At 36.4% G+C, this 288,358-nt stretch overlaps 14 protein-coding genes and 3 long non-coding RNA genes across 36 annotated transcripts in view; 7 read left to right on the top strand and 10 right to left on the bottom strand.

Moving 5' to 3' along the window:
* Positions 1-4,807, bottom strand: part of zmp:0000000991 (mucin-2) — a 7,178-nt gene extending 2,371 nt beyond the window's left edge. Inside the window, exons 1-5 of the mRNA XM_058765977.1 lie at positions 4,170-4,807; positions 3,074-3,213; positions 2,709-2,880; positions 1,535-1,580; positions 1-1,108 (exon numbers count right to left, since the gene is read on the bottom strand). The exon at positions 1-1,108 is cut by the window's left edge and continues 2,371 nt beyond it. Of these exons, the coding sequence (XP_058621960.1) occupies positions 1-1,108; positions 1,535-1,580; positions 2,709-2,880; positions 3,074-3,213; positions 4,170-4,285 (1,582 nt within the window). The 5' untranslated portion in view covers positions 4,286-4,807. The remainder of the gene's footprint in view (positions 1,109-1,534; positions 1,581-2,708; positions 2,881-3,073; positions 3,214-4,169) is intronic.
* A 5,374-nt stretch (positions 4,808-10,181) lies between these two features.
* On the bottom strand, positions 10,182-15,214 carry LOC131533449 (uncharacterized). The gene is made up of 3 exons (XR_009269111.1): positions 14,994-15,214; positions 14,829-14,900; positions 10,182-11,489 (listed from the first exon to the last, which is right to left on the bottom strand). It is a non-coding gene; the product is annotated as an uncharacterized LOC131533449 (long non-coding RNA).
* chodl (chondrolectin) lies at positions 13,832-20,058 on the top strand. Its single transcript, XM_058765782.1, has 7 exons — positions 13,832-14,159; positions 15,586-15,931; positions 16,018-16,175; positions 16,292-16,342; positions 16,428-16,514; positions 17,713-17,809; positions 18,946-20,058. The coding sequence occupies exons 1-7, from the start codon at positions 14,084-14,086 to the stop codon at positions 19,028-19,030; spliced, it is 900 nt and encodes a 299-aa protein (XP_058621765.1). The 5' UTR covers positions 13,832-14,083; the 3' UTR covers positions 19,031-20,058.
* A 1,994-nt stretch (positions 20,059-22,052) lies between these two features.
* On the bottom strand, positions 22,053-23,571 carry lyz (lysozyme). The gene is made up of 4 exons (XM_058765783.1): positions 23,366-23,571; positions 23,041-23,196; positions 22,480-22,555; positions 22,053-22,296 (listed from the first exon to the last, which is right to left on the bottom strand). Exons 1-4 carry the CDS (start codon positions 23,499-23,501, stop codon positions 22,227-22,229), a joined length of 438 nt encoding a protein of 145 aa, XP_058621766.1. The 5' UTR covers positions 23,502-23,571; the 3' UTR covers positions 22,053-22,226.
* A 292-nt stretch (positions 23,572-23,863) lies between these two features.
* On the bottom strand, positions 23,864-35,904 carry abcc13 (ATP-binding cassette, sub-family C (CFTR/MRP), member 13). The gene is given in 23 exon segments (XM_058765784.1): positions 23,864-24,873; positions 24,972-25,166; positions 26,430-26,596; positions 26,850-27,008; positions 27,497-27,640; positions 27,844-27,945; positions 28,022-28,142; positions 28,901-29,091; positions 29,217-29,372; positions 29,593-29,744; positions 30,202-30,421; positions 30,826-30,883; positions 31,664-31,703; positions 31,810-31,888; positions 32,008-32,154; positions 32,622-32,759; positions 33,749-33,814; positions 33,950-34,175; positions 34,373-34,570; positions 34,800-34,975; positions 35,089-35,218; positions 35,304-35,355; positions 35,689-35,904. Coding segments are annotated over 23 exon segments (3,108 nt in total). The 5' UTR covers positions 35,795-35,904; the 3' UTR covers positions 23,864-24,788.
* Positions 35,905-36,922: 1,018 nt separating this feature from the next.
* On the top strand, positions 36,923-44,864 carry zgc:112408 (uncharacterized protein LOC550260 homolog). Of its 2 annotated transcripts, none has more exons than XM_058765271.1 (8): positions 36,923-36,983; positions 37,882-37,968; positions 38,068-38,174; positions 38,325-38,394; positions 38,506-38,588; positions 38,705-38,908; positions 39,156-39,290; positions 40,978-41,272. In XM_058765271.1, exons 2-8 carry the CDS (start codon positions 37,902-37,904, stop codon positions 41,164-41,166), a joined length of 855 nt encoding a protein of 284 aa, XP_058621254.1. In that variant the 5' UTR covers positions 36,923-36,983; positions 37,882-37,901; the 3' UTR covers positions 41,167-41,272. The 2 variants fall into 2 exon arrangements, with proteins under 2 accessions (XP_058621254.1, XP_058621253.1); XM_058765270.1 differs by lacking the exon at positions 36,923-36,983 and adding an exon at positions 44,769-44,864 and having other exon boundaries at positions 37,612-37,968; positions 40,978-41,162.
* Positions 41,040-47,926, top strand: lipib (lipase, member Ib). The gene is made up of 10 exons (XM_058765269.1): positions 41,040-41,162; positions 44,769-45,145; positions 45,238-45,346; positions 45,454-45,555; positions 45,779-45,868; positions 46,083-46,250; positions 46,777-46,866; positions 46,954-47,062; positions 47,150-47,323; positions 47,545-47,926. Exons 2-10 carry the CDS (start codon positions 44,822-44,824, stop codon positions 47,618-47,620), a joined length of 1,242 nt encoding a protein of 413 aa, XP_058621252.1. The 5' UTR covers positions 41,040-41,162; positions 44,769-44,821; the 3' UTR covers positions 47,621-47,926.
* On the bottom strand, positions 42,386-46,860 carry LOC131533154 (uncharacterized). The gene is made up of 5 exons (XR_009269052.1): positions 46,643-46,860; positions 46,370-46,444; positions 46,162-46,246; positions 45,440-45,536; positions 42,386-43,891 (listed from the first exon to the last, which is right to left on the bottom strand). It is a non-coding gene; the product is annotated as an uncharacterized LOC131533154 (long non-coding RNA).
* Positions 47,927-47,958: 32 nt separating the features above from the next.
* Positions 47,959-56,585, bottom strand: zgc:112982 (uncharacterized protein LOC503771 homolog). Its single transcript, XM_058765268.1, is given in 12 exon segments — positions 47,959-48,536; positions 48,714-48,819; positions 48,898-48,977; positions 48,980-48,993; positions 49,170-49,300; positions 49,383-49,440; positions 49,627-49,765; positions 49,875-50,044; positions 53,517-54,200; positions 54,554-55,081; positions 55,175-55,234; positions 56,340-56,585. Coding segments are annotated over 10 exon segments (1,941 nt in total). The 5' UTR covers positions 55,213-55,234; positions 56,340-56,585; the 3' UTR covers positions 47,959-48,536; positions 48,714-48,720.
* A 2,939-nt stretch (positions 56,586-59,524) lies between these two features.
* map7d2b (MAP7 domain containing 2b) lies at positions 59,525-77,425 on the bottom strand. 4 transcript variants are annotated; one of them, XM_058765984.1, is made up of 17 exons: positions 77,134-77,425; positions 75,796-75,864; positions 75,293-75,456; positions 70,434-70,536; positions 69,089-69,181; positions 67,101-67,196; positions 66,851-66,978; positions 65,231-65,352; positions 64,788-65,011; positions 64,249-64,381; positions 63,981-64,161; positions 63,103-63,207; positions 62,526-62,573; positions 62,355-62,433; positions 61,955-62,072; positions 61,591-61,844; positions 59,525-60,758 (listed from the first exon to the last, which is right to left on the bottom strand). In XM_058765984.1, exons 1-16 carry the CDS (start codon positions 77,159-77,161, stop codon positions 61,598-61,600), a joined length of 1,938 nt encoding a protein of 645 aa, XP_058621967.1. In that variant the 5' UTR covers positions 77,162-77,425; the 3' UTR covers positions 59,525-60,758; positions 61,591-61,597. The 4 variants fall into 4 exon arrangements, with proteins under 4 accessions (XP_058621967.1, XP_058621966.1, XP_058621968.1 ...); XM_058765983.1 differs by lacking the exon at positions 77,134-77,425 and adding an exon at positions 76,936-77,017; XM_058765985.1 differs by lacking the exons at positions 69,089-69,181; positions 77,134-77,425 and adding an exon at positions 76,936-77,017.
* A 1,462-nt stretch (positions 77,426-78,887) lies between these two features.
* eif1axb (eukaryotic translation initiation factor 1A X-linked b) lies at positions 78,888-81,483 on the bottom strand. The gene is made up of 7 exons (XM_058765906.1): positions 81,296-81,483; positions 80,635-80,718; positions 80,412-80,515; positions 80,046-80,096; positions 79,485-79,566; positions 79,265-79,356; positions 78,888-79,146 (listed from the first exon to the last, which is right to left on the bottom strand). The coding sequence occupies exons 1-7, from the start codon at positions 81,309-81,311 to the stop codon at positions 79,141-79,143; spliced, it is 435 nt and encodes a 144-aa protein (XP_058621889.1). The 5' UTR covers positions 81,312-81,483; the 3' UTR covers positions 78,888-79,140.
* A 261-nt stretch (positions 81,484-81,744) lies between these two features.
* Positions 81,745-84,699, top strand: si:dkey-226l10.6 (histone-lysine N-methyltransferase PRDM9). Its single transcript, XM_058765904.1, has 2 exons — positions 81,745-82,286; positions 82,967-84,699. The coding sequence occupies exons 1-2, from the start codon at positions 81,996-81,998 to the stop codon at positions 84,110-84,112; spliced, it is 1,437 nt and encodes a 478-aa protein (XP_058621887.1). The 5' UTR covers positions 81,745-81,995; the 3' UTR covers positions 84,113-84,699.
* A 750-nt stretch (positions 84,700-85,449) lies between these two features.
* rps6ka3b (ribosomal protein S6 kinase, polypeptide 3b) lies at positions 85,450-132,251 on the bottom strand. Of its 6 annotated transcripts, none has more exons than XM_058765292.1 (22): positions 131,886-132,251; positions 127,686-127,745; positions 100,702-100,818; positions 98,166-98,247; positions 96,999-97,079; positions 96,807-96,886; positions 96,533-96,639; positions 95,381-95,418; positions 94,682-94,824; positions 94,363-94,433; positions 93,350-93,438; positions 92,672-92,736; positions 92,481-92,583; positions 92,151-92,287; positions 91,909-92,034; positions 90,117-90,206; positions 89,413-89,571; positions 87,933-88,094; positions 87,770-87,846; positions 87,580-87,697; positions 87,339-87,479; positions 85,451-86,814 (listed from the first exon to the last, which is right to left on the bottom strand). In XM_058765292.1, exons 1-22 carry the CDS (start codon positions 131,946-131,948, stop codon positions 86,692-86,694), a joined length of 2,232 nt encoding a protein of 743 aa, XP_058621275.1. In that variant the 5' UTR covers positions 131,949-132,251; the 3' UTR covers positions 85,451-86,691. The 6 variants fall into 6 exon arrangements, with proteins under 6 accessions (XP_058621274.1, XP_058621275.1, XP_058621277.1 ...); XM_058765294.1 differs by having other exon boundaries at positions 92,163-92,287; XM_058765291.1 differs by lacking the exons at positions 127,686-127,745; positions 131,886-132,251 and adding an exon at positions 101,039-102,542 and having other exon boundaries at positions 85,450-86,814; positions 92,163-92,287.
* Positions 132,252-132,847: 596 nt separating this feature from the next.
* On the top strand, positions 132,848-135,173 carry LOC131533111 (uncharacterized). Its single transcript, XR_009269040.1, has 3 exons — positions 132,848-132,912; positions 133,410-133,672; positions 134,990-135,173. It is a non-coding gene; the product is annotated as an uncharacterized LOC131533111 (long non-coding RNA).
* pdha1b (pyruvate dehydrogenase E1 subunit alpha 1b) lies at positions 132,923-216,715 on the bottom strand. 9 transcript variants are annotated; one of them, XM_058765181.1, is made up of 13 exons: positions 216,370-216,712; positions 213,214-213,250; positions 202,551-202,565; positions 137,218-137,286; positions 136,973-137,146; positions 136,763-136,889; positions 135,600-135,691; positions 135,432-135,524; positions 135,185-135,340; positions 134,982-135,053; positions 134,014-134,081; positions 133,725-133,833; positions 132,923-133,637 (listed from the first exon to the last, which is right to left on the bottom strand). In XM_058765181.1, exons 1-13 carry the CDS (start codon positions 216,414-216,416, stop codon positions 133,473-133,475), a joined length of 1,224 nt encoding a protein of 407 aa, XP_058621164.1. In that variant the 5' UTR covers positions 216,417-216,712; the 3' UTR covers positions 132,923-133,472. The 9 variants fall into 9 exon arrangements, with proteins under 9 accessions (XP_058621164.1, XP_058621162.1, XP_058621168.1 ...); XM_058765179.1 differs by having other exon boundaries at positions 135,432-135,691; positions 216,370-216,715; XM_058765185.1 differs by having other exon boundaries at positions 135,432-135,691; positions 202,396-202,565.
* On the top strand, positions 139,842-149,599 carry ythdf3 (YTH N6-methyladenosine RNA binding protein F3). 3 transcript variants are annotated; one of them, XM_058765176.1, is made up of 5 exons: positions 139,842-139,955; positions 140,022-140,259; positions 140,602-140,626; positions 141,323-141,402; positions 142,006-145,645. In XM_058765176.1, exons 2-5 carry the CDS (start codon positions 140,236-140,238, stop codon positions 143,698-143,700), a joined length of 1,824 nt encoding a protein of 607 aa, XP_058621159.1. In that variant the 5' UTR covers positions 139,842-139,955; positions 140,022-140,235; the 3' UTR covers positions 143,701-145,645. The 3 variants fall into 3 exon arrangements, with proteins under 3 accessions (XP_058621159.1, XP_058621160.1, XP_058621161.1); XM_058765177.1 differs by adding an exon at positions 147,973-149,599 and having other exon boundaries at positions 139,861-140,259; positions 142,006-143,667; XM_058765178.1 differs by lacking the exons at positions 139,842-139,955; positions 140,022-140,259 and adding an exon at positions 140,267-140,477.
* A 10,895-nt stretch (positions 216,716-227,610) lies between the features above and the next one.
* On the top strand, positions 227,611-230,206 carry bhlhe22 (basic helix-loop-helix family, member e22). The gene has a single exon (XM_058765732.1). The coding sequence runs from the start codon at positions 228,612-228,614 to the stop codon at positions 229,395-229,397; it is 786 nt and encodes a 261-aa protein (XP_058621715.1). The 5' UTR covers positions 227,611-228,611; the 3' UTR covers positions 229,398-230,206.
* The last annotated feature ends 58,152 nt before the right edge of the window (positions 230,207-288,358 follow it).

The following is a 288,358-nucleotide window of genomic DNA, read 5'->3' as shown; positions in this document are numbered from 1 at the left end:
CAGGATGGGCAAATGATGCAGTTTTCAGAACAACTCTGCTAGGCAATGTAAGGGACCTATCAGACCTAGTCATCAGAGTCTCTGATTGTGTGGGTTCAGCACTGGAGTTTCTCAAATTCGACCTCCTCAAGGAAAGAAGTAGGCTGCTTGTTGTTGGCTTAGAGCTCAATGATTTGAAAGACTCATGTTCATCTCCAGTGTTTGATATTCTGTACCCTGTATGGGCCAAATTTGGTACCTGGCGAGTGTCCAGACGTGTGGGAAAAGGATGCAAATCTGTGTTATTGTACATCAAGCCCACAGAGGAGGACTTGGTAATGGGTCTCTTTGGCTGTATTGTGGTTGTAATGTTCGGGGAATTGTTCTCTTTTTGCCAATCAGGAGAGTTATAGCTGGTTCCTGCAGTCAACTGCATGTTGTTGTCATTTGCCAACATGTGTTCAGATGGTCGCCTCTGGGAAGGAAGAAACGGTTGTTGCTGCCGATCCTGGCGAAATAAGGTAGATGGGTTGACATTCTGTCCACAGTCTTGGGGTTCATGCTGTACTTCGTTGCCGCCTTGCTTGGGTCTTCGAAGGCGGCCACTCCAAGGTGGAGCAAGAACTGAGGCCAGGGCTGATGACAACATAGCTGATGTAGGATTGATAATACCAGGTTCTGGCTCAGGGGTATTTTCAGAATGAGGAGCAGGTAAACAGTCTAATGACAAGACCTGGTTTGCAACTTCTGAATGGTGTGCAAAAAACTGGGAATCAGTGCTTGCTTTTAGACCATTGTCCACTTCAAAGGAGGTCAGATAACTGTGGTATTGTGGAGTTGTTGCAGCATTCTCTCTACAGTCGCTCGCTTCAGATTCCTTGTTGAATTCTGTTTGAACCTCACAAACAGGATGAGTAGAATGTCTTTGTGAATTGTTGTGGACAATTTGTGTTAGTTCATGAAGGCCTATGTTGTATTGTATTCCTGTATTTTGTCCCTGCTTTGTCCCACGTTGATGCAGAGTGGTAAAACGGTCTTCATCAAAGCTTGCTTTTGGGCCATCCCCATTCTTAAATGAGTCACCAGTTGATTCGCCACATTGGTCAGTTTGTGAAAGCACGTCCCTTAGCTGTCAGAACAAGCAACAAAACTTTTGATTAGTGCCAAAAATTGCACAAAACACAGGCACTAATTCAAGCACAGTAGCATTTCTACATTTTAGACAACTAAAATTTAGAGTTGCTTGGGAAAATTGCAAGAAATGTTTCTCACATGTATTTGAACTATTTGAACAAATCGCCACTCCCATTCCACAGCTGTTTAAACAGACAGTTCAACTTCACAGTTGAGCTTTACATTCCACTGAAAAATACTCTGCATGTCAAAAATGCAAACGTGGAGTGGAATGTATTCAAAGGGCAGTACAATAAACATATTTCATTACATTTAAGATATGATTGATTAGTAAGACATAGATTTTATCTTTACATCAGTCATTCTCTTACTAAAAAGATAAACAGTCCAACTCTTATGTCTGCATCTTAGCTTGGCTTACCTCTGTGTGGTGTTGATTAGCTGTGTTCTTTACGGCTTCATGTGTGCTGTAACAGTCAATTTGAGAAAATAATTTTTAATTAGGATATGATTTTTTAAATGAGCAAACATTATAAAAGTATGTCTATGTAGATTTAAAAAAAATTTGCTCGAATTTCAAAATTCCAGCAAAAGATAAGTTCCCTCAGGCAGAGAAACAAACATTGAAAACTATGACGAAAACAAATCTCTTGTCTAATTCAATGTTTCACACGCTACTCTTACTCCCTAAATACTTCTTCTAGTTCAACATCTTTTATATATTCAGCAAGGCAACGCAGGAAAACAAGATCAGCGACATTCCATCCTTTCTCTCAGTTTAAGCATTTTAGGAGTAAACAATTCATTGGCCTGATATGAAGGGAGGGGTTTAACTGTTTTTAAAATTAGTACAGAGTGTCTCACACACATACCACTTAAACAAAAAACCCTTGTTTAATATCTGCTTTGAAAAATGAGAGAGCAGTGATGTCATATCTTTTAAACATGATTCTGTAATACTACACAATAAATGTATATTTACTGTTTCTAAGATCAAGGTGTAAAGACTTTATAAAGGTGTCAGCACTATTTGAAAGCATGAACACACCTAGATACGGTACAGCCAAACAGCAAATCTTTGCCTATACACTTTCACACTATCATTAAATCATGACTTATTGCTATATAAGGACTATTACTGCCAGTCATGGGTCGAAAGGGCGTTTGCTGTTCTGGCAAGGACTGTGCAAATGACAAAACACAAAGTGCTATGGCATAATTTACAAGACAAAATATGTTATCATGTGCAGTGTGTATTAAGTGGAATTACATTTTCATAAAACATTTACTAATAGGAAGAATAACAGTTTTGAAGTGAATGCTACAAATTTGATCATTCACTGAATTTGATTATTATAGCAGTTGATCCAGTTTTATTATAAAATTGGACTTTAAACTAGAGAAGCAATAATATTAGAATTTTGGTCAATGCCATAAGCTGATCATTTTTTTCATATTATAACCGATAACTGGTAAATGGCTGATTAAAATTCTATACAATTTTGTTTAAAAACAAAAGTGAACACTAAACTTTTTAAGGCATGATGACCCCCCCAACAGCAGTGTGAAAAGGTAAATAAATAAATAAAACTCACAGGTTAGTTGTAGCTTGCAGTGTTTTTTCCTCCGCTGTGTCTTTTTTGTTTCTTCTATTGGGAAGACTGATAGAGATGGTGGAAGTGAATCTGGCAGATTTCCGTTGCTCCTCAGATGTCCTACTGAGGTCTTCCTTAGATCTGAGAAGTATTATTTGCCTGATCTGCAAATCTGATCAGTTGAGAAGTGTTTTACACACACACACACACACACACATATATATATGCATGCTTTATATTACATTAAATACATGTCCTAAAAATGTACTTTTAGTCAGAATTTAATGAATTTATGATAAGCTGTTATGACCCAAAGTTTGTGTCTGAAAACAAATGTATCTGATAATCCAGTCATACAAACTCACCTCTGCTGCTTTTCTGCTGGCCTGTTAACTGCAACAATGGTGAAGAAGCAGTGGTTCTAGTTTCTAAATCTTTCTTGTTGTGCATGTGTTGAGCCAATGGCCCAGGATATATCTTCTCATGTTCACTTACATTCTGAAAACTAATCAAAACTTAGCATTACAATACTGCTACAATACAGTCTACAGAGAGCTAGAGAGTGTTTTTCTCAACAGACACCACATGTCTGCAGCTACTTAGTAAAAACTAAGGTTCACTCCCTTCAGAAAAATTCTTCACAGGAACACCCATACAAGTTTTCTTAGTATATTATGGACACATGACAGTGAGAGTGAAATTTCACTTGTTTTGCCTCACCTCTACATGTGCAAAGAAAATGATTACAGTAGTTGCCAAGTAGACAGAAAAGACTTTCTTGTATTTCTCCTAATAATGCTGAACGTATTAATTTTGGCTAAATTACCATTACCAAGTTAAAATTACAATTATTAAAAAAATGAGACAATGTGGGTGTAACAAATTGCATAAGCGCTAAAGTATTACCATAAACATGGTGAGACATGTTGAGATGACATTCAGCAAAAGATTAATACCAGTGACACCACATTAGATATTGTGGAGGTGTGTTTAAAATCAATTAAACTGAGATGTAGTTAAGCAAATATGAAAAAAAATTTTTTTTTTTTGTATAATCTTAAATCCTTGATTATTTAGCTATGCATTTCTGTGTGTGTGCAAGGCAACAACAGGTATTATATAACTGGGGTGGTGCCAGACAAGAGATCAATGCTTGAATCAATGTTCAATCCATTGGCATCTTGTTATAATTCTTTGACTGTAAAAGAATTTGTAACTGTTGTAAAACTACATCGGATACATCTTACTTTAAGCAAACTAATATTTACGCAAGCTCTTCTAATTACGTAAGAACTTCAACCTGTCCGCTTAAAGCTACAGACTTCCATGATGTTGTCTGCGGAGGGTGATAAGGGTCAGTTTAAGATAAAGAGAAAAGTAGGAAAAGCAGTATTTGTGTGAGAGAAGACGAGTAAGAAAACTTAGTAAAAACTCCAAGAACTTAGAAACTTTGTAGCCTACCGTGATTTATCAGTTTGTGTGTACAATCCCTCCAGATCTGAGACAACGCAAGTCACGCTGGCTTTCACTCCGCTTTGACAACTTGACTGCTGCAACTTCAGATCATGTGTTGACATTATAGGCTGAATGTATGTGGCTCATCTAGTTTGGTTACCTCCCTTTATCCCCTCCGGGCATCAGCTGTACCCTTAAGTACCCTCACAGGCGGCACGACTGTACATTCCACCGGAGAAAATCGCGCGCGGTCAGGCAGACCCGTCATACCGACAACCGTAAGACCCGACGCCACCCGTCATATGTTTCTTTCCCACCGAGGCGTGTTATGGAGGGCAGAGCCGCGGAAGTGCGGAGTGAGCTGGTGTTTTAGCAACAAACTACGTACTTTGAATTGTCAGGTTTATGGGACCTAGCCAGTGATAAGACACCTTGACATAACTGGAAATGGATTATTTTCCTGCATCGTGTCACTTGTTATATTTCGGATTTTGTACTTCCACTTAAGAGACCAAAGGAGTTTCGTTTCGAAACTGATTTTAATTGGAAAAAATAAAATGCATAGACCTATTTAAAAACTTATCTATAATGGCAGATAAACAAGCTATAACTGAACAATAGTAGGCTACGTGTGTTTTTCCATGAATACCCGACAGGTGGGGTCATAAACAATAGTGCATGTCATTTCCGCGAATCGATTCTTTAGAACAATTCGTTTTAAAGAACCGGTTAAAATGATTCAGTGATTCCTTAACAGAACAGCGTCAGCACGTGGTCACTGCTGGTATTTCGGCGTGGCATATATTTTTGTGCTGCAAATAATAATTTGACACTCATTTGATACTGACCTATGACATCCTGTGACATGACATTCATCTGAATTTACATCATTTCATGAATGTGACTGTTGTGGTTCTCCGTCATACTGGCAACAGCTGGCTACAGTAAATGTGGCTTATTTAAATGACTTTGACTTAGTCCTGATATTTACCTGCTCTAACTGCATATTGCCCACCGTGCAGTTTCCCTAAAGCCGATGGTGTTGGCTTCAGGGCTTGGGCCCGAGATCACTGCTTGCAGCTATATGCTCTCAAATATTATAATAAAGCCATGTGTGCACACATATAGCTATTTATTACTTTTTGATTAATAATGGTTGATTGGTTTCTTCTTCATTCAGTTTGTTGCATTTATGATTCGTCCAAGTCAGTTAGAACCTAAATGGCATAATTTGCATTTAAACATTAGCCTACTTATATGCATTTACACCACTGGACTTTATTCATTTTAATCAGATTCTCTTGTGTGTTAATAAAAATTTCTCAGGTCTTAAACTTGCAGGATATATATATATATAATATATATAACCTTTGGCCCCATCAGCGATCAGGTTCAGTCCAAATAGCCTAAAGGCCTGGTTTCACAGACAGGGTTTAGACTAAACCAGGATTAGGCCATATAAGTAATTTTTATAAACGTGCCTTAGAAAAAACATATTATTGGTGTCCATCTTGAGACAAAATAAAGGCATTGATATATTTTAAGATCAATCTGTTCCTGTGGTTTAGTGGTAGAGCATTGCATTAGTAGTGCAAAAGGTTGTGGGTTCAATTCCCAGGGAACACACATACTAATAAAAAAATGTATAGCCTGAATGTACAGTAAGTTGCTTTGGATAAAAGTGTCTGCTAAATGTATCAATCAGTGCATGTTTCTTTCAGTTGAAACAGCTCAGACTTACAGTTTAGTCTGGGACTTGGCATTAAGCCTTGTCTTTGAAACTGGGGAAAAGTGAAATCTGCTTTGCTTATTATTACAAATGGTAATGATAATCAGTGAATGAGTTGACTAGCCTACCGCTCGGACCAATTCAGTCTGATTCGTGAGCCGACTCACTCAGGCCGGTAATGAATGAGTAATAGAAAAGATCCGACTCAAAATAACCATTCGCCCACGAATCGGACAGAGCACACAAATAACAGTGATGTAAACAAATGTGTCTGCATCTGGGATTCAATCAAACCTCTTATTAAACATTTTGAGGGTAAAATAATAACAAAAATGCTTCTGAAATATACTCTCAGCATTAATAAGACTGAAAATTGCAGTAAAACTTCAAAATAATTGTACATTTCCCTTAATCACTCTGCAAAGTGCAACTGAGGTTTACTGAGCAAAATATTGAACAAGTGGTGAATAAAATGGAAGGGAAAATCAATCCTAATTAAGATTTTTTTCTTGTCAGTAATCAAGAGGGATTGCTGGACAAGCATTCTGCTTATTCTGCGAGGATTAATAGGCACAGAGCAGGATTCCTAATTATTTTATGTAGAAATACTAGAGGTCATCAATTAGACTCATTAGCCCCACTGGCTTAAGGCAAGAAGCCTGATTGTAGTGTTGCATTGCTTAAGGGTGTGCTATGCAGATGCACATACATAATATTGACTTGAATAAAATAATTGTGATGAACCACTCTATTGTGTAGGCAGGGGGGGAATGTGTTCTATAAAGATGTGATGTTTGTTTCCAGACAAAGGCAAAATATTCAGCCACCACAATTATAAATCTTGTCATGGAGTGATGCTTATCTCGATCCATTATAGCAATGTAATTTAAATCTGTAATAAAATCTAAACAGTTTTAATTAACTCTGCTGATTAAAACAGAAACCAATATAGTGCATAACTTGTATGATAAATTCATCTTTAGCCTAATGTCTCTCAGGTTTTTGGCACAAGCTCAGTTTGATCATGGTGCTGGTTGTAGTAGTCCGTCAGTTGGAGGGAGTAACATGTTTCATGGATGGCTTGTCATCTGCTGTATAAATCAACTGACGGTGCTGGAAAATGCATTATCTCCTGGAGAGATTATGACAAGGCCAATTCATAACTGTGAATTGATTTTCTTAAATGCTGGCTGCAATATGGCAGTGTATTCAGAGCATGTTGTGGTGGTTAGCATAATCGAGGGTTTAGGTTCCTAAAATAGTAATCACAAAATATAATCAGCAAATCCGAAAGACCTCAGTATATTGAATAGAACACATTTTGTTCCAGGTAATGCGTCAGTGCTTAACAAAATGGGTTCACACAATATCACTAAAGGCATATATTAATTATACAGGTGCATCTCAATAAATTAGAATGTTGTGAAAAAGTTCATTTTTTCTTGTAACTTATTTCAAAAAGTAAAACTTTCATATATTTTAGATTCATTACATGTAAAATAAAACATTTCAAAAAAAATTTTGTTTTAATTTTGAGGATTAGAGCTTACAGCTCACGAAAGTCAAAAATCAGTATCTCAAAATATTAGAATATTTACATTTGAGTTTCAATTAATGACCATCCATACAGTATAAATTCCGGGTATCTCTTGTTCTTTGAAACCACAATAATGGGGAAGACTGCTGACTTGGCAATGGTCCAGAAGACGATCACTGACGCCCTCCATAAAGAGGGTAAGTCACAGAGGGTCATTACTGAAAGGTGTGGCTGTTTACAGAGTGCTGTATCAAAGCATATTAAATGCAAAGTTGACTGGAAGGAAGAATTTGGGTAGGAAAAGGTGCACAAGCAACAGGGATGACCGCAAGCTTGAGAATACAGTCAAGCAAAGCCGATTCAAACACTTGGGAGAGCTTCACAAGGAGAAAACTGAAGCTGGAGTCAGTGCATCAAGAGTCACCACGCTTCAGGAAAAGGGCTACCAAGCCACTTCTGAACCAGAGACAACGTCAGAAGCATCTTACCTGGGCTGTGGAGAAAAATAACTGGACTGTTGCTCAGTGGTCCAAAGTCCTCTTTTCAGATGAAAGTAAATTTTGCATTTCATTTGGAAATCAAGGTCCCAGAGTCTGAAGGAAGAGTGGAGAGGCAGAGAATCCATGTTGCTTGAAGTCCAGTGTGAAGTTTCCACAGTCTGTGATGATTTGGGCAGCCATGTCATCTGCTGGTGTTGGTCCAATGTGTTTTCTGAAGTCCACAGTCAACGCAGCCATCTACCAGGAAATTTTAGAGCACTTCATGCTTCCTTCTGTTGACAAGCTTTATGGAGATGCTGATTTTATTTTCCAGCAGGACTTGGCACCTGCCCACACTGCCAACGGTACCAAAAGCTGGTTCAATGACCATCGTGTTACTGTGCTTGATTGGCCAGCAAACTCGCCTGACCTGAACCTGTCAAGAGGAAGATGAGAGACACCAGACCCAACAATGCAGATGAGCTGAAGGCCACTGTCAAAGAAACCTGGGCTTCCATACCACCTCAGCAGTGCCACAAACTGATCACCTCCATGCAACGCAGAATTGAGGCAGTAATTAAAGCAAAAGGAGCCCCTACCAAGTATTGAGTACATATCCAGTAAATGAACATACTTTCCAGAAGGCCAACAATTCACTAAAAATGTTTTTTTTTATTGGTCTTATGAAGTATTCTAATTTGTTGAGAGTCTATGTGCACTGAATTTATTTAATACACAAGTTTCACAATTTGAGTTGAATTACTGAAATAAATGAACTTTTCCACAACATTCTAATTTATTGAGATGCACCTGTATATTTTAATACAATATTATTGTTAGAGGTGGTGGATGAGGAGGTATATTACTAACCAGATAAGTTATAATGGTTGTGGCATAGCTTGTAAAATCACAGCATAAATAACCTTCATCATGGCACCAGAAAAATATTCTTAAACGGTATTAAAGGAAAAGTTCACCCAGAAGTTGAAGAGTTTGTTTGTTCAGTGGAGAAATTTAACATTACATCACTTTCTCACCAATGAATCCTCTGCAGTGAATGGGTGCCGTCAGAATGAGAGTGCAAACAGATAAAAACACCACAATAATCCACAAGTAATACACACGACTCCAGTCCATCAATTAATGTCCTGACTCCTGAGAAGTGAAAAGCTTTGTAAGAAACATGTCTTTCCATAATAAAAGGTGGACATACCAAATATTAAAGTTAAAAGTGGATAAAAACAGTACGACTTACTTCATCTGATATTTGTTGTGCAGAGCAACCATCTGCATGTTTCATGAACATTATGAAATGAAATCATGTTTTGGAGGCAAAAAAATTCAATATTTTAAAAAATCTATATTTTCAGATCTGTCAGGTGTTCTAAATTTTGGCCTACACTGTAGAATAAGATTTATTTAGCCAGATATTGCCATGACTAATTAAAATATGGTCCATAAAGGGCATAAATTAGTCAATGCCGTTCCCCTGCGGCCTCAAATCTACAGCTGACCAAAGCTTGTCTTTAAGATGCCTTGAGCTCATTAAGCACCAAGAACATCTTTATTAATTGACAAGACAATCGTTTAATTAAAAACCCAGAGCCCTGTCATTCTGCCAGGCTGAGAGGACATTTGAGCAGGATGCTTGTGACTGGTGACTCAGAGGTTAACCGTGACAGCAGCCTGGCAGCCGTATTGACTTCTAGGTAATTATACTTAAGTGGTGACTAGAGGAGGCAAATGGCAGTAACAGATTATCTGTTTTGAGGGGATGCATTCTTAGAATCAATAAGAGTCCATTTGTGGAAATACGGCAATTTAGGGGAAAATACACCCCTGTTCTTGGTCCTAACAGAAGTCATTTGCCCCTGCTACCATACTGTAGGTCTTTATTTTTTTTTTTCCAAATCTCTCATAGTTAAATTAGGAAATAAAACAGAGGGATAAATAGAGAAAACAGTAGACATCAACAGCCTCTCTAAAAAGCAGTTGTACCTGTGTGACTAAAAATAAAGTTTGTTTTCCTGTGTCTGAAAACAACATATTAAAAATGAGGACGAGAAATGATTTTAACAGGACATGCACTACCATTCAAAATGTTTGGGTCAGTAATTTTTTTAATAATTTAAATCATTATCATTTTTTAAAATCATTAAATCATAAAATTGACCAAAAGTGAAGTAAAATACACAGCTAAGACATTTATAATGTTACGAAAGATTTCTAAAATATATGCTGTTCTTTTGAACTTTCTATTTATTGAAAGTTTCCAAAAAAATATTAAGCACAGCTGTTTCTTGAGCACCAAATCGGCATATTAGAATAATTTCTGAAGGATCATGTGACACTGAGACTGGAGTAACGGCTGTTGAAAATGTAGCTTTGCCATCACAGAAATAAATTACATTTTAAAATATAATAGAACACAGTTATATCAAATGCTAATAATATTTCACAATATGCAGCAAATATGCACAAAATGCAGTCTTGGTTAGCATAAAAAAATATTTCAAAAACACTAAACAATAGGACAAAAATGAAGAAAAACAGTAGTGTATGAACATTTTAACTGCTATTGTACTGCTATTTTTTATTTGCATGTTTTCATGTGGTAGCCTACAGACACGCTGCCCTTCCGGCTCATCCAGTAATTACTAATTACATTAATTCTGGTACGAGCATCCAGTCACCAGCTGATGTCAGCCCACAGAGCCAATACCTTTTGGGACAGGGACGCTGTTGGGGAAGTCAATGACCTCTCTAAGTGATGAGAGAGAGCAGAATGAGATTGCAACTCGGGCCATTCAGGTCTCAGAGGGGTCGTAAATAGATTTGCTTGTTAAAGAAGTACTTTTCCCTGGCTGATTTTACCGCACTTACACTTTCCTCAAGCCCTTCCTACTCTGGTTCTTTCCTCAATTTGCACACAAACACCCTAGAAGATGAAAAAACATTTCTTGTGACGGATGGGAAAGACTCCTCTCAAATGTAGCCGACACTCGGCTTGCCCGATTTACAGGGCCAAATCACTTAGACTAACTCTTACAGTCAATCAATTGCATTTACATCTATTGCGACTCGGCCAACCAGACTCTCCCTAGGAGACAGCCATTAATTGGCTTGTGCAGCGGTATGGACCACTGATCAATCCCAATCAACCCATGTGAAACGTTCATAATAGAGCACTAATACTTATGCAAGCCTAGCCAAACTCACACTTACAATATCCCAGAAGTGAATTATAGCAAAAGATGATACAGGTCAATTATCAGTTGGGTTGGATATACGAGTTATTGGAGATGGAAGTATATGCGTATAGATTTGAACACAGAGACTCTTAAATGGATCCCAGGCACTCCCTCTCCTTAATGTTCCCTTAATCTCAAATTGCCAAACCGTAGGCTTTAATCCAATCAGCAAAGAGCTTGTTCTCATTTACCCAGAAGGCTTGAGGGGCTCAACATACATCTGTGATGGGGTGAGCCATGACGGGATGGTGTCTTTCACCCTATACATGTCATTTTTCACAGCTTGAGTTTTCCCTCTTGCCCTCTTTAGAGACCTCCATTCGAAGGAACCTAGAAGGAAAGATGATGAAATAAGTCAATACCAGCTATCAATGGATTTTTCTGTTTTAAGACGCTAAAGCAATCTACATTTTATGATTGCTCAGAAATAATCCACTCATAGGATTAATTCAATTAAAATCAAGCTTATTTTAGGTACAGTAATGCTCAGTGGAACCAAATGTGCTCTGAGATTTAATAACCCATTGACACGTCGTTTTCAACTAGCTTGTGCTCTTGACAATAAGAGTACATGCTAATAAGGAAATATGTTCTTTGGGTCAAAGTTCATAGGTCAGGTCATCCTAAGGTGGCACAAATGAACAGTACAAGTGTTCTGTTGAAACATTCGGCTGCTAGTCAGATTTCCAATAGAGTTCCAACTCTCATCTCAGGCTGGGGTCTCAGAGTGGTAAAAGTGTCACAAAAAACGTGAATACATTTAAAGCCAATCTCTTAAAAAGGGTCGCAGCATCTGTTGACACAAAGCAATAACATTAGATCCCTTTGGATCCACCTCTTTTCGCAGGAAAGCACAGTTCAGTCCTTTAATGTGAACCATGCATGCCCTAAACCTGATGCCGCTGATTACTTCTGGGCAATTAAGCGCACTGATAGAATGAACTCAGTGTGACTTGGATGCTTGAGCTGAAAAGAAGACAAGACAGAGAGGGGGAGAAACAGTGAGCAGCAGATGATGAGAGCGGAGAGTTATGTGATGTTCTGGCAGAGCTTGCAGACTGGGCCCATTGTCCGGGCTTGCAAAATCAGCACTACCCCATTCCTCTGGCCCAGTTAAGACTTACTTTCTGCAAGCTGGCCGGTAGTACACTCAGCTTCCTCGTTTTTCGTGATTGCCTGACATTTCTTTTCTCTTCTCTGCTGCCGGTGCTTCCTGCCAGATCTCCTTAATACCTCCGCTGACAAGGGTCCTAGTAATAACGCAGCTGCCTTTTTATTGATAATGTGTCACAGAATATCTCAGTGTCGTTATCGAACACTCAAGGAGCAGAATGGCATTTTCAGTGGGAAATAAGTAATCGATAGGGAACAGCAAATTAAGTAATAGCATTTTTGCGTCGATGCATATTACAGCTCAGTTAACAGCCTTCGGATCGGCAAGGCTCCGCACTGCTGGATGAACAGATCAATCCGCACACAGAGCTGACGTCTCGCTTTGACAACATAATTAGTTATCATACAGAGAAACGTGTTTGAGGACAATATGAAAACCTCCCTCGGATATTCAGCTCATAGATCAGAACCATGAAGAGGCGGTCAGGGAAACCATGTGATCCACTATGAGGAAAACAACTTTTTTTAAATAAAGAGAGATGAATAACTGAGATGAAGGGTGTCAGATGAGAAGACATGATTTTGTTAATGGGAGGTCTGACAGGAAACAGGATACATCTATTTATGTATTCACATCATTTTGCTGTCAATCCTAAATCACTTTGTTTTATTTCTAAAAAGGTAGTTGTATTATTTTATGGTACTTTAAATTTATATAAACTGGAATTCTCGATTCTGATTGGTCAATTGAAGCCTTCTGTGGTCAAATATTTTTGTATAATTACTTCAAAACTGTTTTATAATAGTTCTAAGTCATCTCTCGCAGACTTTCTCTTTTCACGTAATAAAAAAAAAATTCAAATCAGTATTTATGTCTTTATTTATAGCAGTGCAATAAGCAGGATAAAGTACAATAAGATGATTATTATTGCAAAATAAACCCCCAAAAGGGTCATTAAAGCTCAATGCAAAGAACATCTAGTGACCTGCTGAATATGCATTATCCTTTACATGAAATTCACTTGTATAAATGTGATATTGTTATGAAAGTCGTTGACCATCCAGAACTACATTAAACTTACATTAGGATCAGTTGAGACAACTGAGGTCCCAGGGTACCTAGAAGACTTTTAGTTAAATTTGTTGAAACTATAAACAGAAAAAAATACAATAAAATGATTTAAAAATAAAAATGTCTCCTGTCTAAAAAGTTGCTTACCTATACCATGGGTCATAAATGAAACTGACAAATCCATCTGTTTATACTGCAGCATGATTGTATTATAGCCTACTGATAAATTGACATACAATCTCCAGGTCTGTATATCATCAATTTTGTTTCAACCCTATGAACGGAGACATAATAATTCGGCTGTGTCTTTTTGGTTCTCTAAATTGCATATTATTCAAGGTGTTTTCACCTCAACCATTGACCCAATCACGCTTAAATCATTTTATACACTAAAACTATGTGTTTGTGACCTGCCCCATCATCCACCTTATAACTAGAGAACGCGTGTCGACCCTGAGACGTGTTTCACTTAATAAAGGAGGTGATGAACATCTGCGCCCTGTTCGATTACCTGCAGTACATCCCAGCCAGCCACGCGCTCGCAAGTGGAGGCGCGTGTCACTCTCTCTCTCCAGAATTCAGAGGCGCTTTTCAGAGTGTCAGACCAGCTCGGTGGAAATCATGTTTTTGAACACTATGAAGAAGAGACTCTTCCAATAAACGTTAAAAAAAAGGCGCCTGACTGGAACAAGTCTGTTTGAAGTTCCCTCCATCATCTACTCAAGAGAAACACGCGAGGATGCGCGCGGCAGTCGTAATCCTTTGTGCTTTGACATTCCTCGTGTCGTGCAGCCATGGCGCGAGAGTTGTGAGTGGTAAGTTTCAGTTTATTTAGTATGATGATGCTGTTTTCATTCATATAATTTCTTTCAGAATTTAAAGCAGGTAAGATAAATGTATCAAAATATTCAGTTACTTGTGGTAAAATTGTGCTCGAAGGATAGCTGTTAGTCAAGTTTAAAGGCATAGTTCAGCCAAAAAATATCATTTAATAATCCTCAAATTGTCTCAAACATGAATGACTTTGTTAGGCTGAAAGGAGAAGTTAAGCAGAATGACATCCTCAGTCACCATTCACTTTCACTATAGAAAATTATGTAAAGATGGTGACCAAAACTGACATTCTCCATAACATAACTTCACAGTCATACATTTTTGGAACAAGGATCAGGATGAGTAAATGATGACATTTTCATTTTGGATGAACTGTCCCTTTAAGTATTATTTTAAACCCACTGTCACACCAATAGTCTGTATTAGAATTATGAGTGTTTTATTTTTTTATTTTTTTAAGTTATATTTACTTTTGATAAAATCTATGCATTTCTTTCATCTGTATAATTTCTCAAATTGATTTTCTGTCAACTTCAAAATTCCATAATTTTTCATAATGCTTTTAAATGCTCATTCTTATTCACTTCTACTACTTAATTTATAATTAAAGTGTCTCTCATAAACGTTATGATTGTATTGTAAAATCTTACAGATCAGCTCATAGCTTTCTCTTCCCCAAAGATGATTTGTCTCGAAGATCATTCTTGTAGCTTGTCTCCAACCTGTCTTAATAAAGCGATGGGATGAAAAAAAGAAAATGATTATGAAAGAAAAAATGAGAGAGACTGTTAAGGATAAAAATAGGTTTGTCATACATGTGTAAACTAAAAGGATGCACCGAGGGGGAATTGAAATCAGTTGAGCAGTTCTTTGAGATGAGATCGGGGTTTAACAAAGGTGAAAAGAAAGTGGCAGTTTTGAAGAACGGAACTGCCAGAACATTTAATGCTGGAAGGAGTAAAACTGTGCTACACAGACAGGAATTGAGGAAGAAAGCAAAGGAAATTGGTAGAGAAAATGCTGAGTCCAGTTTTCCCCCAGTTAAACCCGGCCCATTACTGGGCTCAGATTGATGATAAAGCAGATCTGGACCAAGCAATTATTTAAAGTACCTCCCGGGCAGAGAGCTAATGTTATTATTAGACTTTTAACAGTCTGTGTATTAATCACAGTTCTCTTCGCTGGGCCTATCAGTGTATCTTAAGTGTTTTCTATAATAGAAGTGCTTTGTTTATGATTTAATAATAATTCCATGCATTTTCCCCTCTTAGCTTGCAAGCCTTTAAATGAGCGTCCTTTAAACATCCAAATCTCTCTCTCTCTATCTATCTATCTATCTATCTGTACTCTACTGGAGCAAATGTTACGCAGAACAATAAATCGCTAAAAATACTGTATTATCTTCAGGTCAGACAGTGTGTCAAGGCAGTCCCGAGCAGCCGTGCTATAAGATCGCTTACTTCAGGGACGTGTCGAGTCGTGTTGCATTCTGGGAGGCTCAGCATGCGTGTGACATGGATGGCGGTTCGTTGCTGAGCATTGAGAACACTGCAGAGCAGAAGCACATTGAACATCTTCTGCAGGAACTCAGCGTCTCCGCTTCCACCGGTGCTTCCAGCGGGTCAGGCATCACAGACGGAGACTTCTGGATCGGGCTGACACGCGTGGAGGACGAGACCGCACAGGAGCCTGGCAGCTTCGCCTCGTGTCCTAACCTGTACAGGTGGACAGATGGAATTGTCTCACAGTTTAGGTGAGATGTGACTGATCTGTGGCCTTTTCAAGGAGAGATTTTACCTCAGGTAAACAGTCATTAAAATTAGCATTTCTGTTGTACAGAAACTGGTATGCTGATGAACCATCCTGTGGAGGAGAAGCTTGCGTGGTGATGTATCACCAGCCTACAGCTCTCGCCGGGCCTGGCGGGCCGTATCTTTACCAGTGGAATGATGATAGGTGCAATATGAAGCACAATTTCATCTGCAAGTATGAACCAGGTAGGTGATTTGCATTGTGAACTTTTTTATATGACTGTCAAAAGTGACCTGATTAACTTGAATTCACCCTACTAAAATGGTTTAGCTTACAATGTTTGTTTTGTTGTTCTGAGCAGAAAGTTACCTGGTAAAAGTGCAGAGCGACACGCCTGGAGGGCCTGATGTTGGTAAGCAGCCACGTGTCAAATCCGTCATTATTTAACTTGAAGAGTTACAGATGTGTTGACAATAATCTGTTAATGTGCCCTCCAGATCTTTCCTCAGAAGAACAAGAAGAGAAGAGAACATCTCCTGTCAATCAGGATGAGAACCCTCTACTTATAATGCCAGGGCCCTCAAGTAACATTAGATTTTCAATTATTTAAATGAATATTCAGTAAAGTTCAATAAAGTTCAGTTAAGCTCAGCATTTGTGGTATAATGTTGATTACCACAAAAATGTTCAATTTGTTCTTTCTCTCCTTTTTTATTTATTTTTTTAAATCAGTGACTCAGGTTTGTATAAAATGTAGGTGAATGAGCCCAATGTTTAAATTTTAAAATACTTTTATCAATAGAAGATTTAAACTATATGTATGTTAGAGGTTAGATTTTAGTGCGACGAAAATGCTTTTCTGTGTAAAGTTACTTAATTTCCATGGCAGCAGAATGTCACACTAAACCCTAAAATCAACTATAAAAACAATTTATTTAAAAGTTTCATTAAACAAATGATTATAACACAAGATTTAACAGAATATTTATTTAAGGTCCCATTCATAAGTTTAGGGTCAGAATGACTTAAAACAAATTAGAAAATAAATAAATAAATACCTTTTTTATTCAGCAAGGACACATTAAATTGATCAAAACTGACATTTCTAATGTTACAAAAGATTTCTATTTCAAATAATTGCTGTTTTTGGACTTTCTAATAATCAAAGAATCATAAAAATATATCATGGCTTACACAAAATATTGATAATAATGAAAAACATTTATAATAAGAAGAAATATTATTTGTTCTCCAATTTTAATATATATAATGTGACACTGAAGACTGGAGTAATGCCTGCTGAAAATTCACTTTTGCCATCACAGGAATAAATTACATTTTAAACTAATAAAATACAAAAAAGTTATGTTAAATTGTAATAATATTTCACAATATTACTGTTTTTACTGTATTTTTGATCAAATAAAGACTACCATGGTTAGCATAAGAGACTTCTTTCAAATTCAAAAAAATGACAATTTCAAACTTTTAAACTGTGACTTTTTGTAAGTGCTTTTATGAAAGTATAAGCTTCACATTTCTGCTTTTAAATCTTTTAAAAAATGGCCCTATTCACTTCTGTTGCCTCATTGTAACCCTTGATTTTTTTTTGCATTTTTCAGAAAAAAAGGTGAGTGAAAATGATATTTTTGCAGTAGTCAACATTAAACCACAAATGCTGTCTATTGAGTTTCACTCATACTGAACCCAGAATTCAACTCAAAATAAATGCCTGTATGAGAATGGAAGTCAAAGTGTGTTTTTTTTTTTCTTCTTTCCCAGGTATGCTGCTAATCTACGTGATTATCCCTACCATCCCTCTCCTCTTGCTGATCCTGGTGGCTTCAGGAACGTGCTGTTTCCAGATGTTGAGCAAGAGGTGAGCCATTAAGATCAAATCACTGTAAACGCTGTCAGACTAATGCTAATGCGATGTCCTATTATGCACAGTATCATCCAAATACTGCGACACATCAGGAAGTCAGTGTCTCACTAACAGCCTTTGCGTCTTGATTAATCAGGTTTTCAGCTCACTAGTCGAGACCTGACACCATCCTCTGTTTTTCTCTCTAACCCAGAGGTTTTACCGTGATTAATTAGATTCAGCTGTTTATAACTGTGCCTGGCAAAACAGCTCAGCCCAAACTAATCACCATCAACACTGTTATTACAGTGCACATTTGGCATATTTAAAGGGGGGAGGGGTTTGCCTGACACATCACGTCACACTGCATAGGAGACAGAGTCCAACTCGACTTCTATTCCCATCAATATCCCGATCGGTAGGGAACTGCTGAAGCAAGCCATTCCCGTCCTCCGCTCCCGCCCCTCAACATAGAGCATGAAACACAGTTCATCTCCCTTTAACCCTCGGCCCGTGCTTGACAGGACATTATATAGTGGCTTATTTGTGTAATTTATTATGTTTATACGGCTGACGCTCCCACAGAGTGATGTCTTTTTAACATATTTCCGATCACTGTGGCAGACGAGGGGATCCTCAGACAATGCATTTAATCACTGGCAACGACTGAGTGCGCTCTATACGGTAAAAGGCTTTCTGGAGCGAGTTCAAAGCTTTTGGATGAACGTCTCAACTCCTTAACAGATGATGCTTCTCTGTTTTACGATGTTTGCCACTTGTTCTCATGATTAAATACCATCATAAGACCAGGAGGAGTCACATAACAGCTGCTTTGCTTCGGTTTGCTTATTGTGTATACCTTTAAATGGTCTTCCATGCATTGTGGTCTTTAACTTTAGAGACATGGAGATTCACATGGGGAAATCGGCCTGATTCACAATGCACAGACAAACAATACATATGTCAGATATTAACAGATTACAATATAACAGTATATATTAACACATCTACCCATAGAGGGTGCATATTTCATTAAAAAATGAAAATTTTGTCATCATCAACTCATCCTCGTATCATTCCAAAACTGTAGGATTTTCTTTTTATTAATGAATAATTTTATTTTATTTAATGCATTTTCATTTTCTTAACAGTAAACCACGGACCAAAACGAGCGTTAACCAATCAACTCTCTGGATCTCCAAGACGCCAAAGATAGACAGTGGCATGGAGGTTTAAAGATTCGGACAGCTCCATTTCTCTAGCTTTGTCATCTATGTTGCTTGATCAGCAACATTCTCGTCTGGTGGCTAGTTTAGTGTATGATTTATTAATACTAGCTACAAGTTACATTCATATTGCATTTCTGTACAAATCTTGTGCTCTCACAAATTCTACAAGTTTCCGTCTCACTCCCATGACCTTCTTCTCCATTTAATTTTTCTTGTCAGATAGTCTGACGTGAAGTTACCGAGGTTTGCTTAGGGAGGGTGAATACTAATTGGCACCAAACACAGTGAGCAATTAAATTACTGTAATTAAAGCAAGTACAAGTGGGAACCACATAAAAAGAGGAATTAAGAGTTCCTTGTGACAGCGAATAGGGACATACAAACTGAAGCTAGTGACACAGTAAAGAAATTAATCACTAAAAGAACATAAAAAGACAGCCTCATAGGTTTTTGGAGAATTAGCGTAATGTGTCTCATTCAAGAAATGAGAGGCCTATTTAATCACAAACATTTCTCAAGCATTGCCAATGATGGCACAATATCATGTATAGTTATGTGCATACAATTAATAATTTGGTAGCAAAAGATTTATTTTGAAACATATGCAATCATTCTTTAAATGACCAGAATCATTGGCTTATATAGTGATTGTTCTGCTCTGCAGCTTATTAGGATGTTGTCATAAAGAAAAAAAGATGAATTCATAAAAATGTACATATTTTTGTATGATGTGACTGCAAAGCTGCTTTAAGCTGCCACTGTTATATATGCAGTTTTTTGCATGTGAATATTTTATCATCCCCTTTTACAATACTGCATATAGAAAATATCAATGCTAAAAGTATTAAACTGGTTTGCGTCATAGTGATATTGTATCAGATACCAAAATTAGTCAGTTAGACGTCTGGTTGTACAGGAATATGTGTTTCTGTGAGCGTGGGTAATATTGAGTGTTTGAATTTAAAATGTACTTTTTTATATTTTTGAGACAGGAATTGGACGTGTACAAATTGATTAAAAATATTTAATTGCGAAGATGTTTCAGTATGTTTTTATGGCTCTAAAATCATGCCACATTAATGCTTAATCACAAACAAAAACTCAGAGTCTTTTGAGTTACTGGATTTATTTTGAAATCTGTTTTGTGATGCATCACGGAACAAAAAAATCGGTATATAGGTTCTTATCGATAAACCACTGTTAATGTGATTAGCAGATATTGAATATTAATAGCATTATCTTGTAATCACATACAAAAAAAAAACACTGCTCCTCAAACACTTTTGCAAGTTTCTTTCGCAAGAAAAAAAATACCTTACACACACAGATCAAAGCTCATTTCTCCAGATTTCCTCCTGGCAATTACACCATTTGTATTTGTTTATGAGAAACACGCTTCTGGCCATGAATTTAAATAGACGCGGAGATCAGAAAGCTTTCAGGGGGTCCAGCTGGCAGGCAGAGTTAGAGCCAGACATAAGACAAATGAACTGGACCGCATTAACACCAAAAAGATGTGGTACTTTGTATGCGATTTACCCTGGTCTGCAATTAGTGACAGCATAGACTTTAAAGCATACTGCTAATTACGGAGCCAATTAAACTAATCAGTCCTCTGCTTCGACAGGAGAACTCACGTCACACACTCAGGATCTGGTAATTATAGATATGACTGTAATCACTACACTGGAGGCACAGGGTAGAATTAAAGAAACAAACCCTTTCCCATCTGGAGAGGGGGGTGATTTTAGCCTATTAGAGATACAACACAAGCATCTCATTCTCCACCCGACCAAGATACAAACAGCTCTTCATCGCTCTGTTAGAACTGGAATACGGTTAGTTTATGATGGAAATGGGGAGGTTCACCCTCATCCCATCCTGCAAGCTGGAAATAAGCTGTCTTCTAAATGTCAGTTTGGTTATGGCAATGATAATCAGTGTTTGTAATTGCACTCAAGTAATTGCACTTCATTAATCAATTTAATGTTAAAAAAAGGCTTAATAAACTGTGGAAATAACTATTAATTGTATTTTTATAGTAAAATACTGTTCAATTTAGTTTTTGGATGTGAAAAGCAAGTCATCGTAGTTTGTGGTGAAAATAATTTATTTTATTTATGTACATTATGGGTTTATGTTACATCTTACGTTGCTAAATTAATATTAATTATTAATATTAATTTTGGTGTTGTGTTACCATAACGGTGTTAAGTATTTGTGTGCATGACACTTGCATTGCAAATTATATTCTCAGCAAAACACTTGGAGTGAAAAGTGAAATTGAAAGATTAAAACATTAACAATATTTAGTAGATTGTAAAAATGGTAAGAAATGATTATTGGAGTACCTATTTTAGTCTTTTTACTTCAAAATTTCACATTTAACACTGTTATTTTGTTTCTTTGTAATTAATTGTGCAATTTAGTAGCAATTTCGGAGGGAAAATTGTTTCAATACAAATTTATAGTTTTTGGAAGTGAAAAACCATAAGATTTGCATAATTCCTTAGTGTTTCTACAAGGCTTTCTCAATTACCACCTGTTTTTTTTATTTGTTTTTTTTTTTGGTAGTTTTATCAATTAAAAATTTTGTAAGGTATATAAACATTATATCAGTTAATGAAATAGGCTATATATGTTTGTTTTTTTCAATCTGTAAAACTCAAAATTCAACCGATTTTTTATGGTAATTTTTTTTGATAATGAATTTATAAACAGATTTATTTATTTACTTTTTACAGTGATATGGATGTGTCCACTGTTCATATAGTTTTATTTAATTCACCTGAAATTGTATATAAGACACATAATGAGCATAGACGTTGAGGGAGACGTGTCCAATATTCAGAGTACTGTTCAATCAATTTGGCTTTTCAATGACAGATTATTCAATTTTTGATAAAAGCAATTTAAATAAAAGCCCACTGCTACTATCCAGTAGTATCAAACCAACTATCTGTCACAATTTGCTGCTGCATAAGCTTTAGCCAAATGTGAGACTGAAAAGCACTGCAAAGCACAAATGATTAACAATTTGGGAAGACGTTTTAATATACATCTCAAGATCAAGGTTACAAATGTTAATAATGACAATGTCTTTTAGTTTTAAAAATCACATCAACCAAGAGTTTAAATGCATTAGCACATAATCTGAGGGCATTATAGATAATTAAATCTCCTTGCAGGCAATCAAGGGCTTATTAGCGCTCCTCACAACCTTTCACCCAGCGTTCCATCTTACGCCCATTACAGTAACTATCCCAGGTGTCCCTGCAGACACAAAGATCAACATTACTATCAAAAATGCACATGCACAACAGATCAATACACTAGATATAATGCAGTGATAGACATAGCTTGAGGCCAAATTTCTAAAGGGACAAATAACCTTTGTTAATGTAGACAAATAAGCTTTGTCAGTTGTGCCCAAGGATATATGCAATGAATACTTGCCATGATTTCAGTCCTTGGGCTTTCACAATGAGCTTTGCACATTCAACTGAAGCTTTCAGGTCATCCTGAAGCAAATCTATGGGAATCGATGAGAAACATGTATAAACAAAAATATAATATCAAAGTTTAAAAGCATAGATATAGTCGAGTCAAAAAGTCAAAAAAAAAGATTTTTTTACACACATTTTTCTCATTATAAACTATATTCTCAGCATAATACTTGTGAAAGTTACAATATGTAAATGATATTTAGTATACTGTTTAAAAAAAAAAAAGATTTTTCAAAGATTACCAACAATTTCTAACTTTTAATTATTAGTGAAATTTGCTAGCAATTTCTGAGTGAAGTTTTTTTTTATTCTAAAACTTAAATGTACATTTATATATACAATTTTGAATCAGATTTTTCAGACCCCCCACTGTATGTTTTACAAAATTACAGGTAGCAACATCCAAATAATTTTTGTCCATTTTTAACTACTAGGCCTAGTCCACTTTAATACAAATAGTGTTCAGCATGTTTTTTGGTCACATGAAATCCATTTAAAGGTAATAAAGTACCTGAACAGGGAACTTTGCACTCGTTCTTTCCACCTGGAGTGCCGTCATCGCACCATTTGAAACTGTTTATCTGGAAGATCCCATAGTCTTTCCCGGTGTCAGCTGAACGCACTCTTTGGGTCTTAAACCTGCTTTCCCAGTAGGCCGTGCACACATCTGTTGAAATTAAGTTCAAAACCAAAGGGAATAAAATATATCATGACCAGTTTTACAATAGGTCTACATTATATGTTTACTGAAGATTTTTAAGTGGATTTAGTTAATACAATCAGATATGCTAAACATTGCAAGTCAGTACTGAAATTACAAATAACAAAGTACCCACAGTTGCCAAGCGAGAATCCCTCAAAGCCATCGAGTCCCTCTTGCCTGAAGATACGGACAACATCACAGCGACCCAGCGTGCGGCTCTCACACGAGCACAGCCACATCAGACACAAGACTGCAATCGCCACCTTCATATTTGCACTGCTGCTCAGAAAATCAGTCAATACCTGCTATCTGAAGAGGAGTTCAGATGGAGGGTGGAAGCTGTAGAGTGGGATTATTTATAAGCCAAATGAAAGGTTTGTGTCGCAACCAATTTTTCACAAGTGCATGTAGTTTGCAGTTGCTTCAGATATGGCTGTTGAGGCAATAACTGACTTGAGGCAATGGCTGTTCTATTTTTACTTCTAGAACCAAAAATGATCATTTTTTTATGTGCAGAGGAACCGGAAAAGATTTAGATCAGACATAATAAAAATATGCAATACTGGGGAAACCCAGTCATAATGTATCTAATGAGAGGAGCATTTAAGAACATTAAAAAAACAAATATATATTGCTTTTATATATTTTTTTTTATTCAGAAATTTCCATACAAGTTGTAATATGCCTTAAAAACAAATATAACAACAAAATTAAAACTATGGTCATGGTGATAGAATTTACAAGTGTTTTTATCTGTCACCCAAACATTCTGAAATGACTTGATGAAAGTTGTGGAGACAGTTACAATGTGGAAAACTGTTGTGAAAAAACTGCTCCTAATGTGCAATCAACTGATAATAACAGCAAAAGAAATGGAGAAGATGAGAATGTGTCAACAAACTGCTCAAACGGCCGCTGTGCACCACCAACAGCCCTTAGAAGGGAAGACCTGCTGCTTGCTTCTTATTATTTATCATATTGCAGGTGTACTTTCCATATGCATATTCTACTTCTTGTAAAAACACTGGCAAAAGAGTATCAAAAGTGTGAAAAATATCAAACTCGGATCTGAAAGTGATTAAGTCAAAACAGACAGCCCTATTTAAAAAGCACAGATATATAAGGTATCTTGAAACTCAAGTTTATAAACATTGTAAACTGGCATGTTTGTGTGCTTATGCATGACATTAAACAATTTTTTATTTTTACTTATTTTAACTAAGTGGCAAAAATATTACTGTAATAAATTAATAGAAATTTTACTATAATTATATTATCAAATTAAATAAGTGATTAATAAATTATAAAATATAAACATTTAAAATAACCCCCACAATTTGAATATTTCAAAATCTGTTTGTGTTCAACTTGTCACTTTTTTTATTTAATCATTTATTCAGTGTAATCTGTCCAAAACCTTCATTAATTAATGTGTGAATAAACTGTGCTTTAGAGAACCTAATGTATGATGTAAAATGAATATCTTAAATATTTGGTCAACAAGAAATGAGTAAATGATAACAGAATAATAATTGGATGTAAGCGCAGGTCCCGTCTCATTGAATGAACAGCGGCCCCTGCTGGAGGAGAGTGGAAGGGGCGTCAAAGTTCACAGCTTGTCCCTTGTTCAAAACCAGCACCCTGAAGGAGTAACAACAGGTCATAAATACCTCACTGGAATACTTGACATTTAATGACAGGATGAGTCACTTGTTATATAAAGGATTGTTGCTCCTGACCTGTCAGTGTGCATGACAGTGAGCGGGTTCTGAGTGAGCCACAGTACAGTGCAGTCTTTAAACTCTGTGTGGATCAACTGACGGACCAGGTCGTCTGTTTCTAGGTCCACACAAGGAAGGGCCTCTTCCACAAGCATGATTCTGACCCTTGCAAGCAGGGCTCTGGCCAAACAAAGCAGCCTCCTCTGGCCAAAGCTTTCACAACACAAAAACAGAAATATTTAACCCATAACAACCACTTGTTTGTTGTGCAAGTACATAAAGGTTGCCATAGAGAAAACTATATTGTTTCATGAGGTAATAAAACAGAGCGACGGTCTAGATCTGGACTCATGATTGATTCCAGCCGGAATGTGAATCATTTCACGCTGCAGTTCATTCTGCATGCAAAATAAGCAGCCTTTATAACCAATTGTGGGAAACAATGAATCGGCTCAATTATGTTTGTCCAATCTGCAAAATTCACTTAATAGAACTTTTTAATAAATTTTTAATTAAATGAGAAACTTGTAAGCTGTGTGATTCTGTTTTTTTTTTTTTTTTTTAATTTATGAAATGTTTTATAGATTTTTATTTGTATAAAAATTATAAATAAAATATTGTATATTTAACCGATTTTTTTAATATTTACCTTTTTTTTTTTTCCAATTGAATACATTTTTATTTACTTTATTGACCAGGACTTGACCGAGATTGGTCACCTTTTTTAACACAAAATAAGCAGCCTTAAAATCAAATAGTGGGAAACAATGAATCAGCTCAATGACATCTGTTTGCCCAGTCTGCAAATTTCACTTAACTGAACTTGATTTATTTTATAATTAAATAAGACATTTTTTTTCCAGTTATTTGTGATCCTGTTTTTGAATGCATTAATTAAATGTTTTATTTACTTTTTCTTCTATATATATATATATATATATATATATATATATATATATATATATATATATATATATATATATATATATATATATATATATATATATATATATACATATGTAAATATATTTATTTATTTAAACTTTTATGTATTTTATATACTAATCGACCAGGGCATGACCCAGACGGGACCCAACTTTATATTTTATATTGTGTATTATATTATATTGACTTTATATTAGACAAAGCTCCTGTCTTGTAGAATTTGTTTGGCTATTGGGGCTTTATTATTTCTTACTTTTACAAAATACAACTCGACGATTTATAATGCATCTTTCTAAAATTTTATATAAAATTAATGTTATGATTAAGTAAATTTGAAAAAAATTAAATAAATAAATAAAAATAGACCGCCTGGACCGTGAGTTGAATATCTCTGCAATATGCTACTACAATTTCTACATCAGCCATTTATATAACTGTACGAAGATCAACTATATTCTGGTACGATGTAACACTTTTAATATAAACATGTAATATTGGCCCGAGGCATCCAAAGATTTTATTCCCACACACCTGAAAGCGAGGGAGGTCCTCTGTACAGGGTGCAGCAGCTGAGCAGGCAATAGTCGAACATGCTCCTTCAGATGGCAGAGCTCCAGAGCCAACCACACCTGTGTGTCAGTATGCTGAGCGAACGGGTCCAGGTTAGCCCTCAGGGAACCAGAGAACAGCACGGGAACCTGTAACACACGGGACACCATAACTCATTAGTGACAATAACTGGATAATGCTTGTTACTGGCGGAGCCTGGGTAAAGCTAGTTTTACATTACACACAATATTGGAGAGCATTCCTTCTACCACACCCAGTGAAATAGTTCTGTTAACGTGTCAACACTCCTTCGCCTCCAGTCTTTGATCGGTTCTGCTGTGGCTGGATTGAGCTAGATCGACATCATTCTCTTGTATGCAAATATAAAATTGTTTGACTAACCTGAGAAATGATTTGCAGACAGCTACGAAGGTCATGTAGACCCATGCGGGCGATGTTTACATCGTCAATCAGCACAGCACCGCTCCTGGCCTCCACCGACCGGAACAGACTGCTAACCAAACCATCCGTGTCAGTCTTCCCCCTGCTTACGACCCCAATCTATACACAGGCAAACAAACAAAAACCACCCTGAGATTTAAATACTGATATATTCAGTGGGAAAAAAAAATAAATATGTTAAGTATAATCAGTGTATTTTAAATAAGTTATTTAAAATGAATACATTATCTTATAGAACTGTAACCCAAATAACAATGATAGTAAAATATTATTAATAATAATAATAAATGAACAACAAATATAAGTGAATAATTAATATAATATGATTGATTTATTTTTACATTTGAGATGAACATATTAATAAATAATAAATAAAAATAAATAAATTACATATTGATATTGATTATTATCAGTATAAAAATCTTAGGCTTATAAATAAAATTAATTAAATATTGATATTAATTAGTAATTAATTTACTTATTAGGCTTATAAATAAAAAAATAAATAAATGTAATATTAATATATACAGATTCATTAACTTAGTCTTTGGCAAGAAAACAAACAAACAAATAAATATTCAAAGTACCTTTTCCCCTTTTAGAATGGTGAGATTAATTCCTCTAAGAGCTGGTGTGCCATTAGAGGATGCTTCGGAGTCATAGTTCCTGAACTTCACCTCTCCATGCTGGGGCCAGTCATTGGGTGGTCTGTAGGAGTTTCTCCATGCTGCCTAAGGTAAAATGGGGCAGTTGGCTCAGTCCATTTCCATGTAGAGGAAATGACATCCAGTGACACTTAGAGGTGACAAGGCATCCTCTTTGGAATTTAGTACACAATGAATTTGACCATGTAGGGTTAGGTGTGGAGTGATGCGAGCTGGCAAGCACAAAGAGAAGTATTTACTTGTTAAGTAAGTATTATGCTACCCTGTACCTCCCTCTCCAATTGGGCAATTTCACACAGGTTTTGCATGCACAGCATGTCCATGCTGATTTCAGAGACAGCCTGAGGGTAACGGTGAAGAGCTTCTTTAATCTGTAACAAAATGTTTTCATAATCATTATGAATTAATGACAAAACTCAGGTTAGGTATCAGAACAGATGAACTTACATTGAAGGCACAGATCAATGTCAGAACCACAAGCCCAGAGTCCGGTTCAGTCTCCAGAAGAATCAGACTGACCAGGAACAGCACAATCCCAGCAATGCCATCTAACCACAATGCAGCCCGACTGCACACAGGTCATAAATCACACTAATCAAAGCTGCTGTATATGCTGCAATAAATGTGACATGTTTATTTGACATATTTAGTAGATGTTTACAGTGTATATTTATAATATAATACCATATAATATATAATATCAAATAATATCTTATTCAGTGTATATTTATAAATATAATATATATTTAATATAAAAAATATGTACAATTATTTTTATTGGCTTGAAAATAAAAGACAACTCAGTCAAAAACAGTTGCAAAAGCAATATTATAATCAGTCACAGATGTGTTTTAAACGGTTTTAAACTCAAATGGCGCCCCCTAGGGTACTGTAGTTCTCAAGCTTTTTCTTGAGGAAGGCCAAAACAAAACTTGCAAGGCACCTACAAGTCCAAATTGCTTCAATTTGTGTACAAACCAACAAAAATCAGAAAATCAGCTTTTTATAAAGATACTTTGCTGTCATTAAAGACAGATTGCAGAACAGTTCCAAAAGCTATATATATATATATATATATATATATATATATATATAGCGTGCACACACACACACACACACAAATACTTTGAGAGTTAAGATACCGAAGTAAAACAACAGAAAAAGTTAATCATTAAATTCACTGTTGATTAACTAGGTGATTTAATTCAATGTTGGTGTTTTTTGTCAAATTTTTTCTTTAATCAGCTAATTCACAACAAGTGGACCTTTCGGAATCCTTCATAGACTACGAACATAAACAAAATGTATATAAAAACCTTTTTTGACCTTTCTGTGTGGATTTTGTTGTACTTGACCAGCAGGTTTTGATTTAAGGCTTGGAGGCAGTGTGTCAGACACACCTCCCTATGTTTTGGCCCAGAAAGTAGAGCTTCAACACACTGTGTCACACACTCCAGAGAAGCAGCTGGGTTTGCCTCCATGTGTCTGATATGACTGTGGGCTGAAGAAAAGCGTGACTAAAAGAAGAAAAAGAAATGTTAATACCTGTATAATAACCATTTGTAAATACTTCTTGATGTTAAATGGTGATTTGCTTATGTATAAACCTTCAGGTCGATATATTCTGGGAAAACTGACGTACCTGAATACGGAGGAAGAGGATTATCAGCGGGCAGATAGCTAGGCTGAAAACCGGCATGATGAAGCTGATCAGAGTGATGGTGCTCAATATGTCCAAAAGACTCTTCAACCAGCTGTGTAAATGTTTGGGCAGCTCTTCATCAATCACCTGCATATCCTAATCCAACATGAGATCACAATGTTTGGTTTTGTTAAAACGGGATTAAGGAAGATCTATCTTGGTTTTCCATCATATTTGCTTGTATCTGTTATATAATATATACTTCCTCAAGGGCACAACAGTGATGACCTGCTACTTGTGGGAATCAAACAGGCCGTTTTTTCAGTTCACTTTTTTGAACTCTGCTCCACACCACCTCCTGGAGGACAAAACTCACCTGAGTGAATGCTTGCAGTAGCCGTCTCATGTCAGTCTTCTGGGAATGCACAGGTATGTGAAGAACATCTGACAGAAGCTTTGAGTGCAGTGTATGAGAAGCCCTGAGAGAGGTGCAGGTCAGACAGTAGGCGGCACAGCACACGAAGAAGGCTGCAATACAAAAGCATATGTGACCCTGGACCACAAAACCAGTCTTAAGTCGCTGGGGTATATTTGTAGCAATAGCCAAAAATACATTGGATGGGTCAAAATTACTGATTTTTTTTTTTTTATGCCAAAAATCATTAGGACATTAAGTAAAGATCATGTTCCATGAAGATATTTTGTAAATTTCCTACTGTAAATATATCAAAACTTAGTTTTTGATTAGTAATATGCATTGCTTAGGACTTCATTTGGACAACTTTAAAGTTGATTTTCTCAATATTTAGATTTTTTGCACCCTCAGATTACAGATTTTCAAATAGTTGTATATCAGCCAAATATTGTCCTATCATAAGAAAACATACATGAAAAATTGACCCTTATGACTGGTTTTGTGGTCCAGGGTCACATATGAGTTAACAAAAACACATTCTCAAATAAGAAGTCACAGGTTGACAATAACCTTGTAGGAGTCCGAGCAGTGCGTACGCAGACAGTCGAGAGTTTCTGAGCTCTCTCCACCCTTCCAGGCCTTGAACTTCTTTGGCTTCACCCGTCCACACACTCAGGACGCCATCTTGTGCTAAACTAACAGCACACACAGACAGGTAGACAAGCGAGGAAACTGACACCCAGTGCCAGCCGAAAGCCCTCAAATACAGCCTGAAGGCCTTTCCACTGCCCTAAAATTATAAAACCACATCATTGCACAAAATTCACAGCAAAATGAACCTTTTTAGGTAAAGGGTAGTTCACTTAAAATAAACTATTTCAAAATTTATGAAATAGTTTATTTTTATACAAAATACAAAAAAAAAAAAAAAAAAAAAATTATATATATATATATATATTTTTTTTTTTTTTTTTTTGTATTTTAATGAAACAGCAACTCAGACATTCTTCTATAAATACATTTTGTATTATATATATATACATATATATATATATATATATATATATATATATATATATATACACATATACATACACATACACATACACACACTTAAGAATATAAATAAATTATTTAAAATATTTTAAAAGTTATAATAATTTCAAATCAGTTAAAATAATTTTTGGTACATACTTTTTGGGATAGATAGTGATCACTTTTCTCATCAGAATGACTGTGCTTATCCTTACACCTGTAAAAATCAATACATCAAAATATTTAGACTATAAAGATACAGTGTACTTGAGGTAAAACTGCAGCGCAAGCATCAGAAGAACAAGCAGGTTGGAGAAACAACAGCTCATTAATGCGGGATAAAAAGAAAACGTCGGCAGCCCTGTTCGGTCTTTCCCGTGAGATTATACTGGTCCCCATCATCCTGTGATTCTGTGCATATCATCCTTTCTTAACCTGCACTAACCTTCATGACTAAACCACAAAGGCCACTCCAGTATGTAGAACACAATGTAAGAAAACCATGATACATTCTCTCATGGGGATCAGAAAGATATTAAAATCAGAAGCACTGCTAATGCTCTTAAATGCACCGATGTTCGTCTTGGATTAAAGCAATTGTAATATATTAATGCTGGATCTGTACTGGACAACCAAGACCGACGGCTCAGGTCACGCACTGTGCTTTATCCAATGTTCTGGACTCTGCCTAATCAAATGTCAGAGGATAACGTAACATTTGTATTTCTATTATGCTGGCTGAAATTTCAGATTTGATCAGAGAAATAAATTATATTTTAAAAATATATTGAAATTGAAAAAAGTTATTCTAAATTGTAATAATATTTCATAATATGATTGGTTTACTGTTTTGAGCATATGAGACTTCTTTAAAACATGAAAATGTCTTATCAGACTAAATGTTTACATGAGGGTGTTCAATAGATTAATTACAATACATTATAAAACAATAAATATATATATGTTAGAAAATACAAATAAACAAGTACAAACTTACCTGTCACATGGCTGTTGGATGCCATCAGATGGAAGCTCTTCTGCAACACATGACAGGGTAAGACTTTACAGCTTACAGCCAAAAAAAAGAAAAAGACAAACTTGTTTCTCCATGCATCAGTGAGTTGTCATATATGGTGATGTTACCTTTTGTAGTAACAAACTGAGTGGTGCCCAAGTCCTTTCTAAGAAAGATCTTCTCCAGATGGCATAGAGACTGCTGTGTCTGCATAAATTATGCTGATATTAATTCATTTGAACAAAAATACTAATAAAATACTAAGAAACTGTAGATTTAAGGTCTTCAATAAAGTTTGTTTTGATGTTATGTCACATGCATGCTACCTGCTTGAGGACACGCCAGAGCCCAGGGAGCTCCAGCAGAGGTGGACGGAGCAATCTGAAGAAACAGAGGGATGTAAAGATCTGAGACGGTGTGAGAACATTCCCATCATCCACCAGCACAAACACACCAATACTAGAGAAACCAACCTGCACAGAAAGTTATAGAGCATGGGAAATATGGGTCAAAGAAGATATTAAGTTCATCTGTCCAGTGACAGGTCATGTCCATTCTAATGAAAGCGTGGAATAATGGGGACCAAAATGTTCTGACCTCAGGTTGTAATCTACAATAGACTTTGATTTGGGTTTTAATCTCAGAGCTCTGTGGATTTGTTTACTTAGTAAGCCCCTGTGCATCTGGAGAAGAGAGGCAAGGTAATTTGAAGTCAAAGTCACAGAGGGTAGTTTAGCAGTAGTAAGTAAAAAACTGAATTTTAGTAAGGATATGCAATATCTAAACACTAACCAACAAGGTTTCTTGACTAGATTATATAGTAAAATAACTAGTAGCACTAGAAAAAAAAACCTGATGGTCAGCCCATCTTGCAGATGAACCTGGTGAAGCTGTGTCAGTTTTTTCATGAAGTCTTTTGTCCTGAATATCAAGCACTCACCAGGAAAGGCATACAGATAGAGTTGAGCATAGAAAATGCTGTCAGATATCCCAGAATTCTTAGCATCTCCAGCTCCCCGGCCCGCGACTCTGTAACTCTTTGATGGAACCAAGACTCCCATGTGAGAAACTTCAGCGCCTACACAAAGACAAGTTAAAATCGGGATGGTTCACCTTAAAATTCACCTAAATGCATGTTATTGATCTTTTTGTAAACATATCTGTCTGCATCCAATCAACAACTGATGGACTGAACCAAGTCCACACCCTACATTTTTTTATTTTTCGACAATGTTTCATTTGTTTCAAACTGTTTGACACTTTTGTTTTTGCTGTAATATAACACGACATGTAATTTTCATAATTAAACAAATACAAAATAAAGCAATTTTCTATGATTTCTAATTAGGCACTTAATAAAGTATGCATAATAATGCCTTGTATGTGGACTGCCAATATGGAACTTTACATTGAACAAGTGAAATCTCAAAAATAAAACCATTACTGTCAAAGAGATGCTATTGTGTTTTTGTTTTTTTAAATCACCACAAAGTTGCAACTGTCTTTTCTACCCTATACTGACATCTAAGCACAACTGCTTCTCAAACAAGAAAATGTGCGGAGCGGGACTTGATTTTGTCCATTGGGAATTGATTGGATCGCTGTTGTTTGATAATTGCTGTGATCTCATTTGAGTGACAGGTTGCTGAAGGGCAGGAATTATTGTTTCGTCCTCATGCAGATGCATGTCATCAGACAGATGTTGTTGCAAGGAGAAGTTAATTTTTTTGGTTAAAGATTACGAGGGCACATGAATTAAAGAAACAAACGGAAAAAAAACAAAGATATGCATACATATATAAACCTTGTAATATTTCATGAAAAAATAAGTGTCAGTAACTGTCAATTTGATTTCATGGTGAAAATGAATTATTCAAGTAAGTTTTTTTTTTTTTGTCCTTAAGGCAGGAAATATTCTTCCAATCTAAATCAGCTCATGCTCAGATACGTAACTGAGCCATCCTAAGACTGAAATCCAAGAATCAGTCCTGATTGGGATTGAAACAAATTCAAGAGTTAGGACTATAAATGTCAGGATCACGTGAGAGGATTAGGAAAAGAAATGACCTGGTATTTATGCAACATTTCCTTGATGAGTTGTTCACTCCTTTCCCTGATGATCAGCTGAGTTCTCTGAGGAACAACAAACAAAGATTATAAAATATATCATCATCAGAACATTTATAGAAATACACTGAACATGCTTCATCCCTTATTGTACGCATGCAAACTCCCCAAGGAATTCTTGAGCAGCCTGGCCTTACTAACCTGAAGCTGTTTGGCTTTGTGCTCTACTGCAGAGTTGACAGGGATGAGGACAAGTAGCAATGCCACCCCCACTAGAACACCTGGGCCCAATTCTCTCCACAGTAAGCCCAGACAGAGAGCGACTCTCAGGGGAGTGGACCAAAGACAAGCTAATGTGACCACCAGCTCTGTCACATTTTCAACCTCCCTAAATATATCTGTCCCCTGAGTGGTGTTCGATTGCTGTCTAGAACTATGGGAAAAAGGCAATGTCTTAAATGTATAGGAGGGGGGTGAAATGGAGGGAACATGAACCATGGAATAAAGAAGATAATCCTTTCAGTATATAAAGAAATGGATATACTTTCAGTGTGACATGACAAAACGTTTGTGAAAAAAAAAATGTTGCAGACTGTTTTTTGTTTGGAGTAAAAGCATAGTGACTGAGATAATAAGACCTTTACCTTCCTGTAGAGGAAGCCAGCTAGAACCGCTTGTGCATTGGCTGTAATTATCCTACTACATTTCTCAAAGTGATGCTGAGAAACAGCACAGCAGCAAACTGCTCCCAACACCACCAGAGAATGTGTGTGTCCTGCCCAGTCAAACACAGCCTGCCTCTCACAGAACAGGATAACCCACCTGAGGTTAAAAAACATGTACAAAAACAGAATTTCAGCATCTTCAATGTCACATGATCATTCAGAAATCATTCTAATATGCTGATTTGGTGATTTTATCAATTATTGGTGTTTAAATTATTTTTCTGGAACATGATATTCAAGTAGAAAACTGTTCTTTTAAATTGCAATAATATTTGACAATATAACTGTTTTAACTGTATTTTTGAACAACTAAATCACAGTCATACCTGAGTGTCAAAGGAACTAAAATGCTAAAAATATCAGTTGACAGTCTCAGAAGTGCAACTTTGACTAATGCTGGACGGAATGTCACCCATATTGCATAAAGGAGAGAGCAACCAGTATTGGTTTTTCTGGAGACCAGCAGTGACTCTCTTCCAGAATCCTCTTCTAAGTCCAACCTCTGTATGAATAAAATATTAACAATAATTCTCATTCAAAGCATGCTTTTCACAATGAAAACAAGTACAATAGAGGAGTTTGTCCCTGGCTATTGTTGTGTATCTTCACAGTTACCTCATTGTAATTCTGTTGTTTTTCCCATTCGTGCTCAAACACAGAGCATAGGGTGTGGACAGACTCCTCATTATACAGCTTGCATAGGTCTGACAACTGCAGCGGTCCCCTGTGGCCCATTACAACCACCCTGAAAACAGAAAAAAAAACTGTTAAAGCTTGCAGTTGTTGATAATATTATAGAATACGTCCCCAGTTATAGGCTTAAGGCTTACCTGTTTATCCAAAAGAGGTTCATATGGATAAGACTCCCTTTTGACTGTGAGCACAAATCAAACACAAATCTTAGTGCAGAGACTGTAACGTAGTCTTAGTCAATGGTGGGAGATAATATGTATTTATTAAATATCGCAGTGAATCAATAGATTTATCAATATAAAAGCGATTAAACAGAACAATATTGTTTTGGAAATACAAAAGAAAAATGTGTATTTCTGAAGGAAAACAGTTTCAAAACAAAAAATAAAATCTTAACTGTGAAATATCACAATAATGTGAACTTCTCAACTGCTGGCGTTCTCTTGACAGTCTAAAATAAGAGAAATTCAGTTCATGCAGTGTGAAAAAAAGATCAATAAAAGTTGCGCTTACCTCAGTAACGTTAACGGTGGCAGCATCTAAAATCAAAATAATGTCTTGCAGCGTGTAAATGACTGCATCTGCGTCTCATACAGCGGGAACAAAGGCACCTTACAGGAAAACACATAAAGTAGCCTAAATTTCACGTCATTTACACTTGTCGACGATATTTGGGTTTAAATATGCTCTAACATGTTATGGGATAATTAAATGACGCTTTCTGTGCGGAATTAAACCGCGGAGCGTAAACAGAGAAGCGCGCAGCGTGCGCACATGTCCAATGAGAGCAGCGCTGTCGGCTGTAGGCGTGTTTCCCAGCTGTCAATCATTTTGTTGGGTAAACCTTTTCAGTCTTTTTCGAGTCAATTGTGCATTTTTTCTAATTGAATATACTTTGTTTATATATATATATATATATAAATGTGTGTGTGTGTGTTTGTATGTATATATATATACATACATACATACAAACAAACACACACACACACACACACACACACATATATATATATATATATATACACACACGTACACACACACACACACACACACATATATATATATATATATATATATATATATATATATATATATATATATATATACACACATTTATATATATATATATATATATGAGGGCTGTCAGTCGATTAAAATGTTTAATCTAATTAATTACATGATGTTTTGATTAATTAATCTAATTAACCGCAAAACAATTGACTGTGAAAATACCCACAAAAGATTATTTAAAGCTGTTTTTGTGTTAAATGAGAAAGTATCAAGAAGACTACAAATTGTAGCTTTAGAAATATTTTATTTGATTCAACAAAATATGTATTACACATACATTTAGACTACAACAGCCTAACATAAACTATGGAACATAAAATAAGACAATTTGAGAAACATCTCAGTATCGTTTGTTCATAAAATGAAAGTCATTGGTAACCAAAACAGCTTTGTTACCAACAGTCTTCAAAATACCTTCTTTTATGTTCCACAAATGAGGGTGAGTAAATGATGACAGAATTTAAAACATTTTGGGTGAACTATCCCTTTAATGTTTTTATAATAATTATTATTATTATAAATGAAATGATACTCTAAATAAGAAACTAAATTTGCCAGCAAGTGGTGGTAAATGTCGTCATTCTATTCGTTCAAAGATTAATTAAGTAATGAAGTAAATGGCTCTCTTTATGAATGGGCCTCTGAATCATTGATTCACTCGATTCGTTCAAACCGCGGATTCATTCAGAAACTAAACACCGCTGTGTTGTTCGGAGACGCACAACAATTCTGCTATGGCTTTAAAGGTAAGTATGTTCTCTGCAAAATTGAGCAAAAACACATAAAATCGTGTTTAAAATGTAACACAATATCAACTTCTTATTTACTTAACTGTATAAAATCACATTTAAACTCGGGATATTCGGGACAAACAGCACTCGTGTGATAGGCTATTGCTTATCGTATGATATAAATATGAGACAAAAACACATACAGGGGCACCAATATCTTGAATTTTAGGGCATAACTGCATTTATGGAGTTGTGCATCATATTTGTCAACAGTCAGTATGGAATGTAAGATGATGTACAGGTTTGGAGGCGGGGCCAGTGCGTTAACTGCCTTAAAACACTTTAATCGCGTTATTTTTTTATTATAGCTGATTAAGTTAATATATAGCCCTAATATATACAGTGTATATATATATGTATATGTATTTTTCATTTTTGGGAAATATATGTAAATATCTATTATACTGCTTCTTCAGGGCTCTAAAATACTTGTAATCTTATTTTTTTGTTATCATTATTTCTCATTTCTCTTTATCTTTTGAGTTATGTAAATATATGAACTAAATTATATATATAATTTAGGCCTCATATTCTGTATATTCAAATACATTATGCATCTGAACATGAAGAAAAAAACAGTTGTTCATAGAATGTGTAAACAAAAAGATGATATAATGATGATATATGATAAGGCCTCATTCACATAAGAATGAGTAAACGAGTAATTGACTTTCAGGTTTAACATGAGCTCAGTTTTGTTGCCATGCAATGCCATGCAAAGTTCCATGTTGTGCTGTGTGTGAAAATGGGCGGTAATGGAAAAAGAGAACGTATTTAAATCACCTTAAATATCTCACTGAAACTATATTTCATCAGTCCAGCAGAAAACAAAAACTGCTAACCATGTCTATAGCTCTGTCTTCTCAGAGTGAGATGTCCCGGAACAAAATTGAACCTGCAGCAAATGAAGAGAGTGACACAAAAGTCATACTCCAGTCAGGTTTGCTGGGCTTTTATTTATTTCTTTTTTTTAATAATATATTTGTTTTGATAATTTTGATGCCATTGAGACTAACCTCTTGCTTTTGGGTTTAATCAGATGGTGATCAATCCAGAAGCTCTGGGTTCTGTGGATACCTCCTTACCTTCTTCTCCTTTCTCCTTGTCTTTCTTACTTTTCCTGTCTCAGTCTGGTTTTGTATGAAGGTAAGAATACAATTACCCAATGTAAAACCTACTTTAAAAAATGTTTATTATTGTTATTATCAAACAATAAAATCTGACATAAACATTAAGGTCATCAAATTAAGTGAATATATATATCAATCCCTAATCTATATTTCTTTTTGTCAAAAGATTGTCCAGGAATATGAAAGAGCAGTTATTTTCCGATTGGGACGAATCCTAGGCGGTGCTAAAGGACCTGGTTATTAATTACTATTCTTAAAATCATGAATAATGTGTAAAACAAATAATAATAATTTTTTTGCTTAGCTCAATTGTAACTAGCTGTTCTTTTTATTGATTGTTTTTAAAGGTTTGTTCTGGATTATTCCATGTATGGACACATTTAGGAAGGTTGATTTAAGAACAGTGTCTTTTGACATCCCTCCACAAGAGGTGAGTGATTAATTTGAAAATGTTTAAACGTTATTAGTATTTTTTCAATTGAAACATATTATGAGTTTAATATCATATTGTGTTATAATGTAACATGTATCACATGTTTACCTCAGGTGCTGACCAAAGACTCAGTGACTATTATGGTGGATGCAGTGGTCTACTATCGTGTCTTTAACCCCACTGTCTCTATTACCAAAGTGGAGAATGCTAATTATGCCACACAGATGCTTGCACAGACTACATTACGAAACATGCTGGGAACTAAGAGTCTGGCAGACATCTTAAAAGACCGTGAGGAGATGTCTGAACAGATGGAGGTAAGATAACCCTTCCTGAAAACAACTCCTAAAAATAAAACCGTCTTTATTGGCATGTTGTGTGGTCAATGAAGAACCTTTAACATCCATGGAATATTTCCATTCCACAAAATGGTTCTTCTAATCTATAGCATCACTGCGGAAACCTTATTTTTGGAATCTTTATTTTTAAGAGTATTTCAACATTTTAGGAGCATATAAATGCCTTAAATAAAAATTGTTCATAGTTTCATCTTTTGCCTGGTAGTCTGTGCTGTATGCTGCATCCAAGAACTGGGGTATCAAAGTGGAACGCGTCGAGCTTAAAGACGTCAAACTGCCCACCACTTTGCAGAGAGCCATGGCAGCTGAGGCCGAGGCCACCAGAGACGCCAGAGCCAAGGTGGGTGTCTGAGCACTGAAAGATTGTTACATGCTTCACAAACACATGCTATACTGTCTGTTCTGCCGAGCCTGCCAAGTTTAGTCTTATCAGCTTTGCAGCTTTGTGTTCAGTCTGTCTGGGGAGACACGCTGTTCTCTGATTGGCGGATGAACACCTGCAGCCCCTCACATATGGTCAGAAGTGTAAATGAACTGTAACCCCCTTAAGCCAATCGATTTCCAAAACAAGACCTACAGATCAGTAAAGCACTTGCAGGTCAAGACATTAGCCTCATTTTATTGCTATTTGTGATGACTGACCACTTACAATATAGTTAGATATCTCTTAGAGAATCTGCAATATATGTATATATTTTGTGACTGTAAATGTATGTAGTTATTTTATCTTTTATCTTATTTTATCTTATATATGATATCTCTATGTGTGTGTGTGTGTGTGTGTGTGTGTGTGCATGTATAGTTACATAGAATTAATTGATTTATATTTCTATATGATTCTAATATAAATATAATTAGAATTCATAAATTAATTAAATGTAATATAGTAGTTACATTAATTAATTAATTAAATTATATAGCCTATAACGCAAATTACATTAATTAAATTCATTAATTAAAACATATATATATATATATATATATATGTGTGTGTGTGTGAGTGTGTGTGTGTGTAAATTATTTTTTTCTTTCTTGAGAAATATATGTAAATATCTATCATTATATATATATATAGCAATATACACACACACACACACATATATACAAATACACATGTATATATAAATACACACACACACACATACAGGATATATATACATATACATATACATATATATATATATATACGCACACACACGTTTTTGTGAATTGTGGGGACATTCCATAGGCGTATTGGTTTTTATACTGTACAAACTGTATTTTCTATCGAACTACGCCAATCCTACACCTAAACTTAGCCCTCACAGGAAACTTTGTGCATTTTTACTTTCTCAAAAAAAACAAAAAAAAACTCATTCTGTATGATTTATAAGCCTTTTGAAATATGGGGATATGGGGAAATGTCCTCATAAGTCACCTTCTTCTTGTAATACCTATGTCATACCCATGTCATTATACAAATTTGTGTCCTCCTGTGTCACAAAAACGCACACACACACACACATACATATACATATACTGTAAATAATTTGTATTTTTCATTTTTGGGAAATATATGTCAATTATCTATTATGCAGCTTCTTCACGCACTAATAAAATATATGTTTTTGTTATCATTATCTCTCATTTATCATTATCCCTTGTCATACATTGTTTATTCATCCACCATTCATCTGTTTTTTAAAATTAATTTAACCATCCATCAATACACAATAGTTCAGTGATGCTAATCTGACCTCCCCTTAAAATACAGCAGGATCTCTCTCAATAAACACTACAATAATGTGAGTCATATTGTTGACTGGAAACCTGAGTCTTTATGTCCTCACACTATGGCACAGTACAGCGGAAAAACAAACTGGATTTGCTCAATGGAAATTTCCGAGCAATTAAAGGTGTGCGCCAGAGGCCAGACTGTGAATTGGGATTGTGTTTATATGAAGAATGAATTCATGGTAAAGTGCTTGATCACTGAAGTGTTGCTTTTGTAAAATGAACATAAGTGCGTTCTAATCTATCATGAACAGGTGATCGCAGCAGAGGGAGAAATGAAAGCTTCTCGTGCTCTGAAGGAGGCAGCAGACGTGATGTCCGAGTCTCCGTCTGCGCTTCAGCTGCGCTATATGCAGACGCTGACTGAGATTGCCTCGGAAAGGAACTCAACTATTGTCTTTCCTCTTCCTATTGACTTCATCTGTAATTTCATGAAAAGGTGACCTTATATACGAATTATCTATTAATGTTCAAATATCACTGTACAGTACATTGTTTCTCTTTGCTTTAAATATAGACAAAACATATTCTCGTTATACATATTTTGCACTTTGCATTGTTTCTTACATATTTACAAATTAATTGTTCAAATATTGTATTACATGATTAAATGATCAAATAATATGGCTAAGCTATATTCTACTCTGATCTGATCTGCTTGAATTATTTTGTATGAATTTTACTAATCTTTTAAGTATAAGAATAAAATGGATTTAAATCTCATTGTCTATGCCTAGAGCCTATGTTAACAACAAGGTACACATACACAGAGAACATGATCATATGACAGAATGACTGTTTAACCCTTGACGCTGTCATAAGAAAAGACTAACGGTTAATCTGTCAGCCTGATGCAGAAAAAATGGGTACAATGAGCCCTGATCGGCGAGTCCCATAATAGGATTGACTACATCAGATGCAGGAATGGATGGACAGTTTAGTAGTTACTGTAATCTGCCATCTAATCTGTTTCAACCTCACACAGACAAAAACAGCTTCTGTTCTGACCCTGAACCCCAAAGACACACTGTCATAATGCTCTCATTTCTGCTGTCTCCAGTATATATGCTGATGTATATACAAACTGATGAAGGATTTAAAAGAAACGTACCTCTGTACTGCAGTCATTTCTGTTGCTACACTCACATAAACAAGACCTGCAGAGAATGCAAAGGTGCAGTAAAGTAAGTTGGTGAGGCTACAAGATATAGGGTAGTGCTAATTTCACGCATAACAAGGTTTGAAGGCAATCAGCAGGGAAGCAATGTAAATGTATTCTGGGTCACTGCTTCTCTCTGGAGACTATTACGATAGTTGTGCTCTATATGGGCGCAATATGAAAATTACATGTGTGTATTTGCTGACAGGGTATGTACTATGAATATATGTGCTGATGTGGCTCTTTTAGTTTGGAAGGAGAATCACTCCACTGTGACCTTATGCCCTTTAATGCAGAACAAAACAAATGGAGGGCAGAATATGCTTGAGTTTATCACTCAAAAATGAAAGTTTTGTCATTTGTTCACAAATGGCTCTTGTGCCATTTCAAATATCTCTCTATATATAGACTTTCTTCTGCAGAACACAACAGGAGATATTTTGAAGAACATTAAGGATCAAAGAACTTTGGATCCCACTGAGATTCTATGTATGGACAAAAAAAACAAACAAAGTTTTCAAAAATATCTTCTTTATTCTAACAAAGGAAAGAAAGTTATACAGGTTTGGAACATCATGAGGTGAATAAAATACAGAATTTACATTTTTGGATGAACTGTCTCTGTAAAGTCGTTTAGTCATCACCAGATGCTTCTTTCATGATCTGTACTCTTCTGGAAGTCCTAAGCTGGCCTGCTGACTTATCACACTCTCCACTAACCACAGGGTGAGCATGTGTGATCTCGTTCGATCTCCTTCGCTCCGCCCACAACCCTTCCTCTATGGGCTCTTTCCTTTACTACAGATACGCCAATGTTGTTTCTTAGTTTTCTTGATATTCCTTGTGTCTACCTCTGTCTCATCTTCTGGTAAGGATGTCACTGTGGCGTCCCCTGATTTTGCTCAGCATCTTTATGCTTTGTAAAGGTAAGAGACAGGACTCTGTCCAGCAGATTGCACTGCTGATTCAATTTGGTTAACCTTTTGATCTCATTTGACTCTTATTATCTCGGGATTTGGCTGAATCCTTCTCATTTTGAAATATTTAGCTATGACTATATGGACATTTGTAACTTGGGATGTATTTAATTTTGATTCAACATTTTGTATTTATTATAGTCAACTATGTGATGAGCTTCAACAACATTAACTTTCATGTTGTGTTTGGGGTCCGAAAGACCTAATGACCTATTGAATATCTCAAAGAACATTTTTTACAGTATTTATGTTGAAGGTCTCAAAGTCCCAAAACTCAAAATGTGAATAAATGCATAGAATTTAACCGCAGCTTGAACCCAAACATTACTATAATGGATACCTCTTATGTTTCCAAAAACTGCATGTTCACTTTGTTGTGAAACAGACACAAACTTTGGATTTTGATTAGGTCAGAAGAATAATTTGAGGAAAATAATTGGTTAACCTTGATTTATTTATTTATTTATTTTATCTCTGGGACAGTAAAGGCTCCAAAGACTTGAGGATTCATTTGTAGCCTGTATTTACCAACGTCATCTCAGTGACGTGTGTAATGAGTAATGCTTGCAGATGGCAGACATAACAGATCAGTGTGAAAGAGGGTTAAATACAACAAACCCCCATGTAGCTCATGTGACTGACACCTGTAATCATCTCAGAAGATCTTTTTACCGGGGGAAGAGGAGGGGGCAGGGAAACATGTGGAAGGAGAGGTGGGATGATCTGCTTTTTTATAGAAGCATGATCCAATTGTGACTTGCGTGCAGGCTAATTACAGAGCACAGATGACCTCTAGAGTCGGAAATCTACATGGAAACCTGAGAGGTTGCGTGGCTTAAATATGAGGTGGACACATCATATGGTGTATGGATCTGCAGGATGATCAGAAGGATATTGTGCAGGTTGATGCCAAAGAGAAATGGAAGCATGAAATGTTGATGTGTGTTGTTGAGATGACGTACAGCAAGATGAACAGGAACTGGGTTGCCAAAATCCAGCCTTACTTTACTTGTGGATCAGTCTGTGTCAATTCTGTGGGGAAAAAACAAGAAAAAACAAGGCAAAGAATAGAGATGATATTAACTTTTTTTCCCCAAAATGTTCAACAAAAAGAAATTGTTATCATACGTTTCCAGACGAGTGGAAAAGGGAACATTTTTAAATGATCAACTAAGGCATTACGTTAAAACTATAGGAAGCAAAACACAGAACACATGCATGAATTTCACTGCACTATGCGAGATGCTAGAAATATTCCCAGAACTACCTACACTTTTCTGAGCCATTTTTGACCTTTGCTTCTTCACATTTTAAAAACCTCCTTGTTGTCTGATTAAAAATAGCGTGTTATGATCATATTGTTTTAACTAATCAAAAGAGCCAACTAGCACTATGCTAAGCTGTTAGCTTGCTAACCGAAGACTAAAAGAGATTTTTTTGGGTGTTTGATTTAACATTTTGGCTCTGGATTTTTTATATATTTTATTTTTTTTGATGGGTAGACATTGTTTATTTTCATGCTTAAAATGCAAAAACAAATCTGTAATTTCTAATCAGAAAGTGTCCAAACACTTTTATTTGTGTCTTTATTTTAAACAAATTAAATTTATTGTTGTATAGCGTGAAAAATAACAAGCTTCTTTTTGCATACATTTTTGCTTAAAATTTTTGCGTTTTTAAATTTTTTTTAATAAAATGCCACTTGGTATAGATCTTTCGTCTGTGCTGTGGTGTTATTTTAGTATTATCTATATACTATGATAATATTCACCAATATTTTGAATTATCTTTTATTTTAACAATTATTTATCTTAACAATTATTCAGTTTAATAGTTTACAACTTCATCTCTTTCACACAAACACGTATAGCAAAGTACAGACTATTAAACCAGTGTCTTCTGTCGTTAGGTGAAGACAGTGATTGTGACAACTTCACCGATCTGGATTTCCATGAGTCTTTCATGGGGACCTATCTGTACGTGCGCCTGCTGCTCTACACCCGTGCAAACCTCGAGTGCGGTCAGGAGCTCCTGCACCACAACTTCACTCAGGAACCCCTGTTTAATGTAACCAGACCCACTACCTTTGTCATACATGGGTACCGACCCACGGGGGCACCGCCTATCTGGATCAACCACATTGTGCACTTGTTAGCAGCACAAAAGGACATGAACATCCTGGTAGTGGATTGGAACAGAGGGGCAGCCAATCTCAATTACTTCACGGCTGTGGCCAACACATGGGGTACGGCTGTGAACATCACCGGCTTCATCGAGAGTATGGAGGTAGGGTCAGTAGCCTTTCATTAGCGTTTCAGCTCTGAAATAGCTTTAGTCAGTAGTGTCTGCCAATTTAATCAATATGGTGTTATTTTCAGAAAGAGGGAGCATCTCTTGAATCCATCCATTTGATTGGGGTCAGCTTGGGTGCACACGTGGCCGGATTCATTGGTGCAATGCTGGGAGGAAGGGTGGGCAGAATCACAGGTGAAACTCAGGAAAGCCAATGAAACAAAACCAGTTATAACATTTTCAGTCAGTTACACTTGTCCAATAAATATTGTTTACTAAATGTTTAACCTGGTCGACTCTAGGTCTGGACCCAGCAGGGCCAATGTTTGCCAATGCTCCACCTGAGGAACGCCTTGATCCAACTGATGCCCAGTTTGTAGATGTGCTGCACACAGATATGAATTGTAAGTATAATAAATCTAAAGACATGCTACTGAAATCACGGAATTAAAAAAGATGAATATTTGTTGTATATTTCACATTTTTGCAAGTGTGGAAGGCCATCCAAGTATTCCATGCATACTGAAAATGTGCACACTGTGCACAGTATGTTCTACTAAAATAGTATTACATAGTGTGCCAAACATAGCCTAAAAATCCCACGCTCAAACTGTTTCCCTGTGGCAGCTTTTGGCCTTAGAGGAACCCATGGCCATATTGATTTCTATGCCAACGGAGGATTAGATCAGCCTGGATGTCCCAAGACCATCTTCTCAGGTCAGTAAGTTAAGATAAAACATTTTAGGAAAGGTCAGGGTTGAGATCTGAGGTAAGATATATCTCATACAGAATGCTCTCCAGATAAACCCCTGGCTGTGTAATTAAGATTCTGTCATAAATAAATTACGCAATCCTCACAATGGGATTGAGTTAATTACAAGGTTGTGTTAACAGAGCTAAAATGTAATCTCATTCCTTCTCTTCTCCACAGGGAAATCTTATTTTGTTTGTGATCATCAGAGGTCTGTTTTCCTGTACCTGTGCGCTCTGAATCACACCTGTAAACTTACGGCATATCCGTGTTCCTCATACAGCGACTTCCTCAGTGGTCAGTGTTTGCAGTGTGAGACCTTCAAGCCTGCTTCCTGTCCTGTTCTGGGTAAAAGCAATACATCTAGTAATTAACCACAATAAATGCAAAAATGAATACTGAGTAAACACTGCAAGTGTGATATGAACAACAGTTCAATAAAGAAATGAATATACAAGGTAACTTACATTTTACACACAATATTGCCAGGTACTGCCAGCCAGCTTTTGCTCAGCCGATGAAAACATACATTTCCTGACAAACTACATTGAAAAAAATTTGGTGTAGAAACATTTTCGATTCAGAAATTGCTTGTAAATTTCACATTTAACACAGAATTATGTGTGAAAACGTTAAGTAGAAGGACTGAAACAGTATTTTCTTTTAAAACAGAAATCGTTTTTACAGTAGGCTATAAGAACAGCTTCAGGATTTCTGAAGGATCATGTGACAAAACAGACCTAATTAATTTTTGGAGCCAGCATTTACAACAAACACAGACAAAGCAAGCGTAGCGATACAAACGAATCGAGAGTTTTGGACTGGCACGAGCTGTTTATAATGTAAGATTAACTTCTATGATCTTCATCCTCAGGTTATGACATGAGCCAGTGGAGGGATACACTCTTGAGGTTGGGGCAAACAAGAGCGTATTTCTCAACTACGGCAGAGCTCCCCTACAGCAGTGAGTTAGCAGCTCTGTAACGACTCATTGCAAAAGTTGTTTTCTCAAAAGGGGTTTGTGCAATATTCTGATTTCTCATTTTAACAGAGACAAGTTACAGAGTGGACCTAGTTACCTGGAACCAGTTTCTGCGCTGGGGGGTGGTCATACTCCGACTGTATAATGGGAAAAATGTAACAGAGTCCCAGATAGATATGTACGTAAACTGCAATAATGAGATTATATAGATCCATTTATATTTGACTTGTCATCATGTAATGGATGTTTTGTATGTTTTTGTTAGTAAGCTGTTCAGGTTTGAGCAGTATACATCCACTCGACTATTGGCGCAGTTTGATGAGGATCTATATCCAATTCAGAAAATCTCTTTACGGATAGTCACTGGGAATGTGATTGGACCTCGATACAAAATAAGGCTGCTTCGTATTCGGATAACCCCACTGGAAGATACAAACAGGTGAAGAGTTACTGCCTAACTTTCCTAAACTAATGAATTAATACACTACTGTTCAAAAGTTTATGATCAAATGTTTTCGAAAGAAGTCTTTTACATTCAACAAGGCTGCATTTATGTGATCATAAATTCTGTAAAATACAGTGAAATATTACTACAAATTTGTAATGCAAGCTTAACAAAAACAGGCATTTAATTATGGTGTCTGCTCCTTTCCCCAACAGGCCACTAATGTGTCGATATGACATTATTTTGGAGGAGAACGCTGAGGTGTCTTTCAAACCGTTGCCCTGTGATTAATCTCATCTGTAGAGAATCACATACGAATGCCTATCTGAACTATAACGGACATTTCAAGGGGTCTAAACAGTTAAAAACTTTTAGTGCCTTTTCTGTGAGATTACTACTGTGATTTTACTAGTATAAAATTCTTATATTCCAGTGTTGAGGGCAGAATTAAAGTGCAGTATTACAATATTCAATTCTGACTCCTGTTGGAACAATCTATATCATTTCTGTGTAGTTATGCATGAACCAAATATTCTACTGTAAAAATGTTTTACATGTACAGCTTTTGCATTCTTTTGTAAAATAAATGGAAATTAAGTGGACTGAAAACAACTGAAGCTTCATTTGAGAACATTTTGGCACAAATAGATTTTATTTACACAATTTCTACTTTGAGTTTACACAGCAGGATACATCAAATATGAAATTATTTTGACATATGTAGTTACAACAAGAAGTCTGTATTTTAGTATAAAAGCAAAACTATCCATGTGTTGCATACTGCTATGAAATGGCAATTGAATTTCAAAATTAGCAATTAAATGTACACATTGTATAAATTGCAATTTGTGCCTTGTAAATATTGTGGAATATCAAATCAAAAACTAAACTGTAGTTACTCCACTGATAATGAAGAATAGCATTATTTCAGGACGAGAGCAGGGCAAGGTGATACTTGCCCAATGAGGAGTCCTCTTATTTGTTTCCATCTTCAAATCAAATAATCTTTACAAGCTGTTTCCTTGGATCAAACAAATGGTAACGGGTGAATAAAAATTGGATGAAAAAATCCACCAAATGTGGAGAAGCAGTGGACCTTGAATCAAGGTCTTAGTGGTTCTAATATCAAAACGGAAACAACAAAAATGCAGTTGTGCACAAGTGACCTCAGATTTGAATTGCTGGCTTTCTTCTCATGCACTGCCACCTGCAGATAACAAACAAAACTAAATAGAGAGAACAGAAAAATAAAGCAGCAATGTACACTACACCAAACACTTATGTTTGAAATTCAGAGAAATAGTGTATAAATATATACTCTGATTAGTCAAAAAAGATCTAAACAAACAATCATAATATAATTAAATACACACATTTTCCTCACCACTATTTCAAGTCCTCCGTCCCCGTGGTCTGCTATTCCGATTGAAATTCCCTCGCGGATTGAAGTTCTGTCTGTTAGGTACTGGCATTCTTTGACGGGGACCGTCCTGAAGGACCAAAATGAGTCATGGTATGAACAATTACACTCTTAAAAATAGACATGTTTCACTTCAACAACAACTCACCCACTGCCTTTGACGCTCATGGTCTTGTTCCGACCACCTGAAGTTCTCATCTGCTTCTTCAGGATCGTCACTCACATAGGAGGCTCACTCTCTTGACTTTGGAAAGACAATAGCAATAGACAATAGGTCATTGAACTATGGCTTAATCCTGGCTTAGTCCAAGCCCTATATTTGAAACCAGGCCATAATTTTGTAAATCTAAAATATTGGCATAGCATCTGAATGCATAACAATAATATTAAAAGCTGGTCTGAACACTTTTCAGTCCGTACCCCTCAGGAGCCGCTGGAGCAAAGTTTCCCCCAGCAATGGTGATCTTCACACCCTCCATTCGCTGTTGTCTTCTTCGCTCCAGGTCATACCTGAGGTCACCAGGGTCGGGGACAAGCTGTCGTCTCTGAAGCTAGCAAAACATTTCAAATTTGAACCAACATAGATTAAATATTCTACTTGATATTGATGGACCTAAAAAAAGATCAACTTACTGGATCCGGCCCTATTTTGCAGAAGATCTGAGTTTCTGATGAAGGCATTCTGTGTTGCCTATAATAAAAGACCAGAATTTTCATGCTTGAATTGCAAATGGTGTGGAGAAAATTTCTAATTTAGGATTGGGGTGATCAAATCTTTAATCATAAATAAAAACATTAACCCTAAATAAAAACAATAGTGATACTCACCTTTGCAAGCCTCGCTAATGAATAAAAACAAAGTAACTGGCAAGTGTACCTATTCATGACTGGTCTCACGTTTCCCATCTCCTCCACCTCCTCTTCTTCCTCCTCCTTAAACTCATCTTGGAGTGAATAATACTGTTCATTTGCAAAACGTTCATTAAGTGTGATGCCTTGGCCCCTAAAGTAACTTTCTGCAAAATGAATAAGCAAACAGTTAACCAAAATCAACTCTTTGCTACATAAAATAAGCTCTTTCTAAGATACACAATATGCTGCCAAGCTAATCCATTGGTTCCTGACCTTTAACTTGGTGCACAAGGGTGATGATCTCTTGGGCAAATGTCCCAGAATGTACTGCTGATTCCCTGTAAGTTCCAGAATGCTCCAGCATGGGAAGGAAATCAAGGCGTTGTCGACCCACATTGACTAAGTCGAGTGATAACTGCCTATCTGAAGAATATCCTAAATGACTGAACAAGAGGTCACATGATATACAGAGATATAAGGTTCCATTACAGCAGGTGTGTCAAACTCAATTACTGGAGGGCCGCAGCCCTGCAGAGTTTTGTTCCAACACACAAACCATGTAGTTTTCAATTGAGCCTGAAGGACTTGATTAGTTGGATCAGGTGCATTTAATTAAGGTTGGAGCTAAACTCTGCAGGGCTGTGGCCCTCCAGGAATTGAGTTTGACACCCCTGCATTACAGCTTTAATATGCTCCTTTCAACACATTAACCAGATGACAACACTTATGAATTAATATAAGTTGAAATAAAGTACAAAGTTCAGGTACAAATGTTCAGTAGTAAAGTTTAGGATTAAATCATAAACACTGCAATGTTTATTTTAATGCAAAACAACTGGCCCTTTACCTGTCATTAATCCCTAAAAATTTACCAGCACAACTTCTATTAATCTAAGACATCTCTTCCAATGAAGTTAAAAGTGGTCTTCTTTTTCGGAAAACAACTGAAACGATTCACTCTGAGTTGATTCACTGTGACAGTAAATAAAAAGTAGGTGCACGCTATTCAGATTGTTGTTTTAACAATTCGTAATTTCATTTCAATTTGAGCAGTTTGCTGAAAAACAAAAGCTATACTCAACAACGTAGTGCATGAATTTTATAAAGTTATTTCATTCATAATCGGTGACTGATAGCCCAACCCCCTTTGCTGAGACAGTGAGTGCATGAAGTGTCCAACATTCCACAATTCGTTTTTTCTTTAAGTGCATCATCAGAGTATTTAAAGTACTCTTTTTCTTTTTGTAATTTTCAGTGTGAACACAACTCACACTATTTATACTACAAAAAGTCATAGAATAATGCATAAGTGCGCAATTTGGGACAAACCTAAAATTTGGGTTGGCTCAACCTTCGTTTAAATACTATATCATTAAAAAAATAATTTAATGATGCACAATAAAAATGTCAGGTCATAATAAATATGGCAAGTTCATGCCTCTCCTCTCACTGTCATTGCGCGTTTCCATTCAGAGGATCCTTCAATAAACTCATTTGTTCCAGAGTGCCAAGACCAATAGAATCAGTCAAAACATTTCAATGTGTTTTTCTTGCAGTGAAAGATCTTGATTGGTGAGCTTGAGTAATCTTAGATGAGTATCAGATGCATTGAACTTCATAATAAACTCAATTATGGGAGCGATGGCATCAACTTTAGGTAACTGCTGGAAGAGTTCTGAAGATCTCCGGTTAGGTTGGTATCTTCACAGATCCCTCTTCTTGCTGAATAAAATGACATACCCTTCAATTTCAGCAATGATCTCAGACTTTTCCTTGGCATATGGCAAATCATTTCTAAGCAAATCTTGCTGCTTGACTGTCTTGGGGATGAAATCAAATGTCTATTGGCAGTTGCTTCAAACAAGTTTATCTGTAAACAGGCATTATTGTTGAATTTGCAGTTGCCACTTTGGGTCTTCCATTTTCTTCCTTGCCAAATCCTTGTTAAAAATACCTCAACATAACAGATGCATATTTAGGAAACTTGGCAAAAATTTCATGAAGAATCTTGCAAATAGCCATGTCTACAGAGTTCTCATCACTTACTGATACAACGGGATGACATTCTGATGCAAAGTCCACAAATGGAAACAAAATGCAGAAGGAGGTGCAGTAGATCATCTGGTAATGTACGGTGCTAGCAACGCCAAGGTCATGGGTTTGTTTGGCAGGAAACACAAATTGTCAGTCTTGAAGGCACTGTATACATAAATCTCTGGATAGGCTTCCAAATGAGTAAACACAAAAAGGCTTCAAAACGTTCCTGTTGCAATGTCCATTTAAATAGAATATTTCAATTGTGCTTCTTTGGTTTCTTTCATTGCGAATTGATAGCTGTTGGTTCGACACAATGGTAACATCACAATGGTGTGTCTTCTTCAACCTAAGCATCTTTGCTCCATCCACATGTTCCAGTACTCACTCAATGCAAAATGGGTGATTGCTGAATGAGATTGTCATCATCAAATGCAGGTTAGTGACCACAAAATCTGCCTCTATGGGCATCTGCCTCAGATTTTCTTCCCATGGTAAAAACATCAACAAATACACATTAGGATAGTACAAGCAAATAATCAGCTTGGCGAAAGTCAAACACATCCGAGACGTTTCTTGAAGACAGAAAGTTGCGTGACGGTTTTTGCTTCAGCGCCAGATTAAATGATTAAATTGTCCTTTCAGCCTCATCTTCTTCCTCTCAAACAAGGCCATACTTCTTCACCCACAAGGAAAATAATCTGACGCGGGTGACAGTCTGAATTCTGTGGACATCTGGAAAACTTGCGCATACCTACTCAACTTCAATTCGATTGTATGGTTGCTGACTTACCTGCAGTCAATACAGCTTTAAAAGTAGAAGAGCTCAAACCCTGTAGGGCACTGGTATTTTGGTGGAGACATCATCTTGAATAGCCAAAATGTGGATGAAAAAAGGGGACTGATTTTCTTTTGCCTGGGTTAACTGGTGGAGAACATCATCATTTAACCAATGGTCCTTAACCAAATGAAGCTGAGATCCATGTAATTCCAGTCTAGTATTTCAGACATCTGATGAACCATTAATATGAAGGAATTAGCAGCAGAAAGTTTTTACTCCCAACCTGGTCATTTGGTCCTGTGACTTCCATATAAATGAGGAGTGAAGATGAAAGGCAATCCAAATCACATCTTCTCCATAGGACAAACATTCACATGTTAAGACTCTTAAGCATTTTGGCATTCATGTCAAGAAACAGCACACTGCATCTTGGATATAGCATCTTGCATCTTTTTAGAGTTTGGAATTTCTCCACATACCTTCTGTAACCCTTTTCTTGTGAATGATCACCAGTAGTGTCCTTCTGTTGGTCCCATTTTAGGATGCATCAGCCACGTCAGGGCCTTGAAGTAGTCCATGTTCCTGATTACTCAATGATTGGTAGCTTTCACATCCAAACATCTGCTTGAACGAGACATGTGCATTTGTGTGCCAACACAACAGCACAAGATGAATCCTTCAATAATGTTAGATCAATTCTTAATTAATTCCATTACTCCCTGGTTTGAATAAGATGGTTTAATCACAAGAGATACGATGGAACTTCAGGGGATACATCCAAACATCCTTAAAAATCCTTTCCCTTTTTAAAGCTCTTCAGAGGGCCATCCAGGATATCCTGGAAACCTTGAATGAAGATTACTCTTGCAGTGATCATATTTCGGTATGATCTTAAATACCCACGTACACGATGATGAGACACAAAACAGCCCATTAATGGGTTTTCGGGATGCAACTCCACACTTCCCATTGAATCTTCCTGACATTCACAATCTGTAGACTGTTGTTCTTCATGTCTTCATGGTGTGGTGACAGTGGACACAGAAAAGAGGCATGAACTTTTGACCCTAACCAAACGTGGTACGACAATGATACTATACCTGCTTTGCCCAACGGGGCGACTCATGTCCACCTTGATCTTGAGGGTCTCCTGTTCACCGAAATCCATTCTAGGTGCAGGACCAACATTAGCGTTTGGCTTCCTGTGATACTGAGCTCTTTGGCGAACCACTCCTTGCCCCATCATCCTTCCACGATTCCTTTGCGATCTCTCTTCCTCCCAATCAGGGACAGGTTCTCTTTCTCTGTTCCTCAAATCAACATCCCTCACATCCCTTAAATCCATTTCCCTCCTTACTTCTGAGTCTCTTGAATGTGACTCCATTCTAGGTTGATCCATGTGTCTTGAGCGCTCTCTTCCTTGAGTTTCTCTTCCATAAGAAGAGTAGTTCTTTCTTGCTTCCTCTTGGGGGTTATTATTTGGTCGTCCGCCATGTCGATCTTGTAAGGTACGCGTATGATAGGCTTGGTCTCTTCTTTCTCGATCACGATTCCTCTGGGTTTCACTTGTCCTAGGTGGGTCTCTGCTCCTCAGATTGCCGCTCATTTTGGGGGGATCGCGGTTCCTTGAATCTTGTTTAGCAATTCCATGATCGTGTTCCACAATGACAGGTGCGCGACGTGGGCTGAAGCCCCTGTGATGCTCAACGAACTCATCCTGCAGACCAAAATCTCTAAGTCCTTCAGAAGGAGGGTGATGCTCCCTATAATCTGATTTTGACGACCTGTATTAAGAAAGCAAGTAACATTTGTCCAAGATTAGAATGAAATTACAATAATACATAGTTACTAGCAATGTTTTAACAAACAGTACAATTAACTGGACCTATATATTCCAATTGATGATAACGACAGTTAACAAACTAATCTCAAATAACAAAAGAAGGGATAACAATAAAAATGTAATTTATTAAATACATTATTGACTAAAATGTAAAATTATAGAGATTAAATGCAACAGATGTATTTAGAAAAACATTTATCCATCAAAGAATGTGACTGAATCCTTTCTTCTTTTCTTCGTTCCTCTCCATCCACGTCAGACGTATGAAGCGGGGAAAGAAATGCATTCTTGTACCTCTCTGAAAAGGAGCCCCTTTCTTGATATTGACCGCCATATTCTTCTTTATGATATCCATAATCCATCCTGTCCTGTCTTTTTCCTTCGGGATGTCTTGGATAAGGCCTGTCCCTCGATTCTCTGTGGTTATGTTGTGAACTGAGCTCCTTATCAATGGCTTCATTCTTGTTCCAGCCTGGTGATGGCATCCTGTAGCGCTCTTCAACACCAAAATGTGCGCGATCAGGGGAAGGTAACCTTTCCCGAGGCAGCCTCCTTGGAGAATGGGGCAGCCTTTCTTCATCACCCTGCATGTGGTACCTGGTCATAGGTGAAGTCCCTCTTTTTTGAGCATGCTCTATTGCATCAATAAAATTGGCCCAGTGGTCAACATGTTGCTCTCTTTGATAGGAATCTTTGTTCCAATGTGTGATACTTTCTACTTTGTTGACATATTCAGGGTTTCTCCACGCATCAGACTGTACCGATGAATGTATCTGGTTATCATATATTCCTTCCGCTCTCCTCCCATGAAGAGTTGGGATTCTGTTAATATTCGAGAGGTTCAAGAAGCTGTTAATAACCAGCAATGCAACAACAAAATCAAGTTTTTTGTAACACCGACTTTAGATTAAATACCTTGAATACAAGGGAGATCTCGAACGCGGACGTGACATTGTTTCCTTGAAAAACAAGAAACTGTTAGCCATGAGACCAAATTTATGCAACCGAGGTCTCCATTCTGAAAATTTACCAATGTTTTAACATAGTAGTGTATTATATATAACACTTTTTAAAATCCCTCTTTTGCATGTTAAATAGAAAACATAAGTTTATATGAATTATAAACCTGAAATAGGCACTGAATGTGGTCATAATAAGTTTAAACAAACATACCTAAAATTCAAGTATTTTAACGTTTCTACACGTTTTGACCAGTGAATCTGCATGATTTTCTATTATTTCTCTGGCCACTCATGATTGCTTTTAAGACTTTATTTTATTATTATTATTATAGATATTTATGAGGCAATTTTCCATTTTTATGTAAATTTGTGAAATTAATCAATTTAAATTATTACACTTATTAGTACCTAAATCATGCTTTCAGTAGAACAAAAGCCTGGAAATCAAGTAAAAACACACATATACATATGTATATATATATATATATATATATATATATATATATATATATATATATATATATATACACAAATATAAATTTTTTTTTCTCCTTCTCTTTTCTAATATTACCAGGTTTAAATGAAAGGAACCCCACCCTCCTCCCATTTTTCCCCAAAGATTTATGCGACTATTTTTTTTCCTTTACGCTTCGCATCGTTTCGTTACTGGAAAATTCAATCCATAAAATACATTTATAAACATACCACATCGACTGGAGTAGGCGTTACTGTAGTAAAAACATCGTAAAATGTATTTAGGGTTAAACTATAGAAACTCCATTCTAAGCACCAGACAGAAAACACAAATGCTATCAATACTGCAACGAGATATGACACTTAATGCTCATACATAATGAAAACAGCTTTCACAAGCACTCCAAATGAAATAGTAACTCATTACACTAACTACATTAATAAATAATATTCCTCGACATTTCTCAAATGATCCATTTAAAAGGCCTGCGCAACACAAAATGACCTGAGATCGATGATGATGCTAGAGCATGGCATAATTAAAGCACATTTTTAGAGAAACACATTTTACTATAAAATTATTTGTAGAATAAAATAACAATAAATAATGTTACAGTACGTTAGTTAGTATTAGCCTCACATACCCCGCGAAACGGCTTCCACACACAGCTAGACGATGCGTCCACCAAAATACCAGTTTCTCGCGAAAGAAAGGAACAAACTGTCTCACAATGAATTACATCACAGATTAAAGAGCTACGAGAATCGAAACGATAACTCAAATATTGGTGGATTGTTGATACATGTATTTTTTTCAAACGACCAACTTGACCCAGCGATCCATCCACAAGATTGACCCGGAAGAGAACCAGCGACTGACTCGTTTTCAGCAGCCGCAGCTCACAGTGAGCGACACGCGACACTGGCCCCTACAGACACCTCTGTAGAAAGTCGCCCACATGTCAAATAATTTAAAAAACAAATAAAAATAAAATAAAACGCATTTTAAGTTGGCATGTGTTTTAAATGTTAACGTGTTTAAGTTTATGATTTTTTAAATGATATTTTATAAGTAATTTAATAAAATGTGTATATAAAAATCACATCTATTGTCTTTCTGTCTGTCTGTTTTTTTTCTATCTATCTATCTATCTATCTATCTATCTATCTATCTATCTATCTATCTATCTATCTATCTATCTATCTATCTATCTATCTATCTATCTATCTATCTATCTATCATGAAACAAAACGATTCAGGAAACAGAGAAAATGTAAAAGGTAATTCACAAAAATATCAAATCATTGTTTTGGCTATATATTATATTATATTATATTATATTATATTATATTATATTATATTATATTATATTATACTAATTATATTGTATTGTATTGTATTGTATTATACACTGTGACACAAAAATATAAATTGTTTTGGCTATATATTATATTATATTATGGGTCAATATCACCATAGAATGCCTTTCAACCCTCACAATACTCAAAAATTTTGGTTTTAATTTCCCATTCGCTTTATGTCATATCATAAATAGTAGACACTCAAGTACTATACAAACATATTAGCCATACGATATTTCCACCCTGTCATGGACATACATTACTGTTAAATACGTTTTCATTGCAAAATTAAGATGCAAATTATATTTTCTGAAAGGTATGATGTCCCTTTCCTAAACAGGGTTATTTGTTTGCTTTCAAATGATAAATACATAAAAGATTTTATGTAAAACGTGTTTTTAAAGAAACTCATATAATTCGCACATTTTTCTTATTTGGAGAAAACTGTGATATTTGGATGCAGTTTTTTGTTTGCATGTTATTGCCCCCACACCTAGCTATTGAACACACTGGATTATACAGATATGACTGAATTATTATTTAAAATATTATTGTAAAATATCAAGATGACAGGGTGGACCAGCACATGACGGGGTGGACACATAATGCAGAACACATAAATCATGAAAAAATATAACAATGAAACATTTATTCAACTTCTAAAAAAACAATATAATAATAATAAATAATATAATTACATCCTCAATCACATTGATCCCCCCCATTCATTTGAGTTTTTAGCAATATTAACTACAAATGAATGCTTTGTCCACCCTGTCATGTTTATGTCCACTCCATCGAGTCTAAGTGGCCGACAGGGTGGACATTTTGAGCTTCAATTAGCATAATAGCTTACAACAAACTGACTAGCTAAATAGTTAGTCTGGTTGTTAAAGAGAATTTGGTATATTGAAACTTACATATTTTGAAAATACTGTATTCAAATCACTTCTGGCATATTTTATGCCGACAGGGTGGACATGTTAAGCTTTGGCAAAGCAAGTAAGCAAACTCAGACGAAGAAAATTTGTCAAATTAAAAGTCACCAATTTATTCACCTAAACAGTGTTGCCAACTAATTTTCAGGTGAAGTTGCTAAAGGAAGGTCGATTTGTTGCTGAAAGTTGCTGCTAAATGACGTTGTGATGTCATTGCGCGATGACATCATTGCGTAATTACGACGCAAAATGTCACTACATCTCAGCAAAAAATATATTTTATATATGTTAATTTAGATTTGTTTGTAAAATAATATAAATGCCTAATATAATATTAAAATATAAATAACTGTATTTTTAAATACAACACTGAATTATTGAACACACAGTTTTGAACCATTCAAATTATAATTTTTTTTATTAGCTAATAAACTTATAAAACTACACATTCTGAACAGTTATAGTTTTAAGCAGTGTATTAGTAGTTAGTTAGTGTGCTACACTCTAAGAAAAGTCTGTAAAAATAGGGCACAATCTACTATGTTAATATTAAGGAATTATTATTATTTATTTTTTTTACCTGCATTTTAAATTACCCATTGTATTTTGTGTTTTCAGGTTACATTGTTACAACGGATAATGGATAACACATAATGTCCTGAAAAGTTATTAGTACCTTTTCCATTTTTCTAGATATTTTTCTTACAGTGTTGTAACTGATCAACAATCGCAGGTACAAGCTAAGGTGTATCATAAATGAACAATTATTCAATTATTAGGCCTATTATCAAATTGAACAATTTGTTGCTAGGTGCTTTTGGAAGAAAAAGTTGCTAGGGTAGTGTGAAAAGTTCCCGCCACTGAAGAGACAAAAAATCCGTTGTCCTGATGTCAGTCACTAAAGGGGATGGCCTTTTCTTAAAGGGGCGGGTTACCCAATATGACAGGGTGGACAACCATTCAAGGGACACGGACAAACTCTTATTTTTTATTAATATTATTTTATTAATAATTTATTTTAAAATATAGTTTTTATTACCAAATGATCAATACACTCAAATTGAGTAAGCCCTATTGAGTTATTTAACAAAATATTAATAGGATAACAAAATTTTGACAATATTCTACTATCATTCAAATTTAATGAGCAGTGCAGGGGACATAGCAAAATGACACGCATCCTCTTACACAAAACTAGATAAAAATCTAGAAAATGTATCTAAAGAGCCAAATAATGCTATTGTTGTGAATATAAAAACGTAGCCTAATATAACACACCCTTTCATAGTAATTTTTATGTTAAGTTATCATGGCAAATGAGTCATTTATGTACAGGACACCAAAAGGCATCCTACAGTGATATTGACCCTTATATATATTTTTATATTATATTATACATTGTCCCACTTTTGGTAATCAAGCTTTTAATAAACTGTATCGATACAGTAGGCCTATATCCCTGTGTCCCATATATAATAATGTAAGCAAATATAACTATATAAATTGTAAATAAGGAAAGATCATGGTGTGATACATGTTTTATTGTAACGTCATTATCTCAAGGTTCGGCAACTTCAAAGCAGCTGATTCATGCACCTTTTCTCAAATGTCATTTTGAAGTGTTGAATTACAGTATTAACCCATCACTCTCTGTATAATCAAAAATGTAATCAACATCCCAAGTTCTGTGATAGATAGATAGATCCTTCCATCTTTCAATAAATTTGTTTCTTATTGGTCCTGAAGCAATCCAGCGCATCTGAAGTTTTAAACTACAGCATCATGATATAACCACCAAACATCAAAAGAACTGAGCTCACATGCAAAGCTCACAAGCACCCTGAGTATACAAGATGGTAAACAGAGTATTTTAAGCAACATACTCAGGAAGTACAGATCTTTTGAGTCAGTGCTGTACATTTGTACATAGGGATGCTGAATTACCTTGATCTGTGTTGCTCTTATGGTTGCTTGGTTTTCTTGATCTGCATAGAGCTGTATGCAATGTCATATAACAAAACAATACAGAAAAAGTCTATGAAGAAGTAAAAGCACTATGCTATTTAACACAATGAAATTGTGCACTTTTAATTCCCTTTTTAAACTTTTACACAATAAATTACATTAGAAGTACACTTTTTTCTGTATACATCCCCATAACGTCTAACTGCTGTTGACTAATAATACATTAATGCCAGTATAACAGTGTTATGGTGGAATAATATCACACTTTACATCTATTCATATCCACTTTCAGACTACAAAGCTTGGATCGCAGAGACGACGCGGAGAAGTCATGGATTTACACAATATACTGTTTGCAAACCCCAGCCATACAATACAGCACAATTAGCAGACTCAGCACATAACTGCTCGGTTTGCTGGTCATTTATGCAACCCAAAATAAAACAAATTACACAATGGAGCTGCTACAATTGTCACGGTGTATCACTCATCAATGCTACAGGTGAACAACAAGAATAAGACAACTAGGACTGCGCTAATACAGTTGCTTTGTCTGGTGATACTAAGCTGAAATGGTGTGAAATATAATATCTACGAGGATCAGGCAAACTTTATTTTATGTGTGAGGGAATCAACTGTCAGGCTGTCCCTTCTTTGCTATTAACACATGATTTGACATTCAGTCCTTGTTCTTCTGTTCAGAGGATATTCAGGAAGCTGCTGAGGCACAAAGCTGGTCTCATCTTTCAGCTCAACTCCAATTCATCAGTTCACTCCAGCCCCATGCTTCAATAGTGTCTAAAACAGAAAAGACAACACATATGAGATGGTTAAACTACAGAGATAGTTTACCCCCAAAATTTATATTCTGTCCTCATTTAGTTACTATCATTTTGGTTCAAACCTGAGTTTCAATTAGTGAACAAATTGTTCTTTTGAGTCATGAATGAATCAGTTGCTCAGGTTCACAAAACTAGTCTGAATGATTCATTCACGAATCAGACTTCGCTACTGATCTCATGAACATGTCATTTTGTGTCATTTACTCACATGAGGGTGAGTAAATGACAGAACTTCCATTTTGGGTGAACTGTCCATTTAAGGCAAGACACTACAGTTTTGAGATTTTTGGGTATTTGGCTTTTCATAACATGTAGTTTCAGACTAGTGAAAAGAAAACACCCAAAATACATTTTTTAAGTATTAAATGTAATGCACTTTATCTATTTGTGTCTCTAGATTTCAATTACAATATATATTTTAAAGGCTGTTTTCTTAAAATGATTTTTTTTTCTCATGCACCAAGTCAGAAATCTCCACTTCAGCAGAACTTACACACACCAGATTGTACATATTCTGATGGTTTTTACAGAGGGCTTTGTTCATATATAAACTGCCTGATTTTATAAAACATTCTATTCCCAAAAATATGGCAAAAAAACCTGGCTGTTGACAGAATTTTCTGATTCATGGAGTGATTAAAAAGAAAGCAAGTAACATATATAAATTGCCTGATTTTATAAAACATTCTATTCCCAAAAATCTGGCTGTTGACAGAATCTTGTGATTCATGGAGTGATAAAAACAAATCCAAAATCACCTCATGAAAAACCTTCGACTTAGCAATCACCTTTGCATTAGATGTTGAGCTTGTCTGAGGTGGGCCTAAGACTCTGGAAAAGTGATGAGTCAATAGCAGCACTACTGCAATCCTGGATCAGGTTCTTGTTGCAGTCACCAAAAGCTGGAGCAGCAGACACTTTGGGATGCGAGACCTGCCCCGTCAGAACGTGGATATCACCCAAAGCCACAGAAGTCATGCTGTTCTGTGAGATCTCGCTGACGGGGGAATATTCTGGAACGAGCTCATCTCTGGACACCGGGCTGCAATGACAAGCATTTTGGGTTATTACAGGGACTAGCAATATTTTATCAATGTTGTTTGCGGATCAATTTTTTCTGAAATAATGTGGCATGACATTGTTGGAGCTAACCTGACATCCATGGACTGCACTCCATCTGAGAGATCATCTGCCCCGCAGCTCTTTGGCTCCAGTGGCTCAAGGCATATGATCGGAGACTGAGATGTTGCCTTTGGTGGGCTAATAATTTCTGTGTTTAATGTAGTTTAATCCAAAAGAAAGAAAAAAATTCAGAGCTATTTTACCAGATTATCAACATTCTATTTTGAGATGACAAACTAATTTCAGTTCGTAATTACACCACTTGATGGCGCTATTCATTTTTTCCCACATGCTGAGTCACTCAGCAGCAAGAAATAGACAACTAATAATGAGTGTGTGTGTTTGAGTGAATTTCCACAGTGAAAGGGAGGGTTAAATGTTACTACATTCCCACTGTAGAACTGTATAGTGATACAGGTCATATCAATACCTTCGGTTTCCAAGGCAGATGGTGAGATGGACTGGGAAACAGAAATGGGGGATGGGACTTCCATCTGCATCTCTTCTTTCTATCCAAACACATGACATGCAATATTATTTGCCACAGTTAGTAAATATTTGTTATCTGATCATTTAATTGGCCTGTAGAGAATTTGTTTACCTTTTCCCCATCCGATTTTCTTGTCCTTTTCATAATCTCTTCAATGCGCTGCCAAAATCAAAGATGCAAACATACATCATAAGCTTTAATTAAAACATAACCTCAAAACAATATTTTTTGCCTTGTATCAGACAAAGCAACAAAGTCTTTTCTGATGTTGTTTTGATTATTTTTTCAACACCTACCACAAACCAGACAATGTAAAACACATTTTTGAATACCTAATCATTTCCTAAATAATAAAATCAAGTCATGCTTTGTTTTTATTTAAATACATTGTGAATATCCTCTTTGACAAAACTCAAATGGGTTGCAAACACCATTTCTTGTTGACTTTACATGCAGCCAGATTGAGCTGCTCTGTTGCACACTCTATAAAGTTTGAATTAAGTTTTAATTAAGAAATAAATCTGTGCATAGATAAGTAGCCCTTAGAGATTACCACTTCATAATTACTTAGCACTAAACTTTTCTCATTATAATGCACATTAAATTGAAGAATCACTTTAATAGTGTCAATATGAATACATTTCCCATATATTACTTGCTTCTAAACGTAAACAGAAAAGAGAAGAACCTTCTTCCTTTGAAGTCTCTCTTGCTCCTCTTGAATTTTCAGAAGCTCTCGCTCCTGTCTCTTCCGTTCAGCCTCTCTATGAACACGCTGCACTGCTTCCTCCCTCTGCCAAACATCATGACACATCACATCTCCAACTATATCACATTCATCCCTACAGATATTCTCAGCTACAGAAGACAGACTGGTTCTGCATGTGACTGGATGGATGAGTATACTGAATGTGTTTTGATGAGTCAGTTGTTATTTCTGTTTGTTTTTGTTTGTATTTACATAATGCTACTTTGATTTATTATTATTATTATTTTGTGTTTGCTCAAATAGCGGGGTCAAATAATCTGAGACCACTGCCGACAATATAATACATTTCTATCTAATTATAAATATAATTTATAATAATAAAATAAAACATCTAATAAATGTATAATATAATATAATATAAAAATGTAAAAAAGTGGTCAGCATTGGTCTAAGATTTTTGAGCTCCAATGTTTGAACAATTATTATAATTAATTAGGACAGATTAGTGCTGCACGTGACTGAGTCAGTGACCTAATGGATGAGTATGCTGAATGTGCCTTGATGAGTCTGTTTTATTTTTGTGCATTTTTGTGCTCTGATTGTATTTATGTAATGATTATGTAGATTTTTTTATTTTTTATTTTGTTTGTTTAAACGGTGAGGTCCAAACATCTGAGACCACTGCTGAAAATGTAATAGATCTTTTTTAGAAAATATAATATAATATATGTTGCATCATATTATTAAAGTAGTTTATTTAAAAAATGTATTAAATAAAAATGTATAACATTTTCATCAGTCTCAGATTTTTAGTTCTGACTGTATTTTAATGTAATGCAATGTAATATCCCTCAGACCTGTCTCTCCAGATCATCCTGGAGCTCCTTCCAGCGTTGTTCCTTTTGGTGCCTGTCTTCCAGCTCTCTCTGACAGCGCTCCTCCTCCTGCCTCTGTCTTTTCTCCTCTGCCTCTCGAGCTGCCTGTTCCTGCCGCTGTTTCTCCTCTTCCTGCTGCCTCTGGAGCTCCTCAGCCCTGAGCCTGAGATTTATAAAGAAGATGATATATGATACAGAAGCAAACACATAAATGTGACACACAGACCCTAGAGACACACAATATCTCTACCTTTCCTCTTCTAGGCGTTGCTTTTCTTCCTGCTCCTTCTGTACTCTTGCCAGGCGTCGTCTCTCCGCCAGCAGCCTGGAGGCCTCCTCAGCATCAGTGGTACCTGCTTTCCCAGTGGGAGTTACTGGAGACTCTGAAACACAAGACAGGACGCACTTAGTCCATGTCACGTGATTGAGATCCCATTAGCACAGCTTTTAAATCAGAAGAAACTCAGTCATAATAAATGATGAAAGAATTGAATATTGTTACTGTTAATTGAAATGAAAACTAAAACTATTAAAATTGTATAACTGAAATAAAGCTAAAATAATATAAAATATAAAATTGAGAAAAATTGCACTTAAAAATTAGATGAAAATGAAAAGTAGAAATGTTGCCTTGACAAAAATTACAATAACTTTATCTAAAATTAAACCTGAAAATCTAAAAATAAAAGCAAGTTCAAAACAATAATAAATGCTATAATAGTATATAAATAATACTAAATAAAACTAGACAGAATATTGAACTATTCCTAAAAAAAAAAAAAACAATACCTGCATTATGTCCAAATTCCTTGCTTGCAGATTTTGTGATTTTCTCTGTTCTGGAGGTCTTTCTCTCTAGAGTGCTGCAGTTTTTAATCTCCATGGATCCTTTCTCCTCTCCTTCCCACCTCTTGTTTTCTAAACTTGGCGTTATGGCTTTGTGCCTCATCGGGGAAGGGGGGTATTGACCCGGGGAGGCTGGGGACTGGATGCGGCTCTTACAGGACTTGGATCTAATTACAAATGAAAATAACAAATATACACTCAGTATAAAGTCAGGAATCAGATCTAATTACAAAAGAAAAACAAATATACACACAGTCTAAAGTCAGGAATCAGATCTAATTACAAAAGAAAAACAACAAAAAAACAAATATACACTCAGTCTAAAGTCTTTAAATAAATAAATGACAACAAATAATAATATATGATAATATGATAAAATACAAAACCTTTTCGGTGTACTGGGGTTCTTGCGGTTAGAAGAACTTCGGGTGGGTGTTGTTGGAGACTCAAGTTTTTTTGTAGATGAGTCAGCTAAGATTTGAGTGATGCTCTTTTCGGGTCTCTCAGTCTAAACACCCAAAACAGATACCAGAATTATGCATTTGTCCAATTCACTGTTGTAACAAAGCCACAAAACTACAAAAACCTGAACAATAGTCTCTTAGCCAAACCAGAAAGCTTTAAAATAAAAAAATGAGATTTTCTTGGTAATGCTTTACAATAAGAATCAATTTCATAAAATTTAGTAACCTGTTCTGACTCTTAACAACAATCTGGGTTGTCCACGAGGACCAGGATTAAAGGTGCGTTCATGCCATATCGGAATTCCTGTAATTTCGAGATTCCAAATTGTAAAAAGCGTTCACATCATCGTAGAGTTTTCTGAGAGCTACGACCACCACAGGCTCTGTTTAGGCGCTGATAATGTTGCCATAGAAAAGCATAACGTCATGTGTTGTCATCTCAAAATTACGGTAATTATGATATGGCGTGAACGCAGCATAAGAACCGCTGATCTGTATATTATGTATTATATTATATGATGAAGTATATTATTTATTGTTCATGGTTGAATCATTTTTGTTCATAATACATTAGTTAATTTATACTTTGCATTAGTATATACATGTAAACTAACTTTAATAAAGCAGAAGTATTGTTTATTCATGAAGATGAATGCATTAAGTTTTATCCAAGAATTAATTCTGTCCTCATTTATTAATTTACTCCAGTGTTATTTTAGTATTACTGAGATACTATTATGGTACTATTATGTTATTTTGAATTTGATTTTATTTTCATATTTTCTGCTTTCAAGTTAATTTTAGTTAAAGTTTTAGTAATTTTTTGTTGTGTGTATTTGTAATTTTTTATAACTTTTTGTGGTTTCAAATATGTCTGTATAGTTTTTATTGATTTAATTGAACTATTTTAGTACATTAAGTTATACTAAATTAAAATAAGAAATGCTGCCTTGGGAACTAGCCAAAATAAAACAAGTTTAAGTTTTTTATATTGCATTTTATTTCAGTTAACATTTAGTTTATTTCAAGTAACAACATTTTTTAATTGTTTTCAATTTAATTTTATTTAACTATAATGACACTGATTTGCTCATGTCTTTTGACTTTCTTTCTTCTGTGGATCACAAAAAGTTTCTCAACTATCTATCAATTCTTTTTGTTTCACAGAAGAAAGAAAGTCATATAGGTTTGGAATAAGATGAAGGATGAATTATCCCTTCAAATAATGTTAGGTTTGAATTTTCACCAATATCAACATTTTTACCTTCTAGAACGTTCAAGATATATAATGTACACATTTTAGAAATACATTTTGAAGTATACAAAAAAATGATATATGTCTCATACTGTATCTGTCAAAAGACCCCCTGCTCAAAAATCTACGGCTATAAATCCACGACTGAAACTGGACACGCACCGATCTGTGCAATGCAGTTGCTAGGAGACCAGCTCCTCTGTGGGTTGTGTCCCATTGTGCTTTGCACCAAATATAAATATCTGAGCTATCTGACAAAATGTTGATCACATCCATGCAGATCAGACCTGAGGGCTTTTCGGGGTTGTGGCTGCTCTGGAGTCGTCCAGCTGCCCGAAGAACGGTGTGTTAACCTTCTTTCGCTCGGCTCTACTGGGTGAAGCCCTGTAAGGAGACTTGTGAGGGCTGGAGGAGGCTATTCGGGAACAAAGACAAGACACTGAGGGGCCAGAGGTCACAGGAAGACAAAGGAGCAAATAGGGGCGGGGCAGAAATTGCAATCAATTAATTACTGAAGGTTAATGCAAAAACACTTGCCTTTCTCTGTCACATTGGGCAAAGTAGCGGAGGAGGAAGAGAGATGCCTGCTCAGGACAGAGTCTGGGGACTCGGGCAGAATCATAAAATCTTGGACTGCAGTGAAACGTATTATGAAAGGTTCCAGGGAGAAAGAAAACACAGACAGATACGATCAGACACAATCATAATGATATTCATTCACCCAGAGACTTACAGATACAAGTTAATTCTGAAGATAGAAGCCAGAGGCTTTCTTTCTGATTAATAATTAGTGTCCATTTGGGTATGAATATTTACACTGATCAAAGACTTTCATTAACAGCAGGCTCATTTTCATATGAGGTAGATTTCTGAGTTTATGTAGCTCATGTGTGATGTTGCAGGGGAGTTTGCTAAGCTGGCCTGCATTTAAAACGAGCTGACAGATGAGACCCCCTGTGCATTCTTTAGGGGGTGCAATGTAGCTGTAGACGGTTCCGGATTTCACTTACTAGGCGAGGAATAATATGACAGACTTCATATCTGATGGATGTAATGTTATGGTTATGGGATGTTATGCTCCTGTTATGGGAGCTTGATTGGTTTTCCAGACAGTTTCATTTCCTCATTGATACGATGTTTACATTCACCTTGGAAAGAAAGAAACTGACTGTATAAAAACTACTCCAAACAAAAAAATGATAGGAGGTGCTTGTCCATGCAACACCGATAATAGGGTGTTACCAGGGCGCTGCAGCATAAATATAGCCTACAATTGCTTATAAACAAACACTTCAAACAATATAATGATGATTACAACTAGACCTTTACATTTTGTGAAGAAAATGTGAGTGGTCACCTCCATTTTGTTGATTGTTGATGGGGCCCATGGATTCCCATTTTTTTTTTGGCTGTAGACAACACTATATACATCTCTTTTTATATTAAAGTAGTATTTTTCACATAATATTTAAATTATTTGACTTGGCTTTTGTACTACACACACACACACACACACACACACACACACACACACAGTATATCATATAAAACCATATGAAAGCCAGTTATTTATATGCAAATATTTTAGCATATTGCTATGTGGATGTTAAGGAGTTTCAAGTAGATTTCAGCAGACTGCTGAGGTGTTTTGAGTGCTTTCTTACTGGCCAGAGTCTAAAATGCTGACCCACTATGTTATTCTGGTCCCTAGATACACTAACGTCCCTAATTCAAAACGAGTCAAAATGTTTTTTCCTGGTTATCATCTGTCAGGCAAATATTTTAAGTCATTCACTTAGAAAATGTAATAGATGAACAATAGCTATAGTAATGTTTGCCTTAGCAAGCACCATTATTAACAAACCTCACCAATGAAATAAACAAGAAAACAGACAACAGAGCATCAAAAACACCTATGGATAAAACCAACTAACGTTCAAAAGTTTGGGGTCAGTAAGATTTATTTTTAAAGAAATCAATACTTTTATTCAGCAAGGACACATTCAATTGATCTAAAGTGACAGTAAAATATTTATGTTTTATGTTCTTTCTATTCATCAAAAAACCCTGAAATAAATGTACTGTATCACATTTACTGAAATGTATTACAATAAATGAAATAAATGTTTCCACAAACATATTACGCAGCATAACTGTTTTGAACATTTCTTCCTGTAATTGCAAAGCTGATTTTTTGCAGCCATTACTCCAGTCAATAAAATATAGCTTATTAAAACATCTTAAATTGTAATAATATTTCATTAAATTACTGTTTATTAAAATAAATGCTGCCTACTTGAGTAAAAGAGACTTCTTTCACATTAAACTTAAAAATAACATTAAAAAATATGACCAACCCCAAACTTTTGAACGGTAGTATAAATCTTAGCACACATATAACCTACACCTATGTAAAATCTCATGCACATGCAAACCATCACAACAACAACAACATCAGAATCACTGTGACTGAATCTTTAGGGAAGTGAACGGGGATGACACGTAAAGCAGCAGGAAGTCAGTACCGTTCCTGGATTTGCTGGCAGGAGGGTGAGCAGCGGGGTCATTGGTTAAGGAGGCTGAAGCAGCAGGAGAGGGCGGGGCAATCTTAGGATCACCTGTGCGGCAGGTGATGCAAAGCAGAGAAAGTACAGGTGCGTGAGCACAGAGTATTTCACAAGATCACAGTGAATATTATGAGGAGTCATAACAGTGTGTCCCTGTGAAATACTGATATACCCCGTCAGCAGTTTTTTCCTTTGACGGGAAGCTGCATAATTTCCAGCAGGGCATTTTTCTTTGTTAAAAAAAAAAAAAAAAAAGTAATTTCGCTAATAAAAGCAGGATGGTAATATGAACCACTGCAAGATGAAATAACCCAGAGCACAGCATGCAGCTGATGCGATGATATCAGGTTTTCAGAGAGCCTAATGTTTTCCAAGGGCGACCATAAACTCATTCTCAATCGTTCGCCCTTATCCACAAAGCAAAACAGACGCTACATGCATGTTGTCTAGATATATTATCAGACTGACTCGGGATCAGGCTTAAGGCTCTGCTCTTGGACAGTGTAAATAATTGATGTAGTTATGAATGCACCACAGATTCAGGGTGGTGCTTTCACATCTGTCTTGAAAGCAGCATTATTTTCCAGTGTTGATATGATTTACCAGAGCCTCAGGTCTACTGAGGAGTTGGTGTAAAACAATTTGAACTCAGAAATCACTAGTAAATTTCACCATATCAAAGAAACGCAAGTAAAACATTGAACTGAGCATAAAACTTTGAAAGTAGACTGAAGACTGAAATAGCATTTGTAAAACATACTCCAATAAACAGTTGCAGCGTAGGCTTGTGTAATTGAAATGTTCAGGGAAAAAAGGCATTATTTAAAGTCAGAACGAGGCAGTGACAGAGCAAAAAACCTTCGGCTGCGCAGTCTAATACACCCTGTGCAGTCACAGTGACAGCACAGTTTATGGTGTTTGTTCTCTAGCTAAAACAGCCCAAATTGCCCCTTGCCCCCAGGCAGCTATCGCACGGATGATTTATAATGCCTACGAGTCTGTGATCGGTCGCTGACAGCGCTAACCTTGAGACAGAGTGTTTTCATGCGACTGGGGCAACTCCTTGAGATCAGCAACAGCTCGATGTCTCAGTGTGACACTGCAGCTCCCTCATAAAACAGCTGCATTTTCATCGCACAGCTGCTGTATTAGTCAATATCCCAGTCGGTTTTGAAACAAAAGGGCTGCAGTGCAGTTCCCACACCCTGTTTTCCTATCTCTCCATCCATTCCTGCTCCCTACGGCCCTGAGAGGAGTTCACACAAGGGACTCTCCACGCCCTCACAAGCACACACACACTCACCCTCGCAGACTCCTGGAGGTCCGCCCCAGGTCCAGCGTTTGGGCCTCTGGTCCGTCTGCAGGTTCCGCTCGATAGAACGTCGCATCAGGGCCTCCAGGCGCTCCTGTTCGTTGCGTTCCAAAACAGGAAAGAAAAGAGACTCTTTGACAGAGCTCTCGCTGCGGCGGCGAGTGGATGGGGATGAGGCTGGCTGCTCCATGGCGACCACCTCTCCTATCCGTCTCTGACTCTCCCTCTCTCCCTGCTCTTCCTCCTCGTATGCGTGCGCACAAAATGACGAGGGCCTTGCCTTCTGTTTCTGCCTCTCTCTCCCTTGCACTCAGTGACTCTCTCTTTGTATCTCTCTCCTCCCAGGTGACTGTGTGTCTAAGAGAGCGTACAGCCAGACGGAGGAGAGAACAGCCATAACTCCACCCACACCCTCCCCCCTCAGCGGTTGACATAAACGGTGAGCACGCGCACACAGAGGGAGTATTATAATGACACAGGTTGCATCAGTGAAAATAAGGAAGCCTCTATGTATTTTCCTGAATTTCTCTCTCTCTATCCCACCTCACTATCTGCATTTCCTCTAACCAGTATAACCTTGTTTCTCCTTCTGATTTTAACATATTGATTGATTTTGTATACTCATAACCCTTCACAAAGCACTAATGTTTACACATGTAAAATACACAATTAAACAACTCCCCAGATTCAAGGAAACAACACATAGTCAGATAAGCAATAAAATCATAAGAGTGAAATAACATGACTCTCTTAAGAACTTCATTCTGATTGATCAACATTGCATTGAAATATATTTGTATACAGACCATTTATACTATATATATATAGTTCTAGTTTATCTCATGTCACTCTGTAGCCTCTTTGTTTATGATAAAAAACTTGTATTTACAAATGGATTCCTTGTGAACATATTAAAAAATATAAATTAGCATATATTTGAAAAACAAAACAAAACAGTACTTGCAAATAATACAATATTAAAGAAATTACATAAAAATGTCTGTTTTTTCAACATACATACTGAATCAGTTTTAATAATCTTTTGTTGTGTTCTTAAAGACATATTTTGATGTGTTGAGTAACAAAGCACAGGTAAAGTACTTAATTATTATTTTAAACTGTAATGTTTTATTCAATAAACGTTTCAATAGAAATGACAAAGTGTAATTTGGTTTACCATAAATGCTTGTTAATATATTCAGCAATTCAGTTTAACCGTATTTCAGACATATTAAAAGCAATTATTAAATTACATATAAAGATGTACTTAAGTCCTGTGTGAGTCAGAAAAGTGCTAATTCAACTAATTGCATTTCATATCAAATTAAATAATACATTTTTATTTAATTCCAATTATGCCATTAAGTGCCTAAAAACATTACATACAATTTGTACTTAATTATATATATATATTTTTAACGTATATTATTTCTGTAATAAGTGCTCTGTTTAAAAGTGTACTTATTTTTTACAAGAGACAGTTCACCCAAAATCAACATTCTGTCATCATTTACTAACATTCATGTCATCCCAAACCCAAACTCCATGATGCTATTTCATCTGTGGGTTCAAAAAAGTGAATTTTCGGAGAACATCCTGGTCGCTCTTTTCCATATAACAAAATGAAATGGAATAGGACTGTCAAGATTTAAAATCACAAACAACCAACATAAAAATATCATAAAAGCAGTTCACATGACTTGTGAGATATTCCAAGTATTCTGAAGGTGCGGTAGCTTTGCGTGATGAATCGACTGAAATTCAAGCACCATTGTTCCTCACAAAGATACTTTGTTAGTGCAAATTTTGTATGGATCACACTTATGATACTATTATAGTGCTTCTTTGTCATTTTGTAGCTTAACAGATCCAGTCCCTATTCACTTTAATTATAAGGAAAAGCACAAGGCAGACTATTTTTCAAAATTTCACCTTTTGTTTTCCACAGAAGTCAGCCACGTCACACAGGTGCACATGAAGGTGAGTAAACAATGACAGACTTATCATAATTTAGCCATGTAATCAGCAACAATGAGTCATTATCACAAAATAAACCCATTAGGGTGATACAAAACCCCTCTTGCATCTTGCATTCTCCTCTCACATCTCATTATTTTTTCATTTGATTAATCTAATGAAGAAGACTAATGAAGAAAAAGGGCGATGAATGGCTTTGAGCAAACATAAAACTAGGTGGCTCATGCTGCATATTGTCTGCAGGTGGATGTAAGGAGGCCAGGCTACTGCAAAAGATTTGATACCACTGCAGATACCGAGGAGCCAGAATTAATTTAAATCCAAACGCTGGCCAAGATCAGAGTAGTCTGAGGTGAGACTACACAGCACTACCATACCAGAACACAGAAACAGCACCACACCCTGCACACAATGATCCACTGCCTAACTGCAGTCTCTCTAAGTAGGCATCTTAATCACACCATACAGTATTTTCCTTTTAGCTTCTTCAAACACACCCTTACTATGACACACCATGTTTTTCTAGAGAAATTTGATTTGTACGTGTCAGTTAAGATGAATATCAGGAATAGTGAGGTCATTTGATCACTCCAGAGAGTCACCAATCATTGCAGCATCTGACTGGGGGGGCTAGTTTTCAATCAATATAAACAAAGAATTCGCTCTCCTGCTAAGACAAAGCTCAATGTCACAAAAGGTGGGAACTCTAGGGGGTTAAATTCAACAGGAATAAAGACTTAATTACAAACAGGTTACAAAAACTATTATTTTTATAAAATCTAACCGGTGCCCAGTAAAAATGTCAACATGTGTGATGTCACCATCACAAACTGGACATCTTGAGCTAATATAGCTACAGCTATTTCATTTTTAAATGTCTTTTTTCATATTTTGAACTCAAATCTGTTTCTTTCCACCAGTGCAAGATGTTTGACTACTATCTATTGGCTTTCATATTACAATATTCCACAAAATAGTGGAATGACATCCTAAACCTCAAAAAAATAACATTTTTGTTCTGGCTGAAAGATGATGTGTGTAATTTTTGTGCTATCAGCAGAAATGCAAAGATAATAACTGTTTCCAAACCGATTTCTCAAATGTTCCCTAGATCTTCCATTGTTTGGACAAAAAAGTAGTCCTGCCCCAAACTCACACTATTGGTTGAGTGTTTGTTGTTGTCTTGAGATTAAAGGGGTCAATGTTTAGCATAGATATAGATTATAATATGATGAAATACTAGCAATATACATACAATACCGTTCATAGGTTTGAGTCAGTAAGATTATTACATGTTTTTTTAAATAAGTCTCCTATGCTCAACAAGGTGGCTTTTATTCAATATTAAATACAGTAAAAAAAATATATATAAATAATAATAAAAATATTGTGTAACATTATTAAATTTTCAATTAACCCTTTTTTTATTTGAATATATTTAAAAATGTCATTTATTCCTGTTATGGCAAAGCTGAATTTTCAGCATCATTACTCCAGTCTTCAGTGTCACATGTTGCTTCAGAAATAATTCTAATATGCTGATCTGCAGCTCAAGAAACATTTCTTATTATTGTCAGTGTTGAAAACAGCTTAACTTTTTTGTAACTTTTGTAAACTGTGATTCAGGCATCTTAGTTAACAGAAAGTTATGACGAAGAGAAATTGTAAAATTTGTAAAGACAAATGTCTTTTGATCAGTTTCATGCAACCTTGCTAAATAAATGTATTAATTGTATTAATTATATAAATATATCTATACAATGTGTTTTAAATTCTTTCAAAGAAAAAGAAAAAAAATCTTACTGACATAAACTTTCAACAGTATTGCATATTACTTATTAGGGCTGGGCGGTATATCGAGTTTGTACGATATATCGATATATTCTTTATACGCGATACGGTATGAAGCAATATCGTTAATATTGATACGAGCGCATCTGAAAAAAATATCTAGGGAGGACACAGACTGAACTTCTGCGGAGAAAGTGCATAATACAATTTGTTCTACATGTATCAGGCTTTATATGAAGGGCTTTAAAAAAATCGTAAGATATAGTAGCCTATTTATAGTTTCAGTTTAAAGCGGCTCTGACAGAAATGCTGCGTGTGCCGCTGACAGAGACGTGCTGTTTTCCTTAACACCTAACTTACATTTCACAGGTATATTCTCCATCTGTAAATGTTAGAAAGCCATGGAAATATTGCCATTTTGCAGTCAGAAGTGCGTGAGCTTTTGCTTTGCGATTCTCTGCTATACTTCATTTTAAACCGACAAGTAAGTGTATTTGTATGATAGCACTAACTGTAAAGTGTAATGGGGCAATCAAAATAGCCTTTATACTCAATTAGTCTGTGCTTTTTTATTATTTTCAGTTTTAGTTTAGTAAATTTAACTTCTGCTTTAAAAGCATTATTTTTGTTTTTAGATTGCAAAGTTACAATGTTAGAATGTAATGTGATTTGAACCCTTTTTGCACATAATATATGCCTTCATGCTTGCATTCACTTTATTTGTTTAATCCAAATCCAAAATACCGAGATATATACTGTATACCGCACATCAGCCAAAAAATACCGAGATATGAATTTTTGCTCATATCGCCCAGCCCTATTACTTATATTTTTCCCTATCTGTTTAAGTATTTTAATAGCTAAAAATTACACACACCACATCAAGGATTAAGCAAGCTGGGAAAAATGAACAGCAATAAACTATGCATAATAAAAAACATAATTTTATCATAATATTACACACAAAACAAATCCAAAAATAAAAGAATTCACAGATAAGGTGGTGTATGAGAAAAAATACTTTATATCTGCCCTATGAGTGCATACCCCAAAGAGAATAAAGTTTGGCTGTAACCCCTGACCTTTTCCTCCTCCATGCGCTGCTTCCTTTTGTCCTCCACGGCGGAACGACGGAGCATCTCCTTTTGTCGCTGCTCCTCCAGACGCCTCCCTCGCTCCACCAGCGAGCGTTCATACTGCTGCTGTGCACGCTGTTCCTTCTCCAAGAGAGCTTGCTCCCGCACAGCTAGACACATGGTGGGGGTGGACATGGGTAAGTCTATAGATTGCCCTGATACGAGAAAGGCCAAGCCTCTCCCTACCTGCTGACAATACTGATTCATTTGTGCTAAGCACTTAGTGGTATTATCAGAAGTCTTCCACCATCGGATTCAGTGATGAATGGAGAAGTAGTCTATTGCCCTGGAATAACCCCCAGCTTTAACTTATCAACAAGATGTCATGAAATCCATTTAGGAATTAAACATGGTTCTAAAGCAGTCCAATGTTTTAGACAATTTTGAAAGGAACATATAATTTCGTTGTTGACAGTATGACTGAATAAAAGTCAAGACTTGCAGTTCACCTTGGCTCTTATCTTTCTCCTCTCTTCTTTCTTTGGCCAGTCGAATTCTGTCCTTCTTCGAGCCTCCATCTTTGCATGAGAAAAGAAACAAAATGTTAAAATGCACATAAACAATAAACACACCTTTAGGAGTCTTTTTCATGTGTAACCAAATATTCAAGCCCCTCAATGTCTATGGTGGTTATAGTCCTGTTACAAGCTGGCGGAAAACATTGGTTTTAATTGTGTAATGGGATGCAAATATATGCAACGTCAAAATGCTCAAAGGGAACACAAATGTGATTTATTGTAAAGTCATTTTCCACGATTCACAGCAGAGCCTGTGGCACAGTCTGTCAGATCCCTGTTAGCTTCAAATCTAAAGCACATTTGACAAAGCACATTTTTTGCTTTGTTTTTTTTTAAAGGAAAGGGCATTTATATCAGACAGTATGCATTGTTAAATCATTATAGTAATCTTTCAGTAAACATAAGAATCTAATAAATAAACCCAATATCAAACAAATTTATTCTGATGTGTCTGTAAAAAAAAGAAGCTATAAATAGCTTGCAGTGCAAACCAGGGCTAATTGTTGTCACATAGAAAGTATATTTGTAACTATAAGATTTTGAGTGCAATTAGACGTGTTTTCTACGGCAGTAATTTTGTATGTTAGTTTCAAATATTTTTGTAAATGGTCTTAAATTAGAACTTCTGGGCTGTTTTCCATGCTACACAATTTATTAATTTGCCTGCTAAAAGAGTGGTTTGATCATTTTACTGTTTCTTGAATTGTTTTATGCTTCATGATCGTTTTACTGTGTAAATTTAGCTGAAAAGCCTGTAATAGGCTTCATAATGGCAAGTACAAATTTGCGCCATGTAATGTAGCCTAACAACATGTCCTGCTACTGGGGCATGTTGCCACAAAAGATCAACGTGTTTTAACAACCTGCATCTTTCTTTCTAATAACAGTGGAAATGTTCAATAGCATTTTTGTGTGTGTGTGTGTGTGTGTAGCAAAGAGTTTAAGGTATGTGTATGAACATAAATTTAACCAAATCTGAGAAGAATTTACTGGCATAAACAGTGCGACAACTAGCCCCCGGTCTTCCATCCCTATATGATAGTCACACATATTTAAATGAATATACTTTACTTTGCAAAAACGTATGTTTCCTTTTCATAAGGGTTACGCACTCTTCACCTGGACAGGTCAGGTTTCCCATCCTCCTCTCACCTCAGCAGCCTGTTTCCATGACAACAGCTCGCTTTCCCAGTTATCCGTTCCTCAATACTGTCAAATCTGGGTGAGGCTTTCTTTTTAAAGAATGAAATATAACACAACATAACGTACCTGTCATGTTTTCCACGATGGTGGCCATTTCCAGTTGATCTATGGGAGTTTTCCAACGATCAATATCCAGATGACATTCCGTCCCACAACATTTATTTATCAATCTCTATTTAAGTTGGAAAAAAAAAATCAAAACGCGACGAAAATCTAAACGCAGTTTCACCTCAGGTTTGATTCATCCGAACACCATCTCGTTCTTCGACCAGATATTACCAGCGAAGGCTGAAGGCAGAGCCACAAGAGCGCGAGGTTCTAAGAAATTATAGCACGCTCGACCAATTGCCGCGTGCCGAGCGCACGAGCGCGAAGCAATGCACCCGCGAGCAACGCATTACGTCATAGTTTACATAGCGCTATATATGGAAAGCTCATCAGCTGAGCACAGGGCAGAAATTCCCATTTATTTCATCTAGAGACGTTTAATTAAACGTGCCTAGAAATATATAACCATAGCCTACTTCAGGGATCACTAAGGGAAACACAGGATGCCATTTATCTACTTAAAAATATAACACTGTCTTATAATTGAGAGGTAAAGACTGCTCAAATACATGACTGGATTTTGTCTAGACTAGATCTATGCATGCAAAATGTGCACAATCAGATCCTCTGAAGACTATTTCAAGTGTAGACATCCAGAGAAGTGTGTGAATGCATTTTTTAGTAACCGACAATTTTAACCACAAACCAAATATGACATTATGGAACATATGGGCTATTTTCATGCTACAGTGTATTGTCCTCCAAGCCTGCGTTAACATCTGTCTGAGCATGTAGACGCATGTGCTATAGGCTACCATTGTTTTTCACACTGCAACACACGTGATGGGGCAAAACACAGTGACTAATATCACTCAAGCCTATGGCTAGACACACACTTACTATAAATATACCCTATTTTTTTATACCCACATAACCAAAAACACCTGCAACAAAGACAAATTACAAGATTGTACTTTTCATAAATACTGGAGGTAAAAACTGTTTTCCCACAAAATGAAGAAACCTGGTGGATAATAATAATAAAAAAAAAAAAAGGACAATGATATTTAAAAGGCTTAAAGTACACATTTCTAGGATTTTGAATGTTGATGAATTTTATTTCAAAATCACAGGTTTTCTGATCAAAAGCAGCAGAGGACAAAAAGCAACCATCATGAGCTCATCAAAACAATACACCTAAAATTAACAAGTTATAACCAACAACCACCATGCTCATTCAAAAGGGCCAGTCTGCAAGAACACAATCAATAAACTGATAATTCTTGCATTGATTAGCCTATTTGCATACAAAAATACTTCCTTATTCTGGTTATTTGTTTTGTGAGCTATCATTTTAGAAAGTAAAAAAAAAAAAGTTTCCATTTTCATCTTACAAATATTTCAGTTGCTGATGTTTACTGTAGTTTAGTATCAAGCTATTACGTTGTAACTCTGAGTAACAACTGTGAAGTAATACATAGAGCTTCAAGATTAGTTACTTACATAAATTCAGCAGCCCTGCAAAATGACTATTCAATTATTATCATCTGAAGTAGACAAGAACACAAAAATTAGGATGGATTAAAACAGAGCTAATCAGATAGGCTTTCTGAATAAATGCATCATTGTGTGGCCAGTAAATCATAAGAGACTTCAAAAACATTCAAAAAGACAAGAGGCGTTCTAGAGGTATCAGCTTTTACCAAGAGTTTCACTCACCTTTACAGAGCTTTTAAACATGTCTATTAGTATACAGACTGCAAGACCAAACATAAAATTGGTTATCTTTTTATTGCGAATCCATAGATTCTGTACTGTAACTAAATTCCACTTGATGTGAAATCAATATAAATACATTAAAAGATAACAAAATGGATTGAAGGGGACAATGCAGTCATGTGTTTAGTCAGAGAAACCTAAAACTTGAGCCTCCGTGTACATAATGATGGAGGGGCGACTTCAGGGGGGGATGTGAGGATTTTGTCGCTTCAGGTTGAGAAACATTCACTTCCCAGCGTTTTCCTCTTAGATCTAGGGAAGGAATGTGGTATTGTCAGAACAAAACACTGATTGATGCACTGCCTTTGATGCACTTTTTTTAAAATTAATCTTAAGCTTCAGATGAATATAAGAGCGTTTTAGTACTAACATCATCAATGTCCTCATCGTCATCACCAATATCATCGAACTGAATCTCGTCGTCATCACCAGGCCCGAAGGTATCAGTCTCGTTGATTTTGGCTGCAAGGCACCAACAGTAAGAATTTAATGACAAGACATTTAATACAGTGCAGCAAAAAGATCAGCATATTGTAAGCCAAGAACCTCCATTTATCAAGAACCAGGTTTCTCAGATTAAATATACTCACCGTGTTCTGGAAGCTCTCCATACGCTTTCAGACTCCGAGCCTCATCAGCATTATACTTCAAAATGACATCTGCTTTGTTATCCTGAGAAGACATTTCAGAATTTAAAACGCAAGATATTCACTCCATAAAAAGCCTGTGCATAAAACAAGTGTAGTTTCATCAGCAGCATGAATCTTATTTTTAAACAAAGACTAAAGCTTTTAAATGGCAAAATACTGACAAAATGCTTCTTTCCAGGCAAACAAATAACATTTATATTTAATTATATTTAAAAAAAAAAAAAATCACAAAATATGCTTATTTGCTTTGTGTATAGCTATTTTAGTATATAATTAGTTGTATTAAAATAAATATTTAAACCTGATAACTCCTTAATCCAGTGAGTATAGACAATTCTATTTTTATTAAATAGTATTACAATACATAATTATATTAAACATTGAACATACTCGGAAGTCAATTACTATAGTAAAAAGTGTATACATTAAATCATTTAATTATATAATAGCTATATTATTTATAATATTACATGAAATTATATTAAGAAATATTTAACAAACCTGGTAGTCCCTTAATCCAATGAGAATAATGTCTGATGTGTTAATCCACACCTAAAAAGAAAAAAAAAAAAAAAAAAAGACCCTGAATAAGACAAACATCTAAGGGTTTCTTGTTAAAGATCAATATAAGCATTGCTAAAAAAAACAAAATTCATTTCATAAAATTTTGTACTATGCTGAAATTTTCCAGCATTTCAAAAATTCCATACCTAAAAGTAATTACATTAGTTACTTTCGTAAAACAATATTGACTGATTGGCCTAAACATTTCTGTCAGTCCACACAGCCAATCTCATTCACAAAGTGATGAAAATGCTGAATCTGCATTCAGTCTGAAGCTTCACAGACTAGATCTGTAAAGTGCACCTTTTTCCGGAGCTTTCCTCGGATGTGACAAAGCCGCTTGACTCCATCAAAACACATGGCCTCCAATCTCCCATTTCCCAACATCTTGATGACCTGAGCATATTCTAGAAGATAGAAGAAGCTTTTTTGAAAAATGGTACAACTAAAAGTAGATCATGTTTTGAAGAGAAGGCAGTGCCCTACATTATAAACGCTCATTATATGTATGAGTATTACAACACACCTTGTCCATCCTCTTTAAACACCAGCTCCCTTTTCTCAGATTCATTCTCATTCTTACCACGTCGCCGATTCTTTCCTCCTTTACCTGGATACAGAGAAATAAAATGCGCACTGATACCATCATACACTTGGAAAAATGCCATCTTATTAACACACTTCAGAGTCCTATGACAATAACGAAGTGTTGCCTAATGACTGAGCAAAGTACACACATTCAGCAGAATACCCATTACATCAATGACACCTTAAACTATTGTTAATCTCATGTGTATCTGTCGGGCAACTTTAGCTTGTATGATCCCTTTTACAAATACTAGCTTATTAGTTAAACGCAATAATTTTATAAGCATGTAAAAGATCAAAATACGTTTAACATATCCGCTCCTATTCATAAGTAACGTTAACGTTACCTGCCTAACGCAACACATAGCGGCCGAGCGCATCCCTTACATTACGTTACCTGACAGCAGATTTTATTTCATATTATTAACCAAAATGCATCAAATACAGAACCAAAAAACAAATAAATTTAACTGCCACATTAAACATCAAACACTGACAATAAACTGCGACATTCAATATCACGCTCAATAGCTCACGTTACCTTGTTTGCTATATCCAATGCTAACATCTCACACGGGTATATTTAGAAACCACCTTACCTTTGTTTTTCGGCATGTTCTTTAAACGACGTCGAAGGCCCTCGTATAATGATCAGAGACGTTGGGGAATTATAACAATATGTTAAATATTTTACTTCTCAAACGTGCTGGTGTGAGCAGATCAGCGCCGCTAACGAGAGAAGCTGACAACGACGCACGCGCAGATCGCCTCATTCAACAGCGCAAAACTTTATTCACAACCGCGAACAGCTCAGCTAATAGAATTTGAATATTTATAGTAGAGGGGTTCATTTTAATTTATTATCATCTGATACGATATGATATATATTACATAAAATTAATATTATATATTAACTCATTTCTGAATAGTTCAGAGGAACCAAAACATTTTTAAGAGAAAAGGGAAAAAGTACATATATATTTTGTAAAGCTAAAAGTATAGATGTAAACACAGATAACAATACAGTTGAAAAGAAAGATGCGTTTGATAAAAATAAATGTAAGATTGAAAAACAAACTAATTGCAATAAATTAACTTGTCCTCCTATCCGGTAGGTGGCGACAGTGTCATAATTAACGCGTGTGGCATCAGAAGAAACCGCATTAAACGCCTTTTCCCATACTGTATAATTTAAAAGGTTTAAAGAGGAATAATCTACTATGATCAAGGGATTGTAAGCAATCTAGATGCATTCCATCATTCCATATTAAAGCTCAAACCAATTACGTCGTAAACATTATGCTACATAAATGTGTGGTAGGTGGTTGTCCGAACCGATCGGACACCATTATTCATTATATGTTACCCGAGGATCCGAAAAGACGCAGCCTGTGGTTAAAGTTTATCGAGGACAGTAAATGTGATGTGGAAGACGCGACCTCTTCATGCCGAGTGTGCGGGGATCATTTCTCTGAGGAGAACTACTTCAAAATGGATCTGGGTTACACCACATGCATGATACTAAGCGTGGATGCTGTTCCTACAGTACAAACTGTTAATCGATCACCTGAGCCAGAAAGGGAGATACGGGTAGGAAATTCATTTTGTTTATTATATATAAATTACAAAGTTTATATATAATTACACTTAAAGTACAGTTACATTTAATTATTCTATATATAATATATATATATATATATATATATATATATATATATATATATAAATAAATGAATTGATAATTAAATATAATATAATTAAAAAACACGTTGTTAAATGCTTATATATATAAAATTACATTTTTCATATTTATTTACTATAAATTACATATTATAATTATACATAATATAATTCCATTTAATTGTTTTGTGTATATAACATATAAATGTAATTACATTATATAATTAAACATCAGTATTTTATATTAAAGTATTTATTTTGCTCATATGTAAATTACACAATTTATTATATTATAATTACATTTAATGCACAATTAAATTTTATTTTATGTAATATATAAATCAAATGTAATATGTAATTATATATATAAATATATTCAAAGATATGTCATTTTATGTCATGTTAAAATGTTATATATTATTTTGCTTATGTAAATTACATTTATTTACGTTACATAAATTACATATAAAGTACATAATTTATATATACATTTAATGTACAATTGCATTCAATTATGTTATATGTCATTTAAATGTGTATATAGAAATGTAAACCCATCTATCTATACTATATTATGTTTTATCTGACAGGAAGCAGAAGACGACACATGTAAAATCACCATTTCTGAGGCCGTTTCACTTGCTTGTGTCAAAGAGGAGCCTCTTGAATATGAGCTAAGTACCAACATGACAACTAGACAAGAGCTGAACTCCTCACTGGATGAGAGTGTTAAATATGAAGAGAGTGATCTAGCCGTTACTGAGGACGGCATCTCGACTGTAATTTTCGGAGTTAAAGAAAATCGTGGCAGAAAGTTTATCAACTGTCTAACTTGTGGCCAGAGATTCCGTAGTAGACGCACCCTAATGAAGCATCGACGGGCTAGTCACCCTAAAAATAAAACCGAATCTGAAGTCAAAGAAAAGTTTTATATTTGTTCAATTTGTGGGGAGAGGTTTCATAAAATGGGTCTCCTTTTGCGCCACCGAGTCATACACACTAAGGAGAATCCAGAAGGGAGGTTTGTGTGCCAACAGTGTGGAAAGGGCTTCCCCCATCAAGCTTTTTTGAAAGCTCACCAGAAAGTTCACGAGGATGCGGAGTCGACCATGCCGTTCACATGCCACTTATGTCCCAGACGTTTCGGCTACAAAGTTGCTCTCGTTGCTCACATGAAACATCACTCATCTAAACTCACATGCATCTGCCCCATCTGTGAAAAGAGCTTTCAGTTCAGAGGTTCCCTCATTCAGCATCTCAAATCATCTCATGCTGGAGAGAAACTCTTGTGTAAGACCTGCGATAAGGGTTTCCTAAGAGTCAATGGCTACGTCAAACACATGGACAAACACAACGTGATGACCCCGTTCTACTGCGACATCTGCAAAATTTACCTCTCACAGCGAGGCTACACGGCACACATGGTCACGCACGAGCAGAAGAGCCTTCCAGAACAGCAGCCTGATGAGTCCGTTGAGAACCAGCCAAACGATACTGAAATAAGTCTTGTCAGCGTGAATAGCTCTGAGGAAGGAATGGATCCAGTGACTGTGAGGCAGGAAGAAGCCGAGGTGGAGCTGCTCAGTGGAGATGAGATGGAAGATCTGTCTGGGAATTCAGTGGATCCATCAACAGTCGAAGGTGTGGAGTCTGAAAACGTGGTTGTGGAAAAGGAACTTCCCCAAGATAATCATGAAGAGAAGGAGAAGTGCGAGGAAAGCTCTGGCACACAATGAGATCTCAGTCTAAACAAGAATTGTACAATGAACTGCATAGGGTTTTTTTATAGTTTAGTTTAAAAAAGTTTTGTTTACCCAAGGCGAAAACACTCATTCATTTTTCTTTCACTAATTAGGTTTATGGTTAAACCTAGGGGCCTAATTTTGTTTAAATGTTAGTTAAGCTAGCAATTGTATATTTTAGGCAGATTTCTGTATTTCTTTTTACGGAACATGTAACAATATATTGTACGTACATTTGATTATCTTTTTATCATGTAGAAAATATAAGTCTTAGTAATAATGTTTAGCTGCTAATAATGTTTAGACATTCTAAAGACATATTTACAAAGACAAATACTTTGTAAGATGCATTTCTTAAAAACAGTATTAAAATATCATGTATGATTGTTACTATAAGACTGATTGTTGTGGTCAAATTTTGAAAGAACTTCTTTTGTGTAAAGTCTTGAAGTCTTTATGGTCAGATTTTCTGAATTTTATAAATGCACTAGTTTAAAGGTCTGGCATTAGTAAGTTTTTTTTTTTTTTTTTTTAATTAGAAATGAATACTTTTATTAAGCATGGGATGCATTATATTGACCAAAAGTGACAGTAAAGACAATTATAATTTCTATTTCAATTTCTGTTAAATGCTGTTATTTTAAACTTTGTTCATTTTTGAAAATGTGTCATGATTTCCACAAAAATGTTAGGCAGCACAACGGTTTTCAACATTGACAATAATAAGACATGTTTCTTGAGCATTCAATCAGCATATTAAAATGATTTATGAAGGATCATGTGACACTGAAGACTAGAGCCTGAAAATTCAGCTTTGCCATTACAGGAATAAATTACATTTTAAAAATATCTTAAAACAGAAAACCGTTTTTAAATTGTAATAATATTTCATCATATTAGTATTTGACTATTTATTAAATAAATGCAGCCTTGGTGAGCATAAAAGACAAAATTTTTAAATGGTAGTGTATATATATTTACAATTTTGTTTCTAAAGGCTTAGTCACACTGCAAATTAAGCATGCAAAATTATTAAATACCAGAATTATAAATAATAAATATAGCGCTAAAACACATTGTTTCCTGCAACGCTGCCAGCCATGCAATTTGAATTCTTTGCATTGAATCAGAAGGTCAAAGTGACATTTAGATCATCAAATGTGCTATGCAAACTAGGTCAGAGTTCACCAAATATGAATCTAACATGCAGCATAATTAAAAGCTTGTCTTTGCGCTTTGGCTCACCCATCTTCTGAGTATTACGTGATGAACACTTTCTATAAAAATGACAATAGTGCAAAAAATAAATTTACAGTCATAATAAAGTGTTTTTGTAAAAATGGCAAACTTTATTTTCTACATGTACAAAAGAAAGAACAGGATAGCAGCTTGCTATATGGACAGCAACATTTCCAGCACTCTTCCAAGTCAAAGACGGGAAAAATACAACTGAGATGAAAAGAAAAATGTACAACATATTTAAACTTGCTCCAAAAAAAAAAAAAAAAAAAAAAAAACCTGCAAGGAATTATAAGAATTAAAAAAAGATATTAAAGGGGGAAAACATCCTCAGTCATGCCCACTTCCACAGAGCTACTAGCTAATATAGCATCTTGCCCATGCACATTTATAAAAATATGTCAAGGCTGTAAGTAGTCACTTAAAAAAAGTCACTACATATATATCTCTGAGCTTTTCTGTACTTCCCTACATCCAAACAAATAAACAGGTCAGCAGGTTTTAGGTGAGGCGATACAGCTGTATACATTTCCGTCCCAGCTTTTTTTTTTTTTTTTTGTATAATGTATTGCGTTTCACCTGAGTTCTCTATTTGACATTCTGTGCCGTTTACATGTAGGCCTCCACTGCATTTTTGTGCTTTGGACCTCGTTCACATTGTCATTTTGTAAAAAGAACGCTAAGTTAACGCCAGCAGCGGTCATATAAACATTTGGACTCGTCTTATTATCTTGTGTGGATCTGCTGAGGGAGTCTGTCCTAGTTCACTGTCCTAAAATGACTGGAGAACAAGGTTTGCTGGGATACGCCAGGTTTGGTGGGACTTAAATATGCAATGTGGCGTTAATGATGTAAAATAATAAGCCAGAACAGGATATAATTTGAATATTCAGTGTCAGCCTGACAGGAACGTATCCCGTATACAACATCCCCATACAACTGGAGCTTTTCGCAACTGTGCGCACACTTTGGTGCAGGAATTTGTTGTCACCCTCTAAAATCCACATCCTCCCTGAATACATTTTTATACTTTTTATAATGACTGAGATACAGTATGTTTATATTCATACACTCAGGTAATTTGCTCCTCCGGAATAGTCCACAGATTCTTCATTGGTTTGCGTTTAGAGGCAGAGGTGTGATTGTACAGGCCGAACCGTTTTTATTGGCCCTCGTAGTAACCAGTGAAGGAAGATTTTGATTGTCCACCAGGGGTCCTCAGAATCTACACTTGGCTCTAAGGCCTTGATGCATGGTGGGCAGCAAGCAAGCCGAGTTCAGGCTGTGCTCAAACCAAGCTAGAGGTCAGGGGGTTGGAGGTGGAAGGTATTTGCTCATAAAGCAGTGGAGGTCAGTTTTTTCACTCCTCTACGTTGAGCCAGAATAGAACAGCCCACTGGCTCCAGCATGGGAGGAACGTTCCTATTCAAGGCAGAGTACGTAGCAGCCATCGCCCCCTACAAGAGGAAAGATTTCACACAAACAATTATAGTCATTCACTATATTGTAGTCATTAATAATAATTAGTCTTTATCTACTGGAAGGTAATCCATCTATCTGTCCGTCTATCTATCTATCTATCTATCTATCTATCTATCTATCAAAGCCAAATATTGCCCTATCCTAACAAACATTCCGTATATCAATGGAAAACCTATTTATTCAGCTTTCAGATGATGTATAAGTCTCAATTTCCAAAAATTGACCCTTATGACTGGTTTAGTGGTCCAGGGTCTCAAAACTGGACCACAAAGGATTTAAATATAATTTTAATAATATATGAAAAAAAAAAAACTGTTAATACTATAAAAATACAGTACATTTGTTAATAATTCCTTGATATTTAAACAAATTCTGTGAATTTGGGAACCTTGTGTATTCTAGGAGCATTTAAAATATAAAATAAGTCTAAGAGCAAAGTAAAATATTTTTTAGATATATAAGTTTTATTCTAACGCATAATGTGTGGACAGGACCAAACCTTAACCAGATGGGGGGCGTCCTGTCTGTTTAGCTGGTATTTAGGGAGCTGGTCTCTGTGAAGGATCCAGGGATGTTTCAACACCTGTGCAGCTGTTAGTCTCCGATGGGGGTCTACATGCAACATCTTAGACACCAAGTCCTGTAAAAGACAAGGTGTTTGAATGATTTTTTTTTGCCTGGTGGGACCTTAAGGAGATGTTTTTTAGAGTGTTAATTTAGATCTCTTCTCAAGTGGGTACCTTTGCCTCAAGTGAAACAGAGCTCCAGTATCCGCCTGTGAGAGAAAACTTCCCACTGCCGATTCGAGCTAGAATCTCCTCCGGTGTGTCCTCTGGGCCATTAGCAAATGGAGTAAATCTGAGAAAAAGCCCAGTGTCAGTTGAATACAAACACATTTTGAAAACTATAGTGCTAGGTATACATACTTACCCAGTTATCATTGTGTACAAAAGGACGCCTAAGCTCCAGATATCACAGGCAGCATCATAACCCTGTTTCTTCAGCACCTGGGGACCAAAATTATTATTTTTTGATTAAGAAACTGACTTTTATTTTACAAAACATTGTGCCACCTTTGACATGCAAAATGTACCTCTGGGGCCACAAAGTTGGCAGTGTAACAGGGCGTCATCAGCAGTCCATTTTCCGCTCTCAGTTGCTTGGCAAAGCCGAAGTCACAGATCCGGATGGACTCGGGATTCCCAGATTCATCAACATAAAGGATATTACTGGGCTTCAGATCCCTGTGAACCACCTGATGAGGAGCAAAGGAAGCTTACATTAGAACCAAGGTGGCATTTATACGGACCGTATAATTGAATTTTTAAAAATATTTTAAATTATCATTTCATTTCCAATTTAAAATATTACTGTTATCATAAATTTTTACATAATCATTTCAATTTTATTATATGTAAGGGATAATAAACTTCGCGGCGGCAACCACCCTCCGCTGCACGTCGGGCGGTTCTTCGCCTCCACGTTGTGCATTTTAAATTGTTTAATGCACAGCTAGCCGTTGATTATCCCGTTTATGCCATGGTCATTTGCCAGCATTCACATATTAAAGATGTTAACAATATTTGCGCTGCAATATTTGACTGGAACGATAAAAATGACGGTTATTTTCGTCTGTAGTACTATTCTACTGTAACTGTATGTTACTATGGTTACCAATGTTTATAGGAAGCGCATTAATATAGAACGTGATTAAACTGACCTGGAACTACCTGTGCAGTTCAACGAATTTAATCAATACCTGCCAGCCAATCAGAATCGAGCATTCAGACAGACCATGGCATAAACAGTTATATACACTACCGTTTGGAGTCAGTATGATTTTTTAAAAAGAAATGAATACTTTCATTCAGCAAGGACACATTAAATTGATCAAAAGTGACAGTACAGACATTTATAAGATTACAAAAGATTTCTATTACGAATAAATGCTGTTCATAATCTTGAAAAAGAAAAAAGTATCCTAGTTTACAAAAAAATTGAAACAGCACAACTGTTTTCAACATTAATAATAATAGGAAATGTTTCTTGAGCATCAAATCAGCATATTAGAATGATTTCTGAAGGATCATGTGACACTGAATGGAGTTATGATGCTGAAAATTCAGCCTTGAATCACAGGAGTAAATGACATTTTAAAATAGATGAAAATATAAAACATTGTGATAATATTTCACAATATTACTGTTTTATTGTATTTTTCATCAAATAGATGCAGCCTTGATGAGCATATGAGATTTTACCAAAACGTCTCGAGAACTCTTGAATGGCAGTGTATACTACAGGCGTTTTCATCCACTGCGGTCTGAATGAGACCCTCTTGGCTTCTAATGTTGAGTTTATCTGCATCAGAGCCATTATAAACCAGTATGTGGTAAGACCAGGGGTGCGGCAGTCTCACAAAGCCTCATCTGTTTCCGAAGATCATAATCTTAATGTACTTCAGCTGGGCTTTAAGTTTCATTCCCTCAGCTATTGTCTCCCTAAACTCTGATGTATTGCACACATTTTACTTTGTTCTTTACTATAGTCTGAGCCCTAGAGAGGTCACATACCCCTTGAGTGTGCAGGTACTCCACAGTCTTTGTGATGGTGTACAGCACAGCGCTGGCCTCCCGCTCCGAGAAGAACTTCTGTCTGAGGATCTTATCCAGCAGTTCCCCTCCCTTCAGCAGTTCTGTCACCAAATACACTGAGCGGCCATCGTCGTACACCTGCATAAAGTGACAGAGTAATATTAGTTGATCATTGTTAATCAGTTTAAATTCAACATCTCTTCTATTTTTTTACTAACATTACTTTTCGTTAAATGCTATAGAAACCAATTCTGCAATACATAACACTATGATTAGGATGTTTACATATGCAGCAGAAAAACGAATTTTGTGTTTGAAGGCAATCAATGCCATGTCTAAGGAACACTTGAAGATGATGCCATTTATAATGTAAGGAAACACTGGAAACAATAATACTAATACACTGCTAAATGAATATGAATGATGGATAACCTGCTCGGAGTAATTTGCAGGAAAGACTAAAAGCGCAGAAACTCATTACACTACTCTCTCATTCCGGAAATGTCAGAGCAGAATCGGTTTTAAGTAAACACATCAATGCTCTTTGAAAAGAACAAGACATTACCTTAATATAATTGTGTTTAGCCACTAAGACAAAGCTCAGAGTCTGCCGCCACAGACTATTGTCTTTCATCCTTATGGATGAAAATAAAAAGACTGCATCCTTATTTCTAAACACTCACGTCTTTCAAGGTGATTATATTTGGATGCTGTCCATAGCGTAACAGAATTTCCACCTCATCCGTTGGATCCCGTTTAGCTTTATTGATTATCTAAACAAGAAAAATATAGGGAGATATATTACAATGTCCAAGAATGTCAATGTATAAAAAGGCAGTATTAAATTGTCTTTCAAAAGTCTATAATTTTAATGTTAGGTTTATTTGAACAGTGAGAGACAGAATAACAACAAAAAATCCAGAAAAACGCATTTCAAAAAAGTTATAAATTGATTTGCATTTTAATGAGTCAAAAAAATATTTGATCCCTTTGCAAAACATGACTTAGTACTTTGTGGCAAAACCCTTGTTGGCAATCACAGAGGTCAGACGTTTCTTGTAGCTGGCCATCAGGTTTGCACACATCTCAGGAGGGATTTTGTCCCACTTCTCTTTGCAGATCCTCTCCAAGTCATTAAGGTTTCGAGGCTGACATTTGGCAACTCGAACCTTCAGCTCCCTCCACAGGTTTTCTATGGGATTAAGGTGTGGAGACTGGTTAGACCACTCCAGGAACTTAATGTGATTCTTCTTGAGCCACTCCTTTGTTGCCTTGGCCGTGTGTTTTGGGTCATTGTCATGCTGGAATACCCGTCCACGACCCATTTTCAATGCCCTGGCCCTGACGGTACATGACCCCGTCCATCGTCCCTTTGATGCGGTGCAGTTGTCCTGTCCCCTTAGCAGTAAAACACCCCCAAAGCATAATGTTTCCACCTCCCTGTTTGGCGGTGGGGATGGTGTTCTTGGGGTCATAGGCAGCATTCCTCCTCCTACAAACACAGCGAGTTGAGTTGATGCCAAAGAGCTCGATTTTGGTCTCATCTGACCACAACACTTTCATCCAGTTCTCCTCTGAATCATTGGCAAACTTCAGACAGGCATGTACATGTGCTTTCTTGAGCAGGGGGACCTTGCAGGTGCTGCAGGATTTCAGTCCTTCATGGCGTAGTGTGTTATCAATTGTTTTCTTGGTGACTATGGTCCCAGCTGCCTTGAGATCATTGACAAGATCCTCCCGTGTAGTTCTGGGCTGATTCCTCACCGTTCTCATGATCATTGAAACTCCACGAGGAGATCTTGCATGGAGCCACAGACCGAGGGAGATTGACAGTTATTTTATGTTTCTTCCATTTGCGAATAATCGCACCAACTGTTGTCACCTTCTCACCAAGCTGCTTGGTCTTGTAGCCCATTCCAGCCTTGTGTAGGTCTACAATCTTGTTCCTGACATCCTTGGACAGCTCTTTGGTCTTGGCCATGGTGGAGAGTTTGGAATCTGATTGATTGATTGTTTCTGTGGACAGGTTGTCTTTTATACAGGTAACAAACTGAGATTAGGAGCACTCCCTTTAAGATACTGCTCCTAATCTCAGCTCCTTACCTGTATAAAAGACACCTGGGAGCCAGAAATCTTGCTGATTGATAGGGGATCAAATACTTATTTGACTCATTAAAATGCAAATCAATTTATAACATTTCTGAAATGCATTTTTCTGGATTCTTTTGTTGTTATTCTGTCTCTCACTGTTCAAATAAACCTACCATTAAAATTATAGACTGATCATTTCTCTGTCAGTGGGCAAACGTACAAAATCAGCAGGGGATCAAACAAAATTTTTCCCCAAACTGTAAATAACATTTAGTTTTAAATGCTTTTTTTGCTATTAATTTGCTCAAGTGTTCTGGATGGTGACTTACTGCCTCAATGAAAGCAACCAGTCAGTGTGTTGGTTTAATATGACTCGCTTCTCACCTTCACTGCATACTCCATGCCTGTGCTTTTCTGTATGCAGCGTCTGCAGATGGAATATGAGCCAACTCCGATATCCTCCTTCACCTCATATGCGTCATTGAACTGAGACACGTTTCTGTTGAGCTGCTACAGAGTGAAAACAACTAGATGTAATGCTGACATAAAATCTGACTCATAGCTAGATGTTAAAAACAGTCATTACAGCATATACTACGTGGAAAGAGGCTTAACTGCGTGTATACCTGTGTGTATACCTGAACTATAGAGCTCACACTGTTGCTCTGCAAGGGTTGAGACTCTTCTTCTGAGGTGATGGCCACAAAACTGAAACCTCTGAAGAGTTGATTAGCATTGGCACTAGGGGGTACACCTGGAGAGTCTACAAGAAAACACACAGCGGTTTTGATCTAGTCATTAAATACACCATCAAATAATCCGACAGATTTCAAAAGGTCTAGCAGCATTTAATTAAATAGGTTTTCGTGTATTTGTCTGAGAGGGGATTAAAGACGGATGGCAAACACAGTCTACCTGATCTAGGGTCAGACATAGTCCGTTATAAGCTGACGTACCTTTGGGAGTTTTTGCTGTAAATTCTGGGTCAAAGTAGAATGTGTCGTCTGGTCTGCCAGAAGCTGGTTTGAAGGGTGGGTGAATCTCTCTTCTAAATAATTTCTTAGACAAACAAGACACGATAAAACACTAAAACCACCTTATATTAATAGAGTGCCATTCCTGTAAAAATGTTACGGTAAAGACTCACATTCCAGTCAATGGTAGCATAAAATGGGTGTCTCTTTATTTCTTCAACTCCATCTGGACCAGCACCTGCAGATGACCACAGTCAAGTTAAACTCAAATATGCACAACTCTGCAGAAATTACCATCCAGTCAGTCTAATACACTGCTATTTAAAAGGTTGGGGTCAGTATTATGTTTTTAATGATTTAAGAAGTCTCTTATGCTTGCACCATTACACCAAAGTTGCATTTTTTTAGTGACCAATACAGTTCACACAATAAAATAATTATATTTAAATATAATGTTTGATTATTAATATAATTTGACACAACTGTTTTCTATTTTAATATATTTTCAAATGTAATTTATTCCTGTGATGACAAAAATCACCACAACCCTTCAGAAATCATTCTAATATGCTGATTTGGTGCTCAAAAAACATTTATATTATTATTAACAATGCTGAAAGTGTTGTACATTTTTGTGGAAAACATGATGTATTTTTTCAGGATTCTTTAAAGAGCAGAAAGTTAAAAAGAACAGCATTTATTTGAAATTTATATTTTTTGTAACATTATAAATGTCTTTGTTGTCACCTTTGGTTGATTCAGTGCATCCTTGCAGAATAGAATAGAAATAGAAATGGAAATAGAATAGAATAAAGACCCCAAACTTTGTCAGTGTATGTGAATGGGCTTACCTAATCTATTGGAAGGGTTTCGTTTGAAAAGGCTCCTGAGGAGACTCTGAGCTTCTGAACTCAGAAACTGAGGCATTCCAAGCTTCGCCCTACAGAAAAACAAACAAAGAAAAAAAAAAAACACATCAAGAGTCAAGCCAGAGTTCAGATAGTCAGCAAATGAAAGATCATACCTTTATTATTAAGCTATACGATTATAAGTGCTGGTCGTTGACCAATCAGATTGAAGAATGTCATTATTCTAATGTTCTGTTATCCAATTAAGCGTCTTTTCTACAGAATTTTTCAACCTTACATGGCAAACATGTCATGTCAGCCAGAAAATCACTTCCTCTCTAAGTGAGCAGTTTTTTTTTTTTTTTTTACCAGAATGAGCTGTAATGTGTATCAGATCTTGTGATGATAAAGTCAAATTATGGTCCAAAATCTGTCTACACAAGCCTAGAGGTCAGATAACATAGAACGGAGGAAAAAGACAAAGTCAGTCACTGTCATTTGCACTGATGTCCCTTCCACAGCTAATACTTTGTGTATTCACATGAGTGGCAATTGTCTGTTCTTATCAGTCCTCTGCAGAAGCCTCAGATGAACACTGTAATTGACAAACTCTCATCTTGCCTTCTCTAAATGTCTGTAGTCATTCCACTAAAACCACATTACTACAGTTTATCAAAGCCGTAAAAACTGTACGCAGACCTTGGATTATAATTATCCACCACAGCAGTGCTAGTGTCACACCGGAGCGTTATTCACTCTTCAGCAGGCTGCATTATAATGTGACGTGTGTTTTGTGTGGTTGCGTGTTTACTGATGGTTAAGTGCTTAGTCTTTAAGCTAAACAGCACTGTCAGCTAAACCAAAGGCTTATCCTCATCGCTACAGCACTTAGCATCCAGATGTTATGCCGACCAATTCCGCTGGCTCTTCCCACTCAGAGTGGATGACTGTGTTTAGATTATAGTGTGAGTGGAGTCTCTGCCGGAATAGCGGAAGGATGAGGCCGTCGCACTCACTTTAGAATCATAGTCATGGTTTCCTTGCGGTCCTTGCCTTGGAAAGGCAGCGTTCCAGTCAGCATTTCAAACTGAGGATGGAGAACAAAACAAGTTGTTTCTCAGAAGTGTGATTTTATATGAATAAAAGTGTTTATGTTTAACTGCCTGATGTTGAAGGTGCAGGAAGACTACTTTCAAACTGTTCCAGCCCAGTTTAGATACAAAATTAATAAATAAAACTTTAATGATAAAACAAATGACTGAGATCACCTTTTATGGGAATATATACAAAATGCTTAATAAACAACAATAGAAACAGGAAGTGGTGCTTCCTCACCATGAGTACACCGTAAGACCACCAGTCAGCGCTATAAGTGTGTCCTCTTCTGTTCACCACCTCCGGAGCCATGTACTCTACTGTCCCGCAGAAAGAGTATGCTTTATTTTCATGATCGATCGACTCCTTACTTAGTCCAAAATCTGAAGACACACACAAACACATTTTCAGTATGGCAACATTAGTGTTATTAACTAAAAATGCAATTAAAATTACTCAAAATTGTTTTTGTTAACTGAAATAATGCTGAAATAAAATACGTTCAAAAAAAAAAAATAAATTGCCTTGGCAACTAACTTTTAAGTTGAAGTTGAAGAACTAAGAGTACTAAAAGTAAAACTGAAATAAAAAATAAATAATAATAATAAATAAAAAAGCTAAATAGAAAAAAAAAAAAAAAACAATGACAAAAGTACAACAAAAATTCCTAAAACAAAGATTAAAATAAAAACTAATACTTCAAAAACGGGGCAACAATCGTTGCACAAAACCTCATTTTCCACACATTAGATCTGTGCAGTTCACCTTGTCATATAGTATGAATGTGGTTTAGATAGTCATAAACCTCCACAGAAGGAAGGTTAAATCGTCTGTCTGCCCTCCCATGAGGCTGCAGTCAAACGGTATAAACACAAAGCCCTAAACGCTCAAGGTGGCACCATGCTGATGCAGCCATTTCAGCAATCTGAAATTACCTACCTGTCAGCTTTATGTGGCCTTCCTCATCCAGGAGAATGCTGAAATTACACAGATTCACAGCATTAAAAAGTCATTTAACAGAGCATGAACACACTCACACAAAGGGTCCCCTTATTTTCTACTGCCATTCCCACCCTAAGCCATGAGGACATATCTCTATATGTCACGGCTACAAGACTACAGCCATTATTTTTACAGCCCTATTCTATCCAGACATAAATGTGATTTATGGACGACCTTACAGACAGCAGTGAGGAAGGATGAAAAAAAAATAAAAAAAATAAGAGAGAACGAGTGAGTGTTTTAGTGATTAAAAAAAAGGCAAAAAATGGAAGCACGGAAAGGAAAAATATACACTATTTTTCTAAAGATTTTTAAGATTTTAAAAGTATGATTTTTAAAACTTTTTTTTTTTTTATAAAAATTCTCTTATGTTCACCAATGCTGCATTTATTTGTATTAAAAAAAACAGTATAACAGTAATATTGTATTACAATTTTAAAATATATATATATATATATATATATAAAATATAAAATATAAGTCGTAATTTATTCCTGTGACGGCAAACCTGAATTTTCATTATCATTACTTCAGTGTCACATGATTCTTCAGAAATCATTCTGATACCGATTTGCTGCTCAAGAAACATTTCATATTATTATCATTGTTGAATACAGCTGTGCTGTTTAATTTCTTTTTTTTTTTTTTTCCAGAAGTGTCTTTCCTGAATGGAACGTTCAGAAGAATAGCATTTATTTCTTAATTATTAACAAATAATTTTCTGTAACATTATTACTGTCTATACTGTCACTGTTGATTAATTTCATGCATCTTTGCTAAATAAAAGTATTACAAAATATTAATTTTTAAAAAATTCCCCAAATTTTCTTTCTATACTTCACTTTGTTTTTTTATTCTTTTTCTTTTTTAGAAGTACAATAAAAGTCTAAACAATGAATACATAATCACTTAATATTTGTTAAATGTCCATATTTCCACTTTTTGGAATTCGATGGTCTTTTTGTTTTAAAATAAATAAGTTTGGAATGAAATAATAACTATTGTAAATAATGACCATTTTCATTGATTTGGGTGAACTATCCTTTTAAGTTCTAGTCTAAATTGGATTTATTTGAGAACATTCAGTACTTCTCTGGTTTCAGATCTCTGTAGATGATGCCTAGTCCGTGCAGGTGGTCCAGAGCTAAAGCCAGTTCAGCCAGATAAAACTTCACATCCTCTTCTGTGAACATCACCTGAGGAAAGAGAGCACATGCTTTACATGTCAATCAGACAGTCTCGTCCTCTCTAAGCTGCAAAGAGACTTCAAGCTGGTGGCTACATTAGACTATGCTCTGGATAAAAGCATCTGCTAAATGTTTAAATGTAAATGTAATGCTTGAGGTAACCATTCACTATTTACCTCTTTTGACAGTCGAGTAAAGAGATCCCCTCCTCTTAAAAAGTCCAGAATGAGATAAAGCTTTCCTTCAGTCTGGAATGCTGCAAGAAGTACACAAGAAGAGTGTGAGAAAGAAAGAATGGCTTCATTGGTTAACAGAACAGTAGAACAAGAGCGGTTCTTTATTCTGATTGGCTGATGACCAGCACTTACCATAGTGTAGCTTAACAATAAAGGGATGATTAACCTCCACCAGGATGTCCCGCTCCATCTTAGTCCTGACCCGATCCCGTACTGAAAACACACGCATAAATAACAACACTTCTGTTTACTTCCATTGAGTTCACTAACAACGCTTCTCTCCCCTCTAACAACGTTCCCCACCGCCCAGAAATCTGGCACAGCAGAATTACGCAGATGGCACCGGATGACTAATTAAATAAAGTAGGGAGAAAAATGCAGTGCAAGAGAGACAAGAGAAGCTGAGAGCTGCAGGGGGAGGAGAGGCATTTTACTCCTGTGGATGTAGATGTGTTTTTCATCTGGAGGGGCTGTTTTTCATAGTTAGTACCCTTCCACGAACATCAATTTACATTCTTAAACCACTACAGCTGGGAATTAACCAACCAAAACACTGGAATAAACAGAACTTAAACAGGTTACTGTGGAAAAAGTAAATGCAATCTGGAGTCCCACGTGTTAATGAGACTTTTGAACTGCCTTTAATATCTTGGCTTGCAAACCTGCAAGACTTCCTAGAGGACAAAAACAATTCATTTGAACTTTCAGCTATGGGACTAAAGCCAAACATCAAACCTTCTTCCTGTTTTATTGAATTTGTTTCAAGGAGTCAAATTTGCCAAATCATACTTCATACAATTCCTAGATTATACATGACCAACGTCAATATTTGACTATTCAATAAACATTTGCAGCGTTCTATAATAGTTACAAAGTTAAAGTGTTTTGAACAGAATTTGCCCTTTGTGTCAATTTCAAATTGTACCAGCAGTCTTGTCAATGGATGATAAACAACTGCAGTGCAGTTTGATTAAATATTATTTAAAAAAATGGTCATTTCATTTTAGCAATGTCTACATCTCATGTGTTATATATCATTTAAAACAAAATTAATAACTGAATAAATGATACATTCATATACGTTGAATATATTTTATATGCATTTTTCATTTATTTTTAAAATTATTTAAATACATGCATACCTTACATGTTTAAATAAATAATTAAAAAATTAATGAAAAATGTAAATAAATAAATAAATAAATATATAAAGTATGTATATGCACATACTGTAATGTTGGCCATTGTTCTATATCTCAGCACTGGCCTCTGAAAACCCAATATTGGCTTACTTAATACCTTTTAGGGTGGCTTTTTTCAGCACTTTCATTGCGTACAGCTGTCCTGCATCCGGGCCTGTTGTCTTCTTCACCAAAAACACCTGCAACACACAAACAAAATCAAGGCTTCATCAAAACAACATTAAAAACGCTTTAAAACAGGATCTATATTTTACTCATCAGTTCTTCTTGAAAACATAATTAGTTCTGTGCGGTGACACTGTAACTATAGTGACCATGACTAGCTCCATGTGTAATTTTACTGAGATTGTCGTTAAAATACGAATGACTGTTTTTTTCATCTGTGCATGGCTCATGCTTTCATCTGTGCTGATTGCCTCTCAAAGCAAAATGCAAACACACACACACGCACGTAAACACACACACTAAAAATATATTCGTATAGGTGGGCGGTATGACCAAAATCTTCTATCACTGTTATATAAAATCTTATATCAATTCCACATCACAGAAACAATATGTACACAAAACAGTCTTTTACCTAAATATTTTAAATATCACATAATACACATCATTTGATTATGTAATAGCTTAATTACTTTAAAAATTAAACAGACTGCACCTTGTTTGATTTGTATGAAGACCTTGTACCAAGGTATATCACACCTTGTATTTTTTGGAATTTGATGAACACAAAAAAAGGTTTCTTTCTTTCCTTCCTTCTTTCTTTTTACAACATTTATTCATTAATAATTTTATTAACCTTTTTTATTTTATTAATGTAGTTAATTAAGTAAAATTTTTTAATGTTAATTCAGAGTACATTAATGTTACAACTTTTTCTACTTTTAGATACAGTCGTAAAAATGTATTAGTAAACATTTAAATTAAATTGAACTAAGATTAATAAATGCTGTAGAAGTGTTGTTCATTGTTAGTTCATGCTAACTAATGCAGTTAACAAATGAAACCTTGTAAAGTTAAAAAAAATGTTATGAAAGAATTAAAGTAAGCATTAAACAAAAATATAATATTGATTACATTTATTAATTTAGTTCTGTCTTAAAATACAGCATGTAGGCTAATAAGGAGGTGCCTTTTTATTTAGCTAAATACTATATTATTATTAATATTTTGAATATGCTTTTATGTTTTTATTTTCAGTTCTGATTTGAATTTTTAATCATTTTATGTACTTTTTTCATTTTCATTCATCAGTATTTTAATATTTTAGTATTTCAACTTAAAAATATTTAATTTCAATTAGTTGCTAAGCTTATTAAACAAAGTTTTTCTTCAAATATTTACATTTTTAATAGTTTTAGTTTACAATAACAACAGTAGTCCCTGCTCTGTCTTTCCATGGACGTATGGAGTCCTTGGACTAGGGCTGGGTGATAATTCGATAATGATAATTATCGCAATATAATTTTCCTCGATAAAACGATATGAAGAGTTCGATAAATGTTCAATATAATGTTTATATGCCAAAAGCGAAACGAAACAGCGCGACTTATTTGAATCGCGCCACATTGACGTTTATCCGCTCGGATCACACGCGGCGCAAGCTCACTAGAGCAGATGCATTTACTCGGTCACGCAATCCAGTGTGAAACGCTTGAATTCAGCGATGAACACAAATGACTCTGTGATTTAAACTAGTTTAAAGCCAAACAGGAGAAACACTGTGTGCAACAAGACAGTCAGAAGGCTTTTCAATCTACACATCGCCATCATTTACCATGGATGTAGTAACATTCACTGCACCATGGTATTGTGGCAGAAATGTGGGATATTCACATTGAATTTTATTACAGGAGTAATGGTACATAATTATAGTATGTATGTGAGATTAAGCTATAGCATGTGTGCATTTATACTGAATGTTTTTAGACTACTGTTTTTCATACAAATAGGCTACCTAAAAATCATATAGTTGTATTTTTACCATGGTATTGAGGTGCTATATGTGTGGTTTTAACTGTGTTTATCATGATTTAAATGTATGCTACTAAGGGAGACCAATGCTTAATTTAAATAAATAAATAAATAAACTTGGTCAGAATAAATTTAAGCATATAAAACTGAGGTTGCTACAATTTTTACAGATGTTACTGATTTTGATTATGAACAAAAATTTACCTCTGCATCCTAACTCAAGCTACTATCAAATGTGCATTTCTAAGAGACAAAAAAGTGATATTATTATTAATATTATCAGGCAACCCCAACCGGTTTCTTGATTTGAAACAATATCACTCATTAGAACATGCAGAAACTAAGAAATGAATTTTTCTATTTAGATATTTATTTTGTTAAGGAGAATTAATGGTCTGGTTTCTGCAACTTTCACTTTGGAGCAAAAATCTGGCTTTAAACTTGAAAGAAATAAAGATTTGACATTTATTGTGATAATTATCGATATTATTGCGATAATGTTTTTTTGCCATATCGTCCAGCCCTACCTTGGACTAATAAGGTTGAAGACCCTTGGTATAAACAGTATAACAGAAAATTTACCTGTTTATATATTTGTACCATCATGTATACGGTATATAAAATCAACTTCACAGCCCTAAATTAATGCGACGTACCTTTCCGAAGGAGCCCTGTCCAAGCACCTTCCGGAGCTCAAACTGCTGTGGGTCGGCCTTCTCTGAGCCCTCTTTAACATGATGTGTGATGCTGATCTCTTTAACAGACACTTCTTCCTGGAGAGAAGATGACAACAAGCCAGAGAGAGAATTACATTAGCGAGAAACAAAAACTTTGACAGATGGTACAAACAAATTCAAGTAAACCAGAAAAAAGATCACCAGCCAGAGAGAAAGCACTTTTACTTAATTCACCTCAACTCAATAATAAACCTGAACATGCAGCATTAAAAGAACAAACGGCTTGAATATGCGGTCGCAAACGCATCACTCTCACCCACGCCACGCACATCACAGCAGTGCCCCGTTGTGTCCCACGTGTTCTCGGGCCCGACCTGGGGCTCGTCACCCTGCTCCATGCCTGAGGGAGGAGGGGTTGAGCCCCAGCAATCCCCCTGCAGTGTGCGCCTGCTGCTGGGCTTCTGATGCACAGAGAGATCAGGACCAAACTCGGTAGAAAGCTCATGTGACGGACAGCTTCCCACACGGTTGCCATGACACCGCCCCCAATCCTCCTGCTCCATCACAGTAGCGGTGGGCGTGGAGAAGGGTGACTAAAGACTCAACGTTCAAGCTCTTCTTTCCTCACTCTCTTCCTCCCACTCTCTCCATCCATTTCTCTCTCTTTGTCTCCCCCTCTAATCCATCAGCCTTTCATCTCCACACGGTGAGATGATGTCATCATACGTTGGCGTACCAGCAGAGTGTCTCTCATGCAACTGATGAAAGTTTATGGGCACAGACGGTCCTCCATTGCTCAGTGAGACCCAAACAATAACAAAACCCCCACCATGATGCATTAAGAAAGAGAAGTTGCTTAGACAAAGTTAAACTGAAATACAAAATTCAGCTGCATAAACTGCTTTAGCTATAGTCTTAATAGTTAGTCACCTAATTTTTTCCTTAAGACTGGTCTAACTTTTTTTAAGTCAGTTACGTAAAAAGGTACAGTAGACTGACCTAATTTGAATCTGAAAAGTAACTAGTTCTTTAGACATAGTCTTACATAGTGGACAGAGCTGGGTAGTAACTGATTACATGTAATCTGGATTACATAATCAGATTTCAAAATTTAAGTACTTGTAATTCGATTAAATTACATTTTAAAATACTTGCAATCAGACTACAGTTGATTAAATATTATTCACACAATGTAAATAAATTATTCATAATTGATTGATTCTTCCTAATTCCTCTTTTTTATCTATTAAAGGCTCCTTTCTAAAATAGCCTATACCGCTTATATACATTCATGAAGTCTTCCAGTTTTGTGGACATTCACACAAAGAATGCACAATTTAAAAATGCACAAATTTGTATTATTTCTTATTTGCATGCAATGCAGACATTCCCAAACTTTTTTGTTATCTGAACATCTTTCACCTAATATGTGACCCTGGACCACAAAACCTACAGTAATAAGTAGCACGGGTATATTTGTAGCAATAACCAACAATACATTGTATGGGTCAAAATTATCGATTTTTCTTTTATGCCAAAAATCATTAGGATATTAAGTAAAGATCATGTTTCATGAAGATATTTTGTAAATTTCCTACCATTAATATATCAAAACTTAATTTCTGATTAGTAATATGCAAGGACTTCATTTGGACAACTTTAAAGGAAATTTTCTCAATATTTAGATTTTTTTGCACCCTCAGATTCCAGATTTTCAAATAGTTGTATCTTGTTGGATTTTGTGGTCCAAGGTCACATATATTTACATGAAGTAGCCTGAAATTTTAAAATAAATGTTTTAATAATTAAGTATCACATTTCCATGTTCACGGTTTTCCGTTGGTTAATGGTCACATGACATGCAGGCAAACAAATAAAATATTAAATTTTTTTGTAAGTGTTTTATTTTGATTCATGTTATTTTAAAATTACTTCTTTTAAATTGACATTTTTATGATTTCATTAATTACCAGCTTTTCATTAAACCGATAAACCCCCTGAAGTTCATTTACAAACCCCAGTTTGGGAAACCTTGATGTAACGTAATGTTTAATGCACTGGAATATATTTGCTTACTCTTTGTATTTTTCTATCAATAAAGTACAAGATTATCTTATTTAAAACAATGTGATAAACGACTTCGACTACTTTTTGATTACTATTACATTACCTAAAATGTGTAATGTAATGGATTACATTACTAACTACAATTTTTGTCATGCAATTTGGATTCAGTAACGGACTACAATTTCTAAGATTTGATAGTGGCTATGTTAATGCAACTGGACGCTGGTCACTAGGGCTGCACCTCACATTGCTTATAGACACACACTCACAAACTTTCCTTAGCACTTCCCTTCGGGTGAATCCCCGCTGCCATTTTAAAGTGCGTTCCACTTCGTGAAATGGACAAGGGAAGATTATGTGGATGGACCCTTGACCCCTCGTTTCTGACTAAGGAAGCAAGTCTACTTATGTCAGGCAGCTTCATAGACCACAATGCAACAAGGTTGTGACATGACCACAGATTGTGTTTAAAATTACCCCCACCTCAAACAACAAAAATAATATATTGATTATTTTTTAAATATTTAAAACAGCCAAAGCATACCCACATACATACAGTATAGCATGCTACATCAAACAAATTAGTAAGAGGAAAAATGTAAATAATAAATATGGCTCATAGCAGATTCCAAGTGATCACCAATTCAGAAAATTGCAAGGCTTCTGCTAGTAGTAGGCACTCGTGCAATGAAATCAATGACATACATTCAAGTCAATGAGAGGGAGGGGAGTTAGGGATAAAGGGAAGGGGAAGGGCTTAAAAAAAATGGCGGTACGCAGATATCACATAGATCCCTCCTTCAAAGTCTATATTTTCTTATCCATTTGATTGTCCACCAGGCAAAAGTTTGAAGTCTGACAGGTTCGAATTCAAGTTGTAATTGTTAACTGAAACAAATTCTATGAAAAACAAAAAGTGAAATATAGTTGAAATAAATAAAAATGATATATATATATATATATATATATATATATATATATACACACACACACTCACACTAGCAGAAAGACTTAAATCTAAAAAACTAATAAATAAAAACTTAAGTTGTACTAAATTAAAATGGAAATAAAAATGAATTATAATTTTTTTATATAATCGATTTTTAATGCAAAGGACCACCAAATATGTGCAATATGATGAACTCCTTTCATAAAATAAGGATATTATAATGTGTGATATTATAAAAACAATGTAGTTGTCGTTACGTTATCACTGTACTAAAGTTAAAATAAATATTATCTGAAAAATATTAGTGGTAATTATTAATTGATTCAAAATTCTCTTTCCATTTAAAAATTAAGTTATGTTCAGAAGGCAATAATGCTGTCTGTATAATTTGCATAATATGTTCATTTTTGTCATAAAATACTTGAAAAACCTACTACATTTGCCAAAATATGAAGTATACACTCTGTACAAACACACTGTGTGTTTTGTTTTCCCCCTCGATGCAATGCACCCAACCTTCAATCTGGAGAGTGACAAATGAATCATAATCAATATCGAATCCTCATCTACAAAGTGACTCATTTGACTGAACTGCCAAAAGTCAGGACAAAATTAACATTCATCATTGCTTACTGCATTCTGTTCTCAATATTATTTTGGAAAAAGGCGGTAAACACTGTACAGAATGTTTGTATTCCATTCTGAACACACCCAGAGATTTTCTACAATCCCCTGTGTAAAGCTCACAAGACTTGTGTAAAGTCCACCTCCATGAAGATCCCCAAATTCCCTCTTCTTCCCGTCTCCAGTGTTATCTCTAAAGCCGATGGAACCATAAATACCTCAGAGTCCCATGGAGAGCGATGTGGAAGTGAGGCCAGCGAATCCTCCATCCTGTTCCAGCCCAAATCAGTCTGGCATCGTGTCAGCCTGGGCTCCTTCAGAGCAGCCAACATCCTGCCATGAGGTGCTGGATCTCCGTCCAGCCCTGACAGCGTTTCAAACATTTCTGTCACTTCCTGAAGCCCCGCGGGCAAGTCTATGGTATGACGGTGCAGCCGTCTTGGTCTAGTCCAGTCTGGACAGTTTGTCCAGACCGCATCCAAGCTAAGTATTTCCCAGAAACAAGGTCTGTTGAGATAAAGAATAAAACCAACTGCACTCCACTTCAGATGCCTTGGCTTGTTAAGTTCTTGCTGAAAAGCACAGGAAAGTGTCTGCAAGAACTTGGAATCTTCTCTGGAAACATCCAAAGTCTATAAAGCTGCAATGCAAGCACTGTTTTCCTGATATATGAAAGAGAAAATCATTTAACCAATCGAAGGAGGAAAAGAAACGCAAAGGGAGGGAGGCATGATGAATCCGCTGTTCACCTGCATCATGTTAAACACATACAAGCATCCAACCAGCAGCACTTCCCCGCCTCTTTCCTCAGCTCTCGCTGAGCATAATTCACACCTCATCTCAATGTCGCCAAGAATGGAAACTGATACTTCAGAATGAGAATGAGTCGCTAACGCTTTAGGGTCCACATGGAAGTTGATAGAAATACAAGATGAGGTATTTAAGTTGCATCTTATAAACTTCAACTGCAAATCAGAGCCATATGTACTACAAAGATCAAAGGTGTTCAATAAAGACTTGAGGCCTGATTCCAGGATGCTTGAGAGTGTGTTTGTGTGCAGTTTGTGAATGATTCCTGTCTGATGGAGAGCTGTTGTCCAGTGTGTGTGTAGATTGTGGTGGAAGTGTTGTGTGCTTGTGGTGGTATGTTAGAGATTGTGATTCAGAGTACAGATGGTGGCAATACAGGATGTGCATGTACCATGTAATCACTGACTTAAAGAGCCTGTACCTGTACCACACATACAAACAAAGGCACATATTATTGATCTAAAGAAAACACACTGCAGCTAAATTTATTTGTCAATTCACCTATTAGTGCTTAACACTCACAGTTCAGTAATTCACAGAAGTGACAACCGCATTCTACAGGTGCTGGTTATATAATTAGAATATCATCAAAAAGTTGATTTATTTCACTAATTCCATTCAAAAAGTTGAAAAACTTGTATATTATATTCATTTATTACACACAGACTGATATATTTCAAATGTTTATTTCTTTTAATTTTGATGATTAGAGCTTACAGCTCATGAAAGTCAAAAATCAGTATCTCAAAATATTAGAATATTACTTAAGACCAATACAAAGAAAGGATTTTTAGAAATCTTGGCCAACTGAAAAGTATGAAAATGAAAAGTATGAGCATGTACAGCACTCAATACTTAGTTGGGGCTCCTTTTGCCTGAATTACTGCAGCAATGCGGCGTGGCATGGAGTCGATCAGTCTGTGGCACTGCTCAGGTGTTATGAGAGCCCAGGTTGCTCTGATAGTGGCCTTCAGCTCATCTGCATTGTTGGGTCTGATGTCTCTCATCTTCCTCTTGACAATACCCCATAGATTCTCTATGGGGTTCAGGTCAGGCGAGTTTGCTGGCCAATCAAGCACAGTAACACTATGGTCATTGAACCAGCTTTTGGTACCTTTGGCAGTGTGGGCAGGTGCCAAGTCCTGCTGGAAAATGAAATCAGCATCTCCATAAAGCTTGTCAACAGAAGGAAGCATGAAGTGCTCTAAAATTTCCTGGTAGATGGCTGCGTTGACTGTGGACTTCAGAAAACACAGTGGACCAACACCAGCAGATGACATGGCAGCCCAAATCAGCACTGACTGTGGAAACTTCACACTGGACTTCAAGCAACATGGATTCTGTGCCTCTCCACTCTTCCTTCAGACTCTGGGACCTATTATTTTTCTCCACAGCCCAGGTAAGATGCTTCTGACGTTGTCTCTGCTTCAGAAGTGGCTTGGTAACCCTTTTCCTGAAGACGTCTGAGCGTGGTGACTCTTGATGCACTGACTCCAGCTTCAGTTCTCTCCTTGTGAAGCTCTCCCAAGTGTTTGAATCGGCTTTGCTTGACTGTATTCTCAAGCTTGCGGTCATCCCTGTTGCTTGTGCACCTTTTCCTACCCAAATTCTTCCTTCCAGTCAACTTTGCATTTAATATGCTTTGATACAGCACTCTGTAAACAGCCAAACCTTTCAGTAATGACCCTCTGTGACTTTCCCTCTTTGTGGAGGGTGTCAATGTTCATCTTCTGGATCATTGCCAAGTCAGCAGTCTTCCCCATTATTGTGGTTTCAAAGAACAAGAGATACCCAGAATTTATACTGTAGGGATGGTCATTTATTCAAACTCAAATGTAAATATTCTAATATTTTGAGATACTGATTTTTGACTTTCATGAGCTGTAAGCTCTAATCATCAAAATTAAAAGAAATAAACATTTGAAATATATCAGTCTGTGTGTAATGAATGAATATAATATACAAGTTTCACTTTTTGAATGGAATTAGTGAAATAAATCAACTTTTTGATGATATTCTAATAATATGACCAGCACCTGTATAATGGAATTAACTGCTATAAAATTCAGGTAGTGGCAACCGCATTTACAAAAATTATATGCTGTATCAGGAAACGAACTGAACAGCTTGTTATTAACAACGTATTTAAACACATATCAGAGTAGTGTCTCTTCTTTGTGTGCACGCTGCAAGAAATCACAGGGAACAAGGTACGTCTTAAATCATTAGTGTTGGCAAATCTTGCTAGAAAGGGAAACACTTTATGAGCCAAGACAAGTGGACATGGCAACCCTTCAAGAGTGTGCTCTGTCGACGGTGGTTTGGTTAAAGGGATGGTTCACCCAAAAATGAAAATTCTGTCTTTAATTACTCACCCTCATGTTGTTCCAAACCCGTAAAACCTTCGTTCATCTTTGGAACACAAATTACGATATTTACCCTCCATATACAGCAAGGGAACTGACACGTTCAAGGCCCAGAAAGGTAGTAAGGACATTGCTAAAATAGTCCATGTGACATAAGTGGTTCAACCGTAATTTTATTAAAAGGTACGAGAATACTTTTTGTGTGCAAAGGAAACAAAAATAACGACTTTATTCAGCGGTTTTTAATTTTATTTTATTGATGTCCTTACTTCTTTTCTGGCCCTTGAATGTGGTAATTATATTGCTGTCTATATAAAACTATTTAAAGAAGAAGATACTAATATACATATTGGATATTGAATCTTAATGATCATATTTACTTGTTTTTTATTCTTTTTTGAAAGATTAAAATTTTATAAGATGCCTACAAATGAAGTGGAAAAACACCCCAAAACTAATAAATTTAAAAGTAACAATATATAATTTAATATATAATAATAAAGTAGGCCTATGTTTTCCATAACCTGTAAGTGAGTGTCTAATACATGCCTTCCGGAGGTACACGTCAGCTTTGGAGCCAAGTGGAAACCCGATCACTGTCCAGAGTACAGTACTCACCGTTCTGCAGGGGAAACTTTCAGGTTGTCTCTGAAACAGCCTCCGAAGAGCCTTCAGCCTACATTGCAGCATGCGGATCATTGCCTCTCCGAAAACAAGCATCCGGGGCTTAGAAGCTGCCATAACGCTACTGCCCTGCTTCTGTCTCTGGGTCTAGAGGAACACGGTCCAAGTGAGAGAGTGTGTGTCCCAGGATATGCAAGAAGTTGTAAGGAGTGAATGCCTGGATGACAATCACTGACTCACAGAGGGGGGAAGCCCAGTCCTGAAGGAGAGAGTGTTAGAGCCAAACTGGGAGATTCCCCTTCTGCAAACCCACCAATCCCTCCAGTACAGAGTCCTGGAGATCCCCACGCACTCTCACAGCTGACCAGTCACACAGAGACACATACACACATACCCTCAGCCTTGTTTCAGGATGTTGGGCTACAGCTGAGATTAACAACACCTGTTGTGTACAGTCCAGAAGGCTGCTTGCCTTCAAACAGTCCATAGGTGTGCAGAACACAGTGAACTTTCAAATAACTCCACAAACACTTACAAAACTTCACATATGCTTTATACTGTATAAGTAACCAGTGTTGATAACTAGAGAGCCATGTCCATGATAAATAATAAATAGTGTATGTGTTATGTAGCTGACTAAGACAGATGACTTGGAAAAAAAAAAAAAAAGAATAGTTTTACATCATGTGACATTGTTTTCCAGCAAAAAAAAAAAAAGTGTTTATGAATTTATAGAGTTACAGCTAAACAATTGCCATCTTACTGCAGTTGTTCTTTGTGTAAGAAAAAAAAAGTGAACAAATGTGAAGAAAACCTGAATAAATTTAAATATACACAAATGAGAAAAATTAAATAATTAAAACAGAAAACAAAAAAACATTTCATGTAAAATATATATTTTTGGGGGTTCATTGGTTCAGTAAGAAAAAAAAAAAAAAAAAAAAAAAAAAGTTACATCCAAAATATTGCTAATGTTAAATAAAAATTTATTTTACACAACAAAAATTATGTAATTCACTGGAAAAATGCTTGAAAACAGAAAATGAGTATTATCCATTGGCAAGGTTGCCAAAACACATGCGGAAAATTGGCCAAATAGTATCAGAATATTCAGCCTGACCGATATATCAGTGCATAACTACTTTACAAACCCAATTTCCTTTTTACACCGTTGATTACCCAAGAGGACATTACTGAGAGACAATACCGGCTTCTAGGGATCACCAAAGAGCAACATACAATCTATTTTCCACCTCTACATGCTCGTAGATCCTGTCAGCTGCGTGTATGGAATTCTGGGAGTCAGTTTCACTAAAGCCGCTTGCGCAACACAATTAACAGCTCGGCTGGCCGGGCTTTGAGGCCCTTGAAGTCGGAAAGGCAAACTCTATGCCCCACAAACAGGACGCCACACTCACCATTTTCCACTCAGATGACACAAGCTCAACCAACAGCTCTGAAAAGAGCACATTATCATGGTACGAGAAGAGTTTCCTATTCCGATAAGCCAGGTGCTAATAAACAGAAGCGGAGTATGGCGAATTCTGTCTGATTTGGACAGTGCTCTGGGTTTGGGTTTTGCATATGTGTGTAAGAGCAAATGGGTTATGCAACTCAATGGAGCAGCTGTGAGATCTCGGAGGATCCAGTTTTTCTCATTGTACTGTTGGATTTCAAGGTCAATCGTAGTGAACAGGGCTGGACTGGTAATCTGGCATACCGGGCATTTTCCCGGTGGGCCGACGCACTGAAGGGGCCGACAGAATTTTTATTTTTTTGCCAAAGACCATCACGCAGGGACTACGAGCAGCCAGTGGCCCATTGGTTTGTCTCCTGTATTGACAGCGTAAACCACCCAATCACAATGCGCTATAGACAGAGCCGTGTTTTGCTCTGCCTATATAAAGATCGCTTCACCCCAACTTCTTCCTCGTCGGCTTTTCACACATTTTCACAGCAGCTTCATCAAGAACAGGCTTGTTCTGCGGTGAGTGATGCGGCGTAAAGAGCAAGGCAGGAGGAGGAGAGGAGAGCGGTTCAATCGGTAAAGTGCTTGATCGGGACTCGCAACAGAGGCAGGCATCTATCCTGTGTGCGCGCCATTAGTGCAGAATACGCAAACACTTCTTAATAAAACGTAAATTCGTCCACCGCGATTTTCTGGCCAAGTCATGTCAAGTGTGTTCATAGAGGTTTCCGTGGGCCAATGCGAATAAATCTAGATTTAAATTCGAAAAGACACAATATTGTCAGACCTGACGTTTTTTTATTATCCAAGACAACTAGATGCAATGATACATATCTACACTATCAGTCAAAAGTTATTGAAAATTTTGACTATTTTTTTAAAGAATTCTCTTTTGCTGACCAAGCCTGCATTTATTTTATCCAAAATACAGCAAAAACAGTAATATTGTGAAATATTTTTACTATTTAAAATAACTGTTTTCTATTTGAATATATTTTAAAATGTAATTTATTCCTGTGATCAAAGATGAATTTTCAGCATCATTACTCCAGTCTTCAGTGTCACATGATCGTTCAGAAATCAATCTAATATGCTGATTTGCTGCTCAAGAAATATTTATTATTATTATTATTATCAATATTTAAAACAGTCGAGTACCCCCCACCCCCCCATGGATTCTTTGATGAATAGAAATATCCAAAGATCAGCATTTATCTGAAATAAAAAAGCTTTTGTAACATTATAAAATACACCATTCAAAAGACTGGAGTCAGTATAATTTTTTTGTTTTTTGGGAAAGAAATTATGGAAATGAATACTTTTATTTAGCAAGGATGCTTTAAATTGATCAAAAATGATGATAAAGACATTTATAATGTTACAAAACATGGGACTGGAGTAATGATGCTGAAAATTCAGCTTTGGTCACAGGAATAAATTAACTGTTTTCTATTTGAATATATTTTAAAATGTATTTTAAATAGTAAAAATATTTCACAATATTACTGTTTTTGCTGTATTTTGGATAAAATAAATGCAGGCTTGGTTAGCAGAAGAGACTTCTTTGAAAAAAAATACTGAAAAATCTTACTGTTCAAAAACTTTTGAATGGTAGTGTATATGGTGGTGGGCCGCCAGGACCAAAAAATGCCAGGGCCGATTTTTTGTCCCAGTCCAGCCCTGGTAGTGAATGATACAAGTGAGAGTCTGATGATCCATTTTAGAACAGAAATATTCAACTGTTCATGAGATGAAACATCTTAAAACTCAAAGACGTCAGAGGCAGGTGCATTGTGGGAACTAAGAGAAGACGAAAATAAGCAGGCACACAAATAAAGCACAGCATGACAGTATAGAGATAACATTAAATAAAAAATACTATTTTAGTTGGAACTCTGGCCTTGTGTTTATGCTGACATATCGAGCTTTGGAGCTCATGTGAGCGATTGAAGTTTGAATAAAGCTTGCAACATTTCCTGATTCCATTTGCATTTATTAATTTCTTGTTCTTGTTCTTTCACTATTCTTAACAGAATTGGAAAAAATAATTTTCTAAAATAAAAACGTATTTAAATATAATATTAATATTTAAGGGGCTAGAAACAACATTTTCTAAAATAAATAAATAATATGTATTAATATATAATATTAATATTATATATAATTCTTAAAAAAGGATTATCTTCAAGTGACATCATAACCAATTATTTCAATAACATATCCAATATCAATCCATATTCTTGAGGAAAAATTAAGTGTGTGCATTTTTTAAGAGACAAAAAGATTTCTACATGAAGCAAATGGAAGAGAAATGGACGCATAATTTATTCATACATTTCCGTGGGGGACCGGAAGATCAATAGAACTAATCAATTATAAGTGAGCTAGTCTCCTCAACACAGTCCGACTCTTTGGCCCACAGCACTGAACTTTCTGTAATATTTCAACTGACAAAAATACTCAGGAGCTGAATGACTAATCCAAAAAGATGTCTGAAGTTAATAGACAAAGAACCCACAAAAACCAGAGCATGTATTCTGGGTTTCTGTGGTTCTTAAAGGTCAGGGGTTTGAACTGAGCCAAAAACAAAAACCTGATTATCTGGTTTCCAGGCTCCTTTGGGTGGTTTGCAAGTCACAAGAATGCTGACTGTATTCAAAATGGGTTATATATTTTTTAAATATTTCCTCTGTCCTTTGTGTCCAACTCCACAATCTCAACTTCCTGACAATTTCTGTGCTCTCCGGGCATTTCGAGTTCACAGGGAGCAAAGAAAACATAAAAGAGATGAAAAGAAAGGACAAAAACACAAAGAAAGAAAGAGATGAAAGCTTGGTCCTCCTAGTCAAGACAGAGAAATCAAAATGTCAATCTGATTCATCGGATTTTGACAGACGTCAGAAAGACCAGACCAACACACAACATGTGAAATATGTCAAGAACACATCTGGGTCACATTTCACCCCAAAACCAAACGAAAATATTTTGCATAAAACAAATGAAGCCTTTCATAAAAATATTGTCACACTGTTTCTAATGTACAGGCAAAAGGGTAATACTTCACAAAAAGTTTCAATTAGCTAATGCATTAGTTGTAATTAACATACAGCAAATAATAATTTTATTTGCAATTTCTACATACACAACTGTTCAAAAGTTTAGAGTCAGTGAGATTTTTTCTTAAATTGAACAAAAGTGACAGTAAAAGACTATTTCAAACATAATTCTTTTCAAATGTCTATTTATAAAGGAATCCTGTATTTGAATTAAAAAAAAAAAAAAATGACAGTTTCCACAAAAATATTAAGCAGCACAACTGTTTTCAACATTAAATAATAAAACTAGCAAGATCATGACACTGAAGACTGAAGTAATGGCTGCTGAAAATTAAACTTTGACCTCAAAGGAATAAATAACATTTTAAAATAGAAAAGAGATATTTTAAATGGTAATATTATTTCACAGTATTACACAATAACACTTCTTTCAAAACATGAAAAAAACTCTGAACGTTAGTGTATACTAATACATTTTTAACATTAAGTTGTTTAAAATAAATTTAAATTACATGCAGAATTATTATTATTAAATTAATTAAATTTAATTTTCTATAGATTTTAGGGTGAAATATTTACCAGATGTGTGTTCTTGACAGGTTTCATCTAAGCCACTGTGTAACATGCAAACACAAAAACCAAAGTCTCAACCACAAACACACGTCCTGGTTAACACTAGGGATGTGCGGGTCTAGTCAACTAGTCGACTAAACGGTACAGCTCCTGCTAGTCAACACTGAAATCAATAGTCCATTACACGAGAGAGAAAAAATTACCATAATTTTAACGTTACATTTAAAACATTTTAACAACAAGCTAAAATAAAACTTTTGAAAAATAATAAATATCAAAATATTTAAATATATAAATATTTCTAAAAGCGCATCTGTGTGGAAACTACATTTTTACGTCAGACCTCGCATGCGTTTTTTTCATGTCAGTTGCGGCGAGCTCGAAATGACCACGCGAAGAACCAGCAAGGTGTGGGATTATTTGAATTAGAAGGAAACAGAAAAGTTGTGTGTAAACTGTGTAATGTCAAATTGGCTTACAATAACTCTACTGGAGCGATGCGTAATCATATTCAATACAGGCACGTATGCGTTAGCTTGGAGGCTAGCCAAAGCCAGCAAATGTCAATCATGTCATACACTACAACCCGCCGCTGCGGTCCGCGATCTCATCTGCGTTGTCTATTCCTCTAGTCTAGAGAGACCCACTTCAGTAGTGGTGCGGGATTTCCAGGCTCTTTTCGACTGTCTGCTTGCTTGTAGTTATCTCTCTGCGTCCCTGTAACTTGTTCCTGCCGAGCGCGTTTTTTTTTTTTTCAAGAAAAAAAGTCCCGCCTCTAGTCCAGTCTTTCGCCAGACCACGTTAACATGTTAAATTTACTGAACAAATGCGCATGCTCTGAGTAAGTAAAACGAGCATTGTTTTGTTTTTAGACAATATAGCCAACATGAAGTACATTTTTAAAAGCCGTTTTAATGCTATTCCTTGATAAACTTTCCTATTGTTTTTGACTTGTGTTTTAATATGTTGGCTAACGTTATATGAAAATGAAGAATTCTGTCAGTCTATTTTCCATTTCTGCATTGCTCCAGCTGATCTGAATAAATAAGCTATGCACTGGTTTATGTTGAGTGTATGCGCTTCCTTATTTTCTGTTTAACGACCACCTAAAATTAAATGATGATAACGTGAGGCATGCATACGGCATAATCGTGACCTATTTTTAGCAGATTTTATTGAGGGATTTGACAGTGTGATGCAAAGATTAAGTATTTCAAGTGTAGGCTGTTATACACACACAGTTTTATTCTTTTGCCATTTTTTGGGGGTTTCTAGCTTTTAGACTAGTCGACTAGTCAGATACAAAACTTCCGTTTAAATGGCAGTCAAATTAGTCGTAGTGCACATCCCTAGTTAACACAATCTCATTGTCAATGTCCCTATTAATTTTGTTTCTACGGGGACTTTTTCTGGAGCCAGGTCCACTAATTGCGAAAGTTCAGACCGTGCCGAACTTTCAGTCTCCAGTGCACAAAGAATTCGCTCATTAGAGAAAGATGCAACAAAAGAACACATGCACAACACAAAATCTAAAACAGAATTACGAGAAAGCGTGGCCTATGACAAAACAGAGCACAGCACAGCTGAGGGAGATTCCTAACTATTTCATGCTGTAGACTTCTGAAAAAAATGAATGTTTCAGCTCTTTGATGTGGTTCTTCCTGCTCAAAACGACAATGAGCAAAGAATCCCCACAAACTACACTACATTGTTCCATCTACACATCCTTAATAGATCATCAGTTTCCTCCTTATGCCCAGTTTCCTCTTCCCTTGACCTATTAGAAAAACGTATGAAACATCTCTCACTTAAAAGTGAGGAAACACAGCTAACAGTTTATATCGGATCCACTTAACCTTCAGAAAGCTTATGTGAGCTTTACACACTGCAATAGTCACACAAATTAATCTCCCTAATATTTCAAATTGACAATACCAAATGACTCCTACCCGTGTGTTTCTCTGCCTGATCCGCAAGGGAAACATTTTCAGCATGGTCCTGTCCTCATGTCAGTTGCTTCACGCTGTGGACAGCTAAACCAAAACCCTCGTCCAGCGTGGCAGGAGTGGTCACTTAGGCGGTCTGACTGTGGTGCAGTCATATATGCACACAAAAGACAAGCAAAAGGAAACGCCTGCCCAGGAAGGGCCTACAGCTGTGGGTCAGCACCGAGATTAGACCATGTCCTGCCCTGGTTTCCTAGGCAACACCTGCACAGGAAGAGGCACATCTGTCCAAAGAGAGCATCATTAATATATCAGCCATGAACATACAAGTAGGGCTGTACATGAGTGTGTATATAGTTTCCTGTCGCTTGGTCTGTCTCACATCCTCCAGAGTTAAATAATGCTTAGGATCGTCAGGACCAGGATCGTCACTAATATTTTAATGTTTGAGGCCTTTTAACCCAAGAGATATGTTGTTAACATCTCAAAGAACATTTAAAATGAGTGAGACATTGAGGGAAAGTTCTTAAATAGCTGATCTTCTCCAGGGCTCATCCTGGGCTGAACCAGGTCATGTGGCGCCGGATCAAGTTCAAAGTTTGGTATTATTTTTTCATCTGCTTCACCCGACTTCCTGTGCTGAATGACAGAGCAGGAACCTTCCCATCGGCCCCCTGTTCTTGGAAAGCTCTCAGGAAGTGCGGCACCCTGACGAGAGCATTACATCACCCTCAGATCCTGACCTCACAGGGATGTAGAGTCCTCCTCTCACACGTGGAACCGCGCCAAGACTGCCTCCCATCACGCCTTCAGATGTGGAAAAACGTCGTCCCTGTCTCCTTCTTGTCTCAGAGGGAAATGCAACATCAACTCTGCTGTTATTCTAAGTTAGAGAATGATAAACAGAACAGAGCGCCTAACACTGAACAAAGTTGAACACAGAATTTGGAGGATTTAGTAATCCAAAGACAGAATGATGTGAGACCAGGGTTTAAAATGAATGTTTTTTCACACCTGCCAATGGTGGCAAAAAAAAACGTACCAGTCATGAATATTTTTTTATATTGGATATTAAACTACATTCTACAATATTATTATATAAAAACGATTTTTAAAAATACAAAGCCAATTAAAAATCCAATAACAAGAATATTTTATAAAGATTTATTTATCAAAAGATTTATTTTATTTGATACAGTAATACAGTTGATTATGAAATATTATTACAATTTAATATAACTTCAATGTTTTTCTGTTTGAATATATTTTAAAGGGGTTATATGATGCGATTTCATGTTTTCCTTTGTCTTTGGAGTGTTAAAAGCTGTTTGTGCATATATAAGATCTGCAAAGTTGCAAAGATTAAAGTCTCAAACCCAAAGAGATATTCTTTATAAAAGTTATGACTCAGCCACGCCTTCCTAAAACGGCTCATTCAAACATGCCCCCACATGTCTACGTCACGGTGTGGAATGATTTGCAAAACACCGCCCAAATGTATACGCAATGAAAGAAGTCTTAACTTTTTATTCTCGCTATAGTACTGTTGCTGCCGCCGCCATGTCGTGGAGACGCTGTGTGTTTCGTTGTGAAAGCGAAAGTACTTTGTTTGGCCTTCCAAATTAGTACACAACTAGAAATCAGTGGTTAAGTTATATTTACAACACTGTTCCAGAACAGTACAACGCAAATATTCGAGTGTGTGCAGCGCATTTTATGGAGGACTATTTCCTGAACCTGGGAGAGTAGCCTACAATGTGAACACTATGAATGGCTGTGAACACTATGAAGTGGGGCAATTCCAACATCACAAGGACAGTCTGGTGCTTCTGACTCATAGCCTGTAAGTATGTTTCGATATTTAAAGAATTTGCTACTGACTATTCAAACGTGAGTTTTGAGCTGTGTAGAGTAGTGCTTGTTTGGCGTTTCTACAAACACAAATGTAGACATGGTGTTATGTTTACGCAGCGCAACACGTAAAAAGACCGTATGAGTCATTATAATCAGTAATTATGTCCTCACTGAATGCAACAAATGCCTCGTTTATAATGGGTTTTATTGTTTTAGTCTCATCGCACCGGGACACGGCATCACAATATGGAAAGGGCCTTATATTTCCGTCACACGCTTGAGGTATTCGGCCAATCACAACGCACTGGATAGCTGGCCAATCAGAGCACACCTCGTGTCTCAGAATGATGATTCGGCCTCCAACGATTATGAAAATACATTAATCAAGTTAAAACAATTATTGCGCCCCATTCCACCCCCTTGCGCTTTCGTTCCTCCATAAAAGCCCAATTACACATGCAAATCAGTAACTCACGTAACGTGACTTTTGCAAAATGGGGCGTGCTTGATTTATTGAAGTGTATTAGATTTATTCATGTTTTTAAAAGCGCTAAAAGAGAACTTGAGCTTCCTCAGGAGGATTTCTGTGTAACGTTATGCACGCAGAAATGGAATAGAACACAAACATAAAGTCAACTTTAGGTCAAGCTGCGCACCTTAACAGTGAAATACATGCAAAAATTTGTCAAAATGCGGCGCTTAGTGATTATTCACTAGGGGGGAGCTAGTGACGTAAGGGTAAACGCTGGGATAAATGACAGGGGGAAAGCTGAAGCTGATGCTTCACTTTATAGAAATGAATGCACTGACCAGTGCTGATGCGAGCCATGGGGGAGTACACTACTCTTAAAAGTTGAAAGGATATTACCACAACATTACTCTTAGGACATTGCTAACTATTTTTTTTTTATGAATATGACTTAACCTGATGGAAGACGTGCTCATTCATTCAGGCAGTCTCTCTCTCTCTCACGCTGTTAGGCATGTTTTGTGTCGTTGATCGCCCTCGTCTCCATCATCCTTAATAAAAAAAATATATAAAATTCGTCGGCGGTGAATCCAGTGGAGAGAAATCCCCTCACAACTAACTGCAAACTGGTCTTCAGATCTGCCTCCATTTTGTTAGTAACGCCCCAAGTTCCAATGATCCAATCAATTCTCGAAGGACGAAATCAAGTTTGTTTCATTCGTATCTTTTTATTCTATTGCATTTGTCCCTTGCTTTTTTATTACTGACAGTTTAATTATTTTCAATAATTTTGAGGACTTTTTTGTTTGTTTGTTACTAATATCAGTTACCCTAATACTCTGCTGTGTTATTGGAAATTTTGCTGATCTCTAAAATGTAGATGTCATAGCAAGTAGAAACCTTATTTACAGGAAATATATATTTAATACATCACTATCTTTAAATGTCACTCATATAAAGTTTACTCATAATCGTGTTAAAATAATCGTGACTACAATATTGACCAAAAATAATCGTGATTATGATTTTTGCCATAATCGAACAGCCCAACGATGAGCTTTGTAAAAATCAGCGCGTTTCAGAAAGGCGGAGCATAGAGGAGCAACTATAATGTACAGTATTTGGAAAATAATGTGTTTTTTTAACCTCGAACCGCGTAAACATTGCATTACACCAAATAATGTTCTTTTTACCAACATCATATGACCCTTTTAAAATGAAATTTATTCATGTGTGGCAAAGCAGAATTTCAGCAGTCATTACTCCAGCCTTCAATGTCACATGATCCTTCATAAATCGTTTTAATATGCTGATTTGGTGCTCAAGAAACAATTCTTATTATTATTAATATTGAAAATGGTTTTGTTGCTTCGTATTTTTGTGGAAACGATGGTCCTTTGATTTTATTCCCTAGTGAAATACATTTATTTCATGCTAAGTTTACTACAAATGCATTTACATATTTATGTACTTAATAAAAATACTATGCAATTGTACTTTTAGTATACTAAACTGGTAATTTTAGTATACTTAATTTTGCAGTTAATGTACTTTATGTCCAACAAAAGATACACTGAAGTATATTTGATTTGATTGCAAGTATTCTTCAGGTAAACTTTAAATATCTTGAATTTAAAGACTGATATTATTCAAAGATCATGCAATCCGCATCAATAGTGACATTAAAACACATTTTAGGCTTAATATTAAGGCCCTGTTTACACCAGTGCGTTTTCGTTTTAAAACGATCCTCGTCTACACTGGAGTTGTCACTGCGTTTCAGAAACGATCTCCGTCCACACTACACAACCGAAAACGCATGTCACATGACCATTCATTTAGGTACAACCATAGATATTTATAGGTAGATTCCCTATTATTTAGATGACAGACGGAAGTTTGCGTGCTTGGATTGGTCGAATGGGGAATCTACCTATACATATCTATGGGTACAACAATGAGCATGATGTTATTGTTTACATGGTCGTCAAGGATAGGCAGAGAGAATGTGGGCAGCCACGCGATCGTTTTCATAAGTCTCCGTTTTGCTCCGTTTTCGAGGGTCGAAAACACCGGAGTAGTGTAAACGACAGGCTTAACCGTAGCAAAAGTTATGTGTTTTAAAACGAAACTGCACTAGTGTAAACGGGGCCCAAGACATGTGCATTGTACAATAATGAAATACTCCAATTAAAGTTTAATTATAATTTTTATATTGGTAAGTCACAAGCGATATGTCAGAAAATACGTTAATAGATTTGAACTATACTTAGTATGAAATAAATGAATATTAAACATATTACTTTTTTACTAGGGTTGATGAATAGAAAGTTCAATATGTTTTTATTGTCGCTTTTGATCAATTTAATGCATCCTTGCGGAGTAAAAATATTCATAATAAATAAATAATAATAAAAAAAAAATCTGACCCCAAACTTTTGAATCATATCTATAAATTGCATAACCTTGTTTGCCTTTGAGATGCCTAATGAACGTCCACATGCCGTGTCCTTCATGGAGCGCAGTGGACAGCACTTACTGATCCTGACACAGCACAGACTGCACACTGCAGAAAATAGCAGCATTTTCTCAGTGAGTCTCTCCTGCTGCTTCTCAGACGTGTCTGTCTTATCAAAACACTCACTGGAGTCATTCACAATTATTGTCGTTGTGGCACTGGGCCACCGATGTATATGAGATTGAGAGCGTTTTAACTGCAGAGTGAGTGCTGCTGAAGAAGACATTTGCATTAAAGCCAACAGAGACAAGATTAATGGATCCCCCTCTCTAGATCTCAATAACTTTTCAACAACCTCCCCCTCTCCACAATCTCTCTCATAAAACCGTTTCTCTTCCTCTGCCTTCAATTTCCTCTCTGGCTGCCACTTTACTTTCCTTGGGTTTTTTTCACATTCCTCTGTCATGTGTTCATCTTGGCAATACTGACCAGGGCTTAACAATAAGAACGAACAACGGATCAAAGTCACTGTAAGAGAGCTTCAGACCACTTAACGGACCTGTACCCTGTCAAAACAGTACGCACATTCCAGCCTTCTTACATTTCGTCTTATCACATCCATGTAATGTGGTCTAGATAGCGGAGTTAAAAAATGATTTAAAAATAATGTCTGCACCATATACAATATTATTTATATCAGAGCTGTAAAATATCCAGATATTACTGCAATAAAAATAATAAATAAAATAAAAAAAAAGTAATAAAACATTTGAATGTAATATTATATACACAATATGAATTTACTTTTACCTGATGCATACAAATGTATACACTAATGTATTTAATATATGCAAATATGTTATTATATTATATATATATCTGCTTCACGTCGTGGCCACATCACCACACCAGGTGTGCATTATTTTTGAATAATTCAACGGCCAGTCATATAATATATTATATTATATTGTTCAAAAGTTCAAAACAGTAAGATTTTGTAATACTTTTGAAACAAGTCTTTTATGCTCACCATAGCTGCATTTATTTGATCAAAAAAAAAAAAAAAAAAATCGTAATATCGTGAAATGTATTCAAATCTGTTAAAACAGTTATTTTAAGTCGTAATTATGTATATGTATATGTGGAAAGTGACAGGACAGTGTTGGGTGGAGAGAGGAGAACGGATCGGCAAAAGACCACAAGATGGGAATCGTACTTGTTTCGCCACAAGCGCAGTTGCGCTATAAGTTAGCGCACTAACCACGAAGTTATAGGCACTGACAGTAATTTTATTTTAAAACTAAATTTATTTTTGTGATGGCAAAGCTGAATTTTCAGCAACTATTACTCCAGTCTTCAGTGTCACATGATCCTTCAGACATTTCTTATTATAATAATCAATTTTGGGATTTTGATGAAACTGCTACATTTTTAATGCATCTTTGATTAATTAAATATTTCTTAAAAAAATAAATAAAATAAAAAAGGAAAAATAAAATAAACAATTTAAATTTTTATATATATATATATATATATATATATATATATATATATATATATATATATATATATATATATATATATATATATATATATATATATATATATATATATATATATATAGGGTGTAACGGTACACGAAACAGTACGGTATGGATTTTTCGGTTCGGTTCACTAGAGAAATGAAGTCTAGAGAGGAGCATTTTGCAAAATATTACACCATATACTCATTATATTTTACTAAACCAGTTAGTCTTAATTATTTAATATATGTTTAAATTAATCTGTTATGAAACATGCTATGACAGCCAGTGTGTAATTGAATATATTTTAACAAATAACCTAGAAATTGTATTATTTATAAAGTTAATTTAAAAACTGCATTATGTGCAATTTACATGTTTGCATACATTTTTATTTTTATTTTTTTAAGTTGAGTGTTGATCATCCATTTAAAAATAAATAGTAATTAAATTTAAGTTTGGGTTAAGTTGTTAGGCCTAGTTGAAACCTTATAATTTAAAAGGGCTCCCTATAGTTTTAAGCATAATCTGAGGTAGATTTTTATCACTAAGAAAATTTTAACTATAACTGAATGTATTTAAAGAAAGAGCAAACAAACTCCCCCCACCCTTCACACATAAATATATGTTGCCAAAAAATGTATGAGGTCAAATGGCAAAGGTAGGGCAACTAAAAATCTAACCTACTTGCCCGACTGTGCCAGCAGAAAAAAATCCTTATTGTTGAGCCTTGCAGACTGAGGCACTGTTGTATGGTGCCCCTCATCATCAAATACAGAAAGACTTTCCGGGTCCTGTCCGATCCCCCACCCCACTTTTGAGGCTGTGAGTCTGCCTTGCTAATGAGAGCCTGTCCTTGCAGCTCTTGAGCGAAGGAATGAAGATGAATCAACTCTCCCACACTTATTCAGCCGGGAACAAAGAGCAGAGTTTAACCAACACGGATTCCGAGGGTCTTGGATCGCTCTGCAGTCACACGGCACGTCTCTGACACACACCCACTCTTGCTCTCTCACACATACAGTGTGCCGTCACACCGCTTTTGTGTCCAGGTTATGTGGGACGTTAGAGGAAAAAGCTTCACAATGAAAGATCCACAGGAAGCCTTTAGTGAGAATTAATGCCATTACACGGTATAACCTCTGTGTGTGTGTGTGTGTGTGTGTGTGTGTGTGTGTGTGTGTGTGTGTGTTACATGCATGGACACATGGATCAACAGACCCAGCAAACGGGCAGAGAGGGCCATCACTCCCAGCAAGCTCTATTGATCCTCAAGCATTAGAGGACTGTAAGTCACCAGCTGTGACCCATCACGACGCCGCTGTGACTTAGGGTGAGGTGGGGAGGGGAGGGATTGTGACTGAATCACCGCCTGGTCACGCCATCAGCATCGTGTGTAAACGGCTCTTAATAGATCTGTCAGTAAACAGACCCATGTTTTAATCAATCAAGAGGGTATTATGGGTATTTTATACAAATTGGTGCAGGATCATATGGCCTGTAACTGAAAATAGTTGGACTGATTTCGGTTGGGAAACAGGAAGAAACACTGCAGAGAAATGTAATCCTGAAAAAGCCATAGGTTTACATGATATATACAAACACAGTAAACAGATTCACTTTAAGATGAGTATACACTGGACTCCCTAATGAGACCTAGTATATCTTGAAAACAAATATGCATTCTATATTTAAATCAATAGTCAAATAAATGCAAAAATTATTGAAAATGTCTCATTTAAAAATGGTTATCAGAACTTGGGCTTACAATTTAGTGAAAATGCAGCATCACATAAAGCAATGATGGTCAGGTGCATTTCATGAATCATAGGTACGGTTATTGGTGCAATTTCAGTGAAATTTTGCATGCAAAAAACAGTTGCATTGTTCATTGTCAGTAGCGTAGCGTGCTCTCAGAGAAGTCGCTTTCAAACCAAGCAGGTTTCAACGCAACAAATTTGCGAGAACTTTCTGACCCTGCATAGACAGCATCGCAACTACCACATTCAAGGTCCAGAAAGGTAGTCTAGTAAGCTCTCGGATTACATAAATTTAAAAAAAAAAAAAAAAATCGTAATTTGTGTTCCGAAGAGGAACGAAGGATTTACATGTTTGGAATGACATGAGGATGATGAGGATGAGTAATTAATGACAGAATTTTCATTTTTGGGTGAATAATCCCTTTAAGTGCAGAAATCTAAAGGTTACATTTACCATCTTTTGGCAAATTTTCACAGATGAAATCCAGTCATTTCGATAGGAATTCATACGACTGAGAATATCACATGACTGCAAAAGATTGCCCCTCACAGATTTCGCATCGGGTTCAAGTTGATCAAGTGAATTCCCCAAGCTGACCAAAAGAAAGCAGCTTGGTTTGAAAGTGACTTCTTTGTGAACTGTGTTTCATGCATTGCTACAATACTGACAATGGACAATCGACCTTTTAGCCCACAAAATTTTGCAAACATGACCACAAATGCATCTTAAGGCAGGGATTCCCAGACGTTTTGTCAGCCTAAAGTATTTACGTGAAGTATCCTCTGAGATTTTAAAGTTAATATTTCAATGAAACAAAACCTTTTTTGTGACCATTTTCTTTTGATTTTCTTTTATTTTTTTATAATTTCATTAGTTATTGCTATTTCATGAACTCACGGACACCCTGCAGTTCCCTCACAAACCCCAGTTTGGGAAATCCCAGTCTAAAGGAATTATTTGCTCATTGTTTCATTGATTAACCAAAACTGTCTGTCCAATAACTTTAAAAATTAAAGTTGCGGTCACATTTATTGTTGCTAGGCAAAATTCTGTTGGCAAAATCCAGACATTTAAATGGAAATCCACGCGAACTGGAATTTTGAATGGGGGCGAAACATTCACTGATACAGATTTCACACTGGATTCAAGTTGTCAATGCGCATTTGTTGGGCTGAGCAACAAAAAGCTGTTTAGTTTGCAAGTGACTTCACCACATACAACAGATTTGAGTGCGCCTAAGTAGCAGACTTCTTTGAAACAATCTACATGATCTAATGCATCATTCATTTCCATTTAATGCATTATTCCAATCCCTAACCCCAACTACGAGCAATAGTAATAGTGGTGCTCCTAATGATTGATTCCACAGCAAATTAAAATGCTCTCAGAGTCATTTTTGAGCCGAGTTTGTTCCTTAATCACACTCAGGCAAGTTCTGTGAATCAGGTGTGCAGGGCCATGCTGGAAGAGTGAGTCAGAGTAGATAAAAGACAGCATGATGTCTCCGCACTCTCTCACACAAGTGACTGCAGAAGAAGACAGAGATGGAGAGGGAGAGAGATGGAGAGAGAGATGGAGAGAGAGATGGGGAGAGAGAGAGAGAGGTAAAAAGAGGCAAGAGTGGGTGTCCGCAAAGCGAGAGAAAGTCAGTCCAGATGGCCAGAGAAGATTAAATACCATCTGCCAGAGAGATCTGGACACATAGCCAAACATTAGCACAAACAAGCGACACACACCCCGCACATAGACATGGATGATGCTGGACGCATACAGTACTGTACATCAGTGTCAGGGTCTGATCACAGTGACTGGGACGATGATAGACGGTCATAGGCTAGCTACCTGATGAGGGGATAGTTGTGAAGAAAGGGGGCGTTTCAACTCATTTCGAATTATGGGAAAATCTCACTAGTGTGTGTGAGTTAAAGACTATATATGGAGTCCTCAAGAGCTCCCTGTTATCTCTGATGGAGTTGTGTTGATCGTAAAAATTGTGTTGGTCATTTTTTTTTAGCTAGTGCTTCTCTAGTAGAGTTTCTTTCACATGTACCTGTGGTGCAGTGGATAAAAATCTCGGCTTGCAACCAAAAAGTCTGAACTACGGAGACTTGTGAGTCATCATTACTGTGCACGTAATCCCGGGGCACTCCAGGCAAATGTGCTTATAATAGGTGTACGTGTTGGATCAAAAAGTCTTACTGTTTTTGTTAACCACTATGTTAGTGTGTCTGAAATGCTTTACATCTAAATTTAAACAAATCACCTTAATATAAGCTGTGCGCTTTCACCAGAGGGAGCCAGCGAGCTGCTAACTGGAGTGATTCACTGCTTTGCATCTGTTTTGAGAATGAATTTAAATATGATCCCATTTATAAACTCTCAACTGGCTTCCAGATAAAATTAAGTGGCTGATTGCAAACTAAATATAACAAACACACACTTTCACTCATTCCTTCCCTTTTTATTAGCTGTTCTGAGAAAAAGAGCTGCTTTAAGACCATTTAACTGAGCACATGACTAATGCATTCACACACTCTCCTACTCATTAACTCTCATTACACTACTGAAATACTGTTTACCCTCATACGCCCCATTAAACACAGGGATCGGAACAAGTCCAGGTGAACACACTTACGCACAACAGTCGACTAAATAGACACAAAAACCCCAAGATACACCCACATGCATTTATAGAGCTGAAGCATTGATGGACATAGTCATGTTATGTACTCTTTTATTTGACAAAGACACAGTAGCAGAGCACTACAATTTTAATTTAAAAATAAGAAATTATATTTAGCTTAAAATTAAAAAAAATACACCCACATTTTTATTATTATTGTATTATTTATTTATTTTTCATTTATTATTATATTTATTATACCTACACCCACATTATTTTATTATTATTTTTCATTTATGATTAAATTATTTGTTTATTACATTTTCCTTATAAATTAATGAATGCATTTATAAAATACATTTTATATACTGAGATATATAATCAATATATAATATAGAACATGTATACAACTATAATGAACAACTATATTCAAGTTTGCATAGGAAAACAAGACAAGAATACTGTGGAAGATATTCATTTTTTTGCACAGCATGCGACATATAATGCCATGACTTTAGGAATTTAAGACCTTCTACTCTGATTTTTAAGGCCTTAATTTGTGGAAAGGTGGATTAAGATTTTTAAAGACCCTTTTAAGATCTGCAGAAAGCCTGAATATATAATGCATTATAGTAAAAAAAAAAAAAAAAAAAAAATTACAGTATTACATTAATAATATTTTTATGACAGTCACTGTTCAGAGTGATAAGAATTAAAAAAAACCTCTGGACGAATTATGGTCAAATTAATTTAGAGAGAAAATATGCTTAATTGTTATAAAAATTGATTATGTAAAATATGACTGAGGTGTTTTCATGAGATTCTCCAATACAAGGTCAAACATAAGTATGAATATAAAAGGAGCGAGGAACCCAACAGTATGCATCTATCCCACGTCTATCATGGAACATTTGCAGCTTTCAGATGCTTTATACATCTGAGTGTGTGCTCATGTGCGGGGACGTTCAGAGAGAAAAGCAAATACTCAAGAGAATGTTTTTGATGGCCCAGCTTTCCTCGCAAACGAGATCCATAGGTCCATCTGCCCTGCATTTAAAAATCAATGCTTCCCAGCACCAGCTAGGGAGGAAGACGGGGGAGTGTTTTAGTGGGAGAGGAGACCTGAAAGTCTTTGCCATTTCCTGTATGAGGTCAGACTGCATGATGTCATAATGGACTCGTTACATGCGTGTTACGGAAACTCATTAATGGCATTTGAGTGTCGGAAGAATCCTTCCTGAACAAGAACAACCATTACAGCTTAGACAGAAATGCTCCCACAAACAAAAACAATGAGCACTTTGTTGTCTAGGGTGGTATCTTTTCAGCAGGGGCACAGGAATGCTGGGCCCCCATACAATGCGTATGGTACAGTACTGCTCAGTGTGACTGTAAGGGTGCCCATTTTCAAGCCAGATTTCCAGCTTCTCCACCATGCATACGGAAATCAGAAGACCGATCGATACAATTGCTGTCTATGGGGAACACATGATCAATAGCTACCATTTATCACCAACTCGCCTTACAGATGCACATGGAGGGACATTTCAGACCACCGTCTCAGAAGAGCTGCATCCTTGAAAAGAAGCTCCTTGACAAATGTCAAGTGTTACAAAACACTGAACTGGTATAATAAGGATCAAAGCCCATGAGGGGACATGGCATGAAAAAATGAGAAAGACAGGGATAAAAAGGTAGATAGAGCTTGAGAAACAGACAGCTTGAGAAAACCGAGAAAAGTGAGAGAGAGACATAAGAAGGGTGAAGAAGCGGGGGGAGGCATGACACTCACTTGACATGGTAGATTTTCATCTTCTCCTGTGGAGTCCTCCAAGACATGATGGGGCTCCGTCTGTCATGTGAGAGAAAAGTGAATATGGAAAATCAGTGTCTCACGATGCATTGTGAATAGAAAACACAATATAATGTGTTAAAGGTCTGAACTATACTGAACACTAGCGCATAGTCAGACCTTTGACTAACGGAGTAACGCCTGGTTCACATTGTGGCTTATTCTGGCCAAGAACTGCCAACTTAGACAGGAAGAGACCATCTGACCAGCACAGAACAAACACAGTTCATTCTTTATTATTTATGTGCCAGATATTGTCTGAATAAACAAGCTCTACGAACTTTGGGATGAGAATTTCTCCAAAAGTTATAAGCAATGGCTATTTCATTTTATAACTCAAAACAAATTGGAAAACATGCTCCAGATAAAACTGTTTCAAAGGTTTAATGTCTCTGTTATATAATTGATAATTTTTAAAATTATTTTTAACCTTATTTTATGGTCAATAAATGGGCAATTTTGTCTAAATAAATTAAAAATATCACACAAGACACTAGAATCAATCTTAGACATCACAACATTATAATGTTCAGTATTAAAAAAAAAATAGATAGATTATAGATTAGCTAAAGATTATATAACAGTGTTATAAAAGTTACTAAGGTTTTTATAGATTAACTTTGAGTGATGAATAAGGAAGAAAAAGTAATCTTTTGGTAAAAACATTAAAAAGTCATAACCACGACATTAACATTTATTTATAAATTTATGACAGTCTAAAAGATCACAAAGGCAAATTTCTTATATAAGAACTCAATTGTGACATAAAAAGCAACATTTTACAAGTCATAATTATGACTTTTTAGGACATTTAGTTTTTCTCATATTATGACCTTGTATTTAATAATTACACATTTTATTTAATAAAATTTGACTTTCCAAAGCATGATTTGTTTCTACCCTGATGTACATAACAGTTATAAAAATAAGTATAGGGTTTTTAAAGTTTAACTTTGAGTGATGAATATGGAAGCCCATTGTCACCACATGAGAAAAAAGGTCATCTTTTAGTATTATGACAGTAAAAAGTCATAACCATGACAAACATTTATTTATGAATTTATGACAATAAGTCTAGATTTTTTCACAAAGGTTTTGAGATAAGAACTCATAATTACAAAATAAAAAGCCACATTTTACAATGTCATAATTATGATTTTTATGTCAGTTTGTTTTTCTCATATGACTTGATTTTATTGATTTTATTTTTCTGATGTGGTGGAAAATGAGCTTCACAGTAAAGACAAACACATGAACACTTAAATATCCCATATTCTATATGACCATTACCGATAAATCAAAAATCACTCAACAAATATGGTACCAAGCATCCCTAACCTGACACATAGTTATATTACCAACCGGTACCTGGTTTCCCAACACTCCCAGATGTTATGCTGCTGTCTGACAATCTGATTGGAGCTTGTGAATTTCACAAGTGCTTTTCAGTTTTGTATAAAATATGAATCATGAGATGGTCATCGAACTGACTGTGGGCGGTCCGTCTGAGGCTGAGACGACACTGAACATAACAATCGCAGTTTGGATCAGTTTCTAAGAGTGATACAAAGCCTTGATTACTACAGCAGACACACACTCGTGCCAGTATGAACGTCTGCTCCTCTGCACCAAATGACAGTGGTGGAACGTCTCGTTAGACCGGGCCTACATGCTGTCATTGACTGTTTAGGGTTAATTAGTCAGGGTGGCGACTCAGACGGGCCGATCTGTCACCGCGCGGGAGTGAAACTGACGGATGGCCCGTGATCATCTGCTGCCTGGAAGGGAACATTGTGTTACCTGCCTCTCTTTTCTCTCTGTCTCGTTCACAGTACCATCTCAGCAGCTTTACAGCAGACTTTATTACATGTGGATCAATGGGGTTGTAGCAGTAATTTCTGAACATTGTGCTATTCCAGAATAGATGACAGAGCAGGCTGGATGGAATATGAGTTTTTCTAACCTACTGGATAAGCCTGCAGTAATTTGCATGTATGTTATTGAATTCACAGAATTGTTACCCTTTGCAAATCAGTGTGGGAAAAGTCAAAGTAAGGGGTATTGAATTTTCAGCAATTAAATTAATCAAACACAGTCTTACAGAGTAAACTTAGCTGTGGCAAAGTGACGTGGGTTCAGTAAATGTTTAAACTTTGTTATGGGTAAAATAAACCTTGGAATCATTTCAGTGTACTTTCAGCCACAGAAACAAAAACTGATTTTAAGTGTGTTACTTAACATTTCATAAACAGTATTATATTCTATTTCAGGCATCTTATAATGGGTTTGCACACACTAGTGACGGTTTCAATTAACTGATTCAACAGAAGCATTTTACATGTTACAATCTTAAAAATAAAGGTGCTTAAAAGGTTCTTCACAGCGATGCCAAAGAAGAACCATTTTTGGTTCCACAAAGAACCATTCAGTCAAATGTTCTTTAAAGAACTCTCTCTCTTACCTTTTTATAATCCGCAGAACCTTCTTTCGCCACAAAGAACCTTTTGTGAAACAGAAAGGTTCTTCAGATGTTAAAGGTTCTTTACGGAACCATTTAGACAAAAAAGGTTCTTCTATGGCATCGTGACGCATCTTTATTTTTAAGAGTGTAGAAAAACCCTCGTAAGAAGAAAAAAATGTCCATAAAAATTAATTGTAGTGGGAAAATGTTGCCCCTTAAAGGGACAGTTCACTTAAAATGAAAATTCTATGTAACAAGAAAAGAAATCAGACAGAACAGCCATTCATTGTCTATCTTCCTAACATTTCCTTTTGTGCTCCACATACAGAAAAAAATATTAAAACATGTTTGGAATACTTTGTGGGTGAGTAAATGATGAAATGATGATGAAATTTCCATTTTCACATTTGAATTATATCAAAAAACCTTTTGTATCTTCCTTGTGTATCTGTGTGTATATAATACATATTTAAGACATATAACATGAAACTAATTAAACCAAGTCTTAGAGAGCAAATTTAGTTGTGGTAAAGTGATGTGAGTTCATGATGACAGTAAATAAATGTTAAAACTCTGTTATGAGTAAAATAACCCCACTAGAATCAATATACTTTCAGCCACAGATACAAAAATTTTGCTTAGAATTCCTCAAATTTTGAATGTGTTATTTAACATTTGATATATCGTAGTATATTTGATTCTAGGGTCACACACTCTAGTGACTGTTTCAATCAATTGACTTAAGCTGGCAGAAAACATCTTAAAAACCCATAATGCCCTTAAATGCCCATAAAAATTATTTCAGGGGGAAAATGTTGCCCCTTAAAGGGACAGTGTACTTAAAATGAAAATACGGAACAAGAAAAGAAATAAGGCAGGACAGCCTCAGTCACCATTCATTGTCATTCTTCCTAACATTTCCTTTTGTGCTCCACATACAGAAAAGAAAGTCAAACTTATTTGGAATAATTGTGGGTGACTAAATGATGAATGGATTTCCATTTTCAGGTTTGAATTGTTTCTCTTCAGAATTCTCTGGAATGATCCTAAAAATGTCCAAAAAAAAAAAATTATATATATATATATATATATAATTTTTTTTTTTTTTTTTTATTTGTCTGATCTCATGACTCAAAGCATGTGAACAATTAAAAAGATAATGTTTTATGCACACACACAGACGTTATTATTATTATTACTATTATTATTATTATATTAAACAGGTTAAATAAACTGATTTACATAAATTCCTCGGTGAGAACGCAAAGAGTCCCACATATGAACCGATTCATCATTCAACTGTCATCATTACAGCACCGGTATGAATCAGCCTGAGATCCGTGAACATTACGCAGTCTCATTCATGAAACTTCAGTCTCCGTTAACAAAGCACAGTGATCAAGGTGAACTCATATGCTAGTTACAAAGAAACTACAAGTCAAAAAAGAAGAAAAATGTATCCGTGGCCTTTGGCAAACGGATCGTTTTAAAAGCGTTTACGCACATACATAACACGGGTCACACTCTATAACCGCTAATCCCCAGCATCGGATATACAGATAAAGATCTGAAACAGGTTGTACAACAACGACACACAGAACCGGCCTCTAAAAGCAGAAGTAACGAATTTATAATGAACACATCAGTGATATAAACCTTTATATACGGTTGAGACTCACCTCGCTCGCCGCACTCCCGATTGCCATCTTTCGCCAAGGGTCAACTAGTTGTGCCAGGGGCATCTTCACTTTTTGGAGGTTCCTTCTTTTATAAATCAGATTCAAAATAACAATTCTGAGCTACTTTGAGGAGATTCTGCCTGTTTGTTTCCGCGCTCTTGACACTGAGGGAAGAAAGCTGGGAATCCGTTACGTGCGTAACGCATCGGAAAGCAGCGCCGCCACCTTCTCCTCCGCTCACCTCTGTCAGTCAGTGCAGCGTTTCCATAGAAATAGAAAAACCGTGCCCCTGATCTCGCGCCAGTCGCCCTCTCTCTCTCGCCACTGTCCCCTTTTGACAGAAAAAAAACACGTTCACGCTCTCTATTCACTTCCGCTTCTTTCAGTATAACGCATCGGATTGGCTGATATGCTTGTCAATCATTCTCAGAGGGTGGGGCTGAAGCTGTGGCGCTCATAGACGGACAGGTGAGAGCGCAGTGCATTCGATGCCCCAACCTGTGATCTGAGCTGACAGGTTTTCATATAATAATTACATTAAATTAATATCATATTTTACTGTATGGCAGTTGGCAAATCAGATATAATCCGTACATTTAGGCCAAGCTTCACCCATTCAGACTTTGCATTATTTCTTCTCTGCATGCAACCATAAATAAAAATCAGATTATGATTTTACATTTGAATAGTTGTTTCTTAAATCCATTCCAAAGGGCTGTACATCTCTTTTGCTTACACTGAAATCTACTATGCACATGAATTTAACAATCCTGCGTAGTATGTGTACACTCGTAAATATGTAGACTGGTTTATAATCATCTATCATATTTTTTGGGTGGCATCAAATTACATTGGAATGTACAGTATGTAAGAATGCACCCTGTCAAGCTGTGGTTTGACGCTTGATTCACGCAGGTGGAGAGTGCGACACCTGATGGTAAGTCTAGTAATTTCTTTTGTGTGTTTCAGTGACTCGGGACTTTGCATTCATTCGGTGGCGAGCAAACTGAACACAACTGACACAAATGTAAGCCAAATTATTACATATTTATTCATTCCATCCATTGTAGTGTTCTGAAATCCAGAATACAGATTTTGTATGGGCAAATGTGCTGACTAATATTTGCTTTAGCTAAGGTGCTAGTGAAAGTTTTGGTAGGCTACTAACAGAAATTTAGGTTATTAAAATGACAAATGAACTCATAATTCAAGAAATTACAGCATCACACCAATATAGGACATGAAAATTGTATCATTGTTACAAACAATTTTTAATAGGCCTACATTTCATTCAGAGGCCTTTGATTTTACATTAACAACTAAAGATGATGCCCATTAATTTATTCGTAATCTATTTTTCCAGTATTGCTCTAAATATTTATTGCTGTACGTTGTGCTATGTGTTTTCTAATATATTAATAGTCTGCCAAACTGATTGCTAATTAGAGAGGCAATAACAGCGGTTATGGAATGTAATTATGACTTTATGGATAAACAATTTCATCCATCTTTTTGTGCGTATAGGTTTAGGAACAAAGCTCCCATCCGTACTATGAGGAATGAAGTGCTGAATTATCAGTAGGTTCTTTAGCTGATGGATTTCAGCTTCATCCAAGGGTTGGTGCCTCTGATCTCTAAAGGTGCATCATTGTAGAAGATGTGGTTGCACAAATCCTCCAGCGGGGGCTCTGGATCAGAGGTAGCAAACTGTGCTGCTTCTTCTATCTCCTTACGAATCTCAGCATCAATGTCCTGTCATGGTTCCAACAACATAACATGGTGATACGGTAGGTGTTAACCCTCTAGTATTCATTAAGTACCTGGTAATGTATCAAGTACCTTAATCTCTTCCAGGTTAGCCATGTTGTTACTAATCATACGGTCCTTCAGCACAGTGATAGGGTCACTCTTACTGCGAACTTCCTGAATTTCCTCACGTGTGCGATAACTAAGAGAAAAGCACTGATTTAGAGTACAGCGAACTGTGAGCTCACTGAAATGATGTGCAAACTACCTAAAACTAAAGAGGAAGGACTGTGATTATGGAGGTTAGCAGATGAGGATTGGGTTTTAAATGAACCGAGGAAGGAGCGCCTGCCACAGGGGGAAGGTTGAAGGTCAACCTCACCTGACCCCAGGATCGCTCATGCTGTGGCCGTGGTAACGATATGTCTGGAGCTCCATTAGTATGGGACCCTGAAGAGCATAGGCCAAACATTTGCCCACGAGTACAGACCTCCCAAAAATTTTGTTTACAAAACTAGCCCGTGCCTAAAAGAAAAGTTCCCCCAATATGAAAATTTGCTGTACATTTACTCACCCTCAAGGCATCCAAGATGTAAATGAGTTTGTTTTTTCATTGAAACAGATTTGGAGAAATTTAGCATTACATCACTTGCTCACCAATAGATCCTATTTAGTGAATGGGTGCTGTCAGAATGAGAGTGCAAACAGCTGATAAAAACATCGCAATAATCCACAAGTAATCTACACGATTCCTGTCCATCAAAAAACTGTGTATGTGTAAGAAATTTCAAGAACTTCAAACTGCTTCTGGCTAAAACACAACTCCATAATGTTGATTTCTCAAGTGAAAAAGTCATTTCATCTGAATCAGGAGAGAAATATACACAGATCAAGCACAAAGCAAAACCAGTTTTAAACAAAAATGTTGGTGGATTTTGATGTAAGATGACTTTTTCACTGGAGGAAACTGTCATTATGGATTATTGTGGTATTTTGACCAAAAGTTTGAAGTTAAAATGTCTTAATGATACATTTGTTTATCACAAACATGCAGATTTTCACTTCAAAAGACATTAGTTTATGTACTGGAATCTTGTGGATTATTGTGATATTTTTATCAGCTGTTTTGACTCATTCTGGCGGCACCCATTCACTGTAGAGAATCCATTGGTGAGCAAGTGATGTAATGCTAAATTTCTCCAAATCTGTTCTGATGAAAAAACAAATTCATCTCGTACGGCCTGAGGGGGAGTACATTTTCAGCAAATGTTCATTTTAGGGTGAACTCCTTTAAATCTATGACCTCTCCTTGACTTGTTAAGCAAGTAAAATATGTCACTTTTCTTTTACCTTTCCAGATCTGCAATAATCTGCCGCAAACCTGGTTGCCTCTCTCACGCTGAGAACATCCATACCATCCACCTGGAGAAAACAAAGAAACAGGCTTGACTTATTTGCTCATTTGCTTGACTTATGTGCCTTTTATGTACTTCTGTATAAATTTGCATGCACTGGTGAACATAAAACTAAAAAAAAAAAAAAAAAAAAGTTACCCTCAGACCAGGAATGTAGTCTCCTCTCTTGTAATAATCTGTGCTGGCTGAGGCTCGTTCCACTGATGTCCCCATGCCATATTTATTATTCTCACAGATGAAAATACAGGGGAGTTTCCACAAAGCTGCCATGTTAAACGACTCAAAGATCTGGCCCTGATAAAGAGATGAATCAGATAAGACATTATTTTTGCAACAGCAGATCGCACGCGATCTTGTGAACACATGGAGGAAAAGTTGCTCTCACCTGATTAGCAGCTCCATCCCCATACAGAGTGACACAAACCTCATTCTTACCCTGATACTGGCACGCAAGGGCCACACCTGCCCCAAGAGGAACCTTCAAAACAGTAAAATTTAGATTTAAAAAATGCCTGATGTAATATTCTTGTAAATTATGGTGCGTGCATCTCACCTGGGCACCAACAATACCATTCCCGCCATAGAAATTCTTGGCATACATGTGCATAGAGCCACCCTTGCCTTTGGCAACACCACCCCTTCGACCTTAAATGGATTGTAAACATGTTCAAACAAGGGCTGGGTATTGATACACATTTCTTGATTTGATTCCTAGTACAAGCTCTTGATTCAATTTGATTCTGATTTGATTCAGATTAATTTGGTATTTTTTAGTTACAGTCCAATTTGGGATATGTAAGTACTTCTCTCTCAGCTATTGCTGTAAATAATGAAACTCTTAAAGGGATACTTCACCCAAAAATGAAAATTCTGTCATTAATTTCTCAACCTCATGTCATGTCGTTCCAAACCCGCAAGACCTTTGTTCATCTTCAGAACACTTTTGATGAAATCTGAGAGCTCTCTGACCCTCCATAGACAGTAACAGAATAACCAAATTCAAGGCCCAGAGAGGTAGTAAGGACATTGTTAAAATAGTCCATGTGACATCAGTGGTTCAACCGTAATTTTATAAAGCTACGAGAATTTTTTGTGCACAAAGAAAACAAAAATAACGACTTTATTGAACAATTTCTTCTCTTCTCCTCTCTTTGTGCGTTCATGACAGTACCATGACGTGAACTATCTCTTTAAATTTAAAAATCAACAACAGGACCTAAACTATGCAGTTCAGTTGCTATTTATATACAGCTATATATAAACACTGTCAAATGTTTGGATTCAATTTTTTATTTTTTTAAAAACATTTTTTTACATTTTTTAAAATGTTTTAACGTTTGAGTAAATACAGTAATACTGTGAAAGAATTTTGCAATTTTAATAAAATACATGTTTTCTGTTTTGATATATTATCAGATGTGGTTTATTGCTGTGATGTTTTTTTTTTTTAGCAATCATTACTCCAGGCCTCAGAGTTGAATATCCCTTTAGAAATCATTTGAATTAGTGCTCAAGAAACGGCATTGTAAAATAACACTTAATGGGGCTGTGGATGCAGCAGAAATGTGGTGTAGTAGAACACAGGCAGGGTAAAAGATCGTTCTTGGGGTTTTAAGAATCAGGATGGAGATTGAGATTATTCAAAGGCAGATCGTATTCTTTTGGAAAATATGCAGGATTTCTATTTTAATGCAGCTTTATGAAGAAAGTCCTCACCTGTGAGTTCTGCCATGATCTCTTTCACAGACACACCTCTAGTGTAGGTGTAACCATGAGCCCTATATGCTGTGATCAGGTGATCTGTGGGATTGATACCAGCCTCAATGCCTACGGCACAGGCCTCCTGAGAGGTAGCAAAAAGATAAATCATTTTACAATGACTGTGTGTAAACAGCTAGACTTAAAAGGCATTCAGTTTAGTCTTACCTGGCCATCATAAAGATGACAGAATCCTCGTATGATCTTCTGCTTGTACAGCTGATCTGCCTTCAGCTCCATGCGTCTCATGGTTTGCATAGTGCGGTAGTACCTGAGTCCATCCTCTCTGGTGAGCACCGTCTGCACCGAAGGGCCTTCATCCAAGCGATGAAGATCACATCTCTGAAATCGAACAAGTTCTTGAATGAACTAAGTTGTTTGTGCATAATTTTAAGCTAATATGACAACTTTACCTTGATGTCAAACCTGGCTTGAGGGGTCAAGTTAGCAAAAGAACGTGCTGATATCACAACTCTTGAGCCCTGGAGAAGAATAGAGTGCATTAATAAAACTATGAAAAATAATTTTAAAACAGAGTGAAACGTGGCACTAATGTAACTAAAATAAACACACTACCATTTATTTTTATTTAATTTAAAAAAAAAAGAAATTAGTTTTATTCAGCAAGGATGTATTTAATTGATCAAAGTGGCAGTAAAGACATATAAATTGTTACAAAAATATATATTTCAAATAAATGTTCAACTTTCTATTCATCAGTAAATCCTGAAAAATCGTATCACAGTTTCCACAAAAATATTAAGCACAACTCTTTTCAGCAATGATTCAACAATGAACAAAGAAATGTTTCTTGAACACCAAATCAGCATATTAAAATGTTTTCTGAAGGATCATGTGACACTGAAGACTGGAGTAATGATGCTGAAAATTCAGCTTTGCCTTCACGGTAATAAATTACATTTTCAAATATATTAAAATAGAAAATCATTATTTTAAATTGTAATAATACTGCAGCAGAGCAGAACAATTTTTACCGACCCCAAACTTTTAAACAGTATTGTATTTGGTTGGCAAATTATAATAACTAAGACAGATCAGTTATATTATATAGTAATTATAGTAATTGTAATTTTTCAGATGAGTTATAAATAAAAAAATTATTGAAAAAACATAAAAATTATTACTAACTAACTAACTAATACTGGGGTGGTTGAGCTGGTGTTGCTGGATCATAAAGGAGAAGTTAAGTGAGTGTAGAATCCAAACCTAATATCTTACCTCTGACACTGTTTGGGCACCCTATAAAACAAGCAAAAAGGTAGACACATATTGTATTTACATACTGTAAATGAACATAAATAGTACATAAATAGTAGAAAGACTGCATATCAGAAAAAGACCACAATATGGTCCGTGTTGACATCCGTGTTAGACCATACAAGTTATTATACCAACTCTCAATTGCACTTGGGACAGTGTCACAGACTGTGAAAAGCTAAAAACAACCAATTATGTTCATTTAACACACAATAGAGAGACCGAATCAGGGCATGACTCTGCAGTTTAATCAAAACTGGTCAGTTCAGTGGCTATTTCATTTACAGTAAGCATGACTCTGCATTTATGATACACCATCTACAAGGTCGATGAGACTACAGAGATCTAATTTAGCCTTGCTAAATCTTTTAATGCCTCTAAGCTAAACAGAGCTTGATTCTTTCAATGCTCTGTCTTATTTACAGCAAACACATATACATTATGATACCTACATTTATTTTGGCACCACCCTTAAGTGCGTTTGCTATCACTGTCAGCATGTTCTGCATGCTCCAAAGCCCAGCCTGAGTGTGCAGGAGTGTTTCAGGAGGATCAGCCCCACACAGTGAGCTGAAGCCAGAAACACTCACACTTGCTCAGTATGGCCGAGGATTGGACTACACTCTGTTTCAAGAATTAAAGTTCAGTTTAACCGTGCACAACAACAGCAACAAAATAAAAATATCAAATAAATATTAAAATAATAGATATTAAAGCAATATAACAATTTTAAGTCATATTATGCACGTTTGTAATAATGTGACAGATACAGGTAAATTATTGTATTTGTATTTTGTAAAAAAAAAATTAAATAAAAAAATTAAATAAACACGAATTAATAAATAAATAAATTATTTAATAGAAAAGCAAATCTGAGAACAGTCTGACAGAATGACTGACTGATTTACATTTTGATATTTTTTTAAATTCCTTATGGGAAATTATTATAACAGATATAACAGATATAGACTGGATCTTCTTGAGGTTTGCAAATAACAGGACTTTTATTTTGATGACTTGTAAAGAACGTCATTTACGGTCATGTTATTTTCGTAAAAAATGTAACAGTGCCACCAAGCTGTAAAGAGTAGTTATAGCAGAATTAATGTTGTCTTTTCATGGATATACCCTGTAAAATATTTGTCATGTGATTTCATTATTAAAATAATGTAAAATAATATAATAATAATATGTATGAAATAACTAAATATTTATATCCCCCCCCAAAAAAAGTATAACAGTTAAATTTCAAATGAATATGTAATGTCACATTTAAAATTAAGATGTTTTAAAATGTATTTGGTACTACTTCTAAATAATATTAATAATTGAAAATGATTAATATCCAAGCACATTTTTCCATTTTTTTTTTTTGTAGCCTATGAATTTTTGTTTCTCAGTGTGCAGATTTTACTATTAAAAAAAAAATGGAAGTAAACTAAAAAGTAATTTTTTTTTCTTAATATTGCTATTGTTGAATTTTTAATTGAAAAAAGGCTTATTTACATAATATGTATGCTAAATTTAGCTAACAGAAGCAGCAAGTCCTTTATGATAAAACATGTAATATGGGGAAAACCATAGACTGTAAAAGGTAATATCCCAACATTTACGAAACAGTTCAAACCTGGGCATAATGTGATCCTTAATAAATGTACAAAAACAAGCCGAAAGAAACCGCGTTGTAAACCCAGAAAATGTACAAAGTAGATTAATAACACAATTAAAGCTAACATTAGTAATCTCAAGAGTAATATTTTGCACTGTATGAAAAAGCAGGCGCATGTCTCCGCTTTTACGTCAGCGGCGGAAGGTCAGCGCTCAAACGGAAGTGAGAGTCAGAGCCCATCCGCCATTGTGGAGCAGAGCAGGGGTAATATTCTCTCCAGACGTTACACAGAGTGTGAATGTTTCGGACTAACTTAAACACATCACACAGCAGCCAACCTCCCCCAGCCGTTTGACGTTCGCTGTCAGTACCGCCGAAAGGACCGCTGCCGACCGTTTGAAACCGGGCGAGGAGATCAACGCCTGAGAAATACGCTGTGATTATAGGGCAATCCGGAGAGAGGAAAAACAACGTGAACCCGCAGCGGTGGCAGGAGAGACAGCCGTGGACAGTCATAACAGCGATCAGCTCGGGCTCCCGGAGGATGTCTGCGACAACTGTCGATCAGGTTCCATCCATATAACCATATAAGCATGATAGTGCATGTAAAGGTAGTGGCTGTTTTAAAACCTAGTGAGCTGCCTACCTAGACAGCATTACTGACGCGCTTGGAAGAAATAAACGTTTCAAAACAAGCTAACGCTCAGTGAGGCTCTTCATTATGTTGTAAAACACAGCTAACGTCAATCACAGTCAAGCCGCTTCTCCACAAACTGGGAGTCTTGGGTATTTGATAGCTGCTTCTGCTAGGCCGAATCATTGTATCCATGTTGTGTTCGTGATAAACTGATGTTCATAGTTTGTTTTTTGTCTTTTTGTCACTGTCTGCACACTTTGAACCCAAAATCAGAGACCTAAAGGACAAGGAAACAAAGGTATGTGATGAAAAGATTCGTTTTCTGTCCGCTTACAAAGGGACAGTTCACTCAAACATTACATTTCTGTCATCATTCACTCGCCCTCATGTTATTATAAACATGTATAACTTTGTTCTGTTCTTCTGTGAAACACATCATGGTAGGGACATACACCTTTGGTCAGCATTCAGTTTAATAAAAAAAAAATTCCATGCCATAAGAATGAATAGTAACTTTTTTGTTTTTTGAATAGATGTTGTGTGTAAAAAAAAAAACAATAAAAAGTTGATGAGAAAAAAAAAAGAATGGTGACTGAGGCTATCATTCAGCCAAAGAAAGTAAAATGGACAACATGTGGATGAGAAATTTCATTTTGTGTGAACTGTCTCTTTAAGGGGGTTCGGTTTACTGATATGTTTCTGGCTGTCTCACTTGTGTGCATTTATAAATAGTCACTCCTTCTGTGAATCATATTTTATGTAGTAGACCAGTCTTGATATAAATCTAGCTCTCTATGTGATTTTATAGTCGTGACATTGACCGATAAAGCAATTTAGAGTTTTAAATATATTTTTACTTGTTGTTCTTGCTTAGACATAATCATTTCCAAGTGTAATTTACTTTTGCTGTGTGTCATTATTTCTTATCAAGATTATTGTGGATTGAACTAAGTGACACACTGTCTCTGTCTGTCTTTGGTGTAATTTTGCTTAGTGCAAAACGGCTCGATGCATCAGAAGGATGCTGTAAATGATGATGACTTTGACAATTACCTGAGCAGCCAGACAAATCAGGTGAGTTTTTGTCCTTATATTGTTGTTAGTTGTCAGTACAGAAAATTTTAGTATTACCATTTTTATGATTTCATTTCACTGTTCCATTACATTAAAGATTAAACTGATAAATATGTAACAAATCATTGACCTCTTCCATATTTTATTATTTGCTGATACTTATCTATATTATGTATTACCATTGAAAAGTTTATGGCGATTTTATAAATATTTTTTTAAAGAAGACTATTATATTCACCAAAGCTGCATTTGATTAAAAATACATTAAAAATGGTAATATTGTGAAATATTTTTATCATTTCTTATTATAAAAGTATTAGAAATATTCTTATTATATGCTGCTCAATAGTTTTGTGGAAATTGATACATGTATTTTTTCAAGATTCTTTGATCAGTAGAAAGTTTAAAAGAACAGCGTTAATTGAAAATAGAAATCATTTGTAACGTGTCTTCATTTTTTAAATCAATTAAATGCATCCTTGGTGAATAAAAATATAGTTTTTCCACATTTTTTCACCTATTATATTTTTATGTCACCTCTTTTATTTAGCCACTGGTTTGTTACATCATCATTACTGACTTATCTTTAATTACCCTCTACAGAGTAATAGCTACCCACAAATGTCTGATCCCTACATGCCCAGCTATTATGCGCCCTCTATCGGATTCCCTTACTCCCTGGGAGAGGCTGCTTGGTCCACCGCAGGAGACCCGCCTATGCCATACCTGACCACGTATGGACAGATGAGCAATGGTGAGCATCACTTCATTCCCGACGGAGTCTTCAGTCAACCTGGTGCTTTAGGCAACACGCCCCCTTTTCTCAGCCAACACGGATTTAACTTCTTTCCTGGAAATGCAGACTTTTCCACCTGGGGCACCAGTGGTTCTCAGGGACAGTCTACACAGAGCTCAGCATACAGCAGCAGTTACGGATATCCCCCGAGCTCATTGGGCCGGGCCATTGCTGATGGACAGGCCGGATTTGGCAGTGACTCGCAACTTAGTAAAGTTCCAGGGCTCAGTAGTATCGATCAGGGAATGGCCGGGCTCAAGCTCGGCTCTGACATGTCGGCCGTTACAAAAACGGTTGGATCTCCTTTAGGTGGGACGGCGGGTATGAGTAGCATGGCTGCCAACAGCATGCCACCCGTCAGCTCCTCTGCACCAAAACCCACCTCGTGGGCTGCCATCGCGAGGAAACCGGCGAAACCTCAGCCCAAGTTGAAGACTAAGCCCAACATGGGTTTAGGAAGTGGCGCCACAATTCCTCCTCCGCCGATAAAGCATAACATGAACATTGGGACCTGGGAGGACAAAGGCTCCATCACCAAGCCCCCTCATGCGCAGCAGATGCTCCCGCCTCAGCCCTTGGTGCAGCAGCAACTCTTGGCCCAACCTCAGCCCATGCTGCAGAGTCCATTGCCTCCTCAACCCCAACACCAGCAGCTCCAGCTACAATCTCCCCAGCACCCTCAGCAGCTGCCTCCAGGTCCTCCTCACCCTCACCCTCACCATCACCATCACTCGCAACCAGGTCCCCCGCAGCCCCTGCACCCACCTCAGGTACAGAACCTCCCACCCCAAAACCGCTGGGTGGCTCCTCGGAACAGAGGAACCACATTTAACCAGAACAGCGGCATGGAGAACTTTGGCCTTGGGACGGGAGTCCCCATGAGCTCATCGCCTTCTTCCAGTGAGGTTCACCCTGTGCTGGAGAAGCTCAAGGCCATCAACAATTACAACCCCAAAGACTTTGACTGGAACTTGAAGAACGGACGGGTCTTTATCATCAAGAGCTACTCAGAGGATGACATCCACCGTTCCATCAAGTACTCCATCTGGTGCAGCACAGAGCATGGAAACAAGCGTCTGGATGGTGCCTACCGCTCGCTCGGTGCCAAAGGTCCACTGTACCTGCTCTTTAGCGTCAACGGCAGCGGACACTTCTGCGGTGTGGCTGAGATGAAGTCAACCGTGGACTATAACGCCTACGCCGGTGTCTGGTCCCAGGATAAGTGGAAGGGCAAGTTTGAGGTGAAATGGATCTTTGTTAAGGACGTGCCCAATAACCAACTGCGGCACATTCGCTTAGAAAACAATGACAACAAGCCTGTCACCAACTCCAGGGACACTCAGGAAGTGCCCCTAGAAAAGGCAAAGCAAGTGCTTAAAATTATTGCGACTTTCAAGCATACCACCTCAATCTTTGATGATTTTGCACATTACGAAAAGCGGCAGGAGGAAGAGGAAGCCATGCGAAGGGTAAGCGCAGCTTTCTGCCACTCTTCACAATAGCAGAAAGCAGGCACTGCACCTTTAGATCTCCTAAACATTGTTACGTTTTAGTGCTGTCAGCATGTCCATCCATTTCCAAAGGTAGGTTTTTTAATAGCAACTAATTTCCAAGCATTTCTGTCTCTTTTGAGTTTCAGAAATAGGCAGCAGCAAGACAAAAACAGTGCAGTCAGTCATAATTAGAAATGAAATGTTAGATCTGGTAACTCCGTACATCATTAATGGTGGTCACATAATAAGTTGTTTGTGTTATTGCTCAACACGGCTTGCACATAACACATTTCCCCTATATTTCAATTAACTGAACTGCTAAAGTCTCAGAAGATAGGTATTGTGAAATAAATGGTTCTTTAAAAAATAAAATGAAAAAAGTCTCTGACCATTTATTGACAAAGGCTGGCGTTGAGCTGTGACGCCAATCAGTGTCTCTGCTCAAACAGCAGGCAGATGTCCCATTAATAGATTGGACTTACATCATTTCCTGCCCAACCAACACAAATAATTGATGTCTGTGCCCGTTACCAGCTGCTTTTTGTCCTTGTATGTGAGTTATGAAAACAGCATTTAGATTTTGGGGGTTTATCAGGTCAAACCTTTAAAAATGTATATTATGTCTTGCCTCTGTACTAATAGTCATTCAGTATCTCATCCTAATAGAGCTTAAACTTGTTTGGAAGTTGTTGGAAATTGTTCGGCACTAGAAAGTTTAATATCTACACTAAACTCATTGTTTAGTGGCCCAACTTTGTACTACTGTGATCATGTACTCACTTCAAAGTTTTGGAAGTGACTCCCAAACTTGTGATGGTTTACATGGCGATAACCATTGCAATGTTTTGCCGTCACGTGCCTGTATAGAATAAACATGAATGAATGCCAGCAGTTTTTTAGTTTTAGATATTTTGACCATAGCTACCATAAATGTTTTAATTGTCCAGCAATTGTCAATAAACTTTGGCTGAACAGAGTTCTGTGTTTTATCGGTGTTAAGCTGCTGCTTTTACTCCTGTGAATAACCAAATTGTGAATTGACTGAAATTGTTGCTGCATGTATATGACCTGTATGCAGCACTGCAGCTCTATTGGCCTTGTTACATCAGCATGTCATTTGTATTCAGCTGATTGAGTATTTGTCACTTACACGATATATGTGCATCTTTACGTAAGCCAATTTAGGATGAACTTGTTAGTCAAGAATATAAATGGAAAAATTGCAATCAAAATGGCGCTTGGCTTAATCATGATGTCTTGTTGTACTTGGACTTATTTAGCTTCTTTTTTTTTTGTGAGAGATTATCAAACCTCAGATTAAGTTTTTCTCAGAACTTCATTTCTTTCTATTTCATTACCTTGCCAATCATGTGTAGATTGCCAAAGCCATAATAAAATCAACTATTTAAATTAAAAGGGTCTCCAAGGCCTCTGGTTTAATTTGTGAAATCTAATGCTTTATTTAATCCAATGAAGTGATCTTAATTTGTGGCATACAGAAGTGTATATAAAAAAAAATATTTGCATTATATAGCATGGCACTGTGCATTCATAAATGTGTGATGCTTAACTGCGGTTATTTATTTTTTATTATCATCAGAAACGTCAAGCATTTAAGAATGATGAGCTAATAAATTCTAATCTATTGTCAGTCTGCGTCATTGACATTTTGACCACTGATTTAGTCGCCAACAGTGGGCTGTAAAAGCACTGTCTATAATGCAGTCAGTATCTCCAATTAAGTGTATTAAAACCTTCAAGTGGCACATGGCTTTATGTTGTTTGGAAATGCATGAGCCAGGCTGGAGTCATACATGACTCTTGATGTAGCTAACATGCCTCAGCTTAGCCAGTAACATGAATGTTTTTTTGTGCCCACTGCCTTTTTTGCCTCATATCTTTATGATAGCTTTAAATGTAACAGATTGATGCATTAAAATATATGTTAACCTTCTGGTGCTGCTCACTTGGTGATTAAAAATTACAGATTTTTATTTTTTTTTATTTCAGTGAAATGTTTATTAGATGGTATGGTACTAAATCATATTTATGGGATAATTATCCATTTATTACCTGGTAACCCCATTTTGAGCATATACCTGAAAATTTCCTACTTAAACTATTGTAAATCTCAAATGCTTTGGAGCACAGACTTTAGTTTGATCTCTTCCCTTTTTAAAGACGGCACTTCGATTATTGCTGAAGTGAAAAAAGTGAAACTTAAAGTTATAGAAATGTATTATTTTTACATTTTCTATGAAATATAAATTTTCCAAAATATTTAATGTTTTACTCTAAAACGGCATAAAACTCATAAATCGAATCAAGTTGTGATTTTGTGAAGTTGTTTTTGACCGTGAACAGTACAACAGTGCAAGTTTTTTTTCAGGACCATTTTACCTTCTCAGATCATATCCATGATTTGTGTGTGTTTGTTAACATAGCAAATGCCAAAACCTTTACCAAGTTATATTCTATTTAGGAGAAGTAAAAACAACAACAACAAAAAGTAAAAGTTAAAATAAGTTTTTGCATTAAAAACCCCCGACCAAACAGCACTAGAGGGTTAAAGGAATAGTTCACACAAAAATAAAAATTTGCTGAAAATGTACTCACCCCCAGTACATCCAAGACGTAAATGAGTTTGTTTCTTCATCGGATCGGATTTGTAGAATTGTAGCATTACATCACTTGCTCACCAATGGATCCTCTGCAGTGATTTGGTGCCGTTGGTTTAGAGTTCAGATAGCTGATAATAAAACATTAATCCACACAACTCCAGGGAAAGTTAAAAGCATGTTTGTAATACAAATGTTTGTAATAATACATCATTAACATGTTTTTAACTTCAAACTGTTGCTTCTGTCTAAAATAAGTGTCCTTTAATCATAATATTGATTATTGAAAAAAATGGTCTTGTCTGAATCAGGAAAGAAAGATGTACAGATCAATCACTGGTAACAAGCAAAAACAGTTTTAAACAAAAATGTAAGTGGATTTTGATGTAAGGGAACAACAGAGGATGAACTTTTTCACTGGAGGAAATGTTATTATGGATTATGGACTATTTTGGCCAGACGTAAGGTTTAAAGTTAATACGCCATGATGGATTTGTTTCTTACAAACATGCAGCTTTTCACTTTGTTTCACTCCAGACGTGATGGACTGGAATTGTGTGGGTCACTTCTGGATTATTGTGATACTTTTATCAGCTGTTTGAACTCTCATTCTGACGGCACCCATTCACTGCAGAGGATCCATTGGTGAGCAAGTTATGTATTGCTAAATTTCTCCAAATCTGTTGCAATGGAAAAAAACGAACTCAACTACATCTTGGATGGTCTCAGGGTGAGTAATTGTTTAGCAAATTTTAATTTTTGAGTGAACTATCCCTTTAAGTTGTTTCTGAGCTTCATTAAGATAAGAACACGGTCATCAGACTTTATCCTGAGACCTATTGGTGTGTTTGATCATAATGCAAAAGCAGGTTTTCATTTACATCATTGTAAAAATACCCTGTTCACAAGCATTTTTGTCATGCATGATTGATTAATTCTCCAATCCGATATCTCCAAGAGGGGTTACTAAGATGAATTGAGTAGTATTCAGCTGGTCATACAACATGTGGGACAACCACCCTAATGTAGAATAAAATGGCTTTTATGTAACTGAGGTGAACATTTGTCAGAAATATTACTCGCTTCTTTTAAAATTACTTTAAGGGTGAAAAGTTTTATTCTCTGCATGTCAGAGAGATCTGATCAGCCTCGTACTGTTTTGAAACCACTGGCTGTATCAGCAGTTCTGATACTTAAGAGACAGAATCATTTTGCATCAGTATCTGCATCTTCAGGAAACTAACATTTGAAATCTTAGAAAGATTCTCAAAATTGCTTACTTGGTGATCCACAACATGTACAATCTTTTTTCAAATGAATTTTATTTAGTTGATTTACATCAGTCAATCTTGTGCGATCATCATTAGATGATGACAAAGGTAAAGTTCTTAATAGAAACGCTAATTTAATATCACAGTCTAATCTCAGTCAGAATTCAAAATTAATATCCATTTTTCATACAGTGAACTTAAGTATCACAACATTATAGTGTATTGTTAGCATAAAAAATAAAATGTTCGTTTTTTTTTTTGTATTATTTAAACAAATGACAACACACCGCAAGAGTTTTTAAAGACACTTTCATTTGTTGTAGTTAAAACAAAATTTTCAATGTAATCATCATCTAATTTTGTCTCTTTTCTCTCTTTCTCTTTCTTTACAGGAGCGAAATAGAAATAAACAGTAGGTTTACAGAGATCTCCATGGTAGAACGTCAACACTAATGATGTAGAACCTTAAATATTGTGTAACCTCAGAGGAAATATGGGGTTCTGACATATTTTTTCTGCTGAAAACGATGTACGAACACTTAATCACGACAGTGGACTTTTCTGCGTCAACTTCTGATGGATTTGCCCTTCTCGCACGAAACGGAAAGAAAATCACTCACGTAAACTGTATCTTAAAGCACTTTCAGCCCTTCTAAAAGCTTCTACCAGTACCCTTAACTATCATTGGACATCTGTTTGGTATTAACTGACTAACCAGTGTAGTTGGTTCTGAGGATTTCAAATGTATTTGTAGGCTTATTGTTTTGTCTTGTTTTTGTTTGTTTGTTTTGGTAAATCATTTAAATTTTAGCGTACTCAGAGGAGATGAGAATTATGTATCCAAGGAAAGAAAAATCTTTACTTGAATTTACGTGAAGCTGTAAAAAACATAATTGAGGTGCAGAAGCTTGACTGAATCCCAAGTCAGAATAATCACGTCCGATATTGTAGACTGCCTCCAGAGTAGCCCTTTCACCTTTGTGTATCAGCATCTATTTCTGTGTACCAAATAATAGTTTCGCAGCTTGGTGTAGTATGACACCAGCCAATGCACTTTTTTTGGTTTGGTTATTTTTTTCCCTGCAATCTTGTCATTCGAAAGTGCATTTGTCATAGGAGAAACCTGCTCAGAAATGCCATAAGTTCCTCTGAAGTCCATCGTCCCCAGACGTTACCAGGCCTGGTGTTCAGGAGAATCTCTTTAACGCTTTTTTGGACTGATCAGGATTCTAATCTGCTGCTAATCAGGATTCAGTCCGAATTGCTGAAGCTCAGTGAGAACGTGACAGTTTTCTCCTATAGGTGACTCACTAGCTAAAATAAACATTATCCATGTTTAGCGATGCCACGTTTCGAGTTTTTCCTTTCAGAATGTCCTTCTTTAATTAATGAGCGTGAAACATTATTCGTATCTTCCAAATTCGTATTGCATGAGAACTTTCTGTTTTGCTGTTTGCAACTATATACTGAGCATTATTCTGAGGCCATGCAAACAAAATCTATTTAGGTCTTGATTATATTGATTGATTGAATGAATGATAAAATTAATATTGTTGCCATGGCCTGACGTTACAGTCCGAATGTTTCCCCGCTGGGAAGATGCCGGTGCCGGTGTCTTGAGATCACACTCCCCCTATAAGACTTGATCTTCTCAAACATCTGTGAGTAATGCAAAGTAATTACAGTCTCTGCTATTTCCTGTTTGTTCACTGGAAGCTGCCTTCTCCACAGACCACTTTAGGCTGTTCTTGCTTCAGGAGGTTGTGGGTAAGAAGAAGTGGACCCAGTGATGGAACAGGCATCACATCTGGGTTTATGTTCTACGGTCGGAATCAGCGGGAAGATGACACTGCTGCAAAAATAGACGCCTTCCGTTCCCTTCCTCTTTCTGCTTTGGTTTAAGGCCATGTTTGTATAGGTTACTGTAAATCAATGCTTCTTAAGATGCTGATGCTAATTGAGGTATGATGTGATTAATTAATCTGATTTGAAAAATAAATATAGATTTATGGAAATGGATTCTGAAAGTTGTCTTGACTGCAGCAGCTTTGGTTTTGTATATCGCATGGCAGCCCCACCAGATCTAATTTTAAATGTGACTACGCATTTACATAAGAAAATAAAACTAATGTAAATATCCTTTAATATTAATCTTAGCCTCAAACAGATATAACACAAGTCTGATTGCAAAATATTCACACAGGTTCGTTTGAGATGAAATGTAAACATTTGTCGCGGTTGATTGTATTTTACCCGGAGTTGTTGTTAATGGATCATCCATTAGGTGGCGCTATTGCCCAATACATTTCAGTTCTAGTGGCTGAAGTGCCGTTGGAAAGCTTGTTCTGTGAAAGACTATTTGGTTTTTCTTTTTTTTTTCCTCTTAAATCCCACACTTTCCTAATTAATCTGAAATCTGTTGAGATGAACAGATATAAATAACTTCCCCAAAATGATTGTGCCAAGGTAAGAAATGATCCCGGTATCTGGGCTAATAAATTAATATAAAATAAAAAGCAAATAATTAAACAAAAACATATCTAATGCCTCAGTGGTGAGGCAGGATGACGACTTATTAATATAATTTATAATTTAATTATTAGTATAATTTATACTCTATACAATAAAATGACTGCATGTGCCAAGGTCAAAAATTAACCCAGTATCTGGGCAAATAAATTAGTATAAAATAAAAAACAAATAAATAAACAAACAAAAATATTATGTAAATAAATACATAATACCTAATGCCTTAATAATATACTTATATTATTAATATCATTTACTATAATTTATAATTATTAATGTAATTTATATTAATATTTTAATGATATAATAAACTATTCTTACTTGCTTTAAATGCTAAGAAACATACAATCAAGATGTTATCTGAAATCATAATTCCCGTTATCCCCCCAAATCTTGAAATTTCTAGAATAACATGAATTGTGTTTAATTAATATATTAACACTCACAGTTTCTGTTTCTTTTTATATTTTATTGCTATACTATTTATTTAACAAAAATGTGCTGCAATTAAAACCAGTGGTCCATTAGATTCCCTTAAGAAAGGTAAATAATTTTTAAGGAATATATTTTTTGTGTGCATGTATGTTACAAAAGAGCAACACCAGTAAAAGGAAAATGATATTAAAAAGGATTCTGTTCCACTGGAAGAGTATAATGGCAAGCAAGGATGAGTGTGCAGCTACATGAACTCGGTGACAAGCTCTTATGTCATTTCGGTGGAAAAGGCAGAGATCTCGTCTCTCGCCCAGAAGCCTCTTCATCTTTAATCAGGCAATTACAGCATGAACATGGCACTTGTTGTCCAATCTGCACCTTTGTAAAGTCAATTAATGGTGGCTTGCCAAGAGAATCCCTCTGTGTGACAGAGGCAATTCCTCTTTGTCTGGTGCTGTAGAAAAAGTTGTAATTAAGACTTTACAATGTTCCCCACATATGTATCAGTACTCGCATCTGGCTCGAACTGCTAAACGTTTTCTTTTACCTTTTTTTTTTTTTTTAGGTGAGTTTGTACAACACAGGCTATACTATTAATAACCTTTGCTACACTCCCTCTAATTGCCAGTTTGGCTCACAGGCATGAAAAGAACAAAGGCTGAATATGCAAATGATGGTTTTTATTTCATCAGCCCTTGTGCTGGCTTGGGGTTTCCTGGCCCTTGTTTTTGAGAAGTCGGATCAGATCACAACAGGCCTTTTGAACAAAACATACATCTCAGATTAATCACAGCAAATCAATAGACGTGCAGAACTGTGCCATGCGTACATAAAAAGTACTTTTTTTCTTTTTCTTTTTGAAATAACCATGTTGAGAATGTGAATGTATCTGTAGAACATTTCAGAGCATAATTTAAATGGGCATTTTCAAGAGTGCTTCTTCTTGATCTTAGCATTGCAAATGATTGCCAATGACCTTTTGAGAAGTGCTCAGCTTTCACATTTTCTATTTTCCCTCTCCTCACCTTCTGCCTCCTTTGCATAGGAGTTTTAATGTTAAACCATGTAGCATCTGACTAGAGTGTGTTTCACAAATTTAAAGTCATAATATGACATTGGCTCATCTTTGAAACAGTGAGTGGTACTGTGACATACTTCACTTTAGCGCCGGTTTACATATTTATAATGCATTTAATTGTATCATCCATCCTAAAAGGTAAAGCTGCAGTCAAGACTTTAGTATTTTATCATGATGGGCAAACCGAGTGAGTGATTTAAATCTTTTTTTATCAGAAGGAGCTGATTCATTCTGATGCAGTTGAATGGTGTTCTGTTATTCTACAGATGTTCCTTTCGAAGGCTCAGCATAGCCAATTAGGAAGAGATGAGAGCCACAGCCAAAGGCCTTTGATTCTGCGCTCTTTGAAGCAACTGTCGTATTTAACTGCCGAGAAATGGCTGAGAGCAAGGTTAGGCTGAAGCTTTATAGGACGGTTGTCTGTTGAAAAATTACTTTACTTATCCTTTTGATAGGGCTTTGCCAAAAACGGATAATGATGTTTAGTGTTATCTTAAAAGCATTTCCTTTAAATGAATGATAATACTATGTAGAGATTTTTTGCATCAGTAAAAAATATATATATATATATATATATATATATATATATATATATATATATTTATTTAAATATATATTCCTATACTTATATTAGCCTAGTGTGATATATATATATATATATATATATATATATTAGTGATGTCAAACAATTAATCGCATCCAAAATAAAGTTTTTGTTTACATAATATATGTGTGTGTACTGCGTATATATATATATATATATATATATATATATATACACACATATGTAAAGACACACACATACAGCATATATTTTGAAAATATTTACATGCATGTATGTGTATTTATATATACATAATAAATATACACAGTACACACAAATATATTACGTAAACTTGACAGCACTAATATATGTATATATATGCTTAAAGCTGCATTTATTTGATCAAATTTACAGTAAAACAGTAATATTGTGAAATATTATTACCATTAAAATATTACATGCTTTCTATTGTAATATTTTTTCAAGCAGTCATTACTCCAGTCTTCAGTGTCACATGATCTTTCAGAAATCATTCTAATATAATCATTTGATGCTTAAGAAACATATTTTTACCGATTTTTAAAATATTATTTAGATTATTATTTTTATATTATTATCAATGTTAAAACAGTTGTGCTGCTGAATATTTTTGTGGAATATATTAAGCACTTTTCAAGACTCTTTGATGAACATAAATCGTTAAAAAAAAAAGAGATATTTTGCAACATTAAAATGTCTTTACTGTCACATTTGATCAAAAGAATACATCCTTTCTGAATTAAAGTATTATATATTTATTTATTTATTGATGTGAACTTTTTTTTTTTTGAATAGTAGTGTATCTATAAACATAAGGCTTGGGATTTTTATATAAAATGTTATTAATTTACTATTTAAATGTTATATAACAAATCTACTCAGAACACAAAAACTGAATCATCCTGAAATGCAGAAGACACAATCTTCACAAAACAGACACTTGGAGGGGCTTGAACCTTCTCTCCTCTGACTTCCCCTCTAAGACCTAATGGAGATTAAAGGCCATTAAAGGCTCTTTGCTGCATGTGCAGTTTCTATTGATCCCATCGACTCAGCTTGTTTTAGCCAATGATCCGATTACAACTGTTGTCACCCCTCCCCTGGCCCTCTTCCTTCTGTCCCCTGCTAAAGTTCTCCGTTATGCCATAGAACCATATGCTGACATGTGCATTTCCTAAAGCTCCATACCAGGACTGAGGCAGACCAAGGCTGGACTGCCCTGCAACTCTGCCACGCTGGATTATGACAGGTCTGGGTTAAGAAGCCCAGCAAACAGACAGCCTTGACTGCTAAGAGAATGTAAAGTTTGACAGGACCACTGGATCGAAAGATGCCTGAGGCCGGGGCTGCGTTTTGGAATCGCTGCAGATATTAACATTGACAAAGCTTCTTATTAATCTGTTTGGATTTCATTTACACAGTGTCCCACTGCGTAACAGAGTGCTCTATGTTTTCTGTCTCTTTCTCAGCCTGAATGATCACAATATAGCCATTTTAACCAGAAATACATGTGGTTTCAAAATTTTGCAGTTATTTGCAATACTATCATTCTAATAACAAATAATTTACAATAGAAACAATATATTACAATAATTAAAGGGACAAGTTATGCTTAAAAGTATAGCATTTAAAGTATAGTAATTAAAAGTATTTTAAAATTGCCCAGTAATATAATTAATAATGTAACCAGAAGTATATATTTTTTGCTCATTTAAAAGCAATGTGTGATTTTGAATGAATTATCAATCTCGAGTGACAGTATCAAATCTGAATGAGCAAAATTAATATGAAATACAACAAAATCAATTTCCATAATTGAGTCAAAAACAAATACACAGTACAGGGACTCAAATTGGTGAATCATTTTTGTGTCATTTAAATGAATTGTCCGAACAAAGAGATTCACTAGAATGAATCGAGAGAGAGGTTCATTCAGGGTGAACTGATTCACTAGAATGAATTGGAGATTTTAACTAGATATGAGAGAGAGGAGGACTGTTCAGGATGAACTGATTCGCTAGAATGAATCAGACATTTCAACTAGATACGAGACAGAGGTTAGTTTAGGATGAACTGATTCGCTACAATGAATCGGACATTTTAATTAGATATGAGAGAGAGGTCCGTTCTAAATGAACTGATTCACTTGAATGAATCGGATATTTTAACTAGATATATGAGAAAAGGACTGTTTAGGATGAACCGTACCACAAATAGAATGGGACAAGTTATATGCCAAAGTTTAATACTTAGGGTTAAGTGTTCAAATCCCTGTCCTAAGGTGTGCATGTCTCCTATCCTATCCACTCTGTCTGGACCTGAAGTTGGATCTCTTTCTAAAAGTCTCTATAGTGCTCATATAAGCTTTTCTGAGGAAAAGCGTGACAGAACTGGGTCTTATTCCACAGAGTGGATGGTGCTGGTGATTACCGCACTCTGTCTCTCCCATCCTTTTGGTTTTTATTCTCTAATCTGTCACATAACACATGATTGACAGATCCAGGACAAACAAACAACGTGCCAAATAAACCCAAAAGATTGAGAGAGAAAAAACTTCAAAGTTCTCAGAACTTCAGAACAGCAGAATTTCTGTTAAGTTCCACGTCTCAGCAGTGGCTGCCGATAAAGAATTTACCACAAAGGGTCACTTCCCAAGTTTCACCACAACAGGATTTATCACAGAGCAATTTGGTAGAAACTGAGACTCAATGCTTAGAACAGTGTCAAGTAAAAAAATTTCGGAATTTCTGCAGAAGCTTTAACGATTCCGATTTCTGACAGATTCCAGAGATATGAGATGCTGACAAATCTCATAATGTGCATCCCTAATACATGTCATATGAACAACCACTCAGTAACTCACAATTAGCTGTAATTCAGCTGTATGTGTTTGATTTACTAAAATACAGACTTAAATCACTCGTCCTGGAATCATGAGCTACTACACTGGTAGCTTTTCATGTTTTTATTTCACTAAAACGAACAGACTCATAAAATGAGTCATTAAAGAATCCGACTACATTAGTTGTGCTGTTTGTTTTGATTCACTAAAAAGAACCGTTCATAGGAGTCGTTCAGTCTGTAATTAGACTAGTAAGCTGGTTAAACTGCTATTGAACTCATCACTGTGCTGAGGTTGTATTTTGCTGTGATGAATCATAAACAACTCAGAAACTCACAGTTAGTTGTAATTAAGCTGCAAATGTTTTGATTCACTAAAAAGACTTTCATTCAGGACTCACCTGTTAGTTTGATTCACTAACAGAACCAACTCATAGGACTAACTCCTTCGGAAATCCCACTACACTGTATGCACTATGTTTCTGATTAACTAAAAAGAAACGAATCATGATTCATTCAGAAATCCGACTACACTGGTTGTCCTGTCTGTTTCACAGCATCATTCATTAAAAAGAATGTGCATTTCTGATTTTAAGTAAATCAGTAGGCCTAAATGGAGCCTACTGAAATATTCAACAGGGACAGTGTATGTAGGAATATGTAAATTAATATAACCACTACAGTTCTCATTACTGTGCAGAGGTTGTATATTGCACAGATGAATGACAGTCTGTCAAATATGAATCAATATGTGTTGTGGGCAGATGGTCACAAAGACAAAGAAGGTTGTATCAGGTGAAGAAGAGAGGCAGTTGTTCTGTCCTGAATACTAACGCGTGTGTAGAAGCCACAGTCTGAAGTGTTATATAACCATCTTTTCCAAATTACGGAGCATGTGCTAATCTCAGGAGTTATTTTTTTAGCACTGAAAAAGTGCTTTTCACTTTCTCTTATCAAAAGCAAGCTAGAACACAGAGGGGGTGTGGTTGGTCCTTGTGTTTTATTTTGTATTGGATGAACTCTGTGGCATGGAGGCACTCAGCACTGCAATTACATCACAGAGGAGGGCAGCCGGCACAGCACCCATTAATATTCATGCCAGAGCTGGAGGTAGAATGGACACCTTTGATTCGCCGGGATCTGAGCCTCGCGATGCATGACGGGCGGCTGCAGACACAGAGTGCATATAATGGCTTTCTGCTTCAGGACGGGACCCGTGTTTATCCTCCGATCGGGAAGGATCAAAGAGCTACACACACACCGCTAGCAGGCAGAGTGATGCAAGTGATTGGGGATGAGGAGGGTTGTATGAAGAGAGAGAGAGTGAGGGGTTTCACGGGCAGTTAATGAGCAAAGAAGATGCAAGATAGGCTATGTTGCTTACTAGAGTATGTATTTAATATGATGTGCTGCATGGTTTTATTAGCATTTCTGCTAATAAATTAAATAAGCTAATTGGCTAGCTCACCAATATGAATGGGTCAAGACCTTTTTAAGCCAGCTACAGATGAATGTCCAACTGAAACATTTCAGAAATAAAACCTTTCCAATGAGTTATGTATAAAAAAATTTTTTTTGTGCCAATATTTTGGAATCAATTTTGAAAAATAATTTGGAAAGAACCTTGCCAGAATGTTAACTAAAGTTAATCTGAGACTATTTCTTGTTTGTTGGGAATTCACTATCTTTGGTGGAATCATACTCAACTTGAAAAATGATTGGTTTTAATTTTTCAGATTTTTCTAACTTAAAGGCATAATTCACACAAAAAGAAAAAATTACCCCATGATACTCACTCTCAAGCCATAAGATGTATATGACGTTCTTCTTTCACACAAATACAATCGGAGTTATATTAAAAAAAATGTCTTGGCTCTTCCAAGCTTCATAATGGCAGTGATAGTTGAGATTTTGAAGCCCAAAAAAGTGCATCCATCCATCATAAAAAGTACTCCACACAGCTCCGGTGGGTTAATAAAGACCTTCTGAAGCAAAGCAATTCGTTTGTATAAGAAAAATATCCATATTTAAAACTATCTCTATCTATCTGTAACTATCTTAATCTAGTTTCCCGCTAACTGTCATACATACATTCACAAAGAGAGTGGCATTCCAGCGGATGACAGGACGTAGGCATAGTGTAAGCTCCGGTGAGAATATGCTAGTCTCATGAGAACCAAATTTTGTGTACAGCAAAGGAAAACCAGTCTCCTCTTGGCTTAGGCCTATATCAAAATCCTCCGACGTTTTCCTTTACAAATCCTCATTTTGTACTTCTAATTCATGATTGGTGTTCGTGACTTCTCACTAGAGCTTACTATGCCTATGAACTATCCCTTTAAAAAGCTAAACACTGACAAATCAGATTTTTTTTTTTTTTTATTGCTGTCATGTGATTATTTCCATGGCACTCAGAATTTGCATTTCAAATGAATATTGACAGATAAGTGCCAGTTTATTCCTCCCTCTGCATTTGTGGTGTAAGTGCTGGATCTTGACCAATAGAGGTCCTCCTTGCTTTGAAGCCGGTTACTGAGCACTGTGTTTCTGCTCTCGAATAAGCACTCAAGACCAGCTGTGATGCACCGACTCAATCACTAGAGGTGTATCCTTGATTTCAAGGCAACACTATTGTCTGATATAGTACTGCAACTTGTATATAGAGAGAGCAGAAGAAATGTAAACATAAAAACCTTCTATTTAATACCAGTAAAGCACATTTCTAGAGGTCACCAAAAGCAAGTCCGACAACATTGTTAAAATTGAACGGAAGCAGTGTGTCATTTAATCCAGACATTGAAATCACAACACATTGCAGTGATCAAATTGCATCATGTGTGTGAGCAGATGAAGGGATGCTGCAGCCCCACACAGTATGTGTGTGTTTCATTAGTGATTCGTCTTGTCCTAATTACTGTAAAATGAACAAGAATCCATCTGGCTCCAATAACACTTAATAGCAAATATTTAATCTAATCAAAATATGCAGCGTGAGAGGGGGACATGTTTTAACAGACTGCTCGTTTCATGTTTTCACACAAGACTTGATATACTTCAAGACCACATCTGCTTTTTGGCTCATTAATAAGGGTAATTTGATCAGGCAAGGACCCTTTGAGAACCAGCTTAGACAAAATGATCAAATTAAATAGAAATCTTTCAAAATAATAAGACTGGAACAGTACTGTCAATATATATATATATATATATATATATATATATGCTATGTTGCTCATGTTTCTATTTTTATTTATTTATTTTTTAAATCTCTTAAAAAAAGTTACTTCACTGAAGCATAACTGAGAGCTCCATTAATTCTTCTGAGCCATGACAGAGCAACCTCTGAGCAATAAAATTGTCCTCTGAGAATACATTCTTCACTGAATGGGCACTAATGCCCAATATATATTTCGCCAAAAAGCCATTCAAAGGATTTTGGATTACCAATGTGGGAATACAACTATTAATATCCAAGGAGCTACCCTCATATTTACATTCACACACTCTCAAAGTCTGTTGTGGAAGCACTATACGCTGAGTCCTTATTTATAGCCAGGCAAGAGAGTAAGAGGGTGAGTGTTTACAGAGGCCGTATCGATCCAGCGACAGGAAGATTCTGCACGCTTGTGGTTTCACAGCTTCCTGTGTGCTGGGGTGAGCTTCCCACTGGAACATAGATCACGCTCTGTGGACTGAGCTTCTGCCTAGTCCATTGATTCCAGCCCTTATTCAATTCATGTTAAGTATTAAAACCACCCGTCTTAAATTACCAACACAGTCCATGCTCTTTATGAAGAGTGCTTGATTTGGAAGGCAAAACCTCAAGGGCCTTGCTTTAAATAAAAAGGACTACTGTCACATAAACATAGGAGAGCTTTGCCGGATGGATAAAAAGGCTACTTTAAGTGATGTTTTTACATCTGTGTGATATTTTAGAGGACCAAACTGAATGCAAATTGTGAGCTTATACAGTACATTGATTCAATCCAAAATGTCATTTACTTACCCTCGTGTTATTTGAAATCTGTATAACTTTATCCACACAAGAAAGAAATTTAGCAGAATGTCCAAGCTTTTCTCTTTAGTATAATGAAAGCGAATGGGGACTAGAGCCTGCAAGCTCGAAAAAGCACTATAAAAATAGTCAATCTGACTTGTGCGCAAAAATCAAAGTATTCTGAAACCATATGAAAGATTTGTGTGAAAAACTAGAAACCTTGCTTTACAGTCACTATTCACTTTTATTGTGAATAAAAGTGTGGATGACATGAGAGTGAGTAAATGATAACCTATATATATAACAAAAAACATCCTATTTCATAACCAGCGATTGTGTTTTACATGCTCAAATATTTAAAAATAAGCACAAGTGAGGTTAGAAAAAATAGCTGAAATTTACAACCGGTAATTGCAGTTGTTATCAGTTTATAGTCATTAACTATCAATCAAGAGAAATAAAATCATTGACCAAATCTCCCCCAAATACACACACACTTATGCACTGACAGCACATGAACACACAAAAACACACACTACCATTTACATATTGTCAGCAGCCATCTGCTGTAAATGATGGGCAATTAACTCAGTGGCTTTGTCTCTCCTCTCACTGTTTGGTTGACATGTATGGACGTTTTCAGAGAGTATATTGCGGGTGAGATAACAAGCAAGATGGAATGATGGAAAAACAGAGAGACATGGGAGAAGAAATGATTAAGAGAGATAACGGGGTCAAAAAGTCTGAGGCCACACTGAAAATCTGGCATTCTAATTTAAACCAGGATTTTGACAAGTTGTAAACAAATAAATATGACATGAAATGAATAAGAAAGTCTGTTGCGTGTGTGTGTGTATTATTCCCAAATGTGAGCTAAATCTGTAAATGTGATCTTTCTTCAGGGGACATGTGACATCCACAAAAGCAAGTAAGAAGTAAAAAGTCAAAAGAAAATAATTTATCAACGGTGCTGTTTGCCTCACCAATGAAAATGGTTCCAAACACAGCCAAAGCAGAATACATTTTTGTACATCTCCAAACAACACAAAATAGTGGCATTCCTGAACAAATCAGTGTTTTTGAACAACACGGTTGAGTAAATGATTCAATGACTCGCTTATAAAAATAGTAGCTGTACCCAAAAATCTGAGTATGTACTACTTTGGATAAGAACCTTGCAACCATTAAAAAATATGTTCTATGTAATATAAATGTGTATAGCATGAATGTAATCAGCATGTAGATACATGTGCTACATATATAAATGCATATGCAAATACAGATGCAGCCAGAATGTTTTGGAGTCATGTAAATGATTCAATAACTTTCTCATAAAAACAGTTGTTTATTTAATCCCTTAATGATTTAGTATTTGTGAACAAATCGACACAATGACACTTCAAAAAGACATTTGTTTTGTCCTGATTTAATTAGTGTTTTGAACAAATCGGTGAATGGTTAAATTGCTCACATGTAAAAGTCACTTATGGTCACATGGTCACTTATTTTGTATCTGATGAATGAATCAGTTGAGCAAATAGTTCATTCATCTATTGAGACAGTCACTTTCACCTAATGGTGTAACATAACCTGCAGATGGAGTAACTGAAACCCCCCACCACTAATGCTGTATAATTAGCTTTATATAGTCTGTATATCCCCATTTAGATCATTCATAGATTACAGTAACTTCTCTCTGGACCATTTCTCCTCTCATTCACAGTGGGATACAATTAGCAAAGTTAGAGTAAGAGAGAGCAAGAAAGAGGTGGTGAGAATGACAGCCTAGACTTTATATTTCTCTAAGCATGCTGGAGGTGTTTCCTGCAAGTTTTATGTGGTAATTATACAGTGTAGATGTCTCACCCCTGGGCAAAGGTGAGATGAACTCACAAGATTAACCATCTTCATAGAGCTGCCCTCTCTCATTCACCTCACACAGCCAGTTTGCTGTCTAATAACACTCTTTCCGACATGGGTTGGAGAGAGGAGACCTGCCATGTAAAAGGAGGTCACCATCTACGGAAAGGCTGATGGAGGAAATTACCTGCCCAGAGATGCTGAAGAATCATAGATGGCACATTAATCTTTTAGCATTAACCACAGGACCACCTGTGGTCCCCACGAGGGAATTTTTTTTATTAAAAATAGTAAATGATGTTTATCTGAAAGTGTAACAATGCAAAAAGGTTTCCTGTAAGAGGTAGGTTTAGGGTTAGGGGATAAAAAATATTGTTTGTTCAGTATAAAAGTAATAGAAGTCTATGGAAAGTCCCCACAATTCACAGAAACAAATGTGTGTGTGTGATAGGTTGTGGGTTAGCAGACAGCATGAATGTGTGCCACAGTCTCAGCTCCTGCTGTGAGGGCCACACAGAAGAAACAAACACTGTAATACCACAGCCCAAAACAAACAAACAAACAGCATTTTTGTGGTAATGGCTGTGATTAAGAGATAAGGGAAGTAAGAGGGAGATAAAGGCCACCCCCAGCGCTGACCTTCAGAAATGGCACAGCTCTTTCAGTCAGCTGCCGTTCACACACTCCCAGCATGCAGAGTCAGGATCAGAGGCAGGTGAGAGCTGCTCTCATTCTGTTATTATAAAGAAACAAACTGCAAACATCTCAGTATATCTAGTTGGTCAGAATTTCTCACAAATTGACTTCTAAATTACAAATAAATGCTGGTGCCTAATTTAAATTTACAGTATAATTATTTACAATACAGCTAATACCACTATTAAGGTCACTAATTATTTATTAATGCCATTATTTGTTCCTTCACATTTCTTGTATAAATATTCTGTGCAAAACAATAGTTACTAACAATTTTAAAATATTTACCTCATTTTTTTCCCCATCCATTTATCATGTCACAATAATTTCTGCTTTTTTTTTTTCTTTTTTTACAATTTCCTGCAATAATTAAATTCACAAACACATCCATTGAACTCACTTCTGCAGGTTGTCACTAGCATAGAATATTAAATCCCACAATGCAACGTGGTTGACTTGGCCATCCACCTATGACAAAAGATTCAGAAATAATACTGGATATGGATAATGCTAATCAATGAAACCAGAATCTCTCTCTAAGCCATGATTGTGAATTTTTGAAGCAGCCATCTCTCCTGTGATTATACTCCAGTCAATATGCTTCCCATGCCAGCACTATTGATCCGCCCAGTCATGTGTACTCACCACATCTGGAGGAAGCAGGCTGGATTGTTTCAGCATTGCAGCAGATATCAGAGATGCACAATGGATTCCACCTCCCTCTGCCAGTGGACAGATTACAGCAGGACTTAGAAACGCCCAAGTGTGTCAGAAACAAATTCCACCTGCCATCGATTTGTGATAGCAGTGCTAAACAAGTCATGTTGCAATCATGTGAGATGTGGTGATGGTATGTGTCGAAATTAATATGTAATGTCAGGAGTCTGGCGGTTTGATTGACAGCTCGAGATATGTGGATATGAATGCGAGAGGTGGGTTGCTCTTTCAGCCGAGAACAAAACGTGGAGAAAAAAACCCCAGATCGATTCATTAGCCAAGAGTCAGAGTTCCTGAGAGACAGCAATCTCAAGTGAGTTCTATTGATTTTCTTTTTCAATTATGTAGTGAAAGGTAAATCACAGTCAGTGGCGTTTAAAAATGAGCAGAATAAACACAAACACTGGGAGTGTGAGAACCTAAAATTACACTAGCAACTAGCACATAGCCATATCATATTCTTTGCAAGCCTGGTATCGATTCTGAAATTTGGCCGCACTTGTGTGAATCATATGTGCATTTAAATACAGGACCTTAGGATTCATGTGTAGAAACTGGGGCTGTCATTTAAAGGTGTCAAGTCACCCAAAAATTTGCTTAAAATTTACTTCTCACCCTTAGGCCATCAAAGATGACTTTGTTTCGTCATTGAAACAGATTTGGAGAAATTTAGCATTACATCACTTGCTAACCAATATATCCTCTGCAGTGAATGGGTGCCGTCAGAGAGAGAGTGTCCAAACAGCTGATAAAAACATCACAATAATCCACAAGTAACTCCAGTCCATCAATTAACATCTTGTGAAGTGAAAAGCTGCTTGTTTGTAAGAAACAAATCCATCAAGACATTTTTTTTAACATCAAACTGTTGCTTTTTTCATAATATTGCTTTCTCTAGTAAAAAAGTCATCTAATCTGAATCAGGAGAGAAATATGCACAAATCAAGCACTGTTTACAAATGGAAACTGTCCAAAACAGATGACAACATGGAATGGACTTTTTCCACTTTATTTAACTTTCATTTAACTCTTCGTTTGAGTTTGTAGACTTCACCAAGGAGAAATCTGCATAATAGGCCTACAAAAACTAGCCCTAAGTTACCAAACAATATCAAGGTTCTCTTCTGGGTCACATTGTTCCTCAAAAGTATTTGGTAAGGTCTTACTAATGTGTTTATTTTATATGACTTGAGCAAGGTAATAATGAAAATAGCCTGCCACAAATATCACTGAAGCATCAGCATTGTTGTGGCAACATTAGAGTGAAAAGAATTGCTCTAAAATGAAGCACTTCATTATGAATTAAACTGCTTTTAATGCTTTTAATGCCAGCATTCTAATGGGTTCATTTGTGTGTCAGAATGTGTGGGTGGATTCAATAAACAGGTACAGAAAAATGAAAGGAAAATAAGCTGAGTGTTTGTGAAATGCTAATAAGAATTAAATGAGGACTTCTAGTAATTTTGATAATGATAATAGGTAACACTCAGCCTTTCATTTTTTCCTTTTGTGAGTCAAATAAACACACCATTAGAAGAATCACTGATTGTTGTCAGTCTGAATACGAAATTATGTGTATTTGGAGAATGGGATAATTTTTGGGGTCAGAATTTGGAGGTTTGCTGGATGCATGTCTTTCTGGTACCAGGTGATGGCGCTGTTTTCTCTAACCTGGCTAGACTAGGTTTTCCCACTGCTTTAGTAAAGGAACAAACACACTAATTGCACCACAATGTGAATATTTATAAATATAATATATATATATATATATATATATATATATATATATAATTTATATTATATTAATTATAGTATTTAGGGTAGGGTATTTATTATTTACATAGGGTCTATTTTTTTATACATACTCTATGCTATAGTAACATATACACTAAATAACTCTGAAATTACAATCAAATTTACAATCATTCCTAAATAAGATGTTCATAATTTTTTTTAATTTTTTGGCAGTAAACATGTATGTTTATATAGCTATCCCATAAATATAGAACGAGAGATAGAATTATAGTAAAATTATATTTTTTATATTTTATATATACCACATATATATAAAATAATACAATTATATTAAATTTTATAATACATCTATACATTTTTTTTTTTAAATTAAGAACTTTTTTCTTCTCAGATTAATTGGTTCTTAAACAAACTTGTTCTTAAACTCTAAGTTAACCTACTCACACACACTAACCTGGAGATGAATATGAACAAAAAGGTGGAAAAATTAACACATGCAACCAACACACATTTACTTCTAAACAATTTGAGAACACTATTGATGTTCAGAAATCATCAATATGTTCCCTGATCCACCTTGACAAAAAACTTTGTACCTCATCCCATTTGTGTGTGAGATGAATTATGTTTTGTGGTTCAGACTGCTGCTCCCACCCTAATTTTTTCCCCAAAGACCAAGCCTAGCCTTCCACGTGATCACGCCACGCTCAGTTAATTCCTGCAACCGACACTGTAGCCTTCATGCTGGATGGATCCCCGCAGAGGCCTTGGCCCCAACGAGCCACAGGAGCCTTGTGCCGAATACAGCGACAGCACGGCGCGTGCCTCTTTTCCAAGGTCACGGGGAGGACAGTGCAGAATGGATGGACGACGCAAGACCACCGTTTCCCTGATTCAAGATAGAAATGGATAAAAAGAGGCGAACAAATAAAGAAGGGAAGAGAAGAGAAAGTGAGAGAGGAAAATGCTTTGCAAACATGTAACCAGAAAGGAAAGAGCACTACTGGGGAAGCCCAGAAATAGACTGGCTAATGTTTCAGTGCAGTGGCCTGACCCCTGCATTGCAAGTGAAATTCATGAAAGCAGCAGGAGGAGAATATCAGTTTCTCTGCTTCTGTCTCACATCAATACGCTCATGTCTGGGGAAGAGGAAAGAGGAGGCAGGGTTTCTAAAATGCACCTAGATGTGATTTCCTGTGATTTCCATTACAGCATGATATTTAGTAAACAATTATGAGAATGATATCTGAAATGTGCCTCTAAATCATAAGCGAGGAATGTATGGCTGTGTTTCGGATGCAGACAGGAATACTGTATTTGTATGTGCATCTGTGGATTTCAGCACCTGCTGTTGGACAGCTCCCTCCCCCTTACTAGGGTTATTATAGGCATCTCACTCACTCACACACACACACACACACACACACACTCAAACATAGTAAAACTCTATCAGCATAACAGATGCAAATTTGTTAATATACTGCAAATGGCATGTGTGTGTGTGTGTGTGTGTTTGCTTGTTGCTTTGATGGATAACAGTGCGTTTTCTCCCAGGTTCGGACATCTGTCCACACAGCTGCTGTAGCTGTTCTACTGTACTCCATTATCAAAGTTTAATAGTGTTTGTCAAATCTCTCTCGGTCTCATTTTCAAAGCCAGCACACTGGAAGGCTCTGCATCAACCTTTAAATGACAATAAAATGCCTCAGATTTACAGAGTGTTATGCCTTATTACACGGCTCTCTGAAATACTCGATTCTATTTGGTCAATCGCGGCACTCAGCAGGCTGATATTTCGCGGTCATTCAAACTGTATCCACCTAATTTTTAATGTTGGAGCTGATGTGTCAATTTGTAACTTGTATGTGTGAGACTTCCGGTGTCATTCGCTTCCAGCTATTTTCAACTGTACAAAGCAGCTCCTCATGCTGCTTGATATCGTAAACTGGTATTTCTTATCATATTATTTTAACATTTTTCATAATTACAAACACATTGGTTTGTACTGGCCAAGGGCCATCTTGTGTCTATTTTATCGATTGTATTGATAATAACCTACAAATAATTTTATTGCAATATTGCTGCAGTGTTTGTCTTGTTGGACTGTTTTTTTTTTTCTTAGTGGAAGCCTTAAGATAATATAAAGGCAAAAATGTAAATTAATTTCAGATCAAATCAACACTTAATATTTATGTATTTATCTATTTGCTTTGAAACAAGCAGGAAATTGACTTACATGTTACAGAGGATAACTTGAAAAGAGCTTTGTAATAATAGAATTGACAGATATATGATTAGAACTACCCCTGAATAAGAAACAGGCCTTCGTGGTTCCTTTTATAAGTGCATGATCCTGAATGGATGCTATCTAATCCATTTAGAGCTATCTGGGTGTCTCGCTGAAATTCAGTGATCACATACTGCTGCAATAGAGATATATCCAGGCATAAAAGATGGTTATCCTGGTTTATGACTGGCATCTTACTTGGTGGGCATTTGGAGACCACTTCAACAAATAACATACATATACAATAATTTATGTTTGGAATGATAAAGCACTAAATAAATAAATACATTAATACAATTTTAAAAAGGAGATTAAGCATTACTTAAATCTATAATATACATAAACATGGCAGATAGAAATTTTCACAAACCAAAAGTCATCCATAGCTAATGAAAATCTCCACACACATTTCCACACAAATGCAGAAATGTTTAGCTGTATATATACTTTAGCTGTATATGTACTATATATATTGGGATATATATATATATATACATATACATACATACATACATACATATATATATCCCATATCTATCTATCTATCTATATCCCAATTATGCCCATACAGAACCTGCAAACTGGTACTTAATGATTATTTATGTTTAAACTAAAATCAAGTCTTTTTAAACTGAGATCTTCTTTTCTATAAAAAGCATAGCAAGCAGTACATCTTCCCCAGTTGAGCAGTTAATTGGCACCAAACAGTTCTTCTAGTGTTCTTGTTTGTAAAGGAAATGCAAAAATGTCTTTTGAGGTGTTGGTAATTTCAAAGATAGACAGGACAAGTAAAATCTAAAGTAATGTCATCTGGGTACATTTATGAAAAGATGTGTCCATGTTAATGGAAGACATCAGCTTTGTTCATCCAACAGTATAAACAGATATTCAAATGCTGCTCATATACATTCAAACGCTTTCTTCACCCTGAAACTGTGAAATACTCTTAAAGGACACACTTTAAAGTCTGCTGAAATTCCACTCTAATCTAGCCTTTTTAAAACACCATTGTAACATTCTCTTGTACATCAAAACATAATAATTAAAATCTGCCGGAAGGTAAAACTTAATGAATCAAAAATAAAGGACAAGTAGGTTTCCATAGAAACATGTATAATTATGATAATTAGGCCGCCATGAATGCTGAATTCATCTGAATTAGGTAAATATGCAGACAAAGGCAGATAAAGAAGAACAATCCTCTTTGACGTTTTTTCAGTGTACACTTGAAGCTTTACCTGTTTATGGAAACTATCTGATAGACACAAGCTCTTCTGCTTTCAGACATTGTAAGGACAAAGGACCCTAGAATTATCATAGCCTACTCTAATTTTTCTCTCATGAATATTCATGCCACCATGTCATTATGCTGCCATAAATCTTTTTTTTTTTTTTTTCAGTATAAGTCTACAGTTCTGACCTCTCCAAATCACCAGCGCTCCCAATCATGAGTAATACATTATTCAGGACCTACACTGATTGTCTAAACAACATCATCTAAGCAAAAAAAGCCATTTAATTAAAAAGTTTTTTTGTTACCAACATGATGAATGAGTACGTAGCACAACTTGTAGACTTTGTTTTTAATTCAAGCATGAAAAATGATGAAAAATTAGTTAAATTGGGCCATTTAAACCAGATGGAAATGAAAATAAGTTTTTGTTGTCATTGCATAAAATGCCATTTAGTATCTTACTTTTGTGATTGACACCAAGTCTGTGAACAGCACAATTTGTATGTTGTTGAAGGCTAATACAAAAATGTAGTATTCATAAAACTGATAAATTGGCATGGTTCATGAAATTCAATTATTTGAATGACTGCAAGTTTATTCTGCTGATTCACAACAGTTTTTTTTTTGAGTTCTTTGTACTGAACAGTTAGACTGCCCACTGTTCTTCAGAAAAATCATCTGGGTTCTGAAAATTATTTGATTTTCCAGCATCTTTTGCATATTTCACCCTTGCTGGGGGTGAAAACTTTTGAAATAGGATGAAGATGTGCAAATTTTCCTTATATTGTTTAAATATCATATATTTTTTTTAATTTAGTACTGCCCTTCAGAAGCTATAGAATATACTTACATGTTTCCCAAAAGACAAAATTAGCACAATTTCCCCTGATCTTCAAATTAAAAAAAAAAAAAAAAAAAGACATGGATCATCTACACGGATCATGGCACACACATTAGGAATGGAAGGAAGTGTATGTAAACTTTTGAACAGGGTCATTTTTATGAATTAATTTATTATTTTGTCTTGTGGACTATATGCAAACATCTTTTATGTGAAATACCTCATTCAGGACAGTACTACAAATAACATATACAGCATATATGTTTCTACCATAACTAGTATTTCAGGTGAAGGCGCACTGCAAAATGTCTGGGTTTAATTTTTTCTGTGATTATTTCTGGCACTTATCATAGGTTATTTTAAGCCATTACTCTGAAGTACTGATCAATACTCTATTCACATAAAATGTGAAAAGACACCCTCAAAAGGACCAATTTCACCAGCCGATGGGGAAAACTAAATGGTTTGGTGACTATTGGAAAATCGACTCGCACAATTGACAGCCACCAAGCAATTTTAAAATCAGGAGGGCTTGAAAAACTAGACAATCCATTAACATTAATGCCAACAGATTCAAATACAAATACAAGGATATAATGAAATTGCAAATCATCATATCATGTTGTTATGAGCACTTCCTATTGTGCAAAGCATTGTTAGCAGGCTAATATTCCACTCCAGCTTCTTTAAGGAGTATGTAGATATCTGTGCTTAATTGAAAGCTATTATCATAATGCACCACACCTTGTGTTATTCATATTCAAATAGCCTCATTTGAACTAAGTACGACGTACACCCCCCTGAGTGATTGCAAAATGAGGCAGGAACAGGGGATCACTGCTTTAAATTACAGCTGTGATGACACAGGAGTCCATCTCACATATAAGTTCCCATTGTTCAATTTGCAAATGAATGTGTCGAGTATTTAAGATTTAAATTTAGATGAAGTGATTGGTAGTTTCAGTCCAAACAAATGGGCACTGCATTTGTGGAGTTTTCCAAAGAACATTTGAACAATTAGAGGTGAATGATAAAACTATTGTGGCGAAATAAATTAGAAATTAAAACAGGTTCCACGTCATGGGATACGATATCCTCAATTCGCAGAAGTAATCAAATTGGCAGATGTGTCAACTACTGATGAGACCACAGGTGGCTTTTTTGACCAGGTTCTACTTACTTTTCAAATTATGTGAATTAAACAAGATCTACTTCTAAGAACAAGCTCATGGATCTCCAGGAAATCCCACACTTTCTGCTGTTTCTGTAGCTGCGTCTGATTAGCTCAGTGCTCCAGGCTAATTTCTACCAGAGAGTTGTCTTTTATTACCTTATGAAGCGCTCCACCACATCTTCAAGTGATTTCACCTGTCCATAAAATCCAAATCTGTTGCTTGTTTGGTATTGATTGATTGATTGATTGATTCATTCATTCATTTCATTCATATTTAAAAAAAACCCTGTAAAAACCACATATTGACTGATTGATTGATTGATTGATTAATTGAATAGTATATCTCTCCTCAACAAGCCTCACAATTTGACATCATTCATGTTGCAGGGCAAGTTCTGCATTAAAATGTATTACTTATACGAAGAGAAATAGTAAGGCACCATTAATACAGGTGCATCTAAAAAAAAATAGAATATCGTGAAAAAGATCTTTTTTTTGGTAACATTTCAAAAAGTGAAACTTTCATATATTCTAGATTCATTACATGTAAAGTAAAACATTAAAAAAAAGAATTGTTTTAATTTTGATGATTAGCGCTTACAGCTCATGAAAGTCAAAAATCCAGTATCAAAATATTAGAATATTTCCTAAGATCAATCAAAAAAAGGATTTGCAAAACAGAAAAGTTCAAGTTCTTTAAAGTATGTTCATTTATGCACTCAGTACTTGGTCGGGGCTACTTTAGCCAGCAAATTCCAGCATCAACGAGGTGTGGCATGGAAGCGATCAGCCTGTGGCACAGCTGAGGCACTATTGAGCCTTCAGCTCGTCTGTATTGTTGGATCGACTGTTTCTCATCTTTCTCTTGAAAATATCCCATAGATCCCATATGGGGTTCAGGTCAGGCATGTTGGCTGGCCAATCATGGTCAGCAAACCACTAGGAAGTGGTTTTTGCACTGTGGGCAGGTGCTAAAGTCCTGCTGGAAAAGGAAATCAGCATCTCCATAAAGTTTGTCAGCAGATGTAAGCATAAAGTGCTCCAAAATCTGCTGGTAGACGGCTGCATTGACTTTGGACTTGATAAAACACAATGGACCAACACCAGCAGACGTCACGAAAAACTAAATGTGTTGTGATTGGTTAGCTGTCCCAGTGCGTTGTGATTGGCGAACAGCTTAGACGGTGTTCAAGTACTGCCCCGCCCCTTGCCAAAGCAGCAAGTTCGTCAATATTGCCATATCAATTCAGACCCCGAGAATATTGAACAAGCGGATCGCGCAGAACCTTTGCACGCACGGATATCGCAAGGCATATTAAAGTAGTAACATTATTGTTGTTGTTTTTTTTGGCTAAATCCCGTTTTAGAGAGGACGTCAACAACTGCTTAAAAATAACTGCATTTACTATGTACAGATAAGTGCAACGGTAATATGTATTATGTTTATTGTTCTTTAATTCTAATATTATAACATGAATTGCAGTGAAACTGTTAAACAGTTGAATTTATTTATACCATAGTCTCACAGACTTACACTATTTGTGGCATATATATATATATATATATATATATATATATATATATATATATGTATATGCAAATTAATTCTCTGCCAGCAGGAGGCCCTGTTGGAGCGGGAGAGATCAAGGTTTTCCCGGTAACGCTGAACACAAAGCAGAGCTCCTCTCACAAACGCGGCTTTATCAGACATTACATGCAAGATGAAATGAAAATAACATCCAAAATTTTCTGAAGACAGTCGGTTTCCTTCAGAAATACAGTGATATAAAAACACCCGCACGGGGTTTCGATTTTTGAAACGTGCAGTGCTCAACCAAGCGTTCTCCCCACCTGCCAACCATTAGAATTTCTGTAGGCGGGGTTTATTTTAATGATATTCTAATTGACCGCTTTGTGATATCACAAATACAGGAAAACAACATTGTAGTCCAAACAAGCCGTTCGCTGTAGTTCTTAAAAAAGGGATTTTTTAAAAACGAAATATCTCCCTTTGGAGTGGACTTTGAGATTTGTAACTTTGTAGATCTTTTTATGCTCAAACATGCACACTACACCCTGACTAAAATTCAAAAAGTGAAAAAGCATAATAGGACCCCTTTAATGAAACTCAAATGTAAATATTCTAATATTTGAGATACTGGATTTTTGACTTTCGTGTGCTGTAAACTCTAATCTCAAAATAAAAAAAAAATAAAAAAAACTTTTGAAATGTTTTACTTTACATGTAATGAATCTAGAATATATGAAAGTTTCACTTTTTGAAATGTTACCAAAAAAAACTTTTTCAGGATATTCTAGTTTTTTGAGATGCAATTCACAACTTAAATTTATGTCACTAAGTAAATCTGAAATCAGTCTTTTTGATGATCTTATTTGATTTTATATTATTCAAATTATTCACCCTGAAATCCTAAACAAATTTAATTTATATTAGCTAAACATAAAGAGGGAATTGATATATTTATATGAAGATACTGCATGATATTTATAATTATAATGTTTTGTATCATACAGCTGCACCATCTATTCAAAAACTTGACATACCATAAAAATGTACATTTGATATGAAACATGATGTAAAAATAGTAAATGTGAACACTACAAAATTATTTTCTTAATTTTTTTTTTCATCCAGTAAAATATTATATAACATCCCAAAATTTGACATCTGCTTATCTGTTATTCAGATTTGTTTTCAGAGAATATGAAAAAAAGTTATTTTTCTCATTCATTTAGCAAACTGCCCCCCGCCCCTCCTCCCCGTTTTAATCATAAATTAAGACAATTTAGTGAGGTTTATGCTTTAAACAAGAATTTTAACAACCAATTTGCCAATGCAACGTAAGAAAAATTTACTTAATTTGGGATACATTATCCAAAAACAAATCTTAATCTTTAACTATTGTGCTTCTCAAATAAATGCATCTTGGTTTAACAACGTTCAGATATTTTACTGAAAAATACATGACTTTTTCTAGGTGTCATAAATGGTTCAGGAGAAGTATAAATAAAATAAACATTATCTAAATACTGTATATAAACACATACTATTGATCACAATGTAAGAAAAGAAGTAGAGTAAGACAAGAAGTTTAATTCTCATCATAAAATAAGCCTAACACAAATGCATGTACTGTAGTAATCATACTGAGCTCCTGGTAGGGCACATGCGTCAAAGATTTATAGCGACAACAGCTGAATATGTAGAAGAAGCTGTTTTGTGCCCTGCAATTGTACAAAGGCAGGACGAAGGATCTTGTCTTTGCTTGGAAGAGAGCGAGCAGCAAGGCACAGAGAACTTCAAACAGTAAACGTGAGAACATCAAATGTCAAGGGATTATGGCTCTGCAAAACCAAGAGCCTAACAGAGAGAGAGAGAAACGAAGAGAGGGAGTGACACGACGAGCAGAACAACAGAGGAAATATCAGCCTCCACATGATGCCAAACCATCGATTGAAATTCAGGTGCTGCTTTCTACTGCTTCTTGGGATTTTCCCCTCATTCCCTCAAATCTAAAACGAAAGTGATCAGAATTATATATTTAAATGAACGAGGCCTGTATCTGCTAAAACCAATGACCGTTTGAATTTCTGCAAGGTTTATTAAAGATACACAAGCTATATCATATGAGAAGACTAGGGCTAGTTGTCACAGTGGTCTCTCTTAAATGTACACAATTTGGGTCTGCTTTGACCTGGTTTATAGTTACCTGTGATTATTTTAATCAAACTGCTGTTACACAGCTCTCTTCCGCCCTCTCCAGATGTGAATCCAGGATGGAGCGAGGCTAAATTTATCCATCTCTGACTGGCCCCCTACTACCTTGCCGGAGAACATGTACTGCTCTGCCCAGAGATATTATCACACATTCACTCCGCAAACACAGATGAAGAGCACATACACTCACTTACTCACAAACGGTATGTGTATCAACCGTCCTCTCAGGTAAAGAGGCTAGCTAACATGTAAGAAATCGTTGTGGGTGTTCGTTTTCTTCTGCAGATGAACCTGTATGCTCATGTTGAAGTCAGAAAAATGATTTGGGTTTGAAAGACAGGATGTTTGTCTCTAGACAGTATAAAGATGGAGTGATCCCCACTGTGATCAATATGATAAACTGTGTTTACTGAGGAACGATGTTGTATTTGCAGACATAAGCTCTGTTTCAAAATCTAGTGAGCTTTCTCGCTCCCTAGACAGCTGTCTTCTTTTAACATCAATAAGTGATCAATTTAAAATGTTGTTGATCGGTAGAAAGCAACACCACACAAATAGGAGATTTGACTTTGAACTGATTTCAATAGTTTGATGTTAGCATGTTGCTAAGCTAACAGTGATACTCTAAGCCCAAACTAGCATAACAAATAAAAATATATGGCAAAATAATCGATTTTAAATCAGATTAAATCAAATGTATTAATGCTTTTCAGAAGTGAATGAAATAAATTTGATACATTTAGCCTTTAGGGACTTTTTAACATTCCTGCTTTCAAAGGTGAATGCAAACTATAGCAGGGCAAACTTTCCATGGGAGACTATAGCAAATTTTCCATTTCCTTTTGCTCCCACAGCACAATAGTAGTATAGTGTTAATTGTATGCAAAATTGTTTAAAAAAGAAAATATAAAAATGGGGCTAGATTTATGGTTACGATGCATTACCATAGTATTACAAAAATTAAACATGGTTTTAATGCAGTAAAAGTGTAGTAACCATGTTTTTTTTGGCATATTGATTACCATTTGTATAACCAGAGTTGTACTACAAACACCATGGTTAAAGTATGGATAGCGTAGCAAAACCATGGTTAATTTGTGGTTAACTATAGTAACCGTAGTTTTCTGGTTTTATTTGTAGTAAAGTTACTAAAAAGAGGTGCTCTACCAACAAAAGAGGAGGCGCAACCAAAAATCAAAAAGCCATATCAACAGAAAAAGGTGCAGCACTCACTCTTGAAGAGATGGAAACTTTATTTATTAAAATGACATTTTGGCCATTATCAAGGCCTTCATCAGACATCAAGAACAGCGGTACCAAACAATGCTTTAAACATTCTTGTGATCAGCAACAGGTGTGTCACTCTGCCAATTAGGGAAACTTTCTGGATTTTTACTTTAGACACATTATTTCCCAGAGGTCTCAAATGATTATGGTATTGTTTGGTACTGATGAAGGCCTTGATAATGGCCGAAACATCATTTTAATTCATAAAGTTTTCATCTCTTCAAGAGTGAGTGCTGCACTTGTTTCAGTTGATATTTATTTGTAGTAAAGCCATGGTTAATTTTTGAAAGGGTTTGACAAGAATCCATATTTCTTTCACCTTATCCTCCATCATAGATTTATTTTTTTTCTTGTCAAAATGCATTCTGGGATTGCTTTCTACGGGAAGGATAGCCTACTGCTTAGTAATTTGTTTAAAATGAAGTATCAAAATAAAGATGCCTACCAAATCAGCATATTAGATTGATTTCTGAAGGATAATGTGACACTGAAGACTGTAATAATGAAAATTCAGCTTTGCCATCACAGGATTACATTTTGGAATATATTAACAAAGGAGACAGTTAATGTGTAATAATGTTCCACAATATTACTGCTCTAACTGTATTTTGATCAAATAAATGCAGACTTGGAGAGCATAATCCAAAAAAACCTTACTGACCCTGAACCTTTTAATGGTAGTGTACAATTTTTAAACCTGCCAATTTTTTTCACAAGTTGCGTGCATTAGATTTGCTGCATTGCCGTCCATGCATCTCGCCTCCACTCTTTCTCTCCCCTCACCAAGCTCAGCTCCCTCCATTACAAATTCTCAGCGCTGTGCGGGAAAATGGCCGCCCTGCCTTTGCTGATGTCACGGGGAATGGAGGCGATCGGGGGTCAGGGCTGAGAGCCGGAGCTCTGGGCTCCGTTATGCGAACGTTTACAGATTAAGATTAAATCTGCGTGGGTGCGGTCGCTGGCAGAGCGGCTCTTCGTTATTAATAGTGTGTTTTAATCAGGCACTGTCCCAGGGCTCTGGATCCTGCAGGACCTCCGGCATCTGTCGGCTCCATAGAGATGTGCAGTGGAAATGAGAACACTGTCCTGAGGGGAGGAAAAAACGACTGTGGCCTGACACCCTGTGCTGTATCTAATCTCCCTGCACTTGAAACTACACCGTTTACTTTGCTTTGTTCGGAACATATTATTGTTGTTTGAATTTTAACGCATGGGTTACGGTTTATCAGAGCCAGACGGAAGTATCACAACTCTCTCTCTCTCTCTCAATCTGTGACAGGCTGGAGAAGGAGGTGAATGAATTATTAAACTGACTATGAAGTGCTGGGACATTTTCACATTTGCTGTAATGCATGTTGTCCCATTCAGCCCTAGAGATAAACAGTCACCGGGGCTGGCTTGACAAAAATCGACTGTGACTTCCACCTCTCCAGTCAAAACCGGTTTTAGCCTGATTGCAGACACTGCTGCAGCTGGCAATTTCTAGAATAATCTGCAGCTAAGGCTCAGCCCCACCCCCACCAATCCAGAGGCCCCACCCCCACCACCCCTTCTGCATCCTTTACCCCTCCACACCTCCCCCTCTTTCCCCTCTTTCTCTTTTGGCATCAATATTATAGACCGTAGCATGCCTCTTTCTGCTGAATCAAAGCTCTTCTGACCACTGCTGACAGAACATGCAAATGAATGGTGACACCAGGGGAGAGAGCGCTACACGCTGAATTTTTGCATCGATTTTGCAATTTCAAAAAGATTTCATTTATTCGTCTAGAATTTGATGTGGACAGGAGAAGTAATGCATCACTTAAAAAGCAATGATTATTTTAAAAGGAGTGCAGTTTTTGTGTTTGCCTTAAAATAACAGCATATTTCACTAAGGTTTATGGAAGTTCAAATAATTTTGCCCCAACCAATACACATGTGCACAATATATCTGCAATTTGCAATGGATACTATTATAGTTTTTATTATTTTATTATTTTTATTTTAAATTATATTTTCTGTTTTCATAGTCATTTCAAAATTGTATTAATTTAGTTGCCATTTTTATTATTTTTATTTTTAAAATATAGATTTATTCATTTTATCTCCATTTTTGTTTTAGTTATTTTAGTACATCAAGTCAAAGTAAAATCAATGATGAAAACAAACAGAGGATTTTTATATTTGATTTCAGTTAACATTTATTTTATTTCAAGTAGCAAAAATGTTTTTATGGTTTTAGTTAATTATACTAAATGTGACTTGCAAGTCACATAAAAACGTTCCAATACACATGTGCATATCTGCAATTTGCATTAGTTTTATTTTAATATCACTGAAATGCTATTATAGTTTTTATTAATATTTAGATTTTTTTCGTAGATTTTTAAAAATATTTTCTGTTTTCATAGTCATTTCAAAGTTTTAGTAATTTAGTTGTGTTTTTGCCATTTTTATTTTCAATTTTTTATCTGTATAGTTTTTTTTAATTAATTTTTTATTTCAATTTTTGTTTTTATTATTTTAGTACATCAAGTTAAATTAAATTAAATTATAAAACAAACTGGCGCTTTTTATATTTTATTTTAGTTAACATTTATTTTATTTCAAGTAACGAAAAATGTTTTTATAGTTTTAGTTTTAGTTAATTATACTAAACATGATTTGCAAGTCACATAAAAACAAACAGATAGATAGATAGATAGATAGATGATCACAGTCTTCTTTTCTTTCCTCGTAAAACAAACACAAATGCACATACTGTAATAGACTGAATAGACTTATTTTTAGGTATGAAAGTCACCTGACTGAAATGTTGCTGCTGGTTTTCTTGCAAGGAATTTTTCAGGTTTTAATCATTAAAAAAATACAGCAATAAATATGGATCTTACACAGTCAAACTCATCTTGCATTAGAATGAGCAAACTCAAAACAGCATATCCGTATATAGCGTGAAACCGACTGCACTTTCCTTCGGTTTCCATGCATTTTTGTAGGCTTAGCACGGCGACGGATCAATATTCAGTGCTGATAAAATCCTGACCTCTTTAATAGATTCTCGTGTCAGTCACCACTGACCATGTGTGTGAGGATGGCCAACACGTGAGCTGAGAGTGATGAGGAAACCTTCATTACACTTAATATTATAGTCAAGTCAGTCTTGTTATCTTATGGCTTTGTGTTTTGTTTATTTCCTTTCAGGGTTAGTGGATTGTAGGAATTCAATTTCAAGGAACAATAGACTTCCGCAAGATGCTGTTTACGCCTGCATAAAAAAGTAAAATAGTTATTTTGCTGTAAATAAAGAAGAAAGGCTATTGCCGTGTGCATGGATGAATTTGACACATACATTATACAGTTTACATTTCGGCTAACATTATAACAGATGCAATTTTCGTTTAGCACAAAGAGATAGATAGCAGCAGAAAAACGAACAATACGCTCTCTAATTAAAAGGAACCTCTTTAGGGAAATGAGGGAATGTAGTGTTAACAACCTTATGCCTGCGCTAATCACCGTAGGTTATGCATGCGACTAATTATGAACTTGTTATAAGGGCCTCTGCTCATGCCACACGAGAGGGAGCATAACAAGAAGATTCTGAATCCTACTGATGTCTTCATATTATTTTTATCCCACTATTTATCAAACCGAGGTGCTTGTTGAGAATTAAACAGCTTTGTTTGTCATCAGCGTTCAGCGAGGAAAGCCATATCACACAAATGAATGCTTAATGTGCAAACTAATGCATTACGCTTATGTGGGCCCTGCTGCAGTGTCACATTCATGATGGGGATGCACAGCAATGTCAAACCTTACACAAAGAAAATATATTGCCTTATACATTAACAATCAATATATTAAATAATGTGATGCATATTGTAATTATACAGAATAATATATAGAGTTAATATATTATAATACTTTGAAAAATGAATTACCGCTTGTCATATACTGAAAATTTGAAGAGAATATATATTTACTCATCGTAATGTAATTTTAGGTTCAATAATACACTGCATAATACATTATGTGATACATGTGATACCACTATATATATACACACACACACACACACACACACACACATATATATATATATATATATATATATATATATATATATACACATACATATACACACACACACACACATATATACGTATATATATACAGTATATCGAAAAATGTAAGGACTAGAAATGCATTATGTAATATATCTTATTATATTTTCCAATATGTCCATATATTTTTATTTCGTAAGGGAAAAACATCCATGGAGGAAAATAAATTAAAGATTATTCACAGCACTAATGCAGCATTCCAGGTTACTATTGCATAATTTATGCAAAAATAAATAAATAATTAAAAAAATCACATGCAAAATGTACAGTATACAGTATACAGTTTAGAATAATTGCATTGCAGTAAAGACACCAATTCCCTAAAACAGTGTCTGACACATACGTGCTGTGCTGCAAAAATAGGAGACATGAAAAGACAGTGTCCTAAAGTCGTAAAGCTGCTTCTTTAATACATTAACATCTTGGGGTTCCTCGGTTGTTAGAGGGAAAAGTGCCAAATCCTTTCCTCACATATTTTCTCTTAAAGGCTGTAAAGTAGATTTATCATTCCACTGAGGTGATCGCATTTTTATGAGTCAGGCTCAATAAGATGAAAATATAATAATACCTAGCAACAAGCAGCATCTCTGCAGCACAGTGTACAGTAGTTACACTGCACAAGAGTGTGTGTGAATGTGTGTAAGAGCCAGAAGACAGTAATCAATGGTGAGTTGTTTAAAGCTGACCCTATTTACTATTTCACTTGCACATTCCTGGTTTTATTGTGAATGGATGATGTTAACCAATAGCTGTTTAAACATTGTTTTAGCAAACTGTAATGTAACGCCCACTTTTTAAGACTCAATCAAATCCCACCCTTCATTTTTGCTTGTTGAATATCCTGTTTCACGTCACACCGTGCAAGTAAAATAAATAAATGTGCTAACAGCAAATCATATTGATCTCAAATATAACTAAGAACAATAAATGTTATATTAAATACAGCAAAACCAAGATGAATGTAGAGGAGAAGAATGTGGCTAAAGGAGATCAAGAAACAGTGCCGGAACATTTTCTCAGTAGTAAAATTATGAGCACAAATATTAATTATAAGAGGCGAAGGACCTTATTTAAACATAGCTGCTCTAAATTTGGTTGACTTATTATCAGTGGACTTTTGTCAGTTTTACCAATGCTGATTAAGCATTATTTTACTTCTTTTCATTAAAGATTGTGCAATTATGGGAACTCTTTTCATTTGCAGATAGTAGACAGGAATAAAAATGGTCTGATTTATATTTAAAATGAAAAAGTATTAGAAAGCAATCTTGTTGACTCTGTTTTCATCCTCTCTGTTCATACTTCGCTTTGTTCTTAAATTTCTTAGATCTTATCCACCTATCCATTTAAGCTTTTATGTTTCTAATTATTGATGTCGTCTTTAAGGATATACCGCTATTCAAATCTTTTCCCTTTGCTTTACTGAACTGTACAGGAACATGTTCAAATCATGTTAAAGGGGAATAGTTCTCCAAAAATGTTCTACAGAGCACAGAAGATGAAATTTTGTACATACAATGAAAGTCAGAGGGGCCCAAAACAACAATGGACACTGTGACTTTCATAGAAAATAAAATAATAAAATAAAAGTAAATAAAATAAATAATATAATATAAAATAAATAATAAAATAAAATAAATTTCATTGACATATGGTAACATTCACTTGTAGTGGCAGTAACCGTGTTGATTAACTAAACTGGATTCATTCTTCGTTAAATACAACTGATTACAAAAACAATGCATTGTTTTGATCCCTAAAGACCTTCTGTTCAGTTTAAGGCCAAGATAAGCACAAAAAATCATCTCTGTTCCACCATCTGCATGAATGATGCATGATGGGAGTGTGTGGGTTTGTGGCCTTTGGCTTTAATTAAGGTTGCACTGTTGGCGTAATGCACACGTGCCAGACACGTTCCCTCCACTTAATCAGGCAAAATCTCACAATTCTGAGGCTTAAGATGTTAGTGGCCTGTGGGTGTCAAAGTTAATGCCCGTGATGTTTACAAATTGGCTGGAGAATTAATGGAGACTTGGTTAGTCAATTAGTTCTTTGTAGGGTCTGCTGGAAGCCGGACAGGCGTATTTGGTTTACTTTTAGGCACTTGTCCCAGTAATTGGCGACAGCCTGACAGGACCATTCTTGCGGCGTGGGGCTGAGTATAATACTGGGGTCTGCCTTCTGCCTTTCAGTGGGGTTGCAGCAGTGGATGCCATGACTCAAAGAGCAAATTCAATCACTCAAGAGTCAAAGCACAGTTGGCTTGTAACACCATTTGTTGGATCTCCACTGATTGAATTCATCAGCAGAATTCCTAAATGCTTGCTGTACTGTGTGTGCAGCTTAAAGTTACAGGCGTCAGCTTGGAAGCAAAGACATGTTCTAAAATCACTGATTTAATTTTGCTTAAGTACACAACAAATTCATAACTACAATGGACACAATAACTTTCATTGTATAGAAATAAAATAAAATAAAAAATAAATAAAAAATAAAAATAATGAAATCAAATCAAATCAAATCAAATTTCATTTACCTATATATAAATAAATATTAAATAAAATATTTTTGAATAAAAAATTTAGATAAACTACGTTATTTTATGAGAAATGTTTATGGGTAACACTCATAAGATCATAAGATCATGTTGATAAGAAGAAAAAAAAATACTAAAATGTAATATACAGTGGGTACGGAAAGTATTCAGACCCCCTTAAATTTTTCACTCTTTGTTATATTGCAGCCATTTGCTAAAATCATTTAAGTTATTTGTTTTTTCCTCATTAATGTACACACAGCACCCCATATTGACAGAAAAACACAGAATTGTTGACATTTTTGCAGATTTATTAAAAAAGAAAAACTGAAATATCACATGGCCCTAAGTATTCAGACCCTTTGCTGTGACACTCATATATTTAACTCAGGTGCTGTCCATTTCTTCTGATCATCCTTGAGATGGTTCTACACCTTCATTTGAGTCCAGCTGTGTTTGATTATACTGATTGGACTTGATTAGGAAAGCCACACACCTGTCTATATAAGACCTTACAGCTCACAGTGCATGTCAGAGCAAATGAGAATCATGAGGTCAAAGCAACTGCCTGAAGAGCTCAGAGACAGAATTGTGGCAAGGCACAAACCTGGCCAAGGTTACAAAAACATTTCTGCTGCACTTAAGGTTCCTAAGAGCACAGTGGCCTCCATAATCCTTAAATGGAAGACGTTTGGGACGACCAGAACCCTTCCTAGAGCTGGCCGTCCGGCCAAACTGAGCTATCGGGGGAGAAGAGCCTTGGTGAGAGAGGTAAAGAAGAACCCAAAGATCACTGTGGCTGAGCTCCAGAGATGCAGTCGGGAGATGGGAGAAAGTTGTAGAAAGTCAACCATCACTGCAGCCCTCCACCAGTCGGGGCTTTATGGCAGAGTGGCCCGACGGAAGCCTCTTCTCAGTGCAAGACACATGAAAGCCTTAAACCCAATTGAGCATCTCTGGAGAGACCTAAAAATGGCTGTCCACCAACGTTTACCATCCAACCTGACAGAACTGGAGAGGATCTGCAAGGAGGAATGGCAGAGGATCCCCAAATCCAGGTGTGAAAAACTTGTTGCATCTTTTCCAAAAAGACTCATGGCTGTATTAGATCAAAAGGGTGCTTCTACTAAATACTGAGCAAAGGGTCTGAATACTTAGGACCATGTGATATTTCAGTTTTTCTTTTTTAATAAATCTGCAAAAATGTCAACAATTCTGTGTTTTTCTGTCAATATGGGGTGCTGTGTGTACATTAATGAGGAAAAAAATGAACTTAAATGATTTTAGCAAATGGCTGCAATATAACAAAGAGTGAAAAATTTAAGGGGGTCTGAATACTTTCCGTACCCACTGTATATCATATGTGACCCTGTACCACAAAACCAGTCTTAAGTCGCTGGGGTATATTTGTAGCAATAGCCAAAAATACACTGTATGGGTCAAAATACAGTGATTTTTCTTTTATGCCAAAAATCATTAGGATATTAAGTAAAGATCATGTTACATGAAGATATTTTGTAAATTTCTTACCGTAAATGTATCAAAACATTTTGATCAGTAATATACATTGCTAAGAACTTCATTTGGATAACTTTAAAGGTGATTTTCTCAACATTTAGATGTTTTTGCACCCTCAGATTCCAGATATTAAAATATTGTCCGATCCTAAAAACCATACATCAATGGAAAGCTTATTTATTCAGCTTTCAGATGATGTATAAATCTCAATTTCAAAAAATTGACGCTAAAGACTGGTTTTGTGGTCCAGGGTCACATATTATATACACACACTAGCCAACAGTTTGGAATAATTAAGATTTTTTGCTGCTTAATATTTTATGGAAACCATACAGTACTGTTCAAAAGTTTGGTGCAAGCAATTATGATTATTTTTTTGTTTCTGTAAAAGAAATCATACTTTTCTTCAGCAAGAATGCATTCAATTTAACAAAAGTGACTTTAAACACAAAACAAATTCTGTTTCAGTGCTGTTCTTTTAAATTTTCTATTCATCAAAGAATCCTGAAAAAAAGTTTAACATTTCCACAAAAATATTAAACAGTAAAAACTCTTTTCAATATTGATATTAATAGAAACCATTATTAATAATTGATCAAATTAAGCACCAAATCAGCATATTAGAATGATTTCTGAAGGATCATGTGACACTGAACACTAGAGTAATGACTGCTGAAAATTCAACCTTGCAGCACATGAATAAATTACATTTTAAAATATATTAAAATAGAGACAGTTATTTTAAATGGTAATAATATTTCACAATATCACTGTTTATTACTGATTATTTGAGTGAGAGACTATGTGAGTGAGATTTAAAAGATTATGAAAGAGATTTCTTTCAAAAATATTGCAAAAATTGTAATTATTCCAAATTGCTGACCGGTATAGTGTATGTATGATATGTATATGCACAGTGAGACTGTTTGAAAAATGGAAATGACAAAAGCTTTAACAAACATATAATCCACATGTACACAGTAGCTTTAAATCAACTCCATTAGCAGGCTGCACACATATCCGAATATCACATCCCACAGTAAGAAGGCAGAAAGATGGCACGCCGAGAGAGATTGGCCCATTTCAGATTTCACGGATGGCCTCACAGGACACATTTCATGTTCTATGTGAGTCACACCTTATCAAAATTACATCTAAATGGTAGTATTACCTTGATACATCCTTTACATGCGAATACTCAAAGATCAGTGATACAAAAACATACATTTTTAGAGCTATATTGATGGGGGGGAAAAACAGTTTTCCAATCTAAAGAAGCTGTACACAGGATCCAAAAAGTCTGTAATTATTTCCCGTCTCAATAGCCTGCTTTAGATCACCGAACCAACCTTGCTGCCAAGGTCTCCATCCTTCAGTTTCCAATCACCCTGCTGTAAATGAGTGAAGGTGAAGATCGTGTCCTTGGCTAGACGTATTTGTGCAGGCACGTCTTTCTGCCACAGAGGACAAAATCTTCAGCGGGAAAATCCCGAAACAGACCAGACAGTCGGCCTACAGGGCATATGCTATGCTATTGTGTGCATTAAGGTGGATGGATGGATTGCAGCTAATCTGACTGAGTGCTGGCACATGCAAAAACACCACCTGCTGCTCCACAGCGGATGCATGCATGTGTCTGCCTGCAAACGCTTGAGCCTAATGCAATTAAATCCCCAGCACTCAATGAGCTAAAATTGCATTATGGCATCTCTTACATTTAATCTAGCGAGCATAGAATGAAATAGAGTCAACTCCAAGGAAATAATGAGTCCTGGCTCGTTTTGAAACAGGCTGTATCGGAATCCAATCAAGGTAAGTGTGGCAGCAGCTGACACGGACAAACCCAACCAGAGTCTGATCAATCTGTTCGTCACCGCGCCGTCCTACTGTATAGCGCAGACGTGCTTCAGTGGAGTATTGTAATTAATGAAACACATCGGTCTGTGTCATTAAAATCTGGTCGGATGGTGTGCATGATCTTGAGTGTGATGATGTTCATCTTTTCCTTGTTAGATATTTACGCTTGAGCGAAAAGCGGAATGAACGAGAGGCAGCAAGAGAAATGAACCACTGCAGTGACTACTCTGAGGCCTTTGATAAATAATTTAAAACCCTGCTGCTCGTACCATGGCCCTTAGACCATCTGCAAAACCACACCAGCTGATCTCTCTCTCACACACACACACACACTTCACATGACCAAGGAAATCACTTCATTATTACGATAAAGTAAATCCTCACTGTCTGAAAGCATATGGACTTATTAAATAGCACCGTTATTTATAAAAGCATTTGCTACTTCTAAAGCTCTGCATAATGTGTGCAAAATAAACTGAATTTGAAATGCTAATTTAATAAGATTATAATATCAGAAAATGTTCCATAAACTATTATGATCATTGTCTTAGAATAGCAGATGTACACCAATGTTAGTAATGTTTTTGAAATAAATCATTTATGTTCAATAAGGCTGCATTTACATTTAAAAAATATATATAGTAAAAACAGGAATATTGTGAAATATTACTGCAATTTAAAACAACTGTTTTAATATAATTTAAAAATGTAATTGATTACTGTGAAAATAAAACGGAAATTAAAGCAGCCATTTCAGTGTCACATAATCCTTCAGAAATCAATATGCTTTGGTGCTCATAAACATTTCTTATGATTATCAGTGTTAAAAACAGTTGTGCTGCTTAAAATTTTTTTGTGGACTTTTTAATTTTTGGGCATTTTTTCAGGATTACTTGATGAATAGAAAATTAAAAAGAACAACATGTATTCGAAATATATGTTTTTTTAATTAACAATGTAGAAGACTTTAATGTTATTTTTTTTAATCAATTTAAGGCATCCTTGCTGAATAAAAATATGTTTCTTTAAAAAAAGAATAAATAAATAAATAAATGAGGCCTATTTGCATGCTTTTTTTTTGCCTGTGCAACTGCTAGGATTCTGATGCATGTACCAAAATACATTACTTACTGCAGAAAAAACTATATGACAATATAAAATATTAGAATCAGTCAATATATCACATTTGTGAGAATGATGACTCCTCATTGTGGAATATTGTCCAAGCTCTTTGACTTCCAAGTGGGCTGCAGGATAACTACAACTACTTAAAATAAGCACCATTAAAATAATTAAAATATTTCTATTGAAGAAAATCAACTTATAGATTCATGGATTTAATTAGTGTTGTTTATTTTAATCTATTAACAGTACAAAAGTCTTTCTATGAAAAAAAAAATCAAAAGTAATGTAAAAAATTTAAAAAAAATAAATAAACAAATAAAAGGTTTACTTTAAATAGATTTAAACTATAGTTTGAAAACTACAGCAGCTTTGTCATCATTACAGCAAAAGTACCAGAGGAAATATCTTTCCTACATGGGGGACTTAGAATATTGTCTTGGACAACTGGGACTCTTGCAGTCAAGGCTGCTATATTATTATATAGAGGCAGCATGTACATTATGAGTGTGTGTTATGATTGTGCCTTTAAATGTGATATTTAGTTTCAGAGAAAACAGGCAGGTGGGCGGCAGGCCGTGACTCCTGTTCTACGAAGAAGAGTTCAGCGCGTACGTCCCATTTCTCCCAACTGGACCACACACACACCAAAACGCATGCAAAATCTCAGCAGTGCACTACATGAAATATTTAATCACTCTCTAATGACACTGACTTATGTCCTCACTGTAGCTGATTTGTTTCCTGCTTTTTAAAAGCAGATTATTTCCATGGATGAGACTTAGGATAAGCCATGCACAAAACACAAGTACTGCACTTCATCTTGGGACAGTAGCCAAGCTTAATCTGATTAAAACAGTGTTTCTCTCTCTCTCTTTCTCCAACATGCCACACAGTGCAGTGTTTTCACAGTCATGCAGAGCAAGTCCAGGATGAAAAATGTTTGGACTAGATTTAATTCTGTTTTGCAGGAGTTATTCCAGTATTTCAACTCTTCTACTGCCACTTTAAGAGAATGTGTTTTTTTTTTGCCAGGATACTGGGACAGACGTGAGATCACTTTGGCCAAGACATGACTTCTTGCCAAAATGTACTAATATGTAAGGATATAACAAACAAAATACAATTTAATACTAATTATTTCAAAAGAATAATTTCATATTTCAAGGAATATGTCACCCCAAAAATGAAAATTTACTTGCTTCTTCAACAGAACAGACTTAGAGAAATGTAACATTACATCACTTACTCACCTTTGCAGTGAATGGGTGCCGTCAGAATAAGCGTCCAAACAGCTGATAAAAAACAGTTGCTTCCAGCTGAAATATGAGTCCTCTATCCATAACATTGCTTTCTCCAGTGAAAAAGTTGTGTGAATAGTGAGAGAAATATGCACAGATCCAGTACAGTTAGCAAACAAAAATATTCCAAAATTTGTTTTGAAGACAAATTTAGTTTTTTTTCTTTCTTACGAACATGTAGATTTTCACTTCACAAAATATTAACTGATCAACTGGAGTCGTGTGGATTACTTGTGGAGTATTGTGACGTTTTTATAAGCTATTTGGATTCTCATTCTGACGGCACCCATTCACTGCAAAGGTGAGCAAGTGCTGTAATGCAAAATTTATCCAAATCTTTTCCAATGAAGAAACAAACTCATCTACATCTTGGATGACCTGAAGGTTGGTAAATCTTTAGCAAATTTTTATTTTTGTGTGAAATATTACTTTAAGTGTCATTTGTTTAAAAGGCAAAGGAAGTAAATAAAACATGGGAACTGAACGTAGTCATTTCAAAAAAGGAAATGAAGTTTGCTGCAGAAGAACGCAGAAGATTGATGAGCCATATGAATTGCATTTAATCTGGTGATTTCTTAAAACACAAAAATCAATATCCAGGCCGCAGCTTCTCAGAATTCAACATTTTTATTCCTACAATCCCGGATTTTAAGTCAAGGTCAGGAACAGACCCGTCAGGCCGTCTCACTGGGGTGACCTGGATCCATCAGTATGAATTAGGTGCACAATGCTCTTACAGAGGGTTTCATGGATTCACTTGCCTCAGTGTCCCTGTCTTATGAAACCTTCTTTGAAAAGTGTCTGCCACGGTTGTACAAAATATATCAGTCTCTTTCAGCCTGGGGGAACTAGATCGAAAAAAAAAAAGAATAATCCTAATGAAAAATACAATCCCTCTTGCATTGAAAAGTCAAATAAAAAGTGCAGAATAAGAAAGCATGCCAGGCTGACCAGAACTAGGCCTGAGTTCTGCACGCACTCATGCTGCAAATTCCATCAGTGGTTCGGTTATTGATTTGGAGCCTCTGAGACACGGGACATAATTCTTAGAGAAATGGGAATTTGCTGCTGCATACAGGTATGGAGAACTCCACCTCTTTGGCAAGCAAATATATTATAGTGACCAAGTATGCCCAAAAATTGTAAAAAATTTTTTTTTACAAATAATTTCATTGTATGCTATGCAGTGGTATGCCATATAGATTCAGTAAGATTAAAAAAAAATATAATTATATTTATTCAGCAAAAATGCATTAAATTGTGATATTAAAGAGACTGATAATGCTACAAACTATTTATTTCAAATAAAATAAATAGAAATTAGAATAGAAATAGAAATTTACCAAATAATCCTGAACAATATATATTACGGTTTCCATAAATAAAGCAGAATAACTGTTTTCCTTATGATAATTAGAAATGTTTTTTGAGCACCAACTCAGCATATTAGAATGATTTCTGAAAGGTCATGTGACACTGAAGACTGCAGTAATGATGCTGAAAATTCAGCTTTACCATCAAAGGAATAAATTACATTTTAAAATATATATATTTAATATGAATTAAAAAATATTAAAATAGAAAACATTTATTTTAAATTGCAATAACAATATTACTATTTTAATATATTTTTATTTATTATTTTTAAATAATTAGGAATTTAACTATTAATTAAAAATATTTAAAAATCACACACACTAATAAAATGATATAATTGAATAGATTTTATAACATAGATATAAATATGTTAAGGAAAATATATCCCACTAGATTCTGAATGACAAATAGCTAATAAAAATTGTGATTTACCAGTTATTATTACTTATCAAAATTTTTTATAACAGCTATGCTACTGTGACTGTCGCACTATACTGAAAGATTTTGTTTAGTTAGTTAATGTTTCATATTGTCAACCAATCGGCCCGTTTCAGAAGATATCAGAGGGAAATCCACAACAAACTGCCTATCAGGCAAAAGCAGCTTATAGAGAATGTGAGGAAAAACGGCTGGTGACAGGCTTGAGCGAACAAAGAGCTCTCAAGATATTATGGGATGGCAGCCAGGCATTCACAGCTAACAATAGATGCCCACAGATTCAAACCTCCGAGGCCTGTGTTTTGTTGAGTCCATCTCTCTGTTAATGGTAAGCATGTCTATTACCGTCTATCCCGAACTGTTTGGTTACTTCAGCCACAGAGAAACATGAAGGTCCTTTATATCTGACATCACGGTTAGCTTCAGGCTACACAAATCTCTCTGAAAAGGGTTTGAAAGCAAAGAGCAAAGCGAACACTTTCTCAGCCAGCACCTCAAAAGCATAAATCACCACCCTGAAAGATACAATGACAAAATATAAAAAGAACTGAACCTGACAATATGCCTCCTACCTTTTATGTTAATGACAAATTACATTTACAAAAAGATTAGATAAGTATGCAAGTGATATTGTGTTCAGGCAGCAGAGAGGAAGATAATTAAAAGTCTCATTTTATTTGGTTGTTGATTGTGGTGTTACACACTCTCAGCAAAGTCAGCAAAGCTCTTCGGAGAAAGAAGTTAACAACTTCAGTTTGAATCACTTCACACCATGATAAAAGCACAGTGTTAACATAGCATGCAACTTAAAATAAGACACATATCTTTTGAAAGACATGAGGAAGACTAAATGATAACATCATTTCTATTTTGGGTCAACTGACAATTTAACTCTATTTTAAGCTTTGAAATGACAAGATCAATGTTTATCTCTGTTTAATATATAGTTGTGGAATATAAAGTCACAATGAACAGTAAAAAAAACAACAACAGAACAGCAGGATGTAAAAAAAAAAATGTTCAAAAAAAAAAAAAAAAAAGGCAGAACTGTGAGATATAAACTCAAAGAATTGTGAAATGCAAACTCAGAATTTTGAGAAAAAAAGTCCTAATTTTGAGATAAAAAACAGCAATTACCTTATTGCAGTTAATAGGCTTCTATAGAATTGTGACCATTGTGCATTAAAAATGATTTAAACTTACTATAATGAATATGAATAGAATACTGTGTATCTGAATAGAAGAATCAAGGAAAAGAGGGTAAATAGACAATCATTACTGAAAATTATGCCAAAATGAGCTGTTTCCAATTTAAAAAGGAGCATGTAATTAAATGAGAGGGCATGGAATCGGATCTATGATGGTTGCTGACCCGGGTCAGAGAGTACAGGCTCCAGCTGGTCAATCTGCTATTGTATTGACTTATCCTAAATCTATTCTATTGTAAAGCCATGTGTCTGTTCTCCTAGAGGTCCCATTAAAATGCATGGCCCTCGGTTCAGCCTTTGATTATTAGATAACCCCCATTTGTGTGCATATGCAAAGCTACAGTTTATCTATATGAGACAATGATGCTTTGTCAAGAATCAGACATGCGGTGAGATTTAGAAAAAAATAATTATGCCGCCTACTTAAATATCACACAATACGCAGCGATTCATTACATTCATACTGAAAACTTACAAATGTGCACATGTACAAACAAGTTTGTGTGTTTCTTTGAGTGTTTCTTCAACTATTTTTGCTGTTATTTTCAGGTTTTTAAACATGAGATATTTATGGATAAATTGTAATGTTTCCATTGTCTGACCCTTGTCTCAATAAAAAATAAATGTTACACATTTTTTAAATAAACACTGATTTAAGAAGGACTAAATGTATTAAAAATATGATATTTTTTTACATAAATTTCACCCAAAATGAAAATATTAGTTTGCTTGTTTACAGTGTCATAAAGAAAAAAAAATCAGTATATACTGTATATCAACATAATATTCTTGTGCATCATTTGCAAATAACAAATTTTTTTGCATAATATGACAAAATCACATATTTTTACATGAAAAATGTGCACAAATGTTATTTAACTGTATTTATGGTACATAAAGTTCTAGCTGAAATTAGCTTTGGCAAGACAAAGGAGGCAGGCATTTTATTCCAAAAATGTAATTTACACCAAATAATTCTGTTAAACACAATACTTAATCTGAAATGGAAAGTAAATGGCATTTGTTGGTTTGAAAAATAACAGAATTCTCCTATCATACACATATCCTGAAAAACAATTGCTAGTAAATTTCACAAACAATGGCAAATAAACTGCAAGTAACACACTGAACATGAAATTTTGAAGTGGAAAAACTGAAATAGTATCTTCCTGTAAAACCTACTCCAAAAAACTTTGTTTTATTTACATATATGGAAAATCCTTTTTTTAAAAATATATATATATATTTTTTTTTACAGTGTGTATAACCTATATCCAGTGTTAGATATAGTTAGCACTAATTAGTGTGTGAAAGGTCCAGAAGTCCACAGGAAACACCCATATACACATATGCACACATAAAATACATGCAGTTAAACCACATACATACATCCTGACACACCACTGGGACACATGCATGTGCATTGTGCACAGGTGTGTGTATTTGTGTGTGACAGAGAGAGAGAAAGCAGTGATGCTTGGTAATTGAAGAACAGGCCTGTCATTGCTGACCTGTAGGAGGCCAGGGATGAAATGTATTCCAGTCTCTCAGCTTTGAGTTGGCATTGACAGGCTGCTGAGCTGCAGGTCTGACAGGCCTGACTGAAAAACAGCCCATCCTGATCGTTACGCTCCCCCCCGGCATCACCTTTCTCACCTGCTCCCTGACTGCACAGCAGCACACAAACCAGCCCAATACATACACACTCATCTGTGTACAAACACTCACATATTCACCCTCTGACAGTGTCAAAGGTACACTGTCATTGGTCATTATAACGATGTCACGGATCACGTTCAGACATCTGCGTCATAAATAAGTAAACTGTTCTTATTTCACACACACATGCCCTAAATGGCACGGTCTCCATTTTGATCCAGCGATGTCGCTGATATCTTAAATTGTGTGTTCATTATTTTATTCAATTTCAGCTCCGTATTATGTCACCTTCCATTTAGGCTAGTTTTATGACTAGCGCCGTAGAATGGGAGTAATAAGGCATTGGACGTGTACAATCTGAAAATGTTTTAATATTCATTCTGGCAGCTCTCCGGAATAATCTTGTGTGTGTGTGTGTGTGTGTGTGTGTGTGTTAAAACACATCCAGCACTAGAGCCCATTACCTCTCTCTCCTGCAACCAACCAGAATAATGCTGAGAGAAAATAATATACTCAAAGCCTGCGGCTTGTGCACTCTTGTGTCATCCTGCTGATTTGTTCTGATGTGAATATCTAATCTGGGTTTGGAAAGCAGATTACGGTGCATTAAATTCTTTTGAATGGGACTAGTTTAATACTACATGCGTGTTGGAAAGGGACGGCCAGATTACGGCTAAATGCAACAAACATCTAAAGTGAAATGCAGAGCAATTTTTCCTTTCATATCAGACATGCACATCAAAATTCAATCAAAATACATACAAATAAAACACAGAGTATTGGCACAACAAGTGAAAACACATTAATTGGCCATTGTTTGTTTAGCTACTAGATTAATTATTTACTGTAGCTTAGACATATGGCATTTATTTGCAAATTGTTATATAAATACAATAAAAGTGCCGGTTCATGATTAAATAATTTAGTTATTTACACATTAAAAACAAGGTTAATTAAAAATGCAGTGCTGTTTTAGCAGCTGAATATTTATTGAAAATTACTCACTTTCAGAGTGTTAATAAAAAAAAAGCAATCTGAACTCAGTCTAACTCCTGATCTGTGCTTTGAGTTTCGCCTTATAAGAGCAACTGTAATATCAACATGGATGCAATCCAAATATCATATATTCACATACATTACAAACCCATATATTACATTCCCATAGTTGATTGTTATTTTCCTGTTTAGCACTGCTTTGACACAATCTGTATTGTACAAAGTGCTATAGAAATTAAGTTGTCATGAAGATATTACATTACTAATACTCTACTACAGCTCTGTAAATCAATGCTCCCATAATTTTTAGCACCACAAAACTCTCCTTGCACACAAACGTGTACTAAACCATCCACAAACTGCACCACTAGTGACTTGTGATCATGTACGTTCAGAATCTACACTTGTAAATAAATATGACAGCAGTAAAGAAACTGGCCAAAAGAGCCGAGAGGCTTATATCGGGCTGGAAATTGCAGTCTCACGGCACATGAAGTCCCTGGAGCAAAACCTGAGCAAATTAAGAGCTGTGGGAACAGTCCTACACACAGACAGTCAGCGTTCAATCTCATTTATGTTGTGCCTACAGGCGAGAGCTACCCCTGCTCTGCATTAACCTCAGAGTCCGTCTGAGAACAACTTATTAAAACAAACACTGCCAGAAATGTAATCCAAGATGCTAAAAAAAAACAGTAAAAAGCAAAAGGAAAGAGATAATGCAGCCAGCAGTGCTTGAAATGAGAGTTACGCAACTACTGATGAATGCTGTAGACATACGATGCTGCATTATTAACAATAATATATATGGAATTTCAGTGATTTAATTAAATTTAAATAAATAAATGGCATTTAGAGCACAGGCTTTTCTTCTGCTTTTGTTTCATGTTCTTATTGAAGCTTATAATACAAAGGGTAAAATCCATTGGAAATGGATGGTAGTTTACGCACACCCATGACGAGTATATCTGCTCCGATCCAGACCTGCTGGACAGTAGGCTGAACCCGGGTCAGACAATGAGACAGCCAGCACCCATCTGTCCTTTAAGCTGCTGAGACTGGATGGGCTGCCATTCCAGCCTGACCCTTGACATCTGGATTAGGGTTAGGCCATGTGGCAGGAGGACAACATTACTGTCTGAAGCATAATATCACCTCAGATACCGTACAACACAGCTTATTGTCTCTGATTGTCTAAACTGACAAATAGATACTTCTTTGTCAACAACCTACTAAATTAATCACAAAACAATTACTCTAAATGCAAGTCCTTTTAACATAGAAGCAAGAAATTTAGTGTTATAAAACCAGACCTATTATCCAGTACTTTGGATATTTAAATGTTCTGTTTGTTTTGTTCAGATAAATGAACACACAGTATATGAATTAAATATTTTCAAATATATAAATTGATTATACAGTATATCAGCAATTGATAACTGATACTGGATATTTGTTGAAACACTAACAAAACTAAGATTGCAACATTTTTATAAGATGGAATGTTAATAATCTGAAATATTTCCTTTAAAAATCTCTAAAACTGAATAATGCACCCATTTATAGCAAGGACGTTTCAAAGAATTTCTTAGAACTGATTCATTTATTACTCAGGTCTGAACATCCTGGAGGTCTTTTGTCAAAAACGTGCCTCTTGAGCTCTGTCGTGTATAATCATTTATAGCCTATCTGAGCTGTTCCTTAGATCCGGCAACACAGAGGCTTACTCCAAAATCCAACCAATCACAATCCACTTGACTGATTCATGCTCCTCCCACACTCCAACATCCCAACGACAGCTCTGGTGCCATGCACGTGTGTATATATACTTATACATGCACGGGTGCATTTCAACAGATACACACACACACACACAAACACACACACACACACACACACACACACGTATGCAAAAGCATGTGCAAGTTGCACCAGTATCGCACATGAACCAAAACTGATCTGTGTCCGCATGAGGAATAATCCCAGATTATGCCCTTTGAGATTAAGACATGCTGATGCACCGGTTTTGATTCATCTCTCACTAGCAGCCTATCAGGGATGCCAGCAGCTGTGCATTGATAAATAACCGGTTTACAGATCAGATTGGATGGAATAGTGAAATAAAATAGAGACTGGTGTAAATGCATGTGTAATTTGTCATGTTACTCAGGTTGGAAAAGAAGTTTCTACTTCTCTTCAGTTCCAGTGTGTAGAGGTAATATGGAAGCTTGTTTCCGCCACAAGATTGAGAGGAAAAAAAAAAATGCAATTTGGACTTTTTTTCCTGAATTGTGGGTTTATTTATCAAAATTCAGATTACTTTTTCTAAATATAAATTGGAAATAAATTGTGCAGAATTGTGAGATATAAATACAGAATTGCAAGATATAAATGTAGAATTTTGAGGGGAAAAAATGTGAGATATAAAGTCGTAGTCACCTTTTTTGTTATAGAAAAAAAAACCCAGAACTGCAAGATGTACACTATTTGGAGGAAAAAGTCAGAGTTGCGCAAGATAAATGCAGAATCTGAACTGTGAGATATAAACTCAAAATTGTGAAAATAATGTCTGAATTGTAAGGTAAAAAGTCACAAATATTATATAAAAAAGTCAGAACTGCAAAATATAAACTCAGAATTGTAAGCTATAAATACAGGATGATGAGATATAAACTCAGAATTCTGAGAAGAAAAGTCCAAATTGTGATATAAAATTCGCAATTATCTTTTTAAAACATTTTTTCAATTCCATTGTGGAAACAGGCTTCCATAGGTTACAGAGGCAGAGAAGCAGAAACAAGACTATTTGTCTATTTACCAACCCTGCAATGACAAATGACTCCACAGACACCCTTCAGAACAAGAAGTGTTAACAATGACAAAACGCGCACTGGTTTTATCTCGAACACAACCCACCAAAGCCCACAGGCTATCTGGGTCATCCTACTGCATTGAGTGTATGCCCACATACAGAATTAGCTCATTCAGAGTTTAAACTTGTAGTTCTATCTACATTTTCAGTGGCACTTCATATAGAACTGCTGATGACCTTTGGGTCAGAGTGTTTGAGACAGTAACAGACTGATTAGACTGTATTGATAAATGCCCGAGTGTTTAGTATGTATGAATCCTCGGTGCATGAACGCACTTGCACACACACACGTTTGTGCACAACACACAAACTATTAAAATCAAAATGACGTTCATTATTATAATTCATATATCACATAGTGACGTGTCAATTAGGGCTACAAAGTCAACATGCGTGCCGAGCCGGCAGAATAATTAAATTGGAATATTAATGAGTGAAATGTCCGTGTGGGCCCACAGCCTGTGATCAATCTACAGTTAATGAGTCATTCATCTTGGTCCATTCAGTACCCCACCCTCACTCCGAGGGCAGGCACAGCTCACGGCGCTGATGAACTCTGCACAAATCAACATCTAAACAAAAGCAATTTGTCCTCAATAGCATTTCTGCATTGGGAGGTGAGAGGTGCTGGAACCAGTGTGAATGAAACGCTTGCAGAGCAGGATGTGAGGCGGAGGGGGTAAATCATTTATGACTTTTCAGTAAATTAGTGCGATATCTTTGAGTTCAAAATTTGACCTTACAAAAATTCACATTTTATATGTGGCTTTCTTCAGGATGACAACAGTCCCTTCAGTTTTAGCTGAAGTCAAGCAGAAAAATAGGAAAAAAAGTCTATTTCATACAGCCCTCAAGTATAATTACTACTAAATAATAATAATAATTATTATTATTATTAAAAACAAACAAAAATTATTTTCAATTGAAATAATTAGGTATAGTAGCTGGTGAATTATCTAATTATTACTAATATTATCTATTAGAATGACCTATTATTATTATTAAACAATAATAATTTATAACTGTAATAATTAGGGATAGAAGCTAGTGAAGTTAATTATTAGTATTATAGTATTATTAAACAAACAAATAATTAGAAATAGTAGCTTGTCAATTATTATAATTAATTAAACAACAACAACAACAATAATTATTTATTAATATGATTAATTTCTAATGATTAGGGATAGAAGCTACTGATTTCTTATTAAACAAATTACTGTTATTAAATTAAATAGCTAAATAAAAATATTTATGCTAAATGAATTTATTTTCAAACAAACAAGCAAGCACAAGTGAAGCATCTATTTCTATCTAATACATTTTTTGCAATCTACATAATAGCTATATGTATCATTCTGGTAGAAAACATGGCTACTGTTTTTCATCGGCATCAATAAAAAAAGTGTGTTTTTTGGGTCCAGATGGTGTAGTTACAACATCTACCAGCAGGGGCTATGCTAACCAGCCAAAACTTGAACCCTTGATTTAGGTCCTGATGTCTCCATCGATTTTTGGCATCAGTGTGGCCTGCAGGTGTAACATACCCACTCTCTCGAGAAGCGTTATGGAATGGTTTATAACTGGAAAGGACATTGCTTTTGTCCAGAATACACAGTGCAGTTAGACTGAATGTGTTTGTTTGGTACAGTCCATGTTTGAATCCAATTGGCTATTCTGAGGCTTATTAATCTTGACCTGGGCAGCACAGGTCTGCTGCATCCTATCAGTGCAATCAGAGCTGATTCTGGCCTGTCAGGTAATAGGATTTCCAGCGCTGCTGTGACTTAGCACTTAAAGAGCTAGCTGGGTTCCTTCTGTGAAATAAGTAATCCGAGTTTAAACTATTTACCCATGAGCAAAGTTGACGTGATGTCCTTGTAAAGTTGTTAAGAGGGACAGAGAGAGTCACTCGAGCCCCTCTGAAAAGAACTATCTGCACTTATTCCGTCATTTACTCACACAAACTGTGGACAGACAAGTTGGCAAACAGGGACTTGAGCACGCCTTTGTTTGAATATGCATTACCTCCCAAAGGGCAAACAAATTAATGAATATTCACACTCAATCTATAGCCCAAGGCTTCCTATACATTATTCATGCATGAAGCTCGAGACGCAGGCACATCAACTTTGTCATGGCTAATAATATTTTCATTTTTTTAAATAAATAAACTTGAACTTTGAGCATTTTGCAAATTTATTTACTTTTATTTATTTTCACAATTAGCAACTATTTACATGATACAGCACTGTGTGGGTTACTAAGTATGGGAAAAAAATCAAATGAATGACTTCACTTGTATATTTTCCAGTGATTCTCCAGTGAGATCAAGAAACAAGAAGTGGAAATAAACAAATTGATAAAAGGAGCCACTCTGAATCATGGCTGACATCTCATCTCCCTCAGGCTTAAAGGAATCATTCACCCAAAATGAAAACTCTTTCATCATTTACTCACTTTTTCTGTTTCTTTCTTCTGTGAAACACAAAAAGAGAAGTTCTGATGAATATCTTGAACAGTCTTTTCCATGCAATTAAAATAAATGGAGACTGAAGCTTAAAAAAGGACAACAAAGCAATCCTTTTGACTCATGACTCGTGAAAAAAAAAAAAAATCATACGTGTATCATAAAAGCAGTTTATGATCTGCTTACAGGGTCAGTGAGGTGAACTTAAGAACTGTTACTAAACTGGTCTAATTCATGATTGAATCAGACAGATCTGTGTACTGGTTCAAATGATTCGCTGAAAATGAAATTGACTCCATAGAATGATTCATTAACACAGTACACATTAATAGCGTTAGGCCTACATAAATCTGGATATTCACAAATCTGGAGATTGAAGCTTGAAAAAGGACGCAAAGCCCCATAAAAGCATCATGCACGTATCATAAAAACAGTATATATATTGCTTAAATTCAAGAATCATGTTGATTTATTGAAAACAACTCCAAAGAATGATTCATTGGCAAATTACACATCACTAGTCTCAAACAAAGCGATTTTAAGTCTTGAAATATATTGTGCAAGTCATATAGACCACTTTCATAATGCCTTTACTGTGATTTTGCATTCTTTTTGAAGCTTGAAAGCTTTGAACAGCTCCCTGTTCGTAGTAATCGCTCAGAAAAAGAGCATGGAAAACAGTCATAACAAATGAGGAAAAAAGAAAAGGCATGTTTGGAATGACATCAAAGAGAGTAAATGACATTTTCTTGTATCCTATACAAGCTGATACACAGAAACTGACCACATTTTTACCATCACTTACTTCCAGTCTAGTATCTTTCCTTAAGAGAATGAGACAAATGCTTATTAAACCAAAGACCATCACCCTATTATGGGGGGAAGGCATTGTTTTTCCACCATTAGAGAACTTAGGCCAACAAGAGGACATTCCCCGTTAAAAGGTTTCCTCTCTGGAGGGAAGACAGCTGAGGTGACAGTTTAAAAGCTTCTCCCCTCCCATGAAAACGCGCTACCTTCTTCCACACAATTGCACGGGCTAGTCAAATTGCATTAGTGATGCACTTGGTCTTTATATTGTGACACAATAGGCCTTAAATGTGTTGTGAGTCTATTTGGAAAGCTCTTTGCCACCACCAACAAAGATTACAGAGCTGTGACATTCTCAGTCACAACACAATCAAATGTGTCGTCATCAGGGAGATCAATACAGACCGATTAACTGGAATCGTAGGTGAAGCTCTTGTGAGATGGAGCTAGTGTAATGAGCCTTAAATATAGCATTGCTCCATTTCTCCAAATGAAAGTAAACAAATAACCATAAATGAAGCCATTGGAGGGTGTCGACATATTAATATGGATGAAAACTGAACACCATCAATATTTCATGTCTTGTCAAAATGATCCGTTACCTCCACCTGGGCTTTGGAGGTCATACATCTCCTTGTGGTGAACAGGATGACTAGTCTTGCCTAAATCTTATGGGAGGAAAGAATAGACGAGGGATGCATTTATTACATTATAGAAACTTCTAACAGAGCTTCATCTTCAATGACCCATTATAATTTATAGAACTGTATGCATATGCAAATTGTTAATACTTGCAGCAGTCTCAGACCAATTATGAATATGCAAGAAGTCTTTATTGTCACAAATAATTGGGGGATATTAGCATTTGTTTGTTTGTATCTATGAAAGCTGATCTTATTTTAGGGAGGGTAATTTTGCAATGGTCTTTATATGATCCAAATATCTGTAGAAATGGGAATATCCATTACCATTTGAAAGATTTGGGGGTCTGGAAAGATTGTTTTAAAAGACATTTGTATAAAAACGTTTCTTTTTTTAATTTCTTTTTTTTAAATCAAAAATACAGTAAAAACTTTATATTGTGAAATATTATTTAAAATAACTGTTTTTTATTTTAATAATTTTTAAAATCTAATTTATTTCTGTGATGGCAAATTTCATATTTCAGCGTCACATGATCCTTCAGAAATTATTCTAATATTCTGAAATATTTCTTATTATTACTGATGTTGAAAACAGCTGTGCTGCTTAATATTTTTGTGAAAAATGTAATACTTCTCTTTTAAGGATTATTTGATAATTATAAAGTTCAAAAGAACGGCATTTATTTGAAATAGAAATCTTTTGTTACTTAATAAATTATTTTACTGTCACTTTTGATCAATTTAATTAATCCTTGCAGAAAAAAAGTATTAATTTCTTTAAAAAAAAATTTGAATGGTAGCGTATCATTTGTACAGAGAAAGCTGAGATGACATTTCAGTGTCAGCCTGATTTTTAGAGTTTCTTCTTCTCAGAATTAAGACAGTGAAAATAACCTAGCTGAAAATAACTATGATAATTAAGAGTGATTAAGGCTAGAGAGATGGAACGCTCCTTTTTCCCCCAATGTCATATCAGGGTCATTCTGAGAGTCACACACTAATTTGAACACCAATACATATCAAAGATAATTGCTGTTAGAAACATTCATAAATAAATCAGTCATTATTGGCATCAAATAATGTAAGCTCTTGAAATCCTCCGTGCTTTCAGTAAAGGAGCGGGTGAAACTGAAGCCTGGATTCTATTTCTGCGCTGAGCTTCAGGGTAACAGTGAGGATATTTTGCTTTCCATCTATTATAACTATGCAAAATTTCACCCCAACCTGCCAACAGTAAATTTCAATGATAATTTTTGTATGAGAACAAATGCATTGTGGATGAACAGTGACAGCATCTTTTCTGGATTTAAATATTTAAGTGGTTGTGTAATTCATGATTTTGACGTATGAATTGAATATGACATCTTTTTGTAAAGATGTAGAGGTGTGTGCAATAGAGAAGAGAGGAAGGTGAAATGACAGTGGACTTTCACACACACTAACACAAACACACACACACACACACACACACACACACACACACACACATAAATGATGAATGCCACACTCATGCACTGTATACATGTCAGACTACCATTGCACACTTAATATTAGTATACAGGCCAACCATTTTTTAACAATATTTCAACAGATTCTAAAATAATAATGCCCTCTTTAGATAAATCTAGATCAATATTTCTCAATTTTTATAAACAAAGGGTGTGACATTAATGACACATTCTCTCTCTCTCTCTCTCGCTTTCATTCACTTTGACTACAACAACTGCATGCCTTAATTGTTAAATCGGACAAGCTCTAAAAATAAAACTAATTGTCACATGCCTTGGCTGGAGAATGTTCTCATTTGCATGACTGCAGAAGGGAGCGTTTCAGGGGGTGGAAGGGGGTCTCTGTCTGCTGTAGGGCTGAAGCAGTGACTGCACTGCTGGGGAAACCTTCAGATTGACCCATAAATCATTCATGCTTTTCCTTCTGTATCGACACAAAGAATTCTCTCTTCCACCGCTTTAGAGCAGAGCTCAACCAAACAGTACAAGGTACAAAAAAAACAGAGAAAAATCACTTACCTCATTCGAGAAAAGAAAACCTTGTTTGATATTGTTATAAAATAACATATAATAAATAATTTAGATATATATTTTTAGAAATATACACTTATATACACACATGTATATATATATTTCCATTGGCCAGTTTCATGTACAATTCCAACAATATACACCAATTACAAATCACGATTAACTACAAACTTTTACATTTTTTTTAATGATGAGTAACTTGTCAGTGAACTATTACAAAGTAATGAATTCCCGCTGTAAGTGAGGAGTACAACGCGATTGAAGTCTGTTCTCCAGAGATGGATGTTATTGTTGAGTGATGCAGTGCTGATCTCAGTGTAGCTTTAGACCCAACGCAGCATTAATAAATAGGTCATAGAGCTTTTTTACCCTCTGAATTTTTCAGGCTCGGCTTGGCAAATTGAACATAATTAAAGCCCAAGGCAAAGGTTGCACTTTCCTTGAAATAACAGGCTGTGTTGCAGCACAGAGAGGGACAGACAGATAGGAAAGATGCTCCAAGGATCTGTGCAGCTAGGCAAGGCAGCGTCCTTTAAGGACAAAAGAGGATGAGAAGAAAACAGGCAGCCATTACGCCAAAGCCGACAGCTACAAAGCGCCAATCATTCCCGCTCGCCTTGCGAATGTGCATTTTAAAATGGTGTATATTTCCAAAAATATTTTTCACAAAAGTAGTGTTATTGGAAAGTGCATGCATAAGCTTTGGAGATTTTTTCCCGCAGCGTATCTGTGTGTGTACCTTTAACAGGAAGGGCATGGGGGATGTGTGTGTCAGAAGACATTAGTGTCAGTACCCTTTCTGAGGACAGTACCTGGGCCAGCCTTGGTCATGCCAGCATCACGCCTGCTTTTAGCCAATAAAGATGAAAGCAGATTATACTCAAGCAGGATAAAAGCTTCCTCATTTGCACCAATCAACCGGCTCCACTAATCAGCTGAGAGGAAGCAAGAAGACTTTTCTCTGCACCTGGTCATGCTTAACCTGGACGATATAAGAACACAAAAAGAAACAAGAGCTTAATGAATGTTTAGCGATTTAAAACAGCATGTTTTTGGTAACTAAAGAATGCACACATATTAATATGACATGGTTAACACAAATTTAGATGCTTAAAAATTAGCTGCACCTTAAGAAAACCACATTTAAAAAGGAATTTTAAAAGGTATTTTTTTATTATTATTATTTTGGCAGAGCTTCACCAAACAGTACAAGGTACTCTCAAACTCTCAAAATCTCTTGCCTCATTTAAGTCAGTAAGCAAGTAAGTAAATGAATGAATGAATTAATGAATTAAATAATATAAAATGGAATTTAAAGGCATTTTTTAATTATTTTGGCAGAGCTCTACAAAACAGTACAAGATACAAAAAAGAGACCAAAATCGCTTGTCTAAAAAAAAAAAAAAAAAAATCAATCAACCAATCAATAAATAAATAAATACATGAGAAGACTTGTGCATTTGGGTGATATGGAATACTTTAATGACGCTTTTATGAAGCTATTTTGTCCTTTATGCACCTGGTCCCCATTTACTTTCATTGTATGGAGCAGCTCAGACATTCTGCTAAACACCTCATTTTGTGTTCCACAAAGGAAGGTCATACTGGTTTGGAAGGACAAGGATAATTTTTTTTTTTTTTGGGAGAACTATCCCTTTAAGCCGCATTTAAGGTTTTTAGTAGAATGTAATGGGAAGGACATTGAACGATTTGCTCTCTATTTGGCAGCCCCAGCTGGGTTAAATGCCTCTTCCACATCTTCAGAAAATTAATGGCAGAAAATCTCAACCTGAAGGCTTTGATCCGCCATAGGGCGCCTGGGCCCTGATTAATATGCAACATTATTAACTGTCTGTGAGAGCCAGTGAGCACACAAACACACACACACACACACACACACACACACACACACACATGAAAGCATGCAGGGGCACATGCACAAGCACTGCGTATTTTTACATACCTTTACAAAGGTATGTAACAGTATTTGTACACACTATTGTTCACCTTAAATTTATTAGTTAATTACTTTGGATCTCTTCTTTTTCAAATCATCTTCTACCCTAGGTGAGCATATAAACACACAGTCAAGGAGAGATTAATTGAAGATTCGGTGCTGTTTAGGCTGAACGCATTTTGCCAAACAGAGATATTATTTGCCTTTCATTATCCATTGTGTGTCAGTGTGTATGGAACGAACAGGAGATGAATGACAAAGAGAGCACGAAAGATGGAAAATTGGAGGAAAACCGAACGAAAAAATGGAATAAGAGGAAAAGAGGGAGTGACAAGGACAGAGAAAGGCAAAGAAAGAAAGACACCATCATGTTCCACCCCTCCTCCCCTCCGTCTCTCCAGCTCACATGCCGCATGTGTGCAGGGGTCATGATAGCGGCACAAAATAATGACTGTGTGTTTAAGCACACAGGAACATGTGAGTGAGGGACTGAAAAAAATAAATGGAGAAATATATTTTATTTTATTTTCATGGTATCACTTTAGAATAGGGAACACATATTCACAATTAACTACGACTTTTCCCTCAATAAACTCCTAATTTGCTGCTTATTAATAAGGTGTGTTTGTGTGTGTGTGTGTGTGTGTGTGTGTGTGTGTGTGTGTGTGTGTGTGTGTGTGTGTGTGTGAGTGTGTGTATGTGTATATATATAGAGAGAGAGAGAGAGAGAGAGAGAGATAAAAAAAACAAAAAAACAAAGAATTATTACTTAAAAATAAAAATGAAGAAAAAATTACTTATTGTAATTTATTTTTTTATTTCAACCAATATTTCTCATTTTCCTATAGTTTAAAACTAAAGCTGAAATAAAAGTCAAGAAAACTATATAGATATATTTTTTAAAATAAAAAAAATAAAAATGACAAAACACAACAAAATTACAAATATATATATATATATATATATATATATATATATATATATATATATATATATATATATATATATATATATATATATATACATATACATAAGATCAAATAAAATCTAAATATGTATAATTTTATTGCCATATATTTTGCAATAGTACAGCAACTGTGGCATAGTCATTAGGTGTGATCTGTCCTGCACCCACTACTAAAAAATATCAAAAATTATATCTGGTGTCTCAATAATTTTTGGTTTGACTGTATATAAATAGAACTGCTCAAACTCTTCAAATGCAAATTATTTTAATTAGTTACCTTCATCTGTAATTAAAATTATCTGCATTTAAGCATGACTTGCGCAGCCTTTTTTTTGTTCTTTATCATAATACTCTCAATATAAACATTACCTACAAAAGCATCTATTATGTTTGTGATTAATCTGTATTAAAATATAGAACTTCTGTGAGGTGCAGAAAATGACAGCCGCACTTTATTTCCAGATCCATGATTAGAAGAGGAAAAACGAGCCAATCCTGCATAAATTATCTGGCATTATTATGTGGGTGAGCAGCGTTTTGGCTTCAGTTATCTAGGTCATCCCACGACGGCTTAGTGAGTTTTCATACCACCACGGCTATGTTTAGGTAAACCACACACATGCAGAATTTTGCAAAAGCATAAAATAATTCAGTACAGATCAAAAATGAGCTGCTGATTTATACCATATTGACACCGTAATTGCATCAAATGAACATATAGCACAAACAAAGACAGATTTTGGGATTTGGGCACAGTGGCAGAGAAGCCGGCCCCTGAGGTTCAGGCCCACAGCGCCACTACTGATGATATTGCTTGGTTCTGTGCCTGCTGAGTTTGACCTCTGTCTGCTGTCACAATGTCATACGCTATCTGCCCTATACTGCCTGCTATTGCTCTCCTTCTCACCATCTCTCTTTTTCTCTCTCTGTCCTTCCCTTGGCAGCAGATGCACCGCATGCATGCCAAGACTAGGGGCAGGCACCATGATGGACAGATGGAAAGGGGACGTTCAACAAGTGTAAAGTGCAGAGGAAGTTAGCTGGAGCAGCGCTGCAGAGAGAGAGAGAGATCTGGAGGTGGAAGAGTGTGTACCTGTACCTGCAGATGGCTGGCAGGCCCAAAGGGCCCTACTGTCATTACGCTCTCTCGGCATGGAAGAAAAACAGTTTTATCCAGAGCCCTGAAACTAAGGCAGCTGCTCTCTGTGCCATGGGAATCTAGCCAGCCTCGCCACAGACCCAAAGCTGCATCGCTTGCCGAGGAGGACAGTGATGCAAAATTAACATCCAACCTTGTTTACCTCAATCAAGACTCACAAATTTATTCAAAACTTGTAAAATTGCAAAAATAATAAAAGAAGATAATAAAAATATACAAATAAAAAGCAGATTAAAGAAAAAAGTAGAACAAAATTGTGATAGCACAATGTTAGTATGAATTAATAATATGTATAAATGTTAATATATTTATATTTGTGCATTTGACAGATGCTTTTATCCAAAGCAACTTACACTGCATTCATTTTTATTAGTTCATGCATTCCCTGGGAATCAAACCCATGACCTGGGTGTTGCAAGCACCATTTCTCTACTTTTCTTGTTTTAAGCATAAATCTCAATAAATGGTGTAAGGAAAAAATGTGAAGGCAGCTTGAAAAACAATAAACTACATTTAATTCAAGACATGTTTTTAAAAGGATGTATCATATGTTGCCTGCAATCTATCTCCTTTTAAAGATGTTTAGATATTTTTTTTCTGGAAAACAAGACAGAAAAAAAAAAACATTCAATACATTGCATAAGTGCCTTTGTCTTACTCTCCAATAAAAGCATCAAAACATCCTTAAAGAAAGATACAGTATTTACTTTCAAGCAAAATTAAAGAAGAAACAAATGTTTATGCATTTATTATAAGCACAAGCCTCACTAAATTACATGTTATTTATTTATTTTATTATAATCAGTGTATAGTAGCTGTCGAAGCTGTATCATGGAAGTTATTTCTGTGGTTAGTTAAGGACACCAATCATGTACCCAAACAAAATGTCAATACAAATGTTGTACATATAAGATGTGAATTATTTATATTGTTGTGCATACAATACTGACGAACTGCCGCAGACAAAGAAATGCCAATATTTCCCTGCATACCTGTAAACTTCGAGATGACATTACAATTTTATTCTGATAAAAATGACCACATGTGAATCAGAAATATAAGAAGAGAAGATTATGAATGAGATGCTACTTAAAGTAGGTGGTAAAGTTGGCAAACGGTTGATATATATATATATATATACTCTGTGTCTCTGATTATAAACACACAGCTGAGAAGCAGCAGCATTTTCCACACCGCCTTTGAATTACTCTCAAACAATTAGAGCAAAAGCAAACCGGCTAACAGACTCCTAAAACCGACCGCTTCAACTTAAATCAAATCTCAAAGCATACAAAAGTCCATTACAGGAAATTAGAAAGAGCGAACATCTAGGAGAGGGCATCATTCACTTTTATCGAGTCAGAGCACTTGCCTTTGGTGCATTGTGTACCTGTCAATGAACTGCAATTCAGAGAGGACTGCTGTCCTGACAAATTGCTGCGTGTTAACGCGCTTTCTCCCTCAGTCAGCCAGGGCCCTGAGGCATGCTGGGATGCATGGACAGACTCGATCTCGCCCTCGGGAACAATGCAAAGAAAATGTCACAGGCCTGGTTGGAGTTTAATGCATTACAGAGCCTGTATAGATGTAATCGAATATAATTCAGATCAGTGTTAGAGCTGTGGGGGGCTTTGTTAGCTATGTGCTTTTATGGGCTGATTAAATTTAGAATTTGCATTCATTTATTACATTAGAAAGAGGAAAGAAAAGCAATCATTTCAATTCCACCCCCTCCAAAAATCTATTTTCCGCATGCCGACAAAGTAAAGACAGACATTATCTTGCGCCCAAATGGTTCATAGGCAAAATAAACACAGATAGAGGAAGCTTCAGCATGCTGTCAGCACTTTCCCTCTGAAAAAGGAGGAAAAATGAGAGAAAAGAACAAAGCACGTGCGCTACACAATCAGCCATGTGTGAAGTACGCAAGCACACCTCTCTAATTCACCGTTCAGTCTGGCAGCATGGGCAGCGCCAGTGATTTCTCTGAGCTGCCGCTCGGGCTTCCTTGTTATCTGCAGTTTGAATGCAAACAAAGCCGGCAAGCTCCGCCACCCCCCTCTATTCCCCCCAGGCTTTCCTCGGCAGATAAATGGGGACGGGTACATCCTTAGGCCTAGATCACGTCCACAGACCTCACCCTGACAAATCCTTCACAGGGAGCTGGACCCGCAACCTCCATATGCACCTCGAAAGATAATTTGTGCGGCAAGCGAATCAATAATGCAACAGTAAATTCATTTAAACACACATTACTGATCCCGTTTAATTAATGGCGCCTCAACTGCAATTTGTCAGTGTCGCACACAGTCATCCCTTTGATATTTATACCAATGTTCAGTTTTTTTCTCTGCAGGACGACCCTGACTAATGCTAATCCTTAGCATGAGCTCCCACATCCCAGAATTAGATAGCGCAGCCTGAAAAAGACAGCATGTTTCTGTGTAGCCAAAGCAGTGGAAAATAATTTACAATGTAAATCACATTAAAAATCATAAAAGGAAGAGAAATATATATATATATATAAAAAAGGTAAATGGTGAATATCTAATTAATGCAAACACATACGAGCCACCCGATCAAATGCTTCAGAGATTTTAAAAACAGCAGTTGGTTGCACCGCATGCTTTAAAACAGCACAACCCTGCGAATGGCTCTTTACTGTATGTATCTATAGCCTTAAAGGAACAGTTCATCCAAAAATGAAAATTCTGTCATCATCTATTCATCTTCATATTATGGAAGTCTATTTCCAGCACATAAGAAAACAGAAAAAACAAAAAAAAACGCTTTGGTTATTAACACATAAAAAGTCATAATCATGAAATTAAAAAAATCTAAATGATTACATGAAAAGTCACATTTCTGTCATTAATATCTAAATTTCAACTTTTTATGTTGATTTTGACTTTATCTGATGAAGACAACTTAGTATGTCTCAACTTACCACATATTTAACTTAGTATCTCATAATTACAACTTTTACTTTGTGTCTCATAAATCGGAACTATGACACTCCAAGTGATAAATTATGAGATAAAGTCAAAATTGACATAAAAAGTCAAAATTGACATAAAAAGTCATAATAATTACAAAAATTCTACTTTTCATGTCATTACTTTTTATCTCATAGTTATGACTCAGTACGTCATCATTGCATAAAAAGTTGCATAAAAAGTTATAATTATGAGATATAAGTCATAATATGAGATAAAAAGTAAAAATTATTCAATTTCAACTTTATGTCTCATAATGTTGACCTAGTATATATAAATTTGACTTTTTATCTCAAATTATGATCTAAAATGCACAGACGAATATAGTTCATTGTACAGATGAACATAGTTAAAAAAAAAAAAAAAGTAAATTTTTTTAGCGATAGCGAAACTATCGCTGCTTTGTTCTTCTTAGAACAGAGAAAGTGCCAACAATAAGCACAAAAGTAGAACTAACTTGACTATGCTCAAAAAGTATAGTATGTCACTTATAGTACTTATAGTATGTCAATCACTATTGGTAATACTGAACAAATGATATGTTGTGCCAGAGTTATTTTTAGCGAGGCAGAAATGTGACACTAAGAAAAACACCCGAAGCTATACTCTCACATGTGCTGTTCCATCAGTTCTGTGGCTACAAAGCTTGCAAGAGGGTTCGAACAGCCTTAAGTATGCTATCATGGCGTCTCTTGTGTGGGGCTTTTTATTTGCTGTCGTCAGGTTAATGAGCCCACCAGCCCACTTGATGTTGAGAGGCCTGCCACAAAGACGCGTTTCATTAGAGGCTGTCTGGCACTGCGCGCAGAGACAAAAAGCACATTCACCCACTCTGAATACCGTCATGCTCCCCATTGCTGCCAGCCTGTAGCGCTGCACCCATGGCATCCATCCCGCAAGCACACGTCCTGGCTCTCGGCCAGTACCACCTCAGCCCTCTTCTGCATGAGAGAGTGCCCGGCGGGGCTTGGCCGAGCAGTAGCTGCAAGGGAACATAGCGGGCACACGGCAGAGCTGGCACTGCGCCAACGGCTGCAGCCCAGCCCGGTTCGCTGCGGCGACAGCTTAAGCTGCACGTGCATTAACTCCCCCTTCAGTGCCAGAGAGAGGGTTCGCTATTGTGTTATCAAACACACACTGGGCAGTGTGTGTGTGTGAGAGAGAGAGGGAAGGAATCAAGTGACTATAATCAGTCAGTTACTCAGGTCTGAGAGCCATTATCTCCTGAGAGGGGATCAATAGTGAAAGATAGGAAAGTTGGCCTATCCACTGTACTGCTGCAGCGTTATCAGCCTGCAAGCAGGTGCGCCCCTTCACCAAGCGCCACAGTGGCATGCTGGGAAAATAGTGGATATTCTTAATCTGGCCTGATGGGTTCTGTGGTTGAGATTTTAGATGTAAAAATATGATTATACTGACAAATAAATCAAATTACTATTTTGAAAATCATATAAAAATTGCATTGCATAATAATTGAATCAATTTCTACTTCAACAATATAACTTATTTACCTGTATGTATGTATGTATGTATATATATATATACAGTATGTATATATATATATATATATATATATATATATGTATATATTAGTGCTGTCAAACGATTAAAAGGCATCCAAAATCGCATCCAAAATAAACGTTTTTGTTTACATAATATATGTGTGTGTACTGTATATATTTATTATGTATATATAAATACACACACACATGCATGTATATATTTCAGAAAAATATGCTATGTTTATATATTAAATATAATATAATTTTTATGAATATAAATATATACATGTAAATACATGTAAATATTTTCAAAATATATACTGTATGTGTGTGAATTTATATATACATAATAAATATAAACAGTACACACACATATTATGTAAACAAAAACTTTTATTTTGGATGCGATTCCATTACATTCCATTAATCGCGATTCCATTACATTACACATTTTAGGTAATGAATCAAACTACTTTTTGATTACTTTTAGATTACTTTTGACCTAAGTCATTTATCAAATTTTAAAATCTCAGGATATACTTCAAGTAAATATATTAGGTGAAAAAGGTTAAGATGACAAAAAAGCCTGCATTATATCTAAATTTAAAAAATAATAAGATTTTGTGCATTTTAATGTGTTTGAAAGACAAAAGCTTTCAAAAGCTAAAGTAATACCTACCTACTAATACACACACACACACACACACACACACACACACACACACAAACACACATTCATACATACATAATACATAAACAGAGTATACACACACATAGTATGTGTATATATATATATATATATATATATATGAAAATTTAATGCAATTTTCTATGCAATCTTTTGAAATATTTTAAATAACAGCACAATATATGCTGCAATTTCAAACTTATGGGTCAAATAAAATAGGATTGCCTCTTTTTTTTTGATTGAGAGCCACTGATTATAGTACAGTATGTGCGAAGCAAGAGAAAAATACAGTCATTCAACATGTCAAATCCATCAAACTGCCTCATCAAACCATCAACCAGCTTCAGAAACTGAATCTTCTAAAAATACAGACAAGCCGTACTTAAGAACTGCACATAAAATAATATACTTCATATATCTACTGGTATCTTTCAAAATATGGGCCTGGAAGAGCTTCTGCACCTTACCCTCTTCCGCAATTTATAGAACGTGGGCCGAAACAGCTGAGCTGACTGCAGTGATGTCACTTGCACTGATGGAATGCTTTGTTCCTCTGCGTGTGCGCATGCCACCTGGGTCTGAGCAAGAGCTGCGAGATGCACGCTGCGTGTGCTGCAAGATGGCTGATGCTCCGTTCAATTACACCAGCCACCGAAGGCTCATGCAACGAATCCACACGCTGTTTAAAAATACAGGCACGTCTTATTGTTTATCTGCTGTCAAGTGTTAGCCACAGTGGATGTTCGATTATTTTAAATCTGACTTAAAAATGAGCTTTATGTATATGAAATTGCAATTCAATTCCAAAGCGCTTCCATTCCAACCCTCAGCGAGTTGGTGTGTGTATCTGTTGGTAAATGCAGTAGGAACAGCAGTAAAGGTAGCTGAAGCATTAATGGGGAATTATACTCATATATTTTTAGTAAGCCTTTGGGCACTTCCAGTGTCCCTAAAAGAACATGGTTGCTAGGCAACCATTATTGTTGCCATGGAGATTCACGTGTTGGCAGCTGCTGCAATCAGCATTAACTCAAGGCACATATTCTCATTCCAGCAGTCAGGCGATAGCAGGCAACTAGGACAGCAAGTCACTAGGATAGTAATCGCATGGAAACATATGTTCGCCCATCATTCGCTGCATTAATAGCATCATAAATGGCCAAAATTATCACCATAGTTTGGTGCAAATAACGGCTGGTAGAATCAAATATTCACTTTAATGTCTGATGCCCCCATATTAACTTGGTTTATGGTTTGCACCCTTTTTGGCTATAAAGACAACCTGTGCTTAATGAAAAATGCTGCATATGATGAGAAGAAATAAAAACAAAATGTGCTAAAAATGTGCTTCACATCTAAATCAACCAGTTCTATTGAAGTCAAAAATATTAAATAAAAAGACTAACTCAGCCTGACTACATTAATTACGCCAACAAATATGATTTTATTTATACTACATTAATTACAAAAACTGGAAGCATCTGCTCAGATTTTACAGTGTAAATCACAGCAATTCTCTTTGCATATGTATATTTTATGATTTTAAGAATTAAAAACAATGCATTAATTAGATTTCAATTAAAAACAGACATATAGTTCTCAATCAAATGTCTTGCTTTTACAGAATGTATGCAAAATCCTTTACAACCACATACAGCATAAATCTGTCATCAATTAATTTGAGTTTAGCTTAAGCCTTTAGATCCTTCAGCGGACCCACCAAAGCACATGAAGATTCGGTAGCGCATGTGGGCGGATGTGCAATGCGAAGCCTGAGCTGCAATTGAAATTTCCAGCCCCTTTGGTTCTATCTGTCTATTTGTTTATGCTGACAAATTGACTATTTCCAGTGGAACCGCTTTAGCCAGTTGTACAGCATTTCAAAGGCTGTGGGGGATAAGTGATATTTTCAAAAAATTAAATTGTTTGTTGCAAAGCTGTATGCAAACCTATTGAAACAATTGTGGCATTGGAAGAACTACAGCAATGTAGAACACACACACACACACATACACACACACACACACACACACACAGAAAGCATAATAACTGTTATTTGGGGTGCCGATTTATCTGTCACTTTTCAGGTGACATTACAGAGATGCATTGTAATAAAATGACAGATATTTAGTTGAGAGATATTCCATGCAGCCTTGTATCTTTGATTATAAGCCTACTGTTGTTGCTGGATATCTTGATATTTACAGGTGATGTAGTTTAATGCTAAGGGGGTTAGATGAGATTGCAGATTTCAGTATGATAAGTGCTTAAAATTTTCCTTTCGCAGGAAAAAACGTATGAAAAAGAAACCTTAAACGGATAGTTCACCCAAAAATTCAAATTCTGTCATCATTTACTCACCCTTGTGTAGTTCCAAACGTATAGGGCTTTCTTTCTTCTGCAGAACACAAAAGATGATGCTTGAATATCTTTTAAAGATATTAATAACAACATTAGAACTCTCATTATATGAAAAAACACAGACGCGTCATGACAGAATTCACATTTTCAGGTGTAGGCCTACTATGCCTTTAAGATGATACGGTATATTAACACTTCCATTCCATATTGTTATGTAAATATTACAGCATCATACAGTTTGATGTTTTAGCAGACTTTTTACATAAACATCAGTATTCCTGCAATATTTAATATGTGTACTGTATATGTATACAATATTTAATATGTCTACTGTACATAGTTTTTTTAACATTCTTTTAAAACTTTATTTACTGCACTGCAAAAAAAATTAAGATCATCAAATTAGAAATGCAAAATAACTGTTTTTATTTCCAAGATGATTATAGGATGACACTTACCAGCAAAATGATTGGGTCATGTGACCAAAATCCCAACAATCATAATGCAGTATTATATATATATATATATATATATATATATATATATATAACTTTCTAATAATAATACAGTTCATAATGCACAGTAAACACTAAACTAATATCCTTATCTGAACATGGGCTAATTCTAAAGAGCCTTTCATGCACAAATTTGTTAAGATGCATTAGATATTCAGGAACAGACTTAAAAATCTCCATTTACACAAAACTAATTCTCTGTTATAACAAAAATGAAAATGACTCCCACCCACTTCAGTCCTTGAATATAAACAATGGGTAATTTTTTGCCAGGTGAGTTAAGTGTGGACAGGTGACCAACACAAGTCAGAGCTGGTCACTACTGTACAATTTCTCGCTTTCTTTAATTGTCAGTCAAAAAACTGAAGCTGGCAGGGAAATAAAAGCAGAGGCTGACTGCTAAGAACAGACTCTAATGGCCTTCATTCTCTGTTCTTTCTTTCTGACATTTAACAGCTCAGTGTGAGAGCGGCTAGTAGATCAGATGCCTCAACATGCATGTTTGACCTCAAGAGATGTAGGACAGGAGAAGCCCAAACACAGTCATGTGCTTTCTTGACCCGTCAGGAAAAAAAACAAAGGTGACAATGGTTCATGCATATGAATGGTACACACACATATACTTAGCATGTGAGTGAGTATAAAGCCCAGTGTATCAGGGATACTTTATATAAAACTACAAAGCTTAATCACAATCAGTGTATACAGATTGAGCTTAGTGCACAGTATACAATTTGTGAAGGGCAAAAGCACCTAAAATAAACTTCATCAGAGGCCTGTAGTGCATTCTGATTGGTTCGTACAACCTGACCTGACTCCACTCCTATCCAAGTCCAGTACCTAGAAATCCTCTAAAGCAGCACTCTTTGGGAGTTTTAACAGCTTATTAACAACTAAATTAGGTCACAGTGGGAGAGAAGGGAAAACCTTAGTTATGTTCTTTCACATGGATGAGGACTGTATCCTTTACACAGACAATGTGAAAAACGGAAGACTCCCCTCCCAGTTCAGCTGAGAGCAGAATGAGGAGCACAAATCTAAACAGGGACTTCATAAACATCACTCCATCACTGACCTGCTGCTGTTTGCTCAGCACAGAGAGATATACAGTATACAAACACTGAGGTCTGATAATAAAATCCATATTGTAGATTAGCAAGGTTGAAGGAGTCTGTTGCATAAACACACATATATGCTACTAACTGCATTCTTCTTGAAATAAATCAAAATGATTCCGTTTTGCTTATGATGATTAAGACAATATATTGCATATGACAAACAATGAAACCAAATTTTGCATTAAATTGCAACAAATAGATAATTTATGTTGGGTCTTTTTCTACACATTTCAATTTGAATAAAAGATTTGACTGACCATTAATAGTATGCACTCTGTCCATTATTTGAAATTGAGGAATGCAATTCTAAAGGTCAGATCTCCTCAAAAGCATGCATTTACATGCTCACAAATACTCAGCTCACAAAATCAATTACCTGGCAGGATAGTTTATCTGAAGAGCATTTAAAGATAATATTCCGTGTGCCAGAGTCAACGTACATGTTAAGTGATTTAAAAGAGAAAAAAGACGCATAAAATATAGTGGGTTTTATTTTTTTAATCGCACAGAATGTGACGATGGCTCGGTCGGTAGCTGGAGGAAGCTGAGCCATACCCCTCATCTAACCACAATGCGTTTGATTTGTGACGGAAGCTCAGCAGTTTCGCAGTCTTTATAACGGATTGTTATGCAACGTACTTCTTACGTTTCAGAATAATGCATGCTAAATTTGCACAAATATAAGCAATTGAAATAAAAGCACTCGTTAGTGTCTCGTCTCGTGGTTTCATGTTGTGTGATTTGAACGCAACATGCACCATGCTTTGCATTTTCGTAAACTACAGGTAAAAAAACGCACCTGGTCACATTGATATTTTAATGCACAAACTGCATTGCATAATCGTTCGAACAATTATTTACATGTACTAACGTGTTTAATATAGTGTCAGATAACTTTGAAATGTTGTGACATGCGTGCTTGTGTTAGCCAATTTACAGGTTCAGTACAAAGTTTTATATTACACTTAGCTGCAACGTAACATTAGTTCAATACATTTTTACTCTGATTACACGGTATTTCGTTAAAAATGCCAGCTCTTATGTTAAGTTGACAATTGATTTATTTTTAATGAAACTGGTAAAGATATGAAAAATGAACCCTGCTTTCCAGTCATTTCAACAAAAAATGTTGCATGGTCTGTGCAATAATATTGTAAACACAATGCATCACTGTAAAACATGACGCGACATTAAAAACACAAGCTATCTCTAGCATGACAAGGAAACTAGCATAAACAATAACTAATCCGTCGTGAAGATTTTTAGAATGATTTTGGACCTGTGGAGAAAGTTGTCATTTAACTCTTTCAGGCGTAATTCACATTGTTAAGCTAGTTTCCTTTTTTCTTTTGAAACAACGATAGCACTGAGGAAAAAGAACATACACCAACCAAAACATATTAAGTCGCGTGTTCACGGTTAAAAACGAGTAATCTTTGATTAACATACATTAAATCATGCCATATATGTAAGCTAGTCTGCTGCACATTACTGCATGGAAACGTCTAAAAATTCTGCCTTACTTGAGAGCGAATATTTGAGGTCCTTTCATCCTGGGAAAGATGATCATTGGCTCCGTTGATTTCTAACATATAGGCTATACGTCTTATTCATATAGCCAACAACATCAGAAGTCCTACTGGCCTATAGCACTCGTAGTACAACTTTACCAGATTTTCCCTGAGAAACAGGGCCTTCTGGCCAACCTAGATTAAAAAAATGTTTATCTGTTTTGAAGTGCGGAACAATAGGTGATGCCCTGTGACCCCGCGGAGCCTCGACCTCGCGCAGGGTCATTGTGGTGCACAGGGAAAGGGGGCTTTGGGGCCTGAGACCCAATGCACTGACCCGGAGCTTCGCCATTCATGCCGCCTCACTGCGGTTGCCTGCAGCCTCTATTGTTTCAGTACGAACAATGGCGTTTTCCCAGGGAAAATAAGCTCTTTAAAATTCCCTTTAAAGTTTGCAGCACGACAGTAGCACGAATTGAGTGACTGCTATGAAGGGTCTGATGCAAAAGGAAATTAATTGCATATTAATAAAAAATAATAATAAAATAAAATAAAAATTAATCAGTATGTCTTAGTTTTAGTTGTTTCATTTGAGCAAGTTATTAAATCTTCCTGCCAGTTTGTTCTCCATCGCAGACAGAAACGTTATGATCACAAAAAAGTGTTATAAAAATGAAGACTAACCTCTGTAGCTCCTCCTAAAAGTACATTTCATTACATTAAACCGTCAGCTACTGCACCAAAGGACAAACACAAACGACAGTAAAACGTTACTCTCATTTTGTCTGTTTTATTTTTCTGTTGTTCCTTACGAACATTAGCTTCACGTGTCGATGGATAAAAATACAACCACTGACATGGCAGACAACTACGGTACCTACTTCGATTAATTATTAATGCTGCATCACTTCTCACTGTCTTTTCTTTAAGAACCAAAAGCATTTCTATTAAGAAAAAAAAAGAGATTTAGAGAAATGAGAGAAAATAATCCACAATCCTTCAACGTGTTTTTCTGTAATATTCAAACAGAAATATAGCCTACATTTTATTTTTGTTGTAAATGCTTTTTAATTTAAAAAATACGGTTCTTCGATTTTTCTGATAAGTTCTGATTTAGTTTTCTGTGTGGAATATTAACAACTGCACGTGCGGAAATTATATAATTATCATTTGGGTTTATAGGTTACTGCAGGCGATAGGCTAAAGCACTACAGCCTGATTGGCTGTGAATTTAACCTTCTTAGCATCCTATATTTCTAAAAAAAAAAAAAAAAATGAAACAAATGAGCCTTAAACTATGAGTTACTGTTTCGCAACTGATTCCAGTACGGTGAAATGAAATGTCATTTGTCTTTCCAAATGATTCATAGGAAGCAAGGAATGTACTCTTAACAAATACAGTGAGCCGGAGCAATGATTCCCCCATATAACTTAGACCACAGTGGCGTCGTAACGGACAAACGTACTGAACGTGACAAACTGCGTTCAAAACACTAACGCACAATGTGCACCAGTTTTCTAAAATGTGATTATCGCTCAGCCAACATAGTTTTATTTAATGCACTGACAAATGTAATATCAGTGATGTATACATTAGACACCACGGGTCGGCTCTTCAATGATACAAAAGCTTGATGTTTTTGTTGAGAGGTCTATTGCAATTTCAAATTTGCAACTGTGTATGTGTGTGTGCGTGCGAGGGGGAGAGCAAGAGAGAGGGAGAGATTTAACTCATTATAATGCATAGCGACCTGCCCTCTTTTGAAAAAAAAAAAAAAAAAAAAAAAGAAAAACGCAGCCATGCTTTGCAGGGGCTCCAGCCCCTGACTCACTGCAAGATAGGGCAAGTCGCTTAGCGGAGGCATCCAACTACACATCGACAGAGAAACCCGGGAATACAATGAAGTTTCTTTAAATCGCGAAAAGCGCATTATAATACGAAGACAGCCTCGTGAAAATGGATGGATATGAATGCAAGGAAAACCAACGACCGCCTGCTGAGGAAGTGGACGAGCGAACGCGTAAGTGTGGAATATTGTGGGATACATATATGGGAATACGTATATACGACATAAAACAACAAATGCAAAAACAAAACGCTTAAATGGGAACGCGTCTAGTATTAGACAAAACGTAATTGTTAGCGATTGCTCGCGATCGGCATCATCGGTAGCCTACCTAACGGGGGTGAAGCTTTTCCCACGTTGCACTTGCTATTGTTTTTACAGTGCATGGAAAAAAATGCATGCAAAATCAAAGCACACCAATGCTTCAAACGGCTTACCAACCGTTTATCTCAAACGCGAACTGGTTTTCACGCAAAAAGCACGAGGGCTCGATACGTATTGGTTTCGCTTTGTTTGTACCCGCTTGATTCCCACAGACAATAGATTAATGGACGCTGGGTCAACTAGGTCATATTTTACTGCTCATTATGAGAGCACAAACACTGATAAATCAGAAGCGCTTGGGTTAAATACCAGAAACGAGGAACCGGTACGAATTATAATGCAACGCAAAGACATTTTTGGTCAAAAATGGCGTTTCCCTTTGTTTCTCGATTCTATTCATACGACCATCATTCGCAAAAATATGCTTTTAACTGTGAGCTGCTAATGATAAAAGAAAGCTGCGTGACTTGGAGCATAAAAACACGAATAGGTTTTAACGCCGTAGACCCATGTAGGCTACCAAAGGTGTTTTGACGGCTGTAGGGCTCTCTTGGTATGGATGGCGACGGTGTATTTGAATTGTCAGTGTTTTTCAATTTTCAGTTAAATATTGAATGTTTTTTGATTCCACGATTGCCTAACGTAAACCACTGGCATACAGTATCCATACTAATTAAAAACAGCATGCAGTAGTAGGTTTTTGTTGAGAGGTCTGTTGACACTGATGTAAACAGAACGTCTCATAGATGCGGATTACTGCGCAAACAAACTCGACTTTCAGATTTTTTCCCAGGCTGTTTGTTGCACCAGGTTTAAGAAGTATGATCTGAGAAATTCTCTGTAACACTCACTAATGACAGTTTTTTTAATGTATGCATACGCTACACTGATTGGATATGGTGCAGCAAACTGTACCTTCGTGTGTGTATCTGAGAGAGTAACACAAGCTTCTAATGCATAAGCAGCATTTATCTGTGCCAAGCAAAACTATCCGGCTATCCGTTATAAAAACGTCCTATCACAGTCTACATACACAAGACAGCGTTCAGAAATCCTAAGGGAAATTCTGCACAGGAAATGCTGATGATGGCAAACTTAAATTTCAATAGCTAATTCTCTTTCCTCTTAGTTCTAGGCCTATTACGCTGATCGATTGACAATGATGACAGGCGTCTTGTAAGCAGCGGATGCTATTAAAGAAGGAGTAATTATTAAAAGGAAACAAATAGCGCGGTTACGTCAGAGCAAACGTGCGCTCCTTTTACTCTCAAGGACATAAGGAGACGGCCAGGACGTTGGTCGCAAACATCTGTTTGCCCAGTGACGTCACCACCCCCATGCAATCCTCTTCTGCTAAAAGCAGATGCCTTATTTGTTTGGCTGGAGAGCCATTAATCCTAAAGTCAGTCAGCGTGGGGAAAAGACTGGACAGAGAGAGAGAGAGACCGGTACCGTTTAACAGCACGGATATTGGGAATATTCAGCCCATCTTCAGTCCAAGAAGAAGCTGAGGGAAGTACGTTGGTTTTGTCGGCTGTTTCTTGCGAATGGAATACAGAACGCATTTGGATGCTTCTTTTCTCGAACATGCGTATTAGCTTAACGCGCCGTTTACCTGGAATTTATCTGAATTCTTTTTGACGCATTCGAGGGTTGAGTATTTGGTTGCTCATTTAACTGGAAGCCTGTCACGTTTCTAATATGCAATTTTTGTGTTTTCTTCTTGTAGGTGTTTGAGTACGTACGGACGTGGTCGAAGCCCCTGACGCTTTTTGACAGAGCAGAGGTCCTTTCAAGCAGTTGAAATGGTCAACCCCCCCTTGTCCCTCTTTGTCCCACACTGGCTGTGATTTTGAAACCAGCTCCAAAAAAATAACGAAGGCCTTATCCCTTTGCTGTCAACGTTTCATGGCCATATTTCATCATACGGCGGTTAAGTAATCCTTTTGAGCATTCGCTTCGCTTTATTGCAGATCCGTGCTGTATTTAAACACTTAACGGGATGGTTTCAATAGCACAAGACATCGCCGAGATGGGGTTTGAAAAGCATTCGTTTAATAGGAAATACGCCGTAGTAGAGTCATACGCGCCGGGACACTAAAACCAGAGGCTGGGGAATGACTGGATAAACGAAGGATTTCATGATAATACAGATGCTTTGGGTTGCTTACAACGATGGAAAGGTTTGTGGTATGTTTTAGACAGGCTCTGCGTGATTTGAGACTCTGGCTCTCCGTGTTCACAGCGGACCTTGATTTAATGTCTTACAATTAAGGCACGCGGTGAATGCCAAGAGCGGAGCCTTCCGCCATCAGCAGGCCATACAATACTGCAGGGTTGAAAAATTCTTCCTGATAATTTGATCTAATTGTTTTTTCCCCCCTAATAAAGCGAGTTCTGATAGTTCTGGTGTGTGTGTTTTGGATATTGTGCTAAGCAAGTGTGAAAGTATATGTGTTCTGCAATCTGGAAAACCATAAAAAGGAAACAATGCGATACGCTGCAGAGGTCTTGAAGGTGAGGCGCTGTCCACCACATGTGGTGCTGAATTTCTCTTTGCAAACCTCTTACTGCATCACGGGGAACAGATCAAGTAAATAACAGACAACTAACCATTTGCACATGTGCCAAACGAGTGTATTTGAGCGGCAAAAGATAGCTGGTATTTTTTTTAATTATAAACCACAGCATAAAGGTAATACATTGTATTTTAGCAACAATTAGAGATCACATTATTGTTGTTTTCTGTATCTGAAATTATATAAAACAAACTTATAAGTCAGCCAAACATGCACTCACCCAACTGTTTTTTTTTTTTTTTTGTATTTTACACCACAAATAATCTAGAAAACCGTAGATAAATACCCACCGTCGCTTGAGGATGATAGAGAGACTGACACTAATGGCAAAATTTCCACAAATGTATCTGCTCTGTTGAAAGAAAATATGGGAATGGCCTGCTTAGAGTTGATTTTCTTCTACAGTAATCTTCAATCCAATTGAACGATCCCTAAGGAGATGTCGACCCCTAACGGCTAAAAACGTATACGTTAGTCTCCAAATCGAGAAAAAAAGAGGGAAAACTTAAAGAGACAGTACACCCAAAAGAAAATTCTGTCATTATTTACTCACGTCGTTCCAAATTTGTACCACTTTATTTCTTAAAAAGAAGATATTTTGACATTCTTTTGGAGGTCAATGGTAGCCAAAACTTTCCGGTTAACAATGACTTCCAATATATACACCAAAAAATTCATAACAGAATACACAAATTCTTACATTACAAAATAGATAAATGTCAAATTTTTAAAAAAAATTTTTAAAAATGCAAGCATACAAATTACAGTTCCACCCAAATGATCATAAATCAATATTAATCAACATAAATCAAACAAAGAAGACAAATTAAGGTAGGCTATGCAAAAACATAATTTCAATATGTTGAATACAGATACAGTTTAGTTTAGATGGAAAATGGAAAACGTCCACGCAGTTACATATTTAGGGTCAACATGACAGTGAAGCTAATCATCTGTCAGAATTGGTCATGAAAGAGGGTAAGCGAGACACTAAAAATTGACAACAGGAAATGGAGCATGACTCAAATAAATATATAAATAACCTCCCCAGGATTCAAGAAAAGCTAAATAAGACACTTTTAGGAACAAGGCACCATGATACTGCTGCCCCAGCAGAGTTACGTAACACACGGCGTCAGAACATTTCAAGATGTTGGCGGAATGATATTTATATATTTATATCCACGTCACATCCCTTAGCCGTTTTGCTTTAAAAAAAAAAACAAATAAAAAAAAACTTAAACGTAATAAAACATGGCAAAAATGGAAGATGTACGATATAGCCTAGCTAACTGAGAAAACCACGCATGTCTATACACTAAATCCGCTATCACATTCCGCATAACCATTATTAAAATAAGCTAGGCGCTCAATGCAGAGCAGTCATGCATCACATAAACTCTGCCATCATTATTCAGATCACGCGCGAGCCTTGACAGATCAGCACGCGCGGGCACGATTGCGCGAGGCGAGCTGCTCTCGTATCAGAAGTATGCAGTAATTGGTATAAAGTGACCACTTTGAAATGATAAAATTGATACTCACTAAAAAAATAACATGTCTCGGTTCATTGTGTTGCTATGCAACCAATGTTTGTTAAAAGAACGAAAAGAACAGAACATGTGGCGCAAGATTATAAATAAAAAACCGACATAGAGCAACTCCGCCACCTAAAGGAGCAGCAGAATTAAATTGCTTATTTAAAAGATTAATGTAAACAGCACATTCATTCGTGGAGTCAAGTATCTATGCCGTTACTAAGTGATGAATAATAATATTTATCAAACGAGTTCACATCAGTGTACGAGGGAACAGAAACAAAAAAAAAAACGTGGACTGAATGAAATACTATAGCTTTATACTTTTGGAATATTGCGTCTATTAGGCTATTATGCTAAGTGAACGGTAGGAATTATTCCAATGATTTGGAATTATTTATTAACGCGATTTAAGTGTAAGTCGCTGGCACATGAAAGCACGTTGCATGTTTAATAATAATAATAATAATGTTAATTTAATAATAATATTATCATAATCCTACCAAATAAGCAGTCAATCAGAAATGAAAAACACTTCCGGTTCATCCATCACACTGGAAACTGCTCGTTGTGGCAGTAGTAGGTCTGTCCTGTTTTTATGCATTTGCCTACAGAAAAATCGCATGCTGTTCACTTATCTATACAACAATGATTAAAATTTTCCTTATATAGCCAAAATAACGTAACAAAATTAATAATATTCAAAACTATATATATATATATATATATATATATATATCAATATATCAAATGATTAATCGCGATTAATCACATCCAAAATAAAAGTTTTGTTTACATAATATGTATGTGTACTGTGCATATTTATTATGTATATATAAAGACACACACATACAGCATATATTTTGAAAATATTTACATGTATATATTTATATTAATATAAATTATATCATATATAAATATATTTAATATATAAACATAACATATTTTTCTTAAATATATACATGCATGTGTGTGTATTTATATATATTATGTGTGTATAATATAATATATACAATATATATATATATATATATCATAACATCTTAGTTGATAATTCAGTATACTTTATTTTTGACAAAAACATCCAATGTTTTGGTAGTGACTTTTTCGGTAGTGACAGTAATGCTTTGGTAGCGACCACATCACATCACAGAATTTTAACCTGTATACTAAAACACTACTAAAACATACTAAAATACACAATTTATTTATTGTGTATTTAATATTTATAAAATAGCACAATTCTGGGCTGTGTTTCCCAAAAGCATCGTAAAAATGTGCAAAATTGGTGACAATGGTCCAACGATCAACTTAGGCTTATGATGCTTTTGGGAAACGTAGCCCTGAATGGTGGTACACATTTAAAAATGAAATAATATGAAATAACTCCCAAAAAGTGTGCTTAATTGTAGAAAAAATATGTTCGGTAGTGAAGTTCCTTAAAGTTACAGACAGATTGTTCAGATTTTGAACACATTTACCTCAAAATGATGGGGCCTATCTACTCACCATAGCTATGAGAGAGAGAGACGCATAAATATTTCCTGATAGTTAAAAATCAGTCTCAGCCAATGGACTAAAACATGCACTGTTTCGTTATAGTTATAGTGACATGAAAATATGAGACACATTTTCTTACATAAAGTTTCATAATTTACAAAGAAAATATATATATATATATATATATATATATATATATATATATATGAGTACACCCCTATATATCTATATATATATAATATATATATATTTCAAAAATTATTTCAATATCATTTTAAGGGTTAGGGTCCCACCTCCCAATTGAAAGTACCCAATAAATGATGATTTTATATATTAAGCTTACTGATAGTGGGACAGCAGTTTGGACCAATTCCGTAGAATATATATAACTCAAATGCTTTACATTGGGAGTACATAGTAGTTAAAAACACTTAACATAAAGTGTTTACAAATATTTTATTAATTGTACCACAGAAAACGTTGAAAGACATTGCTAATTAATATCATAAATACATAAACACATAAATATAAACATTTTAGAGTGCATTTAATGTGTGCAGTCTGACACCATGTGGCACAGGACAGTCATTGCAAAAAACATTTACTAAAGCACGAGCTACTCTGTGTGTGCAGTTTATAATTATTTGCAGGTTCTATCCTTTTCAATGGAGAGTATTGCAGCTTCTAATATATATATATATATAAAAATAAATAGATAAATAAACTAGTCCTGTTGAAAAACTCTATCTCACAAGAAACCTGACAATATCAGTATTGAAGACTGAGATCTAAAGAGCTGAAGTTTCCTAGTTCATTGGAAAAGCTGTCTGTAGGCTATATAAAGTAAAGACTGCAGTGAAGAAAGAAGAAAAGAGAGAGCTGAGCTGCTTGGAGTGTAAAGGCATATTTTAGCTTGTAACTGCTGTTTGACCTTCCAGCCTCATCTTGTCTCATTTGCCCAGTTTGATAGGGTATAAGTGTGGCCCGTCCTGTTGACAGTAATCTCTCAGGTTGTGTATTTCCCATTACTGCCAAGCTAAAATTAGTCAGACAGAGCCAAGTTTATTGCCAAGTGTGTTTGCACATTCAGTATCTCACAGAAGTGAGTACACCCCTCACATTTTTGTAAATATTTTATTATATCTTTGTGACAACACTGAAGAAATGACACTTTGCTACAATGTAAAGTAGTGAGTGTACAGCTTCTATAACAGTGTAAATTTGCTGTCCCCTCAAAATAACTCAACACACAGCCAGTAATGTCTAAACCGCTGGCCACAAAAGTGAGTACACCCCTAAGTGAAAATTGGGCCCAATTAGCCATTTTCTCTCCCCGGTGTCATGTGACTCGTTAGTGTTACAAGGTCTCAGGTGTGGATGGGGAGCAGGTGTGTTACATTTGGTGTTATCGCTCTCACTCTCTCATACTGGTCACTGGAAGTTCAACATGGCACCTCATGGCAAAGAACTCTCTGAGGATCTGAAAAAAAGAATTGTTGCTCTACATAAAGATGGCGTAGGCTATAAGAAGATTGCCAAGACCCTGAAACTGAGCTGCAGCACGGTGGCCAAGACCATACAGCGGTTTAACAGGACAGGTTCCACTCAGAACAGGCCTCGCCATGGTTGACCAAAGAAGTAGAAGTGCACGTGCTCAGCGTCATATCCAGAGGTTGTGTTTGGGAAATAGACGTATCAGTGCTGCCAGCATTGCTGCAGATGTTGAAGGGGTGGGGGGGTCAGCCTGTCAGTGCTCAGACCATATGCCACACACTGCATCAAATTGGTCTGCATGGCTGTCGTCCCAGAAGGAAACCTCTTCTAAAGATGATGCACAAGAAAGCCCGCAAACAGTTTGCTGAAGACAAGCAGACTAAGGACATGGATTACTGGAACCATGTCCTGTAGTCTGATGAGACCAAGATAAACTTATTTGGTTCAGATGGTGTCAAGCGTGTGTGGCGGCAACCAGGTGAGAAGTACAAAGACAAGTGTGTCTTGCCTACAGTCAAGCATGGTGGTGGGAGTGTCATGGTCTGGGGCTGCATGAGTGCTGCCGGCACTGCGGAGCTACAGTTCATTGAGGGAACCATGAATGCCAACATGTACTGTGACATACTGAAGCAGAGCATGATCCCCTCCCTTCGGAGACTGGGCCGCAGGGCAGTATTTCAACATGATAACGACCCCAAACACACCTCCAAGACGACCACTGCCTTGCTAAAGAAGCTGAGGGTAAAGGTGATGGACTGGCCAAGCATGTCTCCAGACCTAAACCCTATTGAGCATCTGTGGGGCATCCTCAAATGGAAGGCGGAGGAGTGCAAGGTCTCTAACATCCACCAGCTCTGTGATGTCGTCATGGAGGAGTGGAAGAGGACTCCAGTGGCAACCTGTGAAGCTCTGGTGAACTCCATGCCCAAGAGGGTTAAGGCAGTGCTGGAAAATAATGGTGGCCACACAAAATATTGACACTTTGGGCCCAATTTGGACATTTTCACTTAGGGGTGTACTCACTTTTGTGGCCAGCGGTTTAGACATTAATGGCTGTGTGTTGAGTTATTTTGAGGGGACAGCAAATTTACACAGTAATACAAGCTGTAAACTCACTACTTTACATTGTAGCAAAGTGTCATTTCTTCAGTGTTGTCACATGAAAAGATATAATAAAATATTTACAAAAATGTGAGGGGTGTACTCACTTCTGTGAGATACTGTACAAGTAATTTGTTTTAGTGTCACAAACTTCCAGTACAGAGACATAAATACACACACACACACACACACACACACACACACACACACACACACACACATATATATATATATATATATATATATATATATATATATATATATATATATATAGTTGGTTAAGCCAATAGTTGGTCTAGACATATCTATCTTTATACATTTGCATATATAAAATACAACATTTAAAAGCTATGGTCCTCTGTTTAACATCTTTTTAATAACAAACAGCTGAACATCACTGCTGGCTATATCATATGATAGCATAATTACTAGCAAGTGACACTACTTGAAAACAAACAAAAAAAATCTTGTGAGCGCAAAATTCTTTATGACCACTCGGGGGCGACCCGCGTTCACAAATGTGCACACTTTCTTCTTAATAGCATTGTCTCAAAAGTTCGCATATGAAATACATTATGCATGTCCACTCCACTCACAAATGCAAAATTAGAAGAGTTTTAGCACAACTGCTCTACTTTTTAAATCATGCTGCAGGTATGAATTTATAGGATCAATCAAAAGTCCTATCGCTGATCCCACATCGGTAGGTTTTGAGTTGAATGCTTTGGAGATCAGAGAAATGCAGTGCTCTTTTCTAGAGACGAAGGTACAATTTAGACAAGTCCACGGATATTAGAAAAGGAAGATTTTTTTCATGCTAGTTCTGCTTTGATGATTACATTTTATACAAAGAATAATTAATATAGCCTAGTGAATACTCAATATGAGATATCTCAGTACTCTTAATAAATAAAAATAAAAATAAAAATAAAAAAACACAATACTCAATAACACGATGTTGGATCATGAGCTGAAACGAACATAGGAGCGTCAAAACATCAAAAGTCTAATTTTTAAATATCAGCGTTTGAAAATGTGAAGTAACATTAGGCCTAATAAATATCTAAGAAAATAAATGTGTTGCCATTTTACACGACATTACGACACGAATAACAGTGTTTTTCTTTAATTTTTCTTATTTTCAATTTTAAAGTTTGTATGTCCCACGAAAATATTACAATTTCAAAAACACAAAGCTTAGTGGTCCTCTTGCGAATTGTTACTTTAAGAGAGTTGATCCCAGAGTTCGTTACCTGGTCACTTGACCTGAGTATTTGCCCCCTTTCAATATTATTCTCTGAATTTATGCCCAAACACTCAGTGTCTCTCCCTCAGTTTACGAAAAATGTCTGTAGCATCCACCAGGAAACAACATTAGCACAGAACATAGGCTATATTATAATAGCTAAGTAGATTTTTTATGTTTCTGCACTACAAAGCTCAACAGCGGCTTGAACACAGTTGCTCATTGGGTGTACACAGATGGGCAGAGGAATAAAAGATCCGGGGTGCTTTTGTAAAGCTGTGAGAAACCAGTTTGGATTGTTACCGTTTTAATCCCATTAATTAAAACGTTAACCTGATTGGGTAGCGCGCGCTCAATCCCGATAGGCGAATCTTCTTCTTCATATTAATAGCCCGACTTGAGATAATGATGTAAAAGACTCCCCCTTCTGCTGCTGATGCTGATCGCTGCCGAGATCTACAAAGTGCGTCTCAACACGATAAACGCAGTGTAGAGCACTTTAGGAGGAGCCTCACTTGACAAGCGGAGCGGCCATCAACATCAACTCCACTTCATAGAGTAGAAACTTAAGGAGAGGACAGCGGCTGAGTGAAGCCCCATCACCGCATCCGACTTTCGGGAGACTATGGACAGGAGAATAAACTTGGGTGGAGACATTTTTCACAAAACTCTCAGCGCAGTCTCGAGCAAAAAGATGGACTCGTTTCGACCGGCTGCGGGTATTGATCTCGGTTCGCGGGACAGCCAGTCGCCCATCAGCTGTTTTGAGCAGACCGACCCAGACCCGGTGCAGCCCGGCGGGCGAGCGGGCACGCTGGGTCTACCCACCGGATCTTTGTGTGTGAAATACGGCGAGAGCGCAAACAGGACTTCGGCTGCGGAGAGCAGTGGCGGCGAGCAGAGCCAAGACGATGACAGTGACGGCCGATGCGAGATGATGCTCATGCCGGACGGGAGAACGATGGTGCCCGGCGCAAAGTCAGAGGGAGGTAAGAAAAACAAAGAGCAAAAAACGCTGAGACTAAACATCAACGCCCGGGAGAGACGGAGAATGCACGATCTGAACGATGCGCTCGATGAGCTGCGCGCGGTCATCCCTTACGCGCACAGTCCCTCTGTACGGAAACTCTCCAAAATTGCCACGTTGCTCTTAGCCAAAAATTACATCCTCATGCAGGCACAGGCGCTGGAGGAGATGAGACGGCTGGTTGCGTATCTCAACCAAGGCCAGGCTATCTCTGCCGCCTCGCTTCCCGCGACCACAGCTCTCACGCCGGGGCTAAGCGCATACGAGCAGCCGGCTGGGTACCCGTTCCCCGCAGGAGTTCCAGCGTCCTCCTGTCCAGACAAATGTGCCCTTTTCAACAATATCACCTCCAGCCTCTGTAAGCAATGCACTGACAAGCCTTAAACTCTGCAGCCGACTCTGGTAGAAGCACATGCGCAACTTTTGACTCTGAAAAAGAGAGACTGATGTTTGCCAGCAGTTTTACAATGAAGTCGCTATAGAAAAATGCTAAAAACTTTTCTTACAACTTCATTCCAAGAAACACTGATTGTGTACATACGGTATAGCCTATACTTTAAGTGCTGGTGAGAGTGGGATGAAAACCAAACAAAGTCTATGACTGACTGATGATGATGATGATGAAGAATGAACAACGTGGACCCTTCAGAATGACCTGACAACATGCAACCATGTTTTACCTTGTTTATGATGCCAAACGTTTTAAGGTTTTTAACTTGCAATAATGCGTATTCTTGCTACTTTGAATTTATGTTATGTAAATGTTTGCTTTCAAGTGACATCTGTGTTTTACAAAGCAGCTGCTGGATGGAGCGGCGTATTGGACTTTATTCCAAAGTAGCCTACGTGTTATTTCGAAAGCTTAGTTGAGATTGTTCATTTTAAAAATTGTAATATAATATATTGTTAGTTTGGTGGAATCTTAAAAAGTTGTTTTGCCTTTTTCATTTCTCTAAATGGATGAAATCAAGTGGATCTGCATGCCTGGTCTGATTATGCAGTGTCATCATTGCTGTAAATCTCGCCTATTTGGCTTTTTACAATCACACATGCAGTTTGGCTAGAGACGTGGCGGTTTCAACTTGTTGTCAGGTCGAGGCTGGAAGCAATGTAGATATATTAGTATCAATATGACCACAGAGGGCCATTTGTATGTGTTGATGTATTGGAAAGCTTTATTAAAATATTTTGAGCCAACGTATTATGCCTGGTTGTATGTTGTGATGCCTCTGTAAAGTGATTCATGGCTTCTGCTGGCTCGAGAGATTACGGTCAATAAATCGCAAGGAAAAAATATTTTACTGATGACACGTAATTTGTGAAATTATAAACGTCAGCATCTGGCAACAAAAATTTAGTTACATTTAACGAATTAGAAGCAACCTATTTTTCTCTTCAAATTAGCAGTGGTTTTATGCTCGCTTACCTATAAATGCCCTTGGAAAAAAAGGCCAGTCTTTATGAACAACAATGCCCTACGGTTAAAGGAGAATATCTGTTAGTATAATAGGATAAAGCTTAGTCACCCCGATCATGATTATTAAAAAAAAATCCGTGACGTTGTCTAATAATGTTAATTGGAAAACAACAGTGTATCAAAACTGTCGACTGTAATACCTATATTCTTTTTAATTAAACACATCGTTAAGGCAATTAAACCTCCTGGATGTGATTAAGGAACATAATTACGACACTGTTCACTGCCGTAATTGGGTGTCTTTAATCACAGGAAACAGTCACGAGCATCAGTGTCAGTGTCATTAGTTTGCATTGTTCTAGTTCGGCTGTCCATCACAACGGGACGATTAGATACGGACAGGAAGATGCCCTTTCACATGACGCTGATATCCAGTGCAACTTCGTTTTCACTTTAAAACTTAATTCCTACAACAAACAACAAACACACTTGAAGAAGATTTAGTTTAGGATTTTTTTCTTAAATTAATAAATCGAACTTTCAAGAATGCTTAAGGCACAAAGAATGCAATATTCAACGCAGTTTTACAAACTATATAGGGTATGTATTAAACCACTATATCACAAAAAAAAAAATTGTTTTAGTAAAATAAAAAAATAAAAATTCAAAACAGGAAAGGTGAAAAGCTTATGAAAAATACACTTAAATATTAAGAATCAATACATAATAACCACAACTACTATTAGGCTACTACTAATAATAATAATAATAAACGAAAATGTGAGGAGAAAATCTTAGCATTGTTAACATCAAAGACAGCGACTTTTTTTCTTAAAAACCACTGTGTTGATGCAGCGCCTGTGCATAAAAGATAAAACAATTAGATTGTATGTTACCGATGTATCAGATAAGTAAACAGTACAGAGAACTTCGCTTCTTTATCGAAAGTAAGTTTTAATTTGTCTTGTCAAGACGCTGGACATATTTGAGAGATCTGAGGGGGATGAAATCCAAATCTATTCACCAAAAAGTGAGAGGTTTTGGGTGTCACGAACAGAACTGTTCCTAACAAACACTTTTAACAATTACAAAATGTTTTCTCGCACTCCATGAGACTCGTGTTTAGTTCAGCACCAGGGACAGCACCAACACTGTACATGACGCTCAGTATCACTGCATGACAGCACAACCTTTGTAAACTACGTCACCGGAAATACCTTTTCAGAAAAGAAGAATAACGAGAGCCGAACTAAAAGGACGAAGGAGAACTGTCAGGGCCATTTACGAGTTTTAAAACAGATTTTCGCTCAGTTTTATAAGGGACGACCTGGCAACCCCGCTCAGCCACCGTTTAATGAGACAAAATCATACATAATTAAAAAAGCCAAGCCCCTTCTAATTTTACACATTAGCCAATTACAATAATCACATGAAATCAGATGCGCGGTAGAGGGAAAAAAACGCTTTCTCTACCGATGAAATTTTTAATGGAGCACAAAATATCCAAAAAACAAACAAACAAACACACACACACACACACACGTTTGTTTTTGTGAAAAGTGGGGACATCCCATAGGCGTAATGGTTTTTATACTGTACAAACTGTATATGCTATTGCCCTACACCAACCTAACACCTAACCCTACCCCTTACAGGAAACTTTGTGCTATTTCAGATTTTCAATACACTCCATTCTGTGTGATTTATAAGCGTTTTGAAAAGTGGGGACATGGGGTAATGTCCTGAAAAGTCACCTTCTCCTTGTAATACCTATGTCATACCTTTGTCATTATATAAATTTATGTCCTCATTTGTGACCCTGGACCACAAAAAAAGTCTTAAGTCGCTGGGGTATATTTGTAGCAATAGCCAAAAATACATTGTATGGGTCAGAATTATAGATGTTTTTTTATGCCAAAAATCATTAGGATATTAAGTAAAGATCATGTTCCATGAATATGTTTTGTAAATGTCCTACTGTAAATATGTCAAAACTTAATTTTTGCTTAGTAATATGCATTGCTAAGAACTTAATTTGGACAACTTTAAAGGCGATTCTCTCAATATTTAGATTTTTTTGCACCCTCAGATTCCAGATTTTCAAATAGTTGTATCTCAGCCAAATTTTGTCCGATCCTAACAAACCATACATCAATGGAAAGCTTATTTATTCAGCTTTCAGATTATGTATACATCTCTAACATTTTTGAAAAATTGACACTTATGACTGGTTTTGTGGTCCAGGGTCACATTTGTCACAAATACGCGCGCACACACACACACACACACACACACACACAAAACACTAGCTTGCATAATAAAAAATTACACTTGCTGGTCCCACTTTATATTAGGTGGCCTTAACTACTATGTACTTACATTTAAATTAATAATTTGATACAATGCACTTATTGTGTACATATTTTTACATTGTACTTATATTTTAAAAAATACATATATGTAATTACATCTGTAATTAATTTCTGCAATTAAATTTATAATTACACTGTTGACCCATCCCTTACACCTTACCCCACCCTTAAACCTACCCATACCACCAAACCTGTCCCTAACCTTACCTGTATCCCACCTCAATAGCAGCAAAAGTGTTTTGCAATACAATATGACCACAATAAGTACATTGTACTTATTTTTTATGTAAGTACATAGTAGTTAAGGCCACCTAATATAAAGTGGGACCCACTTGCCAAACGAAAAAAGTACAGTATTCAGTGGAATGAATGAAGTTTAAAAAATACTATACAACAATCAAAACACAAAAAATACATAAAAAGTTCTCTAATCCGCACAACCACAACCACAAGATAGAAAAGGGTTTTTAAAACATCTTAATTCGCTCCAATGTTTTCAACTCTGTAAATTAGCCATTTGGAAAGCACTGGTATTATGGTATTACTCTGTCCTCTCTAATTCTCTGCACAGCACAGATGTGGAGACACATGCAGGAGTCGTTAATCAGGGCCAGCAGTAATCAGCCATCACAAAGCCTTGCCTGGATAAATACTGTCAGCAATTACTGTGTGGAGTCAACTACTTCCAGGACCCCATTTACATGATTTCCATCATTCGCTCCCATGTTCACTTTCCCAGTGCAACTAGTACTGCCTTTTCACATACCTTAACAGGCAGCGAGATTATAATGACAGTGCATTAATTATAGATTGCATTGGGATGCATTATTTAATACAGCAATTAGTTCACAAAGGGCTTAATTCAAAAGTATTAGGATAGGATCCATCAAAAGAAGTGGGATGCATAAAGGCAGAGTTGTCACACAGATTCTAGAGCTTGTGCTGCTCAAACTCACATAAACTCCAAACCAATGAGGCAACTAGAAGAGATAACCACCTTAACAGTGACACAGAATCAAAGCAGTGTTTGTATTCATGAACCTAATAAAGCTTAACCTGTCTTTACAATGTCTGCATTGTAGCTTCAAAGGTCATGAATAAAAGTGAAAGATAAAAAAGGCGGCTCTTCATAAACCATAAAATATCCAATTTACCATATCAAGAGCTACCAGGGCACCTATTTGTAATATAGATGTGATGTTTGCTGGGGGTGATAAACAAGGATATTCAAAGTATACATTAGAGGACCCTATTGGACCGTCCCCTTCATATCAGCATCAGGCTCAAAGCCTAGGAATTGAATCATCTCTCTGTTCTTATACCGACAAGAAGAAGAAATATGCTGTACATGCGACAGTACCCCAATGTCAGACGCTGTAATTCACACTTGGCTATGGGAGAGCTGTGCATAATGCGGGTATTTAAAAAAAAAAAAAAGGAATAATAAAAAAAAAAAAAAAAACAGGAACAGAGTGCAAAATGCCCAGTGTTAAGGTTAATTGCTCTTCGAATTGATTGTTGATCTGATTTTGTTGATGTTAAGATGCACTGGCATGATTCATTTGTAGATGAATAAGTTTGAGAAGTCTCAAGTTATACAAATTGAAACACCAGTTTTCCTTTCCAAACAGTAATATGACAGATTTTATATCATGAAAAAAAAGTATTTTCAGTATTTCAGTATTTCAGAAATTAACTGGTCAAAATGTATATATATATATATATATATATATACACACACACACACACATAAACACACAAAATAATGCAAATAATATATGTAATTTTTCTATAATTCATTAAAAAAATCTATCACATTTTTTCTGTAATATTAATTGTAATGCAATTGCAATTTGTATTGTATTTAGGTCGTGATAATAAATGTGCATCTTGCATTCATGTATTTGGTCTTAAAAAAGATTAAAGCCTTCAATCACTTGATCTTTATGAATCTTTATGTGCTGTAATTATGCCAAATTCGTCAGTGAAAGTACTGGAAATCTTTTAAGAGTCACGGTCTAGATCTGTCACTTGTGATTATGAGCTATTCTTCAAAAAACACAAATTACCGAATTACATTTGTTTTGTCTATTGTCTGGATGAATGAGATTAATGGACAGTTTTATTATCTTAATCCCTTTCCAAAACTGTCCTTTTCTTTAAATAATAATCTGATGTTCTTGGAGTTGTTTTGGGATTACAGCTTTGCTCAGACAGGGTTCTAATTCACAGTGCTGCTAGTGAAAGATTAGTATTACACAAGAGGTCAAAGGTGATGGACCACCTGCATCAGTAACTACGGTCTCGTTAGGTTTTGAGGGAAAATGTTTCAATTTGTAACATACACAGAGTGTTCGGTTCAGTCCAATTGGAGACAGTTTAGGGGTTATGACATAGAAAATGTGTAATTTGTTTTCAATATACTTAATTAAAAGGAGCGAGGATATAAGCAACCACGTATATGAAAAGTTAAAAAAAGTAAAAATACTTTGGCATCGGTGTTTCGTTACATGAAACTGTTGTCACATAATCACCATATGTGTTCCGAACAGAAAAAACTGACAAAGTGTGATCACAGCCTGCTTCTTGCCATATCAAATGACTCATTTATAAAATTATTCATTTTTACCACTGTAAATGGCATATGAATATTAATGTGTATATTCGAAGGTATACTTAGGTAGTTATGAGCATCATAGTCCAGCACCTGTTCAGGACGATCACAACGTGCACATTGGAGGGCTACAGTTATGCTCAAAGCTCACTGACCTTCATATCCACTACATTGAAATACATTCCAATTTCTGATATTCATTAAATGTGGCTGTGGGGGAAGCGTAAAGTGCCGGTGGGACACCACCATTACCAGGGGAGTCAGTCAGAGCAACATCCCCAGCCCTGCTCCCTCGCTCCATGAGACAGGCCAGGCATTCAGCATCAGCCATATGAGGCACAGAGCGGACATAGTTAAAGCAAGACCCCTGCTGATTGTGGCCCACGGTTAATGTATACATTCATGTTCTACATTACGCATGGTGTTTATGTAAGGCTTTGTGTTCCTAATGAGAATAAGGGAATTAATTGTTAAGGGTTCTGTAGCCTGTAAAACAACTTTCAACTAATCATTACATCGTCATAGACATTTTAAAATACACAAAAAAATATTAATTAAAAAATATTAATATATTTTGAACAGCAATAGATAGATAGATAGATAGAAAGATAGATATAATCATTTTTTTAAATCACTTGTTTACTTATTTATTTGTTTATTTTTTTGTTGTTCAGTGTTTTGTTATAGATAAGTTACATTTCTAAGAATAACATGTTTGTGAAGATACGGAGCATTTGAACATTAATAATGTCTGTTTTGATTAGGTTACTGTAACATTAAAAACAATCGCAAAATAACAGTCTCAAAACAACAAAAATAAAAGGTTTTAAATTCCACAGAACATCTATTACGCAAATTACTTTCATTATCTTTTGATCACTTCGAGATCTCATCCAGAAACATAGTCCTCACTTATTTCACAGATGTAAACTAAAAATGTAATAAATATATAAATTAACACACACACACGTGTATATTTATGTAAGTCTATTTGCGTGTAATTCCAAAGAAAATAGATACTACAGATACTACACAACAGATTTAAGTTTGTACATTTTGGCGGTATTTTAGTGATAAAAACAGGCTTTTGGACTCTTTTTTGTTTCCACTAGAACATGACAGTTACATTACTATTACTTAAATATTCACTCGATGGACAAAACGACTGCACTTCAGAAGAAAAACGTTTTTTAATGCAAATGCTGAAAAACAAACCTGTTAATCAAGAAGTCACCTGATCAGTTTGCAAATTAAGCCAATAATCTAGTGGAAGATAACATGAATGAATGCTACAACAGGAACAAACAAGACAGGGTGCAGGGGATGTGTTTTAGTGTAACACTCACAGACATTATGCTCCTCATCATCTCACGGCCTCATTATCAGACATGTGACTGAAAATCTCATCAGTGCGTTAGTAAAGGAAAATCCTCTAATGAACACTACGCTGTGTATTTGCACCCATGGACAAACCACCAGGTGACAACGCACACGACACACACATGCAGACTAACTACAAGCCCAGTGTCCTTGGCTTCCTAGTGGCCTTCACCTTGCACTCCCGACACAGTGAATTTTATGGCTAATTTCCGGCAATTTCTCCAGGCAGTTTCAGTGGAAATTCCTGCAGGAATAATGTGCATAATTTGCATGAATCATTCTGATAGAATGCATATCAGCATGTAGACCCTCCCCCGTCTGGCAGCACAGCACTTAGTTTGTAATCAAAGCTGACTTCTCTCCACCAGCACTCACAGAATCTAAAGGTCTTACCTCCAAAGCCATAGCCGCATTCGTTTAATAATCTGTAGGAGCCACCAATAAATACACAGAATATGATTTAGAGAGATGCACTGATATGGCTGATATGATAGCTGATAATTATTTATATTTTGAAGCTAATAATAAATGTAAAAGTCTAGATCTGTTTGCTTCAAATGACGTTATGTTGAGTGACAAAAAAAAAAAAAAAAGCTTCTAATTTTAAAACAGTAGCAACTTTGGAATATAATATTTCTTATCTCACAATCATTTACAACAAATGTAGGACTACCATATTGGGTTAACTATGAAAACAATATAGCAAAAATCTAATTTTCAGTTAACATCAAATTAACTAATAGAATTAAAACTGAAATCAAAATGAATGTATATTTAAAAACCTAATAAAAATGACAAAAACATAAAAAATTATTAATAAAACTTCTAAAATTACAATGAAATCAGATAATACTGTATATAAAAATAAAAACATATTCAAAATGTATAATACCTATTCAGTGTTACACCTTTAGAAAGTATAATGCATTGAAACAAATGAAAAACAACCCTTCAAATATTATAATGCATTTTAACTTTGGTAACAATCATTTATAAGAAGTTGTAATGCATTACAACATACATTATATAATTCATTATACAGTACATAAAGGCTTTAAGTGTTAATCTATTTTAATGCATTATTTTATTTAGAATTTGCTTAATGTATTTATTCATAATCTATTAAATTTAATAAATGAATAATTAAATGTATTAAATGTAAATTAAATATTAATTTATTAAAATATATATTAATATTTCATAAAATAATTTAATTGATCTAATCCTGTATTTTACTTACATACTTACTTACATAAAACACACACACATTTACCACCCAATAACCAACATGACCACCAACATAGTGCATCTCTATGTACATGAGGTTTACATGCCATCCTCTCAGTGCAAAAAAACCCAAAACAAGACATTCAGCATTAAGATATTTTATTTGTGAGCATGATCCGATGTGACGTCCTGTAAGCCAAGCCTTTCTTACTAAAATCAGCAAAGGTTAGATGTGCGTTATGGCTAAAGATGTGAGAAAAATGCTAAAACCTTTTTTTTTTTTTTTCAATAATGACACAGAAACAGCCATCAGATCACAGCAAAACAATGAGCATTTGTTTGGTGCCGCAAAGAATTGGCACAACACATGTGCCCTTCCAGATCCGGTGCCGTAATGAAGGTGACAATTGGACAGTCGTCTGCAAGGTGGATCTTAATCATAATAATCCAGGCCAGGGAGCACGAACCTCCGTAACAAAGCTCTAAATGACATGTCTGCACAGACCACCTCCTCTCCAGGGGGTGGGGTGGTCCCTCAGTTAACACAGGTTTTCAGAAAGCCAGACGATAATTAGTAAATGATGGCAGTCACATTAGCCTCAGCCAAAGTGGATTAATTCATTTCGAATGGCATGCTTCCTAAACCTAGCCATTTTCACATCTCGTGATTACAAAAAAACGGTTGCTTTTTTTAGTAGTTGCATTAACAGTATGAACAAACGTGGATGAGAGGACGAGACCAACCACGAAGGTCTTCCTCAAAGCACCAGGAGATGGAGTGAATGACCCAGTGCAGTGAAGCAGCATCTGTTTCTGTGCATGTGCTGAGCAAACAAGGCAATTTAGGGCATGTCAAGGGATCAGCCCATAAACACAGTCCCCCGCCTCCCTCCGAGAGCACGCTTTATTCAGTCAAACACCCTAAAACCAACATCTCTAATGTCATTGAAGTGCTCCGACACTTAATCTGAATGCCGTTTTAGGACTATCGACATCCACGCGCGTGCAATTATTCTGCTGGGAAAGGAATGATGGATGACGGCTGGTGTTCTAGATGCCTATGTGCTGCCTGATTCACAACATTATGTTACGATAACGCAAAGCTGGAAGGCATCAAGCAGTTTATTTGGTGTATTATTGATTACTATGAGTGGTCCTAGTGGTGGTCTTGCTGTACTGGGCTGTTTAAAAAGAGAAAGACACATTTATCAGGGTTCTCAGTCAGAACTGAATATCTGCCAGGGATCTTGCAGTCTAGGGAATTTGCATTGCCCAACACTGATCCTGTCCAGCTGTCCCGCTGTTCACATGATTGCTGAACACTAGAAGCATATCATAATCTATATAGGCTCAACTGCTATGGTTTATTTGCACAATTCAGCATTAGAGCTAATATCAAAACAGATCTCTTTGTTATAATGTGCATGTGAGCAGTTCTCTTGTGCTCACAGCAGACTAAATTTGCTGTAATGAGACTGGGAGCGTGGCCCGGCAACCTAACATTAACACACAGTCAAACTGACACCCTATCAGAAGACCCGTCAGTCCCCGTTATATATGGGACAGCGCTGCATAGACCACAGTCTGATCTTTAGTTTGCGTCATGCTGGGGATTCATCACTAAATGGGACGTAAATGTGAAATACTGGTCATTTATGCAAAGTATAAACTGAAAATGTATACAATATAAGGCGTATAGTTTAAGACGCTGTTTATGGAATTTGTATTTGCAGGCATGTAAGCAAAACTTCAGCTGAGATTGATGCATTTTGACTGCTTGCCTTCAGGGCAGAGCCAGCGTCACAGTTTTCATGAAGCAGAATACATGATAACATGACAAAACTTGTCTGATACTCCTGTAAGTTTAATCAGAAATCAAAACAGCCCCATGTACCTTCTTTCACCTTTCTGTTTTCTTAGTAGATGAATTTGAAAAGATTTGAAACCACATTTTCTTAGGTATGTGTACTCTAGGGAATTCATGGGAGTAATACATTTAAAAAAAACATTAAAAATAAATACACAGAGAGTGAATTCGTTTAAAAACAATTAAATAATAATAATAGAACATAAAATTTCAAAATACAATGTTGCATCATCTGCAATTTAAATATTCAAAATTCAAAATTATAAAATTTAAATTCAAATAAATTCACAATTGTAGAAAAAGCAAACAAAAAAACCTTAATAAAATAAATAAAATGCAATAAATAAAAAATGACCAAATAAACTACATACTAATTAAAATAAAATTATATGTATATAAAATTATAAAATAAAATTGATAAAATTATATGAATTTCTTTATTCTAATTCTAATACTGATTACAAATTCACATTTAAATTCAGAAAATGAATAAGAATTTAAAAGGCATTCTCAATCTTGAATGGTGCATAACCCTTGTATCTAGAGTTAATAGGAACACATTTGTTAAAGAGGTACTTGAGCCAAAAAGAAGTTGGCAAACACTGTTCTTTAGTACTTTTTTGAAGACAGGATACAAAAAAGGTCAAATAGATCATGTAATCTAAGGCACTCATTCATATTATGCAATCCACATTGATAACAGAAGAAAGAAAAGAGGAAATGGAAAATTAACACCTGTTATTAGACTGATTGGATGTGAGGTGTAGCTAATTAAAATACGTGAGGATGTCCACCCAGCCAAGGATCAGTCAATGCTAATGAGGACCAATAGGTTTGTGTGCTGTAATTTGCAGCTTAATGAGTCTGGTTTAAATGTAAAGTTTGGCAGAGCGATGGCTCCAGAAAGCGAGGACAGTGATCACAGCCATCACTGTAATCTTTTTCATTATGCCAATTAAGAGTCATGTTTTACAACCTCAGCAAAAATCCAGACCTACCACAAAGTGAGGCAAAATTCAATTATCCTAAAGGCTTTTTTGCACAATAAAAACATTTTATTATTAGTCAATTAGCAGGAATAGTTAATGCTTCAAGGTCACCCACCCTTGTCCCGTCTTACGAGCCGTCGGTCTCATGTGAAGTAACCAGAGCTGTATATTTTAATGGATGAGCTCTCTGTCTGCTCGCCTCACGTTAATGTTTATCACTGAAGAGGTTTAGCTCACTGTTGAGTCGTTGCTCCGAGGCATAGTGCCATGAATCAAGGCTTATCTGAGCACTTAAGCTTGTCAATAGAGTGACATGGGGATTCCGCGTATTGGACTTCTTTGTGAACAAAAGTCTGAGACTCGCATTGTACTTAGATTTAGTATTTAGATTCTGAGTTTAACCACATGCACTATATATGGGGCCCAATTCTAATGAACTAAGGTACATAAACACATACAATTTGAGTAAGATGATAAGATGACCAGCATAGAAAATAAATGTACTCAAAGCTGTATGCTTGTCTTAAAATTTACGGTAAAAAACCAGCAGCTGTGGTTGCCGGAATTCTACCATACGGTAACAACATTTTAGGTTTTACAGTTTTAACTTAAATTTAAAATACCGTAATTTCATTGATCGATATAATGTTAATATACTAACCTATTAAAGTACTGAAATCTGTTTTGTACCTTTAAAATACACTGATAACCACCAAATGCAGGTGGTGTTGAGAAAGTCACATGATCAACCAAAGCCCATCACAAGCAGCTTTTAAATAATCACATATATAGAAGGTGCACAGTGTCATTCACACAAGCACTAAACACCATCATGGTGAGACTCATTAAACTGAAATATGCAATAAACATTAATTTAACAACATTAAATGTAACATACAACCCTAATAAACATAACTGATAAGAAAAAACTAAGAAGAAACAGTTATTTCAAAGAAAAAACATCAAATTCAAACAAAATTTGAAATGCAACGCAGGGAATTCTGGGAACGTCAGTTTATGTTTTTTTTCTGTAAATTTTACAGGAACTTACCGTTAACCATTTAACAGGTTTTTACTGTAGCATTTTCACAGTTTTTTACCGTTAAAATCACAATCATTTTTTACAGTGCAGCCATTGAATTCCATGGTATTTTTTTTTTTTAAACTATGAAAGTCCATGGCTACCGTCAACTGTTTGGTTACCAACATTCTTCAAAATGTCTTCTTTTGGGTTCAACAGAAGAAAGAAACTCATCAAGTTTTTGGAACAACTTGAGGGTGAGTAAATGATTCATTTTTGGGTGAACTATCCCTTTAATCAACATTAAATATTAACTATCATATTGCATTTCAAGCCAAAGGATCTATATAAAAAAGATAGTACTTAGAGGAATACAAAAGAGACATGACTAATGTGTAAAGCAAAATGAGAGGTGTCATCATTTATTCACAGGGTGATAGTTATTAGCAAATTAGTCCTCCTGTCAGATACACCTCATTCATTTACGCAGGGTGTTTATCGTTATAATTAAGATGTAATTTATCATCAGTAATGAGCCAGATTAAAAATAAAGCAAGCTGAATGCTCAACATAAGTGCTCTCTAATGCTGGTTTTAAATGATGATTCAACCACCTATTATCTGAATATATAAACAAAAACTGCATATCTCAATCAATGCATTAACCCAAAAACTGCTCAGCTATTAAGGAGTGTAGTCTGACGTGATTAGGGTAAATAAAATATAACAATTCATTAAGAACCTAATGACTGTGGCTGAAGAAATGCATATTTTGGATGAAATAACTGTCAATATGATATCTGCATAGTAAACGTATCTATAGAAGAGAGCCTCATGTTTAGTTCCTGAATGGACATCAGCACCTTGATATAAGACTTTAAATTAATCATTAGATAGATAGATTGATAGAATAGGTTCTTTTCATTGCAATTAAAGTGAATTAACTGAACATAAGCACTGGAGCTTGAGAAAAATACTAATTTTAGAAGACCATTTCAGATGGCACGTATAGGCTTTTGCATCTGAACTCTTATATATATATATATATATATATATATATATATACACAGAGAGAGAGAGAGAGAGAGAGAGAGAGAATATACTATAATTGAGTCAGTTGATCAATAAATAATTATTTACTTGTATATAAATTTAAATTTTTTGCTTATTTACAAATTAATATATATGTGTATTTGCACTATATATTTACAGTACATATATAGTATAAAAAGCATATTTCTAAAAATGAAAATGAGTATGTCTAAATAAAGCAAATTATAAATTATAGAAAATATTCTACAATTTACTATAAAATGTACTTAATGTACCAATTGATACATTTTTTTGCTTATTTGCCTATATACTTGTAAGTAAACATGCAAAAATAAGTATGTAAAACATAAATTATAGGCAATACACATATGAGTGTAAGTAAACAAGCAGAAGTATATGTAAAAATATGTTCATTATGTGTAAATAAGTAAAAGGGAAGAGGGGTAAATAAGTGAGCAGAAATAGGCTACTAAGATGGTATTGTAATCGATGCTGTCTGAAATACGTCTATCTGAGCTAAAAAATACTACAATAGAAAAAAAAACACTGCAACATTTTTAAATAGAAACACAAAATTTTCTTAGAAACAACATGCAAAATAATTTGCATGCTTATCAAAAACTAACATGTTTATGATGAGACCTGTACCTTGATTGCACCTTGTTGTTGAACAACAGCAACAGTAGCAAAAACAGTATATGCCACAAGTACAAAGTACTATGATGTCTGAAAAATAACTGTAGTAGAATTTGTTCATTGTCGCGAGGGTGGCTGATAAATAGAAAGGCTCATGACCTCTACAAGCGCATCCAGTAAATTTGCATTTTCTCCCTGATCTTAACCTGAAGAAGGGCAGCGCATGGCATATTTCACCAGGCCTGTCATCCACCCTCACGCCCCTTTCAAATTGCTCAAGAACTTAATTCTATCTTTCCACGGTCAAGCTGTGATACTGACAAAATTAGCATAGCTAAGGTTTGGATGCATTCCCAGGTTAGCGGTTGTTGTTTTTCCACAATCTTCTCTCATCTGGCCTCGACTTGGATAGAAACCACAACCTCTCCTTGAGAGTCTCACTTAAAGATTCAATAAAAAAGGAGTGTTTATGTAACGTGGATCTTGTTAAGGAGATTTTCCAGGCCTACTGACAGTGATGTGCATTGGGAGTGTGTGGGGATGACGGTTGGGCCACCACACAAAACCAATTAGAGAACTATTTTCTCAGACAGGTCAGGGCATCGCATCCTGGCGGACGGGCACTAGGTTTAATGTCTTGATTAAGCTGACATATATGTCCCCTACACCATCTTAGAATGACAATCATTGAGGTTTCAGCAATCAGCCGAATCACTTGCCCTCTTCGAGCCCATGTTGAGTTACCCGCGCCATCCGACTGCATTTTCCAAGTGAACTGGTTTGAAAAGGGGTAATTGGTAGATAACGCCAGTAGGAGATGACAGGGCATTTGTCAAAGATGCAGAAAGGAGACTTGCCTCTGTGCATGCATGTTTCTAAGAGGTCAAGCCTTGGAGTGCACCTGAGAAGCTTCTACTTTTAAGTTGAGTGTTCGTTATTACGACATGCCACACATTTTGGAAAAACAATACGGAGGTAGCCTAAACAAAACAATGGATGACTTTTTCTGAATAGAAAACGATAAAAACCACTCATCTCTACCACTTAATTACGCACGCACATTTAACAATAACATTTAATTAGTATAAGGCAAACCATATTAACTTCAAAATTCACATTTATAAAAAAGTAAAATAACTCATCAAATATTCAATGAAAAATCATTCATTAATTCTCACAACAGATTTGTTTCCCAACATTATTCACATCGCCCCTTCTGACTTTACAGCTCAGCAACCATCTTGCATTCCAAGGCTGCATCTGAAATTGCATACTTCCATACTATATAATAGACAAAAACAGTAAATTCATAGTATATATAAAACAGCAGGTGAAAAGTTCCCAGATTACCTATTACATCTAGAGAGGTTCTGAAGTGCAGAACGAGGCCACTGGAGAGAGTTGTGAATGGCAGTGAAGTCATGCAAATGACGCTGATATAGGTAACATGACGATAACAACATGACAAATGTACTAGATTACATTCTTTCTACACACATTCGTACTATACAGTTCATACTTTTTTATCAATCGCAAAGTATTCAGCAGAAGTACCTACTCAGAGAGTATGGAACTTGGGATGCAGCAAACTACTTTGCTTGGTCATTCATGTATAATATTTCCAACTTCACTTAAAAGGCGACATGTGTTACTTGTTTTTGAGATTTAAAACCAGTGTGGACCAGACAAAAATGTAAAAGAATGAACCAGAAAAAAGTAACAAAAATCTACTCTAGGCTATAACTTTAGCATGAAAATTTGACTTTATTATGATTAGAATTTATAAATTCACCAAAAGTGGCTCCAGTTATACATCTATAATATCAGAAAGGAAAAAAATCCAATGTGTGTGTAACATCGATTACTGAAGGCAGCATCGATGTATGCTTCCCTGATTAAGATATCCCATAATCCTGTGTGTGAGAGTTGCGGTTGAGAGAATTCAAACATGTCTGATAGATTGGTTAAAAGTGTCCATATATTGACTTTTCCCCTTACAATTTAATTTCTACCATTATAGTCATTAAATATTCACTGGGTTATCTGTAATGCCCACTTGAGTTCGTTTAAGCTTTTCAGTTTCTTTAATTTGTACCTTCAAACAAAACTGTTGCCATTCACTGTCTAGGCAGCAAGACAGCTACCTACAGTTAAGGACACAGCTGATATACATGCTAACAATTAGCAAACAAACCACAGGTATGTACAATCAAGGCCTGGATTTGAAACAATCAGAGATATAAACCAAAATAAAAGACATTGGTTTCAAAATAAAAGCATATATATATATATTTGGTCTGTGTTGGCTCTCTGAATATTAAAGAATAACTTTTCAGACAAGCCAAACAGACACCTATTACACATATAGCCTTACATTTTCCTTTATACATTTACAACCTGTAAATGTGTTTGTGAAAGAAATGCCCTTTGACAGCACCTCATGGTCGAAGAGGTTGGAGACACATTCAAGGGGTGATGTGCATAAATACCTTAAAAAGAACAGTGTAAACTACATGTGACGTGGTATAAATTGTGCGTCTCAAGCTACTGGAGAAAACAGAAACACAGAGACAGTAAAGAGCGCAGCAGATTTAAGGTCTATTAAATGAAATAAGCTGCGGGCAGACGGGACTGAAACAAATCCGTGCAAACAGGGCAGAGCTGGTCTCCCAGCTGTGAAGGTGACTGAGGAAGCCGTGTGCAGAACAAGCCCTCTTGATTAATCACATGATATTTACAGGCTCAGACATAATCAGAGATCAGAGGATCACAAGTCTATATCTCATGCTGCCCAAGAATTTACACACCGCAGTTAACCTCATAAGACACACTAAAACACACACAGATTTGTGCACTGTTGCTTTCTCACACAGACTCACACTTGTTAAAAATTTCCACGTGGAATGAAACTACAATTTTATAAAATAATTACACAAAATATTATTTATTTCACTTTTTTATTCATTCTAGTGTGTTATATGAAGATTATATTAAAATTTTAAATCTCTGAAAGTTTCTGTGTAAAAGTGATTTACAATGTTTCAAAAACGTTGTCTGTCCCACAGAATAATATATATACACATGTGTTTGTTTGTGTGTGTATATCAATGTTATTTTACATTGATATACTTTATAATTTTATGATAACTTACTATATAAAAGTATCAATGTTATTTCAGTATATCATTTTTGTTAATATTTTGAAGTAGATTTTATTTTTAGTCAGTTAAAATTTTAATTTATTAAAGTTTAAAAAATTATATATAGTATTCATTCATTTTTATTAATTAGTTTTAGTTTATTTAGCTTTAATTATTTTAGTACTTTGAGTTTAAATTAAGAAATATTGTAGTTGCTGAACTAGCTGAAAATAAGTTACATTTTTTTCTATTTTATTTTATTTCAGTTAATGTTTATTTTTTTAAATCATTTTATTTTTAGCTAACGATAATAACCCTGGTAAATAACCCCTTTGAAAATCTTAAAAATCATCTTAAATATCACTTAAAAATTTAAAATATCACTTACAAGCAGAATATTATATATATTGTAGGTCATTTCCAACCAACTCCTCAATCAATTCTGTCAAACTGCATACATAAAATCTGCCTCAGTATTTTTATCATCATCATTTCCATGACAGAATACTATTAAACATAAAACATAATTTGACATGTGGTGCAAATGACATTGTGTCGGATATTTTCATGACTCTCCGGAAAAAAAAAATAGCCAAAAAAAAAATCATTGGCTATAGGGAGAATGGAAGATTGTGTTTTATGAGACCGTCCATAGTTGAAGAAACGCATATAAATCCTAAACATTTCAGTTTGAAAAGCCATTTAATTTCAAGTTATTTTCAAGAGATTTATTTTCTCACCCGTTATTGAGACCCGCTCTACCCATCATGCTCAGGTAACACTTAAACAAACCCTTGGCAGAAGCTATTTGTGCTCAGTGAAGTGTCAGCTGAAAGCATGTCGACTGAGTGCTAGAGGTGTGTGGCATTAGATGTGGTGCCTGACCACCGAAGGAGTCAAACAGTCACACGGCTGCCCTGCGTCCGCCTGTGGAAAATGTCACTCCCCAGGGGTCTGTCCACACAGAGACGCAAGTTAGACTCCTCTCCCCAGACACTACCCACATGCAATAACACGCCAAAACACAGACAGCCCTGGACAGACACACATATTCAGAGCTTTGCTCTTTGGTCACAAATACAAATGGACAGAAATATCATATTTCATCATATTTCCATCTAAAATGTGACTTTTCAGTGTCTCACGAAATGTCACATACTTTGAAGCGCTTCCCGATTCAAAATTTCAATCACAACGGCGTCGAGATTTTCCGAAAAAGCCAATCTAGAGGAGATGATCACCTCGCCTCTCTGTGATTTCTATCCTAACGATGAAGATGCTTTGGCAAATTGTTAGTCTATTAGCTGTGAACATTTCTGTCATTTGCTCTGTGTGCAAGATACTTCCCCACAGTGACGAGTCCCATTAGAGGCAAAGAGGCAGAGTAATTTATGTGTCATCTCTCTTTAGCCCGAGCTCACTGATGATTGCGGAGACTCTAGCCATCCCAGTAAAATTTAATCACATTTGCTTTTGTCAATGGCGCCCCGCAACCCGCTGCCAAGAATTCACAACACCATTGTTTTCTTCAGTAACTTCCCTTCTTTGCAAAGCAAATGTGATTTCAGGGAGTGTGTCAATTCTTACATCACCCTTCTGGCTCTGACCCTGACTTTGTTGACACTGCTTTACTGATATGGCGGCAGAGTTGACTCGTCACTTTGGCAAAAGGCCACCAACTCTAAATGCGGTCGCCCATTATGTTGGTTCTCAACCTTTTTGAACCAAAGGCATCCAATTGTCCAACAGAATATTCAATGGCCAGAAACTAGGAATGTTAACCACACATTTAAGCGCAATTCATTTTGTGATTCCAAAATTGTCAAAAAAATAAATAAATAAAAAGAAAATGTCTTGGTTGTATGATGTTTAGCAATTTAATTATTTTAACTGCATATTTAGGCTTTTATTAGTAATTATATGATCAGTTATAATAATATTAATATATTAATTTAAATAATTTTTGTCATCCAGTGGCCTCTTTGGAAATTCGCTATAAGGGACTCTGATTGTGAATCATTGACACAGACGTAGTTCACTAAATGGAAGAATACCAGTGAGAGATCTCTATTTTGGCATACGAAACAATCATGCAATCGTCAGTTTTGCTAAAAGGTTCTGCTATGAGGAAAGCAATAAAATTTAATCACTCTGAAACATTAAATATAAATATATTTTCAGCTTTGGTAATGTTGTCTTCATGTCAACAACACAGTAAATCTGCTAAATAATACTAGTATTGACTAATTTGCATTCTGAAATTTTTTTTTCAAAAAAGGCTTAATCTTTCCTTATTTTTATGACTCACTTTTGTTCTTTGTGTTTCTTTAATTCAAGCACTTAAAGGACAGTTCACCCAAAAATGAAAATTCTGTCAGCATTAACTCACTCGCATGTTGTTTCAAACCTGCTTTTTGAAATGAAAGTCAATGTGATCCAATGTTCTTTTGATCACCATTAATTTTTATTATATGGACAAAAACAGTTCTTCAAAATATCTTTGTGCTCCACAGAAGAAAGGAAGGGGTTTGGAATTTGTTTGGAGTGAAATGAAGGTGAGTATGTGTTGATTTCTTTGGTGATCTAACCCCATTTTTGGGATTCTTACCCCTTGGGAAAAAAAAATCTTAGGATTATATGAAGTTATTGTTTGTGTATAAGAACTTATGGCTATAAATTTGAATAGAAATGTAGGCTTTTATCTGTTTTTATAAAATACTCTGTAATCACCCAGCAGATTTACTGTAAAATATTCACAGATCCCTCAACATGGCCTCTTCAAACATGTTGCAACATAGAGAAATGATTGGCTAACAAATCATTTCCTGGTAAAACCATGTTCTGAGGAGATTCTGTCAGGTTCTTTGCCTTTTTACAAATTTCATCTCTGTGCTCTGCAAAGTAAATGCTTTAAAACCCTTTGACATAACAGGGGCTGTCCAGGGATCGCAGCCATTTGAATAATGAATTTGCAATATGTTGAGAACAGCTGTCTACTCGCCAGAAATGAAATGTTCTTCAAGACTGACACATCAAGAGACAGCCTTAGACATAACTACAGTTATTTCACATAATCCAATGCGTTTATGTTCACTGGGATTTCCTTGCATTTGCCACGCGCTACAATCAATCTATGCTCCTGTTGCATCCAAAAAGCCTGTAGAACAGCAATAATCCACGTCTTTTCAGGCCTGTGTTTTCCGTGCCTTAAGGCCTCATATTTAATTCAGGACTTGTGTATTTCTTTATGATTGCAACATCTGCTTGATCCCTGAGCCAGCTCCCTCTGTCACTCAACCTGTGTTCAATAATTTCTGCCATGACCCTTCTGAGGCCGTGACGCTCCCAGTTTACCACAAACGCAAACTTTGCTTTGTGACAAACAAACAGTCATGTGACTCGTGTTTTGGCGATGTGCGAAGGATAAGAACATATATCCAAACAAAAAAGGCTTTGAGAAGAACTGTACAGTACATATGAAGTTTTATATTGAAATCTATTTTAACATACTAAATGCAAGTACAGCATACATGGGAGACTCTTTTTACTAATGTGAATATTTCTCAAACTGGGATTATTTGAAGTCAAATTATGTAAATAAACATACCTTAATGCATTAGCTATCATTAAAAAAGAAATGTAGTCAGTAAAATTCTGTCATCATTTACTCACCCTCATTTTGTTTCAAATCCGTATTACTTTTTTTTTCTGTTGCACAAATAATTATTATTATTTTATTTTTTATTTTTTTTGTCCACACAGTGAAAGTCGGCGTGATCCAATGTTGTTTTCATTAACATTAATTTTCATTATATGGACAAAAACAGTTCAAAATAACTTTTGTGTTGCACAGAAGAAAGTCATACAGGTTTGGAATTAAATCAATGTAAGATTCTTAGATTCTAATTTCATGGAGGAAAAACAAAAAGCTTATTAGAAAAAGTCATTGAATGTGTAAATATGAAGCTTTATATTTAAAGCAATTTTCATATATAAGCTAAGAGCAAGTCCTGCACTGATTGAAGATCAGGGCTAATTGTCACTTTTTTTTTTTTTACTTAAGTGAATATTTCTCAGGCTGTGATTATTTTAAGTCAAATTATAACGTCTTGGCTACATAAAAAAAACTTTTTATGACCTTTCATACCTTTTATGACAACATGCTTCAATAGCGGGGAAAGTTGTCACACTTGGAAATCTAACATTCAATTAAAAAAAAAAAAGAAAAAATACCTTTTTTGAAATATAGCATACTATCTAAATATTAAATATGATATGCTATCTAAAGACCCTTTCAGCAAAAATAGCTTTTTTTAAGAGTTAAACAATTATGAAACTCAACAAGAAATTCAATAAACAGCTAAATCTGAAAATGTATACAAAAATTTCAATCCATTAGTTTGTCAACAGAAATTGTAATTTAGCAAATTCATTTTATAAAATTACAAATTCTCAGGTCAGCTTGCCCCAACCTGACATGGAAACATACTGATTGTTTGGAAGCTGAATTTAATGAAAAACATCCAACATTATGAACTACGCGTTTGAAAGCAACATAGTGATTCGCCGCTATAGGGAAAACCAGCATTTTCTCTTTCTCTTACTTAAATACAAAATAAATATCTTCAAACATTGTTAAAAAAAAACAGCCTTAATGAACATGTATAAAAAAATGGTGCTAATATGGAAGCAAATTGTGAGCAGACGCATTTACTTCACGCAGATGTGTTGACACCATGGAGGTGACTGAAGCGGTTCCTGGCCGCAGTCTGAGATATCGAGCCAATGTCTATAAACAGATGCTGCCCAGTGACAGTCCTTAAAGGACGAGGCAGAGGGGCCAGATGTTGGGCTGACCCCAGGACCATGGGACCTGCTGACAGGCCAGTGACGCGGATCAGACTTGGCAGCCGGCAGTGATCCAGTGGCACCCAAAGCAGAAGGTGGAGAATTTCCACATTTCCCCTCCTCTTTCCCCTTCAAACATGGCAATTGCATGACTGCTGGTCAGTGGCACTGATGCTTGTCAAAGATGTGGAATTCAGCACAAAACCCTGCCAGAATTCATCACGTCAAAGCGTAGTTAGCCGAATGAACAAGAACAACTCCAGGCTCTGCCACTTTGCATTGTGCTCAAATCCAACAGCTGTTTCTTGAGCGATTGCAGATGCAAAATAATGATAATAATGGCTACTTACAGTTCACTCCATGAAGTAAACAAAGCTAGGACCACACCCAGAACATACAAGCTCCTCCTAGTAGCCGGGAAATCGATACACTGGACAAAATTTGAAAGGCCCAAGAACTCTAAAAAGGCCTGATCGTGAGTTCCTAAACAGTAACAGTATCCTAATTTTGTAAGAGAAAAACAGCAAACTAAATTAAATTATATATACACATATATACAATAAATAACATATATACAAATTAGTGTTGTCAAATCGATAAATTGCGATTAATTTCCATCCAAATAAAAAGTTTGTGTTTACATAATATATGTGTATACTGTATACATTTATAAACACACACACATATATGTATATATTTAGGAAATATTTATATTTATATAATATTCATATTTATATATGATTTATATTATAAATAAATGTAAATATATCTTACATATATTTCTTAAATATAAACATATATTTGTATATTCATATAATATTTTGCATGCGATTAATCGATTTGACAGCACTAATATATACACACACACACACACACACACACACACACACACACACACACACACACACACACACACACACACACTTGTTTCACTATCCTTGTGGGGACATTCATAGGCGTAATGGTTTTTATACTGTACTTACTGTATGTGCTATTGCCCTACACCAATCCTACACCTAAACCTACCCCTTACAGGAAACTTTCTGCATTTTTAGATTTTAATTCTGTGTGATTTATTAACTTGTTTGCCCATGAGGACCTCAATTTAGGTCCCCACCGTGACACGAGTCCCCATGAGTCTGTGTGTATTCAGGTTTAAGTCCCCACCTGAATAGAAAAACAAGTACACACACACACACACACACACACACACTACAGTTTTTTAATGTTTTGCATTCAAATGATCAAAAAATAATTGATACTATTATTACAATTAAATATAACATTATTACAATAAATAAAAAAAACAACCGTTTTATATTTTAGTATCTTTTAAAATGTAATTAATTCTCGTGATGGCAAAGCTTCATTTGCAGCAGTCATTACTGCAGTTTTCCGTGTCACATGATCTTGATTTAGTGCTCAAGAAACATTTTTTTTAATTATTATCAATGTTGATATTTTAGTGTAAACAAGGATTCTTTGACGAATAAAAAAGTTAAAAAGAACAGCATTTAATTAAAATAAAACTCTTTTCTAGATGTCTTTACTGTGACTTTTGATCAATTTAATGCATCCTTGCTTAATAAAACTATTAATTTCTTTAAAAAAATAGACAGACAGACAGACAGATAGATAGATAGATAGATAGATAGATAGATAGATAGATAGATAGATAGATAGATAGATAGATAGATAGATAGATAGATAGATAGATAGATAGATAGATAGATAGACTGACTAAATAATAGGTATCGTAAATAATAGGTCAATTTAGGGGTGAACAAGGTATAAAGGTGTACGTTTTTTAAAATGTACCACCCCAGTGACAGATTTTGTGCTTTTTTTTCTGACATTGTACTTAATAAAACTGGATTATGAAGGCCGAAAGCATTTATTAAAATGCTTTAAAATCCAATGCTATTAAAATCTAGTTCACATTGGAAAAAAAAGGTAAAGAGAGCAATGAAAACGTATGAAAAACCATATCCGCAAAAACAATCTGTCTATAAATACACCTTCTTAAAAAAGAGACGGCAAGAGATTAGATCAGTGAGACGTTTCTCCCAAGTATACACAAGCATGTCTTCTCCTATCGCTTCATCTCATTAAGTGTTCCAAATCAGCATTTGTCCCCTTTTTAATTTGGCATGTAAAATCCCTGGCATTTTGACTGTGTGCATCTTGGCTCTTAGCACTCCAGTCAAAACTGTCTTTGTGAGGGAACTGAAGCCTGTGGCGGTTTCCGTGGTGATGGATGAATTTGGAGACGTGTGCGTGAGTGTGTGTGTGTGTGTGTGTTTGTGGCAAGGCTGGCCTGGAGTGGTGCGTGGTGACAAGATTCCCTCTGTAGCTGTGAAGTGCGGCGTGGGCTCAGTTCTGCGCCCTGGACCGGCATCAGCAGCGGCGGCGGCAGCCCTGCAGGTCATATGCCAACAGATCTGAAGCCCATCACACACTCTCCACCTCTATCAATACCATGAGCACACACTCCCTCTGACACCCCACTCAACAACCTCAGCTAACATGCCCCAAAGAAGAGGCAAACCAAAATAAACGCCACACAGAATGGATAACGTCAAAGCATTCTTTAAAAGTGCACACAGTACACTACAGTAACAGTTATTTTACAGTTATGCACAGTAATTGCTTTCTATTGGGATATATTTGTAATTTTGTAATTTTTTTCTTTGAATGCAAATGCTGAATTTTCAGCAGCCATTACGGTGTCTTCAGTGTCACATGATCCTTCAGAAATCATTCTAATATGCTGATTTGATGCTTAAGTAACATTTCTTATTATGAATGTTGAAACCAGTTGTGCTGTTTCATATTTTTGTGGAAACCTTGATTCACTACTATTCAAAAGTTAGGGGTAAATATGATTTTTTTTAAAGAGAAATGAATACTTTTTTGGCACTCAAGAAATATGTGAAATAAAGTAGATGCTATTAAAAATATCAGACAGGATAAAGTCCTTTTTAAGAAAGCAACTGTCAAGGAAAATTTGCACCATGTTATTGAAGCTTTTAAGTGTAAAAAATAATAATAATTATTAATAATAGTAATAATAGTAAAATCTTAATCCTAAATAATCTTTTAGATAAAATGTCCATGAAACTTTGGCTGGATTTAAAGTATATTTACAAGCTTTCTTCACGCAAAAATGGGAAGTATTTGAATTTATATATCTATGTTTACACGCTGTGTCTTTTCACCTAAAGAAATATTATCAGTTGGCTCGGCGCTGATTATTCAGCAAGGATGCATTAAATTAATTAAACATGATACTAAAGACATCTGTAATGTTACAAAAGATTTTAAGTTAAATACATTTATTAAACAAAGAATCCTGAAGAAATGTGTCACCATTTCCAGACAAATAATAAGCAGCACAACTGTTTTCAACACATATTTCTTGAGTGCCAAATCAGCATATTAGAATGATTTCCGAAGGATCATGTGACACTGAAGACTGGATTAATGATGCTGAAAATTCCGCTTTGCATGACAGGAGTAAATTACATTTTAAAATATATTAAAATACAAAACAGTTATTTTAGACAGAGGCGTCATGCCCATTCAAAGTGAGGGGGCACGTGCCCCCTCAGATTTTTGAGCCAAGTGAATTTTGAATGCAGCTTCCAAAAGACAAAAAATAGCCGATTAATATTTTCTATATTTAATACAATCACACAGGCGTGATTAGATCGTTCAGCGCGTCATATCATCAGCTGCTAAATTCAAATCTGCATTCGCTGAGCCAGAGACAGGCGCGTTTTTACAGCACTGCGCATTAAACCAATCACACACGATGCTGTTGAGCTTATGAATGCAATGACCAATCAGAGGTGTTCAGATGAGTCATCGCTAAAATGCCGGTGTTTTCTTCACTCGCTCGCTGACTGAACACTTCTTTCTGGCGAATTCTCTGGTCAGAAACAACAAAATGCATGTGTACGAATCTGTATGTAAGACATTAATTTAATAGTGTAAACAGCTTCAGTGATTTTTATGGGAGGTTTTAAGAGTGCTTGAACTCTAGACTGTCAGTGAAAATGTTCTTTAATAATGTATGTTCTTTGCTCTCTTTCTGTACAATGAAAGTGTTATGATTAGTAGCCTAACTTACAATGTTTTTATTCACATTAACTTTCAATGTTAAATTCACATTAAATATAAAGTCAGTCTTATTAAAATATGTTATGGCATGACACCAATATCTGTTAATTAAGTAAAAAGACTTATGCATAGTTAATAGATTATATTATTAGGGTACTTTGACCATTGCCCACTAGATCAACTAACATAATCTATAAAAGGTGAGAATCAAGATATTTCATGATATAGTTAATACGTTTGGGAATGTTTCGAATAAAAAGGAAAAAGTAATTAAAACACAAATGCTGTTGTGGCTGCTAAGTGTCACCCCCGCCCCCAACTCGTGCCCCCTCAAAAATAATGAGTGCATGACGCCCCTGATTTTAGATTGCAATGATATTTCACAATATTACTGTTTTTACTGCATTTTTGATCAAATAAATGCAGAATTTGGAGAGCATAAGAGACTTTTTTCTCTTTTATAAAGAGGAAAAATGACTGAATTCACCTCAAAAACAGTTGCAAAGCTCATCAGGCATTTCTGTAGGTCAGGTGCCCATTGCCCAAGGCAGAGTGTATTAGAGCTGTGGCGCTAGCAGCTCACAACATCTAGGTGTCTCATCTACACAGAACTGTGAAAATGTGCCTCGAGGCCACTGAAAAAAATGAAAGGATATATTCAGAAAATACAACCTTAAAAGCAATAGAGGTCAAGTAGATGCTATTAAAAATATCAGACAGGATAAAGTCTTTCTTTTTAAGAAAGAAACTGTCAAGGAAAATTTGCACCATGTTATTGAAGATGTTAAAAAAAATAATTAATAATAATAATAAGAAGAAGAATAATAAAATCTTAATCCTAAATAATCTTTTAAATAAAATGTCCATGAAACTTTGGCTGGATTTGGCTGGAACATGCAAAAATTGGAAGTATGTGAATTTATATATCGATGTTTACACGCTGTGTCTTTTCACCTAAAGAAATATTATCAGTTGGCTCGGCGCTGAGGCTGATGTCCAGCACTTGTCACAACCTGTGAGTGTCAAGCCTGTCACAGGGAGTAACGAAATGACAGCTCACAACGTCTGCAAAGATGAAGCCCCAGGAAAAAAAACACACACAACTGATAGAAAAATCCCAGCTCCAAAAGTGTATCAAAGTGACTCCTGTCAGCCTCACATCAGAGGGAGGAAAAAGAACTGTTCATTTCTTCAATCTAATCTGTCCACACACAGAAGGCTTTGGAGATAAATTTAAGGCTTGAGACCAGGGTTATTATCGTTATCTAAAACTAAAACCTAAAATAACATAAAATATATTTATGTTATTATTTTATTTCAGCTAGCTGCCAAGGCAACATTTCTCTTTTTTATTGAAGTACCTATACAGAACCTGTACAGATATATTAAATATATATATATATATATATATATAACAACAATAAAAATGACAAAAACACAACTAAAATTAAAATAAAAACAGAATATATTAAACTAAAATCTAATTCAAAATATTAACAAAAATAATAATAGTATATCAATGATACTAAAATGATACACTGCTTGAAACATCAGAAAACATTATGTAAAGTCCCATATCAAATCACCAATAGATGACACTTGAGAGTTCATTAAAAAAGACAAACTCACTCTAATTTTTAATCAGCTTTTTCTGTCAGTCTTACTATAATAAATATTAAACCAAACCAATACAAAATGTCTGACCTAATACTGCAATCTACAAACATTTTCTTGAGGGACTGTGAGCAAACTAATTGAAATGGTAATGAAGTGAGTATTACAGCACTAATATTCAAACACAACATAAACTACAGCAGACAGTTACCACGGGGCACACCAAACTACCTAAACAGTCTGAATACGTAAGTGAACACATGTCTCCACACTACTCATATGAGACAGGGCAGAATCTCCGGGCTTCACATGGCAAGAATCTGCGGCTTTAGGCTATACTAGGCCTAGGCAACAAAAATATGTTTTTATCCCAAGGCCATAGCATGTCCTGCACTATGGGTTACTTGTAATTTTAGTGTTAACTGGAGTAACAAAGGCATTCATGCATTACTATTGCCCCTTGAGATAGGAACAGGCTCTTTGGTTCCTGTCAGCTGAACTTATTGTACACACCCAGGCGGCCTCATAAGGGAAACGTCACTGTACAGACTTTTATCCAACACTACCAAAACATTGTGACATTCTCACCTCAGTTCAGAAGATTCCAGCTTCAGAAGACTAGTGCACAAAATGAGAGAATGAGAGTAAAAATTAGTGTCCATTTTCATTATACAAACAAGAGCAGATATAATAATAAATATAATAATAGATTTAAACAATTATAGTGTAAAGATTTCAAAAGAGAAACTGATGTTACCCCACTGTCTTTAAAGTTTTACTCTACACAAGCACTTACAAAGAGCAATATCAAGGATGCAAGATTTTTCAATTCTGTCCAATAATGATAAGGAGATATTATTATACTGAGAAGCTATAATGGTCAGTATTAAAAAGCAAACACTAAAATATTAAAATGGCTGATTCTTTGACTACCAAATTAAATACACAATGATTAAGACTAAAATCAATCATTGTAAATGCTACACATAAATTAAGGCATCATAGCATTAACACAAAACATGTAACGTAACATGAAAAATGGATATTCATTTTTAAGGTCTCACATTTGCTTTTGCACACCTTATCAGTCATTTTTAGTATGGAATCTTGTTTCCGCAAAAAGGATTTATTTTTTTATTTTTTTCAAAATTGAGTCATAAATATAATTCTGAGAAGAACTCACAGTTGTGAGAAAGTCAAAATGTAAAATCTAAAATCTAAAAAAAAAAAATTTAATATAAACTCTGCGAGATGTAAACTCTGACCTGCGAGAAACAAAGTCAGAATTCTGAAATTCTGAGTTCCTATTTTTTATTTATTCCATGGCACAAATGGACTTCCATACTATATGCAAGAACCAATGGCACATTCCCTTGTTTTTTGCAGAAATCGAACTCACTTTTGCTACTCAGTGGACATTTCAATATGTGCAAGCAACATTGTTACTTCATTTTTAAAATATGTCGGCCACATATTTTATTATTATATATTTTCTTATAAAATAATTCACATTTAACTCTCTATACGCATTATGTTCTAACCATGAAAATTTTTTTTAAATAAGTTTTTATTACATAAAACAGCTTCAATTATACAAATCAAAAGAGATTTTTGAAAAAAATATTTTTGGGAGGTATTTAGGAAAATGTTGATTTGTGAATAAAAATATGTAATTTACTAATCAAAGATGATGCAAAAAAAAAAAAATCCCCCTTGAAAAGAAATGTTCAGAAATTAGGTTAACAGAGCAATTTCTTGAGCACTTCAACAGATGTGAGGGTGACAGTGGGAAAAAGAGTTTTGGATGAATCTTAAAAACAGCACATTATTGACTACCCTAAGGCCGGCCCTTTTAATTACCATATTGCAATATATTGTATTTTATTCAGAATAACAAGGAAATAAGTAGAAATTAATTGTTGCCATATGGCAACTCTGTACCATAGAAGGTTAAATGTTTCAACTAAGCGAGTACGGTATCTAAATATTAAAATAGTGAAATTAACATGCACAATTCTATAACAATAAATTAAAATATACAACAACATACTAATAAAAATTCCTTATATAAATTTAATTTACTTAATTGTTCCAATGGACTAATTTCCATTACTTTGCCAGACAAGAAGTCACAATTACAGTTCAAATTAAAATGATATTTCCTTTTGAGAAATTATAGAAGTGGCTCACACACAAATGTTTTCAGACATCTATATACATTACAAATAAATACAGTATTTATGATATCTCTGCTTCTACAAGAGCTTTACTCCCTGTGTTCTTTTTATATAGCCCATAGGAAATTTCTGGAGAGCCTTGAAACAATGATTAATAAAGCAAGATCTCCCTCGGGAGACAGGAAGACTCAGCTCTGAGCTCTCATAAGGGCACCGCCATCCTGCCACTTAAAGTGCTCGCATGCAAAGTTCAACAACTGTGAAGAAAGAACTATTAAAGAGGACGTACAAAGCAGTGACCTTGACAGACAAGTGCTCTTCATTTTGGCAATAAACAGCAGTGGGGCTGATAAGTGTTCATTGGCGCAGAGAGTAATTACCTATCTGTCAGCATGGCTGTGGCGTGTGTAGTAGTATAAATGGAACATACATAATGTACAGCAATAATACCACGCGTGCCCAACCAAATGGATTATCATTATTCTTGGGCTGAGGGCTTTTTTCTTCCTCTCTGCCCACCATCTCTGGGTAAATGCCTTCTGGCTATAATAATTTCCTTCTAATCTCTGTTCCATATTATAATTTTCATAGCCAGAACTGCACTAGAGAATCAATGCTTTTGTATCTATGGCTAAACAGAACACAGGTTTGTTAACGGCAATATTGCTTCCAGCTCTCTGTTAATTTACATTAAGACAAGAATAAGCTGTAAATTCAGGGGTGATTGACTGTAAGACCGCAATGTCATGAAGAAAACTGCTGATAGCATGCAAACCAGGCGGCATATAAAATAGTGGGATTGTGGGTATTCTATGTACTCATCATTAGTATGTTGCTACATTAAAATTAAATGCCACAGGCCAAACTGTAATCATGAAAACACATGCTTCTCATTCAAAACCCTTTTTGTGGTCAGGCTGGATTACATATAAACATTTTGTGTCTGGTTGGCAGGCAAACAAATCAAAGGTTGTCCATCTGTCAGACTGAAGATGTATGCAGCAAATCATGTTCATACTTACAGTGACATAGTCTTTTAAAGTTTGGCATTACAGGTCTTGAGGTGGTCATGTCATGGTCCAAACTGCCCTGCAGCTTCTGAGACATCACTGCTCCTTTGACATAAAGTCAAGGCAGTGTGCTGCAAAAACACTGTAAGAGGATATTTCCTATGATTCAACCCAGCTCAGGTGTGTTGCTGACACAAAAGCCCAGAGGTAGTGGAACTTCAGATCTCTGTAGAGTAAAAAACTTTTTTTTTCTTTCTACTACACATATTGGGTTACTAGTTTGGTCAAAATTAACCAAACTTTTTTAAATGATTGCAAAATGGAAAGGTATTGTTTAAACACAAACATACTGTATTAAATGCAAATAAATAATAATAAAGTAATAATGTATAATAATGTCTATATAAATAAATAAATGAAAATAAGTATGGATGTATGTATGTATGTATGTATGTATGTATGTGTGTGTGTACATCTATTATCATTATCTAGTTTAATTCCTAATCAAATGGCATCAAAATTTAAGAGTACTTTATGTCTGTAGCACAAACCGTACTGGACAAATTACACAATGAAGCTTCCTGTAGCTTAAACAGAAGAGAATGGTGCGAGCAATGCCAAGGTCATGGCTTTGAGCTCCAGGGAATAGATGAACTGATAAATTGTACGCCTTCAACGCAATGTAAGTCACTTTGGATAAAAGCAACTGCCAAATGCATACATGTGTTTTAATTGGGATTTAGACCAAACTCTACAATACTAGCAAAAACAACAGTACTACATTACTATTAATTATGATGATAACATCATACAACACTGACACAGAGGTCCACACGTGAACATATTCAAGGGCTGTTATTATAATTGTAAAGGATGTTATTATCTGATGAGATGAGGCCTGGGTCATTTATGTTTCCCCACACAGCAGGGAGTGAAGGATGCCCCTGTAGCACTGAGATGGCAATCTCACCACCGCAGGTCAAATAGAACATGGCAGGTCAGTGTTTAGCCAGACTGACATCCTAGAGAGATACAGCAAAGATTTGAGGGTCAAGCGCACAACAGTAAGGCTGCTAACAGGGCCTTGTTACCCTCTAAGAGGGCACCAATGAAATGAACTTCTCTGCTACACAGAATGTTACTATAAACGCATTATGCATTCCAAATCTCTGTAAGCATGCTGTGCTTAAATCTGAACAGAATACATAATTAATATAACCACTGAGGTAGGCTAACTCTTTCACTGTGGAATTAAAAAATAATTTGAATTAATTATCTTTTTTTCATATTAATGTTTTATGTAGACTAATAAATACAGTAAATACTGAAATACTGTACATTGGATGCAAACTAAAAAAAGATAAACATAAGATAGCATCTGAATCGTTTGGGAAGCTTTCCAGTGGCATTCATCAGAAAGTCCAGTATTTTCTTTTCGTGAATCATCATCTTTTTACAGGAAAATTTCATTTTGAAAAGGGGACAAAAAGGTGCTAACGATAATTGAAAGCCAAAAATCTGCTCGACACATTATGTCAAGAGACACAACAACCCTATGTTTTGGCCACTGATGCATGTGGCAAATGGTTCACATATTTATTGATTTATTTTTTTTCTAAGAAATTCTGTCATCATAGTGTATATTGTGCCTCAAATCTGAAACAAAATGGCTTTTGTATCTTTCAACAATAACATGAGCATCATTCTAATTGTGACCCCACATTCAGATTTTTCAGATTAGACTCTAGTTTAAAAAAAAAATCACAGTGGGAAAGCCAAAGTTTTGCAATCTTGCAATTATTCTAAAGAGCTTGATGTGGAATAAACTGGATAAACATGCATTTACGTGTCAAAAAAAATAAAAAATAATAATAATAATTTTGAAGGGAAAAGGCTCTGAATACTGGTCTATACTGAAAGATATTGGAGACCTAAATAAAGGCTCATTTATTTTAAACCACACATGGCCACTACGCTATTAATTTACAGAGTATTGCCATTTGCCAAGTTTAGCATAAAAATTGGCCAAAAAATTGTGCATGAATTGGCAAGATGTTGCCAAAGCTAGAGCCAATCTTGGAATCGAAGCATTTGTGAATCTTGGAACACGAAAGTAGACAATATAAGAGATTCCAGAATAATAAACTATGATTAAATAATAAAATAGATTAGCTGTGTCTGCCTGCTAAAATTGACTAATGGCTTAACTTGCATAACAGCATTTTTCTAGAAAGATATCACAGCAAGCATGGCGTCAATCTGCATCAAATTGCTTTCACAACACCTGTGAAAATGCTGTGAATTAAGAATTCTGAGTGGAATTCTGGAAAAATGGTTGTCCATTGGTTGTTGACGTGGGCGTGGTTTGTTATCAATGTGGGCGGGGCCTCGCAGCATGGCTTGCTTGTGGGGGGTTGTGACAGTGCTGACGGGCTTGTGTCGATTCGAGGTCACAGAGGTCAAAAATGTGGGCGATGAGGTACAGAGGCTGGGCGCTGGGGGTTGTGAGGAATAGCGCACAGTAGTGGACTCCAGCTGACATCCGCTCAGCCTTTTCTTGCCCTTTGTCATGCGCCCTCCTCACCTCCAGAGCTGTCAGTGACTTGTCAGAACCAATCAGAGAATCTAATAGTATCTGCCAGCCATGTACAAGTTTGGACAGGATGACATCAAATTTCTGGTGCTACGCGTCAAGCGCCATATGAAAACAGATGTCCTCATTACTGGGTCGCAACTGCTTTAAAAGACAGCATGCTCCTATTAGTAAACAAGAAATCGCATTGAGTGACTGTGAGGACTGCTATTTTACAACTTTATGTCAAGTTTACGAAATCACAATTCTAAAATTATAATTCAACTTTAAACTAAAGGGCACAATTGTCACTTTGAATAATTTCAGCCATTTATTCTTGTAAAATGTCATAAAATACAAACTAGTTAATTTTGTGAAAAGGAAATATATATATATATATACACTGTATACATATGTGTGTATACACACACACACACACACACACACACACACACACATACATACAGTGTATATACAGTGTGTGTGTATATATATATATATATATATATATTAGTGCTGTCAAGCGATTAATCACGATTAATCGCATCCAAAATAAAAGTTTTTGTTTACATTATATGTGTATGTGTAATGTGTATATTTATTATATATATATACTGTATATATGTATATATAAATACACACATACAGTATATATTTTGAAAATATATACATGTTTATACATTTGTATATTCATATTCTTATATTTTATATTACATATAAATATATTTAATACATAAACAACATATGTTTTACTTAAATATATACATGCATGTGTTTATATTTTATATATACACATAATAAATATATACAGTATAAACACATATATTAGGTAAACAAAACCTTTATTTTGGATGTGATTAATCGCGATTTATCGTTTGACAGCACTAATATATATATATATATATATATATTCTATTTCACAAAATTAACTAGTTTTAGCATTTATATATATATATATATATATTACAATAATACAACACTGATATATATATATATATATATATATATATATGCACACACACACACACACACACACATAATTTTTACTATTTAAAAAAAATAGCAATATATATATATATATATATAAAATTACACACACACACACACACACACACACACACACACACACACACACGTATACCTATATATATATATATATATATATATATATATATATATATAAGCTGACATTTTTAAAAAAGTAACATATTTAATTATTAAAAAATATTTATTTATTTATTTATACATACTTTTGTACTATTGTCAAAAATAAGGGTCCATTTTTATTTTAATTAAAAAAAATAAATATCTGATGTATGTGAGCCTGTGCGATCCCACATGACAAAAGTAACTTTATTGAAAAGGACAGATTGCTGCTTGTCTGACTGACTTAATCTGTTTGATTGAGCAATGAGACGCCTTCGGCTTCACAAGTCCTTCAAAGGTGGCAGAATCTTTTTTTTTTTTACTGGTGTGAAAGAAAGCTTTTCCCTGTGCCGCTCACACCGATAGCCTTATAAGCTTTATTTATTGGCTTTAAACATCTTTATTCATTGGCTACTTCCCAAGCCTTTTCACTTCACCAATCTGCAACAAAGGACGCAAGCTTGGACAATCTGTCAAGTGTCACTGTCATTGATTACAGGACAACACGGGGCGGCCAATGAGGCTTCAAAATCCTCAACTGTCAAACTTAGAGAAAAGGGGCTCTGAAAATTCCCCAGGCAGCGCTGCACTTCCCCTGCCTCAAAAGAAGGCCACATTATCGAGCTATACATTCATTTGCTCATGCCTCATGAGCTCATTATAAGTATCTAACTCCCTTCTCCTCCCACTGTCTTTCACAGGGGGACGTGGCATAACAAAGGATTTGCAGGGATCATTGTGCTTGATCTGAATTTTATTTAGCTCTCCATATGTTTCTCTGGCCCCAACTGAAGTCAAAAGCTTATGCTCAGGCTAACACGGCCCACTAACCGTTAAAAAAAGAAGGGTACTCAATAATCACTGAAGCTATTGTGCAATTTTAAAGTTAGAGACAAAGCATCACATCCCCAATGAGTGACTCACAGTCTATTGTAGATTTGAATCACAATGAATGTCTCACAATACAAGACTATCGGTTTCAACACCACGCAAGCACCTGTTTCGAAATCTAAGTAATTAAATCTTGTCATTTTTCAAATGTTTAGCAGTTTACCTATGGAAGCTTATTTCAGCCATCACCGATTTAAAAAAAAAAAAAAGGTAACTGTGACTGTCTCACAATTCTAACTTTTTCTTGCAGTGTTTAAGGTTATATCTCAAAATTCTGATTTTTTTTTTCTGACAGTTTGTATTACACAATTCTGAGATATAAACTGAAAAATTTGAATTGTAAGATATAAACTGACAAATGATTAGATACTAAGTTGTGATTGCGAGTTAATATCCCACAATTCTGACATTTTCAGAATGTTTATAGATCACAATTCAGAATTTTTTTTTTTCTCGAAGTTCTGAGTTTTTGGCAAACATAAATACACTGTAAAAAGTGATAAGTTGACTTAACTTAATCATTTTAAGGCAACGGCTTTCCTCAGTTTGTTTAAGTAAATAATAATAATAATAAAAAAAAAAGTTAAATGAACTTGACAATTCACTTAATTTATTTTTTTAATGATCATTTACTTAAAAATTAAGGCAACGGGTTTCCTCAATTTTTTTTAAGTTAAGTCAACTTATCACTTTTTACAATGTATATATAGAGAGAGATATATAAACTCGCAATTCTGAAAAGAAAAGTCTTATTGTCTTATTATAAATAATTTTCAGAATTGCGACTCTTGTTGCAATTGCGAGTTTATGTATACCCCATAATTTTAACTTTTTTTTTGCCGCAAATCTGTTTTCTTCCCGCAATTGCAAGTATATCTCACACTTCTGACTTTTTCTTGCAGTTTCAAGTTTATCTCACAATTCTGAGAAATAAACTTGCAATTCTGAAAAAAAAACTGTATTATGAGTTTATATCCCACAATTCTGACTTTTTCATGTGAAAATTAAAAAGTTTTTTTATGTGTGTTTATAGGTCACTAATTTGTTTTGTTTTTTCTCACAATTGTGAGAAAAAAGTCCTATTGTTTATATCTAAAATTGTGGTATATATAGTTTATGTATATCTCACAATTTTGAAATTTTTGTCACAATTCTGAGAAAAATTATTTTCAGACTTGCAACATTTTTCTCATAATGCGAGTATCTCACAATTCTGACTTTTTTATATCTCGATTCTAATATATAAACCCTTGATTGTTCAAAAAAAGCCTCAATTACCTTTTATACTTTTTATACCAGGCAGAAATAAGCTCTTATAGTTTATCTCTATTATCTTCGTCATGCACACCAAGCATGCAGCACTAGCACAGTTTGTCTCGCAGACAGGAGTACAGAATTAGCTCTAACAAGGTCTCTGGTGCTTTGACTTTCACTTCCTAGTGCAGCGAGCGAGCTGGAGCTCCAGATCTGCCCTTAGTGACAATTTGCCCACATCACAAAGCCGTCATCGGTAATCGAGTCTGACTCATGACACGCCGCTCAGAGGGAGAGAAGCTCATAGCATCGGTGCTGGGTGCCTCTAGCCCCTCGGGCTAAAGAAAACCGCCATGCTCTGACCGCTGTGTGAAAGCGCACAACTGTTTCCTGCTAAAACCTTCCTTTACCAGCAGCAGCCATGCACAATTATGTAGGCCACTGTAAACAGGGTTTTTTTGTTGTGCTGTGGGTTGCAGTCGAATTCACACTAAAATGTCTCATAATTAATAAGATGAATGGATTTTCTTGAGTCTCTATTTTACAAAGAAACATGTAGGCATGTTGATATACACAAGTATAAAAAAACATTTTTCACCACAATCTTTTATAATAATTAAATCGATTCCTTCTGAGCTATTAGCCTGCTTTCTAATGAGGCTGAAACCCAATGAGCAGGAACAAGAATTTATTGAAGCTCAGTGATGAGACACAAAAGACTGCTAATCAGGAAAGACTTCACCAACTCAACCAAATGTCCATTCATCCAAATTCTTCCCATCAGACCAAGATGTCCACTACACTATTCCAGTGGAAAGTGTAAAATCAAGCATTTTAATCTAAAAAATATACAAAACATACAATATACAAAACAACAATACAACAACAATATACAATAAAATATGTACACAATATATAAAACAATATTTTATTTCCATATTCAACATCTATATATCTATCTATCTATCTATCTATCTATCTATCTATCTATCTATCTATCTATCTATCTATCTTTTGCTTTCTCTTTTCCTTAATCCTTAATGTAAATGTATCTATCTGATACATAGAATCTAGTCTTCCTTATATTTTAAGCTTCATGACCGAACATGTAAGATAGTTTCCATTTGATGCTAATCTTTTTTTAGCTATTATTATTAAAGGTTGCTCAAAAATGGAGCAGATTATTTCACCCAGACTGCTCAGACAGGTTGATCTTGTCTCCTCAAATCACAGATTGCCCTTTTTTGTTTTTTTTTGTTCTGGTCAAGTGTACCAGAGAGACAAATTTATGCAATTAGGTCACAGCGATGGCCAGTACAAGGGGGCACTTATTAGTCGACGCTGATTCGAAATGAAAGTGATATTTCACACAAGTGAAATAAAAAGAAGCAAACAAATAAGTTCACAGGACGCAATCTTCTAAACAACACAACGAGATCGCAAATAAATAAGCGACAAAGACAGCGAGATGTGCACCACACATGATAAGAATCAAATTACGCTCCAATATGCCGGGGCTGCCCGACGCTGGCCTTTTTTTAATTTGAAAATATGCAGACAGATTGTGTCCCGACTGCCAGGACATGATTATATTTTAAGTGTGTAATATTCTAGAGGGCCCCCTCCGCCCTGTCTGTCTGTCTCTCTATTCCTGTTTCTGTCTCTCTCTCTCTCCCATCTCACTCTCTGTTTCTGTGTCTCTCAGCCCCTCTGGCTGCTCTCACCTCTCCCCTGCCCCACTGGCACACACACACAGCTTCTTTGGCTCCCAACATCTTCGCCCACTGTGCTACAGATTGGAAGGCGCACAATACCCCAAATCCCTCCTTGCAGCTACAATGCAGCCAGTGTCCATCCTCTCTTCTCCTCTCCTCTCCTCTCCTCTCCTCCGCTCCCTCACAGTAACTGGTGCGCACAGAGGTAGGAGGCCGGGGGGGGAAGCAATGAAAGGCCCGTAGGAGCGAGTGGACAGCTCGAAGCCACACAAAGCCCAGCGCACGGCAAACAAAGGTTGTGTGGTTCATCATTCAGTCCAGTGCCACTCTGGCAGCTGCCTCTGCCACGCTCACGCTGACAAACGTCCAGAAAAACAGATGGTTTGTGCATTCATGACCAGTTTAGTGAAAGCCCAAGAGTCGAGACTATTCAGGGGAGTTTTTTTGTCAGCCATTGGATAATAAAGCTTTTCAGTCTAGTAGAAAATTAGAATTGCATTTGAAAATTGTCCTTTAATTATTGAGGTCACCCCGGCTCTTTGGAAGAGGAAGGTTCTAGCTTTTTTGGTGTGCACGACTGATCTGAAAAAATGGGCTGCTTCATTTCACTTTTTCAGTCCCACCAATACATTTACATATATTTTTTAGTCTCTTTGAGAGCGAGGTTCGCAGCTGCATGAATAAACCCAGAATAAACAAAACAAAGATGAAAGCTGGTCTGAGAATAAAGGTTTTACTAGCAATAATAAAAGGATGCTTCACAACAAGTCACTCAATCAATCAAAACCAATCAATCAGTTTAGATATGAACACTGTAACTGTATTTATAGTGAACTGGTACTAAAGCATGCAGAAACTTTTGCTTTTATCTTACACAAATATCTAAGTGTCCGGTGGCAAAATTTTAATAGGAGAGATTTGGCAAGAAACATTTAAGGAATATTACAGGGTAACAAGTTAAATTCAGATTACACTACAAAAAATACAAAGTAAAAATACAAGTTAAACTCTAAATAAATGTTGATTGTCACAAAAAAATAACTTTGACTAGTCCTTGCTTTCTTTTAAAAATTAAACATTTGGCAGGAAATATTTAAGGAATATTCTAGGGTTACAAGTTAAACTCTAAATAAATTATGATTGCCACCAAAAAATTTTATATATATTTGCAGGCAATTTTGAAGTGAATGAGGCCAGTTTTAAATGAAAGCATTACATTAATTATTTTGTTAAAGCTAGTATTATATTAATAATCATTTTTAAAGTTGTTGGGGTTTTGAGATTTATGGCATTCTGTTGTCATGTTAACAAAGTTGTAAAATTGCTTATAACTATACACAGAAAAGGTTATATAAAGGTTATAAGAGATTATAAAAGCATTTCCTGACCCTCCAGAGCAATTATATTTATTTTTCCTTTACGAAACATGACTTTCTGATCTAATATCCAATAAGCAATGCATGGTTTATGCAAGGCAAGTGTCATCACTGTATGTTTGAATCTGGCATGGTTTTGTCACAGTCTCCAAGTGGGATGCTTCCACATCTGCAGCATAATCGATAACAGATGAGTGAGTCTCAGGCCCTGAATCTTTCATCAGCACGCCTCTCTCCGCAGCAGATGGCAGTGCCACCAAGCCCCAGCCTGCATCTGACAGCACCAGGTCCTGCCCCGCGGTGCCCGCAGAGAGCACCGTCCTACAGAGCAGGCGCTGCACATGCCACCCTAACCGCACCTACAGGCACCTTCAGCATCCTCCTGGAACATCGTCAGCATCAGGACCCCGAGCCGAGCTGAAGGGAGATTAAAGCCATTGTCGGCGCGCAGCTCTGAGGCACTGACCATTAAAGGCAATGACGCGTGGCATTGGGCTCCATTTCCTGGTTTGGCAATGTATTTGGGTATCGGGTTGATGCGCCTCACATTTGACGCACAAGATCACATACATTTGCCTGGCGATGAATAAATCAGAGCGGCGTGAAAATGGCTTTGTGCACACTTGGTGACAAAAGAACGTGCCTGTGTTTCTTAGTCTAAATTAAAGATGCATATGACAGCTACATGTCAACGCTCCTGCTCCAAAAGCATCTGGATGTTTAATATTAGATTCTTGCTGAAGTCTGAAGTTTTAATGGCAGTTTAAATATGTACATTATATAGAAATGAACATTAAATTTTATTCCTGTCACGTCCTACAAATTTGACTGTAAAACAGCTCCTGAAAATTTACTACAGTAAAGCATCAAGCTTTGATACTTGTGCACAAACCATTAAATATGTAATTTATAAAAAGAAACTAGAGTTAAACAGGATTAAACATTACATATCTATTAAAATAATAATAATACATTTAAAAACTCTTTGAAGTCTAATTTTGTCAAAAAGTAAAATATTAATCTGTACAAGCAACAACTGCAAGAAACATGCAAATAGTATGTGATATAACTGGTTCAGATCATCTTAATAATAATGCGAAAACTTCATCACAGCTTTCTAGACCTTTCTACCCAAATTAACATAATCATTGTACTATTTGCATAATCACAGAGCTTATTTGTCCATGTTATTTATCATTAACAGATAAACAGCAGACAAAACAACATGCTACATGCTGAAATTTCTGTGAATATGGATTACAAAAACAACAAAAATATGAATTTGTAATTTGGATTGCATTATGATTACTTAATTATATGACTACTCTTTCAGCCAAACTAATAAATGCTCTGGCCTTTCTCTATAACAGAAAAACAAGTCACGGCTCCTTCTGTAACAGCGCCCTCCTCTGACTGCATCCAGAAATACATACAAAACCATTCCTATGAAAGATGATACACCTTTAAAAGTGTATTATGTCCAGTGTATGATCAGATTAATGGGAGAAATTGAAAAACTGAATATATCTTGACAAAAGGAGTAAACAAAATCTTTTGGAGCAATAAATAAGGGCGTTATTTCATCACCCTGCTTTCAAAGCAGATTAAGTTTTTGTTTGAAATCTCTTTACAAGATTACACGCAAATGAAATACATTGGCAAGAATTTAATACATCTATCTGAAAGTATTTTCTGTGACCTGAAATTCAAAAACATAAATATGTACTACTTTCAGGGCCAATGCTTCTTTTCTGTTGAAAACAGATATTGTACACAGATATAGTGTTTGATAAATATGATCAAAATGACCTGGAGTGGATTGCAGACAATCTGTGAGGTACATGTTCACAGCGTGTCATTACAGCCGAAGTGGGGAGACTGTTGTGCAAAATGTTCATTTGAGCCAGCCTATTTTACAAGACAAAAACATCATGCTGCTACTGCATCTCTTGCAGCGGTGGTCGTCAAGTAACCTCAGCATCAAAAATGAACACTAACCTCTGAGCAACATCTCAGCTTCATTACAGAGTGGGAAAAGTCTGTTTGGAATGGACACAGTATTTAACGCTAATATCCACCTCCACCTTCATTACAAAGTGCATTCAGTATCTAGGTATATATTTTGGAAAAGCTTTATTAATAACTTTAAAGGAACTGCTCACCCAATAATGAAAAGTTGCTGAAAGTTTACTCACCCTCAGGACTTCCAAGATGTAGATGAGTTTGTTTCTTCATCGGAATAGATTTGGAGAAATTTACATTAGGCCTACATCTCTCGCTCACCAATGGATCCTCTGCAGTGAATGGGTGCCGTCAGAATGAGAGTCCAAACAGCTGATAAAAACATCGCAATTATTCACAAGTAATCCACAAGACTTCAGTCCATCAATTAATGTATTTTGAAGTGAAAAGCTGCATGTTTGTAAAAAACAAATTCATCATTAATACGCTTTAACTTTAACATTCCTTAAACCATAATAACGCATCCCCCACTGAAAAAAAATCCATCCCTTGTTGTCCACTTTTCAAAATTCACCAACATATTTGTTAAAGTCAAGCCAAGTCACCTTTATTTATATAGCGCTTTATACAATACTGATTGTGTCAAAGCAGCTTTACAGTGTCAGTGTCAGATGAGAACTTTTTCACTTGAGAAGCAATATTATAGATAAAGGACTAAAGGTATTTTAGCTGGAAGCAACAGTTTGACGTTACAAACGTCTCAATAATGGATTTGTTTATTACAAACATGCAAATTTTCACTTCACAAAACATTGAAATGATGGACTGGAGTCGTGTGGATTACTTGTGGATTATTGTGATTTTTTTTAAGAGCTGTTTGGGCTCTCATTGTGACGGCACCCATTCACTGCAGAGGATCCATTGGTAAGCAAGTCATGTAATGCTACATATCTCCAAATCTGTTCTGATAAAGAAACAAACTCATCTACACCTGAGGATGAGTATATTTTCAGCAAATTTAAATTTTTGAGTGAACCTTTAAAAATGTAAAATCATTTTGCTGTGTGATTGTATTTACTTTTACATTCCATCCAGGGGTGCGTTTCCCAAAAGCATCGTTAGCCAACTATGGTCGCAAGTTCCGTCGTTACCAGCATAGTTCAACGATTCGGTGTTTCCCGAAACCATAGTTCAAACGAACATTCGCAATCAGCGTCACAAACTTACGTGGTTGGAACTGCAGCTCTCGATCTGTGGTTAGAACCATAGTTTCTTGTTAATAAGATATATGGGCTTAAATAAATATGTTATTGGGCACAACAAGCAAGCTAACATGCAGTACTATCTGTATCTTCCATTCTATCTAAATATAAAATGCATTTTAAATATGTATTTTTGTAAGTGCCATTTTTGAAAAGTGCGCATGTGCATAAATGCCTAAGGGAACCCCAGAGTGTGACGTAAGAGGGAACTTGCGATGAATCAAACATCAAATAATAGTAAATTAGTCAGTAGGTGCCATGTTCAATACAGCAGCATCTTAGAGATCTCTAATCAGTTAAATGGCAGAAGTTATTCCTCCACCACATGCATGTGACGTCATTACCAATGGACCTATGTTGCTGAACCAATGTGGTTCAAACGACGGAGATGCGACCGTGTTCGGGAAACAGTCGTGACTAGTTAGTTCGTTTCCAAAACAATGCATCGTACTTTGGTGGTTAATCAGCGAGTTAAGTCGTTGTTCGGGAAACGCACCCCAGATCAGTTCTTGTATTTGAGCAATATCAATTTCATTTTCATGCAGCATTTATTCTATGAACACTCTCGTACTGCCCTATTCAAGGTTTGATATATATGAGTGGTCACTTTGATTTCATACACCTCCACTGAACTTTCACCCTCCATCAGAAGATTCCCATGTGTGACTTACACGTCACTATTAAACACCTCACAAACCATGACCCCCGGCACACAGCCCCACCTGACCTCACAATCTCATCTGTTCACCCAGCCCAGTCTACAGCAATCGATTTCTCACCTGCACAGCCACAAGGACAAATTCCCATGATTCCCTCCCACCTGAGCTCTAAGTCTCTTTATATCCGTTATATTATAAACCCATGCATATATATCTTTCTGAAAAAGAAACAGAGCATTTAAATGGTAATACAGCATTTAAAACTCAGGGTTTAACAGGGTCTATAACTGCAAAATAAAACTGGAGCACTTCTCCGGTGAATGCTAATGGCATGAGACATAAACTAAAATGTGCTGTGGCACAAACGCACCATCATGGATCAGCGTACATCTAACCTACAGCTGTAAAGACCTTTACTTTCTCACTTAACTCTGATTAATGAGGAGCTTTTAGCTTGAAGGAAACCAAGAGAGCCACATGTGCCCAGGCAGACAGAGGCTGGAGACATTAAAAGGGCCTTGTGTGCACAGTTACCAAATGGCTGCTGCTTGGTTAGCTGTAAGCTTCATTTTGGGACCTTTTCCTCCCATATTTAATTAAAACATCATTATCACCTCTCTGTGTACTGAGCTGTGTTACAGCAGATACAATTCAGACCGGTTTTCTTAATTGGTCTTAATGGGTAGATTGCATATCACATGCTCTGCCTTTTCTCACTGAATAGTGAAGCAAAGTTGGAGTGCAATTATTCGGTCACATGTTTTTATGAACATGTAGTACTGTAATGTTTTTAGAAGAAAGATTTAGTTTGTTTTTAATCTGGGGCATTAAAAAGGATTAGCTCACTTAACAATAACATTAAAATTCTGTCATCATTATGCTGTTCCAAATTCAGAAATCGTTCATGAATCAAGCTGATTCGTTCTTGAGTTCAACATACTGAATCAATGATTCGGTCACAGCTGTTTACAGCTCGCTGGAGGTGAATATTACCAGAACAACTTAACCTTCATCCTTCCCTCGCATTTTATAACAAATATTTCCCTTGTGGGTCAAAAAAATTATATTCTTATGAAGTCTTAATATTTATGTAGGTTTTTTATGATTTTTATTTTATTTTATTTCACCTTTTTTTCTTTAATCTTGCATGTTATAATGTGTGTGTACCATGTATGTGTTTGTGTTCGTGTTTGTGTGTGTGTGTGTTGGTGGGGGTATGGGGTGGGGGTATGTAAGTGTTTGGACATAAATTTTTTCTGGATTGTGTCAGATTTTGTATTTAAATAAGAAATCAAAAATATTTTTTTTCTCTTTCAACATTCATTCTATTCATTCCTATGGTGGGTCAAATTGACCCACAGAGGAAGGATTTGTTACTTTCCAAAAAGAAAATTCTGGGTCAAAACGACCCGAGGGAAGGATGAAGGTTAACATACTACTTTTATGGTGTGCTAAAATGAAGCTTTAAAGACATTTAAAGAAAAAACATAACAGTCTTCAGAATTTCATTTTTGCATTCCAGGCAAGTCGACATGGTGAGTACATGTTGACAGAGTTTTCACACAATTGCAGGTCAAAAGTTGAGTGCCTTAATTACGTAAGTCACCTCACATATCAAACAGGGACCGAGCTCTTTTAACAGATGTGTTGACATTTTCTCCGCGCCAACACAAACACCTCCAGTCCGCGGAGAGTCGCAAATCCACATGCGTGCAGCGATAGAGCTTATTGCCCGCGGTCTGATTACATTCAGCGCCTGCGTGTTTACCTGTCGTGCGTGCCGTACGCGCCCAGAAAAAACTTGAACAGACCTTGGAGCAGACCTTGCAGATAAACCGTTGTTTAGAGGCATTAATATTCAGCAGGCACCGCTGCCAACACCTTGAACAGATGCACATGGCACATCCTTGATGGCCTGATGGAGCCACACGGAGCATGTGAGGCTGCAGTCACATCACCCGTTCTCCTCTCTCGCCTCCTCATTGTTGCTGAGACGAGCGCAAGCCTGGCTCCCCTGGCATAAACTAAGTGGCTGGCTGGCATATGGTGTAACCTCCATTTGAGTGCTAAAAGCTGGAGATTGTTTTTGTGGAGCAGATGTTGGTGGGTGCAGTAGTGGCACAGCTGACTCTTTCAAACAGCTGGGAACCGTGTGTGACCCACATAAAGGGAAGTGGCCGTCTGCGTGTTCCCGCCAAGCAGGGGCACAAAATTGCGTTTGTCCCCATTTTGCACATTTGAATTTTGGGGGTGCAAATTCAACCTTTCAGCGTATAGGGCAGTGCTATTCTGCCTGTTTAGATTACTGATAATACAGATATTTAAAGGTGAAGTGATTTTCTTTTTTTACAGTTATTTAATAAAACAATTTCTCTGTCATGACTTAGGCTACTTACCCTCATCTCATGTCATAGATTGCAACAGCCATGAAGTCAAAACCCGGAAGACTAATTCGACATGGGTTCCCCTTTGGATTTTCCTTTGGGTTTTTAAAACAGGGCAATGGTAAATATTAACTGACAATACTTCTACTTTTTTCTCTATAAAGTCAATTACAAACATCCATACTAAAAATGCAAATTTTGAAGCAGTTATGTTTATTTTTAAAAACATATATTTGTAATAAGTAAGTAAATAAGAATGTGTGTGTGTGTTTGTGCAGTTTTTGTTCTACAAGAAAATGCGTTTTGACATCACGACTGCAACACTCTATTCCAAACCTGTATGACTGACTTTTTTTCAGCGGAACGGAGTAAAATATTTTGGTGACCAACCCGTTTTGTTTCCCATTTAACTTCCACTGTAATTTTTGTCCATACAATGGAACTCAAAGGGAACCGTAATTGTTTACTAACCAGCACTCTTTAAAATATCTTCTTTTATGTTCCTCAGAAAAGAAAATCACACATTTTCGAAATGACATGACGGTGAGAAAATGATGACAGTATTTTCAAAACAAACTTAAATATTTATTTTTTATTTTTTTTCAATTTGGATGTATACTTTCTCTTATAGCAGTTGTGCATAGACAACTATAATAAGCTGTTTGTGGGCTGATTTTGCCAAACATGTAAACACTGTGGCTCTGTAGCACAGGGTTGCCAAGTTTTAACAACAAAATCCGCCCAACTGCTACTTAAAACATGCATTCCAGGGACTAAATACCACATAATTGGGGTTGTTTAAACTCGCGGACATAAAAAATAACCCACGGCAACAGTGTTAAAGTAGCCCAATTCCGTGGGAAAACCGCGGACTTGGCAACACTGCTGTGGCACTTTAAAAACACTGCATTGTATGAGCAGAAACAATGGTGTGAGTTTGGGGTGGGGTTATTTGTTAGTCTGACCAATGGAAGATGGGGGAGTGTTCAGGAAACCTGTTTGAACACAATTGGTGAGGTCCATTCAACCAAATGTGCCTTGCAATGTGGACTTCACAGGCTATTCACCATTTTAATGAGATTCCAATCCAAAAGGAGCTACCATGTTCAGTTTGAACAGCATAGGCAATAAGGGAACACTGGTACATCACTTCACAGGTTATGGGAGGTAAATATAAAAGCAGTCATTGAATATCACTCCACCAATTAACAAAGTTTGAATAAAATAAAAACAGTGAAAAAGAGTTGAGTTTAATTAGTCCAAGGTTTGGTTTGTACACAGTTGGTTGTGGGGGTATATGTGTGAAACCACAACTATTGCGATTAAATAAGATACAGTACAAATCAAATATATCCAATTTACATTTATTTTACGTTAACCAATATCCCATGCTCAGGGAATAAGGAGCAGTGAACAGGGACTTTGTGAATCAGAACACAAGCATTCAATGAAGCTAGTGGCACAAAAATGACACACTTCGGAATGAACAGCAATAAATAAAGCATTTTTGTGTTTTTCATCATGCCACAAACAAACCAATGGAAAAACAACAAGATATTAAGTTATTTGTGTATCCAACGCCATGCCTGTCTCATTGTCATGGTCATGTACAAATGAAGATTACTCTGCGCTCGTAATGAGGATGCCAAGGCCATTATCATCTGTGCTTTGATAAATGTTGTGGCATTCTCTAAGCAGATGGGGCCTTGTGTTTGGGGTGGGATGGTGGGAGGGCACCTTTCACGAGAGCAGTTTGCTAGCATGCCTACACAAAAGGTGACTAAATATCCTCACTCATCCCAAATGAACAAATAAACAGGACTTTGGCTGCGGAATTCAATGTACTTAAAGTGACAGTTTGTCTAAAATGAAAATACTGTCATCATTTACTCACCATCATGTCCTTCAAAACAGGCCACATAAAGCTATTATACCGTATAGTTGCAGAAGACCAGAAATTTACTTTATGAATGACTTTTTATGGTCTTTTTTAGCTTGGTCACCATTTACTTTTATTGTACCATTCCTTCAATAAACCTTGTTTTCAGCGCATCTTATTAACAGGGCTTGATGCGTACTTTTCTCTCCACTAAACATGATTTTTTTTTTTTTAACTTTTTAAGGACTATCGCACATGCTTCTAAATGCATTTTACAGTTTGCACACATATTTTTAGTCGCAAATGCAGAGAAATGCTCACATTGACAGGCCCTGGAATAAATACTACTCTGTTTTTATAGTCAGTTAAGACCCATTCACACCATGGACAAAAACTATAATGATAACAATGATTATGAAGTATTCTATGAGAATACTGAAGTCAGTAGAACTGAAGAATGATAACATTGGAATCACTTTCAAAATGTTTCCAGTCAGATAATGAACAAAAAAACATTGACAGCCAATCAGAATCCACCCGACTTTAAAGAACTCAGACCCACACAACTATCTTTATAGTTATGAATGAAAACAAGTTTAAGCTACATTAAACTATAAAGGTTGATCCACCAAAATAATTTTTTTTTTTTTGCTTGACGATTCTTTGTCTCATTTATTATAAACAAAATACACTCTTCCAATAGTACAACACTCACAAAAAAGTGGTAGCCTGCTTCTCAGCAGGTGGGCTCTGTGAAGAAACGGTAATTTAAAAGTAATTAGGGTATAGCTCCTGCAGAGTTTCAGTATGATTCAAACACACAAACATGTGCATTCAAAGACAGCCTTGGAGCAACCTCTAGGTCACCTATCCTCAGGAATCCAGCAGTAACTTTTAGTGTTGTGGGTCTGGAGGCAAGGACCAGTCAACATTGTTTAAAAGCTCTCCCTCATGGTGCAACCATTAATTAGCTGAGCTGTTTGTTGATTCTAGATTGATGTATGCCGCTCTCCAGAGAGAAATGTGGGACACCGGCGATGCCTTGATGCAAATCTCATCGACGGGGCCTAGGCTCCCAAGGCACGCTTTAGCACTCTTCATGGAGGACGCACGAGCAACTGCATTTTAATGTGACAATGAATATCATAATATTTAAAATGCAGATGCAATTTTTTGATGTTCACCCCTCGACGCCTGGGGGACAGAAATCACCTGCAGCAACGAGTCATTGATACACAGCCTTTAAACAGCCAACAGATAGATGAAAACACATTCCCTGCATAGAGACAGGAGAGAGGGTGGAATATTTTAAGTAATTAATTTAGAGTTTACATCATATTTTTGTAAGTAATGTAAAATCGTGATTTTGAGAAATGTTGGTGCTACACTGACTCTCAGCTTAAAAAGTTATCAATAAATATAAATGAATTGAAATTGAGCCAATTTCACTTTCAATGTTTTTAATAGGGCTTGAAAGTGGGAAATGTTTTAGGTCGGTTAAATAAAAAAACAACAGACAGCATGCTGTCTTCCATGATTCTCGCATATGCATTCGTCCGCCGATGTGAACGGAATGGTTCATGACACCACAACAGCACTACTGAATCTACAGCACAAAACAGACATCACAATTTGTAGAGTCTGATAAATAAATGAATCAAATGACTCTTTTGAGATGGTTCTTTTAGGTGAATCACAAACATAAAGAGCAACCACTGTTGGACGATTCCTCAACAAATGACTCAAATGTGTCAATCCATTTTAGTGAATTAAACAAACACATCTTGCAAAGAACTGTGAATTAAATGTTAGTACAAACTACATGCTTATATTTAATATATAGTTAAGGCAAATTATTTTCTTTAATATATATTAATTATATTGAATTAATTATATACAAATTATTTTATTTTATTTCATTTATGCCACCTCAAAAAAAAAGACACTTTTTTTCGCGGCTGACGAGACGTGCGGATCCATCTGCAGACTTTTATTGACAAGAGACGTGGTCATAACAGGCAGGGTCAAACAGGTATAACATGAGCGAGACAAAGAGTAAACAGAGACGTGTGTCGACGATCGGCGAACAGTATCCAAAGGGGCGAGACAGGAGAGGTAATCCAAAACGTCAGCGATAGTCCAGGCAGGGGAAAACACAATCCGACAAAGGCAAGGCTAGGCTAGGCGAGGCAAGGCAAGACTAGGAAAACTAACAGGCTCTGTAGGGCAGCGATAATGCATACAATACTCGGGCCTGAGGCAGAGAAAGTCCAAGGCTTATAAAGGGTGTCTAATGGGTTTCAGCTGTGTAATCAGTGCAATGTGTAATCTGACAGCTGTGTGATCTGTGCGATGGATGATGGGAAATGTAGTTAGATGGTGAAGTGCGACAGTAGTGTAGTGCAAGAGTCCATGTGATGAGCAGGTGACCTCTGGTGGCGAGTGAACGGAAGTGCATGGACAGGATTCGTGACAGAGCCCCCCCCCCAAAGAGCGGCTTCCAGACGCTCCAAACAGTCTATAATCCAGGAGGGAGGTGGAGCGGAGGCGGAACAGGGGGAGGGATGGAGGGCCAGGTCCATGTGGAAGCGGAGTGGTCTGGAACCGAGGTAGAGCCAGCAGAATAGGATACCTGGGCGGAGCTGGCCAGACTGGAGTCCACCAGGGAGGTGACGGACCTGGTGCCCACCAGGGCGGAGCAGACGAGACCGGAGACCACCAGGGCAGAGCCGACAGGACTGGAGCCCCCCCCGGGGCGGAGCAGAAGACCACCAGAGCCAGATAGTGGACCACCACAGTGAAGCAGACGGAACAGGTGGAGCGGAAGACCACCAGAGTGGAGCAGACGGACCCGACCACCACGGTGGAGCAGATAGAGCAGGAGCCCACCACGATGGATCAGGAACCCACAGCAGAGCCTGGGACCTAGGGAGAACGGAGACATAAAAAGGAGAGAGAACATGCACGGACCCAAGGACCGAGGCAGGGAACCCAGAAAGTTCATAATTAGTCTCCATAGCTGTGACAGGACAGAACGAGAGTTCATTGACGGCCTCCATAGCCGTGACAGGACAGAGCGAGAGTTCACCGACGGATACCGCTGACACCTCTGGAGGTTCTGCAGCAGCTACCGCCACCTCTGGAGGTTCTACAGCAGTAAACTCAGGACACAGGGAGAGTTCATTGCTGGGTGCCACCACCATACAAGGGGCCGACGCGAGCCCCGCCGCTTCTGGAGGTTCTGCAGCGTGGACCGCCACCTCTGGAGAAGCTACAGTGGCGCCGCCATCTCGGACAGTGCTGCGGTGGTGTACGCCGCCCAAACACAACATAAAGCGATCACCATCATGGGAAGCACTTCAGACAGGGGAATCAGTTCAGGAACAGGAGGGCTAGAGTGAGTGGGTTTGGGGATACCAGCTGCGCGTGCAGACACCAGCAGTGAATCCCTCACACTGGATATCAGACTGGAATAATGAAAGACTGACCTTGATGATCTGGGTGTGTCAGCCCGGACGTGACCCGACTCTGGACGAGCAGCGGAGACGTGCTGCTGTGACTCTGGACGAGCAGCGGAGACGTGCTGCTGTGACTCTGGACGAGCAGCGGAGACGTGCTGCTGTGACTCTGGACGGGCAGCTGAGACGTGACTCGGTTGATGACGACCAACTGTGACTTGACTCTCTGACATCAACTGTGACTTGATTTGACTCTTTGACATTAACCGTGACTTGACATAGCTCATTAAGATCAGCTTTGACTTGTCTTGACTCGTGAAAATCAGCTTTGACTTGGCTTGATTCGTGACGATCAACGGTGACTTGACTTAGCTTGTGAAGATCAGCTGTGACTTGGCTTGGTTCTTTAAGATCAACTGTGGCTTGATTTGGCTCTTTGACATTAACTGTGACTTTTATTGACAAGAGACGTGGTCATAACAGGCAGGGTCAAACAGTGGCAAACAGGTATAACATGGGCGAGACAAAGAGTAAACAGAGACAAGCGTGGGTCGACGATCGGCGAACAGTATCCAAAGGGGCGAGACAGGAGAGGTAATCCAAAACGTCAGCGATAGTCCAGGCAAGGGAAGACACAATCCGACAAAGGCAAGGCAAGACTAGGAAAACTAACAGGCTCTGTAGGGCAGCGATAATACATACAATACTCGGCCCTGAGGCAGAGAAAGTCCAAGGTTTATAAAGCGTGTCTAATGGGTTTCAGCTGTGTAATCAGTGCAATGTGTAATCTGACAGCTGTGTGATCTGTGCGATGGATGATGGGAAATGTAGTTAGATGGTGAAGTGCGACAGTAGTGTAGTGCAAGAGTCCATATGATGAGCGGGTGACCTCTGGTGGCGAGTGAACGGAAGTGCATGGACAGGATTCGTGACAGTTACAGACAAACATGTCACTGGGGTGCTTGACCCATTCATAATAATAATAATAATAATAATAATAATAATAATAATATCACCATTGAAATATTAAAAAATAGAAATTTAATATATCTAAATATATCTAAAAATTGTGTGCGGGATTACCCTGATCATCAAATTAAAAAAGTTTTCACCCCCTGGCTCTTAATGCATGGTTTTCCTTTTGGAGCATCAGTGAGCGTTTGAACCTTCTGTAGTAGTTGCATATGAGTCCCTCAGCTGCCCTCAGTGTAAAAAGATGGATCTCAAAATCATACAGTCATTGTTGGAAAGGAACAAGAAAATGCTGGAAAACCAAAGAATTTGTGGGACCTGAAGGATTTTTCTGAACAACAGGCAGTTTAACTGTTCAGGACAAACAAGGGACTTATGAACAACTATCACTAAAAAAAACAAAAAAAAAACAGTCATAGATCATCCAGGTAACACACACAGTATTAAGGATCAAGGGGATGTAAACTTTTGAACGGGGTCATTTTTATAAATTCAACTATTATTTTCTTTCATGGACTATGTAAACATCTTTTATGTGACATATCTTAATCAGGTCAGTACTAAATAAACAATAACATGCATTTGGTATGATCCCTCTTATTTTGGTAAAATAATTTACATTTTGCAGTTTCTGAAAGTGGGATGTAAAATTTTGACCTCAACTCTATATATATATATATATATATATATATATATATATATATATATATATATATATATAGTTGTCTTAATAATTTCTCCTTAAATCATTCACTTTAGAAAGCAGCCGCAATGTTTTGATCTGCTGTGCTCTGGTCAGGCTGAGTCAGGGACTGCTCCACCTTCCCATCATTCCTTAGTCCTTGCTGCCTATATCAGACTGACTTTGATGGACACATGGCCCACGATACTTGTCAGGACATTCTTTTGAAACAGACAGAAAAAAATGTGGCGTGTGTGTGTAGCCAGTTCCTGATTTCCCTTGACGTGTCTGAGAGAGATGTGTGTGTCTGAAGAATCTTTTGCTTTTCCCATCAGTTCTAGGATTAATGGTGAAAGAGTTGTAACGCAACGTTAAATCTGCTGCTGCTGTCTGGGAGGACAGAAGCCGGCGAGTTGAAGCAGAAAGATGTCAGAGCAGATTTGGCCTAATTATGGTGCCTCCTCACTGTAGTTTATGATAATGAATGTGATGTACTTCACATTTAGTTAAATCTCAGGCACTACTAGTTCTAACCTTAGACAGTCTTATTCAGTTGGTGCTAATTTTACAAATATACCTTCACAATTTGAACACTGTTTAAATGAGGACATTGTATGGTATTTAAACAACATTTGGAAAGAAACTCATGAGTCCCAGAGGCTGAGGATCTAACTGGAACTTTATTTAGCTTGGATAGGTTTGTGTGAGGAAATGTGTTCATTTTTTTTTTTCACTGAAACTGGTTTGTAATGTCATGAAGGTATGTAAATAATGACAGAACTTTCATATTTGGTTGAACATTAAATCTGAACATTGTCCATTTCTGTTTGCTGACTGCACAATATCTCAGATAACACATAATCCACATATTATTCAGACACCAGACAAACAGAGACCTACTTGATGTCAAAATCAGATCACGTCTTTTTAGCCAGCCTGCTGCCTCTGCTCTTAGATGTGCAGCAGGCTTCACCTGAGATGACAGGTGAGTGTCCTGAAGCAGGCCAAACTCAACAGAGAGGGCCTGACCTGCCAAACACCTGTCACTCAGATGAGCCCGCTGCGGCAGCTCAATCATGCCATCTTTTTCCCGCATGAATCAGAGTGACACATCACGTTTACATCAGAAAAGAGTCAAAGGAAAAGCTGTAAGCTATTAAAATCAGCTACAATTGGTATTTTAATAATTATGCAAGCTACTTTTTTCCAACATGCAGTGATGTAGCCACGTCTAGTCATTTTTCTATCAAATTACAGACAAGCAAGCTGAGGTAATAATCTAACACAAACTCTTAAAATGTCTACTTATGAAATGTCATATAGCATTGGAAAGTCTTTATTATAGTGAGTTGGTAAACGTATTTGATTTATTGATTCCCTGCATAAAAGTCCTTGTGTGGCATTGTATATATTTATTTATTTATGTATTTATTTTCAAGTTTAATACTGTCACACTGACTGAAATCCTCATTGTTTGTACATTTATTATACATATGTGACCCAGTGTCAGAGAGTCACTGTCACCGTCGTCAACAGCAATCACCAGATCACAATCACCTGAGTTCTAATCACCTGCACCTGCTCACCCTCATCAGCACTCCCTTAAATACCCACGCTCTCTGACATTCATCGTCCGGTCTACTGTTCACCATCAGAACAATACCTGACTCTCCGAATTACTAACCTGTGTATACTTACCTGTTGTCTCGCAGACTTTCTTCCCAGTCTCTCCTACGATTCCCCGCGACAGACTTCCTAGTCCCGATCGGCAATCACCCTGTACACAGAGGATTAAGTCAACTCAATGCAAAGACTCATTGGACTCTCTCATTCACCAAGATACTCACCTCAGACACTCACACCAAGATCCATATCCCGTTCCAGTTAATAAACATACATGTCTTTCACTCACCTTTGGTTCACGTCTGTTTGTGACAGAAGACCAGACCAACACCGTCACCAGCATGGATCCCCGGCCTTCATCACCCTCGGAGATCCTGGAGGAGCTGGTCAACACTCTTCGGGCTTCACTTCTGCCACCACCACCTCCCCAATCTGCCTCTGCCAGTCCCATGGCACTGCCGGCTGCCTATGCGGGTGATTCGGCTGAGTGTGGAGGCTTTCTACTTCAGATGGCGCTATACCTCGAGATGCAACCACAAAAGTTTCCCACTGAGCGCTCCAAGGTAGCCTTTTTAATTTCCCTTCTCTCCGGTCGAGCGTTGATATGGGCTAGAGCCATATGGGACGCCAATACTGCCATAATTAACTCCTATGAAGCATTTACTCGTCATTTCAAGGAAGTTTTTGGATCTTCTACCGGAGCGCTCTCGGTGTCGGATCAGCTACTGCGCCTGCGTCAGGGCACTTCCTCTACCCACGAGTACACACTGCAGTTCTGCACTCTGGCGGCTTCTAGTGGGTGGAATGAGGCTGCGCTTATCAGCGCTTATCGACAAGGGTTGGAAACCACTATTCGTAAGCAGATGGCGATATACGATGATTCTCTGGGACTAGAAGGTTTTATGCAAAAAGCCAACCGAATCTCCCAACGCCTATCCGCCTGCCACACTCCCGAAGCCGCTCACCAGCCGGTCTCACCCGCCACCAGTCCTCCAGTACCAGAACCCATGCAAGTAGACACAGCCCGTCTCACCAGTCGAGAGCGTGTACACCGATTAACATCAGGCCTGTGTGTCTACTGTGCTTCAGCTGATCACTTCATCCGATCCTGTCCCATCAGACCCCCACGTCCAGCGGTGAGTACACTTCAAATAGATCCTCTAATCTCCAAGCTTTCTGTGATCACGGTACAACTATTCACTCCAGCCCAATCCGTTTCAGCCTCTGCCCTGGTCGACTCGAGCTCCTCGGGCAACTTCCTTTCTCAAGACCTCGCAAGTCGCTTATGCCTGTCCCTCCAACGGCGTGCCCGGGAGCTCCGAGTCGAAACCATCAATGGAAAGCCGCTAGGACGTGGGTATGTGAGGTTCAAAGCTCCTCCGATGAAGCTCAAGATCGGTAATCTACACGAGGAGATCAAATTTCTGGTACTGGAGGGTTCAACAGTGGATATCATCCTGGGACGCCCCTGGCTTATACTCCACTCTCCAGAAATCAGATGGGAGTCAAGTGAGGTAATTCGCTGCAGTGAATGGTGTCAGCAACACTGTCTCAAGGAAATTTCACGACCTCCTTTCAAGTCATCCGATGCTCAGGTTGCCTCCACGCTGATTGAGAGTCCCGAGTCAGACAAAATTCCCACGATCCTATCTGATTATAGGGCATTCCAGGATGTCTTCAGCAAACAGGCAGCCACGCAGTTACCACCACATCGACCATGGGACTGTGCCATAGATCTGCTGCCTGGATTTAAACTCCCCAAGGGAAGAGTATATCCTCTGTCCATCCCAGAGCAGCTCTCCTGCGGCATCAAGCTTCTTCTTCGTGGGTAAGAAGGACGGGGGCTTGAGGCCGTGTATTGATTATCGAGCTCTGAATTCTCAGACAGTCAAGCTCCCCTGTCCACTTCCCCTGGTCCCGGCCGCTCTCAAGGAACTCCGTGGGGCCCGCATCTTCTCTAAGCTGGACCTGCGCAGCGCTTACAACCTCGTTTGGATCCGGGAAGGCGACGAGTGGAAGACAGCCTTCATTACTCCCTCCAGTCACTACGAATACCTCGTGATGCCGTATGGCCTTGCTAACGCCCCTTCAGTATTTCAAGAGTTTATGGACAAGGTGTTCCAGGAGTTCCTCAATCATTTTGTTATAGTCTACATCGATGACATCCTGATATACTCCCGGAACCTGGCCGACCATCGCCATCACATTGCGCAGGTCCTCCAGAAACTCAGGCAACATCATCTATACCTCAAGCTATAGAAATGCGAGTTCCATCCCCCCATGGTGCAGTTCCTTGGCTACATCATTGGAGAGGAGGGAATCCATATGGACCAGGGGAAGGTAACCGCAGTCTCAGAATGGCCAACCCCTCAATCTGTTAAGGAACTCCAAAGATTCCTTGGATTTACCAATTTCTATCGCCGGTTCATCAAGAACTTCAGTCTGCTCACAGCCCCACTCACCACCCTGCTCCGAGGAAAGCCCAAGTCCCTGTCCTTTGACTCCAACGCCCACGAAGCCTTCAAGAGCCGCAAAAAAACACATTCAGCACGGCCCCCATCCTTCGTCATCCTGACCCCCATGTACCATTCATGGTGGAAGTGGACGCCTCCACCACAGGGGTCGGGGCCGTGCTGTCTCAGCAGTATGGTGAGCCTCCACGCCTCCAGCCTTGCACTTATTACTCAAAAAAACTGACCCCAGTGGAGCAGAATTACGACATCGGTAACAGGGAGTTACTAGCCATTAAACTGGCCCTAGAGGAGTGGCGGCATTGGCTGGAGGGAGCCAACCATCCCTTCACCGTTATTATCGATCACAAGAACCTACAATACCTCCGCGAAGCAAAACGGCTTAATCCCAGACAGGCCCGCTGGGCCCTGTTCTTCACCAGGTTTAATTTCACCATCACCTACCGCCCTGGGAACCGCAACGGCAAGGCGGATGCCCTCTCCCGTCTCCACTCGCCCGACTCCCCCACAGATCCGGAACCCATTCTCCCTCCAGCCCTTATAGTCAACCCCATTGTCTGGGACCTGGATGAAGACATCAGAGCCTCCACCCTCACAGAACCTGCTCCGCTGGGAGGCCCAGAAGGGAAGACTTGCGTCCCATCTTCCCAACGGCAGTCCCTTCTGGGCTCTGTACCGGGCTCTGGACATCCAGGCAGCCAACGGACCCTCTCGCTCCTCCAAGCTCGTTACTGGTGGCCCAGTATGTCCCGTGATGTCACCAGGTATGTCCGCAGTTGCTCAGTCTGTGCCATGTCTTCCACTCCTCGTCAACTACCTGTGGGCAAGCTCGTACCTCTCCCCATTCCTCGTAGACCATGGTCCCACCTTGGAATTGACTTTGTGACCGACCTCCCAGAATGGGAACACCTGCATCCTTGTGGTGGTAGACCACTTTTCCAAGGCATGTAAACTAATTCCTCTCCCCGGGTTGCCCACTGCCCTAGAAACAGCAGAACACCTGTTCCACAACATATTTCGAAACTTCAGAATACCGGAGGATATTGTGTCGGATCGCGGCCCACAATTCATCTCCCACGTATGGAAAGCCTTCTTCCGCCTGCTAGGAGTCACAGTGAGTTTATCTTCCGGATATCATCCCCAGACAAATGGCCAGACTTAGCGGAAGATCCAAGAACTCGGATGGTACCTCCGGGCATACTGCCAGGAAGATCAGTACAGCTGGAGCCGTTTTCTCCCGTGGGCCGAGTATGCACAGAATTCCCTCCGTCAGAACACCACCGGCCTAACACCATTCCAGTGCATACTCGGCTATCAACCACCGCTCTTCCCGTGGACGGGAGAGCCCTCAGAGGTTCCAGCTGTCGACCACTGGTTCCAAGTGAGCGAGAGAGTGTGGGACTCAGCGCACATCCACCTGCAGCGGGCAGTGCGGACACACAAGGCATTCGCGGACACCCGACGCGCTCCAAACCTCAGATACCACCAGTGCTTAATTTGTAAATTTCGAGGTCCCGGAACAAAGCGGGGTGACGGATCCGGCATGTGATTAG

This window comes from Onychostoma macrolepis, chromosome 24, assembly GCF_012432095.1.
Source record: "Onychostoma macrolepis isolate SWU-2019 chromosome 24, ASM1243209v1, whole genome shotgun sequence".
Classification (NCBI taxonomy): Eukaryota; Metazoa; Chordata; class Actinopteri; order Cypriniformes; family Cyprinidae; genus Onychostoma; species Onychostoma macrolepis.
Note: the sequence above shows the minus strand (reverse complement) of the source record. Positions and strands in the feature narration are given on the sequence as shown.

Bases quoted from the DNA above. Each gene is read 5' to 3' on its own strand.
- chodl (XM_058765782.1), top strand. From the start codon at position 14,084: ATGCGCGCGGCAGTCGTAATCCTTTGTGCTTTGACATTCCTCGTGTCG. The intron at 16,515-17,712 runs GTAACATTAGAT...CTTCTTTCCCAG, and splicing joins TATAATGCCAGGGCCCTCAA to GTATGCTGCTAATCTACGTG. The intron at 17,810-18,945 runs GTGAGCCATTAA...TTTTCTTAACAG, and splicing joins TTCCAGATGTTGAGCAAGAG to TAAACCACGGACCAAAACGA.
- lyz (XM_058765783.1), bottom strand. From the start codon at position 23,501: ATGAAGGTGGCGATTGCAGTCTTGTGTCTGATGTGGCTGTGCTCGTGT. The intron at 23,197-23,365 runs GTGGGTACTTTG...TAATTTCAACAG, and splicing joins GGGATTCTCGCTTGGCAACT to ATGTGTGCACGGCCTACTGG. The intron at 22,556-23,040 runs GTACTTTATTAC...CGATTCCCATAG, and splicing joins GTGCAAAGTTCCCTGTTCAG to ATTTGCTTCAGGATGACCTG.
- zgc:112408 (XM_058765270.1), top strand. From the start codon at position 37,872: ATGTCTATAGCTCTGTCTTCTCAGAGTGAGATGTCCCGGAACAAAATT. The intron at 37,969-38,067 runs GTTTGCTGGGCT...GGGTTTAATCAG, and splicing joins AAAAGTCATACTCCAGTCAG to ATGGTGATCAATCCAGAAGC. The intron at 38,909-39,155 runs GTAAGATAACCC...TTTGCCTGGTAG, and splicing joins AGATGTCTGAACAGATGGAG to TCTGTGCTGTATGCTGCATC.
- lipib (XM_058765269.1), top strand. From the start codon at position 44,822: ATGGGGACCTATCTGTACGTGCGCCTGCTGCTCTACACCCGTGCAAAC. The intron at 45,347-45,453 runs GTGAAACTCAGG...GGTCGACTCTAG, and splicing joins AAGGGTGGGCAGAATCACAG to GTCTGGACCCAGCAGGGCCA. The intron at 45,556-45,778 runs GTAAGTATAATA...TCCCTGTGGCAG, and splicing joins GCTGCACACAGATATGAATT to CTTTTGGCCTTAGAGGAACC.
- map7d2b (XM_058765983.1), bottom strand. From the start codon at position 77,005: ATGGGAAACCTGACCTGTCCAGGTGAAGAGTGCGTAACCCTTATGAAA. The intron at 65,012-65,230 runs GTTTTGTATTTT...ATTTGTAATTAG, and splicing joins AACCCCAGTACACCGAAAAG to ATCCAAGTCCTGTAAGAGCC. The intron at 62,574-63,102 runs GTTCTTCTCTTT...TGATTTTGGCAG, and splicing joins AGAGACTTCAAAGGAAGAAG to CGCATTGAAGAGATTATGAA.
- eif1axb (XM_058765906.1), bottom strand. The intron at 80,516-80,634 runs GTGTGTTGTAAT...TCTATCTTCTAG, and splicing joins GTTTAAAGAGGATGGACAAG to AATATGCTCAGGTCATCAAG. The intron at 80,097-80,411 runs GTGCACTTTACA...TTTTCTTTTTAG, and splicing joins GAGGAAAGCTCCGGAAAAAG to GTGTGGATTAACACATCAGA.
- si:dkey-226l10.6 (XM_058765904.1), top strand. From the start codon at position 81,996: ATGCTACATAAATGTGTGGTAGGTGGTTGTCCGAACCGATCGGACACC. The intron at 82,287-82,966 runs GTAGGAAATTCA...TTTATCTGACAG, and splicing joins AGCCAGAAAGGGAGATACGG to GAAGCAGAAGACGACACATG.
- rps6ka3b (XM_058765290.1), bottom strand. From the start codon at position 101,257: ATGGCAACCGTGTGGGAAGCTGTCCGTCACATGAGCTTTCTACCGAGT. The intron at 96,640-96,806 runs GTAAATAGTGAA...CTCTTTCCTCAG, and splicing joins TTACTCGACTGTCAAAAGAG to GTGATGTTCACAGAAGAGGA. The intron at 86,815-87,338 runs GTTTGGTCCTGT...TTCCTCTTGTAG, and splicing joins ACGCCCCCCATCTGGTTAAG to GGGGCGATGGCTGCTACGTA.
- ythdf3 (XM_058765176.1), top strand. From the start codon at position 140,236: ATGTCTGCGACAACTGTCGATCAG. The intron at 140,260-140,601 runs GTTCCATCCATA...ACCCAAAATCAG, and splicing joins CTGCGACAACTGTCGATCAG to AGACCTAAAGGACAAGGAAA. The intron at 140,627-141,322 runs GTATGTGATGAA...AATTTTGCTTAG, and splicing joins TAAAGGACAAGGAAACAAAG to TGCAAAACGGCTCGATGCAT.
- pdha1b (XM_058765179.1), bottom strand. From the start codon at position 216,416: ATGATCATCTTTCCCAGGATGAAAGGACCTCAAATATTCGCTCTCAA. The intron at 137,147-137,217 runs GTAAAGTTGTCA...GTTCGATTTCAG, and splicing joins AAGCCAGGTTTGACATCAAG to AGATGTGATCTTCATCGCTT. The intron at 135,341-135,431 runs GTGAGAGCAACT...TCTCTTTATCAG, and splicing joins GGGATGGAGCTGCTAATCAG to GGCCAGATCTTTGAGTCGTT.
- bhlhe22 (XM_058765732.1), top strand. From the start codon at position 228,612: ATGGACAGGAGAATAAACTTGGGTGGAGACATTTTTCACAAAACTCTC.